Source organism: Gymnoscopelus microlampas (genome assembly GCF_963454915.1).
Source record: "Gymnoscopelus microlampas genome assembly, chromosome: 21".
In the NCBI taxonomy this organism is placed as follows: Eukaryota; Metazoa; Chordata; class Actinopteri; order Myctophiformes; family Myctophidae; genus Gymnoscopelus; species Gymnoscopelus microlampas.
Window position 1 is genome coordinate 7,168,971 of NC_139958.1, and position 224,326 is coordinate 7,393,296.

General features: G+C 43.9%; 6 protein-coding genes across 8 annotated transcripts; 4 read left to right on the plus strand and 2 right to left on the minus strand.

Annotated features, from left to right (window-relative positions):
• Nucleotides 1–20,324: 20,324 nt before the first annotated feature.
• On the plus strand, nucleotides 20,325–30,055 carry LOC311037008 (Golgi phosphoprotein 3-like). Its single transcript, XM_084046036.1, has 5 exons — nucleotides 20,325–20,731; nucleotides 22,437–22,568; nucleotides 23,867–23,981; nucleotides 25,661–25,821; nucleotides 26,793–30,055. The coding sequence occupies exons 1-5, from the start codon at nucleotides 20,516–20,518 to the stop codon at nucleotides 27,054–27,056; spliced, it is 888 nt and encodes a 295-aa protein (XP_083902162.1). The 5' UTR covers nucleotides 20,325–20,515; the 3' UTR covers nucleotides 27,057–30,055.
• A 15,357-nt stretch (nucleotides 30,056–45,412) lies between these two features.
• pstpip2 (proline-serine-threonine phosphatase interacting protein 2) lies at nucleotides 45,413–58,032 on the plus strand. Of its 2 annotated transcripts, none has more exons than XM_084046917.1 (13): nucleotides 45,413–45,537; nucleotides 47,154–47,232; nucleotides 49,565–49,639; nucleotides 50,051–50,085; nucleotides 50,185–50,291; nucleotides 50,390–50,452; nucleotides 51,957–52,055; nucleotides 54,367–54,412; nucleotides 56,156–56,235; nucleotides 56,885–56,983; nucleotides 57,255–57,351; nucleotides 57,483–57,573; nucleotides 57,801–58,032. In XM_084046917.1, the coding sequence occupies exons 2-13, from the start codon at nucleotides 47,222–47,224 to the stop codon at nucleotides 57,922–57,924; spliced, it is 927 nt and encodes a 308-aa protein (XP_083903043.1). In that variant the 5' UTR covers nucleotides 45,413–45,537; nucleotides 47,154–47,221; the 3' UTR covers nucleotides 57,925–58,032. The 2 variants fall into 2 exon arrangements, with proteins under 2 accessions (XP_083903043.1, XP_083903042.1); XM_084046916.1 differs by having other exon boundaries at nucleotides 45,414–45,537; nucleotides 47,132–47,232.
• Nucleotides 58,033–62,083: 4,051 nt separating this feature from the next.
• On the minus strand, nucleotides 62,084–85,821 carry dhx29 (DEAH (Asp-Glu-Ala-His) box polypeptide 29). Its single transcript, XM_084046245.1, has 28 exons — nucleotides 85,511–85,821; nucleotides 84,548–84,621; nucleotides 83,598–83,711; nucleotides 83,375–83,504; nucleotides 82,147–82,289; nucleotides 81,620–81,769; nucleotides 81,128–81,254; nucleotides 80,317–80,475; nucleotides 79,464–79,632; nucleotides 78,930–79,050; nucleotides 77,738–78,193; nucleotides 76,737–77,003; nucleotides 75,478–75,621; nucleotides 75,006–75,182; nucleotides 74,190–74,330; nucleotides 73,860–74,004; nucleotides 72,949–73,069; nucleotides 72,607–72,691; nucleotides 72,362–72,450; nucleotides 70,967–71,095; nucleotides 68,324–68,399; nucleotides 67,819–68,043; nucleotides 67,023–67,159; nucleotides 66,437–66,527; nucleotides 65,614–65,898; nucleotides 64,922–65,053; nucleotides 64,560–64,656; nucleotides 62,084–63,988 (listed from the first exon to the last, which is right to left on the minus strand). The coding sequence occupies exons 1-28, from the start codon at nucleotides 85,644–85,646 to the stop codon at nucleotides 63,933–63,935; spliced, it is 4,176 nt and encodes a 1,391-aa protein (XP_083902371.1). The 5' UTR covers nucleotides 85,647–85,821; the 3' UTR covers nucleotides 62,084–63,932.
• A 957-nt stretch (nucleotides 85,822–86,778) lies between these two features.
• Nucleotides 86,779–139,648, plus strand: mtrex (Mtr4 exosome RNA helicase). The gene is made up of 27 exons (XM_084047594.1): nucleotides 86,779–86,905; nucleotides 87,891–88,025; nucleotides 90,355–90,424; nucleotides 90,508–90,570; nucleotides 91,150–91,262; nucleotides 94,357–94,531; nucleotides 95,557–95,647; nucleotides 96,619–96,743; nucleotides 98,047–98,145; nucleotides 98,783–98,909; nucleotides 99,242–99,373; nucleotides 104,179–104,258; nucleotides 105,669–105,779; nucleotides 105,904–106,005; nucleotides 108,086–108,211; nucleotides 109,936–110,086; nucleotides 110,609–110,781; nucleotides 110,872–110,940; nucleotides 111,637–111,762; nucleotides 112,343–112,453; nucleotides 113,442–113,630; nucleotides 121,177–121,340; nucleotides 121,987–122,092; nucleotides 127,959–128,015; nucleotides 134,275–134,437; nucleotides 135,327–135,431; nucleotides 137,102–139,648. Exons 1-27 carry the CDS (start codon nucleotides 86,805–86,807, stop codon nucleotides 137,152–137,154), a joined length of 3,117 nt encoding a protein of 1,038 aa, XP_083903720.1. The 5' UTR covers nucleotides 86,779–86,804; the 3' UTR covers nucleotides 137,155–139,648.
• Nucleotides 91,766–92,416, plus strand: LOC311037227 (CDK-activating kinase assembly factor MAT1-like; the record flags this gene model as incomplete). Its single annotated transcript, XM_084046347.1, has 1 exon — nucleotides 91,766–92,416. The coding sequence occupies one exon, from the start codon at nucleotides 91,766–91,768 to the stop codon at nucleotides 92,414–92,416; it is 651 nt and encodes a 216-aa protein (XP_083902473.1).
• Nucleotides 139,649–139,786: 138 nt separating the features above from the next.
• plpp1a (phospholipid phosphatase 1a) lies at nucleotides 139,787–171,845 on the minus strand. Of its 2 annotated transcripts, none has more exons than XM_084047604.1 (6): nucleotides 171,113–171,845; nucleotides 154,290–154,441; nucleotides 150,247–150,527; nucleotides 143,506–143,563; nucleotides 141,477–141,653; nucleotides 139,787–140,709 (listed from the first exon to the last, which is right to left on the minus strand). In XM_084047604.1, exons 1-6 carry the CDS (start codon nucleotides 171,168–171,170, stop codon nucleotides 140,593–140,595), a joined length of 843 nt encoding a protein of 280 aa, XP_083903730.1. In that variant the 5' UTR covers nucleotides 171,171–171,845; the 3' UTR covers nucleotides 139,787–140,592. The 2 variants fall into 2 exon arrangements, with proteins under 2 accessions (XP_083903730.1, XP_083903729.1); XM_084047603.1 differs by lacking the exon at nucleotides 154,290–154,441 and adding an exon at nucleotides 161,320–161,474 and having other exon boundaries at nucleotides 171,113–171,841.
• Between the last annotated feature and the right edge of the window lie 52,481 nt (nucleotides 171,846–224,326).

The following is a 224,326-nucleotide window of genomic DNA, read 5'->3' on the forward strand; positions in this document are numbered from 1 at the left end:
TGAAGGCATATTATAATCACTGGTGCTAGTATATGTACCACAGAGAAAAATGTCAGTGTGGGGTGAAAGAAAGCAGATGAGTCCCCGCTGACTCCTCTTTGATGAACGTAGCTCAACAAGTCAGCTCAACTCTAACATTGACCAGAGGCTAACGTCAATTTTCCATCCAAAGTAAATAGTTAACCCCCTGCCCCACCCTTACCCTCTATCTCTCTCTTGTATTCTGAAACTATATCTGTAATGTGTTACAGGAAATGCCCCCTATAAGAAAAAGCAGATGGCAGCCAATGTGATCAGTGTGAATCTGTGGTTCTTCACTTCCTGGCATTATATTATGTTATATCCTACAGTATATATTACATAGGTCTATGCTTATCACATATAACGCTACTGCTGAAGGCCAGGGGCCTTTCAATGCTGTATACCCTAACTGTATACATCTTCATCCATATACTGTATACAGCGGTGGTGGAAAAAAGTACTCACATTTTTTTACGTATCAATACTGCAATGTAGAAATACTCTGTTACAAGTAAAGGTCTGGAATTCAAAATTTACTTGAGTAAAAGTACAACAGTATTGGTATCAAAATGTACTTAAACGACCAAAAGTAGAAAGTACTCATTATGCAGAATGTCACATTTCAAGTTTTCAAATGTTTAAATATCTTTGGAAAATAGCGGATCTACAAGCTCACAATGCGTCGCATTGTGAGCTTGTAGATCGGCTATTTTCAAATGGCCAAAATGTATATATGGCTGAAGTGGTTAATGTATGTTTTGTAATAATAATCAAAATCCACAAAGTAACTAGTAACTAAAGTTTTCAAATAATTGCAGTGGAGTAAAAGTAAAAGAATTGCCTCTGAGATGTAGTGGAGTAGAAGTAAAAGTATTGAAAACTGGAAATACTCCAGTAAAGTAAAAGTACCTAAAATGTTTACTTAAGTACAGTCCTTGAGTAAATGTACACCACTGCTGTACAGGACTATAGGGTGGGCAATGGCTGCTATTGGTCTGAATCAAACTAATTAACAATGATAGAGTTACAACCACAGTAAAGCAGTGTGCTGTACTTGGAAAGCTCTCTGGGTGTTTGTGTTTTATCCTTTTGACAGATATGTCAAGTCAATTAAAAAAACAAGTCAGTCATCTTGCCCATACCATTAAACCTGTCACAAACGGACCCATTTGTTTCCATTTGTATACATTAATAAATAAGTCAATAAATAGAAGAAAAACAAACAAGTTCGAGCAGTCATGATAAAAGACCTTAGTAGCCTGCATGTCGCCCATGGTTGTGTCACCCAAACGCAGTGGAGGTTGAATATCCATCCGCAGGCTTGCTTACACAGTTGGTGAACTGTATGTTTTAACCCAGTAAAACCGGGAACACATCTGTGTAACCACTTTAACCATTATCCTATACTTTGGCTATTCAAAAATAGCAGACATACAAGCTCATAGCACGGCGGCACCAAGTGCCGTGCTCCTTAGAGGCAAGCCATCAAAAAGAGAGAGAGAGAGAGAGAGTGAGTGTGTGCGTGTGCTTGTGTGTGTGTGTGTGTGTGTGTGTGTATACTGGAAGTCAATGGAGAGGCAAATAGTTCCATATTTGCAAGTCAATACATGACATCACAGCGATAAGATGTTAGAGTATCAATACGTCATCATCAACATGCATGACCAAGGTCCACATGGAAGCCATGTCATTATTAAACCCCATATTTTTTAATATATGTATACATATATCAGCGGTAACGTCATAGAGGTATGTAACATTAGACAGAGGAAATGCCTTTGTGACGCAAACCAATCACATTCAAGACACATGACATGAACCTTAACCTGGTCACGCCATAGAACACTCCAAAAAGTTATTTATTTTTGACCAAAAAGATAATCAATCCCTGCTAATTGATTCCACACAGGGGCAGTGGTGGAAAAACTACTCAATTGCTTTACTTAAGTAAAAGTATCAATACTGCAATGTAGAAATACTCTGTTACAAGTAAAAGTCCGGAATTCAAAATGTACTTGAGAAAAGGTATTTAAAAAAAAACTTGGCATCTTAAAGAACCAAAAGTAAAAGTACTCATTATGCAGAATGTCCCATTTCAAGTTTTCAAATGTATAAAAATCCTTTTGAAAATAGCAGATCTACAAGCTCACAATGCGTTGCATCGCGATGCATTGCAAGCTTGTAGATCGGCTATTTTCAAACGGCCGAAATACAGAGCTGGAGTGGTTAATGTATGTTTTGTAATAATAATCAAAATCTACAAAGTAACTAGTAACTGAAGTTTTCAAATAAATGTAGTGGAGTAAAAGAACAACATTTGGATCCGAGATGTAGTGGAGTAGAAGTAAAAGTATTGGAAATTGGAAATACTCAAATACAAATACCTCAGTACAGTACTTAACTAAAAGTTACTTTCCACCACTGCACAGGGGCTGTGCAATTAACAAACAATGTACAATGTCAGTTGAAATTAGCCCACATGTGATCAAAGCCTTCCCCGATCCTCCCCCAGGCAGGAAAACAACAACATGACTCGTATATAGACAACCATTTAGTGGTGTCTTCATGTCTTGTTCTTCCTGGTGGGTTTTTATCTCCACCATCTGTCTTGTGACAGAATTTGTAGCTTCTTCTCACTCTTCAGAAGGCCATGCCGGGGTCTCCAGAAGGCCATGGGTAGGGTCCTGACCCCGTGGCTCTGACAACAGTGACTCAGAGCTTGGGTTACATCCTGGACACTGGGCTGTCTTTCTCCCACAAAACAGAACGGATACCTCTGCCCTCTCTTTTATAGAAAGTTCACATTTCAGAGGTGTACGGTTCTGCATGTGCGTTTATGTGATTTATGTTTGTTTCCATATCATTACTTACGTTTCCCACATTAACCCTGCCATTTTTGAAAATGTTACAATTTAAATGATATTATTATAATGTTAGATCAATTGGAAACACCCGTACTTGGTTCTGGTGACTGATATTGTCCTTCTAATACGTGAGGAGACCGTATTTTTTCAATTACTTTTTTCATTTATTTCTAATATACTAGTTTTTGGAAAATGAAAAAAATTAAATGCAATAAAAAATAATAATACAATAAAACACGGCCCCTCACGTATTAGGAGGGCAGGATGAGTCACCAGAGCCAAGGACGGGTGTTTTTGATGAATCTAACATGTTAAAAATGGAGTTTGAAGTTATAATGGGTTTGTATAGGAAAGGGGCGTGTCTGATGAAATGAATATCAAATATCTAAATACTGAATCAAGCAACTTAAAAACTGGGGGGCTCACAAAAGCCTGAGTAGACGATAAAATGACGCAATTTAAAAAAAAAAGTGAAATATGCTAAGTAAGTAAGTGTAAGTAAGAAATATGCTAAGTAAAGGACGTTGTCACTACACTATTAATAATCGACAAGGAGCACAAAACACACAACACGTGTACACTATGTACACACACACACACACACACACACACACACACACACACACACACACACACACACACACACACACACACACACACACACACACACACACACACACACACACACACACACACACACACACACACACACACACACACACACAGTTGTTTCCAAACATATGACATGACAACATATGACATCACATTCCAAGCATATCTGCTGATCATTGTGATTGGATGGTATTCTATTCTGCTGGGGGTGCAGTTTAAGGGCCAGTCAGTCATTTAACAGCGTGACATCGTACGTGACATCTCTAGAGGAGAGAGTAGCACACACTGGTGACCACCGGGGTCAATCCTTTAAACCCTTAATAGCTCCTGGGGGGTCAGAGGGAGAGCATTAATCCACTGGCATTTGATTTAAAAAAGAAAAGTTTGTTCTGGTATTATTTATTTAGCAGATGCAGGAGTCCTGGAGCCAAGCGGATGATGATGCCTCCTGGCCTGACCATGGGTGACTAATACTGCTTGTAGTCTTTGGCAGTGGTGGATGAAGTACTCAGATATTTTACATAAGTAAACGTATCAATACCACAATATAAAAAATACTCTGTTACAAGTAAAAGGCCTGTGTTCAAATTGTTACTTGAGTAAAAGTACAAAAGTATTGGCATCGAAATATACTTAAAGTACCAAAAGTAGAAGTACTAAAATGTCTGAAAATAGCAGATCTACAAGCACACAACGCGCCGCGATGCGACACGTTGTGAGCTTGTAGATCGGCTATTTGCAAAAAGCCTATGTATAAAATAGGGCTAAAGTGGTTAATGTATGTTTTATAATATAATAACTTATATCTGCAAAGTACTACAGTACTTGAGTAAATGTACTTACTAGTAGTTACATTAGACCACTGGTCTTTGGAGAGGAGGAGCTTCAATTATGTGTTGCACAAGCACACAGGTTGTTATCCCATTCATATTGTTGTAAGATACATTTGACCTGAATCACAGTTATTCTGTTTATCAAGTAGTAAGCACAGGGAATGACTACGCATAAACACTAAACAGACAGTAAAACCCACACTGTTAATTTAACCCTGTGAGTGTAGGTGACTCTCCACCAAACAGACTACAACAGACTACAACAGACTACAACAGACTGCAACAGACTACAACAGACTACAACAGACTGCAACAGACTACAACAGACTACAACAGACTGCAACAGACTGCAACAGACTATAACAGACTACAACAGACTGCAACAGACTACAACAGACTGCAACAGACTACAACAGACTACAACAGACTACAACAGACTGCAACAGACTGCAACAGACTACAACAGACTACAACAGACTGCAACAGACTGCAACAGACTATAACAGACTACAACAGACTGCAACAGACTACAACAGACTACAACAGACTACAACAGACTATAACAGACTACAACAGACTGCAACAGACTGCAACAGACTGCAACAGACTACAACAGACTACAACAGACTGCAACAGACTACAACAGACTGCAACAGACTACAACAGACTACAACAGACTGCAACAGACTGCAACAGACTGCAACAGACTACAACAGACTGCAACAGACTACAACAGACTACAACAGACTACAACAGACTGCAACAGACTGCAACAGACTGCAACAGACTACAACAGACTACAACAGACTGCAACAGACTGCAACAGACTGCAACAGACTACAACAGACTGCAACAGACTACAACAGACTACAACAGACTACAACAGACTGCAACAGACTACAACAGACTACAACAGACTGCAACAGACTGCAACAGACTACAACAGACTACAACAGACTGCAACAGACTGCAACAGACTGCAACAGACTACAACAGACTGCAACAGACTGCAACAGACTACAACAGACTGCAACAGACTGCAACAGACTGCAACAGACTATAACAGACTGCAACAGACTGCAACAGACTGCAACAGACTACAACAGACTACAACAGACTGCAACAGACTGCAACAGGCTGGTAGTCTGTTGGTCTGTTGGCAAAAGTTGGCATTAAGTTCAGCACAAACAGTCGGCCAATGTGCACATTATTGTGCTAGAGCTGGTAGCACTGGCCTGAAAGTTCTTGCCAGTGTTGCCAGGTCTGCTTATTATAAACGACTTTGGGCTTGTTTTCCTGTAAAATCGCTTGTGATATTATATATATATATATTCATAGTTGCAGGTTGCTTTTGTTTGTAGTACACAGTACAGTCCTCAGCGTTAATTTATCCGTTTGTAAAGAGAGCGTATGAATGTAACCAAATGGACTACATTTGTACACTGTCAGAGTTTAAATTAACACTAGAGGTGCTAATGTGCGTACACACCGTTATAACATCATGTATAACTATAACAGTACACATGTGCCCTTGGTTTCTCAGCCTCTGAGTGTTTGAGTTTAGTGTCAATGTGACAGATCTGCTGTGGTGATTTCAGAGGAAGCACGGATCTACAGGTCCAGTTCAGAGGGTCATGTCTCCTCAGGTGTCTGGCCTGTTGTTCACTTAGTGTGTGTGTGTGTGTGTGTGTGTGTGTGTGTGTGTGTGTGTGTGTGTGTGTGTGTGTGTGTGTGTGTGTGTGTGTGTGTGTGTGTGTGTGTGTGTGTGTGTGTGTGTGTGTGCGCGTGCATGCGTGCGTGCATGTGTACAAGTGTGTGTCTGTGAGTGTGTGCGCACATGCATGCAAATGTGTATGAGTGTGTGTGTGTGTGTGTGTGTGTGTGTGTGTGTGTGTGTGTGTGTGTGTGTGTGTGTGTGTGTGTGTGTGTGTGTGTGTGTGTGTGTGTGTGTGTGTGTGTGTGTGTGTGTGTGTGTGTGACCCCCCTGTAGCTGACCTCCCCCCTGAGTAACCAGATGATGGTGGAGATCAGAAGGTCTTCATGCTCCTCATCATGTTCGTGTGTGTGTGTGTGTGTGTGTGTGTGTGTGTGTGTGTGTGTGTACCAGGGATGCATTGGTCATGGGCCGCGGTAACACGCCGTGCAACCCCTTTTTTGAGCAGGAGCACGCACACGCACACGCATAGATTTAAAACAACTCTAAAAATTCACACCTCAACAAAGTTTACAAAGGCTGCCGAATGCCGGGTGTCACACCAGCATGAATTAACATAGAAATAAGCCTAGACGCATATCAAATTGTCCATTGTGTGACCTGTAGTGTAGGTGTTAAGCGACGTGCGCGTCACGTCTTTAAAATAGTGTCCCACGACTAACAAAATCACCAATACAACACTGATGTGTACAGTAAAAAGTGAGATAATACGATGGGAGTCAATATTGAATATTGAATATTGACGTGAATCAGTGACTGGCTGGCTGCACTTTGACTTGATCTATGCACTTTCATGTTTGCAGCTATACAGCAGTGGTTTTCAACCTTTTTTTTGGCGTCAAGGACCCCCAAATTGACACATATAAGCCCACGGACCCCCATTTGAAAAGATATGCCAGGGACTCAACCATTTTGATTTCTTGGGGGTCCCAATCTACACTGTGTCATGTCTACACTGGACCCGTTAGGGTCCATTTGATTCCATTTGTACACTCTCAGAGTTACAGACACATAAGGGTCAATTTGGTCTCTAACTAATAATTTGGCTGGGGACCCCCTGGAACCCCCATCAAGGACCACTGGTGGTCCCCGGACCACAGGTTGAGAACCGCTGATCTACAGTATGATCCCATAAATTGCGTGCGTGCGTGCGTGCGTGCGTGCGTGCGTGCGTGCGTGCGTGCGTGCGTGCGTGCGTGCGTGCGTGCGTGCGTGCGTTGCACATGAGTTACTCACAGCTGAGCTTCATAGGGGCTCTCTGGACTCTGGAGGCCTGCAGTTCTTCTATTGTTAAATGCTTCCTGTACAGATCCACTGGGGGAGAGGAGAGGAAAGGGAGGATCACGTTTAAAAAGTTTAGCAGCAAGCAACACACAAATATTTTAGATTGTATGATGTCAGCCATTCATTTGCACCAACACAATGTGAGATCCTATACACACCCATTCCGCATGAACCCAGGTTCTATAATAGCGAAACCAAAACTACTAGTGCTTATTTGGTCCCAAATGTTATCATTTTGAATCAAGCTTAAGCGGAAACGAAGCTTGAATTGTTGCATTGTAATGATAAATACAGTAAGAGAGACTATCTTTAATGTATTGCTGTTTAATATTCAATGTTCACTTAAAGGTAGGGTAAGTGATATTTTTTGGTTAAAACAAAAAGTATTTTGTTAAAAGGTTAAAGCACTATATTCTGATAGTAATCATTGCTATAGAGTGTTTGTTCAGTAACAGGAGTCTCCCCGTCTCTCCAGCTCTTTAATAAACAGAAAATACATTTTCCGGTAGGTGTCAAAATCTCAGCCAATCAGGAGAAAGTACCCATTTTTAAGCTTCATTTTTATAGTGTTCCAGTTCCAATTTTGCCTGCTCATTTCTTAGTGTCATCACTTCCAATTTCACTTGTTTAATCTATTTCCTGATTGAGTTCTCTATCCTGATTGGATAAAATTGTAAATGAAACTGAAACTGAAACGACATGGAGACTCCTGTTACTGAACAAACACTCTATAGCAATGAGTACTATCAGAATATAGAGCTATTTAACACTTATTTTAACCAAAGAAAATCACTTACCCTACCTTTAATTTAAAATCTATAATAAATGAGCATGCCCTCAGATAAATAACTTGAGAAACCTAGTGCTTTCTGTTTGACCTGAGAAAATAAAAACAAAGGATTTCATTCAATCACACGTGACAAAATATGTGTGTGTGTGCATCACAAGACTGACTGACTACCTGATCTGGCTTCAGATATAATACTGTAGTAATGCTGTCCATTTACTTAGGTCAGGTTTAGGAGCTAAAGCTAAAATACACTGATCTTTGCCCCGCAAGGAAAACAATTTCATTTTTATGGACGTTTTGTGTCATTGTTGAGCCATGCTGAATATGCGGAAAGGGAACGACATTTCCTCTCATTTTTAGATGCAACCTGGCCTCACTTTCCTTATCCAATTAAGTCCGGGAACACTTCTGTGTAATATTAAGATTTATTTGGCTATTTAAAAATAGCAGATATACAAGCTCATAGCGCGGCACTGAGTGCCGCGCTATGACCTTGTAGATCTGCTATTTTTGAAAAATCGTGAACATTTTTGCAAATCTTTGAATATATTCTACAAATGTCTTCTAAATCCTAACCGTTTTTTGAAAAAAACGTATGTTGCTATATCAGCGGTTCTCAAACTTTTTCATGTCAAGGACCCCCAAAATGATATGTATTTGGCCACGGACCCCCATGTCAAAATATTTTGTTCTAGGGACCCCCCAGAGGCAAAGATTTGAGTAAAAGAATGTTTTCTTTAAAAAAATATATATATATATTCAAAAATGTGTACACATTTTCACGATTAAAAACAATAAATAGCAGATCTACAAGCTCAAATAATGGTTTAAGTGGTTACACACAGAAGCGGTCCCGGTTTGAATGGGTTATTTCTTTCTTCTCGTCCGTCCACCCCCTCCTCTCTCTCTCTCTCTCTCTCTCTCAGTATTGTTAGGGTGTTTATGTACCATCTGGCACGTGGACCAGGATTGCTGAGTGTCCTTGTGTTCTACCATAATAGGATAGCTCTTGACTCTGTACAGGAAGAGCCACACACAGCTTCTGTTTCACTGTTTATGTCAGGTTTCACACAAGCTGAGCGCAGAGGAACAGGCCCGGCCAGCCGGACACCCTATGGAAATTCAAGGATGTCTGACTGTTTGTTTTCACGTCATCTTCAGCTCGTAGAGTCACCTCTCAGACCTCGCCATTAAACGTCATTATTTATTATTGCTGCAAGCTGCTACAAAGTTTGAAGTGCGTCTCTCTCTCTCTTATGTCTTGGGGTGGTGTGAGTGTGTGTTGGGGGGTGGGGGGGCGTGGTGTAAAGTAACTAGGTACATTTACTCAAGTAATGTTCTTATGTACAGTTTTGAGGTATTTTTACTTTACTGGAGCATTTCCGATGTTCAGTACTTTTACTTCTACTCCACTGCATCTCAGAGGCAAATATTGTACTTTTACTGCAGTACAATTATTTGAAAACTTTAGTTACTAGTTACTTCTTTGTAGATTTTGATTATTATTACAAAACATCCATTAACCACTTCAGCCCTATATATATTTTGGCCATTTGATAATAGCAGATCTACAAGCTCACAATGCGTCGCGATGCGACGCATTGTGAGCTTGTAGATCTGCTATTTTCAAAAGACGCTTTTTTTTTTAAACTTGTGAAATGGGACATCGTGCATAATGAGTACTTTTACTTTTGGTGCTTTAATTACATTTTTATGCCAATACTTTTGTATTTTACTCAAGTAAATTTTGAATTCCGGACTTTTACTTGGGGGGGGGGGGGGCTAATACAATATATGATACCAAAATTGCACTCCTGCGTGTTCTCATGCCCTCTCTTATTATCCATGGTTTGTACGTTTGGCAATATTGCAGACCTTATTAAAATGATATTTTCTCAGCCATTACTCACCAATGACATGTAGTGTATTCTGTCTTTCACTTAGTGCAGTGATGTGGTACATGACTCTCACACTGCTCTCTGAGGGAGTGCAGGCTTAAGTGTGTGTGTGTGTGTGTGTGTGTGTGTGTGTGTGTGTGTGTGTGTGTGTGTGTGTGTGTGTGTGTGTGTGTGTGTGTGTGTGTGTGTGCGTGCGTGCGTGCGTGCGTGCGTGCGTGCGTGCGTGCGTGCGTGCGTGCGTGCGTGCGTGCGTGCGTGCGTGCGTGCGTGCGTGCGTGCGTGCGTGCGTGCGTGCGTGCGTGCGTGCGTGTGTGTGTGTGTGCGTGCGTGTGTGTGCGTGTGTGTGCGTGTGTGTGTGTGTACCGAAGGGGCACCAAGGGTCACCCCCTCGCCCACTCTCGAGACAGGAAATGGCTCCAATATGGGTCTGAGTGTGGCTCTCTCTAAAACCCTGGGGAGTGATTTAGGTCTTTCTGTGAAGACTGAACGTTAGACTAGAGCTCCAGGTTCAGTGAGAAAAAATGTGCAAAGTGAAAAACTACAGGGTCTACTTCAAGCCTTTAGAAATTGTTTTGCAAAAAAATGTCATGAATCTTTAAGGCATCTTGACAGTCAAGGGACAGACGAAGAGCTGATGTTTTTGAAAAGCACATATCTAATCCAATATTAACATTTCAATACATTGTTTGTTTATTAAGGAGAGAACTACAGTTCATTGTTCCATATATTTGAATGGAAAATATTATTTTCGGTTACCTCTTATCTTTGGTGGCAAAGATAAATAAATCCGGTGAAAATATCTATGTTTTTTAAACTACACCATAGTAGGCTACGTATGCTCTGCAGTTTCCTATTCACTACATCATCTAACATGCAAGAAATAAGATCATTTTGTTTGGTAATAATTTCATCTTGCACAGACACTTTCAGTTAAATACATATTAAACTATTGGCAAAAACTATAAGCCATATTCAAGGAACAGTAAAATACAATAAACAGTTACAATAAAAAAGATCCCTGTCTGACTGACGCTTGTTGATATTAACCACTTAGGCCCTATTCAAATATAAACATATATAAAATAGCCCCATCAACAAGCTCAAAATGCATCCCATCGCAAAGGTTTCTGCTATTTTCTTCTACTGTAGAGTGACCAAAATAGGGATGCCAAGTTGAAGGTGGTTAACAACACAGAAAAGAGTGGGAGGAAACGTACTAATAGACTGTTTCCAGAGTACACAGGGATAATGGATGTGTATCTTGTCATCTTGGACAGCGTGCAAATATGCTACCTAAATGGTCAGACGGCTGGTTCTCCCTGTTGGTCGTCATGGAGGTTGTTTACACTGAGCATATTTCCAACCTTCGGGGGAATCTTCTCTCCAAGGACTGAGTATCACAGCCTAGTGCAGTGGTTTTCAACCTTTTCATGTCAAGGACCCCCAAATAGAGACTTATTAGCCCGCGGACCCCCATTTGAAAAGATACATTTTAAGGACCCCCAGTTTGACATGCATTAGGGCTACGGACCCCCATTTAATGGCATTTCTATCTCTGGGACCCCAATTCATGTTGTAAAATTATTGTTAACTTAACTCTGAGAGTGTACAAATGGAACCAAATGGACCCGTTAGGGTCCATTTGGTTCCATTTGTACACTCTCAGAGTTACAGACCCATAAGAGTCCATTTGGTTCCTATCCATCATTTAGCTGGGGACCCCCTGGAACCCCCTCAAGTACCCCTGGGGGTCCCCGGACCCCACTTTGAGAACCACTGGCCTAGTGGATGTTTTAATGTTGTTGAACAAGACTGATCTGTTGTAATTCTTTATGCTATTCCTGGATCTGTTGCTCAGACAGATAGCATTAACTCTTTAAGACCGGGAACGCATCCATGTCATTTTTTGGATTTGTTTGGCTATTCATAAATAGCAGATATACAAGCTCATATGAGCTTGTATATCTGCTATTTATGAAAAATCGTGAACATTTTGTGCAAATCTTTGAATACGTTTTTTTTTTAAACTTCTGGGGGGTCCCTGGAACACAATATTTTGAGATGGGGGGGTCCACGGCCAAATGCATATCATTTTGGGTGGCCCTTGACATGAAAAAGTTTGGGAACCACTGGTATTATGACAACATGAGCGCTATGAGCTTGTGTATCTGCTATTTTTTGAATAGCCAAAGAAATCAAAAAATGACACGGATGCGTTCCCGGCTCTTAATGAGTTAACAGGAGTTTATATGGATCAAGCTCACTCGACAACAGCGAGGAAGAATAATAACACTACTCAGTGGTGGAAAGTAACTAAGTACATTTACTTAAGTACTGTACTTAAGTACAATTTTGAGGTATGTGTACTTTACTTGAGTATTTCCAATTTCCAATACTTTTACTTCTACTCCACTACATCTCAGAGGCAAATATTGTACTTTTACTCCACTACAATTACTTGAAAACTTTAGTTACTAGTTACTTTTCAGATATAAACTATGATATAATGAAACCTACAGTAACCACTTTAGCCCTATTTTATACATAGGCTATTTGAAAATAGCAGATCTACAAGCTCACAACGCGTCGCGATGCGACGCGTTGTAGATCGGCTATTTTCAAATATTTAGCACTTTTACTTTTGGTACTTTAAGTACATTTTGATGCAAATACTTTTGTACTTTTACTCAAGTACATTTTTTATTCTGGACTTTTACTTGTAACAGAGTCTTTTTTATATTGCAGTATTGGTACTTTTACTTAAGTAAAGAATTGGAGTACTTTTTCCACCACTGACACTACTACGTTGACTCACACAGACAGACGTGCCTGCCTTTCCAATCTACGCCAATGCCAACATGACGCACACTCCATCAGCGGTGGAAAAAGTAATCAAAGTCTTTACTTAAGTAAAAGTACCAAAACTGCAATATAAAAATACTCTGTTACAAGTAAACGTCCAGAATTAAAAATGTACTTGAGTAAAAGTGCAAAAGTATTGGCATCAAAATGTACTTAAAGTACCAAAAGTAAAAGTACTAAATATTTGAAAATAGCCGATCTACAAGCTCACAACGCGTCGCATCGCGACGCGTTGTGAGCTTGTAGATCTGCTATTTTCAAATAGCCTATGTATAAAATAGGGCTAAAGTGGTTAATGTATGTTTCATTATATCATAGTTTATATCTGAAAAGTATCTAGTAACTAAAGTGTTCAAATAATTGTAGTGGAGTAAAAGTACAATCATTGCCTCTGAGATGTAGTGGAGTAGAAGTAAAAGTATTGGAAATTGGAAATACTCAAGTAAAGTACAAATACCTCAAAATTGTACTTAAGTACAGTACTTAAGTAAATGTACTTGGTTACTTTCCACCACTGCACTCCATGCAACCATGTGAATTCTGGATATGCTAACAAACTGGTCAGCATTAAATAAACGAAGAGAGTCCGTGATTACAGAACACGTTCAGAGGAATATGGTCGCATCATGGAAAATGGGTTACGCTTACGCCAAAGAAATGCACAAAGTCTTAACACATTTAGACCTGGTAAGCGTCTGTGTCATTTTAGATTTGAGCTAAAAAGCATTATTTTGTAATATTCATGAATTGCAGATCTACAAGCTCATAGGGCAGCATTGAGTGCCGCGCTATGAGCTTGTATATCTGCTATTTTTGAAAAAAAATGAAACTTGTGTGCAAATCTTTGAATATATATTTTTAAAGCGAACATTTGAAACTCAAATCTGTGCTTCTGGGGGGTCCCTGGAATATTTTGAGATGGGGGTCCGCGGCCAAATACATATAATTTTGGGGGTCCTTGACATGAAAAAGTTTAAGAACCACTGACATTATAGCTACATAAGTTAGAAGACATTTGTAGAATCCACAGAAGCAAAGATTTGAGTTAAAAATGTATGTATTCAAAGATTTGCACAATTTTTCACACTTTTTCAAAAATAGCAGATCTACAAGCTCATAGCGCGGCACTCGGTGCCGCGCTATGAGCTTGTAGATCTGCTATTTTTGAATAGCCCAAAGAAATCTTAAAATGACACAGATGCGTTCCCGGATTGAATAGGTTAACATATCACAATATTTTTGCTCAAAGTCTTCTTCATCTCCAGGGATGGGGTTTCCACTGACCCTGCACATGCTGCCAATCACCTGTTTGTTTCTAGAGTAAAGCGTCCCTCTGAGAGATGGGATATGGACCAAGATGACCTACGACCTCTAGTGCTTCCTCCCAAGGGCAGTCACCACACATGCACCCTGCAGCCCCAATCAGCCCACACCATCTATCCCCATAATATTCAACAACACATTGCAATTGGACCGTTTTGTCCATCCTGTTTGATAATAGCCTGGTGTTGTTTTGCACAAGCTGCTTGCAGACTCATAATCAGAGAGGGTCGTGTGGACAAGCCCATCCCATCGGTGGATGTGACCTTACTTCCATCCAGGACATAATAATAAGACGTTTTGTCAGTAGTCTCGCGTAGCCAGACAACTATTCCACAATCTCCGAATGCTATGTAGAGTCTGGAACTACACCTACACCGAAATCCGAGAGAGGAAGCTGGCGCTACCGTTCACAAAGATATATTTCAAAATATCTTTACATTTTATTTGTGTATTTCCTTTTCTGCTTAGCATCAAGCTATATATGCTTAGATTAATTTTATTATTATTATGATAAATTTGCACGACTGTAAAGACAAAACGGAAGTGGGGAGGAGGCTTCACATCCGCTTCATATTTTAATCATGATCAGAGCTTCCAGACATACTGTAGGGTCCCAGACTGTATGACCGGAAACATTTGAAAATTGTGGCAGGCAACAGTCTGGCCACGCGAGACTATTTTGTCAGCGAAGCCTGTAGGCTTATCAAGACTCCTAGCCACCCCAACCACGGACTGTTGCAGAGGATATGCAGGATAGGTGGACACTAGGGACATCTGGGCACCTGGATGTAAAAATGGTCTATTTTGGCCAAAATGTTAAAAAATTAAATATTTGAAAAATGGTCTTAAGTAATGTAAAGTACACATGATGCGAACATGAACTATCAGACTTGATTTTATCCTTCAACTTCTTGTGCCCCAAAATGACTGGACGTACAGGTTTTGTAGCAATTGTAGAAATATTAGACGTTAATTGTCGAATGTTTAAGCATGTTCTAATGATTTACTTTACTTTAAAACATTTTCCGAACATTTAATTTTTTTTACATTTTAGAACAAATTGCCAATTTATCACTGAGGTGCCCACTCTTCCTTGGTGCCCACATATCCTGTTACCGTTTCAGATGATGCCACATGGACAGTGATCCCGCAGCCACAAGGCCACTGGCAGCAGACTGTGCTATAGCTAATCCCCCCCCCCCCAGACAATCAGGCTTACAATGGAACGGAAACTAGCAAGTTCACACTTTTAGACGTGGTGTGCATGCATATGCAATGTCTTCTAAAAGCAGGCTTCACGCCCAAACACTGCACGTCTCAGAAGCGCTGAGGAAACGTATTCATTTCCTGCATTAAAAAGTGTTACATGCATTGCAAGTCTGCAAGTGCTGAAAAAATCTTCATAATCACTACAGCAGGGGTCTTCAACATTTTCAGGCCAGGGACCCCCTAGCTGAGAGAGAGAGATGAAGCAGGGACCCCCTACTCTATATTGTATAAAATTGTGTTTCAGATTAAAGTTTATTTTTTTACTTAATCTGCCCTTTTTTCCCCTCTACACCTATAGCGTCTTTGCCAAAAATAGCAGATCTACAAGCTCTCAACGCCTCGCGCTGCGAGGCGTTGAGAGCTTGTAGATCGGCTATTTTCGGCTAATGTTCCCCTCAGAAAAGGAATTCCAGGGTTCAAGTGGTTAATGTAAAAAAAAACGAAATCCTATCACACAAAGATTTGGCGGACCCCCTATAGTAGCTCTGAGGACTCCCTAGGGGTCCCGGACCCCCTGTTGAAGACCCCTGCACTACAGTATATGGCATGCTGCATATGCAAAGAATGGACAGTGGTGGAAAAAGTACTCAAATGTTTTACTTAAGTAAAAGTATCAATACTGTAATGTAGAAATACTAAAAGTAATAGTCCGGAATTCAAAATTCACTTGAGTAAAAGTACAAAAGTATTGGTATCAAAATATACTTAAAGTACCAAAAGTAGGCCTACTAGTGTTTGAAAATAGCCGATCTACAAGCTCACAACACGTCGCGATGCGTAGATCTGCTATTTTCAAATAGCCTATGTATAAAATAGGACTTAAGTGGTTAATGTATGTTTTATAATACAATAATTTATATCTGCAAAGGAACTAGTAACTAAAGTTTTAAAATAATTGTAGTGGAGTAAAAGTACAATATATTCCTCTGAGATGTTGTGGAGTAGAAGTAAAAGTTTTGGAAATTGGAAACACTCAAGTAAAGTACAAATACCTCAAAATTGTACGTAAGAACAGTACTTAAGTAAATGTACTTTAAACCAAAGTATAGCCAATTATCCCAGGTTAGAAATGTCCCAGTGTTTTCTCATATGACTGCTGAAGCTATCCTATTTCATTGTTAGAGAAGGTGAAAGGGCAGACTTTCTGTCTACTTGGGGAACAGTTGGTCGTGTTATGTTGTCTATCTATCTCCGTTATCCTGCTCAAGGCAGGGAAGAAGAATCTATACTCTATACTGTACTGACTGGTCTTGTAGTTGGAGACAGACCAGTCAATATAGCATTGATCACTGCTGTTCCAGGAATGTAAACTAGATTATCTCCATTTGCCCAGGCAGCTATTAGTGTAGACTGTAGACTAGTGCAGTCAGCTCATGTTAATCATGATGTAACAACATTGTAGCAGACTTTGTATAATGATAATACCTTTAGAAACAGATGCTAAGTTAATTTAATCTAAATATGCCTGTAGGCAATTATACATTGTTCATGTTTGTCTATCAATAATATTACTAAACATACATTAACCACTTAACGTCAAAATAGCCGAAATATACAAGCTCACAATGCCTCGCGATGCAATGCATTGTGAGCTTGTAGATCTGCTATTTTGAAAAGATTTGTTATACATCTTGAACTGTGAAATAGGACATTCTGCTCAATGAGTACTTTTACTTTTGGTACTTTAAGTATTTTTGATGCCAAAACTGTTCCTCAAGTGAATTTTGAATTCTGGACTTACTTGTAACAGAGTATTTCTACATTGCAATATTGATACAAAAAACAAAAAAATGAATTAGTACCTTTTCCACCACTGACAATGATACAGTTAGCTTATTCATTGTTTCAAATTGCGCTGTTCTCAAATAAGCCTGTGTTCAAACGAGGTATATTGGTGCAACCTGAAGAATTCCTGACCTGAACTGAACATTCATTTTATTTCCTTTCAATCCAACCTTCATCATTCAGTCTCTGGCCTGGCAGAGCTAGCCATGGTTCACATGACGCTCGTCTGTCACAAGCGTCATGGCGATACTTGTTCCTGGTTTTTGAAATTTCCACATTTACAACCCGTACATCTACATAAACGTTCAAATTTCAAATACAAAGTGCTGATCCCACGGCCATGGATGTAAAAAGTTACAACGCCTGGGTCTTAGTACACGTTTCTTACGTATTGTTCAATAAAAAGCATTTTAATCAAATCGGTGGCCATTTTCTCAGAATTTTCTTCATATGCTTTCAACAACGCGACCGGTAACCCTATCGGTTGGGAGGTGTACTGCACTCTGATACCTTATATATCTATGAATAAATGGCCGCCAATCGGAGTAAAATGCTTTTTATTGTTCAATACGAAATATACGGGTACTTAAACCTAAGCGTTTTAACTTCTTACATCCATTGCCGTAGGTTAAGCACTTTATATTTGAAATGTGAACGTTCATATAGATGTTAAGGTTGTAAATGTAGACATTTCTAAAACCAGGAACGTGACAGTCATGTTTCAGGGCTAGGCTGGCAGCCTATTTTCCCATCGACATGCCATTGCTGCCCTCTTGTGGAACAACTAAATACTACAGCCCGAGTGTAACTGGTTTAAATTGTAGCGTTTGTATTTATTTCAACCAAGATATATTATGCAAACATTACAGCACTGGTTCTTAAAGTGGGGTCCGGGGACCCCCAGGGATACTTGAGGGAGTTCCAGGGGGTCCCCAGGTAAATGATGGATAGGAACCAAATGGACCCTTATGGGTCTGTAACTCTGAGAGTGTACAAATGGAACCAAATGGACCCTAATGGGTCCATTTGGTTCCATTTGTACACTCTCAGAGTTAAATTAACATTGATTTTACAATATGAATTGGGGTCCCAGAGATATAAATGCCATTAAATGGGGGTCCGTAGCCTTATGCATGCCAAACTGGGGGTCCTTGAAATTAAAATGGTTGAGAATCACTGCTAGAGACGTAAAAATCTTCTCTTATGGGGGTCCCTGGCATATCTTTTGAAATGGGGGTCTGCGGGCTACTAAGTGTCAATTTGGGGGTCCTTGACATGAAAAAGTTTGAGAACCACCGCATTACAGTATATTATTTGACAGTTAAAAACTACTGTGTGTGTGTGTGTGTGTGTGTGTGTGTGTGTGTGTGTGTGTGTGTGTGTGTGTGTGTGTGTGTGTGTGTGTGTGTGTGCGCGCGTGTGCGTGTACGTGTGCGTGTGCGTGCGCGCGCGCGTGCGTATGTGCGTCAGGGGGGCGTATACTAGGGGCGTTTATCAGTGGGTTGAATCTATAGATTAAAGCTGCAATCCGTTTGTTTAAAACTATGTTGTAAACAAACTGTGAATGGTAGAGTATGTTAATAATACTAACCTTCTCTCATAAACAAACAGTGGTATTGTATCTGCAGCAGTGGTTGAATGTAATAAGCCTCGTTCCTAGCCTTTAGATCAGTGGTTCTCAAACTTTTTCATGTCAAGGACCCCAAATTAACACTTATTAGCCCGCGGACCCCCATTTGAAAATATATGCCCCATAAGAGAAGATTCTTTACAGCTCTAGCAGTGATTCTCAACCATTTTAATTTCAAGGACCCCCAGTTTGACATGCATTAGGCTACGGACCCCCATTTAATGGCATTTCTATCTCTGGGACCCCAATTTGTATTGTAAAATCAATGTTAATTTAACTCTGAGAGTGTACAAAAGTGTACAAATTCCATTTGTACACTCTCAGAGTTACAGACCCACAAGGGTCCATTTGGTTCTTAACTATCCATCATTTAGCTGGGGACCCCCTGAAACTCCCTCAACAAGGACCCCTGGGGGTCCACTTTGAGAACCAATGCTTTAGATCAAGACTATCGTAGATGTATTTGATCGAGTCTGTGGCTTTGACTTTCGTATCTACGAGAGTCTTAGCGAGCACCTCCCCAGTTTGCACTGGAATGTCACCAGTAAAGCCCGTATTTCTCCAAACATGTACAAATACAAAATATAAAGGTGCTTACCCGCTTTCCCCAAATGTTATCTAGGTGTCCGTCGTCTTTGTGCAATGTATTAGTCCATGTTCTTCAATAAAGGAGTGTTTTAATCCCGTCTGTGGCCGATTCCCCCCACCCCCCGCCCTCTCGTTTACTTCCTGTTTATATTGAGTGTAATTCCGGCTTTCACCGGATGCCGTCACTGGCGCCCATTGAGAACTACAGTCAGAATTTGTAAAAGTACTAAAATGTTTGAAAATAGCAGATCTACAAGCTCACAACGCGTCATGATGCGACTCGTCGTGAGCTTGTAGATTGGCTATTTTCAAATAGCCTATGTATAAAATAGGGCTAAAGTGGTTAATGTGTTTCATAATATCATGATTTATATCTGAAAAGTAACTAGTAACTTAAAGTTTTCAAATAATTGTAGTGGAGTAAAAGTACAATATTTGACTCCGAGATGTAAAAAGTAAAAGTACTGGAAATTTGAAATACTCAAGTAAAGTAACAAAACACCTAAAAATTGTACCTATAAGTGTAGTACAGTACTTAAGTAATGTACTTTGTTACTTTACACCACTGTACAACAACACTGCAAAACAATAAAACTTCCGCATTGTGGCTTTAAACGTCATCCAGCGCCACCATGTTGGTTCAGGCAGACCCATACAGAGAGAGAGTTACGACACGCTTTGATCTCGCCGCAAAGCGGGCCGTGAGGGCGTATAGTTCCAAACATTGGAACTATCTCAATTGAGATAGAGCGAACATTTCCGCATTCCACTCTCGCAACGGGGAGTCAACGCTAGTGTCGTCACTCTCACGTTAGACCGCGCTGGGTTCAGGAAGTGAAGCAGAGAGAGCAGAGAGATAATCCAAAGAGTTGTTGCATCTAAAGGGTGAACAGACAGAGAGAACAGATCTATACATGCTGCCTTTAAACTCGGGTTAGATTCACACCTTTGTGTTTTTGTCACCTTTAATGCCGACAACGACAAGCATTCCTTGGTGACAGAGACGTAGATCTGGTTGTGGAGGTCGTTATAATAAATAATAATGACTTCCACTCTCACGCAGAGAACGTCGGGCCTCGTCCAGAGGAGGACGGCCGAGGCCGACCGGGAGAGACGATCCGACGGGGAGGAGGACACGGGCACACCGGGGGAGGAGGACGGAGGCGGAGGAGAAGGATACGGAGGAGGAGGAGACGCCAAGGAGACCAGGCTCACTCTCATGGAGGAGGTTCTGCTCCTGGGCTTGAAGGACCGAGAGGTTTGGATGGGTTTTTATATTATTGTTGTTGTTGTTGTTGTTGTTGTTGTTGTTGTTGTTTATTGTTCTATATACAAGCTTGCTTGTAGATCAGATCCGGAAATATGCTTGTAGATCTGCTCTTGTAGAGATCAGATCTACAAGTTTGCCAGTGGATCAGATCTACAAATCTGCTTGTATAGAATAGATCAGATCTGAAAACATGCTTGTAGAGCTGCTCTTGTACAGATCAGATTTACAAGCTTGCATTGGAAGATCAGATCTACAAATCTGCTTGTATAGATCAGATCTGAAAACTGCTTCTAGATCTTCTCTTGTAGAGATCAGATCTACAAGCTTGCAAATCTGCTTTGTAGAACAGATCTAATGGAGAATGAACAAATGGACCCTTTTAAGGGTCCATTTGTACATTCTCTATTAGATCTGATCTACAAGCTCAAGTTGGCTTGAAGATCAGATCTACAAATTGCTTGTAGATCAAAACTTGTTGGCAAAAGCAACACCGAGGAACATTATCAGGGCTTTTTAAGCTGGCTGATGCCTGGCTCTCCAGGCAAACTGTATTTCTACTGTCTGTCTTGGGAGCCATCAATCAGCTCAATGCTGATGTTAATTAGAATAATGTGGATTAATTATCCATTTGACAGCAGCTGTGTATATGTGTGTTAATTTGGGGTTTTAGTTTAGGTTATTACAGCTGATTGTGTTTTGTTATGTAATCTATTGCACTAGCAGAACAGCATTTAAGTTTAGAAAATGAGTGCAAATCTTTGAAAATATATATTATGTTTTAAAGCGAACATTTCTTTAACTCCGATCTGTGCTTCTGGGGGTCCCTGGAACAACATATTTGAGATGGTGGGTCCACGGCCAAATACATATCAGTTTGGGGGGGTCCTTGACATGGAAAAGTTGGAGCACCACTGATATAGCAACATACGTTTTTTCAAAAAACAGTTTGTAGAATATATGTATTCAAAAATTTGCACAGATTGAATTTCTTTTTGAGTACGGGGGCTTGCCTGAAGTTACATTCATACTGTTTATTGTCAGAGAGCTCTGTGTATTATTCATTTATGATTATTCATATTCTTGGAACAGTGTCCTCTTAACCCGGAACTGTGTAATAACACGTCAACCCTAATCCGGCCTCTGACAACAACATGTGTTTGCCTTGGCTTTGCCCCTCCCCTGTGGTGGAAAGTAACTAAGTACATTTACTTAAGTACTATTACTTAAGTACAATTTTGAGGTATTTTGACTTTACTGGAGCATTTCCAATTGTTTATACTTTTACTTTTACTCCACTACCATCTAAGAGGCAAATATTGTACTTTTTACTCCACTGCAATTATTTGAAAACTTTAGTTACCAGTGACTGTAGATTTTGATTATTATGACAAAACACACTAACCACTAGCCTATATATTTCGACCATTTGAAAATAGCCGATCTACAAGCTCATATGCGACACATTGTGAGCTTGTAGATCGGCTATTGTCAAATGATTTTTTTTAATACATTTTGAACCTGGGACATTCTGCATAATGAGTACTTTGTACTTTTTGTATTTAAGTACATTTTGATACCAGCACTTTGGTACTTTTACTCAAGTAAATTTTGAATTCCGGACATTCACTGAGTATTTCTACATCGCAGTAAAATGGAGTACTGTTTTACTCCTCCTCCCTCTCTCTCTCCTTAGGGCTACACGTCCTTCTGGAATGACTGCATCTCGTCGGGTCTCAGAGGGTGCATGTTGATAGAGCTGGCCCTCAGGGGCCGTCTGCAGCTAGAGGCCACCGGGATGAGGAGGAAGAGTCTGCTGTCTAGGAAGGTAAAAGGAAGGAACAGCCAAGTGTTGTTTGCCTGATTTTTTGCGGGAGAAATAAGCAACCAGGTCTATGAAAACCAGTGTTGATTTCGTTGACTAAAACTATGACGAAAAATGTTCGTCGACTACCTTTTTTCACTGACGAAAACTAAATAAAAACTACTAAGCTATGATGACTAAAACTAAGAGAAAATATATTGACAATTTCATCAACAAATAAAAACTAGACTAAAATGTTAGTGAGGGACGAGTGGAGAAGAGATCCAGTAGGACTAAAAGACAAGTCATTTTATGCTTGGTTGCACTCGGGTGTTGTGCTCTGAAAATAGCCGATCTACAAGCTCACAACGCGTCTCGCTGCGACGCGTTGTGAGCTTGTAGATCGGCTATTTTCAGCATGCAACCAAGTGTAAAATCAGTCATTACGACGCCATCAAGGCACCGCCAAGATAAGCACTTTAAACCTACTGTGTGTACATCGACTATTTAGAAATAGCAGATCTACAAGCTCACGTAGATCTGCTATTTTCAAAAAAATCTTTGCCTGACACAATATGTTTTTAGATGGGGATATGCGGACAATTACATATTAATATGGGGGTCCTTTACATGAAAATGTTTGAGAACCACTGGTTTAAACAACATTGTAGGAAGCAAGCCCAAATAAGCAAAGCCCAAAGTCGCTTATGATAAGCACACATGGCAACACTGGTAAGGAATCTGTTCGGCAAAGTACGGGGAGTGTCTTGTCCTGAAAGAAGATGCTCACTTGTGTTTTTTTTCCTTCTCTTTCGTGAACATTTTGTGCTTGAGCCTTGAACCCTGTGTTCTGTACGGCTCCTTCAGAGTCTTAAGACTTCAGATCAGCTTTATTATCCCTTACGGGGAAATTAATTTGGTCCCTTTTTATTGCTCCAGACATAAAACAAAACACCACAGTAGAACAATAACAGAATACACACAGTAGGCATTAACTCATAAACACTAGTAGCTCGGTTAAAGTGCAAATGTGCGAGTGACCAATTAAAACCCAGATTTTAAACGTGAATGTTATACAGACTGAAAAGTTATTTTATCTACTTGTTTTGGATTGTTTTTCTGTGTCAGGTTTCTGCTGCGGCTGAATTTGGAGTGAACCCCAAACGCTACTGCTTGTCTGTATTTACTGTGAGTGATATGTAATTAGCTCAAATGTGTTTCCTTTTCTCTGTGTGTCTGTCTGTCTGTCTGTCTGTCTGTCTGTCTGTCTGTCTGTCTGTGTCTGTGTCTGTGTGTGTGTGTGTGTGTGTGCGCGCGTTTAGGTGATCTTTAAATCGGATGCACCAACAGGAGACATGTTACTGGACGAGGCCCTGAGACACGTAAAAGAAACCCAGCCTCCAGAAACAGTTCAGAGCTGGATAGAGCTGCTGAGCGGTACGAAAAACCTGAATTGCTCACTACACACATGAAGTTAATATTATTACCAGTGCTTTACTATGCTTTATATAGTGCCCTGACTGATATATTCAGTCGTCAGATTTTATCAGCCGATATTGATCGTCATAGATACGGTATATGCACTAGGTCAGGGGTGGCCAACGTTGATGATGGAGAGATCCACTATATTTCCACACTCTCCATGTCACACAAAAGTAGCAAAAATAGACGCTCTACAAGCTCAAAACGCGTCGCAGTGCGACACGTTTTGAGCTTGTAGATCTGCTATTTTTTAAATGGAATCCAGATTTTGTTTGTGCTATTTTTGAATTGGAATCCTGAAAAGTAATATTTTTTATTTAATATCAAATGCATTTAGTAAACTTAATGAACTTCAATACAAATACATGGACATAAAAAAGACAATAGAATTTTAATACTACCGTAGTCATTAAGCTACTAATATAGGCTGAAGTAATTAAAGCGGGTCATGTTTGCATGTTTGGAATTGTAACAGCTGAAGTCAATAATATATCAGTAATACGATATTAACCTGCAGGGCGCCCGTTTTCCATGTATGTGCTAGGTGTTCCCACCAATTAACAAATTCATGACAGCACTGGTGTTACCTGTAACACCAGATGCTTATGCGCATAGCCTTCACTTCAGTTTGTGTCTGCTTTAAAAAACCTAATTGTCGTTGTCAACCGGTTAGGCTGGACAAGACCTGCTGCTGAAATTGTCTAAAGCTGAAGTACAGGAATTACGGCCCTAAAAAACCCTTTAGGAAGTTACGTTGATGCTGTGCAAATCAGTTTACAGGGAAACCGGGAAAACCATGTATTGATTACACAGAGTACACAGACTCACCGTGACACAACTCTGCCAGTGTTGACTTTAAAAGGTGTGATCTGTTCAGCCAAATAAAAACTAGACTAAAATGTTAGGGAGGGGCTAGTGGAGAAGAGATCCAGTAGAACTGAGTCATCATGGGTGCGCACAGACTGAAATGTGACGCGTTGTGAGCTTGTAGATCTGCTATTTTCGGCATGCAGCCAAGTGAAAATCAGCCATTTCGATAGCATCACGGCCCGCCAAAACTTTTAGTCCACTGTAGATTTAGTCGACTAAAATCTTATGATATTTAGTCAACTAAAACTAGATTAAAAATAAACATTTCAGATGACTAGAATATGACTAAAACGAAACAGAATTTTATTCAAAAGACTAAAGACTAAAACAAAATCAAAATTTGATGTCAAAATCAACACTGCACACAACAACCTGTCTGGAACTACTTTGTTAACCATATGTACCTTTAAAAAAATAAGTGCAAATTGCAGCTTTTTACTCAGATTCCACCTGACCACAGCGAGCTGAAAGTGACGGGCAACATTGATGTTTATTGATAAAACTTAAAGCAATGGGCGTAGTTGGGGGGTGTATGGAATATTTAATAACATACACACATATTTAATACATTTATATTATCACATATTGTGAACCCAATATTGTGTATCACGATATGTGAGCTGAGTGAATCGTCACACGCCCAATATGAAAATATTCGTGTACGGAAACGGAACATAATGCAAAAAAGCTGGTTGGGTAATTTAGTAATCACATTGATGTTCTTTAGAATGTCGTACTAATGCATCCTATTTCTGGTGTTTTAGGAGAGACCTGGAATCCTCTGAAGCTGCACTACCAGCTTAGGAACGTCCGAGAGCGTCTGGCCAAGAACCTGGTGGAGAAAGGTGTTCTCACCACAGAGAAACAGAACTTCCTGCTCTTCGACATGACCACACATCCGCTCACCAACAACAACATTAAAAAGGTGAGATATACGCTGCTGCAGGAAATTATGAATGTTTAACAGTGTTGATTTTGACAGCAAATGTTCATTACGTTTTAGTCATAGTCTTTTAAATCAAAAGTCCATTTAGTTTTAGTCATCTGAAATGTTTTACTGTTAGTGTAGTTTTAGTCGACTAAATATCATAAGATTATAGTCGACTAAATCTACAGTTGATTTAGTCGACTAAAATGTATTTTGGCGGTGCCTTGATGGCGTCGTGATGGCTGATTTTACACTTGGTTGCATGCTGAAAATAGCCGATCTACAAGCTCTGTGAGCTAGTAGATCTGCTATTTTCAGAGCGCAACACCCACACACTTGTCTTTTAGTTCTACTGGATCTCTTCTCCACTAACATTTTAGTCTAGTGTTTATTTGTTGACAATTGTCAATATATTTAGTCTTAGTTTTAGTCATCAAAGCTTAGTTTTTATTTAGTCAACGAACATTTTTTCGTCATAGTTTTAGTCGACGAAATCAACACTGATGTTTAACCCATTGAGACCTGGAACTGTCTCATTTTTAGATTTGAGCTAAAAAGCATTATTTTACACTTTGGCTATTCAAAAATAGCAGATATACAAGCTCATAGCGCGGCACCGAGTGCCGTGCTATGAGCTTGTAGATCTGCTATTTTTGATAAATTGTGAAACTGTGCAAATCTTTGAATATATATATTTTTAAAGCGAACATTTTTAACTCAAATCTTTGCTTCTGGGGGTCCCTGGAACAAAATATTTTGATGGGGGTCCACGGCCAAATACATATAATTTTGTGGGTCCTTGACATGAAAAAGATTGAGCACCACTGATATAGAAACATACGTTTTTCAGAATACCGTTGAGATTTAGGAGACCTGTAGAATCGGCTTCAGGTCTCGATGGGTTAAATGCATATGAGTACACACATAACAAGATAAGTGACGTATGAATCAAATTGTGTCACACGCAGCGACTCGTCAAGAAGGTCCAAGACTCGGTGTTGGATAAATGGGTGAACGACCCGCACCGCATAGACAAACGCGTCCTGGCCCTGATCCTGCTGGCCCACTCGTCCGACGTCCTGGAGAACGCCTTCGCGCCGCTCCAGGACGAACAGTACGACCTGGGCATGAAGAGGGTCCGTCTGCTGGTGGAGCTGGAGCCGGAGGTGGAGAGCACCAAGCCCAACGCCAACGAACTCATGTGGGCGGTGGTGGCGGCGTTCACTAAATGAGAAGAAACAAAGCTGATTTGTTTGTTTGGATTGGAAGATCTGGCTTTTTGGACAATGGTATTCGATTGGTTGGCGGACTTTCGCTTAATGACTGAGACAATCTTGTTTGGCGGTCGAGATGATGAGATGTTTGTGTTGGTGGCCGGTTACACCAAATGACAACTAAGACAGTTTTTACAAGCTGCCCCTCCTCACACAGAGGAGATATGTTCTGCCACGAGTAGAAAAGGTGTATTCCGGATAAACTCTTGACACTACAAACAGAGATGGGCTTCTGGTTACCATGTTAGACGACAACAAAGGGTTAATCGAGTTATGGCCCACTTTTTGGCATCTACTCCCAACTTCTGGCCTCTGCTACGTTTTCTTATTCAAGGATAAATAAAGCAAAGTAACATGCAGTTTATACTCATAACGGTTGATTTTTATACTTAGTTGCACGCCAGTGTCTCACACCGAAAACGACCTGATCTACACGGTCTCGAGGCATCGCAGCGCAAGCGTGTTGTGAGCTTGTAGATCGGCTGTTTTCGGCGGGGAGACACGATGCATATTAACCAAGTATAAATCGGGCTTTATTACTCCTAGACCTGCTTCTAGTACTTGATTCCCACGTGAATGATGCTTGTTGATTCGTTATATATCTTCTCTATGAATTGTTTCCTCTGACTTTGCCTGTTTTTAGGAGGACAAGAGATTATGATGAGGAACTGGGTACATTTCTTCCAGGGCTGATGGTGGGGAGGGTATAATTAATTTGCTTTAATTGGCCTGAAAAAAAGTCCTTTAATTCAACAAAACTCTCGTTATCTTCTTTGCCACTTTGATGAGGATGCATTCTATATTTTATAGGATGTGACTAGTCTTCCATTTATATTTATGTTGATAATAGCTGCTTTAGTAGCCTTGCCATTTGCCAAATATTTTGCACAGTTGGGTGACCCTGTCATTGGGGCACGATTTAGGGGGATTTCTTTGGGTTGAATAAAACCAAGGAGAATGGGAACTGTTATGTTTTAGCAACCGTACTTTCCAAATATAAAACCACACAATTTAGCGTTCTCCCTGTTTGCCTTATATATATATACAGTATATATATACAATAAAGTTCTGTTTCATTGAGAAAGCCAACATGTCCTCGGTGTGAGACAAAGATGCATGTACAGTACAAACAGACAATGGCCTACTCTGTATCAGATTAATGCGCAGGAGTATCTCTGTACCTAATTATATAGCCTGCATCAGAACTGTGACTAAGGCCTGGAGTTGGTTATTGTTAACCCTTTAAGGCCCGGGAACGCATCTGTGTCATTTTAAGATTTCTTTGGCTATTCAAAAATAGCAGATCTACAAGCTCATATTTTTGAAAAATCTTAAAAATTCGTGCAATATACATATATGTTTTAAAGCGAACATTTTTAAACTCTGATCTGTGCATCTGGGGGTCCCTGGAACAACATATTTGAGATAGGGGTCCACGGTCAAATACATATGATTTTGGGGTTCCTTGTTGACATGGAAAAGTTGGAGCACCACTTAGATTTTTCTCAAAAAACCTTGTAGAGTATGTATTCAAAGATATGCACACATTTTCACGATCTTTCAAAAATAACAGATCTACAAGCTCATAGCGTGCCGCGCTATGAGCTTGTAGATCTGCTATTTTTGAATAGCCAAAGAAATCTAAAGTGACACAGATGCGTTCCCGGATTGAATGGGTTCAAATGGAAAGGGGAAATGGGCTTGTTTTAGATTTTATAAGGTTTCCTTAAAGTGTAACCCTTTCAGTTTGTATGCTACGTCATATTTAGGTACTTCTCATCGAGCCTTAAAGAAGCTTTGATGTATTTATATTCATTGTAGTGTAATTCTACTACAGTGTTGTTATTTTACAATGTTATTTCTGTTTTAGGCACAGATTAAACTCTCAAAAGACTGAAGACAACACAAACATTTTCCACTCTTAAAAACCGGTTTATGAAGTTTTATCTTTAGCTAAAATCAACTCTCTGAATCGACCTCGGAAAACCTTGGTTATAATAATGTAAAATTCCCATTGTAAGGGATTGTCTGTGGTCTGAATAATAGGATCTATAATATAATATGAAATCATGTCACCTCTTTGTTCAATGCCTATAGGTGTGAATAACTGCTTAACACAGTTAGACCTGGAAATCAGCGGTGTCATTTTAGATTTGAGCTAAAAAAGCATTATTTTATACTTTGGCTATTAAAAAATAGCACATATACAAGCTCATGAGCTTGTAGATCTGCTATTTTTGAAAAATCTTGAAAATGTGTGCACAAATTTGAATATATATTATTTTAAAGACAACATTTTTAACTCAAATCTTTGCTTCTAAGGGTCCCTGGAACAAAATATTTTGAGATGGGTGGGTCCGTGGACAAATACGTGTCATTTTGGGGGTCCTTGACATGAAAAAAGTTTGAGAACCTCTGATATTATTGCAACATAAGATTAAAAGACATGTGTGGAATCCCCAGAAGCAAAGATTTGAGTTAAAATGTTCGCTTTGAAAAATATATATATATATTCAAAGATTTGCACACGATTTTTCAAAAATAGCAGATCTACAAGCTCGTAGCGCATCTGCTATTTTTGAATAGCCAAAGTAATCTAAAGTGACACAGATGCTTTCCTGGATTTAATTGGTCAACACAGTTTACACTAACGAGACCATGCATGTCATTGGTGGAGGTGCTGGGGGAGGAACTTGTGGTTGTAGCTACACAGGAAAGAATAATATAATTAATAGACATTTTACGTGTATGATAAGATGGCAAATAATAAAGTCAGTGAAAGGGATCTTATGTCTATCCTCTATACTTTATGTATGCTTTTGTATTGCCACATAAAATAAAGGATAGATCCTTTTAAGTGCCTCGATTTAGAACAATTTCTCTCTGTTGTCCCGTTTATTCTGTTACAGATTGTTTTTGTTTCAAAATTAAAAAAGGATAGTAAGGTGCTTAAACTCCGTTCAGTGTTTTTATTTATTCAGTCCTATAGGCTAGGTAAGGCTATACACGCAGTGGTGTAAAGCATTGGTTCTCAAAGTGGGGTCCGGGGACCCCCAGGGGTACTTGAGGGGTTTCCAGGGGGTCCCCAGCTAAATGATGGGTAGGAACCAAATGGACCCTTATGGGTCTGTAACTCTGAGAGTGGTACAAATGGAACCAAATGGACCCTAACGGGTCCATTTGGTTCCATTTGTACACTCTCAGAGTTAAATTGACATAGATTTTACAATATAAATTGGGGTCCCAGAGATATAAATGCCATTAAATGGGGGTCCGTAGCCCTAATGCATGTCAAACTGGGGGTTCCTTGAAATTAAAATGATTGAGAATCACTGCTAAAGAGCCGTATAAATCTTCTCTTATGGGGGTCCCTGGCATATCTTTTCAAATGGGGGTCCGCGGGCTACTAAGTGTCAATTTGGGGGTCCTTGACATGAAAAAGTTTGAGAACCACTGGTGTAAAGTAACTAAGTACATTTACTTAAGGACTGTAATTAAGTACAATTTGGGGGTATTTGTAGTTAAGGGCACGGTCACACCGCACTTTTATTTGACAAAGCATTGGTAGATTCCGCCCCATAGGTAAAATAAAAGTGCGGGGCGACCGTGCCCTTACTGGAGTATTTCCAATTTTCAGTACTTTTACTTCTACTTCACTGCATCTCAGAGGCAAATATTGTACTTTTACTCCACTACAATTATTTGAAAACTTTAGTTACTGGTTAGTTTGTAGATTTTGATTATTATTACAAAGCATACATTAACCACTTCAGCACTATACATTTTGGCTATTTGAAAAGAGCCAATCTACAAGCTCACAATGCGTCAAGATGCAACTTATTGTGAACTTGTAGATTTTTTGGGGATTTTTAGACATTTTATACATTTGAAAACTTGTGAAATGGGACATTCTGCATAATGAGTACTTTCTACTTTTGGTACTTTAAGTACATTTTGATTTACTCAAGTAACATTTTGAACACAGGCCTTTTACTTGTAACAGAGTATTTTTATATTGTGGTATTGATGCTTTTACTTAAGTAAAACATATGAGTACTTCTTCCACCACTGAACTACTGTCCTCTACTAGTGAAGGAAATGGTCAGTTCCAAAACATTCCATTGAGACTTAATGGTGTTTCAAATCACTTTTATTTGTACAGCCCCACAATAATTGGGTTTACAGGTTTATATATAACAGGGAGGAAAAAATACAATTGGTCAAGGAACAACTCCCATGAAAAAAGAAAACATAAGTCTTGTGTGTTTCAACCAAATCTGTCAGACTTCCAGATATGCTCCCAGCACTACTGTCTTCATGGTATTTATTTTAGCATAGATACATGAAAAAACACTTCTGCTGCTCCTCAGCAGAAGTTATCATTTCCATTCAAAGTTCTTGCTGCAGTTCATCCATGGATGTGCACTGATAGAGCCACATTTCAGCACTGAGGTACTGAGGTCCACTGTACTCCTCCAGCAAGTTGGACTTCGATCGCTTTTGTCCAGGATTTTCCATTCCACCTGACTGACAACCTGGCATTTCTCTGCCCTGTGAAGAGGGTCTGATTCCACAGCCACTCCTCTTGGTGTCTGAATGACCCATTTACACTGTGTTATCCAGGTTCTCTCGAATCACAGTTAGGTCTCTCGTCTCACTTGAATTTGATAACGTTCTTATAGTTCTTGGTCAGGATTTCCAGTAATTTGTATCTCCAGTCGAGAAGGTCCCCGACTTTACGCAGCTCATGTGCACAGAGCTCAACGGTCGCTGTATGATCTGAGGAAAGAGCATGAATGAATAAATTAATGAATGATGTTTGACACATACATTATGACAACACTACAAATTGTGTGTATGTCAACAGATCATACATGAAGCATCACTTAATGCAGTGGTTCTCAAACTTTTTCATGTCAAGGACCCCCAAAATGATATGTGTTTGGCCGCGGACTCCCATGTCAAAATATTTTGTTCCAGGGACCCCCAGAAGCAAAGATTTACAAAAGTTACAAATGTTTGCTTTAAAAAATATTATTTGCACAAAATGTTCACGATAAAAAAAAAAAATAGCCAAAGTATAAAAGGTTAAAGTGGTTAAAATTATTGTGACTCTATATATAATTTTCTTTATTATATTTTAACACATTTAGCTGGGGACTCCCTGGAACCCCCCCAAGGACCCCTGGGGTCCCCGGACCCCACTTTGAGAATCAACGACTTAATCCATTTCCTACCAAATAAGGAATAGACTGAAACCCAGGGTTTATTATTGCCTATATCACACATAATCCATAAAATACAAAATGAAAAGTAATGATTTAACCCAAAATATCAGCAGTATAAAAAGAAAAAAAGAGAATTCAAGAAAAGCAATTTGCTTGAAGTTACAATCCTTAATCATCTTATACTTCATGGACTTTTTATATTATGGTCAAAGTAGGTGCCTTAGGCCTAGCTATACATAGACTTGAGGATAGACTCAACATTATACTGTACTGTATATAGGCATGTTATAATCATTAAATCTGCTGGTGGCAGGCTACTCACCATGGCCAGTCATTCTGAAGTTCAGCGTTGCTTTCACAGACACAAAGGCACTCACTCAGACTCATATAGCTGCTGTAGTTCTGTCTTGACAAGTAGAACAGGTTTGTGTACTATTGATAGCAGTGCTGTGTTATATACTCTGTGCTGGTGATGTAATTTACACAGGCGTGGAACCCCTCTGTCGGTGCCAAGTCCCTCCCTCTCTCTTTTTTGCACTGTTTACAATGTTATTACACTCACTCACTCACTCACTCACTCAGTCCGTTGTAATAACAACAAATCAAAATCCCTTATCACTCATTCATGTTCTGTTCTTTTTTTTAATGCCATACTGTTTGTGTCATGCATTTCTCTCACAAATGGTAAACATAAACAATGAAAATGAGCCTACCAAGGGCCAAACTCCATTCATACAGACTTTTTCACGTCAAGGACCCCCAAAATAATATGTATTTGGCCACAGACCCCCATCTCCAAATCATTTGTTCCAGTGACCCCCCAGAAGCAAAGATTTGAGTTAAAAATGTTTGCTGTAAAAGAATATATATTCAAAGATTTGCACACATTTTCAAGATTTTTAAAAAATAGCAGATCTACAAGCTCATAGCGAGCTTGTATATCTGCTATTTTTTAATTGCCCAAAGTATAAAATAATGGTTAAAGAGAAGGGGAAAAAGATGTGAAAAACAGTGTACATATTTACACATAGCATTTCCATCCAAAACATTTAAGTTGATCTGGTGTTAGAAAACGTTTTGAAATTCAAAATAGCTTAAAATTAAAGTGATGTTTTTTTTTTAAATATAAGGTACCTTCATATTCCATATTTGCTTAACTAATGTAATATGACAAAGCATGTTGTTTGATAGATAGCGGCCCTGCATTGCATTGGGGAGGACTTACACACTTATTACAGTACATCCTCCTGTCATAAAGATGATCTAGTTCTGCACTGTTAGATGGCACAACAACAACAACAGTGGTGGAAAAAGTACTCAAATGTTTTACTTAAGTAAAAGTATCAATACTGCAATGTAGAAGTACGCTGTTACTAAGTAAAAGTTAAGTCAAAGTCCGGAATTAAAATCTTAATTCAATTTTGTAAGAGTACAAAAGTATTGGTATCAAAATATACTTCAAGTACCAAAAGTAAAAGTACTAAAATGTTTGAAAATAGCCGATCTACAAGCTCACAACGCGTCGCGATAGTACTTGAGTAAATGTGCTTGGTTACTTTACCCCACTGACAACAACAACAGAGGACAGGTACGTCTGTCCCTATTCTGTGTCTTGACAGGCTGCATGAACTGTTGAAAACAGTTGCACAACACTTTCATATCAATCACTGTACAGTATGAACTTTTTTTAATCCTTTATTTATTCAGGGAAACCCATTGAGAGCGAGCTCTGATAACGCCCTGATAACAGCATATAAAACACATACATCATGAAAAACAATAAACATTTGAATCACATTACAATGTCACAGGTGCAAATAAATATAGTGTTACATGAAACAGGTGCAGTCACTATGTAGTGTGTCCTCAAGAAGCACCCTAGGCTAAATATCTCTATTGAGACCAATCGCACCAGTTTCAGAGAGCCCTGAAGTTTGTTCCATTATTTGTGTGGACTGAGCATAATAAATGAAATCAGTCTTTCCTTGTGGACTGGTATAATCTAATGTGTGTTTGTGAACGTGTTGAATGTCCAGTAACCTTTGGTTCTAAAAGCGAGGACAGGTACAAAGGAAGCTTAATTACCACACAAGGCCTTATAAATAAATACAATACAATGTTGCTCTCTAGGAACTGCGAGAGATATGGCCAACCCACTTACTATCATATAAAATACAGTGATGGGTGTGATAATCATCGGCAGTAATCAAACGTAGGGCACTGTGGTGCACTGTGAGGCTTCAGTGTGGAGAGTGAAGCATGCATGTACTGTACAGCACATCGCTATAGTCAAAAACAAACATTATGACAGATTGAACAAGAAAAAGTGCTCCTCGGAGCACAGGTCTCCGCCAGGTCAGGTAGGTTAGTGTGGGCCAGCAATGTTCTGAATTCGCCAATCAGGATGGAATGTGAAAAATTGTACGGATCCATCTTGATCACTTGACTATAGAGATAATGTGTACCGATTTGCGTGATGAAATAAAATAATAGTTTTGTAAAAATCGACTTCCTGGTGGAGCTATAATGGGCAATGTTGAAATGGTGACATTTGTTCCTCAACATGCGTTCATGATTTGCGGCATTTTGGACGGGGTGCAAAACATAAGTCTCGGCCATGCCTTTCGGCCTGGCGGAGACAATAATAGTCTTTCTGCAGGCAAAAGAAAAATAGGACCTGTTTCTGTAGAGGAAACCAATCTGTCCTCTTAATTTGTTTGGTTAGGTTCTCCACATGAACCTTATAACTGTCCACTGAACATTATAACTATAACTATACATTTATAGTTATAGTTATAAAATATAAGACAGCGGTGAACAATATAGTTGTAGTTAAAGTGCTTGGTGTGGAAGGCCTTTTTGTCTAATCAATATTTGTCTGTCATTATCCCTGGTACGCCTACATCAATGCCCTACTTTGAGGGCTTGGAATTCATTTCAGGGTTCTGGGTAAACTTCACACAAATATTAACTCAAACTCCAATGTTTTGGTTTTGACATCATTAACTCTACAGACATACGTACGTTCCAGGTCAATGGGTTAAAATGATTGATAACAGGGCCTATAATCTGCATTTATGTGTCATCTGGAAATGTTTTATGACTGCTAACATGTTGAGGCTTGCCCCGAGCGGCCATGCCTCTGACTATCAAAGCAGGGCTGTACTATTAGAACAAAAACATTGCATGTATCTGGAGTCAGGTGACACGAACTGGTAGTTAAATTGCCCTCTTTAAAGGGATATTTCATTTTCAAATAAAATAAGCATTCAAAGAATATATAAAAAATAGATGGAAATATTCATGGAAAAATCACGGCCCCCCTCATGCATTAGAATGTTCTTCTAATGCTGTGAGTTTTAAATAGCTTTGTGTTTATGCAATTGTATTTTTCATCATTTTAACGTCTGCTTCGCTGCAGTCTGAACTTCATGAATGTGAGGTTCTTTAACCACATGAACCCAAGCATACCTATTCTAGACATAATAGGCAAACATTCAGAGAAAATGGCATATCTACAAGTTCACAACCCACTTTCCGGCAAAGAGGTTTAGGTTTAGGGAACAAAGAAGGGGACCACGCACAGTAGACCACTGGGGGACCCCAGTCAACAAAGTACATATAGGGTTTAAATGGTTATGACTCTAAAAATAGGAGCTTGATTGGATATCCAGTCCAGTTACAATTATGGAAAAATTATTATTGTTGATTTGGCCTAGTTGCTTTGCTAATAGCACCCTTATAAAACAGTTACTATCTTATCTACTTCCTTAATTAGTCATGAGACATGTATTGCCACGTCTATGTGGAGACCTGTTTTCAAACTAAGTTAACTGAATATGACAGTCTTATCACCATTACCAGCATCATGTTATGTAAAGTGACATTTTCTATCAGTGAAAGAACAAAAACAGTGTTTTATATTGTTTACACTACTTGGCTGACAAAACAACTTCCCCACAAAGAAATTGAGCAACATACTTCAAGTTGCATACCGTACAAGTTCTGATCAAATTATCACCAACATCTGAATATCTGTCCCTTGTACACATTGGCCTGTACTTGGTAGAGTCTATATCATATGCCCGAGGGACAGTCACAGTGTAATTTACAAGGTGACATAGGAGAAAAGATCTAGACCTTTTTCAAGCAGCCATATTATGCTGGATGTATACAGCCAGAATGTAGACGGCACCCGGCAGCAGTATGGGTAGGCGCCCCAGCCTGTGTCTTCCGTGAGGAAGAAGCCCAACAAACCCACGGTGAGGCCTTTAAGGAGGGCCTTTCAGGCAAGCCGCAAGTGGAGTAACGCTCAGGTCCTGGACCTGGTGAGACAAAGGAGGAGCCCGGACAGGAGGCCATCCACAGAGCCTAGTCCCTCCACGTGCCATAGCCTCCCCCAGCCCCGGCAGAGTAGTTCCGGAGAAGTGGATTGAATGGCCCTGTCTTTCCCTCGGAGGACTGACCGTGGGTAGCTACTGGGACGTAAGTCGGGGCTTGATCAACCCCAGCTGGGTCACCTGGGCGAGGATGTATGTTGCGAGACCCGAAACACCCGTCGACCCCAGGCTACAACACTGATGATACGTCCCACTGGGATGAATCATTAAAAAAAAAACATTTAAAAAAAACATCACGTGGCTGAACCTGGGACGGTCCCAGGTGCAGCCACGTGATGTTTTTTATTTTATTTACATTAAATAGTAGACTAATGTTACATCCTGTACAGGTGTGATAGCTACTAGGTTCTGTTCCATTTATTGTGTAGCAGAGTCAGTGAGCCAACAGGCACAGTAGCTGCGGTCTGACTATTTGACCTGAATGGAACACAACCTCAATTAGTAGCATTGGTTAACACTGTGTTTACCCTAGGCCTATATACTATTTCATGTCAATATGGCTGCTGGGGGGGGGGGGGCAAAAAGGTCTATTGTATGGATGAAAACTATTCTTCAGAGGCTGACAGCCAATTAGTCAATCAGAACTGCCCCTCCAGGTATAGCTGTACATATATATATATCCATATGTTCTGTCACTCTGACAAGCAATAGACTGAAACATTCCATACAGTAAGATAAGGTAAGATAAGATTCATCTTTATGGATGCCAGGGGTATTGCATGTGATAGTAGCAACAGCAGTAATAGTGAAGGAACATGATTTGAGTCAAGAGACATTCTAAGAAAGATAAGAATACATGTACAATAAAATAGATAAACTATTTGACTAAAAGTCTAGTGTCACAATGTGACACTAGACTTTAGATTGAGTAAAAAAAAAAACATTTTTAACTCAAATCTTTGCTTCTGGGTGGTCCCTGGAACAACATATTTTGAGATGGGGGGGTTAGATACATATCATTTTGGGGGCCCTTGACATGAAAAAGTTTGAGAACCACTGATTCTGTAGCAACAAAGGTTTTTTCAGAAAACTGTTAGGATTTAGAAGACATTTGTAGAATCCATATGAAGCAAAGATTTGAGTTAAAAATGTAAAAAAAAATCAAAGATTTGCACACATTTTCATGATTTTTCTAAAAATAGCAGATCTACAAGCTCATAGCGCGGCTCTCGGTGCCGTGCTATGAGCTTGTATATCTGCTATTTTTGAATAGCCAAAGTATAAGATAATGTTAAAGTGGTTAAAATCTAAAATGACAGATGCTTTTCCAGTCTTAATGGGTTAAACATTCTCAAATTAAAAGTTGCATTGAGAAACACCTGCATGTAAAGGCCAGTCCACACCAATGCAACTCCTTACCTTGCAACATGCAACTAGTTGCAACTGCTCGCAACCTTTATCCCCAGTGGCAGTTGCATTGGTGTGACATATTATATAGACGGGTTTTCTGTTAGTAAACATGAGAGGAATATGACCGCGCAGCTGCGGGGGGAAGCCTATGGGTGCGTTTGGAAATTACGCACCGGAGCACACTCGCCTTTTAGTTTGTATTGGCCAGTGCGCTCACTGCCGCTCAGGGCTGTATTTTCGAACGCGCCTTTCCCCCAGGCATGCGCAGATTGCGCATTCTGCTCTGTGATGACGTCGCGCGGAAATCCGTCTATATATGGCCTTAAGACTGTTTTGTTGCAAGGAGTTGCAACTAGTTCCATTGTTGCGGTTTGGCCTTTAAAGATCCTCTTTCCAACAATACTTTGAATTTATAAACACCCACATTATCTACTCTGGCTCTTGTGAAGGTATTACGTCCTTCCCTGACATGAGTAGAAATTAGTGTGTAGCCTACCTAAAAAAAAACCTGCGCTTGCGAGGCGTTGTGAGCTTGTAGATCAGCTATTTTCACAATGTTTATCTGTGGAACTGTGTCAGACTAAATGTAATGCCTCAACTCGTAGAATTGAATTCCAAGTGCTTGTCTGGGCGGGGGGTCCCCAGTTCAAATATGATTATGTTGGGGGGGTCCCCAGTTCAAATATGATTATGTTGGGGGGGTCCCCAGTTCAAATATGATTATTTTTGGGGGGTCGCGGGGTGAAAAGGTTGAGAACCACTGGAGAACCAATGTATCAATACATTTCAACTTGTCGATTTTTCTTTTCCAGACTGTCGGAACTACAGACATCTAGGATATCAAGACATTATACTCCCTCCAGGTATAGTTGTATATATACATATGCTGTGTCACTCTGACATGCAATAGATTGAAACACACCATACAGTAAGATAAGGTAAGATAAGATTCATCTATATTTATCCCAGGGGTATTTCATGTGACTGTAGCAACAGTAGTAATAGTGAAGGAACATTTGAGTATAGGACATCTGTGCATCTGCAGTCTGCACTGGTCTCAGTTAACGATGATAAGATGTTCAGAACAAGTGACAGCATTTGACAGTTGTGTCTTATTTACTCACCTGAAAGTGTATTTTCTGTTGAGCTGGATAGACGGGGACCTCTGTTACTGAACAAACAATGTAGTATAGAGTGTTTGTTATAGAGTCTATAGCAATGATTATTATATCACTATATATATATCACTTCCACAACCTTTCAGGAAAGTAACAGATGGAACTCAGTGAACCCTACCTATCTGCATGCCACTCTCTTTCACACTGCCAACAAGACACATTTGACCAGCAGCCTCTATGTTTTCTAAGACGTTGGTTCTCAAAGTGGGGTCCGGGGACCCCCAGGGGTCCTTGAGGGAGTTCCAGGGGGTCCCCAGCTAAATGATAGATTAGGCACCAAATGGACCCTTATGGGTCTGTAACTCTGAGAGTGTACAAATGGAACCAAATGGACCCTAACAGGTCCATTTGGTTCCATTTGTACACTCTCAGAGTTAAATTAACATTGGTTTTACAATGTGAATTGGGGTCCCAGAGGTATAAATGCCATTAAATGGGGGTCCGTAGGCCTAATGCATGTCAAACTGGGGGTCCTTGAAATTAAAAAGGTTGAGAATCACTGCTAGAGAGCCGTAAAAACCTTCTCTTATTGGGGTCCCTGGCTTATCTTTTCAAATGGGGGTCCGCGGGGTAATAAGTGTCAATTAGGGGGTCCTTGACATGAAAAAGTTTGAGAACCACTGTTCTAAGACATGTAGCCTAGCTATATTGATGGGGAATATTGCCCACGTTCAATCATCTTTTCTATGGATTAAAGACCAAAGCACAATTAATATAATCGGCTATATTGAATGGATATAATTGTAGTAACCAACTAAAGTTCAGAGGCTGTATGCTTGATGTTGCTAATCAATGAAAATGTGTTGTGATGTATGCAAATTGTTCTAGATTATTAGCCCATCATACAACAGATATACGACTAACATGAAATGTGTACAATATAGCTTAATTCTTTTTGTGTATTACATTATATGACTGTACAAAGAAATGTGGAATTGTGTAAGTACCTTTTGAAATAAATAACATGTACAAATTAACTTCATGCTGAGTTCTCTTATTGCATGCTGTTTCTAATGTTATGATTTGATAATCTTATTTTTGTGATCATATCTAGGCTATATATAGTTTACCATGTGTGATGTGTTTTTTTTATTCACAGCAAAAGGTTAAAAACATCTGCACACTATCGTTAAAGCTCTGGTGGTATTGATTCATTTACTTATAAGTAAAACATGTGAGTACTTCTTCCACCACTGCTAATCTAGCACAGGAAAGTATTCCATACCTGAGCAGAAAATATGACAAATAATCACTAGAAGATAAGGACATTATGGATCAATGATGAATAATATAAATAAAACATTTAAAATTGGTGATAGGGAGAGACAGGAACTGGATGTGTCCCTGTGGTGGGATTATTAGTGCGTGTGTGTGTGTGTGTGTGTGTGTGTGTGTGTGTGTGTGTGTGTGTGTGTGTGTGTGTGTGTGTGTGTGTGTGTGTGTGTGTGTGTGTGTGTGTGTGTGTGTGTGCGCGCGCGCCAATAGAGAGTATGCATGTGCGTCACCTTTCCACTGGGACACGCCCCCCCTCAGCTAGCAGACACATACAGACCCCTTAACAGACGACGTCACACTGATAAGAACCAGTATGCGTGCAACCAGTATGCGCTAAATGAAACCCATTCTATCAGGTCTCGCCAGGACGTGCCACACTAGCCAACACACAAGAGGGGGTTGGGGTGTGCTGAAACTAGCGCACCCCGAAACAACAGGTTGGAAATTGATTGCGTGAAACAATCACCTGCGCATCCAGTCTCAATGTTAGTAAACAATTAATTGGTCTATTACCCATGATGCAACGCGCCATGACAAAAACACGAAAAAACAACAAAAAACATGAATAACAATACATTTTCAAGTTCAGGATCAACGTTTTCTTGTATCTAGAACCCGTTGTTTGCTTTGTGAAACTTATGCAAATTATTGGGTATTTTTGGGTTGCACCGTGCATATTAGGACCAGCCTTACTGAGACATATATATATCCAGCTGGATCTGATCATATATAGGTTGGGAGCTGGGAGATGATGATGAATCTTGGCTAATGTCCAGTCACCTTGCCAGTTCCTTGAGAAAGTGTGCTTCTGTTGACCCGGTATGACTCTGACAACCCTGCTTGGCTAGGCAGGTGTAAGGAGTTCTACTGGGATTCTGATGGAGCACATGGACTGGTTGTGAAAGTGACTGATAAAAGAAAATCTGATCCCTTCCCTAAAAGGTTTTCACATTCAGTGGTGGAAAAAGTACTTAAATGTTTTACATAAGTAAAAGTATCAATACTGCAATGTAGAAATACTCTGTCACAAGTAATTCAAAATTGACTTGCGTAAAAGTGCAAAAGTATTGGCATAAAAATGTACTTAAAGTACCAAAAGTAGAAACTATGCATTTAATAGGCAGAATGTCCTATTTCACAAGTTTTAAAATGTATAAAAATCTTTTGAAAATAGCAGATTCGCTTCGCGACGCATTATTGTGAGCTTGTAGATCTGCTATTTTCAAATGGCCGAAATGTTTTGTAATAATAATCAAAATCTACAAAGTACAGGACAATGATGTACAGTCAGTGTAACTTGAATATCTGGGTAATAGTCTATTATTATAGCCTATGTGAATGAATTTGGACAGTCCTACTTTAAAATAATATATTAATTGTAGCATGATGCGACACGTTGTACTTATTGCCTTGAAATGCAGTTATTGTCGACAAGCGACACTCCCAATGGAGAAACTTTAATTCAGGGGTCTTCAACAGGGGGTCCGGGACCCCTAGAGGGTCCTCAGAGTTACTATAGGGGGTCCGCCAAATCTTTGTGTGATGTGATTTTTTTTTTACCTTAACCACTTGAACCCTAACATCCCTTTTCTGAGGAGAACTTTTAGCCAAAAATAGCAGATCTAAGCTCACAAGCTCAGCGCGAGGCGTTGTGAGCTTGTAGATCTGCTATTTTTGGCAAAGATGTATAGGTGTAGAGGGGAAAAAAGAGCAGACCAAGTAAACAAAAAAAAGCTTAATCTGAAACACAATTTTATATAATATAGAGGGGGTCCCTGCTTCACCTCTCTCTCAGTTAGGGGGTCCTTGGCCTGAAAACGTCGAAGACCCCTGCTTTAATTTATACATGTTTACGACCCTTCAGCCACCAGGGGGCAGCACACTCAATCAATTGTCACACTGGGACATCTGGGCACCATATTTTTGGGGTTACTGGGCACCTGGATGAGTGGGCACCAGGTCAACTGGGCACCAAAACCATCTGGGCACTAGGGACATGTGGGCACCTGGACGAGTGGGCACTTAGGGGTGGAAATAACTGGGCACCTGGACGAGTGGGCACCTGAATGAGTGTGTTTTTTTAACTTTACATAGCATGCTGCTTTGTTGTTGATTGATTGATTGATGTACTTTATTTAGTAAGACATGAGAACAACAGTACATGGAAGTACAAATTCACAATACAAGGTCTACTAAACTGGAAGACTCATAAAAGCACTGAGCTTGTTTCAAATGAGTTCCCCATGCACACAAATCATGATACATATAAGAGACAGACAGATATACACAACTACTATAGAATGTCATACAATCAGTTTACAGGTTACTGGTATGAAGAGTGAGAAATATGTACAAAAGGAGAAGGAGAGAGGGGGGGGGGGGGGGGGGGGGGTAGGTTAGGTTAGGACTTAGACAGGGGCCATTTTCCAATTGCAGCCTCCTGAAGGTGTATCTTTAGGGCTGTTTTGAAAGAGAGTATAGGGTTTTACACGCCTTTACTCCTTTTGGTAGGGCGTTCCACATTTTTGATGAATAGCATGAGAACGAGTTACTTCCCTTTGTTGAGCCAAAAAAGGGTTGGACAAGGTTTGTGGAGCTTCCTCTGGTATTGTGATCATGGACATCATTAACATTTTGGAAGTATTTTGACAAATACAGGGGGATCCCAATGTTGTGGTATATCTTGAAGACCAGGCCCATAGCAAGTTGCTGTACTCTGTCCGCAACCCTAAGCCATCCAATCCTATCAAAATGATCAGGGGTTAGATGGGTTTTGTAATTGAGGCCAAGAAGTAGCCTTACACGTTTGTTTTGGGATGTTTGGAGCCTTGTTTTTAAGGCCTTGGAGGTGTTGTGATACCACAAAGTACATGCATAATCGTAATGACCTTGTATGAGGGCCACTGCAAGAGTCTTCAGAGTCTTCTTACTGACTTTACGATCAATACTCCGCAAATAGCGTGTTTTTTTGTGGACCGTTTTGATCGTTTTTTCAGCATTTTTGTCACCAGAGAGGTCAGCCTCCAAGATAGAGCCCAGGTAGGTAATTTCGTTTTTTCTTTTGATGATATCATCACCCGCTTTGATCGTGAAGCTCTCTGCCTTTCTGAGGTTAGGAGTGGACCCAAAGAGGATGCATTCCGTTTTGCCCAGGTGTAATGAGAGCTTGTTGTCGGAGAGCCAGATGCAGATCTTGTTGAGTTCAGAGCTGAGAGTTTTCTCAACCTGCAGCCTGTCCCTGTCCGAGACTAGCAGGGCCGAGTCATCTGCGAACAGGAACAGGTTGCAGTCGCAGGCTGACGACATGTCATTCACATATATCAGGAACAGTAAGGGCCCTAGTATACTTCCTTGGGGAACACCACAAGTCACTGGGAGGGGGGGGGACTGGGTGCCGTTTACTTCCACCACTTGCTCCCTCCCTTCCAGGTAGGATCTCATCCAGTTCACTGACGTGTCATCAAAACCTATTGCTTTGAGCTTATTGATCATAATTGGGTGATTAACGGTGTCAAAAGCCTTCTGGAGGTCCAGCATGACCATGCCGCTGGTATGTTGGTATGTTATATTTAACCCCCCCAAACACAACACAACAACGAAGTCAAAAGTACAATATAAGAGTTTATTTGCCAAAATAGTACTGAGGTCAAAAGTACATTATAACAGACTTTCAAAGTACAATAGATAGAGTGTATTTGCCAAAATAGAAAAAATAGAACAAGCTGTTAAGAAAAAAAGAGGGGGGAAAAACTAAAACAAATGCTGAACTGAATGCTAGGGAAAACAGAGCTAAACAGTGCAAATGATAGAAATTATAAGAAATGCTAGACAGTCAGCTGTCTGGCAGATGGAAGGGAGAATAAACTATGTATTTATCCGTGATTAAAAAAGCATGGATTAAAAAAACAAACTATTATGGTGTGGTTTTAGGCAAACATCAACAGCCTATAAGAGTTGTTTGTTTTGCAGCTATAAATACAACACAAAAAAGGAGTGATTTCTGATTACTTTTGATCTTTAAAAATGTTTTTGAACTAATGCTTTGTGGTATTGACTGTCAAGTATTCGGGGTAGAACACGTTAAAATGATCTAGTAAAATTCTAAAAGTTACTTTAACTCCAAGGGTCCACGGGTGTCATATATTATATGACAGTCATCATGGATGATCTTCATTCTTCAAAATAGTGTTTGCACGTTCTTCTCCCTTTTTGGCCCGTAGCTTAATAGCTTAACATAAACGTTCAAATTTCAAATATAAAGTGCTTACGCCATGGCCACGGATGTTACAATTATGTACGGGCCATCAGAAGTACTCGTATCTTCCGTATTGTTCAATAAGAAGCATTTTAATCCGATCGGTGGCCATTCTCTCCATTATGCTTTCAACCACTTACCCTATCGGTTGGGAGGTGTATTGCACTCTGATACATTATAACTCTATGAGAAAATGGCCACCAACTGGATTAAAATGCTTTTTATTGAACAATACGGAAAATACGGGTACGTTTAAGGTCCCATACAAAATTTTAACATCCGTGGCCATGAGGTAAGCACTTTACATTTTAAATTTGAACGTTTATATAGTTGTACGGACCAAAAAGGAAGAAAGTGCAAACACCATTTTGGAGATCATCCAAGACGGTCATGATGACAGATGACCGTCTTGTGATCCCAACAGCAGCCCCGCCCCCGGCCCACATACAACTCCCACTGCTTGGAAATAGCAGACCTACAAGCTCATAGCGCGGCACCGAGTGCCGTGCTATGAGCTTGTAGATCTGCTATTTCCCCAGCGCGCAGATAAACACGCACCGCACGGTGCACGCCCAGCTGAGTGTATATAAACTCCATACATCACTGTGTCTTACACACATAGGCTATAAGGCTATATACCAGCAGACAGTGTCTATCTCCGCACAGTCTGAATTAAGCATTCGGAATTATCCATCTGCTCTGTTTGCAGTCCATTCAAGGATGAGAGACGTTCATTTGAAGGATTACTTTTGGGTAAGAGCTGTGCTGATACTTTGTATCCGAGGGTTCACTTGCACTTATTAATAAACGGCAATGGTGGAAACAAAGTATCTAAGTACATTTACTCGTTTACCCTTGTGAAATGGGACAATTCTGCATAGTGAGTAGTCTACTTTATACTTTTGGTACTTTAAGTACATTTTGATGCCAATACTCCTGTACTTTTACTCAAGTAAATTTTGAATTCCGGACTTTTACTTGTACCAAGTATTTCTACATTCCCAGTATAGGCTATTGACACTAAACTGCTTTTTTTCCACTGATCCGTGGGTTCACTGTCTAGTACTTATTAATAAACGGCTGAGAACAGAAACATTGACATTGCATTCAGACGAAAATAACGTTACAGCCAATGAAGACCCGTAGAGACCATGCAGTGGTTCCCAAACAGTGGGTCGGGACCCATGGGTGGGTCGTGGACACATTTTTATGGGGGACGAGTAAATATACTCTTTTCTCCCTTTATTTTATCTGTGTTTCCTATACATTTAGTTTTTTGTTGTTATTTCAAAACATAAAAAAGAAATCAAGACAAAACTAAACAAAAAAATCTAGTTAGAATAGCAGATCTACAAGCTCACAGCCATGCGTTGTGAGCTTGTAGATCTGCTATTTTCACTAGTTTAATTGGGTCACGCCACGGTCACATTACATTTCTCTGTTGGGTCTTGTAAAACATTGCAAATGGAATGATATTTACACTGTGTGGTGTCACACACTATAAATTAATCCTCCTCATTTCCCACGAAATAAGTTATTCTGGAAGAAAGTTTTATAGGCAGCTTTTTATATAAACAGGCGAGTATAGCCTAGTAGCTATAGATCTTCTACTTTAAATCACATGAAATACACATTAGGTTGGCCTAATTATGGACTGTCACCCTCAGCAAACAAATTACAGGGAAAAATGGCTGCTCCAAACATCAATTTATATCTCCTTCCAGAGAAGTTACCTGTGTTGACTCAGTTCTAATGGGAAGCAGTCATTTCTGTCTGTCTGAGGGCTTGTCTGGGAGAGTTAGATATACACATTTCACACAGACATGTTTACAGAAACTACTATGCACTGGTGGAAGAAGTACTCACATTTGTTACTTAAGTAAAAGTATCAATACTGAAATATAGAAATATATTCGACTGTTACAAGTATAAGGTCTGGTAATCAAAATGTACTTAAAGTACTTAAAAATATACTTATATACTTATACTGTAGTAGCCTACAGTACTTGAGTACATGTACTTCGTTACTTTACACCACTGCTACTATGAAATGTTAGTCATGCAATTGTGTCACTTAAAATCCTTAACCTACATCCATAGTGCAATGATTCTAAAACCCTTTTCATTTCAAGGACCCCCTGTTTGCTATGCATTATAGGCCACGGATACCCATTTGATATGATGTTTTCCATTTTGGTTCCTTAATCCCAACTATCAATCATTTTAGCCGGGGACCCCCTGGAACTCACTCGAGGACCCTTGGGGGTCCCCTGGACCCCACGTAGAACCGAAAGGAATGAAAAATGAACAAAATGTATACTGTTGCATCTCCATGTTATTGTGACAGAACTGTGAACTGACCAACACAGGAGGGTATGAAACCATCATCCAATATCTCAATGAAGGCAAGAGGACCTGCAAGGAGGTGGAGGACTTCATGAAAGCCAGGTAAACCAGTTAACTTATACTAATACTACTTGGGAATTATGATGGGACATTTATTTTAAGAAAGAACATGGACATGGAGTGACAGATTTGATCTTGCCCCCAAAAAAAACTGTAGAATGTCCCTTAACCCAAGGGTTCCCAAACTTTCCAGGCTGCAACCCCCCAAAATAATCATATAATATAGCCGGTACCCCTGTTTGATCATTATGATTTCTCTGGGACCCCAATAGCCCCTACACTGTGAAATCTTCAGTGTTAATTTAACTCTGAGAGTCGGTGTACAAATAGAACCAAATGGACCCATAAGGGCCCATTTGGTTCTATTCGTATACGCACAGACCCGTAGGGTTCCATTTGTAGTACATGCTGGAAGAGCTAACAGAACTTTAAGGGCTCTAGAGGGTCCATTAGTTTCCTAAATGTCTATCATTTGGAGACCCACTGGAACCCCCCATGAACCTTGGGGGTCCCACATTGGGAACTAGTAGTTTACTGTAGCTTTTTGGTGAATATTCATGCTCATTTATTACTTGGGTGCGGTGTCTTTGGTTGGTCGGTGTCGCTAGGCAATTGCTAGGATGTTTATAATAGTACGTACAGTATGTATGTATATCAGGTGATAGCTGGGGTCATACAAGGCCAGTCCTTGGTTGTAGTAGGCAGCTGTTAGGTGTTATTTACACTGATAAACTGAATAACCTCTGCCAACATGACAATTATTTAAAAACAAATGATCATTTACTTATTTTTAACCATACTATTACTATTTAAAACTATGAATTGATCAGAAATATTGAATTATAATTATACCAAGTGAAACATCACAGGGACTGTGTTTGATGGATTACTTGTTATTTTATGATTGTAAATATTTCAAGTCCCATCACTTATCATCAACACATAGGGTGCTGGTGACTCGGCCAGTTAGTGAACGTTGTGAGTCACGAGTTGAAATCCAACTGGCATCATGTCTTGCATGTTGTCCACCCTTGGTCTCCTGTCTCATAAGCATTAAAATAAATCTTTATAGCACATACAAAATTTACTGTCTTTGATATGTTTAGTTCCTTCTTCCTTGTGTAATAATTAATCCCCGTACACACACACACACACACACACACACACACACACACACACACACACACACACACACACACACACACACACACACACACACACACACACACACACACACACACACACACACACACACACACACACACACACACACACACACACACACACACACACACACACACGAGGCAACACTGGTGTGTCTCATATTGCAAGTTGTGGCGCTGTTACAGAAGTGCTGTGGTGTGAACATTAGTTACCCTACCATGATAGAAACTATAGAATGGCATTTTCTGTTCTGCTCTTTGGATAAACGGTACATCTGCTATACACTACACCAGTGGTTCGCAAACCTTTTCATGTCAAGGACCACCCAAAATGATATGTATTTGGCTGCGGACCCCCATCTCAAAAATATTTTGTGCCATGGATTTAAAAAAAATAGCAGATCTACAAGCTCATAGCGCGGCACTCGGTGCCACGCTATGAGCTTGTATATATGCTATTTTTGAATAACCAAAGTATAAAATAAAGTGGTTAAAATGATTGCGACGCTATATTATTAACTAATTTTGCTGGGGACCCCCTGGCACCCCTGGGGGTCCCCACTTTGAGGACCAATGCAGTACACTACATTCTGTATCTTCTAATAGTGACATTCATCCAGCCTTTCTATTAGATCATCTCTGATCACATACTGTATGCCACTGAGGTCAGGCTGAGTTCCACTATTGGCTGTTTAGACAAAATAATCTTTTGTCTTTACATCTTAATATGATTATTTTGCCGAACCATCATCTGCAATGACAATCAAACTAAATGATATATGGTTCATACCTAGGCTCAGTGTCGCTCCCGATGGCCCGATGGCTCCCGATGGCCTTTGCTGCATGTCACTACCCCTCTCTTGTCAGCTTACTGTCCTATCAATAAAGGCATAAGAATAAAAATAAAAATCTAAAACAAATATATATATATATATATATATATATGCCATGCTACATGGATGCACACGTGATACTGTGCTGACAATAATAATGTAAAGTCATTATATCCAATGTGCGGTTTATTGTGTCTCTTTGGAAGCATTTTTCTATTATGTTTGAGTGGTTGTGCCTTATTGTACAATTTGTTATAGGCTAGACAGAGGTTTGTTTATCCTGTTTGCAATTTGAAAATCCTAATACAAATATTTGAAAGGAAAGAATGCAAGTTGCACATTCCAGCTTTAAAATGTATATTTCTGACATCTCTTCAGGGCTTCCATTGAAGAGAGGTATGCTAAAGACCTCTTGGGTCTGTCGAAGAAGGTGTGTGGACATAATGAAATGAAGTAAGTACGTACGTTCTGTTCACACACACATATTGTTTATTTTTTACAATGAACAAAAGATAAGGCACTGAAATCAGGTTATTTAGACTAGAGCTGTGGTTCCCAAACAGTTTCATGTCAAAAACCCACACATCAATACATATTAGACCAAGGTCCAGGGACTCCCATAAGAGAAGATTTCTGGTTGTAGATTAACTTTAGTAAGAATTCTACAACTACTGTATCAATACTGTAGGTGGAGACAGATAAACCTGAATAGTCATTCTTATACATTCTCTCAATGGATTAACTTCTAGCTGATGAAAGGGACCCCCTGGTTACCCCTCCCTGGGGGACCCTGGACCCCACTTTGAGAAATCTGTTCATTGGTTTTGTATACCGCAGTAATTTATTTTCATATTGTTTTTCCAGCTCACTAAAGAAATCTCTGGACCTGTTCAAACTACGTAAGAGCATGACATTCATGTAAATAAAAATGCAATTTTGCAGTGTAATGCAGTCATTTTATATGCTGTATATTTATAAATGCTGTTTGTACATCGCAGAAACAGAACATGTGAGTCTATCACATCTCCAGTTGGCTCAGACCATGAGAGAAGAGGCCAAGAAATTAGAGGATTTCAGAGAAAAACAAAAAGATGCAAGAAAAAAGGTGATTTATTGTTGATTATTATGGTGTGCTGGTGACAATCAATACAATATGTCATAAATGATGACGCTCACAGTCTTGTATAATTCCTGGCATTGCAGATAGAACAACAGATGGAAGCCATTCACAAACAAAAGGCCTCGCAGTACAAGAAGACTATGGAGGTGAGTGTTTAGCTGTTAGTGTTGATTTTGACAGCAAAGTTTGTTTCAGTTTTAGTCATAGTCTTTTGAATCAAATTCCATTTAGTTTTAGTCATATTTTAGTCGTCTGAAATGTTTTAGTTTTAGTCTAGTTTTAGTCGACTAAATATCATAAGATTATACTAAATCAACTGTAGATTTAGTCGACTAAAATGTATTTAGGCGGTGCCTTGATGGCGTCGTAATGGCTGATTTTACACTTGGTTGCATGCTGAAAATAGCCGATCTACAAGCTCGTGACGCGTTGTGAGCTTTTTTGTCATAGTTTTAGTCGACGAAATCAACACTGCCTACTAGTTGAAAGTGGTTAAGGCATGCATGCGTTTAATGTGATGCAAATTCAGTCGGAGGCACTATTCCTGAATGAGGTAACCAAAAATGCTAAGCGCTGCTGCTGCGAAATTGAATAAAGTGTGTTCACGTGATTCCGTTTTGAAAGCAGTGAAGACAGCATTGTTTTGACCAGTTCCTTCCCCTAGAGAGAAGGAAGTTCCATTGAGAAGCCTAGGATGTGAGAGGCATATAACTGTCACCAAAAGAGGAACTATTTCTTATGGATTATCGAAAAAAGGAGAAATTAATAATCATGGTATCAGTGCACATTGAGAGCAGATTTGCTGTACTGTTAATAGAGGCGGAAAGGTTGGAAGTAATTAAGGCAAATATTTATTGTCACCGTTATATTTAACACTCTGTGTGCCTGCAGGGAGTCAGCTGGGTTACACAGGCTCAACAACAAAAACACAACTAATTATTAAAGTTCAGGCAATGAATAAAGCAGAAAAAGATAACTCCGATATTTGCATATGGGCATTATCAGTGTTTTCTCTCTGTTATGGCTGTAGTTCTCAAACCTTTTCATGTCAAGGACCCCCAAAATGAAGTATTTTGAGACCCACTTTGAGAACCAACGGGTTATGGATGTTGTTGCCATTTTCATAGATAGGCTACATCATATTACTGGGTCAGGCAGGTCTTCAAAGAATAAAATGTGAACTTTGTTTTGGCTGTTTGCTATGTTGCCATGGCAACTGCTGGTGAGACTCTTATGAATTGGACCGGAAGCAAACCAGAATTAAGCATCTAATTGGTTTATCATTCTCCCCAATTAAGTACAGAATACTAAGAAGACATTATTTCAATGTACTGTACGTACTTTTCAGACCCATTTAGACCTGAGGTAAAAACACCTTCTAAATCCTAACCTATACGTTTTTCTGAAATACGTCTATTTTTGATGAAGTATTATTATTTTTAAATAATGCTGCTATATAAATCGGTGGAAACCTTGTATGTCCAAAACCATTCCTTTTTTATTATAATTTAAAAAACAATTTAAAACAGTGAAAATAGCAGATCTACAAGCACACAACGCCTCGCATCGCGAGGCGTTGTGCGCTTGTAGATCTGCTATTTTTACTACTTTTGTGCAACGCTCTTCTGATGCATCTGCACTTTTCCACAGTCAAAGAAGACATATGATCAGAAGTGTCGAGATAAAGAAGAAGCGGACCAGAACATGAACCGTAACGCCAGCACCACCAACGCCAGGCAGATAGAGAAGGTACAGTCGATCTGCAGTAACCAATAGGAACTTAGATATAGCACTATGTTAGCCATAATAACCACTTCAACCCTAATGTAATTAATTGTACGTCAAATACCTAAAATAGCCAAGGGAGGGAGGGGGTCCAGTTGGTTTCCGTGTGAGTCCAGGTCCTTCCTCCTCTGTCCTTGTAGATCTGTGCTGTTCTGTGGCCAGGGCAAAACTGCCTCACTCTCCAACAGTGGCCATTAAATAGGAAGAGCCTTCCTAATTAGCTCATGCCCTGCACCTGTTCCACTCACTTATCCAATGGGAGTCCTCCATGCTGACCAGCTGACACTGCTACCATAGACTGGCTTCAAAACACTGCAACTCAAAATGAAATAATAAAGAAAAGCAAACATGCACACAAAATCAAAAGGAATAGGGACTGAAAAGCCAGCTATATTATACAAATGAATAAGCAGTCAGCGTGACACTCTCACACACTTTTCAGTGCCCGTCCCGCCCGGGCACATTACCTGTCAGCATGACACAGGCACCCTATAGGCTGCAATGTCAGCCTGACGGCGTGCCGCGGGTTCAAGTCCCGATCTCGATGACCTTTGCTGCCTGTGTGTCACTCCCCATCTCTCTCCCCATGTCCTATCAGTCTACTGTCCTATAAATATAGGCATAAAAGCCCAAAAATAAACCTTAAAAAGAGAAGGGAAACTAGGGTTCATGTTGTTAAGGGACATTCACACTAGATGCAATGCGATTCTTTTTTATCACCTCCTGTGTGACATTCACACTAGATGCAATGCGATTCTTTTTTATCACCTCCTGTGTGAATGAATGCATCTTTATACTTATCCTATATTAAAATCGCCTTGTGGGTGGACTTCCTGTTTATCCCTTCCTGTCCATTTGCCTTCTTCTACCACAGCAGTCGTGCATTTGTCTCCACGCTATAAACAAATGACAATGCATGCCATGGGAAATCTACTAAACTACATTTCATGCATGCAAATTTTATATTTTCCGTACACTTTGTATTTTTTACGAAACTGCATGATTGCGCAACACATTTGGCCGGAAGGGCTCTCTCTTACGCGATAGCAGCTACACAGCGCAAGCGTGCGTGGAGAGACACGCTGTTTCACGGAACAACAACACCAATAGTTACACAACACGGACGGACTGGACATCACTTCTGCAGCAGCAACAGAAAATTATTTAATTTGGTTGTCTTATTTTCTTTACCTGCTAAGAAATTGCGCTTTTGTTACTTCAGCGTGGACTTCAAGTGTGTGTGTGTGTGTGTGTGTGTGTGTGTGTGTGTGTGTGTGTGTGTGTGTGTGTGTGTGTGTGTGTGTGTGTGTGTGTGTGTGTGTGTGTGTGTGTGTGTCTCTTGCAAAGTCACTACACCACTCCTCCTCCCCCAATCTCTGTTTTGTCAGGCAGTATAGGCTACTAACGCACTGCAGGGTGTGTGTGTGTGTGTGTGTGTGTGTGTGTGTGTGTGTGTGTGTGTGTGTGTGTGTGTGTGTCTAACACGTGTGGGATGCCTTTTTCCTGGGTTTGTTCTCTGATTCAACTCTCTTTCTTCCTCTCTCTGTCTCTCTCTCTTTCCATCTCTTTGTGTTTCACTCTCTCTCTCTCTCTCTTTCTTTCTCTCTCGCTCTAGCTCTCGCTCTCTCTCTCAACCTGGCACCCCTATTGTGTGTGTGTGTGTGTGTGTGTGTGTGTGTGTGTGTGTGTGTGTGTGTGTGTGTGTGTGTGTGTGTGTGTGTGTGTGTGTGTGTGTGTGTGTGTGTGTCTCGCTTCGAACCAGCCCACCAAATAAGCGTTAGCACGCGTAGACCTTTGTGATGCCACCCCTGCAGTATATTGTGCGTTAAGAAAAGAAATAGGCCTACGTATTAAAGAGGCTATTTCAATCGGCCTCTCAGACATATCGGCGACGTAGGTGTGAGGGCCGCGTATTCGGTTCTTAAGTCTGACGTAATTTTGTAGTCCGATGTCACGTCCGGGTCCAAAAGGCACCAGCGCCGTCCACTCTTCATTGTAAACAACATGTTGGAACCCGTAAATCTTTTTACAATAACCTCCTTTTTCAGAAATGAACAATTGAGGGTTAATAAGGGTCTTAATGCTAATATCATAGAAGTACAAAGTATTTATTTATTATTATGATTTAACATTATTATTATTAACATTAAAACACTTGGACCCGGAAGTTATTCTAGCGGGGCGCAACGTCACGTCTTAACAATCGAATAGCGGCCCGAAACCTCTAGTTATTCAAAACCACCATGATGACAATGCATTTTCCATGTCGTTTCAGCTCTACTCAAAGGCACAGCAGGCCAAACAGAATGCAGAGGAGGCTGGTAAGATGTCAAATCAATGAGTGCCCATAATGTGTTGGCTATTAAAAGTACATGTGGTGGGTGTTGTGTTGAATGTGACAGGAACCCTCAAGAGATTATGGTTGCAGGTCAGCTGAATCCAACACTCATTACAGTTTTAGGAAGCAGAAGTTGAAATATGCTAGAAACTCTATACTTTAACCCATTAAGACCGGGAAAGCATCTGCCATTTTCATGAAATTGTTTGCAAATCTTTGAATATATATATTTTTCAAAGCGAACATTTTAACTAAAATCTTTACTTCTGGGGATTCTACAAATGTCTTCAAAGTCCTAACAGTTGTTTTTTTAAACTTATGTTGCTATAATCAATGGTTCTCAAACGGTTTCATGTGAAAATTATATGTATTTGACCGTGGACCCCCATCTCAAAATATGTTGTTCCAGGGACCCCCAGCAGCAAAGGTTTGAGTAAAAAATGTTCGCTTTAAAAAAAAATATATATATATATTCAAAGATTTGCACACAATTTCAGGATTTTTCTAAAATAGCAGATCTACAAGCTCATAGCGCAGACACTGGGTGCCGCGCTATGAGCATAGATCTGCTATTTTTGAAGTATAAAAGTATAAAATAATGGTTAATGTGGTTACACAGATGCATTCCCAGTCTTAATGGGTTAACAAAGTTCAATGTATTGTTGAGCAGCTTTCTCCAAATGAAAGGCCCTTACTTACTTAAGATATGATTCCTAGGGCAAATATACTTTTTAAGCCCATATTTGATGGGCTTAATTAAAACAACGCTTTAAAACATTTTTTAATAAATAGTTTACATCAGAGGATTAATAGTCTATCAGTCTAATGTTGACTGTTTTCCTAAATAATGAAGACAGACTCCTCTGAGTTGAGCTTGGTGCTTTATGTGACATACTCTGTAATATGATGAAAGAGAGGTGTTCATTAATACATGCTGTGAAAGGAATGAAGCTGTCCACCTCTTATGAGCATATATCAATATGTGATGTTGATTGAGGCCATTATTATAATTCACACATCACATGTGCCTATTGGTCAATTATTATGTTGTAATAATAAACAGGATGTATCTGTATCACATGCTGACTTTAGCGCAATAAAACTCAGATCCTTTATATTTTTATCCCATTGTGTCCTGATCCGATCTCCGATCAGATGCTCTTAACTTCCTTAAGACCTGGAACGCATCTGTGTCACTTTAGATTTCTTTGGATATTCAAAAATAGCAGATATACAAGCTCATAGCGCGGCACAGAGTGCCGCGCTATGATCTTGTAGATCAGCTACTTTTGAAAAATCTTAAAACATTTTTTTTTATTTTATTTTATTGTTAGAATTTAGAAAACTTTTTTAAGAATCCCCTTAGGCCTTAATGGGTTAACTTCCTTAAGCTTCTATCGGTAGGAAATAAAACCTGATTGGGACAGCCCTAGATGAGGGTATATGGAACAGCTAGGTGGGAAAATAGCTCAATTGGCGGGGGCCACTGCCCCGAGCTGCCCAGCTAGCGCTGGCTACGCTTCTGTCCCACATAATAACTGCTGCAGAGTCCTTTCCCATGTCCGCCTATTGGGCTGGCCCAGCTCGTCCAGACAAAATCCATGGAAATCATGTCACAATCATAGTACATGAAATATGCTGGGCCAGTTTGCACCTGTGTGCAAGCTGCTGGGTTATTGTATTTAACGTGTTGTTGGGTGTGTGTGTGTGTCTGTCTGATTGGTAGATAGGATATACCTGCAGAATGTCAACACCCTGGGAAAAACCACAGACGAGTGGCAGACGGAGCATGTCAAGGCGTGTGAGGTAAGACTATGGAGTCGTAATGTATGAAAAGTAACCCACCTCTATACGTGTGAATGTGACATGATGATGACTGTGCACTAGTGTTGATTTTGACAGCAGATTTTTTATTTAGTTTTAGTCATAGTCTTTTGAATGAAATTCCATTTAGTTTTAGTCATATTTTAGTAATCTGAAATGTTTTACTGTTAGTCTAGTTTTAGTCGACTAAATATCATAAGATTATAGTCGACTAAAAATCTACAGTTGATTTAGTCGACTAAAATGTATTGTGCCGGTGCCTTGATGGCATCGTAATGGCTGATTTTACAAGTGGTTGCATGTTGAATATAGCAGATCTACAAGCTCACAACGCGTCGCAACGCGACGCGTTGTGAGCTTGTAAATTTGCTGTTTTCAGAGCGCAACACCCGAGCGCAACCAAACATAAAATGACTTGTCTTTTACTGGATCTCTTCTCCACTAGTCCCTCACTAACATTTTAGTCTAGTTTTATTTGTTGAAGAAATGGTCAATATATTTAGTCTTAGTTTTAGTCATCGTAGCTTAGTTTTTATTTAAGTTTTCATTAGTGATGACGATCATTTTTCGTCATAGTTTTAGTCGACGAAATCAACACTGCTGTGCACACTGTGTTCTCCCAATACAACAGATGTTTGAAAGGCAGGCAACAGAGAGGATCAGTTTCCTGAGGAACACGGTGTGGACTCACCTGAACCAGCTGTCCCAGCAGTGTGTGACCAGTGATGAGGTACAGACCCACATGTTGAGCTGTCCTCTCACTTTATTCACCTTCACACTATTACTGCTTGTACAGTACTTAACCCCTTTTTTCCAACTAAGATACCAAGATTTGAATGGCTTAAATGGTTAAAAGGAACATGTTAGCGTTAGATTTAACTGTGTGTGTGTGTGTGTGTGTGTGTGTGTGTGTGTGTGTGTGTGTGTGTGTGTGTGTGTGTGTGTGTGTGTGTGTGTGTGTGTGTGTGTGTGTGTGTGTGTGCGTGTGCGTGTGCACACAGCTCTATGAGGACGTGAGGAAGTCACTTGAGCAGTGTGACATTCAGGAGGACATTGCACATTTTGTCAATCTTAGACAGACCGGTGACAAAGCACCAGGTACAAGCATTGCCACACACACACACACACACACACACACACACACACACACACACACACACACACACACACACACACACACACACACACACGTGACGTGTAGGTTTACAATGATTGTCGTCACTTCACAGCTGCAGTCGTGTACGAGAACTTCTACAGTGGTCATAGTCAGAAAACGGCTCCTGTTGCCCCGCCCTCTAGGCAGCCTCCTCCAATCACCAGGTCAGAGACAAGCGACAGTAGATTCACACTGCTATGCATTCATTTCCTTTAAGCCTGATTTATACTTAGTTGTGTGCTGGTGTCGCGTGCTGAAGATAGTTGATCTACAAAACTCTACAGATCTACTTTTTTTTGCCACACAACACTGGCGTATACAACTAAGTATATATTATTGTACAGCTAAGTCATGGTCTTCATTTATTCATTTTGTTTTGTGAATTTTGCAGGAGGGGACCACTACCTACTCCAGTCAACATGAACACAAGCAGCAGTGGTATGTTTAGCCCTTGTACATCTGATCAAACAACCCCTAATGATCACATTCTGAGACCTTGTATGAGTGCATCATGAGTGGATTCTGCTCATGGTTTATATTTTCATAATAAAGGCTATTTCACCTCAAACCATGAACATGAAGCCCTGTTAGAGCATTATGGTTCTCAATAATCTGGTTAAAGCACATAGGAGAGAAAGAGCGCATGTATTCTAATGATCCAACACTGTGCATTTTGATCTTTGCTCTGATTGCAGATGATGTGATCTACTCAACAGTGCAAGATCCAGGGTACAGCCTGATCCGCTACTAACACACACACACACACACACACAGCCACTGTAGGACATACAGTATGAAACATTGTGATTTCCTGCCTGGTGTATTATTTGTCAGGCCTGCCTGGTTTAGTGTCATGTTGCCAAACGACCAGGGACCGCAGCCTACAGATACTGTATGTCTGGGAAAAACTGCTTGCCAGAACAGCGGTGAGAACTGCCGCTAGCAAATCTACGCACACTGCTTTGGAAACCAATCATATCGCCCCACGCGACCGGCGTTATTACCCCCAGTCTCAGTAACTTCTGTGTTACGCCCCCTTCTGTGATGCACACGGAACTGCCTCGCCCCTAGTCATGGGGCAAACGTTCGGCACGGCGACTCGCTCGCTCGGCGGTGCCTCTCGTTGCTCAAGTCCACCATTGACGGCGTGCCTCCGACGTTGTAACTGTTTTTTCCCCAACTACTTCCTAACTTAATATTAGGGGCTGTTACTATAGCAGATCCCGAAGCACAGGTATTGACAGGCTAATGCTTAACGTTGATGCCACAGTGCCATCTGGTATTAGAGGGGTTTGGGGAGTTATTTAAAGCGGACCGCCCATGTGAAAGGCAGTTCAATGTGCATCACAGAAGGGGGCATCGCCAATTGTTACTGAGACCGAGGGACGGGGTAATAACGCTGCACGCATCACGCACCCACTATGAAGGACTGCCCTAAAGACTTTGGATTGGTTCTGCAATCCAGTTATTTTTTAAAACTCTGCAATTGTCTCCACACCCAGTTTTAGCAATGAAAGCTAGCAGATTGTTCTGTCTCTAGTTGAGCAAAAACATTTAGAGACTGGCTTGTGGGTCTAGGCCTGGCTGCCATGATGAGAAATGCTATAGCTGTATATCTGTAAGCACAAACACATGTTTGATTGATGTGTGGTATTATGTAACTGTGTTCTAAACAGTGTTTGTCAGAGTTGGGTTATCAAGATACAAAAGAAAAGCTTCAATCCATAAAATGTATATTTATATAATATTTATGGTCTTTATAAAAGGAACAGAGACAAACTAATAATGATACAGGGTACAGGCCTCCATACATAGGTATGGTCACTATCTGCAGATGAATTAAGCTGTTCTATTCATGATATTGATGGTTTTGCAAGTATTTGTTACACATGAGTAATATAACATAATTTCATGCACAGCAATCTATTTATTTTCTCTGGATCTGTTCATATAAAATGTTAATCCAAGACTTATTTTAAAATGTGTAGCCCATACGTATATGATGTGACTTCTGCTTTTTCAGTTTCTAACTGGTTATGTACAGAGCTGATCTCATGATCATGTTTACTCACTCACATATTGCATAACAGTTTGCAACAATATTATTATTGCAAAACCGAAACACACCCTATGACATGTGAAAGTTAATTTGGGGATTATCAAATTGATGTACTATAATACACCTTTAAAATCCTCAGTGTTAATTTATCCATTTGTGACTCTGAGAGTAAATGTTGACTACATTTTGTACACCCTTGAGTTAAATGAACACTTAACCTTGTGGACATCAGTTGATTGAGTTGAAGAATATATACAATATATTTATAAACATGCCTACAATGACTTTGCACATTGTATTTGTATGTTCCTGTTTTTGGTATTCTAATGACGTGTTTTGACCTCCAATATAGATGTGACACTATGTGCCTTTGCTATTTTTGAAAAAATGTGTGCACATCTTTGAATATATATATATATATGTTTTACAGCAAACATTTTTAACTCCGATCTGTGCTTCTGGGGGTCACTGGAACAACATATTTTGAGATGGGGGTCCGCGGCCAAATACATATCATTTTGGGTGGTCCTTGACCTGGAAAAGTTGGAGCACCACTACTATAGCAACAACATACTGTTAGGATTTAGAAAACATTGTATTCGGCCGTGGACCCCCATCTCAAAATGTTTTGTTCCAGGGACCCCCAGAGGCAAAGATTTGAGTTACAAATGCTCGCTTAAAATATATATATATATATATATATATTCAAAGATTTGCACAAATGTTCAAGATTTTTCAAAAATAGCAGATCTACAAGCTCGTAGCAGCTCTGCTTTGATCACAGTCACCCGTTTGGCACCAACATGACTGCGACTGCGAGTACTATGAATAGGAATACATTTATAGAATGGATATCTCCGTTCATAGCAACACTACGCCCCTGTGTCATACATGGAAGAGGAAGTAATACATCCATAGGGGCCTCCCATGTGTTTCATATGAGGATGTGTTGTGGTTTCCATGGTGATAATTAAGCATCATCAGGTCAGGTGTCCCGGCAAAGCAGGTGACTGTGAACGAGGAAGTAGGGCACTGATGACCTATCCATTTGACTGAGTTCTAATTTTTACGATAAAAAAGATATACATTGGCACTCCCCAATCCCTAATCCTCCTAACTCTCTTATCCTCTAGGCCAGGGTTCTTCAACAGGGGGTCCTCAGAGTTACTCCAGGGGGTCCGCCAAATCTTGTGATAGGATTTTTTTTTTTACATTAACCACTTCAACCCTAGCATCTCTATTCTGAGGAACATTACAAATGGCATGCCCTGAGACCACGGTGGCCTTAATGCCCCAGCTGACTGTCTCTTTTCTTGTCGATATGTAGACACCAGTCTCTTTCTTGTCATGTAGACCATTGGTTCTCAAAGTGGGGTCCGGGGACCCCCAGGGGTCCTTGAGGGAGTTCCAGGGGGTCCCCAGCTAAATGATGGATATAGGAACCAAATGGACCCTTGTGGGTGTGTAACTCTGAGAGTGTACAAATGGAACCAAATGGACCCGTTAGGGTCCATTTGGTTCCATTTGTACACTCTCAGAGTTAAATTAACATTGATTTTACAATATAAATTGGGGTCCCAGAGATATATAAATGCCATTAAATGGGGGTCCGTAGCCCTAATGCATGTCAAACTGGGGGTCCTTGAAATTAAAATGGTTAAAAAATCACTGCTAGAGCCGTAAAAAAAACTTCTCTTATGGGGGTCCTTAAAATATCTTTTCAAATGGGGGGCTAATAGGAGTCAATTTGGGGGTCCTTGACATGAAAAAGTTTGAGAACCACTGATGTAGACTTTGTCCACATCAGTGGACTGATGTCTTTTGTTGAGATTCTGAATTCTTAACTCCCCATCTTTAAACCAATCCAGTGACTTTGATTGGTGCAGGGTCAGAACTTAAACCCTTAAATTCAATTCATTATTTCACTGCACTAAAATCTTGTTTTATTTGATGGCCTTCCTGCCCTGGCATTTGGCCTTTGTGCCCTCAAAAAACGAACACCACCAAAGGCCAAGTGGCCTTGCCCCTAATATGACAAAATTCCAGGCCTGGTGGCATCCAACCATCAGTATGTGATTTACACTTTCAACCTGGTGTCTAGGTGTCCCTCTGTCATTATGTACGTCATTATACTGTAGGTGAAACTTTTCAAAATGATTTGACTGTTGGTTTCTAAGTGGTTAATGGACCCCAAATCAGTGCCTTATTGACTCAGAAATATTAGTTTTGTCATCAGCGACTCACACAGACATGTACCTCGTTCTAATACGACTCATTCTAAACTCAGCTACTGTCTCACGATAGGCTTTGTTGTGTGGTTTCCAAATAACTCATTACTTGACAGTACTAAGATTACACACTGTCTGTACAGTATGCAGAAATGCAGATCAGCCTACAGTGTCAACAACAGAAGTTTAACTTTATAATTGCAGTATTTCTACATCTCAAGTATGCACACATACAGAACACAAACAACCCTAACCTTTTGGCTTGGCACGAAACAGGCAGCAGCTTATCCACAGTATTTACAGTGGTGGAAAAACTGTATTTACATATACATATCAATTATACTTTTTGTACAAATGGAAACTGTGGAAAACCATATTGGTGGCTGTACTGTATGTGTGGCACTCCTGTCACCACCAGTGCCCAGAGAGGGCCAACACTGAGAGAATTGTCATGAATGAATATTACTATAATTAGGAATGAGTTGGGAGTGCAGGACACACTATTGTTATCAGATTACAGTTTGGGTGGCACCAGGGGTGTTGCTGGTATGTCGACATACAGAGAACCCTAGAGGCCATTTAAGTCTGTTCTGTTATTGTGGCTGAGGGAGAAAAACAGCTCTGTCAGTCTGTCAATTTTCGTTAACTTGTAAACAATGACATCATCAGACAAACAACAAAATGAGAGACACAACGCTGAATTTAATTCAGCAATTTACTTCAGAATACTTAAGACATTGCTCGACAATTGTTGCGTGGACCATACGTTTGTTTGTTTCTATATCTAATTTGTGTCATACTGTTGGCGTGTGGTCTTTATAATACACGTCCCGTCACTAGAAGCAATGGAGATGAAGTTGTTCCTTGATTCTTCGGTTAAATTAATAGATTTATTTCAGCACGTGAAGCGAGATCCGTATTTCATGTCCTTTCATTATTTGCTTTTCTCTTCAAAATTCATGTTGTACAGTTCAGCAGAAATCACTCCAGGTGTCCAGCAAGTCCATCTGAGTCCCCCATGCAGAGCTCTTTTCTAGGCCCTCCTGTTTTTGATGTACACTAAATATCTTCGGCGAAAATAGCCGATCTACAAGGTCACACAACGCGTTGCAAGTTATCATTGGTTCTCAAAGTGGGGTCCGGAGACGCCATGGGGTCCTTGCGGGGGTACCAGGGTGTCCCCAGCAAAATGTGTTAATAAAGCCTCACAATCATTTTAACCCATTTTTCAATATTTCATAATTTGGCTATTTTAGAAAACTCTTGAAAATATCTTTCAAAACATTTTTTTAAAGACGAACATTTTTAACACAAATCATTGCTTCTGGGGGTCCCTGGCACAACATATTTTCAGGGGGGGGGGGGGTCCGCGACCACATACATATCAAATTGGGGGTCCTTGGCACGAAACAGTTTGAGAACGACTGATCCAGAGAACTGAAAACTCTCCAACTGAATAATGTATCATATTATTCATAAAGCAGGACCCTTACAATGGGAAAACAATTTTCTTCTAGGTCTATAGAATGATTTCTCGAACTCTGTCTGTGTTGGATCTGTCTCCAACCTCTTGCATCCCGTGATCAGCTATCCCGATTCAAAGGGGAAAGAAAATTAACACATACTGTTGAAATTCACATTGGCTTTGTTTATGGCAACGTGACATGTTGTGAGCTTGTAGACTATTTAGGCTATGTAGGCTATTTTCGCTAGAAGTTCAAGTGGTTAAACCAGGGGTCTTCAACAGGGGGTCTGTGACCCCTAGGGGGTCCTCAGAGTTACTACAGGGGGTCCGTCAAATCTTTGTGTGATAGGAACTTTAACCACTTGAACCCTAGCATTAGTTTGGCGTAGAGAGACGAAAGAGGTGCAAAGTGGTTAAATATCTGAAAATACACATGAAAATGAATCCAAAATACACTGATGATCGATCGTGCTGTCAAACAATTAAAACGAATTTATATGGAATCTGTGAAAAAGTTGTGGGGGTCCCTGCTTCATCTCTCTCTCAACTAAGGGGTCCTTGGCCCCTGGGTTAAACCATTGTATCCCCCAACTGGTAGTGATATGATGACACAGCCAATCCAATCCAATCCTGCCTTAGCCATGCGTCCACACATTGACTGAAACACCAGAGCTTTGCTGAGAGTCCAAAAGGTGAACAGGATTCACAGTCACTGTTCAGTTCTATGTTATTATGTGACAAACGGTGATGATGATGTTTCTTGGTCAGACATCACAACGTGCTCTCCTTTTTGATCAAGTCCAGTATCAACTGAATGGTCTTCTCATCTGTTAGGAGGACAGAACAGGAAATCACATACTGATGGTTAGGAGACAGACAGAAAATCACATACTGATGGTTAGGAGACAGACAGAAAATCACATACTGATGGCATACGTATCTAAAGCAAATCTTTAAAAAGGGAGTTCCCCCCCAAAATGCCTTTTTTTCTATCGTTTAGTCACCCCATGGAGACTTGAATTCATGGATATTTTTTTGTTTTTGTCACATTCCTAAGCCAATAATTTGATGACCGGCAGCACCAGTAGGAGACACAAAGAGTCTCCTTTGTATCTCCTACCGGAACCGCTGCCTACCGGTCCGCTGGTCATTAAATTATTGTCTTAGGAATGTGACAAAAACAAAAGCATATCCATGAATTCAAGTCTCCATGGGGTAACTAATCGATAGAAAAAATGATTTTTTTTGGGGTGAACTATCGCTTTAAGAACATATTTATCGTAAAGCATAATGTATGGGTCCCTCTCTCCAAGGGGCAAAGAAGAAGTTACATCATTTGATTTGGGGTAGCTAAGGAAAGGTAGCGTCCGTGCACTTTGTGTAAAGACTTGTGTTTACCTTCCAGTTGCATGTGGGGATTCTCAAGTTTCTTTTCCAGGAGTGCATCCATCAGCTTCCTCAGATGTTTAAAGATCACGCCGATCCTCACTGGAGCCTTTACAGAGTGAACAAACATGGAATTGTGGACAAAATCTCATCAAACGATAACAAAACATTCTAAGTCTTGGGTCTGAGAGTCTAAATCTCATCAAATGGTGGTTCCGTGGCTCAAATGCCAAATAAATAATGGGCCTTGATATGAAAAAGGTTGAAAACCACTGAATGAAATAATATTAACTAAAAGGTTGCCAGAGTAGCTTTTTGCACCAGAGTGAACCAGTCATGACACAGACCCCCCCTCGACCCCGTGACCCACTGACCTGGAAGTAGATCCATCCGTCCAGGGCGATGAGACGCTCTCGGTGGTGAACGTCGATCTCTCCTCCAAACAGCAGCATGGGGAAGGGTGATATCAGAGTAGTGTCTCGTAGGTAGATCTTACTGTACTTCACCTAAGAATAGACGATCAGCAGGAACACACAGGTGTGACACATCATAAGTAAGAGTGCAAAGACAACAACGTTGTGCCTCAGAGAAACCAGGATACTGTAGCTAGATATGTAAACATCAAACTAGCATCTGTCTACATTTGACAAGACAAAAACGTCTAGTCGCTATAACAGCGGTGAAATGTTTTAGCAACAAAGAGACTGGATACATCTATATAGAACAGAGGTTCCCAAACTTTTTTGGTGGTGACCCAAAAGAGAAATTTGATGTCTTCCAGGGACCCAAACTAGTGAAATTAGCCGACCTACAAGCTCACAACAAGCTTGTAGATCTGCTATTTTCACTATTTCTAAAGTTTTGGAATTTAGATTTTTTTATGAATAATTGTGAAAAGAAAATGAAAAAAGAAATTGAACATATTTTGAAATACTGTATATACATATTTTTAAAATAAGAAGCAAAAACAAAGGGATGTTTACTTGCGAGTCGCGACCCATAAAAATGGGTGTTTGGGAACACTGACATAGAAGATATCAAGTTGTGTTACTCTCCCATCACATACCTTCTCCTGGTAGAGCAGCCAGCCGTGTGTCTGTAGGTTGCGGTTGACGGAGGACGGGTGGACCTGGGCCTTGCCTTGGGGGGTCTCCACCGTGCAGGCCACCTTGTCCAGGACGTCCACGGAGGGGGTGCAGAGGACGCGGGCCACGCTGTCGTACAGCCCGGCCGTCAGCGCCGCGTTCAGCACGGGCATCTGCTCCTTCCGGAGCGCGCCCGTCTGAGGCTTGGAGCGAGAGGACCAGAAACCGGCCTGCTGCATCATCTTCATCAGCTCCTGTTTCACCTCCTGGTGGGGGGAAGGGGGCAATTCAAAGAGGGTTTTAGAATGGAGTAAGGTTTTCTTTAAACCATTAAGACCGGGAACGCATCTGTGTAATTCTAAGATTTCCGTGGCTATTCAAAAATAGCAGATATACAAGCTCATACCACAATTGTTTTGAATATATATTATTCTTAAAGCGAACATTTTTTCATTTCAAGGACCCCCAAAATGATATGTAGGCTATTTGGCTGCGGACCCCCATCTCAAAATATTTTGTTCCAGGGACCTTCAGAAGCAAACATTTGAGTTACAAATGTTCGCTTAAAAAAATATAATATATGTTCAAAGATTTGCACACATTTTTACGATTTTTGAATATCCCAAAGAGTATAAAATAATGGTTATAGCAAAAAATCCAAAATGACACAATATGCGTTTGCGGATTGAATGGGTTTAATGAGAAGAGAATGAGTTGTGTGTGTATATGTGTGTGTGTGTGTGTGTGTGTGTGTGTGTGTGTGTGTGTGTGTGTGTGTGTGTGTGTGTGTTCGATCTCTTTTACCTCGATGGTAATGAGAGCTGTGCGGTTCAGGAAGTGTTTTCTACAGTAGGCCATCTCTGTTCTGTATCCCTCGGTGCGTGAGTTCCTCCATCTGACACATGATAACACAACATAAAGCACTGATTACCAACCTCTTTTAATGTCAAGATCTATTTAATCAAAAGGAAATTCAAGACTGCTTGATTGAAGCAGTCACACTAGCTCTGGTCCATAACGTTAGAAGGAGTTCTCCTTAACGCTGTGGGACTTTCGAGCCTTTGCGCACGCACCACAAGCTGCGCAGCCTCTCGCCTGTAGTAAAAAATGAAAAATACACTTTCGCTACTCACCAAAACAAAGACGGTTTTATGGAGTTGAAAGCCTACTCTACTTAGTGGGAACACTCTGAGCCCCCCACCTCACGTCTAAAATACACTTTTTGGCCAGAAAGGAAAATATTTCACCGGAAGGAAAAATCTAGTCAATAGGAAAATTCCATTGACCAGAGTGGAGTAACCAAAACATTTTTTTTGTTGTTAAAAGTAAACATATCGTCAATTTTAGCTACAGCTCGATCGATTCAAAGAATTAGACGTATAATACGTACCCCATGTATGCATTGTATATAGTCAGGTGATCAGAGTTGGCCAATGCCAGGGCTGCTTTGGCCAGGTTGGCCTCCTCCTTCCTGTGCATCGGTGTGGAGAACGGAGACTTTTCAGTGATGGCCGCCGCAATGGTCGCCTGAAACGATCAACACATGGAACAGTTATTACTTATTATGCCTAGTTTATATTCATATTGTACAACAGTGCCGGACAGTTGTATGACTTAGTATAAATCAGGCTTGACACTACAGCCCGACTGATATGGGATTGGGTGATTTATTTGCCATTTTTTGACGACCTCGGGATCGGCGCTTATGCAGCCAAAGTGTGACGATTTTTTTTATCATTTTTTATATTTTTCTTGTCCTATAAATCTGTATTTTTAATTATCTATTTTTACAGACAGCAGCTGAAGTCCTTGCCATGTCTGTCTGTCTATCAGTCCCTCCTGGTACACACAACACCAGTGACCACTTTCTTAACACGCTGAGGAAGGCTTGAAGCCGAAAAGCTATTCATTAAAAAGTAGCCGAAGGTTTGTTTTTTTAACTGGCACTCTTTCTTGACTGAGGGGGCGAGATGGTCCGGATGAGGGGGCGTCACCCCATCACGCCCCTCCCCTCCCTGTGACGCCGGGCCTGGATCAGTGTGACGGTGGTGACACATACTATGGCATGTTTCTAATAATGTACTGTACTGGGGTCAGAGTGACAGTGCCGACACATGCTATGGCTTGATGTTTCTAATAATGCATTGTACTGGGATCGATCAGAGTGATCAGGTGGTGACACATACTATGGGGTCCAGGCAGCCCAGGATGGCTCCATAGATGAGCATCTTGCCGATCTTCACGTTGACGGGCAGGCTGGCCAGGTGGTGGCCCAGCGGGGTCAGGAGGTGGTTGTCAGGGTGACAGGCACCGATCCTCCGCAGCAGACTGACCGCGTTGCTGACGGACTGCGGCTGGGGCGGGTCCAGGGCACGACACAGGAAGTCCTCTGGGGAACCGTACTCACACTTCTACAAGAGGGAGCAGACGAGAGAAGAAACGTTATTTGTAAATTATGTTTATTTGTAATGGTAAGTGCATTTATCCAACACGCTTCAGCCTAGTTTTGAGCTGAGGGGAGCTTGTATATCTGCTATTTTTGAATAGCCAAAGAATAAAAGGTTAAAGTGGTTAAGATTATTGTGATGCCATATTAACACATTTTGCTGGGGACCCCACTTTGAGAACCAATGCCCTACAGTGCTCAGGTAAAAGTTTTTTTTTTAAATAATGTGAAATTATTTTATTTACCATTATATGAAGACAGAGTTCCTCCAGTGGGACTCTGAGTATTTCTGGGATGGAGTACTCCATGAAGGTCTGGAACCTGAGATCATACACATGGAGTATGATGAGCAAGAGAAAGTCACGTGACACCCACTGAAGCTAGCAGAAAAACCTTTCAATTAACGAAGGGAACTTCTAATCTGTAGGTGAAGGAACCTGCATGGCAGGATACGGCAGGATTACAACTTACCATTTCAGGTTAATGTTTTCTTTTATTGCTTTGAGATGCTGCCAAATGGGAAAGTGACTCTGCAGGCCACTTGTAGTAGAATCGGACATATAAATCAGTGGTTCTCAAACCTTTTCATGTCAAGGACCCCCAAATTGACACTTATTAGCCCAGGAACCCCCATAAGAGAATTTTTTTACGGCTCTAGCAGCGATTTTCAACCATTTTAATGTCAAGGACCCCCATTTAATGGCATTTCTCTCTCTGGGACCCCAATTTATTGTAAAATCAATGTTAATGTTACAGACCCACAAGTCAATTTGGTTCCTAACTATCCATCATTTAGCTGGGGACCCCCTGGAACTCCCTCAAGGACCCCTGGGGCCCCCCGGACCCCACCTTGAGAACCAATGATATAAATGATCTGGACAGAGAAAGGAAAAGTAGGCTTGTGAAACGCTAATAACCCCTAAGAACACCTTGAACACTTATTGGAAAACCAATAGGAGGAAGAAAAAAAAACAGTTTTATTTTTTTATGTTTGCAATATTGGTGCCGTGTAGATTTCAGGTCATTACGGGGCCAGGCTTCCAGCATGGACCCGTATTGTTATTCGCATTATTCCATTTCTTCTTCTTCTTCTTCTGCCGTTTTTGCCAGTTCTGGCTGAACCGTGCATACGCTTTTTATGAAACTCGGCCATATGATAGATGGTCATGAAAAACGATCAAAAAATAAATCTCACAATCTTTCGTCAAAAGGTGGCGCTATAGCACTCAGTTGAAAATGCCAACTTTGAACAGGTACAACTCATGCCCTGTTTTACCTACAGCCATAAAACTTCAATACACACATGCGTCTCCTCATGATGAACAACTTTCACACTCTGACTTTTGACCTCTGACCCTTAGATCTCCCACCATTTCGAATTATATGAAAAACAGTTAAAACCTATCTCCTCCTGGGATTTTTGAGTAATCTGCACGAAACTTTTTACACATGAACTTTGGACCTATACCAAAAAACGTTTGCAAAATATCTTCCATAAGTGAAAAAATGAAGCTTTAATGAGCCAATGAATATTGCAGTTTTATGACAATTATTCATCTGCCCCTAACACATACATGCAGACTTACCATTCTTTGAAACTTTGCAGAAATGTAAAGGGCCATTCCAAATATCACTGAAACCAATCTTACTCCAATTGGTCAAACGGGGGCGCTATAGCAATTTTTTGAAAATTGAAACTTTAAACAGGCAAAAGTCATGCCTCGTTTGGCCGACAGCCATTAGACCTGCTTACACATGTGCCTTGACTAATGAGGAACACATCTATCACGTTAACCAGTAAGCACCGCCCTTATATTGTCCGCAATCTTGAGCAGTTTGAAAAACACTTAAACCCAGGATTTTTCAGCTATTTGCGTGAAACTGTATCATCTGTGTGATCTCCTTTCACAGGTTCTGGTCTGTTGGTGGCTTCTCGCTTAAATGTGTGCCCCACAACCTGAAGGTCACCAGTTCAAGCCTCACTTGGTGCAGACTTCATCTAAGTTGCATTTCACACAACATGACTATCAATGAATACATCTGCAATTGTTAAAGATAACATGAAATACTTAATTGAGTGTTTTTTACATACTTCATTGTGAAAATAGCTGATCTACAATCTCACAACTTTTCAGATAGCAATGAGAGTATGTTTTTTCAATGTATAACATACTTCATTGTGAAAATAGCCGATGTACAATCTGACAACTTTTAATGGTTTGTGAGCTTGTAGATTGGCTACTTTCACTAGTTTTGGTTCTGAGGAGATGTACAATTTCTCCATTGGTAAATGGTTTGTGAACGAGTGATCTTTGTGTTAGTGAAACAGGGGCTTGGGTCATGACAGAAGGCAAGAGTTTGTGATCCTCAACAGACAATATCAGCCTAGACAAAGCTATAGCACTATAGGTAGTGTTGCAGCTACCTAAGAGTGCCTCACGATCGCAAGGTTTCCGGTTCAAGCCTCACTTGATGCAGACTCATTTAAGTTGAATTGCAAAAAACATGACTCAATCTATTCCGTTTCCCTCTCTCTCTCTCTCTCTCTCTCTCTCTCTCTCTCTCTCTCTCTCTCTCTCTCTCTCTCTCTCTCTCAGGGTCGGCCATAGCTGAGTGGTTAAGGAGCCAGAGGCTCTGGTTGACCCAGGTACGATTCCAGGTCAGCAAATGTGTCGACGAAATGAAATTTGTCCCTGAGCAAGACTCTTAACTCCTAATTGCTCACAGGCCCTCATTGGAAACAAGACCGCAAGGACTTTCATGAACTGACCTGTTAAAGGAATTATCATTTCTCTTTCTCTCTCCTGGCCCCGTATTATCGCTGCTTGCAGCTATATTTTCTCTTCTGTTCCTGAACACAGCAATGAATAAAGGAGCTCTTTTCCTACCTGTATTTGGGGTAGAGTCTGAAGCAGAAGCCGTTTTGGACGCGTCCCGCTCTCCCCTGTCTCTGGAAAGCACTGGCCTTAGAGACGAAGGTCTCCACCAGAGAACTCATCTGGCTGCTCTCATGGTATCTGAACAACAACAACAACAACAACAACAACGACTGAAGCTCAGTGTCTCTACAACTGATTCATGGATTGTTTTATGTTTTACTTCAACCTGCAATCTGTGGCTTTTGTAATGAATAAAATGTAATTTTGGTACTTGAATTTGTAATTCTGAGAATGTACAAAATGAACCAAATGTCTGATTGAAATGGAAGATTTGGAGGACCACCTCCCACAACTACAGATATACTTAAGCAATATTACACGAGAGGGTGTGCTTTACCGTCATTATTGGCACGCCAGTGATGCGGTCAGGAACGAGGCGAAGCCGAGTTCCGCCAGCATCACTGAAGTGCCAATAATGTAAGGTAAAGCACACCCTCGAGTGTAATATTGCGATTATACTATACAACAGTTACCAACAAAACACATCCAAATGTATTCATATTGTGGGGCAATTAATAATAAAAATGTTTCGCTATTGTCCGTTTCCCTGTAAAGAGAAGAGTTTTTGACTGAGAGACATTAAATAGTCCCTGTAGCAGTGCTTTGAGTTTGAGGCACCGTCTCATCAACACAGCTGAGCTATCAATGCTTGCGCAGTGGAATGAATTCCAGTAGGCTATATGCTCCGTCGTACGACCGTGTCACGCGGCCAAAATAACTGATCTACAAGCTGACAACGCGTCGCGATGGCGACGCGTTGTGAACTTGTAGATCGGCTATTTTGGCCGCGTGACACGGTCGTACGACGGAGCATATAGCCTACTGGACTGTTAACGAAATGGGAGTCATTTTACTTTACACAGGAGGATATTTATAACCTTCTAACCATTGATCAACCGTAAATCCACCAAATTAACAACATAGTCCATTTTGCATAGTTGTTTGTTCTCCGGTGGCGGCGGTGGGTCAGGCTACTGTCTGTTTGTTTTCCTACCGTGGGACAGAGTGACTTCACAGCACAGCTGTGCCATATAATGGTCTAATCAGGTGCGGACTGGACTGCACTGCGGAGTGATTTATTAATGTGATTAGGCCCGTGCTATGATGCTGGTTTGAAGCACGGCTAGAAAGCTATTTCAACCAATCAGATTGCTTGGTCGGAACTACCTGTTGTATAATAGTTTATATTGAATTAACATACTCTACCATACAGATTGGTTGAAATAATGTTTTGTTAATTAAGTCCTGGCTTGCAGCTTTGCCATGCCGTAGGTCCTAACGATATCGTAATGTATGTAATGTATGATAGGATATGTTTGTCTGTCGTTGTTCAAGATAACCTACTTGTTTTCCTTGGTCTTTCCAGTATCGATGACAAACACCACATCAGGGATCGTCACGCCCGTCTCAGCAATGTTGGTTGACAACACAATCTAAAAGAGAACAGTTTACTTGGTGGTGATGGTATTCTAAACACTTGCACTTTTTTAGGGAATATAATATTAGGATAATATTGATGGTTTGCAAGAAGACATACAGTATGCTCCATGTTAGCTAATGTATGTGGTCCACCTATTCTGTAGTATTACCTTCCTGACACCTGCAGGGGGCACTGTGAAGGCAGCAGCTTGGTCCTTAGACGAGAGAGTGGAGTGGAGAGCCACTATCCGGTATCTATGAAAGGAAGGGAATAAATCTGTGTTGAATGATTCACTTCAACTATACAGTAATTGTATGTATTATATTCTTAATGTTAAAGTTACAAGCCAAGAGAAAGACATGCTGGCTTCTATGGAACTCAAGTGACTGACTGACATGGCAACCTATAACTATAATGTTATATTTAGTGGTTGTATCTTGTTCCGTTGAAGGTCTCTTTTTGTTCCTTTCATTGCTAGACATCTGAGAAATGCATTATTATTATCAATCACCTGTCTTTCTCCTTGAACCTCTTGTCGGTGGACAGCAGGTCATAGAGCTGCTGGATGTGAGCCAGGCCCGGTAAGAACACCAGAACGGCACCGTTTGCCGAGGTGAACTGAGGAGCCTTGTCTGTCAGGAGAACACACAACAACAAGTTACAGTAGATGATCGTTCATATTTAAAGGGATAGTTCACCCAAAAAAAAAACTTATTTTCTATCAATTACACCCCCCATGAAGCATTGAATTCATGGAGATTTCTTTGTTTTTGTCGCATTCCTAAGGCAATAATTTGATGACCGGCGGAAAGATGCTGATGTCTCCTACCGGAGCCGCCGCTGGTCATCAAATTATTGGCTTAGGAATGCGACAAAAACAATATTTCTTTGTTTTTGTCGCATTCCTAAGCCAATAATTTGACGAATTCAAGGCTTCATGGGGTGTGTAATTGATAGAAAATTGCAATGGTTGTATTTGTTATTTAGATCATTGGTTCACAAAGTTTAACCACTTTAACCATTATTTCATACTTTGGCTATTCAAAAATAGCAGATCTACAAGCTCATAGTGTGGCACCGAGTATTTGCAATTTAAAGAAAATCCCTGCCACACATTATTTTTAAGATGGAAGTCTGCAGCCAACAAATACATATCATTTTGGGGGTCCTTGTCCTTGACATGAAAAAGTTTGAGAACCTCTGATTTAGATCCTGTGGTCGGGTAGGACACCTACTGGTTGACAAGTGGTATTGCATGAAACCCCAAAACGCAATATATATACACAGTACGTATACTCCAAAAACAGGCTTTCTGTAGCTCATAGTACCAATGACATTCTATCCAGACAGAGCTGTAATCTGACCGACTATGTGGACTGAATGTTGTGCGAGAAACAGATCCAGGTAAAAGCTGGTATATACCCAGGTAGTGGATGAGGTCCATCATCAGCTCCATGTTGATCTTGTTGGGGTTCATGTACTGCAGAACGTGAAGGGTTCTGCTGCTGAAGTGGTCCAAGTCTGGACCCAGGTCCCACCCGGCACCAGAGTCCTTCACTATCATCTCCTAGATTAGACCAAACACGCGCACGCGCACATTAACAAGCTGTTAATGTTACAGACAACAAAACAGTTTAAAATGAATCTGCACAGGAGGCACTGATTGAAACTCTTTCACTCCATTTCTCATTTGTAATGTTATATTCTTCAAGTGGGGTTATCATTCATTCTAACAAAAATTACCAGGATTACCTGGTACTGTCCGGTCTTGCCACCTTTCTGGGTCACCGTGATATTGACTTCCTCTTCCTCTTCCAGGATCTTCTGACTGTACTCAGAGTCCTTCTCCAGAACGTAGCCGGTCTGCTCCACGATGTCCTCCAGATGAAACACCTGTTGAGCAGAAACCCAAGCATCATGATCATGTACCTGAACACAGCCTGTCCTGTACACATTGTCCACTCAGCTGAGAAGAACCAGTGTTGATTTCGTCGACTAAAACTATGACGAAAAATGTCCGTCGACTACCTTTTTTCACTGACGAAAACTAACTAAAAACTAAGCTATGATGACTAAAACTTAGGGCGCGTGAGAAAATACAGCACTGAGCGCACTGGCCAATACAAACTAATAGGCGAGTGTGCTCCGGTGCGTAATTTCCGAACGCGCCCTAAGACTTGTCAAATATAGTGACAATTTCGTCAACAAATAAAAACTAGACTAAAATGTTTGGGAGGGACAAGTGGAGCAGAGATCCAGTAGAACTAAGACAAGTCATCATGGGTGCGCCCGCGTACCCGTGTCACAGACCGAAAATGGCTGATCTACAGTACAAGCTCACAACGTGTCGCAGCGCGACACGTTGTGAGCTTGTAGATCAGCTATTTTCGGCATGCAAATAAGTGAACATTTTGATGGCATCAAGGCCCGCCAAAAATACATTTTAGTCGAATAAATCAACTGTAGATTTGGTCGACTAAAACTAGACTAAAACTAAAACATTTCAGATGACTAAAATATGACTAAAACTAAACAGAATTTGCTGTCAAAATCAACACTACACAGTACCTCCACAGGAAACGTCCTGCCAGGGATGGTGACCACGGGACAGTGGTTGAAGTAGCTGGAGAACTTGTGACAGTCCACCGTGGCGCTCATGAGCACCAGACGCAGGTCGGCCCTCCTCATGACCACGTCCTTCAGGATGGTGAGCAGGAAGTCTGACTGGACGCTGCGTTCGTGGACCTGAGACCAGAGCATTTCAACGTAAGGGAAGATAAGTACTCTGTCATGTCTTTTAATCCATTAAGACTGGGAACGCAACCATGTCATTTTAGATAGCAAAAATAGCAGATCTACAAGCTCAGTGCCACGCTATGAGCTTGTATATCTGCTATTTCATAATAGCCCAAAGATATCTAAAATGACACAAGATGCGTTCCCAGATTGAATGGGTAAAAATATGAATAATGCAGACATAAGTTATACAGTACCTCTAAAATACAAACATCTTAAAATGTAGATAATCTCTGTAAAGTACCTCGTCCACGAAGATGTGCGTCAGGCTGCTGAGATGTTTGTCCTGTTGGAGCTTCCTGATCAGAACGCCGGTGGTGCAGTACAGCAGACGGGTCGAGTCTCCTGAACATTTCTCCATCCGAATCTGGTATCCACACAGCGAATTCTGGAAGATACGTTACAAGACCCAGTTAATTAATAATAATAATGAATTTTATAGCGCTTTTCTAAGTACTCACTTACTCAAAGCGCTTTACAATGAATGGTTCATTCATTCATACATCATTCACACACACATTCACACACCGTTGGCGGAGGAAACCATGCAAGGCACCAACGTGCTCATCGGGAGCAATTTGGGGTTCAGTGTCTTGCTCAAGGACACTTCAACCCTAATGGTGCGTTCACACGGGCAGATGAAAAGATACATGCTACCATTCATTTTCAATGGAAACCAGCGACATGAAGATACAAAGATACATCCTACGTTTGTAGCCGTAGCTAGTAGCGACAAAGATGCAAAGCTACAAATTCAAGTTGAGCAGGGTTCAACTTCCAGATACAAAGATACAAAGCTACAACTGTAGCTCCGATGTCCGCACGTTTGATGACGTCAACGACCGCGTTGAACAACCCAGATACGAAGCAACACAGCGACAAAGATGCAGTTTATTTTTGAATCTTTGTATATTTTAATCTGCCCGTGTGAACGCACCATAACTCTGGGGGAGCCCGGGATTGAACTGGGAACCTCACGGTTCCCATCCGGCTGCTCTACCGGCCACTCTACCCCTGAGCCACTGCCGTCCAACAATAGGCATGTAACAATTCACTCAACTCACGATATGATTCGAATCACGAATGTATTTTCAGACAAAATGCAACAATGTTAACTTGCTGCTCTCAGGGCACTTTCTCAATGCTGGTCTCAGGGCAGCTTAAATGTTATACATACAACAACTTTAATTTGCTGCTCTGAGGGCAGTTTATCAATGCTGGTCTCAGGGCAGCTTATAGCCTTCTACAGGTATAATGTCGAAAAATATTTTTCAAATTTTTCACAGATTTTGCTGCTTTTTTATAGGGTTCCCCCATGATATATTTTTTTTGTTTTTTTGTGAAATTTCATGTTGAAATATCAAAGAGGAGTACCTCAATTTGCCATGTATTGTTGTACTTTAATATATTTTGATGGGAAATTGTTTTTGTGGAATTTATTATATCGGGTAAAATATACCCACGGTTAGTGTCAGTGAGACTATTATGGACATTTCCACACACCTTGGAGCCGGGGGCGTCCTCACAGCCCAGCTCCTGGTTGACTCTGGTGGCCAGACTCATGGCGGAGATCCGGCGGGGTTGCGTCACCACGATGTTGCACGGCTGTGCCGCGCCGCTCCCCGTCAGCAGCTGGTCCAACATGAACTGTGGGATCTGCGTGCTCTTGCCGCTGCCCGTCTCGCCGGCTATCACCACCACACGGTGGCGCTGCAGAGCCTCCAGGACACGCTGCCGGTGCTGGAAGACTGGGAGCTGCTCTCGATCCAGCTGGAGGGGTACATGGGACACGTTCTGAATATTGACTTGGGTTCAACGTATGAAAAGAGTGAAACATGAATATGTCTACATCAGTGGTTCTCAAACTTTTTCATGCCAAGGACCCCCAAAATGTATTTCGCCGCGGACCCCCATCTCAATATTTTGTTACAGGGATCCCCAAAAGCAAAGCTTTCAGTTAGAAATGTTCGCTTAAAAAATATATATATTCAAAGGTTTGCACAAATGTTCAAGATTTTTCAAAAATAGCACAGCACTCGGTGCCGTGCTATGAGCTTGTAGATCTGCTATTTTTGAATAGCCAAAGTTAAAAGGTTAAAATTTCATTAAATTATTGTGACGCTATACTAACATATTTTGCTGGGGACCCCCTGGAACCCCCCCAAGGAACTTTGAGAACCAATGGTCTACATTATGGTGAAACATGAACTGAAAGTGTATTTAATAGAGTCAGACCCATATCGGACATATGGGATATCGGCCTGGCTGATATATCATTATTTTACTTTTTGATTACATTGATTTTCTTTTCACATATTAAAATAAGTTGAACATAATATATACTTAATTTAACTTTTCTACCAATCACATGTTTTAGTTTATTTTAATGTTCTCAAATAGAAACTATAATCAAATCAAAGTTTTCTCGAGTGGATTGATTTTGCGCTCTCTTTTCTTAAAACAAAAACTCCCAAATCTGGCATTGTTCAGTCTCTAGTATTTACCAGCAGCTTGTGGGCCAGTGAGGAGCTCCTCAGCTTCAACAGGAGCGTCCTCGCCGCTTCATCTGCTCCTGCCCCTTCTCGCCTCTCTCCTGCCTCCTTCCTTGGGCTCTTATCGTCTCCTCCTCCGTCTCCTCCTCCTTCTTCTTCCATGTCCAGACCGGCCAGGCTCTCCCAGGACTCCTCAGGCTCTTCATCGTCACCACCAGCGTTGTTCTGAAGGGTTCCGGGGTGAGTCGTCTGGGTCTGGGACCTGGCCTTCTCCTCCTCCTCCTCCTCCTCCAGGTTCTGGTTGTAGTTCTGGTTCTTCTGCTGTTTGAGGCGCGTCAGTAGGCGGGAGATGAACTGATCTCTGGGTTTGTTGGCGGCGGTGCGGTTCTCCTCCTGTCGCTGCTGCTCGTTGTCTCGCCACTCTAAGAACACGTCTCTGTAGGTAGAAGGCAGGAGCTGGTGCACCGACTGTGCGAGCGACAAGAGACACAGAGGGATTTAAGAAAAGATATGGTTATTGGACATAGGAAAAATGTAGCTCTGGCCCATAGCGTTAGAAGGAGTTCTCCTTCACGCTATGGGACTTTCGAGCCTTTGCGCACGCACCACAGGCTGCACAGCCTCTCGTCTGTAGTAAAAATGAAAAATACTCTTTTGCTTCTCACCAAAACAAAGACGGTTTTATGGAGTTGAAAGCCTACTCTACTTGCTGGGAAGTTGGGAACACTCTGAGCGCCCCACTTCACGTCTAAAATACACTTTTTGTCCAGGAAAGAAAATATTTCACCGGGAGGAAAAATCCAGTCAATAGAAAAATTCCATTGATCTGTAGGGGGCGCAGTGAAGTAACCAAATCTGTTTTTTCCCTTCCGGTGAAATATTTTCTTTTCTGGCCAAAAAGTGGATTTTAGACGTGAGGTGGGGGGCTCAGAGTGTTCCCACTAAGTACAAGTAGAGTAGGCTTTCAACAACATAAAACCGTCTTTGTTCCGGTGAGTAGCAAAAGTGTATTTTTTATTTTTACTACAGACTAGAGGCTGCGCAGCCTGCGCTACCACGGGTGTGAAGGGAAAGGGAAAGTACCATAGCGCTAAGGAGAACTCCTTCTAACACTATGGACCAGAGCTAGGAAAAATGCATAATTATAAGCTAAGCAGGCCAATTTGCAGCATATACTGTGACTAGGAAGTGAGGGATAGCGTACCTGTCCTTTGCACAGGCTGTAGATTGCCAGCGTGGCTCCGAGGTGTTGAGCCTGCATACTGTCCTCAGTCACAATGGTGGGACACACCTCCAAGATGTCATCTGTTCTCTGAACACGCACCCTAAAAAAAGGTGCAAAGATTCATCAGTACACCAACATAAAGTTATAACTCATCAATAACACACTTATTATGGAACATTTAATTTAATGTATTTTATTTAATTTCTTTATTATAGTGCTAAATCATAACAAGTTGTCCCAAGACACTCACTAAGGCGAGGTGTGACTGCTTAAATCAGTCATCAACCACCACACAAACACTTTTACTAACAAGAACACATGTAGATTTCTGCAAGGCATTGATATTAAAACATTCCGCAAGCTCACCTATGTTTTTTTTACTGTGTATTGTACACACACACACACACACACACACACACACACACACACACACACACACACACACACACACACACACACACACACACACACACACACACACACACACACACACACACACACACACACACTTACTTGCATCTCCAGTATCTTCCAGCTGCGACCTTGTGAAAGGACGGCGGGGGGCTCTTGGGCAGGTTCTTACGCACCCAGTCTATGAGAAACTGTTTGGGCGACTTTCCCGTCCAGCTGCGAGCCGTGTAGTCAAAATTCCTAACGTCCTTTGGTTCATTCTTTTTCACCACTGAAAAGAAACATACCGGTATATTAAAAGGAACTGTCGGTAACAATCAGGGGTCATCACCATGCTGGCTTGTGGTGGACATTTTAGTCCACCACATAAAGAGACTATAGCCTTAAAGGACCTTTACAGGTCTGTAACTCTGAGAGTGTACACTTTCAGAGTTATAAGGGTCCTTGAAAATAATAAAAAGTTAGAGAACCACTGTACTAGTGGACTCATTATGTGCCATAGTGTCATAGCAAATCAGTGTCATGTCATACATATTATGAAGAAACCCTGGAGACTGACATTGAGTAATTGGTTCTTATGATCAAAATAAGAACATTATAATGTTATGTAAAAAACAAAACATCTACAATTTGACAAGGACAGGTCTTGCCACCGACACATGACCCCTGGTAACAATGTGTGTTCTGGAGGGAAGGGGGTATGGGATTATTGAAAAACAAAACATCTTCTAGTAGCAAGGCAGAAAAAGCTATATTCTGTATTGCTTTACTTCCATTCCCTACATGAAAATGTTGTGTTATTGACGCAAAAGCTATGCTTATTCTAATCCCATTTCTATCCTAATTCCTTGCCTTGTACTGATTGACTGACCTTGATGCTCCTTTTTCTATGTCACATCTTCTGTGACACAGTGGACATTTAAAAAGGCATTTGACAAAGTCAGACGAGTCGTACCTTTTTCCGGGGGAGGGGGTTTTGCGGCCTGTTCAAACAGACTGAAGTTGAGCTCCTCTTTCTCCTCGGTGACAGGAAGTGCCTTGTTTTCCTTTGGAGGAGCGTCCACTACCTTCAGAGCTGGGTTGAACATGGGGTGAGACTCCAGAGGCTTCATCTCTACAAAATAGACAAGTCGAATAGTCAGGTCATTTGCTGAGTCTAATGGAATAAGAGAGCAAAAATAATACGGATCTAATACACAGTATGTCATCCAGTGTTGATTTTGACAGCAAATTTGGATTTAGTTTTAGTCATAGTCTTTTGAATAACATTTAATTTAGTTGTATACATATTTTAGTCATCTGAAATGTTTTAGTTTTAGTCTAGCTTTAGTGGACTAAATATCCTAAGATTTTAGTCGACTAAATCTACAGTTGATTTAGTCGACTAAAATGTATTTTGGCGGTGCCTTGATGGCGTCGTAATGGCTGATTTTACACTTGGTTGCGTGCTGAAAATAGCCGATCTCTAAGCTCACATCGGCTATTTTCAGAGCAACACCCAAGCGCAACCAAGCATAAAATGACTTGTCTTTATACTGGATCTCATTTCCACTAGTCCCTCACTAACATTTTACTCTAGTTTTTATTTGTTGAAGAAATTGTCAATATATTAAGTCATAGTCTTAGTCATCATAGCTTAGTTTTTTATTTAGTTTTCGTCAGTGAAGAAAGGTGGTCGACTAACATTTTTCATCATAGCTTTAGTCGATGAAATCAACACTGTATGTCATCGCTGTCGGGCATAAATCCGTTTATGCGTTTAACACCTTGCTGTATGATGCGTATCCTGTCCTGGGCCATCCTCTGGCTCGCCTTGTCTCGTTTGCTCTTAGCAGCAGCTGCCATCTCCTTTGCATCATACAGCTTAGCCGTCAGTGCCAGGTAGCTGTCATTCTACACAAAACATAACAGAATATAATGTAGGACATACTGTTTCATGACTGCAATACCCCACAATATCATGGTGAAACATAAGTTATAACAATAACTGTAATAATGCATCTCATTAACTACGTTTACCCTGGCATTCCTATTTCGGGGCATGTCATCATAGGCAAACACATTCAAAACATTTCACACACACAAAAAAGCAGATCTACAATTTGATGTGCTGTGGGCTATCTTTGCAGTTCATCATACGGCAAAGTATATAGGGCTTTAAGTGGTTAAAACTGTTGATAGAATCTGTGTATTAAATCTCCTTTACGTATATTATGAAATACATGTATGTCAGGATTATAAATCAAAAGTCTTCATACTGGATCAAACTTCTCGTCCAGTTCTGGGTTGTATGATGGAGCCTTGGTCCCGGCATTCTCCTCCAGGTCATTGTCCTCCTCGTCACTGGACTGTTCTGCATACCTCAGGATCCAGTCCTTCATGGTGGCAGCCTCGTCCTTCACAGGGACCTGAAGAACAGCAATACCTGGAATTAACTGCTTTGTCCCAATGGCTATGGTTAAATTTGTATTTAGATAGAGCCACGCCTTATTAAATGTCATGTTGAGTGTATACTTAACTTCTTTGACTTGCTTTACATTTTCTTTCAACTTTCATTGCAAAGGTGTCTTATTTGTTTGTGTGTGTGTGTGTGTGTGTGTGTGTGTGTGTGTTTTTTTTTGTTAATGGTACAACAAGATACCAGGGTTGTGGCTCTTTCGGAGCGGGAACTTTGGGTTTTTGTATGCTTTTGTCTTATTGACCTGTATGTGAATTGGAAAATACCAATAAAGAAAAAAAGAAAGTCATATTGTTGAGAGTGTTGATTGGCCAAACTTATACAAACCTTGGCCGTCTCATTGGGGGGTTTGTGGACGGGTTTGGGGCTGGGTGGGGCTGGCTGTTGTTGGGGAGGGGGCTGGAACCTTGGCCTGTTGCAACCTTGGCTCTCCTCTTGCATCTTCTGGCTGAAACCTTCCGGAAGCTCGTCTGTTGTGGACAAGTTCAAGTAATGTTCATGTTAGTATACAGTGTTAATTTTGACAGTCTTTGTCTTTTGAATAACACACCATTTAGTTTTAGTCCTATTTCAGTCATCAGAAATTGTTTAGTCTTAGTCTAGTCGACTAAATATCAAAATATTATTCTTTTAGTCTTAGCCAACAAACCTAACACTGGTAGTTACAGTAGTATAGTACCGTTACAATAGAATAGTGCAGTTACTGTGCAGAGGGATAAGAACTGAAACTGAATTCACTTTGGTGAATGTAGACACATCAAATAGCACCAGTGATTCTTAAGATGGGGTTCCGGGCACCCAGCTAAAAGTTAGGAACCACTTGGACCCTTACGGGTCTGTAACTCTGAGCGTTCACAAATGGAACTAAATACACCCAGGTTTTTACACTGTAGGTTGCGGTCCCAGACATCCCAGAGAAAACAATTCTCATCAAATGGGGGGTCTAATGCATATCATAGGGCAGTGGTTCTCAAACTTTTTCATGTGAAGGACCCCCAAAATGATACATATTTGGCTGCAGAACCCCATCTCATATTTTGTGACAGTGAAGTCCAGAAGCAAAGATTTGTTCGCTTTAAAAAAAAAATGTATATATATATTCAAAAATTTGCAAAAATGTTCACGATTTTTCAAAAATAGCAGATCCACAAGCTCATAGCGAGGCACTCTGTGCCGTGCTATGAGCTTGTATATCTGCTAGTTTTGATTCACAAGCTCATAGCGAGGCACTCTGTGCCGTGCTATGAGCTTGTATATCTGCTAGTTTTGATCCACAAGCTCATAGTGAGGCACTCTGTGCCGCGCTATGAGCTTGTAGATCTGCTATTTTTGAATAGCCAAAGTATAACATATGGTTAAAGTGGTTAAAATGATTGTGACGCTATTTTAGTAACCAATTGTAACTAATTTAACTGGGGACCCCCTGGTACCCCCCCAGGGGGGGGACCAATGGGGGAACCAATGCCAATGCCATAGGGGTCCTTGAACTTAAGTTTGAGAATCAGCAAAATAGCACCAGTGGCTCTACGTATCCTGAGAGGTACTGTATGGGTACCGTCTTTGAGGTTGAGACACAGCCAGTCGAGGGCAGAGACGAGGTCCCCTCCATAGAGGATGCTGCTCTTCATCGCCTCCTCGATGTGTTCCGTCTTGAACTTGAACTTCTCCAGATTTGTGTAAAGCTCCTGTGTGTGGTCACAAGAAAGCTTTACCGTCAATACGAGAATGAATCACAACAAAAAGACACGTTTGTTTGTTTGTGTTTTTCTGGTCCTTACCACCAGCTTCCTGCTAGTGAGCCTGCCAGAGATGGGTAACTTTTCACCGTTCTCCTGTCTGAAGTCATTTATGAGCTTGATGATCTTCTTCTCCAAGTCACTTTGAATGATGACCTGTGTGTTAAAACGAGAGAGATTGTCAAAAGTTCACTATAAAGCAACGTTATTCCTAAAGGGAGTACACTGTACCAAACACAAACTGGACAGAGAAAGATTCACTGGAGCAAATGAACGGTTAAAGCTACAATCCATAAGTTTTATGTCCTTTTCCCGCTGGAGAGAGTTAACTGCAAGTGGAGCAAGTGGAGCCTGCAGTAGCACGACGGTCTGGTGCAGCGCTCAGGTCCTGGACCTGGTGAGACGAAGGAGGAGCCCGGCCAAGAGGCCATCCACAGAGCCTAGTCCCTCCACTTGCCAGAGCCTCTCCTCTCCCCCAGCCCCGGCAGGAGTAGTTCCGGAGAAGCGGATTGAGTGGCCCTGTCTTGCCCTAAGAGGACTGACCGTGGGTAGCTACTGGGACGTAAGTCGGGGGCTTGATCAACCCCGGCTGGGTCGCCCCCTGGCCGAGGGTGTATGTTGCGAGACCCGAAACACCCGTCGACCCCAGGCTACACCACTGATGATACGTCCCAGGTGCATCCATGTGATGTCTTTCTTTATAACTGCAACTGTAACATCTGGGATTCGAACCGCGTGGCAGATCCAAAACATGTATCACTCAGACACAAGTGAATCTGCCCCATTGGCTAGGGGAGATATTGGCTTATGGGCTTCAGGCAGGGCTACTTGTCAACCAGTAGGTGTCCTACCAAACACCTGGGTCTGAATGTCTCAATAGAAGATTAGGGAGACCGCCTCCAACCAGTGCAGATGTGCTAGACATATTGTATTGAACCCTAGCATGATAGCATCCATATATTTATATTTACGTGAGCAATTTGTTAACGTACTTTAAGAATGGATTTGTCGGGCGTTCCACCGATGTCAACGTGGGCCGTGTTGTTGAGACTGTAGGTCTTTGGACCTGAGAGGAAGACCAGAGAGACATGACATTATTACACATTCATCCTTTTGTAAGACCACCTCCAACCACTGTAGACACACTATTTATAAATATTGTATTAACATACTTTACCAAACAGATCGATTAAAATAACGTTTTATTCAATAAAATAAGAATAGAGAATAGAGGTGGGCAACCATATCTTTTTGATCTACTAGTAGAACAGATTGGACCTCTTGTAGATCAAGTGACAATTTGGAAAACCCAGACAAAGCCATGCATTCATGTCCTTGAGAACATTTTTCTCTGCAGATAGTCAGACAATATAGTTAACATTCAATTGCTGACTTATGTTTGGATTACTCTGATTATGAGCATGATAAAGGCTTAATAGTCACTCTCGTATTGGCTGGGGGAATGGTACAGTAGATATCTCTACAGTAGATCACACCATGCCCACAAAGGTTTTCTACGCCTGGTGTAGGTGACAGATGACAGTGAAGTGACAATTTAAGGACTTTCAATACCTTTTTAATACCTCAATTCTCAAATAACATAAGAGAGAGGCGAAACAAATAACCAACCTACAAGCTCACAACGCCTCGCAAGCTTGTAGCTCTGCTATTTTCACAATATTTATCTGTGGAACTGAGTCAAACAAAATGTAATACCTGCTACAATTCCAAGTGCTTGTCAGGGTGGGGGGTCCCAAGTTCAAATATGATTATTATGAGTGCTCCCTAGATAAAATATGATTATTTTGGGGGGTCCCCAGTTTAAAAAATATGATACATTTGGGGGGGCCCTGAAAAGGTAGAGAACCACTGTAGACAAGCTATGCAACAGGAGGAGATCATGCAGTCATAATAACATCATGGAACCAAAAGAAGCAGCACTATGATTCTGAGACCTTTAGATGCTTTGGAAGGTTTCTTCTCTCCCACCACGCCGGGGGTCCCTGCTGCTGCTGCTGATGATGCCGGGGGTCCAGGGGGTCCGGGGGGGACCACCACCACAGGACCAGCGTTCTTCTTCTTCTTTCCCATGATGAGGATGAAGAGACACTTATACCGTAATGTGTGAGACTATAACATCAATCACCCTGCCGATCACTGTCTGACATGAACCTGATACAATGTAGCGAATGACACGCGTGGATGTATGTGTGCACTAGTCTGGGTATAAACACACTGTCTACACACTGGCTACACATACAGCTACACACAGGTACACACACAGCTGAGGAAGAATTTTGGACACTGCGGCTGCCGTAGCGGAAGAGAGTATGGCAGTGTTGCCATGTTTGCTTATTACAAGCGACTTTTGGCTTGTTTTTCTAATCTAAAGAAGTTGCTTGGTAGTTGAGGAGGGTTGAGGTTTTTTGGAGTTTGTTCCTCAAAATCTCAAGTGTAGTTAAAGTTGCTTATTTGGGCTTGCTTGTTGCTTCCTAATCTAATGTTGTTTAAACCAGAGTGGTTCTCAAACATTTTCATGTCAAAGAAAATAATGTTTTATTGCTACTAGTGTTGATGATGTATGGTGGTATATTATTATTGTTGTGTATGTCTTTTTTTAAATGTCTCTATGAATTGATTACACAGGAACACAATGGAAATAAGCCCTAAGGGCTTTTTGTGTTATCCTTTTAGCTGCTAAAATGATAACACAAATACACAATGCAATTGTATTGTTATTTATTTTATAAAATAAATTATATATTATATAATGGTGCTAAATTAGCATCTTTATCATCGTACCACTGTAGGCTACTGTTTGCAAATAGTTTATGTATTTGGGCCCCACATTTTATTTTGGGGTAAGTTAAAGGCGTTCAAGTGGTGAAACTGGTTACTGGACTTTTGGGCTTGTTTTCGTTACGTAGACCATGTTGCTTGTTTCCCTTGCAAAATCTGGCAACACTTCGACAGGGATCAATTCACCTTTTCCAGGATGCATATCCGGTTTAGAGAGAATCAGGCGGATACGGAAACAGTCAGTATATGCCGTGTAAGTGCGCGTATGGAAAGTACCGGATACAGCTTTAAAGAAGGCGGGTTCTACTGGTTAAAATGGTTTACTGGTCCAAATAGGAACCTCAGTTGGGCTTGTCGCGCGGTGATGACCCATGACCGTCAGCGGAAGAAGTTACTGTGTTGTTGCATTGTGGGAATCGAACCTCCACCACGCATCATCACCACAGCATCATGGCGGACCCGTTTGGAGAAGGACTGTTCAGCGTGTTTGATGATGAACAAACCGCTTCTGGAAAGAAGTCTCCTGCTTCTACAACACCACAGATATCAGGGTAAATACTTAATAAACCTACCTTAATGTCTAATGTGTCTTAAATATGAATAACAAAAGAGCAGAAATGAACATGCTTTGCTGTCTCTAAAACTGGCTGAGCACCGGGAGTGTCATGCGTGCCGAAAACGGCAGATCTACAAGCTCACAAGGCGTTGCGATGCGACGCCTTGTGAGCTTGTAGGTCTGATGTTTTTGGCTTATTACGCCGTCGTAATAAGCCAGGCTAGTTTAGTTAGTTTGTTTAGCATTATGTATAATCCATTATAGTATTATATTTTGATTGAATGTTTTGATACTTATGCTGACATTATGCTGTCTTAAATACGACCCTGACTTTAAGACCTTTTTAAAGTACTAACAGTGGTCTAATTGTTTATTGTTTACAACATTGATTTGACTCTACGTTTCTCTGTCTTTAATGGCAAAATGTACTGTTTGGTTTCTTTCTACAATGATATTAGTTAGTTAACTTATTGAGTTACCGGTACATTCATTTGGAAGCTATATTTATAGGTTATAGCCCTTGCTGCTAAAAATGAAACCAAACAGTGCATGGAAACAATATTTGTAACACACAAAAAAGGAAATCTGTAAAAAGAAAACATGTATTTGTGTTTTTTGTTTTAGATATTGTCTGTGTTACTGACTTGTTGTGTTTTGTACTTCTGGGAACACAGATTATGTGTTTTGTAGTAGCCTTGCTTCATCAGGCTTTACACACGCAGCAGACATTATTATTGTCAACGATATGTTTTTTGAGACAATAATGGTTCGGTTGCAAATAAAAAACGAGCAGCAATTGTTTAACTATCTAGTTTTGTTGTTTTCTTGGTGATTTTATTGCCCGCACTGCTTTGTTTTACCATAAGCAAAGTTTCAGGTTGTGTAAAATAAATTGCAGACTTTAATTTACAAAACATTTAACTTGCTAAACTATCACGTATCAACAGTGAGCATTAATTTCTTTCCCCTTTTGTTACCAGGAAAGTTCTTGGCGGTAAACATGGCAGTGAGAAGGATGGACCTGCCAGGCCCAAGAGGTCAGCTGACCCCGATCCTACTGAGGAAGTGATGTTTGGGAAGAGACCTCGACCCGACACGGCTTCTTATGACATAAAGTAAGATGCTGTTTAATTTCACCCATTAAAGCATCTGTGTCATTTTAGCTATTTAAATATAGCACATTGGTTCTCAAAGTAAGGTCCAGGGGTCCTTGGGGGGGGGGGGGGGGGGTACATATAATTTTGGGGGTCCTTGACATGAAAAAGTGTAAGCACCACTGATAAAGCAACATAAGTGTTTCTCCATACTGGCCATATATGGGTTGTGTGTCAGGCATGTCCATAACCTCTACCACAGTGGTTCTCAAACTTTTTCATGTCAAGGACATGTTCGCATGAAAATATATATGTTCAAAGGTTTGCACACATTTTCACGATTTCTTTTCAAAAATAGCAGATCTACAAGCTCATAGCGCGGCACTCGGTGCCGCGCTATGAGCTCGTAGATCTGCTATTTTTGAATAGCCAAAGTATAAAAGGTTGCAATTATTGTGACGCTATATTAACACATTTTGCTGGGGACCCCCTGGTACCCCCCAAGGACCCCTGGGGGTCCCCGGACTCCACTTTGAGAACCAATGCTCTACCATATATACTAGCCCCATTTGGAACCTCTCCCTCCGCTATATAGACTCCGGGCATAGCGACGTAACATGGTCGCCACGCCCTTAAATCGTGCCACTTCCGCCGCCATCTTGAGGGAGTAGATTGACAGCTGCCACAAGTGTAGAGTAGTGTAGTGTAGTCTGTAGTCCTGTGTTTGTTGTCCAGCAAGTAGACGGTGTACATTATTATCTATCTCTAACTTGTCTGTTGCTCTAATTTAGCAATGGTACGACAGTGCTGCATTATCGGATGCAATGCCAAGGTTTCAGACATTAAATTAAAAAAGTTAAATTGCACACATTTCCAACCTGGAGGAAAAGCTGTTGGAGATCAGATGTCGGAGATATCAAAGAAACGGCTTGGCATGGGTATCTTAAATACAAATGGGTATCTTACATACAATGAGATTGAGCTAACAGCTAAATTGTGTTTCTCTATGTGTCCAGTCTGAGAAACGTAGTCTAACGTGGGTCTAACGTGGGTGGCTCACGGTCACGGTGGCTGAGTAAACAGCTGTCTGTCTGTCAGCAAGTGTTCAGACGTCGGAGATATCAAATAAATGTAGTATGGCTTGGGTGTCAGCTGACGAAATAACATAACCTTCAACAACATTCCCAAACACATATAAGCTCAAACGAGCATGACAGCACACAATCAAACATATAAAACATCTGTTGGAGGCGAGGTTAGGATCAGCATCAGCGTTGCCATGTCGGCTTATTATAAGCGACTTTGGGCTTCTTTTTATGTGAAGTTGCTTGTAAAATTAGTAGTTTTGTATGGCTTATTTATAAAGTGTACTTGCTTATTTAGGCTTATTTAGGTGCTTGCTTATTTAGGCTTTTTTTTTAAAACAAAAAAAATTAAACCAGTGGTTCTCAAATCTTTTCATGAAAATGTTTTGTGCCAGGGAGCATTTGTGTTGTTAGAATGTTTTAAAAAATATTCCAAATGTTCTTTATTTTATTGCAAGAGTTTTTTTTAATAACCTATGTACAAGCTCACGTGAGCTTGTAGATCGGCTATTTTCAAGTAGTCGATGTATCTAAGCCACTTCTTTTGGGCTTGTTTTCATAGACCTGGTTGCTTATTTCTCTCGCAAAATATGGCAACACTGATCGCAGGTAGCGTGCCTTTGCGTCTGCATTCAGCTTCTCTCTGTATGGTAACTCTCTGTCACGCATTGCCAGGTCCATCTTCTGTCCTTTACCAATAAATTCGCTGTAGTTCAGGACACGTCGTGACTCGTGGGTAACTGTCAATGTTGTTGATACTAGCTGTTGTTATGGAGCTCCCTTAATATGGCCACCGTAACTACTTCAGCCTAAGCTTGGCCACGCCTTTTGCCCGGAGTCTATAGCTCCGAGATGAGATTCCACATAGCTCGGTGCCTGTGGGGGGTGACATCGGCAAATATTTTCCACTATGCATGATTCTTACCCTTTTCCGTACATCGTATCCAAAGAGTGAAGGTATTCTACCCTGCTCTCAGGTGTTTTAAAATTTAGCGCTCAAGAAAATCTAACCGACCGGTTGAAACGAGCGTTTAAATCGCTTATTTAGTCAGCCTGTGGCCATGTTTTCCCAATGCAATCTTACGCGAGCAGTGCTGTGCATGCGGACGGGGGTTGACTGGCCACAGAATGACTAGATAAGCGATTTTAAACGCTTGTTTCAACCCGTATAGAATAGGTATCGGGTGATCCTTAGTTGATAGTGTTGCTTATGCAGCGTGTTGTGCTTCTGAAGTTAATGTGAATTCCTTTTATCCATTTTCCAGCAGTATCACTGATTTTATGCCCCAGGTGAAGGTGGAGGCAGTGGAGACAGTGGAAGGATGCACGCATGAGGTAAAGACAGAACATTAAAAGGTTTTATTGCATTATTTCTAAATGTACATCAGAGTTAACCTGCTGCTGTTACCCCCAAACAGGTCGCCCTGCCTTCCAGTGAGACCTACGTACCACTGAAACCTCGTGTGGGGAAAGCCGCCAAGGTAGCTTTGATGTTTATCTGCTATTCTCATAGCATTCTAATTACATAGCAACTTACCCGGACCCTGTTGTCCATATTTTGGGTGTGCCATCGTAAGGTGACGATTCTCAAAACTAGCCATGGGCCATGGTCTGCATGTTTAATAATTTACAGTCCATTGTACACCCTGGTGTCAGTCTGCGAAAGTAGCAGATCTACGAGCATTTACTCTGATCTTGCACTTCAAGCGACTCTGTATAAGGGCGTGTGCCAAATGCCTAAATTGTATCACAAGTTTAAATTTATAGTTTTAAAACTGTTTTGCTTTGATTAAATGAGATGAGATTGTTCAAATCATCCTTAATGTTGAGATACATCAGTTCAATGATACTTAGATACTTGCATATACTAGCTATATGGTTTACATGTAAATTATGTCTTTTATTGGAACATCCAATTCAAGTGTACATGGAGACATAAAACAAATCTTGGTATGATGCTCTTTTATCTGGAATACAGTCACTCAAACCATTCAGTGTATTGAGTTAATAAATACAAGCTGAGAATTGTTACAAAGATTTGTCTTTGCTTCTTTTTGTAGGAGTACCCTTTCACCCTCGACCCGTTCCAGCGTGAGGCCCTCTCATGCATCGAGAACAACCAGTCTGTCCTGGTGTCTGCTCACACCTCCGCTGGCAAGACCGTCTGTGCAGAGTGAGTCTCACTAGCTTTGTGTGAAGCACTGACATCATCACACTATACATTCCTGAAACCTGTGTGTGTGTGTGTGTGTGTGGTATAACTCGGGCACCGTCTGACCGATCGGCAGAGACATCTAGTGCTGACATCATGCTAATATAAAACTCCATATACGGATATAGCTGTCACGAGCATCTAGCCAAGCACTATATAAAGGGTGGCGGGGATGGTTTGTGCTGAGCGGGGTTTACCAGAACCAAACCTCCCAGAATATCTGTATCGGTCTGTGGAGGATGCACCGAATCTCTTTGTGCGGAGATGCTCGCGGGTGGGGGTCGGTGGTGTAGGCATCGGCTTCCCTGATTGGCCAAGTTTGCAACATGTTTGTGCCGCTTTATCAATATAAGTAGTAGCATGCACAATAGAACTCCACTCTAGTGCCGAGCAGATGCAAGAAACATTTGCTTTCTCTTGAGGCTTCCCCAGTAGAAAAGAGAATTTCTAACCCGATACAGAATATGGATTACCAAGGCTGCCCGACGTGCAAAACGACCAAGTTCAGCAATCCATCCCTGAAGCTGATGGTGAACGTCTGCGGCCACACGCTGTGCGAGAACTGCGTGAACTCCAACATGTTCGAGCACGGCACGGGCAAGTGCACGCAGTGCGACACGCCGCTGCGGAAGAACAACTTCCGCGTGCAGCTCTTCGAGGACCCCGCCGTGGACAAGGAGGTGGACATCCGCAAGAAGGTGCTCCGCATATACAACCAGACGGACGCGGACTTCGGCGACGCGGACGAATACAACGACTACCTGGAGCAGGTGGAGGACATCGTGTATAACCTGACCAACAACATGGACGCCGAGAGCACCAAGCAGGCCATGGAGCGGTACCAGCGGGAGAACCGGACGCTCATCCAGAAGAACAAGGCCAAGCTGACGCGAGAGAAGGAGGAGCTGGAGAAGCTGCTGTCGCTGGAGCGGCGGGGCAAGGAGCGGAGACGACTGGAGGCCGTGCAGGACCGGCAGCGCCACCTGCAGACCAAGAGGAGGAGCAAGGAGGCCCTGCTGGACGACCTGGAGTCCTCTCATCTCCCCGCCACCCTTCTGCTGGCTCAGCACAAGGACCACCATGCTGCTGCTGCACAGCTAGACTCTGACGTATAGAGCAGTGGTTCTCAAACTTTTTCATGTCAAGGACCCCCAAAATGATATGTATTTGGCCGCGGACCCCCATCTCAAAATATGTTGTTCCAGGAACCCCCCAGAAGCAAAGATTTGAGTTACAAATGTTTGCTTTAAAATGATATATATATTCAGATTTGCACATATTTTCAAGAATTTTCAAAAATAGCAGATATACAAGCTCATAGCGCGGCACTCGGTGCCGCGCTATGAGCTTGTATATCTGCTATTTTTGAATAGCCAAAGTATAAAAGGTCATAATTATTGTGATGCAATATTTACACATTTTGCTGGGTACCCCCTGGAACCCCCTCAAGTACCCCTGGGGGTCCCCGTACCCCACTTTGAGAACCAATGGTATAGAGAAGACAGATGACCAAGCCTGCCGCTAGGCCTGTCGCAATTAGTTTGCATAATCGTCCTCATCGTTTCCATGTTCCAACATTTCCTAGAAATAGCTGATCTACAAGCTTGCAGCACGTCACTTCGTGCCGTGAAGTAAACTTGTAGATCAGCTATTTACGTTATTTTAAAACTTTTTTGAAAGGATAAAATGATTAGATATGTCAGTAATTTATTTGTATATTTAAGTTATTTGGTTATGAAGCCTAAAAACCAAACGTAAATTAAAAGATTGCATTCTTATGTTCCAACGTTCAATGCCACACACAAACACAATTAAATCGTTAATCGCAATTATTTGTGTCACAATTAATACATAATAATTAATAATAATAAAAAATAATTAATTAATAATTAACTTAAATTTGTAATCGTGACAGCCCTGCCGCCGTTGTATTCTTTACTGGCATCCGTATGGGTCAGACAATGTCTCTCCAGCCTGTGGGCTGCCATGTTAGAGGAGGATCATGATCTCTCTACCACTACCAGCCCCATCCCATTGAAACGTACAGGTCACCGGGACCACGACTGGCTAATGTGGGCGCAATGTCACGCCCAAGGATGTGGCTGGAGGATTTCATCTCTGGGTTTGGCGTGTCACTGAGCCCTCCGGGACACCTTCAGTGTAACTCTATTCTTTTAGAGCCATGGTTCTCAAAGTGGGGTCCGGGGACCCCCAGGGGTACTTGAGGGGGTTCCAGGGGGTCCCCAGCTAAATGATAGACAGGGACCAAATGGACCCTTATGGGTCTGTAACTCTGAGAGTGTACAAATGGAACCAAATGGACCCTAACGGGTCCATTTGGTTCCATTTGTACACTCTCAGAGTTACATTAACATTGATTTTACAATATAAATTGGGGTCCCAGAGACATACATGCCATTAAATGGGGTTCCGTAGCCTAATGCATTGTAAAACTGGGGGTCCTTGAAATTAAAATGGTTGAAATCACTGCTAGAGAGCCGTAAAAATCTTCTATTATAGGGGTACCTGGCTTTTCAAATGGGGGTCCGCGGTCTAATAAGTGTCTATTTGGGGGTCCTTGGCACTAAAAGGTTTGAGAACCACTGTTTTAGAGAACAGTGCATTATACAGTTTGTCTGTCTGCGGGTCTGTCTGTCTGACATTTATGCCCATGTATGTCATCACGACGTCAGCTGTTTTCTGATGACACCAGGGATCCCAGTATCTCCATGTTTAGTCGATCGATCATGTAGTTAGGCCTGTCACAATTATGACATCATAATAATCATCTAATCGCAATTCTTTTTATTCAATTATATTTGCATAATCGTCATCGTTTTCATGTTGACGGATTTTCACACATTCTCAATTATTAAATAATATAGCAAAAATAGCAGATCTACAAGATTACAACGCGTGACTTTGTGACACGTCGTAAGCTTGTAGATAGCTATAAGCTTGTACCTATTTCTGCTATTTTAACACGAATAAAAATTATAAATGTATATATATTTCAATTCAATCTAACACATTTCTATACATGTTGTATTTACAGGTATGCCATAGCGCTGGCCTTGAGGGAGAAGCAGAGAGTGATCTTCACCAGCCCCATCAAGGCATTGTCCAACCAGAAGTACAGAGAGATGTACGAGGAGTTCCAGGACGTAGGACTGATGACCGGCGACGTCACCATCAACCCTACCGCCTCCTGCCTCGTCATGACAACCGAGGTAGGGCATCACTGTCTTCTCAACTTGTCAGGGGTCGAAGTGGACTTACTGGTCTTTAACGTTTGAGAGACCATTTGGTTCCATTTGTTGTCACTCAGTTGAGAGTGTACAAATGAAATGATGTGAATGAACTCCCCTTTACAAAAGTTATTTTATTGTTATTATGTTTGTTGTGTTTTTCTTGTGTTGTGATTTCTTCTGTTAAGCACTTTGTGACTTTGCTCTTGAAAGGTGCTAAACAAATAAAGCTTATGATAATGTTTTTAGCGGCGCTAGCCGCTCTATACCTTTAAGTATAGAGCGGATATTAGCCCTCTATACCTGGCTTTTGCGTCAACGTTCTGATTGGTCAGGCTCGCCAAGGTTCTGATTGGTCAGGTCCGTCAACGTTCTGATTGGTCAGGCCCGCCAAGGTTCTGATTGGTCAGGTCCGTCAACGTTCTGATTGGTCAGACCCGTCAACGCTCTGATTGGTCAGACCCGTCAACGCTCTGATTGGTCAGACCCGTCAATGCTCTGATTGGTCAGACCCGTCAACGCTCTGATTGGTCAGACCCGTCAATGCTCTGATTGGTCAGACCCGTCAACGCTCTGAATGGTCAGACCCGTCAACGCTCTGATTGGTCAGACCCGTCAACAAAGTGATTGGTCAAGCTTCACGTGAGACATGGCTATAAACACATTATAAACACATATCGATGACAAAATGTATCAAATGCGCCGCTACCTTCACACAGGGTGTGTTTTTTGGTTATTTAATATAAACATGGTGAATTTAGACAGGGGTCCCAAAGATTAAAAACAAAGTGGCATCAAATCGGAGGTCCGTGGCCTAAAGCATGTACAGCATATGCAAGCTACATTGCTCACGTACCTTGCACCTTATGGATACGCGTTAGGCAAAAACGTTAAAATAACTTGTTCTACAAGCTCTCAACGCATGGTGAGCTTGTAGATAGGCTACAGTAGTAATGTCCTCAGTCAGTGTGTCATATAGTTATGTTTTGATATGATGTCATTCCCAGATTCTGAGGAGCATGTTGTACAGAGGCTCTGAGATCATGCGGGAGGTGGCCTGGGTCATCTTTGACGAGATCCACTACATGAGAGACGCAGGTGCGTGGATATACTACAGGAAAAACACATCACTGTGCATGATAATAACCCCATACAGTACATACTACAGGAAAAACACATCACTGTGCATGATAATAACCCCATACAGTACATACTTTTTTCACCTCATAAACATTGCAAAACTCAGATCCATAGTTTCCCACCCCGAACTAGAAATTATCATTCATGCATTCATCTCATCACGCTTGGACTACTGCAATTCACTTTTCACCTGCCTCAGCAAAACCACCACGGACCGCCTCCAAATAATTCAAAATGCTGCCGCCAGATTGCTAACCAAAACTAACAGAAGGTCCCACATCACTCCAGTCTTAGCCGCCTTACATTGGCTCCCCATCAAATTCAGAGACAGAGTACAGTTCAAAGTCCTGGTGATCACCTATAGGTCCCTACATGGGCAGGCTCCAAGTTACCTGACCGATCTGGTCCCACGCCATGTCCCAGAAAGGGCCCTAAGGTCTGCGGAACAGGGTCTGTTAAAGACCCCAACCACCAACCTCAGAACCAAGGGTGACAAGGCTTTTCAAGCTGTAGCCCCAAAACTGTGGAATGCTCTCCCCCAAGCCCTGAGAGATGCAGCCTCGGTTGACATTTTTAAAAACAAACTTAAAACGCTTCTATTTGAACAGGCGTTTGTTGTCATTTCATGATTTTATTTTCTATTTTTCTTACTGTACCTGTGTTATTATCCCATCTGAGAGAAATTTGTACAGCCTTTTTGTTTTGCGTTACTGTTTTTATTTGATGTATGTAAAGCACTTTGTGAGACTCCTCTGTGAAATGTGCTATATAAATAAAATTTACTTACTTACTTACTTACATACTACAGGAAAAACACATCACTGTGCATGATAATAAGCCCAGTTAGCCCACACATGTCAGGAAATTGAGAACAAATATAATCTCTGTACAAATATAATAATCAAATGTAAAATGTGTACATATTTCAGAGCGTGGCGTGGTGTGGGAGGAGACCATTATCCTCCTGCCTGACAACGTGCATTACGTCTTCCTGTCCGCCACCATTCCCAACGCCAGACAGTTTGCAGAGTGGATCTGTCACCTCCACAAGCAGGTGAGCTGGTGTTGTATGGCTGCAGAACCAGAGTGTTGTCGCAAATGTGTGATTGTACAAAAACGCTGACGTACAAAACACTCACATTGGCCTACGAAGCAACCAAAGGTATGGCAGTCCCGTATCTTCAAAGCCTGATCCAACCCTACAACCCCTCCCGCTCACTCAGATCAGCTAACACAGGGAAGCTGTCAGAACCTTCCCTAAAACATCCGGGACAACGCTCCACACGTCCCAGACAGAGCACGCGAGCGGAGCGGAGCGGGTGGAAATGCCGCTCGGCGCTCCAGGGGGCCGGTTTCACGCTCGCTATTCGCTCACGTCAACTCCCCCCGCGCTCCGCTCCCCGTCGCTCCTCGCTCACGTTGATTTGCGCAAATCTCGCTCCACGCTCCGCTCAAACCGGGTCGCTCAACAGTAAAAAAAAAAAGAAAAGAAAAAGAAAGTAGAAATTCTAATGACATCTCGGTGCGCTGTGCACTGCGGATGTCTGTGTGTCTCTGAGTCCGTGCGACCGGGCATGCTCAAACATTCGGTGCGCGGCCCCCGCGAGGGCGGCCTGGAGCGGGAGGCGGTCCTCGCTCTGAGTAGCGCTCCAACCTTTTTATAACCAGCTCCGCGCTCACGTCAAAATCGCGTCGCTCCGCTCGCGCTCCGCTCCGCTCACATGCTCTGGTCCCAGACTCTTCTCCCTTCTGGCTCCCAAACTATGGAATGAACTCCCAATTGCACTTAGAACTGCAGACTCACTCCCAATCTTCACGTAGCACTTGCCCTAGCCTTGACAACCTTGCAGGATTATGCAAAGGCTAAAATGTAACTTAGATAGCATGTTATGTAGACAGATGCCAGGTCAACAATGACCTGGCATCTGTCTACATAACATGCTTATATGCCTATAGTGTCTATGGTTTCAATGTAGGCTGATGATAGGTTCATGGTTTACGTATGTATTAGATTATTGGTTTACTTATGTATTACTTTATTATTAGATTACTATTTCTATGCATTTGATGTATTATTGGTGTATTATCATGTGTCCTTGCTTACTGTAAATCGCTCTGGATTAAGAGCGTCTGCTAAATGCCTAAACTGTATAGTTTTTGAAAGAATAGTTGTCAGTAGTTTTCCTTGGGTTTTTGACTGTGAGCTCTAGTGAACTGTTCCCGTCTCATTTCTCCCCACAGCCCTGTCATGACTGTGAGCTCTAGTAGTGAACTGTCCCTGTCTTAATGTCTCTCCACAGCCCTGTCATGACTGTGAGCTCTAGTGAACTATGTCCTGTCTTAATGTCTGTCCACAGCCCTGTCATGTGGTGTACACAGACTATCGTCCTACTCCTCTGCAGCACTACATCTTCCCAGCAGGGGGAGACGGACTCCATCTGGTGGTGGATGAGAACGTAAGGCCTGGTCTAAGTGTCCATGTTTACTCAGCTTTTAGTATGGTTATATCTTGGTTTAGTTCATTTGAATTGCAAATAACCTATCACACCATCATGTTGGTTAAAAAGCATTTGAGAATAAAACACGAACTCCAGGACTTCTTTCCATCGTGGTCCTCTCACAAACAAACACAAAGATGACAATCCATTTGTGTGTGTCAGCTGTAATAAATAAAACCAATTTACATTAAAAAAAAATGCCACACGTCTGATGAGAGTTAGAGAATATTGCAATGGTGGAAAGTAACTAAGCACATTTACTCAAGTACTGTTTTGAGGTATTTTTACTGTATTAGAGCATTTTCAATTTTCAGTACTTTTACTTTTACTTCTACTCCACTACATCTCAGAGGCAAATATTGTACTTTTACTCCACTACAATTATTTGAAGACGTTAGTTACTAGTTACTTTGTAGATTTAGATTATCATTACAAAACATACATTAACCACTTCAGCCTTATACATATTTTGGCCATTTGAAAATGGCCAAAATATGCTCACAATGCATTCACAATGCGTTGCGAAGCATTGTGAGCTTGTAGATCTGCAATTGTTTAAATTCCACCACTGACATATGTGCTTTCTTTCCTCCAGGGTGACTTCAGAGAGGATAACTTCAACACAGCGATGGGCGTCCTGAGAGACTCTGCTGGGGATTCTGGGATGGGCAACAAAGGTGGCGGCAAGTGGGATCCAAGAGGGAGGAAAGGAGGGACTAAAGGTATGTTTAGGGTTTACATTAGTTCAATTAGTATCTCCATATTCTAGTTAACTAGTTTTTTTCCCCCCCGTAAATTAACACCCTACTTGATCATACTACAGCGTCACACAAAAGCATCATTCGTGCCGTGTTTTTCTTAATTCTTTTTATTGAAATTGCTGATATACAAGTATACAACACGTCTTGAAGTGACGTGTTGTGTTCTTGTAGATCTGCCATTTTTGGAAAATGTATGAACATTTTTCCACATGGAAACGATTATGGCAATTATGCAAAATAATTGTGTGAAGGAAGGTGTGTTTAAAGTGTGTGCTGGACCCCCTCTCCCCCAGGTCCATCCAGTGTGTTCAAGATTGTGAAGATGATCATGGAGAGGAACTTCCAGCCCGTCATTATCTTCAGCTTCAGTAAAAAGGAGTGTGAGGCGTATGCCCTACAGGTGTCCAAGCTGGACTTCAACAGAGGTATGTTGACTGGGCACTTTCATTGCCTTCTGCTAGAAAGGTAGTTTTAGCTTCTGTTTTTATTCCAGTGAAAGTACTGTTTCCCAGATGTCTTAACAGGTCACCGTCTTCTTGCATAGAAAAATATTTTGGGATCATGTTTCAGTGACTTGGCTGTAATGCCTGCAGTGGGAAAAGTGTCCAGTCTTGCTTTGAAGGGACTCAGGAGAATGCAAAATATCTGTGATCTCCTAAATTGCAGTTGTAGATAATTAATTGAAATATAAAATATAGTTACAGAATTTGCCTTAGATTAAGACTCTCGTAGATTCTGACATTTTCAATCTACGCCAGATTCCACTGGCTTGTCACCTCCAAAGCCGGTAGTACAAACATGTACAAATGCAAAATATAAGGCGCTCACCCGCACGCCCCAAATGTTAACTCGCCCTATGGTGTAGTTCTGCGATAGTCCATAGGCCATATCTGGGAATGACATCATATCAAAACATAACTATATGACACACTGACTGAGGAAATTACTACTGTAGATGGATGGCATAACCCAATAATATAGTCTTACCCGCTTGAGCCCTACTCAAACATTTTGAAAAAATAGCCTATAGTCCATATTTTTCAATAAAGAGGTGTTTTCTGTGGCCAATTCTGTCGGAAGTTCCCAATGGGCGTTAGTGATGAAGCGCATCCGGAATTACACTCAATGTAACCGGAAGTAAACGAGGGGGGACAAGGACAGACGTGATTAAAACACTTATTTATTGAAAAATGTGGACTAATACTAATTGCACAACTACACCGTAGGGCGAGTTAACGTTTGGGGCAAGCACCTTATATTTTGCATTTGTACATGTTTGGAGAACTACGGGCTTTGGAGGTGATCCAGTGGAATCTGGGGGGGGTGGTCGCTAAGACTCTCGTAGATTGAGAATGTCAGAATCGATAAAATGCATCTACGAGAGTCTTAATCCAAGGCCATTTCAGAATATAAGTGGGGGGGTTAAAACATGGTTCAGCAGGAAATTGGAGTGTGAGAGAAGAATCCAGTTAAAGTGATGTCAGCCGCAAGAATCGTCATGTGCCAACAAGACAGATTGGCGCGGTCACATCACTTGACTCGTCTCCACTCAGATTGCAATGAATATGGTTCATTGTGCTGCCAGCCCAGCTGTTCTCAACTGTTTTAGTCCGTTAACAGACATGTGACAGGATTCTTTATGGAGGCGGCTCTGCATTCTGCGCTGGGAGATAATGGAGCTTCAAATTGGACTTGGCAAAGCCAGCCCCTCTCTAGATCTATCTAAATGCGGAGAAGATTTCATCTATCTGGTCCTCTGGTTGTTTTCAGTGACATAAAACATGCACTTATACGAAGACACATTTGGACAGTTATGCTTTTTCTATCTTAATCCATAAAGACCTGGAACGCATCTGTCACTATTTTTGATTTGAGCTAAAAAAGCATTATTTTACACTTTGGCTATTCAAAAATAGCAGATATACAAGCTCATAGCGCGGCACCGAGTGCCGCGCTATGAGCTTGTAGATCTGCTATTTTTTTAAATCGTGAAAATGTGTGCAAATCTTTGAATATATATATGTTTAAAGCGAGCACTTTTAACTCAAATCCTTGCTTCTGGGGGTCCCTGGAACAACATATTTTGAGATGGGGGGTCTGCGGCCAAATGAATATAATTTAGGGGGTCTTTGACATGAAAAAGTTTGAGCACCACTGATATAGAAACATAGATATGTTTTTTTCAGAAAACTGTTGGGATTTAGAAGAAATTTGTAGAATCGGCTTCAGGTCTTAATGGGTTAATTTTGTGGTAACTGTGCTGTGGCAGACTCGTAAATATGAGGCATTGTGCGTTAACCCAGCTGTGCCAATTTAAGATGATTTTACTTCTGTATAGATTTCACAAGGCCTCCTTTATATTCTGATCGTCATGGACCTGTCACACAGATGAGACTAGGGGTGTGTTCAATTGATCGATACGGCAATAATCGTATCGTATTCCTTGCCGATAATCTTATCGATACAGAGGTTACCGTATCGACACGGTAGGAAATGCGGTCTGACACGGCTTAAAAAACATCAGTTATGGTGCGTTTGTGTGTGTCTGAGACTCGGACGTGAGTTGCAGTAAAAACATGTTAAGAGAATATTTCATTTGCATTTATTAATGATTCAATCTTTTGCATTTATCCATCAAAACGTTATTTATTTTAATTTGTATTTATTTCCTTGCTTTTTGTTTAAATGTTATCAACTACGTTTTTCAAATGTATTTGGAAGCTTTACATTTTCTGATAATATATTGGTCAAAACAACGGCAATCTGTGGTCTAGGACAGTGGTTCTCAAACTTTTTCATGTCAAGGACCCCCACATTGACACTTAGTAGCCCACGGACCCCAATTTCAAAGGATATGCCAGGGACCCCCATAAGAGAAGATTTTTTTACGGCTCTAGCAGTGATTCTCAAACATTTTAATTTCAATGACCCCCAGTTTGACATGCATTAGGGCTACAGACCCCCATTTAATGGCATTTCTATCACTTGGACTGCAATTTGTATTGTAAAATCTATGTAAATTTAACTCAGAGTGTACAAATGGAACCAAATGGACCCTAACAGGTCCATTTGGTTCCATTTGTACACTCTCAGAGCCTAAAAGGCCTCATAATGTTCCAATGTTCAATGCCAAACACACAATTAAATCGTTATTCGCAATTATTTGAGTGACAACTTAAATGTGTTATCGTGACAGCTCTAGACATCAGTTAATCCATACAGCCCTTCTACTGTTCTCATCTCATCAACAATTTATTCATGAACTGGATACCTCAAAATACCTCAAAACCTCTAACCATATCTCCTGTAGGCTTGATTTTTTTTTAAACCTGAACCACCACTTTGTCTATTAACCTGTGTATTAAATACAGTCACTGTTTTTACATATTTTCCACTCAAACCCATAATGGAAAAATGGAATTTATTTCTGTGTGGAAAACTAGGGAGTTTATTTCTCCGTACATTATAGTCCTTGATAGTTAGTCGCTTTGATAATCCAGGCTGCCTTTCCTCCTGGGTATATTAATAGACCTGCTGTTGCTGGTCTGGAGTTGTTCAGACACAGTCGGACCCTCCTGTCTGCAGGGTCAGCGATGAGACGGTCAGCCACGTGGCTCCTTCTCTGTTCCTCTTCACTCCAAGTCCTCTCCTCTCCCCAAACAACTTCTTTCCTCCTCTGAACTTTCCTCCTCGTCCTCCTCCTCTCCATAACTATTTTCGATCCCAGTCCCACTTCTCTGCATTAGGGCTAGTGAATTAATATTGAATATTCCTCGAATATGGGGAAAATATGTATATTAGAATATGAAAATGAATATTAGAATATTAAATATTATGTTTATTTGACAGGGACGATACAAAAAACAGTGTATCAAGTTATAAAAACAAACAAAAGATATGTTTTATTGGATGCGAGCACTCGATACATTGTTTTTTTTCTATTGTTTCTGTCCAAAAAGTCCTGACAAGTCCTTTCTTTTCTTCCAATCATTTTATTTTCATAGTTCATGCAGAGTGTACACGTTTAACCCATTAAGACGTCATTTTAGATGTCTTTGGCTATTCAAAAATAGCAGATATACAAGCTCATAGCGCGGCACCGAGTGCCGCGCTATGAGCTTGCAGATCTGCTATTTTTGAAAAATCGTGATTTCTTTTTTTTTTCAAATATTTGATTTTTCTTTTTTTTTAAAAGCTAACATTTGTAAAATATTTAGTTCCAGGGACCCCCCAGAAGCAAAGTTTTGAGTTACAAATGTTTGCTTTAAAAATATAAATATTTTCAAAGATTTGCACACATTTTCACGATTTTTGAAAAATAGCAGATCTCTTTTTTAATAGCCAAAGAAATCTTAAAATGACACAGATGTGTTCCCGGTCTTAATAGATTAAGCACTTGAACCGTGGCGTCCCGATTCTGGGCCACCAGAACACATCCTGAAAAAAATAACGCGATCTACAAGCTCACACACCGCGGTAGATCTGCAGTTTTTTTTTCGCAGAGAGATCTGGTGTAGAGGGAAATGCCAGCAGACCTAGTACAGAACGATGTTCATTTCGACAAGCCGAAAAAGTTTGACGTTGTTTGAAGTATGCTGCAGGCTTAAAGGGATAGTTCACCCCCGAAATGACTTTTTTTAGTCACCCCATGGAGACTTGAATTCATGGATATTATTTTGTTTTTGTCGCATTCCTATGCCAATAATTTTGCAGCGGTTCCGGTAGGAGACACAAAGAGTCTCCTTTGTGTCTCCTACCGGAACCGCTGCTTACCGGTCCACTGGTCATCAAATTATTGGCTAAGAAATGCGACAAAAACCAACAAATATCCATGAATTCAAGTCTCAATGGGGTGACAAAAAATTTTTTTTTTGGGGTGAACTATCCCTTTAAGGCTAAGCTGAAGGGACTGCATACTAGACGGGGACAGAGATGGAATGTCATTGCTACAAATAAACAGAAACATGTACTCTGAATCACATTGTGTTATTGTGGCTGTCACAGTGATGTAAACAGTTTATCCATTTGCTGTGTGTGAGAATTTCTTCTGTGCAATTTTCCCTGTCAGATTGATTTACTGAAGCTGTTGATGCACCTACCTGGTTCTCTGGGCTGTGTGTGTGTGTGTGTGTGTGTGTGTGTGTGTGTTACAAGGACAGATTTACAAAATAAATGTGTCTATGGACATTGCAAATGGTTAATGTACTGTTTATTTGTTTCCTTGTCCCAGAGGAAGAGAAACGTCTGGTAGAGGAAGTGTTCAACAATGCTATTGACTGTCTTTCTGATGAAGATAAGAAACTACCTCAGGTCAGGAGGATGATTCTCTTATATCCATTCTCATTGTAAAGATGTCATTCCTTAAAGGTAGGGTAAGATGTTTTCTTTGGTTAAAATAAGTGTTAAATAGCTCTATATTCTGATAGTAATCATTGCTATAGACTGTTTGTTCAGTAACAGGAGTCTCTATGTCTTTATTAAACAGAAAAATAATTTTCAGGTCAGGATACCAATTTTATCCAGTCAGGATACAGATTAAACAAGTGCAAAAGGAAGTGATGACACAAAGAAATGAGCAGACAACATTGGAACTGGAACACTATAAAAATGAAGCTGATAAATGTGTTCTCTCTCCCAATTGGCTGAGATTTTGTCACCTACCTGAAAATGTATTATCTGTTGATTAAAGAGCTGGAGAGACTATACTATAGCGATGGTTACTATCACAATATAGAGCTTTAACCTTTTAACAAAAACCTTTTTGTTTTAACCAAAACATATCACTTACCCTACCTTTTTTAATGCATTTATTTACCCATGCTATTTTCACATGAAATAGTTTCAGAACCCATCTCTACCACCAACATGTTTATGTATGTAATGTTGTTTTGTTAGAAAGGGCATCCTCATAAGCATGATTCATGTTTATGTTAAAGTAATACTAGGTAACGTTTTCTGTAAAACTAAAGTTAAATTGTATATCTTTTGTGAGTGGCAAATGTTTCACAACATTCACTCCAAGAATTTCACCCCCGAAAGCCTTTTATTTATATATTTTCTATTGAACGCCGTCGAGCATGACGTTCCCTCGAAAATGACGTAATCTGGCCGGAAATGGAAGCGGAAATCCACGGGGTTCCTGTTTGGCCAGGAACTACCGCGCCGGTTTCCTGTTTGGCCAGGAACTACCGCGCTAATAACAAAAGGAAACTCACGTTGATTTTAAGAGATTGTATGATTTGAAGAACGAAAAAAACCAGAAAAAGAAAATACAGCTCACGGTAACTAAAGCTCCACTGGCTAAGAGAAACGATCCACAGATGGTATAAAACAATTAAAAGAACGCTTTTTGAAACACTTCCGTCTTCCGGTGAAAACGAATGGAATTCTGGGTAACAGAGGATAAACGAACGGCCTGCAGTGACGGTAATGACCAGCAGAGGCTGCTAAAAGTCGTTTTTTGGAAATTTGCACAGAACAACTTTAAGTAGATTGTTAGGTAATTGTTAGTAGTAGATTTGTTGCATGTAAAATGTAAATATCATGGTGGACAATCGTAAGATCTCAGCCTGCCTACGGTCCTTCATATAGGGACAGGGATTGGTTTTCAAAGCAGTGAGTGTAGGTTTGTTAGCCGCTGCTGTTCTAGCGACTCTGATTTGTCTGGCCATGCGATGCTAGTGAAACACTGAACCAACGTGTGCACGTTTCATTTCACAGGTGGAGCATGTGCTGCCCCTTCTGAAGAGAGGGATCGGTATCCATCACGGGGGGCTCCTACCCATCCTAAAGGAGACCATTGAGATCCTGTTCTCTGAAGGTCTGCTCAAGGTAGGACTAGAGAAGGACCTGGACCCCCTGTCTACAGATAAAAAACAATATTGTTAATCATTATATTTACGTCCTTTCAAATAAATCTTGCATTTTTTTGTATGTCTGCCTCTGTATCTTGCAGGCCCTGTTTGCTACGGAGACGTTTGCCATGGGCATCAACATGCCAGCTCGCACCGTGCTCTTCACCAGCGCACGCAAGTTTGATGGCAAAGCCCACCGCTTTGTAAGAACACGACAACACACACACACACACACACACACACACTCACACTCACACTCACACGCACAACAGACAGTCCTGGTTGCTTTGACCACTTAAGACCTGACCTATATACGGTACTTCAAATACAAATGGCAAAAACAGCAGATCTGCAAGCTGACAACGTGTTGTGAGCTTGTACATCTGCTATTTTATAACAACACTCGAACACAGACACGCACACAAAACAGTCCTGGTTGCTTTAACCCATTAAGACCTGAAGCCGATTATACAAATGTCTTCTAAATAAAATCCCAACTGTTTTCTGAAAAACATATGTTTCTATATCAGTGGTGCTCAAACATTTTCATGTCAAGGACCCCCAAAATTACACGTATTTGGCCGCCGACCCCCATCTCAAAATATTTTGTTCCAGGGACCCCCCAGAAGCAAAGATTTGAGTTACAAATGTTCGCTTTAAAAGAATATATATTCAAAGATTTGCACACATTTTCACGATTTTTCAAAAATAGCAGATCTACAAGCTCATAGCGCGGCACCGAGTGCCGCGCTATGAGCTTGTAGATCTGCTATTTTTGAATAGTCAAAGTATAAAATAATGGTTAAAATGTTTACACAGATGCGTTCCCGGTCTTAATGGGTTAATCTCTGAAGCTACTCATACATGATCAGGTGAAAGTTCCCCCCCCCGCATCATCCCTGATCTGGAATGGGTTTCCTCTGACTACGTTGATGCCTTTTCCTTTTTATTTATAAAACCACAACACTGACCTGAGTGCAGTGTTGGAGCAGGGCAGGCACACACACACTGCCTGCTGCTTGTGAGCCCTTTAATAAGGTCTTGGAAACCGGATGGTTTATGTCATCATATAAACAGCCACATATTGTTTATAAGGGCTGAGGGCCATACATCAAGCTGGCTTCACTTAAGAAGCCCCGACTCTTCATCATCACTTTGTACACACGTGTGCACTCACGGGGTCTTGCGTACACACACACACACATGCGCACACCGCAGGTCCCATAAAACACTCTTGTACACACACACACACACACACACACACACACACACACACACACACACACACACACACAGAAACACACACAAAGAGAATGCGAGAGCAGAGGAAGCTGCCCTCCAAGAGGTTCATGAGGAACATCTGGTGAGCGTCGGTGCCAAAGCTCCACGCAGGCACACTCAGAGCCCTGTAACATACCTGAATTACACATGAGATTCTCTCTGCAAAGAAATGCAACAGTGAAGTGTATTTCATCAATTCAACCCATTAAAAAAAACGAGAACGCGCTTTAACCATTATTTTATTCTTTGGCTATTCAAAAATAGCAGATACACAAGCTCATAGCGCGCCACCGAGTGCTGCGCTACGAGCTTGTAGATCTGTATATATATATATATATATAAATATATCAGTGGTTCTCAAACCTTTTCATATCTAGGACCCCAAAATGATATGTATTTAGCCACGGACCCCCATCTCAAAATAGTTTGTTAACAGCAAAGATTTGTGTTAACAGTGTAAATATATATATATATATATATATTCAAAGATTTGCACACATTTTCACGATTTTTTCCCCTCAAAATAGCAGATCTACAAGCTCATCGCGCGGCACTCGGTGTGGCAATCAGCTACCAGGCAACATTTTATCATATAGCTTCATAATCATTTTAACCACTTCAGCCATATTTTATACTTTGGCTATTCAAAAACAGCACCGAGTGCCACGCTACGAGCTTGTAGATATGCAATTTTTGAAAAATCTTGAAAATTTGTGCAAATCTTTGAATATACATATTTTTTAAAGCAAACATTTGTAACTCAAACCTTTGCTTCTGGGGGTCCCTGGAACTAAATATTTTGAGATGGGGGTCTGCGGCCAAATTCATATCATTTTGGGGGTCCTTGACATGAAAACGTTTGAGAAACAGTGAACTAGACTATAGTGGAATGTTGTCCTTGTCTGCACCACAGGTATACGCCACATTCCTTTTTAAAGAAATGTGTCCAGTTTACCCTGCTTCTTTTTTTAGCATCATGACTGTGGGTTGCACCTGTTCTAGATCACGTCAGGTGAGTACATCCAGATGTCCGGGCGAGCTGGGAGGAGAGGAATGGACGAGAGAGGCATCGTCATCTTCATGGTGGACGAGAAAATGAGCCCATCGGTTGGTAAACAGCTGCTCAAGGTACCCACCCGTCTTTCTGCCATGAAGCATTTTGTTTGTGTTATCGCACAAGAGTGTAATGCCAAATACTAGTGAAAATAGCTGCGTTGTGAGCTTGGAGCTAGATTTGCTATTTTCAAATCATTTTTAAAGTAAAGCATGTTGAAGGGATAGTTAACCCAAAAACAATCTTTTTTCCTATCGATTAGTAACCCTATGGAGACTTGTTTTTGTCTTATTCCTAAGACAATAATTTGATGACCAGCGGACCGGTAGGCAGCGGTTCCGGTAGAGACACTACCGGAACCGCTGCCAGTCATCAAATTATTGGCTTAGGAATGCGACAAAAACAAACAGTCTCCATGGGGTGACTGATTCATAGGAAAAAAAGTCATTTTGGGGGTGAACTATCCCTTTAAGTGTGTCCTTGAGGTTTATACATTTAAAAAAAAGAAAAGTATTAACAAGCTTGTGACTAAATAGTAACGACTTTGGATCCATTGGAACACCAGGTTCTTTTTTCCATTTCTTGAAAAGTAACGATTTTGGACAGCGATGATATGTGATTCGATACCGTTCTCCAAACTTAGCATTCCTATTTCTGCTTCACCTCGATAAATCGTAGAATATTTCCAAGAGCCAGTTCTTCTCAATATTATACCAAACCCGCCACTCTCTCTTCAGAGATGCTGTAACCGTGTTCACACTGCCAGGATGGTCCCAAGAGCATCTCTCAAACACACTTGACCGTTCCTCTGAATAATTAAATTGAGCTTGCCAGATAACAGACCCTATAATTGTTCTCTCCCTGGGTCACTGGGACCTGTGTTGCTCCATTAAAATATTCACAACACGTGTGCGTACACTTCAGAGGACGCCCGTGGTCTGGACCGTGGCCAGTTGGGCTCCTGGGGGTGGCATGTTGCCCAAGTTTATCTTTTGTATGTCATTTGAGTGAGACTATTTGGCCCGTTCTTTCTTAGTGAATCATATTTCTCAGTTCTTGACTTAACGACCTTTGGCTTGTGAAAGAGGTTGAGTTGATGATGTGAAACCGCTTGTTGGCTTAGTGTCTGATATCTCTCCCAGTGTCTCTTGGAGGAAGTTGTGCTCCATGTGTAATATGTGTCACTTAGGGTTCCTAGTTTGTGATTAACGCTGCAGCTATCTTTTATTATTTTAGCTTTCTATCTATTATTATTCTATCGATCATAATTCGTTTGATCGAAAATTAATTCTTTAAGATGTTCAGGCTGCCTTAACACCTACATTTTCGCGGCCTGAAAACCCGGTTTCAAGCGGTCTTCATATGGGCATGTCACATCTGTGATCATAAACCCAAGACAAATGATGTGTCCAGATAAGCCAGATGTCGATTTATTTTCGAATCAACATGAAACAAATTCTAATACCATTTTTATGTTAATGAATTAGGCTGATCAACTACTTTAAAAGCTGATCTACAAGTTCACAGGGATTGTGTGGTTTACTTCATCTTGTGATCTTTTTAACTTGAACTCTGTCTTGTGTTGTGTGCAGGGCTCTGCAGACCCTCTGAACATTTACTGTAATTCTTGTGTTGTGTGCAGGGCTCTGCAGACCCTCTGAACATTTACTGTAATTCTTGTGTTGTGTGCAGGGCTCTGCAGACCCTCTGAACATTTACTGTAATTCTTGTGTTTTCTGCAGGGCTCTGCAGACCCTCTGAACATTTAACTGTAACTCTTGTGTTGTGCTGTGTGCAGGGCTCTGCAGACCCCCTGAACAGCGCCTTCCACCTCACATACAACATGGTCCTGAACCTGCTGCGTGTGGAGGAGATCAATCCAGAGTACATGCTGGAGAAATCCTTCTACCAGTTCCAGCACTACAGGGCTTTGCCCGGTGTAGTGGAGAGTAAGTTTGTCCATGCAGATAGCATACGTACACTCAGGGTCCCAACTTAAATTACTATATATTTTTCACACTTTTAGAGCATTTAAAAAAACATTTTATTTTTCACACTTTTAGAGCAAACCATTTGTATGTCAAAAGTCTCTTTGTAAATCTGAATAATTTCCTGCCAAACACAAGCATACTGTGTGATGACATCAGCAAGTCCTTCTGAACTATAATGAGTCATGATTTAATTTACTTGTGCCCAGGTGTTTGTCATTATAGAGACACTGTTGGTTCTGCTAGTCTGTCTGCTAGTCAAAATGTTCTCATTTAAAACTTAAACGGTACATTAAAATATTAAATATGTATCTGACAACATTTGAGGTGAGAAATAAGCAATGCAGTAACATAAATGTGCTTCAATCAGCACTCCCCCCCCCCCCTCTCTCTCTCTCTCTCACGTTGCAACGAAATATTCTAATTTTTACAAAAAGAAATGAACATTTGTGTTGTTAATGTGGTTAAACGGTATCTGTGCAGAGATGAAGAAGTTGGAGGAACAGTATCATGCCATCGAGATCCCAAATGAGGAACACGTGGTCACCTACTTTAAGATCAGACAGCAGCTCGCCAAACTGGGCAAGGAGATCCAGGAGTTCGTCCACAAGCCCAAATACTGCTTACCCTTTTTACAGCCTGGACGACTGGTCAAGGTAAAACACACACTTACATGAATGAAACGATAACCAGCATCTCTTATTCTCACATGTTGCGTAATAACTTTTTTTCTTGCAATGCTTCAGGTGAAAAATGAAGATTCAGACTTTGGCTGGGGCGTGGTCGTTAACTTCTCTAAGAAGACTAACGTGAAGGTATATTATGTCACAACACATTGTGTTTGGTTGCTGTCGGGCAGAAACCTCTTATCCGCCATGTTCTAACTTTTTGTGTTTGTAAATTAACTCCCTGCTGGATCATACTACGGTGTCACACAAAAGCATCAAAAGTGGGAGATCTGCAAGCTCGAAACACAGCGCAGACCAATGTTTTTTGAGCTTGTAGATCTGCAACTTTTGCTGTTTTTGAATTTGAATCCTGAAAAGTAACAGACAGACGGTTTGTCTGTTTTGCTTGGATGCAGAAGAATGTACATCTGTGGCTGTTGTGTTATTTTTTCTTACGTTTTAGTTGTTAACAATAACCCTGTCACACATTCTTCAAAAAATGTAAAAATGAACAATTCAAAACTAACTCAAACAAAAATGAACTAGTGAAATATAATTGCTGTATCATCGTCTTTGTTTTAGTTTTTTCCACCATCATATCTGATATCATGCATTCTTTAATCCTACCCTTTTCAGTTTCTATAAATCAACGTGTTCTTCATAATACTTGAAAAAACAAAGACTACAAAACTAAACTAAAACTAGTCAATTCCTGACATTGCTTTTGTAAAACCGACTAAAACTAAACTGAAATCAAAGGCAAACTGAAAAACCAACTGCTTGAATATTTTAAAACATTTAACCGTGGTGTGAGACTAATGTTCATTTGGGTGTGTACTGTAGGCCGGTTCAGACGCAGAGCCTCTATACGTGGTGGAGGTCCTGGTCCACTGCAGTAAGGAGAGTGTGAAGGACTCTGCCACCGAGGCTGCTAAACCTGCTGCCCCGGGAGAGACCGGAGAGATGCAGGTGGGTGCGACAACACACACAAACACATAAAGATACACATACAGCACACACAAACAAAGACTGGAGAGATGCGGGTGGATGCAACACATACACACGGATAATAAAACATCAGCTGATGCACAAACTTCGACACATCATCAGTGTTGTTAGTTACCTGGAGTGGATTCACTGGGTGTTTCGGGACACCCTCCTCCAGGCGACCCGACCGAGGCTGATCAGACCCCGGCCTGTGTCCAAGTGGCATGCTACTGCCCCCACTGTCTCTTGGGGGTAGTTAGAGGTGGTGCTAATTAGGAGTTAGGGTTAGCCTGGCACTAGCATTGTCAATCATCTGCACATGTTTATCTCTTAACTTTATACCTCAGGCAAATTAACCACTTGAACCGTAACCGTCCCTGTTCTAGGGCGAATATTCAGCAAAACATGCAGATCTACAAGCTCAGTTGTGACGCATTGGAACTTGTAGATGGTAAAGAGATCTGGTGTAGATATGCAGTAGATGTGCATCTCTATTGTAATGCAATTTACTTTTTGTTAGTAGGTATATATTCAATATGTTTTTTTTTAAATTATTTTCCAGGTGGTTCCAGTAATGCTGCATCTCCTGAACTCCATCAGCTCAGTCCGTCTATACATCCCGAAGGACCTGAGGCCCTTTGACAACAGACAGCTCATGCTGAAGTCTATACAGGTAGTTATGGCAAACATATGTTTTTGCATATATGTCACTTAAACCAGTGGTTCTCAAACTTTTTCATGTCAAGGACCCCCAAATTGACACTTATTAGCCCGCGGACCCCCATTTGAAAAGATATGCCAGGGACCCCCATAAGAGAAGATTTTTACGGCTCTATAGCAGTGATTCTCAACCATTTTAATTTCAAGGACCCCCAGTTTGACATGCGTTAGGCGTACGGACCCCCATTTAATGGCATTTCTATCTCTGGGACCCCAATTCAGATTGTAAAATCAATGTTAATCTAACTCTGAGAGTGTACAAATGGAACCAAATGGACCCGTTAGGGTCCATTTGGTTCCATTTGTACACTCTCAGAGTTACAGACCCATAAGGGTCCATTTGGTTCCTGTCCATCATTTAGCTGGGTACCCCCTGGAACCCCCTCAAGTACCCCTGGGGGTCCCCGGACCCCACTTTGAGAACCAACGACTTAAACCATGCCGGAACTATGATTCTAATTACCTGCTGCTATTCCATATGTTGGATATGTTTTCTCAAGCAAGTCTGCCTTCCGTAGTGCCGTCTATCTATCCTTTGCAAATATGTATATTGGACATTGTATTTTATATTTTGCATATTTGCCTTCATGTTATTTAGCCAGCTCTGTGTCATGTGTTCCTTTCTGCTCTATTCTCTCTCCCCTATTCTAACTCTTCCTGTATTAACTGTAATGTTGAGTAAAATAATTTCACCCACTCTTTTACACTTCTTATTTTTTTAAGATTTACTTTTGGGCTTTTATGCCTTTATTGATCGGATATTAGGCTGATAGGAAATGGGGAGAGAGATGGGGAGTGACATGCAGCAAAGGTCGTCGGGATTGGGACTCGAATCCGCAACGCCCTGTCATGCTACTTTGAGCCCTAGGTGCCTGGACCCCTACGCCAGCGGTCCAGGCCCTCCTTTGCACTTCTAATCGTTTCTCGTCTCCCCCTCTCAGGAGGTGCAGAAACGTTTCCCGGACGGCATTCCTTTGCTGGACCCCGTGGACGACATGGGCATCAAGGACCCCGCCCTGAAGAAGGTCATCCAGAAGGTGGAGGCGTTTGAGCACCGCATGTACTCCCACCCGATGCACAGTGACCCCAGCCTGGAGGCCGTCTACTCCCTCTGTGAGAAGAAATCCCTGGTAAGATAGTGTGTGTGTATGGAGCAAAATACAGATGTGCCACTTCAAAACTTCACACGTTACTGTTCTTTCCCTGAAAGTGCCCTGAAAAGGCATTTTTTTCCTCCCTTTTCTGCCCTTAAAATGCACTGTTTTGCCCCTGAAAAGAAGTTGTCACTACACACCCCCGTTTTTCCCTTCAACAGACACCATATACATGAGAACAAAAGAATGTGTGTTGAAGAAGGTGTCAGACTCATTATGAGGCGAAAGGTGATTTGACCAGTTGCTCAAATGAATTAGCATCATAAAAGCAGTGATCATCAAAATAATTCAGCATTTTAAATGCCCTTCTTTGTCCCTCTTATTGCCCTGGGAATCCCCTGAAAATGTACTGTCTTGGCGATGGCAGGACATGTGAAGTTTTGAAGTGGCACATCTGTACTAAGGCCTGATTCCTTCTTGGTTGTGCATTGTGTCATGCATTGAAAATAGAAAAATGTGACGTGTTGTGAACCACTGGACTGATCTTATATTTTGTATGTTCCCTGTACAGTACATGGCATATCATTGAGCACCTGTATGGACATGGTTACAGCTGTGCTCCATACGTACAAGCCCTATGTTATCATTTCTTATATTTTTTTGCCTATAATTAAATGCCCAACATAGGGACATCAGGGATAACGTGTTTAACCACGTGTTGGTGATCTGTTGACATGATCCAGATGACAGCCAGTCAGTCAGCGATGTCATTGTGTATTGTCTGTAATGATGTCAATCATAATGTCATCGTCACAACCAGGTCCTTTAAAATGAATCGTCACGTAAACAAATCATCATTCAGCAACTTTTACCGACCAATCTAGCGGCCTGTAAAGCTACAGTACAATAACTAAAGAACGGAGGGTCCCGGTGACAGGCTTTTTTTCCTCTGATGTAAGCAAAGACACTCCTCCGTCTTTTGAAGTGTAATAATCTGTGGCTCTTTTTCAAGTTTAGTAAAAACGCTGGCAAGGGCTGATTTGTTCAATTGCTCCGGGCAGTCAATGAGTTAATAAACATTATATTTTTATTACACAGATAACAAATATGGTATGAAAAAACTACTGCAAATTCTGGAAGTTTGAGTCTGGAAAAAGTGTGGAATTTTGAAATAGAAAATGTGTGCAACTACAATATGTCATGGCGAAATGTCAAGCCCCATTGAAAGTAAACAATAGGCCAGCGTTGGCTCTTACCAGAGAGAAATACTGCTTGGTTTTAATCTTTATTGTTGATTCAAATCAACGGTAAAGATAAAACGAATTAAATAAATATAATAAATTAAATGAACGTGAAATAAATGATGCAGAAATGTCAAGCCCCACTGAAAGTAAGGGCTGGAAACAATAGGCTGTAGCGTTCGCTCTTACCAGTGAAATACGTATTTGTTTTATCTTTACTGTTAAAGCTAAAATAAATCATATCAGCACCGCTTGATCGCCACGAATGACCTTATGGCTTACGCTATTGCTTCCTTTAGAAGCAGGATGGGCGGTGGTGGTGTACTCGCACAGACAAACGCAGGAAGAGCTGAAGGACAATATATAGACTTTGCCTGTGTTCATAGGCCAGCTGGCAGAACGCCCAGAGATCCACCTCCTTTTGGACTAAATAAATAAATAAAAAGGTTATCAGAGGAGTGCATGGAAATGTGTAAGAATGAAAACAACCGTCTTGAATTGCCCCTTGGCAGAAAATAAATTGAGATTTGGAAATCAAGTAAAAAATATGAGTGTAATTCAGTTCCTCAACATTACAGCAGCAATAGCAAATGAAAGAATTAAGAATAACAAGTAGTAAGGTGTAGAAATATCTTCATGGCACACGTTGAGGTTCTTCGAAGGTGCTGTGTGCATGGGTCCTACTTATAAATATCATATACATAAACATGTATGCACTATGCAGTATATGTATTAGGGAAAGTATCCTACTGTCATCAGCTGCTCCTAATATGAGCAGCAATGTTAATTCATATAAATATGATGATGTACTACCTAACTGCATCTAACACATTCAAACAGGAACACATCTGTGTAAACACTTTATCCATATTTCATACTTTGGCTATTCAAAAATAGCAGATCTGCAAGCTCATAGCGTGGCGAGTGCCACGCTATGAGCTTGCAGATCTGCTATTTTTGGAAAATTTTGAAAATGTGTGCAAATCTTTGAATACACATATTTTTTTAAACAACATTTTAAACTCGAATCTTTGCTTCTGGGGGTCCCTGGAACAAAATATTTTGAGATGGTGGGTCCGCGGCCAAATACATATAATATTGGGGGTCCTTGACATGAAAAGGTTTGAGCACCACTGATATAGCAACAGCAGTCTTTCAGAAAACTGTTAGGATTTAGAAGACATTTGTAGAATTGAAACCTCAGGTTTTAATGGGTTAACCGTGGAGCACTGTACACATTGCCCAAACGCCCATCCCTAATGTGTATATATAAGCATCTATCTACATGCGTATACTGCACAGTTGTACGCACGTTTATGTGTGCCTACGCTTGTGTGTGCAATCTTTGTATGTCAAGTGTCGGGCGCCTGTGTGTGTACAAGGATGTTTGAATATTGTAAGAAATGTGCGATTGTGTGTGCACAGCTGACACTGTGTAGTAGTAGTAGGCAAAAGGCCAGCCCAGTAATATCAATCATTCATAAATGTTAAAGTACAGTGGCTGCTTCGGAGCCTACTGCCCTTGGTCTTAGCCTGCTTGCCATGCGGTAGCATCTGAAACGGTCCATGGGCTGAAGTCTTTGATAATCCTACAGGCTTCACTGACCCAATGCCCAAAACAATGGTGTGTGCTTGATTCATTTCAGTGAAGCAATAATTCATGAGAGGGAACGTGACACCTGAGCTACAGCGCTAAGGCTTAGGGCCTTGTTTTGCCTAAGAGCACGCCACACAGCAGAGCCAATATCTCAGAGTATAGTATGACCTTGAGTGTATTATTGCTTTATTATTAGAAAACCCAAACTGCTTTGATTTTAACAGCTGGCAGGGGTTGTTTTCCGAGGTTACATGAGGTAGATGCATTTGGTGTGCTTTCATCATGATCAGGTATCGGCACTTATTAGAATGCCTCTCAGCCTAGCAAGGTCGTAACTAACTGGTATGCTGGAACCTCACATTAGGGAAATGAAATCTGCACCAGAGTCAACATACCTAACCTCATGTTCCTCCTGATGGAGGGGAAAGGAAACTGGTTGGAATAACGTGTTCCCTCCACGCGGGCGTCACAGACCGAAAATAGCAGATCTCCAAGCTCACAATGCATTGTGAGCTTGGAGATCTGTTATTTTCGGCATGCAGCTAAGTGAAAATCAGCCATCTCGATGGCATCACAGCCGCCAAAAATACATTTTAGTCGACTAAATCAACAGTCGACTAAAATCTTATATTTATTCGACTAAAACTAGACTAACAGTAATGACTTTCAGATGACTAAAATATGACCAAAACTAAACACAATTTTATTCAAAATACTATGACTAAAACTATGCTATGCTGTCAAAATCAACACTGTTCTGCACCAGTGCCGCAACGCGACAATGGCTAATCTAAAGCACATACCATGCGTTAGGATGCATTGTGTGATTGTATAGATGGGGCTATTTTTGCGGTTGACGACACTGGCATGCAACTAAGTAAATCAGGCTTTACTCCGTTCCGCTCCTGACCTTGGTTAACCGTCTGTGACTAAGCCTCTTTAAGTTCTCCCTAGTAGCTTCCACTTTGATCCCCACAACACAGCAGTACTAGTACATTGCCCCTTTCAGGCATATAGGCCTGTCCCCGTCTAAGGATTTCTATAGTCGACTCTGATAGACCAAATGTTGCCTATAGTCGACTAATAATTGACTAATGCAACACGACTAATGCATGATTCGACTGAGAATCGTGCAAACAAGATGTTATGCAATAGAGGAACATTCCATTTGGACCTTAGGGGTGCTTAATGTCTGATTGAACATATACAGTACTTGCTTGGTTTCTCCCAATAAATCATGATGTATATCCTATTTTTTCAAACTTTATTTTCATTTTTTATGATTCGACTAAGAGATTGGCAGTCGACTCGGACTCCCTCGATCAATTAGTCGAGGGTTAGACCTACAGGCATACAAACTTGTCTGTGAAATCCTCTTGTTTTCGAATCAGAAATGGATCCACTTAACATGATTTGTGCAGATCTGGTGAAAGTGAATGAGTGTGATGTGTGCCTAAGAGGGGGGTCTGGGTGGTATGTCCTCTTTGGATTGAAGGCTGCTGGCTACACTGTGTGTCATTATGACACCATGCACTTTCTGTCCTGTCTTTCCCCTGCTCTCGCATCATCCGCAGCCAAATACATTTTGGGGGTCCTTGGCATTTTTTTCAGAAAACGATTTTAGATGACATTTTGTGGAATGGGCCTCAGGTCTTAACCCATTGAGACCTGGAACGCATCTGTGTCACTTTAAATTTCTTTGGCTTTAAAAATCTTGAAAATAACATTTTAATATTTTTTTTTTCAAAAAACTGTTAGGATTTGGAAAACATTTTTAGAAGGCCGGCCTCAGGCCTTAATGGTTTAATGGGTTTATAAGGGACAGTCAAATTGCTCTGATACTTACTTTTGACTTTTCATACCATGTGGACCAGACACATGTGTGTCCACTTAAAACCTGTTTTCAACAACAAAGCTTTCTGCTCCAATGCAGAGCCTTCATTGTTATTTGCTCTCTAATAATAGATCCTGCGTGTGTGTGTGTGTGTGTGTGTGTGTGTGTGTGTGTATGTGTGCATGGATTAAAGTTCTCAGTCGCCACGACTGATTTCAGTCATTTGGATTCCATAGAAGTCAGCATGTCTTCTATGAAAGCATGCCATGCACCGAAAATAGGCTGATCTACAAGCTTATACTGTGACGTGTTGTAAGCTTATAGATCAGCCTATATTCGGTTATTTTGAAGTGGTCAAACTAGCAATACAATGCATGTTGTTCAATCTTCAGATCCGAATGATCTCAGATATTTCATGAAAGCAAAGGTTAACCCTCTGGCGTCTGGCATTTTGTTTTAAAACACAAAATGACTGTCCTTTTTTTTGGTCAGGGCTGGTATGGTCCGACTTTAGCATCAATGTGCGATTTCTTCAACTGGTTGGCTGTATGGCTACCAAAACACCATCATTCTACATTTTGTGCTAATTGTTTATCAAACACGGCGCTAGTGTGTGTGTGGGCTCCTTTCACGCTGTTTCACAAATCACATATTAGGACTTCTTTCAGTCGTGAGATTTTATTTTGCTTTAATCTGTGTGTGTGTGTGTGTGTGTGTGTGTGTGTGTGTGTGTGTGTGTTGGTCCTCGAGCATGCTGTGGTGATTAGCGGTAATGGTTAAAGTGGATAATGGACTCAGCCAGGGCACAGATAGGTGGATGGATGGATTTGATGCGTGTTTACAGAGTATACTACACTGTGAAATCCTCAGTGTTCACTTGGAACTCTTGAGAGTCTACAACAAAATGTAACCAAACCAGAGGTTCGGTTCTCTACGCGGCCCTCACATCCAGATCTAGTAGCCAACAATACAGGCTATATGCTATTATTACAGTTATTGTGGTCATGCACATGGCTACATATTTAAAGGTAGGGTAAGTGATTTTCTTTGGTTAACATAAGTGTTAGATATCTCTATATTCTAATATTACTCATTGCTACAGAGTGTTTGTTCAGTAACTGTTTATTAAAGAGCTGGAGAGACGGGGAGACTCCTGTTAGTGAATAAACACTCTATAGCAATGATTACTATCAGAATATAGTGCTTTAACCTTTTAAGAATTATTTTTTTTGACCAAAACATATCACTTACCCTACTTTTTTAATGACAAACGCAATGCAACAACAGACGGCACAGAAGAACATATTCTGTGGTCTGTGAGTGAAATCTCTGTGTGTGTCTGACACCCCCCCCCCCCCCCCACACACACACACACACACACACACACACACACACACACACACACACAGTCTGACTGGCCTGGCCGCGCATGGGAAATTCTTTCACAAGAACCACAAGCCAATTGTATAAATAGAGATGGACCCTTGCGGTTCCATTTGGTTACAGTTATACACTCTCAAGAGGTTTTTTAAATTATTATTATTATTGTGTGCTCAAGGTCTACGCAGATGTTCTAATTCAGGGGTCTTCAACCGGGGGTCCGGGACCCCTAGGGGGTCCTCAGAATTACTACAGGGGGTCTGCCAAAACTTTGTGTGATGGGGTTTTATTTTTTACCTTAAAGGACGACTTCACCACTTTTCAACATAACTTCATATAATAGGTCCTCACTAATGCTCATGATAAAATGGTACAATTTTTTTCTAATCAGTCTGTGTCTCAGAGGAGGGCTGTAGACAGTTCAGAAACCCGTCTACCAGTGACATCATCGATGGGGAATCCAAGCTAATAGAAACTGCAGGCTTTGTATTCCTGGAAAGTTGCAATGCAATAATAGATCCCATTGTTCTCGCCTTAATAAAAATCGGAATAAAAAAATTGTAATCTTTTTGGGAAAAAAAATCCTGCCTAACGATGATGTCACTGGTAGACGGGTTTCTGAACTGTCTACAGCCATCCTCTGAGACACAGACTGATTAGAAAAAAAATGTATCATTTTATCATGAGCATTAGTGAGGACCTATTATATGAAGATAGGTTGAAAAGTGGTGAAGTCGTCCTTTAACCACTTGAACCCTAACATCTCTTTTCTGAGGAGAACTTTAGCCAAAAATAGCAGATCTACAAGCTCACAACGCCTCGCGCTGCGAGGCGTTGTGAGCTTGTAGATCGGCTATTTTTGGCAAAGAGGTGTAGGTGTAGAGGGGAAAAAAGAGCAGACCAAGTAAACAAAAAAAAGTTTAATCTGAAACACAATTTTGTACAATAATAGATTCATGATTCATCTCTCTCTCGGCTAGACAGTCCTTGGCCTGAAAACATTGAAGACCCCTGTTCTAATTGGACTCAACTACATTACTGCTAACTTGGATCACTTGAATGTAACTGTTGGATGCAGCAGAACTGTTGGAGAAACTTGTGTGTGTGTGTGTTAGGGGTGTTGGAAAAAATCGATTCGAATACGAATCGCGATTCTCATGTTGGACGATTCAGAATCGATTTTCAACAAAAAAAAATCGATTTTCAAAAAAAAAAAAATCTTTTTTTTTTTTTTTTTTGGGAGGATCTTGGATTTACCTTTGTGTGTTTACATTATTATCAGTTGATAAAACCTATGTTTTGAATCAAGAATCGTTTAGAATCGAGAATCGTTTTGAATCGAATCGGAAAAAATAGCACTTGAATCGAAAAAAATCTAAAAAAAATCTAAAAAAATCAAAAAAAAATCGAGAATCGTTTATTTTGAAAAAAATCGATAAAAATCGGAATCGTGACCCCAAGAATCGGAATCGAATCGATTCTTGAGATAGCAGACGATTCACAGCCCTAGTGTGTGTGTGTGTGTGTTAGATCGCAGCGGATGTCAGAACAGCCAAGCGGGAGCTGAAGAAGGCAAGGACGGTGCTGCAGATGGACAAACTGAAGTGCAGGAAGAGAGTCCTGAGACGCCTGGGCTTCGCCTCGCCCTCCGACGTCATCGAGATGAAGGGACGCGTTGCCTGTGAGATCAGCAGGTAGAGACACACCCCCCTAACACACACACACACACGTGTACACGTGACACACATGTACACACACACACACACACACCCCTAACACACGCGTACACATGACACACTCGTGCACACACCCCTAATACACACATGTACGCACACCCCTAACCGGTGTTGATTTTGACCACAAGTTTTGATTTAGTTTTAGTCATATTTTAGTCATCTGAAATGTTTTAGTTTTTGTCTAGTTTTTTGACTAAAATGTATGTTGGCGGTGCCTTGATGGCGTCGTAATGGCTGATTTTGACACTTGGTTGCATGCTGAAAATAGCCGATCTACAAGCTCACAACGCGTCGTGAGCTTGTAGATCGGCTATTTTCAGAGCGCAACACGCAACCGAACATAAAATGACTTGTCTTTTAGTTCTACTGGATCTCTTCTCCACTAGTCCCTCACTAACATTTTAGTCTAGTTTGTATTTGTTGACGGAAATTGTCAATATATTTAGTTTTAGTCATCAGTCATAGCTTAGTTTTCGTCAGTGAAAAAAGGTAGGCGACGAAATCAACACTGCCCCTAACACACACATGTAGACGTGACACACACTTACACATGTTGGTTTGACTGTAGGACTAACCGTTGTGTTGTGGTGTTTGTTGTGTACAGTGCTGATGAGTTGCTCCTGACAGAGATGATATTCAACGGCCTCTTCAACGATCTGACGGCTGAACAGGCCACTTCCCTACTGTCCTGCTTCGTCTTTCAGGAGAATGTAAGCACACACACACACACACACACACACACACACACACGCGTACACGTACGTGCATGCACACATACAGATACATTCACAATGTACAGTGTGTGTGGATATGCATACTGTTAAAACCCTGTCAATGTTCAGGCATCTGGGAAACGAGGGAAGCAACAAGCTGCTGGTGTAACTGAGGCAATCGATGATTGGTGTCTGTCGTTCAACGGTCAAATTAAGTTTGTTGAGAGTAGGCTTTAAAACAGTCGGCACAACAACTAAACACAACTCTCTAAATCAAAGCTTTCTGTTAAACAACTGAATACCAAAAAACTACCAACCGTACAAGTGATGAATGAATACAACAACTTATGATGAATGGAGAACAAAGAAGGCTGCAGGGTTGTGGCACCAAACCAATAAACAAACAAAACACAAGTTGCTTCCTCAACCGGCAGATCCACAATATAACTCACTACAGCTGCAAACGGCTGAAAGGAACGCAACAAAACCCTACCTGTCTATACTAACCTGACCCGTCACACATAACATTCAATCTGGTAACCACCTGTTAAAGACCTTTAAGACCTGAAGCCGATTCTACATGTCTCCTAAATCTCAACAGTTTTCGGAAAAACGTATGTTTCTATATCAGTGGTGCTCAATCTTTTTCATGTCAAGGACCCCCAAAATTATATGTATTTGGCCGCGGACCCCCATCCAAATATCTTGTTCCAGGGACCCCCCAGAAGCAAATATTTGAGTTAAAAATTTTCGCTTTAAAAATATATATATTCAAAGATTTGCGCACATTTCCACGATCTTTCAAAAATAGCAGATCTACAAGCTCGTAGCGCGGCACTCGGTGCCGCGCTATGAGCTTGTAGATCTGCTATAATGCTTTTTTAGCTAAAATCTAAAAATGACACAGTTCCACGTCTTAATGGGTTAAGCTCAAAGAGTGTTTTTAAAGTGAACGAAATCACAGGTTGACATAAAAGCAGAGGCACAGATCAGGGTTTCCGCTAGGCATTTTTGGGGCCGGCCACCATGGCCGGCAGGATTATATTTTACCGGCCAAAGAATAAATTTACCGGCCATATTATAATTAACGTCACATGCGTGTTTGCACTGCATACATGCACCCAACAACTGATTGGGCTCATTACACCTCGTTACGTTAGAGCTGCGCTGCTGAACACGCAGCAGACGAATACCAAAACGCTCGCCCCAAAACACAGTCGCCCCGGGGAAAATCCGGCGGTATTCGCCTGGTATTCCTAAACATATCAGTAAACTATGCCTAACCCTAACGTTATTCCTGATCTTAACCTCAGTAAAACTATACCTAATCCTAAACCTATTTCTACGTCTATCCTCAGTAAAACAAATACAAGAATACAAGAACCGCTGGTCCGCCTGAAAAATGGGGGCGAGGGTGTTGTGGTGCGAGTCCTAATAACCCTGCGGGCTGTGGTTTCCCTGCGCAACTCCGTCGCACAGTATAAACAAATTAATATGTATTTTGGGCTTTACATCGATTCTCATTCAACCTTGATATGCAAAAGTATGTTTTGTTTTGTTTTGTTAACGTTAATTATATATGTCATGATATATGTGGCCTTGCGCGAGGTTGATTACTTGCCTTTATAGTTGCTTTCACCAACTTTCACCACTTTATCCATTGCAGTAACTGTGCTTGCATAATATCCACGACCCACACGTGTTCGGGACGAGACGGGTCCCTTTATCGACAATTGGGTTCGGCTTGGTTCAGATTCTATCGCCTCGGAAAATCCCGGTTCTGTTTATCAACACCCGAGCGAACCTCAACCACCCTACTCAGCGCTGATCAGGAGGAGACACAGCTGTGTCTCTTAGCGGTGTTGTGTCGTATCAAAAATAGCAGACATACAAGCTCACAAAGCGGCGCGTTGCGACGTGCTGTGAGCTTGTAGCTCTGATATTTTCAACGCGCGACACCATCGTACAACGAATAGGCTATTCTATAACTGCAGCGCACAGCAGCAGCCAAGCAGGCTGTCGGAATTAAACCACACAGTCAGATCATGATAAAAACTTTAAATGATTATGATTGTAATGGTTGTAGCCAACTACTTTATGCAAATAATAATATTAATAATAGGCTTAAATAATAAAGTAGCCTAATAACAGCATTTTCCCAACCGGCCACGGTGGCCGGTGGTGTTTATATTTACCGGCCAATTAAATGTTTTACCGGTCAATGGCCGGTATATACCGGCTAACGGAAACCCTGGCACAGATAGATGGACTTTATCGCCAGAGTGACGGCTCGGGGGCAGGGTTGTGATTGGTGGATGGCACTAGTGACGAGTAGAGGGGAGGAGGAGACTAGGGAAGACTCGGGGCGACAAGACAAGAGGCTGTTCCGGAGGAGGCGTTTTCACCGAAGGAGTTTTCCCTCCGACACAGCCGCTGACGTTTTCACCTGACATAATACAGTGGTTCTCAACCTGGGGGTCGCGACCCCGAGGGGGGTCGCCAAATAATTTGGGGGGGTCGCCAGATTTTTTGGTGAATGTGGCAAAAAAAAAAAAAAACTTTTTTTCGCTAGCCACGGCCATTAAAAAAATATGTTCAGGCGATTCTGGTCTGATGACGCTCTCATAGGAAGTCTCAGCCTCGGTTGAAAATCTGTTCGACGAATCGGGATCGGGATAATCCAGTACGAACCAATCGCCAAAGAGTCTTTGAAAAAAAAAAAATGTGGCCACGCCCCCATCTCAGCAATCGGCTGCATTGAGAGGCCTTTCAGACTGAATAATGGAGTGAAACGAAATGAAAATTCAGGCTGAGTGTCAGGCTAAATTAATTCATGTTTTATCAGTTAATTTACTAAATTCGAGATACAAATATTTCATTATTAACATTAGGAAAACATTTTTAATGTAATATAATAAATAATTATCAAATAACCTATTATAATTAAATAACCTAACCCTAAAACCGAAATAAAGTAACCAAAAAACGGGAAAAAAAACAAACCCAATCCGCCCAGAACCGCAAAAAAAAAATCGCGCGCGCTTCGCGGAAATAATATCATTATTTTAGGGGTCGCGGCCTGAAAAGGTTGAGAACCCCTGACATAATCAAACCAGTGGTTCTCAAACCTTTACATTTGAAGCCCCCCCCCCCCAATACCTCTGAGAGTATACACTAAAGAGTTACAGACCTGTAAGGGTCCATTTGGCACCCTGAGGGTCCCTGGACCCCACTTTGAGAACTACTGTAATAGACATTGGCTTGGGCATGGTGGTGGTGCAGTCGGTAGCTGTGGGGCGTGTTCGGTGCCCATACCCCTAAGGTGGGGTTGGCGAAAAGGGCCTTTCTGTGTGCGAGTTTGCATGTTCTCCCCGTGTCCCCTAGGGCGTTGGTTCTCAAAGTGGGGTCCGGGGACCCCCAGGGGTCCTTGAGGGGGTTCCAGGGGGTCCCCAGCTAAATGATGGATAGGAACCAAATGGACCCATATGGGTCTGTAACTCTGAGAGTGTACAAATGGAACCAAATGGACCCTAACGGGTCCATTTGGTTCCATTTGTACACTCTCAGAGTTAAATTAACATTGATTTTAATTTACAATATGAATTGCGGTCCCAGGGATAAAAATGCCATTAAATGGGGGTCCGTAGCCCTAATGCATGTCAAACTGGGGGTCCTTGGAATTAAAATGGTTGAGAATCACTGCTAGAGAGACGTAAAAATCTTCTCTTATGGGGGTCCCTGAGGCATATCTTTTGAAATGGGGGTCCGCGGGCTACTAAGTGTCAATTTGGGGGTCCTTGACATGAAAAAGTTTGAGAACCACCGCCCTAGGGTACCCTCACAAAAAAACATGCAGTAAATCCTGGTCTCTATACTGCCTCCCATCCTGGTCAGCCGAGGCGCCTGATGGAGGGGAAAGGAACTGGTTGGAATAACCGTGTTTCTTCCACGCGCTACGTCCTACCGGGGGAAACTCCCCCCTGTCAGGTGATAAGAAGCGGCCTGTCCAGGTGATAAGAAGCTGGCAGAGGGAGAGTAGCGCCCAGGATTACAGCTTAGGCAATTGGCACCAGTGGGCGAAAAATGGGTTACAAAAAAAAATAAGACATTGAAACGGACTGCACCAGATAACACAGAGCTGTTAATCACGTGACCCGTAACAATACATACTACATTCACAGTGGGCAGAAATATCCACATATTTCTGTTCATTCCAGGTAACCGTTATTGGGCCTTTTATTAACCAATATAACGGGCGAACAACCTTTCCTCATTCTAAATGCATTCTTGGCGAGCTCCCAACCACAGAAACTAAAGCACTTAACCCTTTAAGACCTGGAACGCGTCTGTGTCACTTTTGCATTTGAGCTAAAAAAAAAAAGCATTATTTTACACTTTTGGCTATTCAAAAATAGCAGATATTCAAGCTCGTAGTGCGGCACCGGGTGCCGCACTACGAGCTTGTAGATCTGCTATTTTTGAAAAATCGTGAAAATGTTGTGCAAATCTTTGAATATATATTTTTTTGATGTGTAACTCAAATCTTTGCTTCTGGGGGGGGTCCCTGGAACTAAACATTTTGAGATGGGGGGGTCCACGGCCAAATACATATCATTTTGGGGGGTCCTTGACGTGAACAGGTTTGAGAACCACTGATATAGAAACATACGTTTTTCAAAAAACAGTTAGGAGGCATTTTGTAGAATCGGCTTCAGGTCTTAACCCATTGAGACCTGGAACGCATCTGTGTCACTTTAGATCTCTTTGGCTATTCAAAAATAGCAGATATACAAGCTCATAGCGCTATGAACTTCTCTATGAACGATCTGCTATTTTTGAAAAGTCTTGAAACATTTTATTTTAGATTTTTTTTTTTCAAAAAACTGTTAGGATTTAGAAAACATTTTTAAGAATCGCCTCAGGTCTTAAAGGGTTAATGGGTTAAGTGCAAACTAGTGATGTTATGATGCCTGTTTTGTCCATGAGGCAACCCCTAGCAACAGATGTCTTCATGAAAACCCGTTGATCAGCCTCCATATCGGCACGATCCTCTTCACACACACAACAAATGACACAATGACTTGTGCGTGTCAATGTGTCTCACAGGGGCCCCTTTGGCTCCTTGCTGTTGTGTTTATAGTGCTCTTGTTCTCCGTTTTCTCATCTTTGTCTGACTGACTCACTCAGCTGACATGCAGCTGTTCCACTCTATCTAGTTCCACACAAAGGCTCTTCTGTTTATTATATACACACAGCTGAGCCCATTGTTAAGTTTCACCACTTAACCCATTAAGACCTGGAACTGGTGTCATTTTTAGATTTGAGCTAAAAAGAATTATTTTACACCTTTGGGCTATTTTTGAAAAATCGTGAAAATGTGTGCAAATCTTTGAATATATATATTTTTAAAGCGAACATTTTTAACTCAAATCTTTGCTTCTGGGGGGTCCCTGGAACAAAATATTTTGATGGGGGTCCGCGGCCAAATACATATCATTTTGGGGGTCCTTGACATGAAAGAGTTTGAGCACCACTGATATAGAAACATATGTTTTTCAGAAAACTGTTGAGATTTAGGAGACATGTAGAACCGGCTTCAGGTCTCAATGGGTTAAGCCTTGTTTCACGTAACCTTCGTCGTACGGCGGTTTCGATGCCTCGTGTGCTTGTAGAGCTGCTATTTGCGCTATTTTTAAAAAAATCTTTGAAGATGTTTGCTGATATGACGCATAGGATTGCTAGTTTGAAAGTGTTGTCCCTATTTTGGGGCAAAAATAGCCGATCTACAAGCTCACAATTTGCATGGTTTGTGACACCTTTCTCAGGTGGAATTAATGCTGTGTTTTTTATTCTCTTAATTCAGGCCAGCGAGATGCCAAAACTGACTGAACAGCTTGCTGGGCCACTAAGACAAATGCAGGTAACGCAGAAAGTCTGGATTTCTTATGCAAATCCTTTTAAAGCGAACATTTTTAACTCCAATCCAGTGCTTCTGGGGGGTCCCTGGAACAACTTATTTTGAGATGGGGGTCCGCCGCCAAATACATATAATTTTGGGGGTCCTTGACATGGAAAATACATACTAACATACTGTTAGGATTTAGACAACATTTTTAGATATGTATTTGGGGACCCCCATCTCAAAATATTTTGCACCAGGGACCCCCACCAGAAGCAAAGATTTGAGTTGCAAATGTTTGCTTTAAAAAATATATAATTACTATAATTTTTCAAAAATAGCAGATCTACAAGCTCATAGCGCGGCACTCGGTGCCGCGCTATGAGCTTGTAGATCTGCTATTTTTGAATAGCCAAAGTATAAAAGGTTAAAATTATTCTGATGCTATATTTACACATTTTGCTGGGTACCCCTGGAACCCCCTCAAGTACCCCTGGGGGTCCCCGGACCCCACTTTGAGAACCAATGTGGTAGAGTATGTTAACCCGATAAGCCAGGGGTCTTCAACAGGGGGTCCGGGACCCCTAGGGGGTCCTCAGAGCTACTATAGGGGGTACGCCCAATCTTTGTGTGATATGATTTCGTTTTTTTTACATTAACCACTTGAACCCTAGAATTCCTTTTCTGAGGGGAACATTAGCCGAAAATAACAGATCTACAAGCTTGTAGATCTGTTATTTTTGGCAAAGAGGTGTAGAGGGAAAAAAAGAGAAGACTAAGTAAAAAAAAAACTGAAACACAATTTTATACAATATAGAGGGGGTCCCTGCTTCATCTCTCTCAGCTAGGGGGTCCTTGGCCTGAAAACGTTGAAGACCCCTGCGATAAGCACCTGTGTCATTTTAGATTTGAGCTATATATAAATAGCAAAGGACAGTGGGTTAGAACAGTGGTTCTCAAAAAAATAGCAGATATACAAGCAACAGCAATCACTGCAATCTTGTACATCTGCTATTTTTTGTTTTTTGTACATTTTAGAAAAATCTTGAAAGTGTTTGTTTTTCTTTTACACAAATGGGAGTGTAATCGATAGAAAATAAGTAATTTTTGGGGAGAACTACTCCTTTAAGTTCCTATTCATCATAACGAAGGTTATGAGGCACACGCACACACGCACACACACACACGCACATGCACGCACGCACACGCACACACACGGGGAGAAACCTAATATTCCCCTCTTGCCTTCGGTCTGGCGGAGATAAATATCAATAACCTGCTCCCTCTGCTCCCATCATAAACATCATCAATCTCTGTTTGTTTCTGTGTTTCTCTGATATAGATGTCATTCCATATTCTAAACAGGAACAGCAGAATGTCTCTATACTGTTATCATCTCTGTTGGGTGGAAACCTTGTATGTCCAAAACAGTTACTTTTAAGGAAATGGAAAAATTAACCAATGATTCCAAACGGATCCAATGTTTATCATTTTAGTCACAATCATGTCATTTTTCCATTGGTTAAATATGTATAAATACCCGCAGAAACCAGGGACGTGCACAGATAGACTCTAGGTGGATGCTAAAGCACCTGCCCTTTGCCCTCTTGACCAGTTTTTTGTTTTGTTTTTTTCAGTTTACAGCAGGGGTCTTCAACAGGGGGTCCTCAGAGTTACTACAGGGGGTCCGCCAAATCTTTATGTGATATGATTTTTCTTTTTACCATAACCACTCGAAACCTAGCATCCCTTTTTCTGAGGAGAACTTTAGCAAAAAAATAGCAGATCTACAAGCTCACAACGCCTCACACTGCGAGGCGTTGTGGGCTTGTAGATCTGCTATTTTTGGGCAAAGAGATATAGGTGTAGAGGGAAAAAAAAGAGCAGACCAAGTAAAAAAAAAAAAAAAAGTATAATTTACTTAAGCACCTGCCCCTCAAAATGTCTGTGCACGCCACTGCCACAGACACACTCAACAGGAAAGCAGTGTTGATTTCGTCGACTAAAACTATGAGGAAGAGTGTTCGTCGACTACCTTTTTTCACTGACGAAAACGAAATAAAAGCTAAGTTATGATGACTGAAACTAAGACTAAATATATTGACAATTTCCTCAACAAATAAAAACTAGACTAATGTGTCAGTTAGGGACTAGTGGAGAACTGAACAAGAACTACGTCTGTTGTCCCCGGACCCCACGTTGAGAAACACTGCCCTTACATCATCGTATAAAAGAGTGTGTTACTGAAAAGTAACGGTGTGGTGGACACATACAAGGTTTTCACCAGTGGTGTTAAAGTAACTAAGTACATTTACTTAAAGTAATACTAGGTAACGTTTTCAGTAAAACTAAAGTTAAATTGTATATCTTTTGTGAGTGGCAAATGTTTCACAACACCCACTCCATGAATTTCACCCCCGAAAGCCTTTTATTTATATATTTTCTATTGAACGCTGTCGAGCATGACTTTCCCTCGAAACGTCATCTGGCCGGAAATTTTGCGTTAGTTCCTGTTTGGCCAGGAACTACCACGCCGGTTTCCTGTTTGGCCAGGAACTACCGCGCTAATAACAAAAGGAAACTCACGCTGATTTTAACAGATTGTATGATTTGAAGAACGAAAAAAAAACAGAAAAAGAAAACACAGCTCACAGTAACTAATGCTCCACTGGCTAAGAGAAACGATCCACAGATCGTATAAAACAATTAAAAGAACGCTTTTTGAAACACTTCCGTCTTCCGGTGAAAACGAATGGAATTCTGGGTAACAGAGAAATAAGGAAACGGCCTGCAGTGACGGTAATGACCAGCAGAGGCTGCTAAAAGTCGTTTTTTGGAAATTTGCACAGAACAACTTTAAGTACTGTACTTAACTCTCTCACTGCCAGACTTATTTCTGGCTGCGTTTGGCCACTGCCAGAGATTTTTTCGATTTTCTTACCTTTTTCAAGTAGTCACAGAATATTTATCTCCAGTATGATCGATCCCTTTGATGGTTGCTAATCACTGAGGGTTATACGGTGTGGTTTCACAAATGTCAACGAGGTCATCGCGACCTCGTTGACATTAATTGTCTGCCTTTGAAAACAACACGTCTGGGCCAAAAATACATAGTAAAAAAAAAGTACACAGGAGCCGAGATACAGCCTTTTTAAGTAATAAGTTAAACAAGAAGTGAATGGAGCAGCAAATCTTCAGATCATGATATCTTGGGTTCTGAACGTTTTTTTTCTCAAAAAAAAAAAATATATATATATATATATATATATTTATTTTCAAAAACTCATAACTCGTTCTTGGCAGCCAGAGAGTTAAGTACAATTTTGAGGTATTTTTTACTGGAGTATTTCCAATTTTCAGTACTTTTACTTCTACTCCACTACATCTAAGAGGCAAATATTGTACTGGCAGAGATGTGCGCTCCACTGAGCATGTGAACCTTTCTAGTGGTTTTTAGTCATGGCTGCCAGTTCCCACCTGATGTCGTGAGGGAGCTCTGACTGCTCCACACCGTACTGAATAACTACTAGCTTGCATAATGTCTTCAGTGTTGGACTTAAATCTAAGATGTACAGATCATCAGAGAGTTGGCTTCCAAAGAGTATGATACGATCTCCCACCATGCAACATGCACCATAATACATCTGAGAAGGGCCGTTTCCCTTGAGTTCAACCTTATTCCAGGTGAAGGTCACTGGGCTGAATTTCCACACATCATTTAAGTATTTCCCGTTGTAGCCACCATATATGTACAGCTCTCCATTGTAGGCAAAGGCTGAATGACCCCGGCGTCCTTCTGGGAGAGGCTGTGCAGGAGGTGTGTTCAGCCAGTTGTTGGTCTCTGTGTCAAACACTCTGATGTTGTAGTAGAACCCCTGGTCCCCATAGCCCCCAATTACAAACATCTTTGTCCCGATGATGGTGGCAGAGTGACAATATGAAACAGGTGTTGTAGTTCCTCTGGTGTTAATTAAAGCCCAGACCATTGTGGTGGTGTCCAACTTGTACATCTCATTAGTGTATCTAGTCCGGTTGACGACTCCTCCATAGATATACATGATCTTCTCCAAGACAAAGGCTGTGTGGTAGTACCTCGCCTCTGGAACAGTTCCAGAGATCTCGGGCTTGAACCATCTGTGGGAGCCGACATCAAATCCATAGAGCAGGTTGCAGTAAGGATATCCTCCCCAGATGTAGACGCAATCTTCTATAAGTACAGCTGTGTGGCCCAGGCGCCTGGAGGGAACATCAGGGGGACCTTCTCCTCTTCCATGTGTCCATGGGGGCAACTTCCTCCATCGCAGAGACACTGTGTTAAAGATGTGGACTTCCATCTGAACACTGTTCTTCTTGTGATAGCTTCCTTCAAATGAGTACACCTTGTGTCCGACTACCACAGCAGCTGGGCTGTAATTAACATGTCCTTTCAGATGTATCGTCCAGTGAAACATTTCACCATTACACCAGCACCACTGTGAATCAGTGCAAATAATTAACAGAAAGGGTGTTAGAAGGCAGGGCAATTTATTTCCCATAAGTGGCTGAATGGTGTTGTGTTAGCAAATACAATAACAACATTTAAAAGGACAATTACATCTGATGTCATAATGATGTTGTGATATCACTGCGTGATGACATCATTATATGGAATAGCTAATGACGTTACTCAACCTGAATGTCTATTTGAGCTAAATCTATGATCAGATTTTTGTCAGTACGAATGACATTTCCATATTTGGGCAAAAATGTGATAAAGACGCGGAGGATTTCCCCTTTAATCAGGCACTGCTGATTATCAGGTGTGTAGATCTGCTTTCTTTTTTTTTTATTGTGAAAATGTGTGCAAATCTTTGCTTCTGGTGGTCCCTTTGAGAACCACTGATTATAGAAACATGAGTTTAAAAAAAAGGATTTAGAAGACATTTGTAGAATCCCCCAGAAGTAAATATTTGAGTAACAAATGTTCGCTTTAAAAAATATATATAAAGACTTGCACACATTTTCAAGAGTAAAAAAAAAAGGCAGATCTACAAGCTTATATCGCGGAACTCTGTTTTGAATAGCCAAAGAAATAAAAAAATGACACACAGATGCGTTCCCGGTGTTAAAGGGTTAAAACCTTGGGTATTCACACCACAACAGTTTATTGTCCCTGTCTGACAGAAATCTATCTCCATATTTACACTTTGTGTTGTTTTTGTCCGTAAACGAATGCCCCTACATCAGTGTCTCTTGAACTGTTTCATGTCAAGGACCCCCAAATTAATACGTATTTTGCTGCGGACCCCCATCTGAAAATGTGCCAAGGACCCCCGTACTAGATTTGTGTTATCTAATCATTTTTTCAAGACTTTTTGGATAATAGCCGCTTCACAATTTTGCTGGGGAACCCCCTAGAACCCTCCAAAGGACCCCTGGGGGTCCCCGGACCCCACGTTGAGAAACACTGCCCTTACATCATCGCATAGAGTGTGTTACTGAAAAGTAACGGTGTGGTGGACATGCAAGGTTTCCACCAGTGGCGTAAAGTAACTAAGTACATTACTCAAGTACTGTACTTAAGTACAATTTTGAGGTATTTTTGGGCGGTGCAACCGCCCCTATATGTGAGGTTTGGACAACGACCCAATTGCACTCCCCAACCCTGCGCTGTGATTGGCCACCATTGTACCCCCCTAACCCTGCACCGTGATTGGCCACCATGACTCTATTCAGGACTGTGATTGGCTAGAAACACATGACACATGTGCATAGCCCTATAAATAGGACTATGCACTTAAAAAAACACTTTTATGTTTTTTTTTAACTGAATCACTTCCATCACTGTGATGACCACTGTGACCACACCGCCCACTTCACACTGGGTGTGATGTTTTTACTCTACTGGAGTATTTAAAATTTTCAGTACTTTTAAATCTACTCCACTACATCTCAGAGGTAAATATTGTACTGGCAGAGATGTGCGCTCCACTGAGCATGTGCAGGGTTCCTGCACCATTTGGAAAGTCAAATTTAAGACTTTTTAAGACCCTTTTAAGACCTCAACAAATGTAATTTAAGACCCAAATAAATGTCACAACAATGTCTTCCTATTGAAGACATTGTACAATGTCTTCAATTGTACAATTTGTACAATTGACATTGTACAAATGGAACCAAATGGACCGACTTGTATATCTGCTATTTTTGAATAGCCAAAGTGTGAATATATGGATAAAGTGGTTACACGGATGCGTTCCCGGTTTGATAGACATTTGTTTCTGCTTTTCTGACCCCTCAGGAGTGTGCAAAGCGCATCGCCAAGGTGTCGGCGGACGCCAAGCTGGAGGTGGACGAGGAGTCCTATCTGAACCAGTTCAAACCCCACCTGATGGACGTGGTCTACACCTGGGCCAACGGAGCTTCCTTCGCTCAGATCTGCAAGATGACCGACGTCTTTGAAGGTCAGATATTATAGACACGCTGCATCACATCCCAGGCTTTTTCCCCACGCGGTTTCAATTGTTCTCTTTTGACCATGTACAGTATATATTATATTTTTATCTACTAATAGTATGTATACTATTTCATATACTTGTGGGGTGTGGGTGGAGGTTGATTTTAAGGTGTCAAACCTGGTCTGAATCCAAACTAATTGAAACATTGTTAAATTGTGTTTGATACATGTCTATGCAACATCAGAATACATACACAATTTCTCTCAATGCATCAGTTAAGCAATATTGCTTTGGTCAGCCCAATAATTGTAGTGTGGTTAATGTTAACACATTGGCTGCCAATTATTTCAGATTTTTTGCATAGACTGCCAGAGATTTTTCAATGAAAAAACAAAAGTACTCAGGAGCCGAGATACAGATTTTTTAAGTTTTAAGTTAACAAGGAAGTGGATGGGAGTCTAAATCTTCGAAAAATCATATCTCCTTGGTCTTTAGGTAAAAAAAAAAAAATATATATATATATATGTATATATATATTTTTTATTTTTTTTCCCCCAATAAAACGCAGATCTGCGTCTTTGGCAGCCAATGTGTTGTTAATAGCAGTTTTGTAACATTGTTAGAATCTCACTGCAAATCAACATGGCAGTTAGAGGAATAGTTAGAATATGGAAAAAAGAGAACAGCGAGGAAAGACACAGGAAAGACAGACGAGGTCAAGTCAACAGGAAGGCACAGTCGAATCAAAATATACAAAGTCCAACATACGGTAAATAAACTACGGAAGACCGTTTGCTATGCTACTGTGTTTCTATGCATGCATTATAATGTGTGTGTGTGTGTGTGTGTGTGTGTGTGTGTGTGTGTGTGTGTGTGTGTGTGTGTGTGGCTGCAGGTAGCATCATCCGCTGCATGCGGCGTCTGGAGGAAGTTCTGAGACAGATGTGTTCGGCTGCCAAGGCCATCGGCAACACTGAACTGGAGAAGAAGTTTTCTGAGGGTAAGAGAAGCTAAAAAGAGCTAAAAAAGAATAATTTTACACTTTGGGCTATTCAAAAATAGCAGATCTACAAGCTCGCAGCGCGGCACTGAGTGCCGTGCTGCAAGCTTGTAGATCTGCTATTTTCTGAAAAATCGTGAAAATGTGTGCAAATCTTTGAATATATATATATATATATTTTTTTTTTAAAGCGAACATTTTTTTAACTCAAATCTTTGCTTCTGGGGGGTCTCTGGAACAAAATATTTTGATGGAGGTCCGCGGCCAAATATACATATCATTTTGGGGGTCCTTGACATGAAAAAGATTGAGCACCACTGATATAGAAACATAGGTTTTTGAGAAAACTGTTGAGATTTAGGAGACGTAGATGTAGAATCGGCTTCAGGTCTCAATGGGTCGAGCATGATTCACACTTCATTATACGACACTATTATTATACTTAAACCCTGTAGGCTTATGTCGGCCATTAGTCCGCTCCACAAATTGTAGTTTATTAGCCACGAAACATTATGATCTGTTACTACTGGAGGGAGTCGCAATGATGTCACTCTTTTGTGATTTTGTAGATTTTTATCCCAAAACACGTCGTGTGTAAACAAACACCAGTGTAAACAGGGACGTCACGGGCTCTCAGAAGGTGGGGGGGGTGGACTTTCGGTGGACTATACCCCTTGTTTTATACTTTGGCTATTCAAAAATAGCAGATCTACAAGCTCGTAGATCTGCTATTTTTGAAAATTTGTGCAAATCTTTGAATATCATTTTTTTCAAGCCAACATTTGTAACTGTGAAATATAAACAAATTTTGTATTTTAGAAAATGTGAGGTTTTTGGGCGGATTTTGTTCGTTTTTTTCCTGTGTTTTGGTTACTTTATTTCGGTTTTAGGGTTAGCTTTTTTCATTCTTATTTTTGCCTGATTTGCCTCAAAATATATAAAAAATATTATTATTATTATTATTAAAAAAAAAATTAAGTGGGGGGTATAAAATCACGGATCTGTGAGAGTGAGGGTGTCGCGTCGTACGCACAGTGAATGGCCGTGTAAACAAGATGTCAGAGTCAAAAGTACATCATCCATCAAGTCGGCGTGAGACACATTGTGGTTACCAATGTTTGGTTGTTGGTAAAAAAGCAGCTTTTGTCGAAATGTGGCGTTAAAAACTAGGGCTGGAAATCGCTAGGTACCATTCGATTCCGACTCAGAGGGCTACGGTTTGATTATATTCCGATCATTGCGGAATGTGTCCATTTATGTGTCACTGTCAACTCCAAGGGTATATTTGCCAACATCAACAATTGCAGAAAACCAACAAGAAAAAAAAAAAAAATTGTAAAATAATACTGACTTATAACAAAGGCTTCTCAATATTCAACCAAAATATGGCTGCTGCTCTGTGCAATTAGCAATGAAAATAGCAAAAAAATATTAATAATCGATTTTTGACATTTTTGAATCGATTCATAATCGTCCATGTCAGCATCGCGATTAATCTATGAATCGGTTTTATTTTCCACCCCTAGTAAAAACATAGTATGACGTTTTTAGCGTTTGATTGATTTGATGACTTCCTCATCTCTGGGATTTTGAAAATATGGGATTCATTGCACTTTTATTTTCAATATTCAGCCTATAATCCTTTCATGTATTTCTGTGTCTGTCTTCAGGAATTACAAAGATCAAGAGAGATATTGTGTTTGCTGCCAGTCTCTACCTATAAACACCTTCCTCATGCACCGCAGCTCACATTTGAGGACCTTTCTTCTTTTTTTTTTTACTGGTTTAATAAACTGTCAATGGACAAAATGTACAGAATGATGGTTGTTTATGTACGGTGTAATCCAACTTTGCGCCGTGTGGTTATTGAAAAATAATACAAGTTGATTATTCCACTTATATCATGGCCACCTCCCACACAAGAATTAACATGTATAAGAAGTGTTCATTTGTATTTTAGAGCGATATGACCTTTAAATATATGTGGCACAATCTTCATCTACCTTGGAATAAATATTACCGTAATTCTACACTGAGTTAGAGATGCTCTATTAAAGGAGTAGTTCACCCAAAAAAATACTTATTTTCTATCAATTACACATTGAATTCATGGATCTTTTTTTCTCTGTTTGTCGCATTCCTAAGCCAATAATTTGATGACCGGGTGTATTTCCGGTAGGAGACACAAAGAGTCTACTTTGAGTCTCCTACCGGATGCATTAGCATCTTTCCGCTGATAATCAAAGTATTGGTTTATGGATTTTTTTAAAAATCCATGAATTCAAGGCTTCATAGGGCATGTGCAATCGATAGAAATAAGTCTTTTTTTTGGGTGAAGTACTCCTTTAACGACAAAGGAATGAATGTTGTCTGACCATGTTACAATTATCATTAACCATCTGTCCATCAGTTGTCCTGTTAAATCTGTTCCTGTCGACTGGATTTGTGTTTTATATTTCCAAATTCTTATCGGAGTAGATTCGCATTTTTTGTATTGAAATCTTTGTATTGGGCAAACTCATCTATTGGGAGTTTTTTGTATAATTAGTCATGCCATGGTGCGAAAATAGCCGATCTACAAGCTCACAACTCGTCATGCTGCAATGCGCTGTGAGCTTGTAGATCTATTTTCGCTGGTACGCCAGGTCGAAAATGGTTACGCTGGTGTTATTTTAAGCTATGGTCTGATCAAGGATAACAGTGTATACTTTCATTCAGGAACAAATCCTTTGTACTGAATGCTGAGCTGTTGACGCATTTATGCATTAAATGCATGTTTCATGTTGCTGGCTTGGATTTCTGGGCCAGAGTTCACAAACCCCTACAGTAGAAGACGACATCATTGTAGTAATTTAAGTGAATATTTCTGTTTACTTGTTTTTGTTTATGCCCATTATAATAAGTAAAATGGTTCATTGTGATTTTATCTTGACTTCGCAAACAAATACAATTTAAGACTTTATTTGTACTCATGGCTTTATTTTTATTTTTTTAGTTTAATTCAAAAACCAGGACATCAACAAGACATTTGTACATATCTGTAACACGCTTTCAATAAAAAAAAAAGTCTATATAATTTCTTCTTACTTACAGATTATACAAAAGTATGGTATCAGTTTGCTTATCTTATGTTTATATTAATTCTGGGATATACAGGTAGCTGTGCTAGCAGCAGTTAGCAGTACAGCGAAGGCAACACGGGACTCAAAACTGTCTTTATTTCCAGCTTTGACCCAAACACGAGGCAAGTCACATTGATTTGTGTAGAAGGTTGGATTCTGATTGCAGTGAGTCAGCATCTCCTGACGGGCACCACTAGTAAGGCTGCCCTCTCGTCTAGGGGTTTTCTCTACCAAATCCTAGCCTTTATGTATTCTTTCCTCATTGTTTGATATGCTACCCTAACCCATGAACCGTTTGAAAATAAGTCGGCTCCCCACTCCTTGCCTATGGCAGTGGTTCTCAACCTGTGGGTTGGGGTCCCCACGTGATTTTGAGGGGGTCCCCAGATGACAGTGAAGTGACAATTTAAGAACTTTTAATACCTAAAAAAGGCCATCACTGCATCAAAAGTAATCGACATACTACAAAAACTGCTCAAACATTGGCGAAATTATCAAATAATATAAGAGAGGCTAGCGTTGTGAAAAAAGCCGATCTACAAGCTCACAACCCCTCGCTTGCGAGGGGTTGTGAGCTTGTAAATCTGCTATTTTCACACAGTTTATCTGTGGAACTGAGTCAAACAAAATGTAATGCCTGAACTCCTACAGGCTACAGTTCAAATATGATTATTTTCGGGGGTTCGGGCCTGTAAAGGTTGAGAACCACTGGCCTATGGCAGCTGAAGCGTGACGATCTTGGCTACTACTGGAACTTCATTTTGGTTTTGTCAAGTTAAGAGGTATTTGGTGTAAATGTATCAATTAAATTGGTTATCGCTTTTTGCATGGATACAGCTATAATTGTAACAGCCGTTTAACCGAAGTGCATCTTGCGCTGTAGTGGGGGAAACATGGGTGTCGGAGGGGGTGAGCAGATTTTTGAAGATCGATGATGACGAGGCACAAAAATGTTTCAACCATTCTGGCAGGAGCTTTAAGGGGCAGAGCCCCGAGTCTTATAGGCAGAGTTTACTGAGTCAGATGCTGACAACACACTAAAGAAAAGAGGAGAAACACACACACACACACACTGAGATCTATCGTGTTATGAAATCTTCATACTGTGCAGATAATTTTCAATACCCTGTGATGAAGGAAAGATATCGCACAATGCAGCTTTTAACACTGGACCCAACAGATATAATATTTGCAGTCAGACAAAATTAGAAAACAAAACTCAAATACATTAAATCATAGTGGTGCAATTTAACTTAATTAAGATCGACTCTCTAGATCAGCAATTGATGCGAGAGTTGCTGACTCCCAATAACGGAAAAGCACAAAGCAGGGGTTACATTCACAGGTTTTCCCTCGCCAGCAGTGGTTGAACCCTTTTTTTTAGTGGGCACACATGCATTAAAAAGTCTTCCCACCGGCTCAGCAGGTACATGCTACTGTATAATGGTTCCTGTCCATCCAAAAGCCTTCAGCCCCGACATAACTTGTCAGCCACTTCAGTTGAGCTTGAAGGCTTGATTTAAGCCCCATTCATACTCGAATCACGCGACCAGTGTCGCGTGCGCCCCAAATAGCCGACCTACAAGCTCACAACGCGGCGCGGACGCGACGCGACGCGTTGTGAGCTTGTAGGTCTGCTATTTGCAGAATGTGATTCTATTGTGCGGACAGAGCATAAATTAGGCATTTATAGGCGCTTATGTCATCATCACTTTACTCCTGGTGGAGATGCGGTAAGACTTTGTCTTTGTCTCTACCTTTGCAGCCACTTAAAATCTAGTTTTAATTGAATCTGGAGAGCAGCAGCCAAAATGTTAATAATGCAGTCTCCTCCTCCCCCTTTTGTTTTGTTTTTTGTAAGATAAAAGATGCACATTCATCCTCTTATGTGGATTTAAAAGCAAGGACAATGAAGCACTTCTACAACACACATACTCCCATCAGCAATGCTATATGTCCATGCAGAGTATATGAGAGTAAATGGAGGGCTAAGAGAGAGAGTGTTTGATCTCTTGTTGTTTCCGTGGGGCTTTTTTTAGTTAGTTGGGGCTGTCAAAGTTTGCGTTTGTGGCTGACTCCTGGAGGGTTGTGTGGGGGATGTCGGATTCCTTCTGTGGCTCCACGCGGTTTTTGAAGAAGCCGGATACGCAAAACACCTGTAAGAGAGAGAGACAGAACAGTGTGTGTCATTGTTTGCGGCTGCATTCCCTTGTGATTAGCTCATGTCTGTTTAAAATGAAGGTAACTGATGACACAATGAACTTAACCCATGGAAGACCTGGAACGCATCTGTGTCATTTTAAGATTTCTTTGGGCTATTCAAAAATAGCAGATATGCAAGCTCATAGCGCGGCACCGAGTGCCGCGCTATGAGCTTGTAGATCTGCTATTTATTTTTTTTAAAGTGAAAATATTTGTATATATATACATTATTAACTCAAATCTTTGCTTCTGGGGGTCCCTGGAACAAAACATTTTCAGATGGGGGTCCGCAGCCAAATACATGTGCATATCATTTTGGGAGGTCCTTGACATGAAAAAGAGCACCACTGATATTATAGCCGCATACAGTTAGGATTTTAGAAGAGATTATGTAGAATCCCAAGAAGCAATAAGATTTGAGTTACAAATGTATCAAATGTAACCTAAAAATGACACAGATGCGTTCCCGGTCTAAATAGGTTAAATCCCATGTTTCGGATGAGATCATTTCAATTATTTAGTGTTTTTATTCATAAGATTTGTCCATTACTAATTGACTTCAATGAATCCCATCAAACTACCAGCTCCGGTGTCCCTCCCAGAGCCTGACAAATTGCCGGACCAAGAAAACTATCTTTTCTCTGAATATTCACCCCCAGAATAGGGACGCTACTAGGGTTCAATTAGTTAAGGTCCTGTAAGATAAAGCAGGCCTACTTACCACCAGAATGGCCATAAGAGCGCCCTGTATCAGTCCGGTCAGCACATCGCTCCAGTGGTGTTTATAATCGGACACCCTGGACAGTCCTGTGTAGACCGACGCAGCGATCAGGAAGAACTGAAGGGTGGGTCTCAGGAGCCTGGCCCATTCAACCTGGAGTCTGGCCTGAAGGTACAGCTGAGAGACAGAGGTGCAACAGTTAATAGAACGAATTGATTCCAAAAAACGTATTTAAAAAAAAAATAGCGCAAATAAGCAGATCTACAAGCTCACAAAGCATCGCAAGCTTGTAGATCTCTCTGTCCGCTCCGGTCTGTTAACATTATGGGTAACCCATTCGTTTGGCAAATTAAATGTGAAACACATCAACTATTTATAAAACAAGATACGGTATGTTGACAAAGACACTCCATACATTTGGAAACCTATTTTTTATTTAAATCAATATAGTCTTCAGTTAATTTAGGATCATTTTAAAAGTAGGCTAACTCTCATAGGGATTGCATTGACAGCTGCATCGTTCTCCCGGACCTGGAGTGGGTGCGCTGTCTCAATTGTGGGAGTGAATTTGTAGTCCGCCGTGTGTCTCTATGGGTGCGAAGAGGGGCACAACCACGGGCGGGACTTGGCAAAGGGTCAATTGTGTTCGCGGGGCGCTCGGTCAAGCCGGATGCACCATGGCTGTGCCACCCCCGAGCGCCACTTGTTATCTAAATCTAATCTAACAATTCATGTCTTGCCAATTCCTTAATGACAGGGCGGAGATTATATGAAAGCCTTATCTTACTGGAAAGTTCTGTCAATGTAACGTCATCCTTTCCGATGTGACATGAATCGGTCACTCACGAGGTATTTACAAAGACCTGTTGCTGTTCAACATGTGTCTCTTATGTATATAGACCTATGCTTATCTTCCTATTTTACACTCCTAATGCAAACACTGTCATCTTAATTGGTTGTGAAAGAAAACAGACACTCCTTTTTGTAGGTAATTTATTACAGCTATTTGGAAATTCCTATTTGGTTTTCCTGTACTAATGGGTTTTGTCTCCATATGAATGTTGCTACTCGGGGTTGAACCGGTGGGGTGTTAGCGTCTAGCTTTGGGAGAGCTCTTGTCTTGTCTGTCTGCATGCATGTACTTGTTTGTATTGTATGTCCTGTTGATTTGTGCTACGGACCCCCTCGAGAATGGGGTTTATCCTCCTAATGACGGGTTTTGTCCATTCCAGGACATTGTCACATAGCCTCAGCCAGCTTAGCCAGCGGTGTTGGGCAGTTAAAGCAGTTTTGAACAAAAACATAACAAAACTTAACCCATTAAGACCTGAGGCGATTCTTAGAAATATTTCCTAAATCCTATGTTTTTTTCCAAAAAAATGGATTTTCTTTTTTTCAAGATTTTTCAAAAATAGCAGATATACAAGCTCATAGCGCGGCACTCGGTGCCGCGCTATGAGCTTGTAGATCTGCTATTTTTGAATAGCCAAAGAAATCTAAAGTGACACAGATGCGTCAGAGCAGCTGTATTCATTCACAAATGAAGCTTTGACTGGGAGCCCTTTTAAGCCTCAAGTGTGCAGACTCTAATTTTGAATCTGTCTTCATTCCCAGTGCCACCGATAGGATCATTGATTATATAAACATTATAAAAGCCACTCCAAAAACATTGCATGTCATTGTTTGCACATATGCAACATACTGTGTGGAGTAATGGACAACCCTCAGGGTTCCAAACCAAATGGACCCTTACATGTCCGTAACTCTGAGAGAGTACACATGGGTCCATTAGGTTCCATGTGTACACTCTCAGAGTTATGGGGTCCTTGAAATGAAAAGGAGCACCACAATTCAACTGGGGTGAGCACTGGCATAGCTCTCATATATTTAACATTTGACCTCGCCTAGCAGTTATTAACCTTTTTAACAGTTTTTTCTTTTTCTTTTTACCTCTTGGCTTTAAACAGTATCTGCCATTAAATAATAATTATGAATCAACAGGTATATATAGGTTTATTCTGATACTTACAGCCAAGAACAGCATGCAGTACATGGAGAATGAGGAGTGTCCAGAGTAGAAGGATAACCTAGAACAAGAACAAAAGGTATTATGTTTGTTCCCTCTACAGCAAATCTGTTCACTGAAAATAGGGATCTACAAGCTCACAACGCATCTAAAATCTTAGATCAGAGGTCTTCAACAGGGGGTCCTCAGAGTTACTACAGGGGGTCCCCCAAATCTTTGTGTGATATGATTATTTGTTTACTTTTTACATTAACCACTTGAACCCTAGTATCCCTTTTCTGAGGAGAACTTTAGCCAAAAATAGCAGATCTACAAGCTCACAACGCCTCGCGCTGCGAGGCGTTGTGAGCTTGTAGATCGGCTATTTTTGGCAAAGAGTAGGTGTGTAGAGGGAAAAAATAGCAGTAAAAGTTTATCTGAAACACAATTTTATACAATATAGAGTAGGGGGTCCCTGCTTCATATCTCTCTCAGCTAGGGGGTCCTTGGCCTGTAAACGTTGAAGACCCCTGCCTTAGATCTTTTGCCGGATATTTGACATTTTTTGAAGAATGTTCTCCTATTATGCCATGCCCAGAATGGCGATGCTGGGGTTCATGTGGTTGAAGGACCATACGGTGATCCGACATGCCCATTGGCTCAGACTAATGGTATACTAGACATTACTGCCAACCTAGTTTGTTTTATTTTCCCTAGAAGACAATGGATTCCATTCATTTCAGTACAATCTAATAATCAACTTGCAGGGACTTGAAACTCACTTTCAACACACTCAATATCATTGTGTGGTATATTTTTTACCACACAATGTAAACATCATGAACAGCAAGCCATTCATGAGAAAATAGTCAATGTGTATGATATATGGCCAAAGCTGTAAATAGATCACATGTGTTAATGGCGGTAAGATCCTTTATGAATTTTCCACATATAACACTTATAACAGACCAATATTGATAGGCGACATATAGACAAATCCACAGAGCGCTCCCCTGGCGCAATCATATCTGCGGTGTCAGAGTGCATTGCGCACCGCAAAGGGGTCTGACACCGCAGCGCTCCTGTGGATTTGTCTATAGCAGGGGTAGACAACCTTAGGCACAGGTGCCAACATTGGCACAGGGGAGGGTGAACACTGGCACACTGGCATAAGTGAGTGTTTTCTTGGACCAAATTAAGGAACTTAAAGGTAATACAGCTATTGTTCCATTGTTCCACAAAAACACCACAAAGACTTCCTGACAGGCCTTTAAAAAAGGAAACAAATAAACGGCGAGCGCCATCGATGTCAATGAAGATGCAAATCCTGTGTGAAAGGACCATAACCAATTCATGAACGCACGCACAGGCATAGGCACGCACGCACTCGCACACACACACACACACCTTAGGCACTCTGACACACCCATATCCAGGCTATGGGGTCCATGGAAGATTTATTAGTGTGTTTATGTGTCTGAATAATGCAGTGGGCGGGGTGTAGACTGTAGTCTACTTCCTGTTTATATAAGAAGTGGTGCGCAGTGCTTTCTATGTATAGGCTGGTGACACGACTAGACTGGGTTACTCCCAGCAACAGGTACACACACACACACACACACACACACACACACACACACACACACACACACACACACACACACACACACACACACACACACACACACACACACACACACACACACACATACATACACACTGGGGTCGGGGTATAATATTACAGTGCAGTAGGGCACCAGGGCACCATTCCACTGCAGGGGGTTGCCTGGCACAGATTGGTTTGGCGTTCATGTTGGGTTTGGGTTTCACATTGCTATCTTCTTCATTCATCAACAGATGTACAGAATCTGGACAGCACTGTGGGCTAGAGGAACCTGCAGCACCACCATAATATTGTTAGTTCAGCTATAATATATTCAAAAATAGCAGATATATCTGCTATTTTTGAAAAAATATAAAAAATGTTTGGAATGTTTTTGAATAAAATTTCTTTTTTCTTTTTACATAAATCTTCTCATCTGGGGGTCCCTGGCACAAACAAATTCAGATAAGGGTCCGAGGACAAATATATATCAATTTGGTGGTCCTTGGCATGACAAAATGTGAGAACTACTGCACCAAAGTATAACCAAAGTATAAGCAATCACTTCCACCTTACCTTGGTCATTAGTGTTGTTGTCAAGAGAAACCCGGGCCCACGTTGAGAAACACTGCTCTATACAAATACTGTAGCCGTGACAAAACTGTGTCAGAGGGATATCTTACAATATAGCCTCTAGGGCTTTAACGCCAAACTATATTATCTTTCCATTACTGCTTCTCTCCTCCTGGCTTCATGCTTCATTCAGTGTTACAGTAGCTCTACTGTCAAAGGCAATGAACTATGTATACAGTAGATGCGATCTCCAACATGTTTAATGTTGGTGGAGACACCAGTCAGACCCAACAAACAGCCCACTAGTAACACAACCCGATGTCACAACAATACAGACCTCTAAACCAACCCTGTGGTAAAAGATTTGATCTGCAGGCCCTAACAAAAAGTATACAAATGTATGTAGGTACATACAAGCACTACATAGCAAGAAGCAGACCCAGTAAGTCTTGTCAACACGTAGGCATCAGACCCAATAAGTCTCGGCTACACGTAAGCAGCAGACCCAGTAAGTCTCGTCTACTCGTAAGCAGCAGACAGTAAGTCTGGGCTACACGTAGCCTATGACTTGGCACCCTACATAATATACAGACTTGGTGCACCAATATGTGTGTGTGTGTGTGTGTGTGTGTGTGTGTGTTTGTGTGGTCAATTAAACAGTCTCAGGTTGTGTCAGCAAGATAAACCACAGTAGCACTCATAACAACCAATCGGCGGTTGGGGACTTGTATGCAGTCGTGTGGCCGACCGTTCTCATGCATTTTTCTCCTCAGTTGGTTGGTGTATCAATCTGAAATTGATTGAAGCTGATTTTTTACATTTCCCAAATTTAATATGTTTATTAGGGCATTTTTGCCAGTCTATATGGGATCTGTTGCAGTCTAAACACTCCTGTACTGGCGTATATGGTACATGCTTAATTTTCTTTTAGCACGTTCTCTAAATGTTTATATGGTGCAGCACCTCACAACATGGCTGCCCCCCCATCCATTGAGTTCAAAGGACAGGTGGGTGGCGCCATCTTGTGAGGTCCGGCGCTATTACTTTCAACGGCGCGACGTCACGTAATTCTCTTTCTATATTTGTTTTATGGAGTAGGTGGAGTAGTAGATGGCTGAGTAAAGCAGTCACACATGGCCTGAGTCAAAGTAATTAGACTCAGAGCTGGGTGTGGCTACCTGCCTGCCTACACACCTGCTGTGCATCGATGCACACAGGATAGATCAGTCATCCCCACACACACACATACATGGGTGAAAGAGACAAAGCCTCTGTCATGACAAGTTTGTAATGCTTAAGTGCATCAGATATTAGACTGTCTGCATACATACCATGTACATCAGTGGTTCTCAACCTTTTGCAGGCCGCGACCCCCCAAAAAATCATATTTGAACTGGGGAACCCCCACCCTGATAATAAGCACTCGCTTCCACAGACAAATATTGTGAAAATAGCAGATCTACACACTCACAACGCCTCGCAACGAGCTTGTAATTGCCTCTTTCTTATATTATTTGACAATTTGGCCAATATTTGACCAGTTTTTATTGTTCATTACTTTTTCTTTTTTTTTTTTACAGATTTTGTAACCCATTTTTTCACCCAGTGCCAATGCCTAATTAAGCTTGTAATCCTGGGCGCTACTCTCCCTCTGCCAGCCTAGGGAGAGCCCAGAACTGAGCTCATGCTTCCTTCAATGCATGAGAAGTGAGCAGGCCGCTTCTTATCACCTGACAGGGGGGAGTTTCCCCCGGTAGGACGTAGCGTGTGGAAGGAACACGTTATTCCAACCAGTTCCTTTCCCCTCCATCAGGCGCCCCGGTTGACCAGGGGGAGGCAGTATAGAAACTCCACACAAAAAGGCTGTTTCACTAACCTGGAGTTGGGGTTGGTTCTATCTTTTTTGTGAGGTATTAAAAAGGTCTTAAAAGTCCTTAAACTGTCACTTCACTGTCATCTGGGGACCCCCCCTTCCCCCAAAATCATGTGGGGGGTCCCGACTCACTGATGTACATGACATTGTCTTATGACCTCTGTACCTTTCTATCCCGAGGGCTGCTCAATGAAGTGCTCACATTACAGTAAGATGATCTGGACAGGAGCAGGTTATCTTACTCTCTCCTCTAATGCAGCCTTTATTTGTTGTGTTTATGATTAGCAGACACAGCTAGACCAGACTACTGTACATAAATATAGCCATCCTTCAACATAACATGAACCAAGAGTCCTCATTAGACCTCTAGATGTTATAGCAGTGGTGGAAAAAGATATATTTTACTTAAAAGAAGCAATACCACAATATAAATCATACTCTGTGTTACAAGTGAAACTTATGTTTTGGTATGCGGTCAGGTTTAGGCCTGGCTCAGGGAAGAGGACGGCCCTGCCATGCATAGTCCCTCATGGTGCACTGTTTGGAGGTGCGACAGGCCCGTAGGCCTAGCAATGAAGACCATCCCTCTGTATAAAATAATGTGCAGACAGATTGATTGGCCAACCCGCGACATACTAAAGCCTATACAACTTGTGCTATAACCACGCCCCCCTCCTGTGGCCAACGCGGAAGTGCCTCTTGCCTACAACAACTGCGGGCTATTTTTTGAGCCTGTGTAGTTTTTGACCGCGACGGCTGTGCGCCGTCTCAAGCGAACTTGAGCCACGTGAGGCACCACCGAGTGAGCTAAAGCGAGCGAGTTGCCGTGCCGAACGTTGCGAAGTTCGTTTGAGCCGACTCGGCGCTTGGCGAGAGCCAATCACAGCGCGTCCTTGCACAAGTGGTATAGGTTTTGGGATCACACGGCCAACCCACTGAGGAGAAAAATGGATACCGACAGACAGAAATAGGATACTGTACAGACTAGTACACTGACACACTTACCCACCATGGATTTATAACACTTTACTACTGGCCTCGTCATGTGGAGTTTGGTCTCTGACGACGACCTTTACTGATACTGTATGTTGTTGACACTGAAGAAAGCCTAATAATTATTATCTGACGGTGAAGTCTGTGCTAAGCTCAGAGTGACCTAGAGGCTTTGAGGAAGTTCAGATAAGACCTGCGGAAAGCCATCAGGGTTGCCAGGAAGAGACTACAGGGACATGATGGAGTCTAAACCACCACAGCTGTGGAAAAAGTACTCACATTTTGTACTTATCAAGTAAAAGTACGGAATTCAAGTCAAAGTACAAAAGCAGTGGCATCAAAATGTACTTAAAGTACCAAAAGTAAAAGTACTCAGTATGCAGAATGTCTGTCTTTCAAGTTTTCAAATGTATAGCGATCTTTGGAAAATAGCAGATCTACAAGCTCACAATGCGTCGCATCGCGACGCATTGTGAGCTTGTAGATCGGCTATTTCATTTACGGCTGTTTTATGTACAAAATAAAATGAACCTTGAACCTTGATTTGCTAAATAAAACACATTGACTTTGAACTTGCACTATTGTTTCTACTTTCTGCTAATGATCATTGGCGTTGATGTTGCTGGTATATACTCCAACAATGACGTGAATATCACCTCCTCTCACAAACATTTATATGACTTGATAAAGCCAGTTAAGTATTGCTTCTACACCACAGCTAACAAGATGAGACAAGAGTATTGAGAAAGAGCTCTGCAGGAGATGCAACGAGACAAAAGACATGCAATGTGTCCACGCCGAATGGAGAGATAATATTTTGTTTTGTAATGACGAATGAAAAAACTTTTTTGCTTAATCAGAAACTGCACAGCGGTGGTCGAAGAAAGGGAACCTTGAAAGACACTTTCTGACAAACCACAAGTCATTTCACAAGACTTGTGGTTTGCCAAAAGTGAACTGAGAAAAAGAAAAAAGGAATTGAAATGTCGTTCTCGTTGTTGCATGTACACACTATCTGAAACTGCATCATGTCCTGTCATCAAGTCCCATAAATATATACAGCATTCTTTTCATTATTGTTTGATGTGCATGACACTTTCTTTCAGAATTTATCTTGCCTTTTTAGTCATATTAAACTATTGACTAGCATACAACTATTATCTGCTTAACCTTATATACTTTGTTGACCGGTGTTCCCATACTTTTCCCCTCTATACCAAACCTCTTTGTTGAAATGTGACGCATTGTGAGCTTGCAGATCAGCTATTTGCCGAATGTTCGCCTCCCCCAGAATATGGACACAACTAGGGTTCATGTGGTTAGATAACTCTATGACAAGAAAGTGCATAGCTGTATACCAGTGGTTTTAAATCAGTGGTCCGGGGACCACCAGTGGTCCTTGAGGGGGTTCCAGGTGGTCCCCAGCTAAATGGAGAGTTGGTCCATTTGGTTTCATTTTACTCTCTCAAGAGTTAAATTATTGTTTAACATATGCATTACTAATTTACAAAAAGTCTCACAATTAGAGAATGTAGAAGAATTGCTATTTTGATCAACGTTTGCTTGTTATCTCTCCTATGGTACCACATCAATACAGCATGGATGGAATTATGGACAAAAACGGTGGTCCGTGGCTCAAATACCTCATAAATAATGGACCTTGATATGAAAATGGTTGAAAATCACTGCTGTATACAAACGTCACAGAGAAGCAGAAACATACCTGCCCTCATTGACCATCCTGGTGTTTCCGGTACAAGTGAAGCTTTCGATGTACCCTTCTGAACAGTTGATGTGGTTCCAGTCCGGTTTGCAAACGTCCAGGAAGTGCGGCCTGAGCCGCCCAATAGAATACTTGGCTATGTCGGTGAGCGACTGGCTCATTGCAGCGCCAAACAGGAAAGTACCGACAGCTTTGTAAACACAGGCCACATAGCTGTTGGTGAAAGTCGACTTGGATTTGATGCGCTTTAGGTAAACTGAAAGACACTCCCCAACGATCATCTGTAGGTTAGGAGAGATACGGATACAGAGGTATGGGTTAGTTTACAAATTATGGGACAGCAATGCATGAATTGAATAATACAAATTATTGGACAAGTACACTTCGCTGCTGTGTGGGGAAACCTTGTATGGAAATGGACATGGACAAAAGAACCTATGTTCCAGTGGATCCAATGTAGTTATTATTTAGTCACAAGCTCTTGTTAATGATTGTCATTGGTTAAAGACAGACTTTCAAGCTTGTGAGCTTGTAGATCTGCTATTTTTGCATTCATTTATGTAAAACACATACAAAGATGTAGATACAAGGTTCCTGGCCCACAGCGACGAATTGCAACTACAGAGTTTTACTTGTTTGATCGCTCTCACACAGTACAACTACATAGTTGTACTTGTTTGATTGCTCTCAGACAGTACAACTACATAGTTTTACTTGCTTGATTGCTCTCACACAGTACAACTACAGAGTTTTACTAGTTTGATTGCTCTCAGACAGTACAACTACATAGTTTTACTAGTTTGATTGCTCTCAGACAGTACAACTACAGAGTTTTACTAGTTTGATTGCTCTCAGACAGTACAACTACAGAGTTTTACTAGTTTGATTGCTCTCAGACAGTACAACTACAGAGTTTTACTAGTTTGATTGCTCTCAGACAGTACAACTACAGAGTTTTACTAGTTTGATTGCTCTCAGACAGTACAACTACATAGTTTTACTAGTTTGATTGCTCTCAGACAGTACAACTACAGAGTTGTACTTGCTTGATTGCTCTCAGACAGTACAACTACAGAGTATTACTTGTTTGATTGCTCTCAGACAGTACAACTACAGAGTATTACTTGTTTGATTGCTCTCAGACAGTACAACTACAGAGTTTTACTTGTGTGATTGCTCTCAGACAGTACAACTACAGAGTTTTACTTGTGTGATTGCTCTCAGACAGTACAACTACAGAGTTTTACTTGTGTGATTGCTCTCAGACAGTACAACTACAGAGTTTTACTTGTTTGATTGCTCTCAGTACAACAAAGCAAAGTAAGAAATATTGAAATATAAATCAAACATGGAAATATCAAAATTAAACATATTTGATGACAGTAAGTAAAGTTCACAGATATGGAGGCATAGCCGGCAGCATAATTTATGTAAAAATGATTATTTAAAAAGAAAATACAATTTTAAAAAGGTAGAACTGGAAGGAACAACCTATGTGACCGTGACATTTTAGAGGAGTGCCCACCACAAAATAATATTAATCTTCACCTGTAATCTTTTATTAGACCTGACCCTGCTTAGTGTAAATACTCCCGAACTGAAAACAATAGATGGTCATAGGATGATGTCCACTTAAATGACAAATTAAAATTAGACTTTCTTAAAAACATCAAAAGAAAAACAAAAACAGAGGTATTTTACAAAGCAGATCCAGCTCAAGCTGAAACATCACCTACTTTAACATGACAACACAAGAGGGTTTATGTGTGCGCTCGTGCATGCACACTTGTATGAAACTCATTAGAAAACGTTACTGTTCTGTCCTTGAGGACATTTGATTACTAAAGATGTTTTTTTCGCAACCTTTCTAATGCAATCAGTCTCGAGGGCTCCCTCCATCCACAAGGAGTTGATGACACACTCCCTGTTATTGCTTTCAGCAAATTCACAGCTTTGTCGAAACTTTGGATTGATCATTTTACAAATAAACTGTTCATCTATAAATTGCTCAACCAAGTTGTTGAAGCAGACGGAGGCCCTCTTTTCATTAATTATGGATGGCTGTAGGTGAGTAGGTAGAAAAGGCCGTCTGGTAATCGGAAGGTCACCGGTTTGGCTCTCGGGGCCCCTAGTCCCAGTGTTACGAAGTGTCCTTGAGAAAGACACTTAACCTTTAACGCTGTATTTTTTAAATATATACATTTTTTATCCCACGATTTTGTAACCCATTTTTCACCAAGTGCCAAAGCTTGTAATCCTGGGCACTACTCTCCCTCTGCCAGCCTAGGGAGAGCCCAGAACTGAGCTCATGCCTCCCTCAATGCATGAGGAGTGAGCATGCCGCTTCTTATCACCTGACTCCGTGGAAGGAACACGTTATTCCAACCAGTTCCTTTCCCCTCCATCAGGCGCTCCGGCTGACCAGGGGGAGGCAGTATAGAGACCAGGATTACTGCATGTTTTTTTGTGAGGCAACCTACGCTATAGGGGACACGGGGAGAACATGCTCGCTTAACAGTCTTGAACTGTTTCAGCGTTTCCGATGTACAGTAATGACCGTATGACGTAAGCATTTGTCACCAACCGTCTTGAGTCTTGAGAGACTACATTGCTCCTAATAGTTAGGATGGGTGAATGCAGAATGACAAATTCCATGTACAGTGACTACTAACCCCGACAACAAAAGGGGGACTAAATTATTATAATTATAATAATTACACATGCTCTGCTTTCTATTTATAAAGTTAAAACATGCATTGAAGAAGCCTCTTTCTTGTATTGTTGATAATGAACACTGTGCGTTGGCACGTCAGCCTGTAATTGTATGAGTAACGTGTGGCCTGTGTGTGCCTGCATATTCAGACGGACTGTCTTTTGTGTTCGTTCTCTTTGATATTATCTAGAGAACTAGACATTGGAATCCAGGCTTAACATCAAGAGAAAAACTTCTTTCTGAATAAGTAGAGACGTAGGGAAGGCCTATTGTGTACTACTGTGTTTGCATAGAGACAGATGGTTGGTTCAGACCCAAAGAGGACTGTGACCACTTTCTAAGCCAGAGGCACGGACTTTATTTACATTCTTTTTCACAAGACGGGAGAGAGAGCTAAAGGATCCATGAATGGCTTCTTAGCAACACAGATTGTCATTAGGTTAACACATTGATAAAGGAGGGGAATGACATGAATGGAAAATAAAACAGTGGTTTCCATGGCGATTTAGGGGTCTGTAACTCAGAGACTGAACAAATGGGGTCCATTTGTTTCAATATGTACAGTCCCTGAGTCACAATAACACTGAGGATTGCATGGGGTCCCAGAGATAAGAAAATATCAAATGGGGATCCGCGTCCTAACGGATATCAAACTGGGGTTCCTTGAGATTAAAAGGGTTGGACCTGAACAGCTGGCGTAGCGGTCGCCTGACAGCGTATCGCAGGTTTGAGTCCCAATCCCGACGGCCTTTGCTGCATGTCACCCCCCATCTCTCTCCCCATTTCCTGTCAGCATACTGTACTATCCGCGACATACTAAAGCCTCTATACAACGTGTGCTATAACCACGCCCCCCTTCTGTGGCCAACGCAGAAGTGCCTTTGCGTACAACAACTGCGGAACTTGAGCCACGTGAGGGACCACCGAGTGAGCTAAAGCGAGCGAGTTGCCGTGCCGAACGTTGCGAAGTTTGCTTGGGCCGACTCAGCGCCCTTCGAGTTATATATCGATAGGGACAGAATAGTAAATCATGTTTTGGTGAGAGCGTTTGCCCCAACTGCCACTCAAAGTGGCTACTGGCCAATCACAGCGCGTCCTTGCACAAGTGGTGTAGGTTTTGGGATGACGCGTCCTATCCTATCTCAATAAAGGCATAAAAGCCAAAATAATAAAAAAGAGATCGAAAGGGTTGAGAATCACTAAAATAAACGGTAAAGCAAGTGGCCAAAGACAAATAAAAATAGGAGCCAATAAAAGGGAGGACAGAAAAAAAGAGGACAGAGGTGTTATTATATTATCACACAAAACACACAAAACAGATGCAACTTACAGTGAGCACTGTGACCGGGATCATAACGCCCCCTAACAACTGATAGGAAATGGTGTCGTCTTTAAGGGGGTACTTGATCGAATCATCGCTACAGAAAAAGCCCCGGTAGAAAGGTTTGTGCTGCACTGTGAGTATCGCAAACGGGAGTCCGGCTAAAGGCAGAAGGAAAGCAACGAGAGAAGCACAAAAAAGAAAAATAGTTATTGTTATTAAGTTATAATATAAGAGCATGAAGGCACTGCTTATTGAACATGATGACGCAACACTGCTGTTTTGTGATGAAGACATGCTGGAGGGAAGAAGAACCTGAGACGCACAAAGACAAAAGGCCAACGTCAGAGATTTTATTAAAGCTGCCATCCGTGACCTTTTTTTTCCATTGTCTAAAATTGTATTTTGACCAATACAATGTGTACTGTATGGTAGAGTGTGTTAAAGGGATAGTTCACCCCCAAAATATTATTCTATCGATTAGTCACCCCATGGAGACTTGAATTCATGGATATATTTTTGTTTTGTCACATTCCTAAGCCAATAATTTGATGACCAGCTGACCGGTAGGCAGCGGTTCCGGTAGGAGATACAAAGGAGGCTCTTTGTGTCTCCTACTGGAACCGCTGCCGGTCATCAAATTATTGGCTTAGGAATGAGACAAAACAAAAATATATCCATGAATTCAAGTCTCCATGGGGTGACTAATCATTGGGGAAAAATGTAATTTTGGGGGTGAATTGTGTGAAGCTCAAAATGTAATTCATCCTCTGCCCAAACGGGCTTTCTTTCTGTATTTATCTCAGCATGTTGCCGCTCGTACGAGGGGGACCCCCATGGTTCAGAAGGAAGTTGCGGATTGCAGCTTTAAAACACGGGGGTCAAGCTAGAGAAATAATACCCAGGAAACAGGAAAGTTGCAGCCAGGCGGGTCCTTCCTGGCTGTCAGGAACAGGAGGAATGAGAGGTTAACATGGGTACGGTTAGTGATAGCATGACAACACACATTTAGACACAAGTGGGTGTTATACAGTACAGAATGTAGTTTATAGAAAAAGACCCAAATCCCCAAAAACCTGACAAAACTCACACACAGACAGACACAAAATATATCCTTTTTATACATATGCCAAAATACACCTTAAGGCAGGGGTGTCAAACTCATTTTTCGGTGCGGTCCACATTGGTCAAGAGGTGACTTAATGTGGGCCGCAACCAGTTGCGGACGCGCATGCACGCTCACGTGCATTCAGTTATACAGCATTGTTTTTCAGTCTGTTGTCTCAGTCACTGCTACTGCCAGAGAGTAAAATAAAAGCATGACAGCTCAAGAGCCCTAAGGCTTAGGGCTCTTGAGCTGTCATGCTTTTATTTTACTCTCTGGCATCTGTACTATTTTGGGCATATCAATCATTAAAGACAAAAATGTCAAAATGAAATACATTTTATTTGATTTTTTCCCTGAAATTTCACATCTTCACAAATAGCAAAGAAAAACAGCAGATCTACAAGCAGATCTGCGATTGAAATATATGGTTAATACATGCAGTGGTTGAACTTCCACGTGTGATAATCTCCCTATTCTTTGAGACACACATCTGTGTTTTTGACCAAAAAGCACCTTTGTTTGGCCTGATTTCGGGACAGCTGAGGTTTTTTTTTCAAACAAAGGCATCACGTGACGTGACGTTGATCCCCTTCTCCTATTGGCTCATACTAGGACATGACGTATGTGTAGGCAGAAGACTATCTTCACTCACTTAAAACCATAATTTACTCTGAGTCCCAGAGGACTTTATACTAGGCCCCCCTCCTATCTTCACACTAAATATCTTTGCCAAAAACAACCGATCTACAAGCTCACAATGCGTCGTGTTGTGAGCCTGTGTGTCGACTATTTATATGGAATAGGGACAGTAGGGTTCATGTGGTTCAATGAGCTTATCATTCGCACATTCGTATGTCGTCCTGTATCAGGGAGTTTATCTAGGCCAGTGTCTAGATGGTGTTTTACTAACAGACCCACGCCTGTGTTTCCAGCTATCAGGCTGTCCTTACCTGTACTTGGGGACACCTAAACGATCGTATCAGACACCCAAGTAAGTTGGGTGTCTGATCCGCTCTCATGTTACACACTCAGTTTCTCTGCTCTATCAACTGACTGACCATTACTTTCTCTTTCTTCATATCTCTCTCCCACAGAGTGTACTGTGTATGACCTTTGCTCTTCCCTTTTGGCAAACTGACTTTATTCCTTAACCCAGATTAAGACCTGAGGGCAGGGCTGTCACCATTACAAAAAGTTGACGATTAATTGTCACAGAAATAATTGCGATTAACGATTTAATTGTGTGTTTGGCCATTGAACATTGGAACATATGAATAAAAAACGTAATTTCTGTTTGGCCTTTTAGGCTTCCTAATCAAAAATTGCACAGGGCAAATAATATGACAAATAACTGAAATATACAAAGAAATTAATGACATATTTAATAATTTTCAAAGTAGTAGAAATAGCTGATCTACAAGATTTACAACGCGTCACAAAGTGGCGCGTTGTAAAGCTTGTAGATCAGCTATTTCTGCTATTTTTGGGACATGTTTGAAAATGTGTGAACATTTTTAAACATGGATACGATTAAGACGATTATGCAAACATAAATATAAATCTCAAATAGTTGCGATTAGGCGATTGTGTAATAACTGTGACAGGCCTACCCGAGGGTCCATGCTTTCAAGATTGTGTTGAAAAGAAAATGTTTCAAAAACAACGAAGTGACGCGCTGTGAGCTTGTACATCTGCTGTTTTTGAATAGCCAACGCAAAAAGAAATCTAAAATGACACAGATGCTTTCCTGCTTTTAATGCGTCAACAACTTTCAACCTGGCATCCCTATTTTTGGGCATAATGTCTTTATAGGCGAAGATGTTTTGAAAATGTCATAGGCCGTAAGACAAGTGGTTAAAGTAATAACTTTAAAGATTCTAAATGGTTAAGGGTTGTGTGTGTGTGTTTGAGCCAATGGTCCCCCGCACCAAAAACAACTGCACTTCCTGTTTTCTCACCAAAACCATCAACGGTTGTGGTTTTTGCTTATCATACATCGTGTAACTATGGCAACCAGGCAGGCAGACAAGTGAAGTTCTCTTAACTTATATTCAAAAATCCATAACGGTATAGAGCTACCAGATGATGCGAGAATCATACCTCACTTTTAGTCAAATAAAGGAGCCCTCAAAATGCACATTTTTTGCCAAGAATATCCTGGAATCAATGAATAGCATTTACAGGTTGACAATGGGAAATGGTAAACAGCTGGAAAATCCACCCAAAAAAACCCTGGATAAGGCCTTAACCCTACAGCAACCCTGACACAAGGGATTAAACTACGCACACAGTGGCTGAACTGACTTGTACTCAACATTAGGCAGGAGACAATAGCCAGAAACAGACACGCACTGCTCACACAATAACACCATGTGTGTGTGTGCCAGCAGCACTTTCTGTCCCAGTTATGAACCAAACTGATGCCGTATTCCAGCTATTTTGGCTCAAAGCAGGAGGGAGGCGGCAGAACCTGCTGCTGTCATAAGTAACAGTCTGAAGTTTCAGTTCAGTATTCAACAGTGTCGGTCAACCTTATGTGGATTATACGGTGGACACACACTTACATTTTGCACCATAATCCCATGTGCAACGCGCTGACTTTTGTCTTTTTTGGGTGTTTTTCTCGCCCCTTAACTAACGTCCATAAGTATATCATGTATTGTATACATCTGCTGCTATGCTCACGCACCTTTATATCTTATCTCAGGTTCTATGTGTAGATAAATATGTAGATAATTTGTTTGTTGTCTTTGATTGACCTCTCTCCCCCTGCCCCTTCTTCCCTTTCTTTTTTTCTATGGAAATGACAAAACGATAGAACTTCCACCCACTTTTTTACTTCTGTAAATTTGTGATGTGACAATAAAGCTGATTCTGATTCGGACAAGTATTGACAAATGACATTTTTTGTTAATATCCTTGCCAATGTATTTTCAATCAGTGGAAGGAAGAAAATGCATAATGATCATATCACCTTTATCTCCACTGATAAGGCTGATAAGTTGCGTCTGTATGAGAGAACGATGGGCCAAACAAACATCTTGACCACAGTGGTCTTTATGATATTACATGAGCAAAAACATCCACACTCTCCAAAACGTTTATTCAACTTTTTTTTGTGTGAGTGCGGATGTTCCTTTGATGTTTATGATGTTAAGAATCTCGCCCAGCCTTTGAAGTATTTGTGATATTACACCCATTTATTATGGCGATAGAGTTATGATTATGGCCGGTAAACTTTGGTACTTCCTCATTCGGTTGGTGAAAGTGTAATTTCCGTTCTGAATAAATCATTATCAATCCAACCAGAGGTGTTTTCCCACTGTTGGCCTGTTAGATTTGAAGATTGGATGAATAACATGCAGGGGGGCCGCCAAATTTACATTAACCACTTCAACGCTCACATCCCTATTCTGGGGGGAACATTAGCCGAAAATAGCAGATCTACAAGCGACGCGTTGTGAGCTCTTAGATCGGCTACTTTCGGCCAAGAGGTTTGTTGTCAATGGAAAAAAAGAGCAGACCAAGAACCGAGCCAAAGGTCAAGTTTACAAAGTATTGACTGTTAAGTGGTTAAATGTCAGAAAACACACATTTAACATGAATCCAATATGTAGTGGGGGGTCCCTGATTCATCTCTCTCAGCTAAGGGGTCCTTGGCCTGAAAAAAAAGACCCCTGGGATAGAGAATAGGAATAGGAAGGTCTACTCTACAGCAGTGGTTCTCAAAGTGGGGTCCGCGGACCCCCAGGGGTCCTTGAGGTGGTTCCAGGGGGTCCCCAGCTAAATGACTGCTAGTTAGGAATAGGAACAAAATGGACCCTTAAGTGTCTGTAACTCAGAGAGTGTACAAATGGAACCAAATGGACCCGAGAGTTAAATTAACACTGATGAAATGGTATCAACTGGGGGTCCTTTTAAAATATTTGAAAATCACAAATCACTGCTGTACTTCCACAAAAATCGTCTCTTTGGGGCTCCCTGGCATATATTTTCGAATGGGGGTCCGCGGGCTAACACGTGTCAATTTTAGGGGTCCTTGACATGAAAAAAAATTGGGAACCACTGCTCCACACAGCATGTGTGGAAGTATCCCTGAGCTAGGCATTAAACCAACTAACTGTTTCCTGGGCTGTTAGGGATTTGTAAATAATGTAGAGGACAAATTCTAATCTACCAATGAATGTGCAAATCTACTGCAGCCAATAATACCACAACAAAAACAACAACTTACTAAAGAGGGTACAATTAATAGTATATATATGTATTATTCATTCCACCTGATGTTCTGCATTTTGTATTGAAACAAAATGCAGAACATCAGGTGGAATGAATAATTCCGCTGTACTGTTCTTCCCTGCGGGGCTGAACAGTTAAAGTTAGGGTAAGTGATATATTTTGGTTAAAACAAAATGTTTTTTGTTAAAAGGTTAAAGCTCTATATTCTGATAGTAATCATTGCTATAGAGGGTTTGTTCAGTAACAGGAGTCTCCCCGTCTCTCCAGCTCTTTAATAAACAGAAAATAAATGTTCAGGTAGGTGACAACATTTCAGCCAATCAGGAGATAGTACCCATTTATCAGCTTCATTTTTGTAATGTACCAGTTCCAATGTTGTCTTTGCGTCATCACTTCCAATTGCACTTGTTTACTCTGTATCCTGTCTGAGTTCTCTATCCCGATTGGATAAAATTGGTTTCCTGACCAGAAAATGAAGAGACATGGAGACTCCTGATACTGAACAAACACTCTACAGGAGTGCTTACTATCAGAATATAGAGCTATTTAACACTTAGTTTAACCAAAGAAAATCACTTACCCTACCTTTAATGGAGGCAAAATGGAAGACCACTCTCTGTTATTGATCTACGATCCAACGTTTATGGAGCCAGCAAAAAATCTGATGATGATGACGAGTAAAAACAAAAAAAGTAAATGGACGAGATGATGAGAATGAATCATTTGTTTTTAAGTGGACATCCTTCCTTTGCACATCTATCTATGCATTTTTTGTACAACATAACCCAAAACATCTTGGTGGAACTCCTCCTCAGCAAATCATGTCATTTACACAGAAACGTCACACTGTGTATGACAGAGCAGGACAGCTGGTCTGAGTCGTTCGTTATTAGACATATCTCTGGCTAGAACGTGGACAGCTGACCCATTGTAAACGACCATTAATATGCAGCTGTTGGGTTGATGGAAGATAGCGGCCAGCTGTCTCCTGTCTGGTCAGAAGAACGTTGTTTAACCCATTAAAACCGGGAACGCATCTGTGTGTAACCACTTTAACCGTTATTTTTATACTTTGGGCTATTTTTTTGAAAAATCGTGAAAATGTGTGCAAATCTTTGAATATATATATTTTATTTTTTTAAAGGGAACATTTTTAACTCAAATCTTTGCTTCTGGGGGGTCCCTGGAACAGCAGGTTCCGCGGCCAAATACATTTTGTCATTTTGGGGGTTCTTGACATGAAAAGGTTTGAGAACCACTGATATAGCAACGTACGTAAAAAAAAAAAGAAAAAGAGGGAAAAAACAGTTGTAGAAGACATTTGTAGAATCCCCAGAAGCAAAGATTTGAGTTAGACATGTTATAAATATATATATATTCAAAGATTTGCACAAATTTTCACGATTTAAAAAAAAAATAGCAGATCTACAAGCTCGTAGCGTGGCACTCTACGAGCTTGTATATCTGCTATTTTTGGATAGCCCAAAGAAATCTAAAAAGTGACACAGATTTTGTCCTGGTCTAAATGGGTTAATGTGGTGATTTTGAGGGAATGTTGCCGTTTCTGCCAGCAGCTCTGTGACCTTTTTTTTCCAATACGTCTACTAACTAACAGCCACTTAATACGGCAAACATAATGTGAACTTTTCCCTGGACTTCCTACCCACCTACCTACACTCTATGTCTACTTACACAGCTAATGGGCAGCGTGAAGCCCACGCCGTAAAGCACGTTGGAGTGGACCGTGCTGGGGTGGAAAGGGTACTTGATGCTGTCATCGTTACAGAAAAACCCCCTCTGGTAGGGGCGGATCTTACCCAGGTTAAACGCTGCCAGTGGCAGACCCCCTGTGGAAGGTGAGAGGAGGTCATGAAGGGGTTAAAGGCTGGTGGAGGGTCAAAGGTGAAGGGAGGGGGGGAGGAGGAGGAAGGGTCAGAGGTCAAAACAACAAAGCACAGAATAGAGCACAGAAGTCCTGACAACGTCACTCGTTCATCCCCTGGGTCGCGGAAGTAATTTCTCTATGGAGAATAACATTGGGTCATCTAATAGAATCGTCTCATATAAGAATTGTGGTCCAAAACTAAACAAACTGTCTCGGCGATATTGTCAGGGAGGACGTGGCTCTGTATCGTTTATGATAGTCAGTCACTCATATTTGATACTGTCTGTTTCTGGTGAAAATGTAACTAATTCGGTGGAAGTAACATTAGCGTTTTCTCACCGTCAGTTGATGCTTCATATCCATAAGAGTCAAACCTCCGGGATCATTTGTTTATTTTTGGAACACAGTTCTTATTTGATGCGATATTAAACACGTCTATGGGAATTCAGAATGGGGGGGGGGGGGGGGGCGGGGGGCGCAACCCAGGTAAGGATGCATAAATTACGTCAGACTTCGATGCTCTATAACAGCTGTCCCAAAGGACTGGAGTATAACAGTAATATATACTTCAATTCTGTCGCATTTTGTAGAATATTGCACATCACACAAATGGAAATACCTGAGTGTTGCATTTTGACATGACATGTTTATGGCATTCTTGTTACAGTATTGTTTCATTATAGACAAAAATTGGAGAAACATCAAGGCTTTTTCCCCAGCCAGGTCAAAGGCCTTAAAGGAATAGTTCACCCCAAAATGACTTTTTTTTCCTATCGATTGAGTTGATGAATTGAATACCTAGGACCCCAATGAAAACAAGACCGCAAGGACTTTTTTTGGTGTATCCTTTTAGACAAAGTGTTTGACTGTACTCGTGCGGTTTTCTCATTTCTGTCTAATAAAATATTCATTTCAACATTTCAACATTTCAACATCCCCATGGATATTTTTAGTTTTTGTCGCATTACTAAGCCAATAATGTGATGACCAGTGGACCGGTAGGCAGCGGTTCCGGTATAGGAGACACAAAGGAGACTCTTTGTGTCTCCTACCGGAACCACTGCCGGTCATCAAATTATTAGGAATGCGACAAAAACAAAAAAATATCCATGAATTCAAGTCTCCATGGGGTGACTAATCGATTGGAAAAAAAGTTATTTTAGGGGGGGAACTATCCCTTTAGCATCAAAACATCGCTGAGGTCTTCGCTGTTATCGCTTTCATGCTTTGCACTATCATCTATGTGTGACATCATTATCTACTCGTGACACAGCAGAATCTAAGGGTAAGGACTTGGAGTACACACAGTAAAAACCTTGGTGTTCATTTGATCCAGAGAGTGTGCAAATGTAACCAAATGAACCCTGCTGTCGGGTCCATCTGACACTGAGAATACATCAGGGGTAGGCAACCTTATAGGCACGGGTGCCAACGTTGGCACAGGGGAGGGCGATCACTGGCACCCCATGGCATAAGTGTGTGAGAGAGTTTTTTGAAAAACGTATGTTTCTATATCAGTGGTGCTCAATCTTTTTCATGTCAAGGACCCCCAAAATGATATGCATTTGGCCACCGACCCCCATCTCAAAATATTGTGTTCCAGGGACCCCCCAGAAGCAAAGATTTGAGTTAAAAATGTTCGCTTTAAATATATATATATTCAAAGATTTGCACACATTTTCACGATTTTTCAAAAATAACAGATATACAAGCTCATAGCGTGGCACCGAGTGCCGCGCTATGAGCTTGTAGATCTGCTATTTATTTTTTTTTCCTGACGAAGGAAAAAAGGTTGTTACGTACAGCAGGGGTCTTCAACAGGGTGTCCGGGACCCCTAGGGGGTCCTCAGAGTTACTACAGGGGGTCCGCCAAATCTTTGTGCGATATGATATTTTTTACATTAACCGTCCACTAGCATCCCATTTCAGGAAAACTTTAGCCAAAAATAGCAGATCTACAAGCTCACAACGCCTCACGCTGCGAGGCGTTGTGAGCTTGTAGATCGGCTATTTTTGGCAAAGAGGTATAGGTGTAGAGGGGAAAAAAGAGCAGACCAAGTTTACACAATAGTTTACACAATTTTATACGATATAGAGGGGGTCCCTGCTTCATCTCTCTTTCAGCTAGGGGGTCCTTGGCCGGATCATTTGGAAATATTACATTTTGATGTGGTGTCATAATTAAACTTAATGTTGACACGGCACACCATGACTATCAAGACAATGAAAACATGGCTGTTACGAACATTCAGGGCATAGTTGCCAGCAATAGCCTATATATGGAGATCCCCATAGATGGAGATAATAGACCTGCAAAGTCGTCATAGAGACCCAAACGTGCCATATGTACGGAGTCTGACATCAGCGAACCCTTCCCCGAAACTCCACGTATAGACATAGCCATCACGTCCAGGGCTGAAGTCTTGATCCCATATTTGGCCATAACTAACATCGGCAGCTCCATATATGGAGACGTCTGATACTATCTGACATCATCATAGTGATGTCAGGACCGCAAGCCAGCATTATAAGAAGAGGCTCGAAACCTCTCAGATAGGCACATTCCAGAGCGATTCCGAGAGACATCTTAACTCTCTCCCTAGTACCAGGAGATTGGCTGGCCTTACAACCCAGTTAATCACAGATTGCATATTCAGGACGACTAGCTGGCCTTACAACCCAGCTAGGCCTTCAGAGTGGCTCTTGAGTCCGGTTCTAAAGAACCAGTCGATTATCATTGTTATATTTGGTCCCTCGAGCCGGATTCAAAAGCTTACTGTGAAGGAGCAATATGCCAAAAGCCACAAAGAAAAGGAAACATCAAGAGCGGTCAACGGACTCTGGTCCTGCCGCGCGGACAGGACGGGGAGGTCATACCGAAGGCGACCTGACTGAAGGGGTACCCACGTCTGCCTTGGACGCCTCTATGAACGAGCTGGTGGAAGGGCTCCGACATGAAGGAACACTGAGAGAGCTCCAGCAGCGGATTCAACAGCAGTCCCGAACAATCCAAGAACTGTCAGAAGGAATGAGGAATGGTACAGACACAAGCTGTCCAGTGCCAACCAATGGTTCCGGACCCATCAACCCCCCACCGGAGCCTCAGGCCGGTCCTAGCAAGCAGGGACCCCCAGCTCAGATCACGGAGCCCATCACCTGCCTTGAGCGGCCGTCCCCTCGGGTGACCCGCTCAAGGCAGAGACCCAGTTCCTCCGTGACCGATCAGGGTTCGGCACGCAGGAGACGCCCCTCAGCATTAGCGACCGATCAGGGTTCGGCACGCAAGAGAAGGCAGAGTTCCAGTTCCTCCGCGACCGATCAGGGTTCGGCACGCAGGAGACGCTGCTCGAAGCCTAAACGACGGTCCCATAGGGCGACCCGTTCAAGGCAGAGCTCATCGGCGACCGATCAGAGTTCGGCACGCAGGGTAAATTCCTCCTCAACCGATCAGGGTTCGGCACGCAGGAGACGCTGCTCGAAGCCTAAACGACGGTCCCGTATGGTGACCCGTTCAAGGCAGAGCTCATCGGCGACCGATCAGAGTTCGGCACGCAGGGTAAATTCCTCCTCAACCGATCAGGGTTCGGCACGCAGGAGACGCTGCTCGAAGCCTAAACGACGGTCCCGTATGGTGACCCGTTCAAGGCAGAGCTCATCGGCGACTGATCAGAGTTCGGCACGCAGGGTAAATTCCTCCTCAACCGATCAGGGTTCGGCACGCAGGAGACGCTGCTCGAAGCCTAAACGACGGTCCCGTATGGTGACCCGTTCAAGGCAGAGCTCATCAGCGACCGATCAGAGTTCGGCACGCAGGGTAAATTCCTCCTCAACCGATCAGGGTTCGGCACGCAGGAGACGCTGCTCGAAGCCTAAACGACGGTCCCATAGGGCGACCCGTTCAAGGCAGAGCTCATCAGCGACCGATCAGAGTTCGGCAGGCAATAGACGACACTCGAGGCGCGAACGGCAGTTCCAGAGGGCGACCCGTTCCAGGCAGAGTTCTTCTTCGACCAATCGGGGTTTGGCCAGGAGGCACCGGTCGAGAACTCCAGTTGAGCGCCGACATGGCCCTCCAGGGGAGGCTTTCTATCGGGGACCGGTACCCATCATACCGGTGTTCACCTATCCGGATTTTAGAGAATTCGCAAGATTAAAGGGAGCATTGGATGATGCATTCCCTCCCAACACCTCAGAACGGTTCAGGTTCCGCATTTTATGCGACCATCTGAAGCTGGAAGAAGCCCTCCTGGTGGCAGAGACATACGTAGACTCATCGCAGCCCTACTCGAAGACTATGGGAGCCCTAGCGGAGCAATTCGGGCAGCCTCATCAAGTGGCGATGCAGGGTATGATGGAGCTCATTCAGGGACCCAGAATTAGGAATGGAGACACCAAGGCATTCCGAACCTTTGCTCTGAAGGTCCGAGGGTTGGTTGCTCTACTATCAAAATCCGGGAGAGCAGGGAGAGCGGAGCTGAAATGTGGAACCTATGTCATTCAGCTCTTAGCCAGGCTGCCGTCGGATTTAAGGGTAACATTCGAAAAGTCCGCCCATACAAACGGATTCGGAACCCGTCATTACTGGACTTGGCAGAATGGCTCTTGTTTGAAACAAAGATGCGACGTAGGGGAGAGCAGATGGGTTATCAAGAACAGAGCCCGACGCGCGACCTGGACAGGACGACGAGCGTCCCTGAGCCCCGATGGGCCGTTCGGCAGCCGGAGAGACATAGGATACGAAGTCCACAGAGAGCTGCCCAGGCGTATAAGAGACCTGTGAACATAATGATGAATACCACCGATGGGTTCCTGTACGTGGACCACACTCCCAGAGGATGGGTTTTTGTCTGGACAGCCTGAGGTATGACGTCTCAGAACTGTGAGGGAGCTCCAAGTTCTGCACGGGGCGGCAAAATATCCTCCTCATGGGGCGGCGGGACGCATCTCTACTGCAAGTACTGTATGATGAGTCAGAAATGATGAGCAGACGAAGATGGAGACACAGCCAAATCCTCGCCGACCAGTTCTGGAAACATTTCTGGAGGTATTACCGATCAAACCTCCAAGTCCGGCCGAAACGGCAGACCGAGATGGCAGACCGAAAGGAGGAAAGGAGGAGAGAGAATAACAAAAAAAGGAAGAGCGGGAGGAATAGGAGAAAGAAGCGGATGCTAGGGAACATCCTGGAATGTTTACGTATTTCCACCGGAAATCCGTGGGGCGGCGTATGCCAGGAATGTTCTTGAAATGTTTACGTTTTTCCATGGTAAAACCGTGGGGCGGCTGTTACGAACATTCAGGGCATAGTTGCCAGCAATAGCCTATATATGGAGATCCCCATAGATGGAGATAATAGACCTGCAAAGTCGTCATAGAGACCCAAACGTGCCATATGTACGGAGTCTGACATCAGCGAACCCTTCCCCGAAACTCCACGTATAGACATAGCCATCACGTCCAGGGCTGAAGTCTTGATCCCATATTTGGCCATAACTAACATCGGCAGCTCCATATATGGAGACGTCTGATACTATCTGACATCATCATAGTGATGTCAGGACCGCAAGCCAGCATTATAAGAAGAGGCTCGAAACCTCTCAGATAGGCACATTCCAGAGCGATTCCGAGAGACATCTTAACTCTCTCCCTAGTACCAGGAGATTGGCTGGCCTTACAACCCAGTTAATCACAGATTGCATATTCAGGACGACTAGCTGGCCTTACAACCCAGCTAGGCCTTCAGAGTGGCTCTTGAGTCCGGTTCTAAAGAACCAGTCGATTATCATTGCTATAATGGCACTCATGTCAAAAAGGTTGCCGACCCCTGGAATACATTGAAAGGTCCTCTTCACTGCAGGGTGGAAGAGAGTACAGAGTGCTGCTGTGGTCTCTTAGTTACTGTAGCTACCCGCCTATGGAAAAACATCGTAAAGATAGCAAATCACGCTAAGTGGTTTTGACAGTCCAAAGTCTGAGCGTAATGCTTCTGTCTTATGCCTGGTTGGCTCGCCTCATTTAGCCCTTTGTTATCGCCATAGCACATGCAAGGCATGACGGGAACAGCAGGAACGCACGCATGCAGTTCATTCATGTTCATGGTGTGAAACTCCCCTAGCAGGAACGTCAACAATGAACTGAAGACCACTTCCACTCAGGAAACCGTGCTGTCAACAAACAGCCCTCAGCATGTTCATGTTCATTAGAAAAAAAACAGGATATGAACAAAACCAAAGACAATGAATGACATCTCATAAAAGCATGCATGCATGGGACTGTGTGTGTGTGTGTGTGTGTGTGTGTGTGTGTGTGTGTGTGTGTGTGTGTGTGTGTGTGTGTGTGTGTGTGTGTGTGTGTGTGTGTGTGTGTGTGTGTGCGTGTGTGCGCGCGTGCGCGTGCACGTGTGTGCGTGCACGTGTGTGCGTGCGCTCGTTCACACGCATGCACCGCATCAATGGGGATACAGTAGCTAAGGTTGTCTATAGGGCAGTGGTTCTCAACCATTTCAGGCCCCAAAAATAATCATATTTGAACTGGGGACCCCCAAATATAATCAAATTTGAACTGGGGACACCCCACCCAAACAAGCACTTGGAATGTAGGAGTTGAGGCACTACATTCTGTTTGACTCAGTTCAACGGATAAACATTGTGAAAATAGCAGATTTGCAAGCTCACAACGCCTCGCAGCGCGAGGCGTTGTGAGCTTGTAAAATCTGCTATTTTCACAATGTTTGCTTCTTTCTTATATTATTTGACAATTTGGCCAGTGTTTGAGCAGTTTTTATAGTATGTTGATTACGTCTGATGCAGTGATGGTCTTTTTTAGGTATTAAAAAGGTCTTAAAAGTCCTTAATTGGTCACGTCACTGTCATCTGGTGACCCCCCCCCAAAAATCATGTGGGGACCCCCCTGTGTGGGGACCCCCCTTGGGGGTCCCGACGCACAGGTTGAGAACCACTGGTCTAGAGCAGAACAGAAGTATGTAAGCTCTGTCACTATAATGAATGACGTTCTCTGAACAGAAGTAGGTCTACTTCTTCATCATCATCATCAGTCATCTGAACAGCATGAGACGGCAGAATAGTTATTATTAACTTATTATTATTATTAACAGACTGTAACGAATGGAACCACATGGACCCTTACGTGTCCATGTGGTTCTCGTGTGGTACGGCAGTCTCAGGGTCAAATTAACCCCCAGGATTGTAAGGGTAGTTTTAGTGTGGTTGAAGACAGCTGTTAGCTGTATGAGTCAATAGTCTCCTCCAGCATACATAATAAGATTAAAACCATCTCAGACTAAAACCCTGGAGACATTATGCCTGTGTGTCAACTACAACATAACTGAAAATATACAGAGCCGGGGATGGTTACAAAAAGCAAAGGAATGCATTTAAAATACAATAATTCATATGTTGAAAATCGTATGCAGCGCCTCTCTGGAACTCTCTGGGGCTGTCTGTCAAAGTTGTGACATGTTAGATCTAACAGCTGTGCAATTACACTTCTAGAACTTCTAGCTCTATGGTTAAGTATTTAGTTTGTACCAAACCTTAACTATAAATACCTTGATAATAACTTAACGATAAGTGGTTATTATGATGACTACATGACACCAAACAGAGATTGTTTTTTAGACTAATTAAGGGCATGTCGTTACATGAATGGTGTAGTTACATGAGTCATATGTGGGCTGGGTGAATGACAGCGCAGGTTTTATGGTTTTCAAAACATTGCCTGCAGTGTGTAATAAACTCACTTGTCCCTGAGTGAGTATGGTGACAGTTGGAAACAGTTGTTCAAGTTCAGGCTGCACATGTTGTGCTCTGAACTTGTGCCTAATGTTTTGCACATTTTAAGCCCAAAATGAACATGGAAAAAATGCACAACAATTTTCAAATGTGACATAAGAAACTAGATTGATCATTTCTCGTCTATCATTGTAGTGTTAAAATAAACATTACAAAACAATTAAGTAAAACAATTTATGATAAATACTTGGAATAGAATACCAGTCAGGTATGAGAGTTGTAATAATTTGACTTTCCGTTACTATGTCCAATGTGATGGACTGGACATCAACTAGTTGAAATAACTATTTTATAACTCAGCAGTGATATGTATCAATATCAGAAGGTATAGTCTTCTGGTTATCATGATATCAGTTATTTTCTATATTAACCAGAAGCTGCACCCCTCTAACTTTAACTTCATTGATAAAAGGGCGGTTTCACAGTAGTGTTTTGGTTATACTAGCAGTATAACTAGTTATGGTTATACACTGTATTACTAGTATAACTAGTTATACTGTTAGCAGGTAGACTAGCAGAGTTACACCAGTATCGCAGCACAAAAGTCTACTTTATTTGCCATTTCAGTTGTTGTTGTTGTTGTTTATTTGTTCACCTTTAACTATAGCCCAGGCTATATCTTATATCCCTATATGTGTCATTCATGTATGTATGTATGTATATTTAACATTTATATTTACTTGAACATAAATGACAATTAGAGTACTTACTACCAGGCTATTATTTGGGTTGGACAAAAAATAAATATATGTATTTTTTTTAAATTTAAGTTATATGTAAAACTGTGACATTTGGACATTGTAGTGCATCTTTCATGTAAAAATGTTGCAAAACACAAGGTCAATTAGGAGCAGCAGCACGCCTCAGATTAGATAATGCCCAGGAGGACAGTCTAATAAAGTTTCTATTGACTTAGACTCTAAGTAAATAGAAACCAAACCAATATGCCTATATAAAGCATAGCTTGTTGGGCAATAGACATATATATATCGTGTGTAGTTGACCATACAAATACAGTAAGTATCATATCAGGGCATAACAAAAACTCTCAGTTGCAGTTATGAATAAGGCATACATACATGGGCTGTTTTTAGTGTCATAACATCATGCAGTCACACGTTAAAATAATGTGCAAAGCGAACACAAAGCAGTCCAGCACGTTTTGCATTCAATATTTACATCTTATTGGTATAATCTATGGAATGGCTGTAGGCCGTTGGTTCTCAAAGTGGGGTCCGGGGACCCCCAGGGGTCCTTGAGGGAGTTCCAGGGGGTCCCCAGCTAAATGATAGATTAGGCACCAAATGGACCCTTATGGGTCTGTAACTCTGAGAGTGTACAAATGGAACCAAATGGACCCTAACAGGTCCATTTGGTTCCATTTGTACACTCTCAGAGTTAAATTGACATTGGTTTTACAATGTGAATTGGGGTCCCAGAGGTATAAATGCCATTAAATGGGGGTCCGTAGGCCTAATGCATGTCAAACTGGGGGTCCTTGAAATTAAAAAGGTTGAGAATCACTGATAGAGAGCCGTAAAAACCTTCTCTTATTGGGGTCCCTGGCTTATCTTTTCAAATGGGGGTCCGCGGGGTAATAAGTGTCAATTAGGGGGTCCTTGACATGAAAAAGTTTGAGAACCACTGTTATAATCCATGGCCTGGCTGTAAGGCTATAGAGTCCAGTCAGTCCACCACTCCCTTCACACGTGACCCGCACATAATGACAGCTGAATAAGAAGGCTCTCTCTCTCTCTCAAGAAAACAGATCTCCATAAATAATACATACCTAGAATAAGACATGCCAGGTCCAGGAGAATGTACGGGATCCCTTTCGCATCGAACATGTTTGCTGTGTGTGTGTTGTCTCTCTCTCTCTCTCTCTCTCTCTCTCTCTCTCTCTCTCTCTCTCTCTCTCAGTCTCTTATTAGTCCTCTCCCTCTCCTCTCTCTCTCTCTCTCTCTCTCTCTCTCTCTCTCTCTCTCTCTCTCTCTCTCTCTCTCTCTCTCGCTCTCTCTCTCCCTCCTATAATAATAAATAACAGAATAATCCAATAGAAGGTGCTCCTCCAGTCCTTATACGACGTCACAGGTCGTAGTAATGCGTCAAAGAGCGACGATATGGGCAAACAATAGTGAATAACAGGCTATTGTCTGAAACAAGACAACACAGTGTCCTCTGCATAAAGATCCTTAGAGACAATGCGGTTATAAGCGCGTCGAGAATAGAAGTAAACACCCTTTAGAGACAGTGAAATGTCAGGGTGATGATGACTCGAACCGGAGATCTAAATTAGATCATCTATAATCATGATCGTCGCAGAGAAACAACAGGACAGGCCCCTTCCTTCTTCTGGCGGAGGAGGAGGAGGACCGCGGACCCCCGGAGTGCTGCTGCTGGTCTGGTGGTCCCAGGAGAAGAAGCACTAGTGTCCCTAGTAGTCCTAGTCGCCAGGCTTCGACCAGCAGCTTTCATGGTCGATCAATGCCCTTATTTAGCTCCTCCTCCCCAAGTAGCCTACTTTACTTTCCCCGACGATGACGGGTTAACAGGGTGATTTATACGCACGTCGGTTTGTTGCGCGCGAAAATAGACGATCTACAAGCTCACCGCGCGTCGCTCCTGGCGAGGCGCTGTGACTGTGACTGAGCTCAGCTGAGCTTGTTGTAGTTAGTAGATCGGTTATGTTTTGCCTCCCCTTCTGTTCAGTCCTCAGATCCGGTCTAGAGGAGCCCGCCTACTGTATCCGGTCATTTCCACACATTCGCACAGCACACTTCGTTTCCGTATCCGGTTGCTGACCCAGACCGGATCAGCAACTTGCAGAGTGAATTGATACCAGTTCAAGTAGGTCAAACCCTAGCCCTGAAACATGACTGTCATATATCAGGCCGCCGATCGGATTCAAATACTTTTTATTGAACAATACGGAAGATACGGGTACTTAGACCCACGCGCTTTAACTTGTTACATCAGTGGCATTGGGATCAGCACTTTATATTTGAAATCTAAACGTTTATGTAGATGTACCGGTTGTAAATGTAAAACATTCTTAAACCAGGAACAAGTGGTTCGATGACGCTTGTGACAGACGAGAATCATGTACAGTACCGGTGCTTGGAACGGACAAAAAGGACGCATTTCATGGGTCGATACTGTGACTGACAGTAGCTACTGCTTACAGTTTTGAGAATTAAAAGGAAATTCATATCAAATTGCGCTAGCTTAAGTAAGAATAACATATTTCTCCATGGGGCGGACTGGAAACAAAAATCAGCCTGGGAAGTACTGAAATCTACCAGCTGATAAGTCAGCCTATCATAAAAACTAAAGGGCCCCAGGCTCCAGCATGAGTGTCACCATGGTTCTCAGCCTTTTCACTTTTCAGGATGTGATAATATTTGAATTGGCGACATTATAGCTACTTGCAGTTTTCTTTTTTACTTTATTGGAGGACACTTCTGACAAAAACATAAAAAAGAGACATGTACCTAGGCTATGACTCAGTTACAGAAGTTGACTATTTTATCATCAACTTCATGTAGACATTTGTTGTCCAGCTGTCATATCACATGGACAAACATAATCAGTCAAGGAAGGGAAATAATTAAATAACTAAAGTGCACAATGTGAGGAACTAAGGGAAGTTCTGCAATGATTCTCAAAATGCTGCTTATGCAAAAATAATAGGAAACCTTAAAAAGTCATTATATTTTGGCTAATAGGATAAAATAATGCATGAATGTTACTGTAATTCTTCTTAAAATCCCATGACCATGATGATGTTTGCACTGTTGCAAAAAAATAATTGTTGAGTTCGTATTCGATATATTTGGCCCGATCCAATGGTGAAGGTTTATGTATGTTGACTAATATTCAACACAATAAATGAGAACAATAACTACATTAGGTCTATTGGAACCAGGGACGTGCTGGGCCCCTAATTCAGCCTGGGAATCTCAGAGAGAGAGGCCCGGATTTTTTGCTGTTTAACATGTAACCTGTGTAGCATACAGTTTAACCTGTAACCTGTGTAGCATGCAGTTTAACCTGTAACATGTGTAGCATGCAGTTTAACCTGTAACCTGTGTAGCATGCAGTTTAACCTGTAACCTGTTGTTTAACGTGACCTGTGTAGCATGCAGTTTAACATGTAACCTGTTGTTTAACGTGACCTGTGTAGCATGCAGTTTAACATGTAACCTGTTGTTTAACGTGACCTGTGTAGCATGCAGTTTAACATGTAACCTGTTGTTTAACGTGACCTGTGTAGCATGCAGTTTAACATGTAACCTGTGTAGCATGCAGTTTAACCTGTAACCTGTGTAGCATGCAGTTTAACATGTAACCTGTGTAGCATGCAGTTTAACCTGTAACCTGTGTAGCATACAGTTTAACGTGACCTGTGTAGCATGCAGTTTATCATGTAACCTGTGTAGCATACAGTTTAACCTGTAACCTCTGTAGCATGCAGTTTAACCTGTAACCTGTGCATACATAGAATCCAACCAGAGCTTGAGCACCTGCCTGTTTGCTTTCACAGGAGCAATTGTCCTTCTCTTATTTAAATATCGGTCTTGCTGAACCACAGTTGCTCTCCACCCTGCTCTCATTCAATACAATGTAGGTTAGGTCGCTTTGTTTGAAAACGCTGAAAACGTTTTAGTTGAGCATGGCAGTCTCCAAGTATAAAAGGCACGAAAATAGCATATACAGTCGCCAGCACTCGCTATGCAACACTTTTAAAAACACGCAGCAGAAGAAGGAAATGTAAACGTTTCTCAGACATATGTGGGTGTTAAGTGTGGTTTACGTTTAGACTATGCAAGTAACACTCAAAAGTGTGAACTTGCTACAGTAGGTTCTGTTGACAGGCTTTTTATTAGGGCTTATCTATGAATCATTATCGTTCATATTTGTAATTAATTATATGAAGTATGTATACTTTTGCTAGACTGGTTTAACTTATGTTGCCTAAATTGCTACTGTCCTTCACACCAACACGGTCTCACAGGGTTGGGGGTATAGTTGGGTAGGTTTGTGCGCCTGGATGATGTATTTCCGCTTTTATGTAGATGGGTCTTCAACGTTTTTCAGGTCAAGGACCCCCTAGGTGATAGAGAGATGAAGAAGGACCCCATACTGTGTATTCTTATTTTTTAGAATCACAACTCACAACCCAGACATCGTCGTTGAAATGGTCAGCCAGCTCTGTGCAGTTTTGGAGAAGTAAAAACTCCTGACTAGATACATAGTACTTCAACATGCGTGAGAACACTGTTCCGTGTGAACCTCAAAATGGTGAAGTAGAGCAGGGTGTTCTTCACAGCTTCTTCACAGCTTTCATGATATCTGACAATTCAGCACTAATGTCTTTGGCAACGTTACGAGTGACTCCATACATGGGCAACTGGCGGCCCGGGGGCCACATGCGGCCCTCACCTTCACTTAATGTGGCCCGCAGGTTAATATCGGAATACTGATATACTATTGATTTCAGCTATTACAATTCATGACCCGCTTTAATTACCTTAGTCTATTAGTAGTAGTTAATGACTAGTATTACAATTCTAATTATCTTTTTTATGTCCAATGTATTTGTATTTAAGTCCATAAAGTTAACATAAGTATAACTACATGCATTTGAAATTAAATAAAAATGCTACTTTTCAGGATTCCAATTCAAAAATAGCACAAAATGTTTTGAGCTTGTAGATCTGCTATTTCTGCTACTTTTGTGTGACATAGAAGGGCCGACAGTATATGCAATGTGGCCGTCTGGAGTGAGTGTGGAAAAATAGTGGCCCTCTCCATGATCAAAGTTGTTAACCTGTAACCTGTGTAGCATGCAGTTTAATATGTAACCTGTTCAGCATGCAGTTTAACATGTAACCTGTGTAGCATGCAGTTTAACATGTAACCTGTGTAGCATGCAGTTTAACATGTAACCTGTGTAGCATGCAGTTTAACATGTAACCTGTGTAGCATGCAGTTTAACATGTAACCTGTGTAGCATGCAGTTTAACATGTAACCTGTGTAGCATGCAGTTTAACATGTAACCTGTGTAGCATGCAGTTTAACATGTAACCTGTGTAGCATGCAGTTTAACCTGTAACCTGTGTACCTGTGTCCATTAATTCAGCCTGGGAATCTCAGATAGAGAGGCCCGGATTTTTTTTAAACATCCGGCCGGGCGGTTCTTAATTTCTGGTCGGCCTGGAATGGAGAGGCCTTTCTGGAATTGTCCCAAATTTCCCAGTGGCCAGCACGTCCCTGATTGGAACGTATCTTCTTTTCCCCCCCATTTCCTGAAAAGAAACGGTTTTGTACATACAAGGTTTCCACCCGAAAGCGACGATAGGGACATTTAAATGTATCCATTTATAACTCTGTGTGAGTGTGCAAAAAAGGGGTCCATTTGGTTACATTTTGCACACTCACAGAATTAAATGAAAACTGAGGATTTGAGCGCGTATAGTGACCAGTTGTTCCCTAAGCCTGTTCAGAATCAGAAGACGCGATGATATTCTGGACCTAACAACTCGTCCATCTGTGTTGAGCATCATCATCATCATCTCCTCTGGTCCATGTACTGACTGCAGATGGAGAGACTGTACATTCACAGGTCTGACTGAGGCACTGACTGTGTGGAGACTAGTGATTCTATGACGAGCTCGGACACAATCACTACAAGCAACTTAAAGCTTAATTTATGGCTTCAGTATCTCACTTAAAAACCTACAGGACGTTTCGTATGACGAATCATGAAAACAGACGAATATACCAGTGTGTGCTAACTGCCATCTTGGCCAAACCTACACAAACTACAAGGTATAGTTAGATTACACAGTATGTCATAACAGTTGTACCTTCAACTGGGCTGGGCCAAGTGGTGATGGACCTCTGGGGTGGACTTCATTGTCACGTCAGGTTCTTTTACTTCTGTTCTAAACTGTTTATATGATTCTGCATAGTAGTGTAGGCTATATCTGTCTGTCATTAAATGTCACTATGAATTGAGTACATACATAAGGACCCCATTTGAAACAAGCCATTAGGCTTTCATGGGCTTTTTAATCCTATTTAGCTGACCTTGTATTTAAACTGTACTTTCATGTGCTTTTTTTCTGCAAACTTCTAAATAAAGTATTAAATCAATCAATCAATCAATCAATCTGAAACAGCTGGCCATGAATAAACAGGAGGGAGCATTTCCGGATAACTAGAACTGGTGCTCTATGGCCTTGGTTCTCAAAGTGGGGTCCGGGGACCCCCAGGGGTCCTTGAGGGAGTTCCAGGGGGTCCCCAGCTAAATGATAGATAGTTAGGAACCAAATGGACCCTTGTGGGGCTGTAACTCTGAGTGTGTACAAATGGAACCAAATGGACCCGTTGGGTCCATTTGGTTCCATTGGGACCCAAATGGGTCCATTTGGGTCCCAAATTCCGGTAAATGGGGGTCCGTAGCCTAATAATGCATGTCAAACTGGGGATTAAAATGGTTGAGAATCACTGCTAGTCTAGAGCAGTAGCCTACAAATCTTCTCTTATGGGGGTCCTTGGCATTATTTTCAAATGGGGGTACGCAGGCTAATAAGTGTGCATTTGGGGGTCCTTGACATGTAATAGTTTGAGAAGCACTGCTCTATGGATCATTCACAAGACTGGTGAATCGAGGTTAGTCCAGAATGTGGTGAGTAAAAAATAAAAATACAAATAATTAAAGTAATATAATTAAATATATATTATTCATTTTATTTGCCCTATGATACAGGGACAATGCCTCATAGATAGTACACGCTCCTGTACAGTAGATGGCGGTATTGCACCATCTTGCCACACCAATCAGAGAGGAGGACCCTTTCGGAACCCAAAACTTTAGGTACAACTCACGGCCAAAGCACTGATAGTCCACTTCTCTCCCAACTTGCTACAAGCATTTGCCAAATTGTGAAATATTACCCGAGAAAGAGGCAAAAACTTGGAAAATAGCAGATCTTCAAGCTCACAACGCCTCTGTGTTGTGAGCTTGTAGATGGGGGGGGGGGGGGGGGGGCTCCTGTTGAAATGTGATTATTTCAGCAGTGTAAATTTAAGTTGTGATAACATTGTGTTCATGTGAAGTCTGCCACCTACTGGCGTATTTTGATTTAGCAACTCACTCATTCAATTAGTAGCCTAATGAGTCTGCCATTGGATTCAGCTTAGTGGGTTTGAGAGTGCTGAAGCTCAGTGAGAGTGAATGTTTGGTGCTGCAGAGCTCACTGTCTGAAAATGAGTTGAAATATGATTAATTTGAGGGGTCCCCAGTTGAAATATGATCATTTTGAGGGGTCCCCAGTTGAAATATGATTATTTTGAGGGGTCTCCAGTTGAAATATGATTATTTTGAGGGGTCGCGGCCTGAAAAGATTGAGAACCACTGCTCTTGCATACCTACACAAGGACAGGTGCGTATACATTACAGTCATTTAGCAGACGCTTTTAACCAAAGCGACTTACAATAAGTGCATTCAACATAGGTAGGGAACGAAAACTACTAATCACCAGAAGTCTTAAGTGCATTTCCTGAAAAAACAAGCAACCAAGAGTATACCTAGCGCTAAGGTAAAAGTACAATATATCAGCTACCTATTTCCTTAAACAGACGAGACGAGACAAAATAGCAAAATCAAATGATCAAGAGTTAAAACAAATAAGTGTGTAGCTGTTCCAGAGTGGTTGAATTTTGTGGTATTGATTTTATTATTTTTCTGAAAATATGAAAAGTGAATATTGTTTATTTGGGGTAATATACTGTATTGTATGTATATGGAGTATGGTGATATAGACATATAGTGCCTTCCACTGTTCTCTGTGTTGTGGCCTGCTGTAGCAGATATCACGTGACACCAATCATGGCAGCATTGGGTTCACCTGCGTGAGCTTGGGTGCTGGTAATCAGAACAAACAAAGTTTCAGAGCTGTGAGGAGCTCTGTCTGTGTCAAGAAAATGTATACAGTAAATATAAAACGATAAAAGGTACTAACACTCCTGAGCATATCTGGGCAGAAGGCGCACACGGTATGTCATTGTTTATTTTGTTGGTCTGTTCAGTGATTGTTTTTGTTTGTTTTGTTGTGTGTGTTTATGCAACTAAAACTGGACATTTCATGTGTTATGTGGACATTTCATGGACAGTTAAAAAGAAGACGGCATGACTGTCAACAAGGACATTAATAATTCATGTTTAATTCATTGTGGTTAAAAAATTGTATTTGTTTTATGTCATTTCATTTACAGTTTTTCACGTTGTCTACATTGGGGTTAAAATAAAAAGCCCTCGTGAACATCAGTTGGAGCGTGGTCTACTCTGCCTCAGAGAAATACAGTTTAGGAGCAGTTATAGTGAAAAACGTCGCCACTCACTGCCAAAGTGAAGGCCGTTTCTCAAGAGTCACTCTACCACGGTGAAAACAGCGCGTCGCCAGGCTGGAGACGACTGAGAACGGCGGCCATTCATCTCGACAGCGGTGAGGATCGGGACACCAGCGTTACAACCCTACACATGCGAGCGAGAGAGGAGCGTCTTCATGGGAGAGTGGAGCGTCTAACATGGGAGCGGAGCCGCAGCGTCTTCCAGAGACTCCATCTTTCAACGCACACGAATCTTTCAACGCACACGAATCAACCAGCAACCTGCCTGTATGCAAGTCGGTGTGACGTCGCGCACATGAACTTCACCTAAATAAACGGAACGGTGGACCAGAAGAGCAACAGTAGACGCTGCAGTGTTCGAGTCGGCCACAAGAAGGCAGCGTCGTACCGTTTTGGTCTGCAAGTTCTCTACAGGAGGAGATTCACTCGTGCGCAAGTGTCAATAATATCCTTGGCTTCAGGTCAGACTGTATTGTGTGGGAAAGGGAAAAAATCGAATTGATATTTTGACAAGTTGAGTTATCATTGAAAGTTGGACATTTATTTGGTTTGAGAAATATTGCCAATGGTATTATTTTGTGTGGGGAAATAGGATTATTTCAAATAATCCTGTGACAAATCATTTGAAATTGAAATTCATTTGTAAGACTGAACAATACTTAAGTCTTAAGTTTTTTCTGATAAGAGTTTAAGAAGATTTTGAGAATTCATTTTCTAAGTGTTATTCCAAAGAGGTGATATAATTTGAGTTCATTCAGGTTTTGGTGATTTAAAAACTGTTAAAACGTTCTAATTTAAAATTAGCCTTTCCTTTTATATCTAGACATTTCTGGGTGTGTAATAATAATATTATTTCAAAGCAAAGCCACTAACTAAAATAGAAATGACGGATGAAGAAGGCGTGGTTGTTGCCCCAGAGAAAATCATGTCTGCATTAAAAGAAGAAAAGGCCCAATTAGAGACAGCATTAGAAACAGAAACTGATGAATCAAAGAGACAAGACATTAAAGATCGCATCAGCGAGATTTATTCATACTTTAAACAGCCTGTAATGCAAGGCCCAGAGCCAGAGCCACAACCTGACCCTGCAACTGTTAGGCAATCAGAGCGTGTAAGACGCCCGACTGAGAAACAGCGTGCACTTTTAAATGATAACATTCAAAAAAGAACACGAAAGTTTATGTCTGTTTATCTAAATTTCAAGGCAGAGGTTCAGTTTCTGAGGTTGCAACTCAAAGAGGAGTGCTCAAAGGATGACTTAGAGGACTGGCTACAAACTCTGGCGAAATGGGAGTCGGACCTTACAGGAGAATATGAGGCTTTACGTGCACTGACAACCCCAACTCAAGATATCAGGCGTAAAATAGATAGCTGTGTCTCAGTAACTGCTGAAGTGAGTGCTCTACTGAAAAGGCGTTCAGCAGAGGCTGGCACAACAGAGTTTGATCCAGCAGCCGCAAAAGCTGCAGCGCTCCAGTTACTCAAAAGAGAAGATGCTAAGTCAATTTATGGCTCAACTGTGTCAAGAGCAGAACGGGGCAGCCAGCAAGGAAGTCAAGCCTCAGATGCATTAACAATTGAAAAAGTAAGAGCAGCAGTGCGATTGGCTTCAAAGAAGGCTGAAATAAACAATGAAGAAGACATTTCAGCCCAGAGAGAAGAGTTGAGGAAACTTGAGACACAACGGGACTCGGAAGCCAAACAAGGGAATATGGAAGAAAAATTGAAGAGAGCATTTGAAGTCATAGCAGCTGAACGGAAGTTGAGCAAACTGGAAAAACAAAGAGACTTGGAAGTTGTAGAAGCTGAATATAACGCCTATGTTGAAGAGGAATTGAAGCTGAATAGCAAAATAAGGGACATGGAACCAGCAAATATCCAGCTTCCAAGTCAGCCTGTTATCCAACGGAGTAGCACTCCAATCCTTCCTTCCACTGAAAACAAGCAAGAGCTCACAATACATGAAGTCTCACTAGTTCAAGCGTTACAAGAGTCCCTGACGCTGAATAAACTTCCAGCACCAGAGCCATTCATATTTACAGGAGATCCTTTAAAATTCATTGAATGGAGCACATGTTTCAAAGCCCTAATTGAAACGAGCTGTAAAAATTCAGCACACAGGCTGTACTATTTAAAAAGATACATTAGTGGGGAAGCACTAAGTGTGTTAGAAGGCACATTCTATAGAAGTGACGATCAGGCATATGTGCAGGCATGGGACGCCCTGAACGAGCGCTATGGACACCCGTTCATGGTGCAAAGAGCCTTCAGGGAAAAGCTCAACAGCTGGCCAAAGATTGGACCAAGGGATTCACTTAAATTAAGGGAGTTTAGTGATTTCCTGATCTCATGCAACAATGCCATGCCCTACGTGGAGGGGCTAAATGTCTTGAACGATTGTGAACAAAATCAAAGATTGCTACAAAAACTTCCAGACTTTGTCACTACCCGCTGGAACCGACAAGTCACTGACGGTTTGTATGAGAGAAAGCCATACCCAGGGTTTAAAGAATTTGCTAACTTTGTGGCAAGTGAAGCACGTGCAGCGTGCAACCCTATTACCTCCCTGCATGCATTAAGAAATGAGGATGAAAAATCTGTGAGGGAACCAAGGCGTTCTAGAGCGAGCGTCTTGGCAACGACAACAGAGGTGTCTGAAACCTCCCAAAACACTGCTGATTCAGAAAATAGCCATTCTGCAAACAAAAGGCAAATAATATGTACATGTTGTCAGCAGAATCATTTCATTTATAAATGTGAAACATTTGCAGCTTTGTCACTAGATGAAAAGAAAAAGTGTGTCATGGAGAATAAGATGTGCTTTGGATGCCTCAGAGTAGGCCATATCTCCAAAAACTGCAGGAACCGGGCCACTTGCAACCTTTGCAGGGGGAACCATCCCTCTCCACTTCATGAGGAAAATCAAGTCGAAGAGCCTTCTGGAGAGCTAGAGGCAACAGCTTCAACTGTCTCATGCAGCGTGACTGGGGACAATGGTAACCGCACATCAATGACTGTTCCTGTGTGGCTGTCATCGGCCGATGGCACCTGCCCTGAAACCTTGGTGTATGCGCTGCTGGACACACAAAGCAGCAACACCTTCGTTGATTTAGAAACTGCAGAAAAGATTCAAGCAGATGCACAGCCAGTCAAACTGAAACTGTCAACACTGACCGACAGAGGTTCAGTCGTCAAATGCCAAAGAGTGACTGGTCTGAGGATAAGAGGTTACTTCTCACAAGAAAACATTGATTTGCCACCTGCGTACACACGGGAGTACATACCGCTAGAGCAGAACAGTATTCCCACTCGGAAAACTGCAAAACTCTGGACTCACCTTCACGGCATAGCAGAAGAAATGCCTGACTTGTTGGACTGTCCTGTTGGTCTTCTTATCGGCTATGACTGTGCAAGAGCTCTGAAGCCAAAACAAGTTATAGCAGGTGAAGATTATGAGCCTTATGCAGTCAGAACTGACCTAGGCTGGAGTGTTGTGGGGTGCATAACACGTGCAAGCTCAAAGGATGTCGCATTGAAGAAGCCATGTACAGTTATGGCCACAGTGAAGCTTGAGCATGGCACAGAGAGCTCCATACCACTCCTGGAAGAGGAAACAAAACCCAGAAAGAAGCTGAAAAGAATGGAAAGCTCAGCATCCAAGAACTCCACTGAAGTGGGACAGGAGAAGAACGTGGTAAACCGTTCTGATGTTTCCACAGCTCTGACAGAAAATACCGGACTGTCAGGAACAAAAAGAAAAAGGAGAAGAGGAAAGAAACAAGTGAAGATGAAGGTCCAAGGGGGCAGGGTCACTTAGGAAAGAAAGGTCTGACACAAATTTAAGTCCAATTCAAATACGAAACTTGTGATAATACAAAAATGAGTGCATAAATGTGGGTTGGTTGAAGGTCAATTCAAACTATAAAGAATGTGAAATGTTTTGTTCATTTAGATAGGAAAATTACAGATTTATACAGCATAAGAGGTCATTAAGCAGTAATAAATTGAGTGTAATTTGGGGGCAGTGTAGCTGTTCCAGAGTGGTTGAATTTTGTGGTATTGATTTTATTATTTTTCTGAAAATATGAAAAGTGAATATTGTTTATTTGGGGTAATATACTGTATTGTATGTATATGGAGTATGGTGATATAGACATATAGTGCCTTCCACTGTTCTCTGTGTTGTGGCCTGCTGTAGCAGATATCACGTGACACCAATCATGGCAGCATTGGGTTCACCTGCGTGAGCTTGGGTGCTGGTAATCAGAACAAACAAAGTTTCAGAGCTGTGAGGAGCTCTGTCTGTGTCAAGAAAATGTATACAGTAAATATAAAACGATAAAAGGTACTAACACTCCTGAGCATATCTGGGCAGAAGGCGCACACGGTATGTCATTGTTTATTTTGTTGGTCTGTTCAGTGATTGTTTTTGTTTGTTTTGTTGTGTGTGTTTATGCAACTAAAACTGGACATTTCATGTGTTATGTGGACATTTCATGGACAGTTAAAAAGAAGACGGCATGACTGTCAACAAGGACATTAATAATTCATGTTTAATTCATTGTGGTTAAAAAATTGTATTTGTTTTATGTCATTTCATTTACAGTTTTTCACGTTGTCTACATTGGGGTTAAAATAAAAAGCCCTCGTGAACATCAGTTGGAGCGTGGTCTACTCTGCCTCAGAGAAATACAGTTTAGGAGCAGTTATAAAGTGTATCGACTAAACAAGATCCAATAAAACAATACAACAATAAAACAAGCGTTCGTACAACTAGTTAACAAGTAGGCCAGGCAAAGAGGAAGGGTATAGGAAGATTAGAGTTACAAGTCCTACAATCTGTCTTCACTTGGAAACACTTGTTTTATTGAATACAGAACCTGACCATCAGTGTCTCACTAAACCAGTGGTCCTCAAAGTTTTATCATGTCAAGGACCCCCTAAATTGACACATATTAGTCCTTGGACGGTGGACCCCCATTTGAAAAGATATGCCAGGGACCCCAATAATAAGAAAATATTTTTATGGCCCTTAGTGATTCTCAACTATTTTAATTTCAAGGACTCCCGCAGTTTGACATGCATTAGGGCTACAGACCCCCATTTAATGGCATTTCTAGCTCTGGGACCCCCATTTATTGTAATTATTATGTCTCTATTAATTATTGTAAAATCTATGTTAATGTAACTCAGAGTGTACAAATGGAACCAAATGGGTTCCATTTGTACACTCTCAGAGTTACAGACCTGTAAGGGTCCATTTGGTTACATTTGTACACTCTCAGAGTTACAGACCTGTAAGGGTACAGGGTACAACTCCCTCAAGGACCCCTGGGGGTCCCCGGACCCCAAAGATTGCGCAGGGACCCCCCAGAATTTGAGTTAAAATGTCTATATTATATTCAAAGATATGCACAAATTTTCAAACTTTTTTTTTCTTCAAAAATAGCTCTACAAGATCAAAGCTTGTAGATCTGCTATTTTTTTTTAAAATCTTGAAAATATGTGGAAATCTTTAAATCTTTGTTTTAAAAACTGGTTGATTGTTTGATTGCATTGATTCCAGTGTAGGGAGCATGCAATCAAGCATGCTCATTCCATCCATGCTGAACCATACCAACTGTGGGTTGGTTTAAAATTGGTAAAGTGGGAAGATGGGTACTCTAATATGAATTATTATGTGGGTAATTCTTTGAGTAATATGTGACACTTTAAAGTGTGGATATGAATTGTAATGTCTCTGGACATTGCAATTAACTGGTTAAATTGAGGATTCAATTCAGGTTTGGTACGGTCCAATGGGCGGGGCCTAGCCTAGCCTATATAAGTAGGGCGACCTGCCTCTGCTTGGCAGTCAAAGAAGGATTGTTGAGGAGTAGACCCAGGGCCAATCTGTCCAGTGTGTAAATAGAGTTCTGCTGTGCTTCATTTTTTTTGTTATATTAATGATTTTCCTGACATGTAAGAAGGTGAATAAAATCACTTTGAGAACCAATGCCCTATAAACAATTCCTGTAAATAAAGTTTAGTTTAGGTTTTCCCAGGTTTCTTTCCAAGGTTTAAAAATAAATAAATACCAACGCAAGTTTTTATGACTTTTTGAATAGTAATGTTATTCTTATGTAAAAGTCTGGAATTCAAAATTTACTTGAGCAAAAGTACAAAAGTATTCGCATCAAAATGAACTTGAAGTACCAAAAGTAAAAGTACTCTTTTTGCAGAAGGTTCCATTTCAAAGAAATATTTTTGAAAATGGCAGATCTACAAGCTCACAAAGCTTGTAGATCGGCTATTTTCAAATGGCTGATATGTGTATATAGGGCTGAAGTGGTTAATGTATGTTTTGTAATAATAATCAAAATCTACAAAGTAACTAGTAACTAAAGCTGTCAAATAAAACTGTACTTAAGTACAGTAGTACTTGAGTAAATGTATACTTGGTTCCTTTACACCACTGGTTTTAGGATGTCAACATTGTTACCACTATGCTCGCATTCCTTCTAGTGTCAATGATTGAGAGTTGCTGTGTCCGTTAGGCAATGTGTCAAAACCTTTGGTTCAACACCGTTGTTTTAACACACATGGGCAACGGGCAACTGGCGGCCTGGGGGCCACATGCGGCCCCCACCTTCACTTAATGCGGCCCTTAGGTTAATATCAGAATACTGATATATTATTGATTTCAGCTGTTTACAATTCCAAATATGCAAACATGACCCGCTGTAATTACTTCAGTCTATTAGTAGCTTAATGACTAGTATTGCTGTATTGCTGTTGTATGATTCTAGCTGCTGAAATAAACTTGCCATTTGGATCCTTCATTGTTGACAAACGAACAGAACATGGATGTTGTTTGAAAAAGTATTATTTATTTCTTGTGTGACCAGACCCAGACCCGGAGGTAGGGCTCGACAGCGAGGGCCTAGTGGCCGGGCTAACCACGGAGCCAGGGCCCAGCCCGAAGAAGCAACGTGGGCACATCATCTCCGCCACGTGGGCCCGGTTCCAGACGGGTGACAGTGACAGCGGAGTGTTCAGACGGACCAGACCTGGGCAGCAGAGGCTGACGTGAAACTTAACAACGCTGGTGGTGAAGAAGGAGCCTGAGCTTGTGCGTGAGTACTAGCCTACTAGCCATGGTTCACCACACACACACACACACACACACACACACACACACACACACACACACACACACACACACACACACACACACACAGAGGGAGTGCAGCCTACCTGCTGCAGCAGCCGCAGGGGGAGGAGGAGAGGACACAGCTCATTCTTTCAGAATACCCACACAGTTTTGGGGCCATGAAGCACGTTGGCTGTTATGCTTTTATAGCTCAGTCCGTGTCTAACTAACTATAAGCTAGTATGATATACTACCTCACATGCAGCAACTTATTTTCGGTAGAGCAATGTTAGATGCATGCACCTTTATTGTGTTTCGACGGCTGAGCATGTCTGTACTCTGTGCCGTCGGCATGTTATGAAACCTCCCTGTGACATACAGTAGTCTGGTCCATAGTGTTAGAGTTCTAACATGTTATAAACCTCCCTGTGACGTACAGTAGCTCTGGTCCATAGTGTTAGAGGGAGTTGGTGCTAAAGAGTTGTGTCGTACGGACACAAGGACTGAGGTGCAGAAGGCTCTGAAACATCTCCACTCACGGGCTTAACACAGTTTTACTTCCCACAAACAAAATAGAGCGCCGAAGTCTGACGTCACTGCCAGTAGAGGGCCAGTAGAGGGCCAGTAGAGGGCGCTGTTCCAGGGTTCGTGGCTTTATTTTTTGTGTTGAAATCCCCATTTGGGAATCTTAGATCACGTCATATAAGAACTGCGTTCCAAACATAAACACACCACTCTGGCGTTTTTGTCAGGGGGGTGGCTGAGAAAGAAGTAAGGAAGGGGCCCAATTCATTCCCAATATGGCTGCTGTGCATAGAGCCTATTGAAGTGTGTGTGTGTGTGTGTGTGTGTGTGTTAGTGAGGCGCGGGTTGACCCGTAACCCGCGGGACCCGCGGGTCAAGTCAGAATTTCGGAGGCAATTATGCGGGCTGCGGGTCAGCCGCTCTCACACGCAAAAAAAAATCAAAAAATCACATGCTCTTGTTTTGTCTTTATTCCTAATAAGAATAATAACAATAAAACAGTTTGAATACACTTGGGGATTATTTTCTAACCATGATTTTACAGAATAAAAAAAAAATCGCGGGTCGCGGGGCGGGTTGAGGCGGGTTGGGTTCCGTCGCGGGGCGGGGCGGGTCATGAAAAAACCCGACCCGCGCATCACTAGTGTGTGTGTATATATTAGTAGAGTGAAAGAAGAGCGTACCAAATGCACTCTTTACAGGTCCGTTTTATCAAGTATAGAGGGTTAAGACAAGTGGTACTGGATTTGACGCTCAACAAAAGCTAATTAATCCTTGTGGATAACGGAGGACAATTTCACAATAAATTAAAACTCTGCGATAACGATTATTGTGAGCGTTTTTAATGATGTGATGCGAACAAGTATCGCCCCATCCCTAGTTGTGACAGGATACAGTATACATATTGCCTCACTTCCACTATATACATGTATATGTATATTGCATAAACTTGTGTTGCTGATTAAAGCTTTTCATAGATGTTGGTTTCATGTTAATATGTATTTTCAGAGATTTAACCACTTAAACCATCAACACTAAGTAAACGTTCACTCTGTACTTAGTCTGCTCTTTTCCCCCTATCTTTGTCGAAAATAGCCGATCTACAAGCTCACAAAGCTTCGCAGCGCACAACGGCGTTGTAGATCGGCTATTTTCGGCTAATGTTCCCCTCAGAATAGGGATGCTAGCCAGGTTTAGAGTGGTTAATGTAAAAACGAAAATCCTATCACACAAAGATTTGGCGGACCCCCTGTAGTAACTCCGAGGACCCCCTGTTGAAGACCTGCTCTAATGTGTTGTAACTATGCACATATATGTGTCTGTGCGCCGATGGATGCCTGTTGATGCTGTGTTTGCCACAACCTTGTACGGCACTTTGCTCAGCTTCTGTTGTTTATTAAATGTGCTCTATAAATAAAGTTTGATTCCATATACTAGGCTGTGTATGTTGTGACAGGATACAATCTACGTATATATCTGGCTCTCGGTCACTTGAATTAATATTTGTTTCTTACTTTATTTCTCAGAGTGGAGACGGACTGTGCCGAGGTTGTTCTTGTGCCATAAATGCCCAGATGACTGAGGCTCTCACCTACAGTATAACACCCTCCCAGACACCAGAAGACTGAGGTTCTCACCTACAGTATAACACCCTCTCAGACACCAGGCTGACTGAGGTTCTCACCTACAATATAACACCCTCCCAGACACCAGAATGACTGAGGTTCTCACTGGTTCTTGCGCTTCGCGCATACAGTACAGTATGTGCCGCTACGCTGCGATCGGTCGGGTTCTTGTGTGGTATTTGCGCATATCAGTATAGTATGTGCCGCTACGCTGCAATCGTTGGTCGGGTTCTTGCACGGTATTTGCGCATATCAGTACAGTATGTGCCGTTACGCTGCGATCGGTCTGTCGGGTTCTTAAGCAGTATTGTCGCGCATATCAGTACATTATGTGCCGCCACGCTGCGATCGGTCGGGTCTTTGCTACGGTATTGTCGCGCATATCAGTACAGGATGTGCCATCACGATGCGATCGGTCGGGTCCTTGCTGCGGTATTGTCGCGCATTTCAATACCGTATGTGCCGTCGCGCTGCGATCGGTCGGGTCCTTGCTGCGGTATTGTCGCGCATATCAGTACAGTATGTGCCGTCACGCTGCGATCGGTCGGGTTTTTGCTAAGGTATTGTCGCGCATATCAATACAGTATGTGCCGTCGCGCTGCAATCGGTAGGGTCCTTGCGCCGGTATTGTGGCGCATGTCAGTACAGTATGCGCCGTCACGCTACACTGCGGTCGTCGTCGGTCGGGTCCTTGCGCCGGTATTGTGGCGCATGTCAGTACAGTATGCGCTGTCACGCTACGCTGCATGTCAGTACAGTATGCGCCGTCACGCTACGCTGCGATCGTCGCCGTTCGGGTCCTTGCGCCGGTATTTTGACGCATGTCAGTACAGTATGCGCCGTCACGCTACGCTGCGATCGTCGTCGGTCGTGTCCTTGCGCCGGTATTGTGGCGCATGTCAGTATAGTATGCGCCGTCACGATACGCTGCGAACGTCGTCGGTCGGGTCCTTGCGCCGGTATCGTGGCGCATGTCATTACAGTATGCGGCGTCACGCTACGCTGCGATCGTCGTCGGTCGATTGGATCCTTGCGCCGGTATTGTGGCACATGTCAGTACAGTATGCGGCGTCACCTACGCTGCGATCGTCGTCGGTCGGGTCCTTGCACCGGTATTGTGGCGCATGTCAGTACAGTATGCGCCGTCACGCTACGCTGCGATCGTCGTCGGTGGGTTGGATCCTTGCGCCGGTTTTGTGGCGCATGTCAGTACAGTATGCGCCGTCACGCTACGCTGTGATCGTCGTCGGTCGGGTCCTTGCGCCGGTATTTTGGCGCATGTCAGTACAGTATGCGCTGTCACGCTACGCTGCATATCACTACAGTATGCGTCATCACGCTACGCTGCGATCGTCGTCGTTCGGGTCGTTTTCTGCCGTATTGTGGCGCATATCAGTACATTATGTGCCGTCACGCTATTGCGCCGTCGTCGGTCGGGTCGTTTGCGTGTCCGTACGCCTAGCCCAGGTCATGGACGCGTCGAACACTTGTTTGGCGACGTGTCGACACTCGCGTCGACCACTTGTTGGCGACGTGTGCTGTCCTGTGGCCGGGGCTGGGCGTACGGACGCGCAAACGACCCGACCGACGACGGCGCAATAGCGTGACGGCACATACTGTACTGATATGCGCCACAATCAGTATCAGTACAGTATGTGCCGTCGTCGGTCGGGTCGTTTGCTGCCGTATTGTGGCGCATATCAGTACATTATGTGCCGTCACGCTATTGCGCCGCCGTCGGTCGGGTCGTTTGCGCGTCCGTACGCCTAGCCCCGGTCATGGACGCGTCGAACACTTGTTTGGCGACGTGTCGACACTCGTGTCGACCACTTGTTGGCGACGTGTGCTGTCCTGTGGCCGGGGCTGGGCGTACGGACGCGCAAACGACCCGACCGACGACGGCGCAATAGCGTGACGGCACATACTGTACTGATATGCGCCACAATCAGTATCAGTACAGTATGTGCCGTCGTCGGTCGGGTCGTTTGCTGCCGTATTGTGGCGCATATCAGTACATTATGTGCCGTCACGCTATTGCGCCGTCGTCGGTCGGGTCGTTTGCGCGTCCGTACGCCTAGCCCCGGTCATGGACGCGTCGAACACTTGTTTGGCGACGTGTCGACACTCGCGTCGACCACTTGTTGGCGACGTGTGCTGTCCTGTGGCCGGGGCTGGGCGTACGGACTCGCAAACGACCCGACCGACGACGGCGCAATAGCGTGACGGCACATACTGTACTGATATGCGCCACAATCAGTATCAGTACAGTATGTGCCGTCGTCGGTCGGGTCGTTTGCTGCCGTATTGTGACGCATATCAGTACATTATGTGCCGTCACGCTATTGCGCCGTCGTCGGTCGGGTCGTTTGCGCGTCCGTACGCCTAGCCCAGGTCATGGACGCGTCGAACACTTGTTTGGCGACGTGTCGACACTCGCGTCGACCACTTGTTGGCGACGTGTGCTGTCCTGTGGCCGGGGCTGGGCGTACGGACGCGCAAACGACCCGACCGACGACGGCGCAATAGCGTGACGGCACATACTGTACTGATATGCGCCACAATCAGTATCAGTACAGTATGTGCCGTCGTCGGTCGGGTCGTTTGCTGCCGTATTGTGGCGCATATCAGTACATTATGTGCCGTCACGCTATTGCGCCGTCGTCGGTCGGCTCGTTTGCGCGTCCGTACGCCTAGCCTCGGTCATGGACGCGTCGAACACTTGTTTGGCGACGTGTCGACACTCGCGTCGACCACTTGTTGGCGACGTGTGCTGTCCTGTGGCCGGGGCTGGGCGTACGGACGCGCAAACGACCCGACCAACGACGGCGCAATAGCGTGACGGCACATACTGTACTGATATGCGCCACAATCAGTTTCAGTACAGTATGTGCCGTCGTCGGTCGGGTCGTTTGCTGCCGTATTGTGGCGCATATCAGTACATTATGTGCCGTCACGCTATTGCGCCGTCGTCGGTCGGGTCGTTTGCGCGTACGTACGCCTAGCCTCGGTCATGGACGCGTCGAACACTTGTTTGGCGACGTGTCGACACTCGCGTCGACCACTTGTTGGCGACGTGTGCTGTCCTGTGGCCGGGGCTGGGCGTACGGACGCGCAAACGACCCGACCGACGACGGCGCAATAGCGTGACGGCACATACTGTACTGATATGCGCCACAATCAGTATCAGTACAGTATGTGCCGTCGTCGGTCGGGTCGTTTGCTGCCGTATTGTGGCGCATATCAGTACATTATGTGCCGTCACGCTACGCTGCGATCGTCGCCGTTCGGGTCCTTGCGCCGGTATTTTGACGCATGTCAGTACAGTATGCGCCGTCACGCTACGCTGCGATCGTCGTCGGTCGTGTCCTTGCGCCGGTATTGTGGCGCATGTCAGTATAGTATGCGCCGTCACGATACGCTGCGAACGTCGTCGGTCGGGTCCTTGCGCCGGTATCGTGGCGCATGTCATTACAGTATGCGGCGTCACGCTACGCTACGATCGTCGTCGGTCGATTGGATCCTTGCGCCGGTATTGTGGCACATGTCAGTACAGTATGCGGCGTCACCTACGCTGCGATCGTCGTCGGTCGGGTCCTTGCACCGGTATTGTGGCGCATGTCAGTACAGTATGCGCCGTCACGCTACGCTGCGATCGTCGTCGGTGGGTTGGATCCTTGCGCCGGTTTTGTGGCGCATGTCAGTACAGTATGCGCCGTCACGCTACGCTGTGATCGTCGTCGGTCGGGTCCTTGCGCCGGTATTTTGGCGCATGTCAGTACAGTATGCGCTGTCACGCTACGCTGCATATCAGTACAGTATGCGTCATCACGCTACGCTGCGATCGTCGTCGTTCGGGTCGTTTTCTGCCGTATTGTGGCGCATATCAGTACATTATGTGCCGTCACGCTATTGCGCCGTCGTCGGTCGGGTCGTTTGCGCGTCCGTACGCCTAGCCCAGGTCATGGACGCGTCGAACACTTGTTTGGCGACGTGTCGACACTCGCGTCGACCACTTGTTGGCGACGTGTGCTGTCCTGTGGCCGGGGATGGGCGTACGGACGCGCAAACGACCCGACCGACGACGGCGCAATAGCGTGACGGCACATACTGTACTGATATGCGCCACAATCAGTATCAGTACAGTATGTGCCGTCGTCGGTCGGGTCGTTTGCTGCCGTATTGTGGCGCATATCAGTACATTATGTGCCGTCACGCTATTGCGCCGCCGTCGGTCGGGTCGTTTGCGCGTCCGTACGCCTAGCCCCGGTCATGGACGCGTCGAACACTTGTTTGGCGACGTGTCGACACTCGCGTCGACCACTTGTTGGCGACGTGTGCTGTCCTGTGGCCGGGGCTGGGCGTACGGACGCGCAAACGACCCGACCGACGACGGCGCAATAGCGTGACGGCACATACTGTACTGATATGCGCCACAATCAGTATCAGTACAGTATGTGCCGTCGTCGGTCGGGTCGTTTGCTGCCGTATTGTGGCGCATATCAGTACATTATGTGCCGTCACGCTATTGCGCCGTCGTCGGTCGGGTCGTTTGCGTGTCCGTACGCCTAGCCCCGGTCATGGACGCGTCGAACACTTGTTTGGCGACGTGTCGACACTCGCGTCGACCACTTGTTGGCGACGTGTGCTGTCCTGTGGCCGGGGCTGGGCGTACGGACGCGCAAACGACCCGACCGACGACGGCGCAATAGCGTGACGGCACATACTGTACTGATATGCGCCACAATCAGTATCAGTACAGTATGTGCCGTCGTCGGTCGGGTCGTTTGCTGCCGTATTGTGGCGCATATCAGTACATTTTGTGCCGTCACGCTATTGCGCCGTCGTCGGTCGGGTCGTTTGCGCGTCCGTACGCCTAGCCCCGGTCATGGACGCGTCGAACACTTGTTTGGCGACGTGTCGACACTCGCGTCGACCACTTGTTGGCGACTTGTGCTGTCCTGTGGCCGGGGCTGGGCGTACGCATGTCAGTACAGTATGCGCCGTCACGCTACACTGATATCGTCGTCGGTCGGGTCCTTGCGCCGGTATTGTGGCGCATGTCAGTACAGTATGCGCCGTCACGCTACGCTGCGATCGTCTTCGGTCGGTTGGATCCTTGCGCCGGTATTGTGGCGCTTATCAGCACAGTATGCGCCGTCACGCTACGCTGATAACGTCGTCGGTCGGGTCCTTGCGCCGGTATTGTGGCGCATGTCAGTACAGTATGCGCCGTCACGCTACGCTGCGAACATCGTCGGTCGGTTGGATCCTTGTGCCGGTATTGTGGCGCATGTCATTACAGTATGCGCCGTCACGCTACGCTGCGATCGTCGTCGGTCGGGTCCTTGCGCCGGTATTGTGGCACATGTCAGTACAGTATGCGCTGTCACGCTACGCTGCATGTCAGTACAGTATGCGCCGTCACGCTACGCTGCGATCGTCGTCGGTCTGTTTGATCCTTGCGCCGGTATTGTGGCGCATGTCAGTACAGTATGCGCCGTCACGCTACGCTGCGATCGTCGTCGGTCGGGTCCTTGGGCCGGTATTGTGGCGAATGTTTGTACAGTATGCGCCGTCACGCTACGTTGCGATCGTCGTCGGTCGGGTCCTTGCGCCGGTATTTTGGCGCATGTCAGTACAGTATGCGCCATCACGTTACGCTGTCACGCTACGTTGTATGTCTACGCTGCGATCGCCGTCGGTCGGGTCCTTGCGCCGGTATTGTGGCGAATGTCAGTACAGTATGCGCTGTCACGCTACGCTGCGATCGTCGTCGGTCGGTCGGGTCCTTGCGCCGGTATTGTGGCGCATGTCAGTACAGTATGCGCTGTCACACTACGCTGTATATCAGTACAGTATGCGCCGTCACGCTACGCTGCGATCGTCGTCGGTCGGGTCCTTGCGCCGGTATCGTGGCGCATGTCAGTACAGTATGCGCCGTCACGCTACGCTGCGATCGTCGTCGGTCGGTTGGATCCTTGCGCCGGTATCGTGGCGAATGTCAGTACAGTATGTGCCGTCACACTACGCTGCGGTCGGTTGGATCCTTGCGCCGGTAATGTGGCGCATGTCAGTTTAGTATGCGCCGTCACGCTACGCTGCGATCGTCGTCGGTCGGTTGGATCCTTGCGCTGGTATTGTGGCGCATGTCAGTACAGTATGCGCCGTCACGCTACGCTGCGATCGTCGTCGGTCGGTTGGATCCTTGCGCCGGTATTGTGGCGCATGTCAGTACAGTATGGGCCGTCACGCTACGCTGCGATCGTCGTCGGTCGGGTCCTTGCGCCGGTATTGTGGCGCATGTCAGTACAGTATGCTCCGTCACGCTACGCTGCGATCGTCGTCGGTCGGTCGTTTGGATCCTTGCGCCGGTATTGTGGCGAATGTCAGTATAGTATGCGCCGTCACGCTACGCTGCGATCGTCGTCGGTCGGGTCCTTGCGCCATTATTTTGGCGCATGTCAGTACAGTATGCGCTGTCACGCTGCATGTCAGTACAGTATGCGCCGTCACGCTACGCTGCGATCGTCGTCGGTCGGGTCTTTGCGCCGGTATTGTGCCTTATGTTAGTACAGTATGCGCCGTCACGATACGCTGCGATCGTCGTTGGTCGGGTCCTTGCGCCGGTATTGTGGCGCATGTCAGTACAGTATGCCCCGTCACGCTACGTTGCGATCGTCGTCGGTCGGTTGGATCCTTGCGCCGGTATTGTGGCGCATGTCAGTACAGTATGGGCCGTCACGCTACGCTGCGATCGTCGTCGGTCGGGTCCTTGCGCCGGTATTGTGGCGCATGTCAGTACAGTATGCGCCGTCACGCTACGCTGCGATCGTCGTTTGTCGGTTGGATCCTTGCGCCGGTATTGTGGCGCATGTCAGTACAGTATGCGCCGTCACGATACGCTGCGATCGTCGTCGGTCGGGTCCTTGCGCCGGTATTGTGGCGCATGTCAGTACAGTATGCGCCGTCACGCTACGCTGCGATCGTCGTCGGTCGGGCTGCGATCATTGTCGGTCTGTTGGATCCTTGCGCCGGTATTGTGGCGCATGTCAGTACAGTATGCGCCGTCACGCTATGCTGTGATCGTCGTCGGTCGGGTCTTTGCGCCGGTATTGTGCCTTATGTTAGTACAGTATGCGCCGTCACGATACGCTGCGATCGTCGTTGGTCGGGTCCTTGCGCCGGTATTGTGGCGCATGTCAGTACAGTATGCGCTGTCACGCTACGCTGCGATCGTCGTCGGTCGGTTGGATCCTTGCGCCGGTATTGTGGCGCATGTCAGTACAGTATACGCCGTCACGCTACGCTGCGATCGTCGTTTGTGTGTTGGATCCTTGCGCCGGTATTGTGGCGCATGTCAGTACAGTATGCGTTGTCACGCTGCATGTCAGTACAGTATGCGCCGTCACGCTGCGATCGTCGTCGGTCGGGTGATTGCGCCGGTATTGTGCCTTATGTTAGTACAGTATGCGCCGTCACGATACGCTGCGATCGTCGTTGGTCGGGTCCTTGCGCCGGTATTGTGGCGCATGTCAGTACAGTATGCGGCGTCACGCTACGCTGCGATCGTCGTCGGTCGGTTGGATCCTTGCGCCGGTATTGTGGCGCATGTCAGTACAGTATGCGCCGTCACGCTACGCTGCGATCGTCGTCGGTCGGGTCCTTGCGCCGGTATTGTGGCGCATGTCAGTACAGTATGCGCCGTCACGCTACGCTGCGATCGTCGTCGGTCGGGTCCTTGCGCCGGTATTGTGGCGCATGTCAGTACAGTATTCGCCGTCACGCTACGCTGCGATCGTCGTCGGTCGGTTGGATCCTTGCGCCGGTATTGTGGCGCATGTCAGTACAGTATGCGCCGTCACGATACGCTGCGATCGTCGTCGGTCGGTTGGATCCTTGCGCCGGTATTGTGGCGCATGTCAGTACAGTATGCGTCGTCACGCTACACTGATATCGTCGTTGGTCGGGTCCTTGCGCCGGTATTGTGGCTCATGTCAGTACAGTATGCGCCGTCACGCTACGCTGCGATCGTCTTCGGTCGGTTGGATCCTTGCGCCGGTATTGTGGCGCTTATCAGCACAGTATGCGCCGTCACGCTACGCTGATAACGTCGTCGGTCGGGTCCTTGCGCCGGTATTGTGGCGCATGTCAGTACAGTATGCGCCGTCACGCTACGCTGCGAACATCGTCGGTTGGTTGGATCCTTGTGCCGGTATTGTGGCGCATGTCATTACAGTATGCGCCGTCACGCTACGCTGCGATCGTCGTCGGTCGGGTCCTTGCGCCGGTATTGTGGCACATGTCAGTACAGTATGAGCTGTCACGCTACGCTGCATGTCAGTACAGTATGCGCCGTCACGCTACGCTGCGATCGTCGTCGGTCTGTTTGATCCTTGCGCCGGTATTGTGGCGCATGTCAGTACAGTATGCGCCGTCACGCTACGCTGCGATCGTCGTCGGTCGGGTCCTTGGGCCGGTATTGTGGCGAATGTTTGTACAGTATGCGCCGTCACGCTACGTTGCGATCGTCGTCGGTCGGGTCCTTGCGCCGGTATTTTGGCGCATGTCAGTACAGTATGCGCCATCACGTTACGCTGTCACGCTACGTTGTATGTCTACGCTGCGATCGTCGTCGGTCGGGTCCTTGCGCCGGTATTGTGGCGAATGTCAGTACAGTATGCGCTGTCACGCTACGCTGCGATCGTCGTCGGTCGGTCGGGTCCTTGCGCCGGTATTGTGGCGCATGTCAGTACAGTATGCGCTGTCACACTACGCTGTATGTCAGTACAGTATGCGCCGTCACGCTACGCTGCGATCGTCGTCGGTCAGGTCCTTGCGCCGGTATTGTGGCGCATGTCAGTACAGTATGCGCCGTCACGCTACGCTGCGATCGTCGTCGGTCGGTTGGATCCTTGCGCCGGTATCGTGGCGAATGTCAGTACAGTATGTGCCGTCACACTACGCTGCGGTTGGTTGGATCCTTGCGCCGGTAATGTGGCGCATGTCAGTTTAGTATGCGCCGTCACGCTACGCTGCGATCGTCGTCGGTCGGTTGGATCCTTGCGCTGGTATTGTGGCGCATGTCAGTACAGTATGCGCCGTCAAGCTACGCTGCGATCGTCGTCGGTCGGTTGGATCCATGCGCCGGTATTGTGGCGCATGTCAGTACAGTATGGGCCGTCACGCTACGCTGCGATCGTCGTCGGTCGGGTCCTTGCGCCGGTATTGTGGCGCATGTCAGTACAGTATGCTCCGTCACGCTACGCTGCGATCGTCGTCGGTCGGTCGGTTGGATCCTTGCGCCGGTATTGTGGCGAATGTCAGTATAGTATGCGCCGTCACGCTACGCTGCGATCGTCGTCGGTCGGGTCCTTGCGCCGGTATTTTGGCGCATGTCAGTACAGTATGCGCTGTCACGCTGCATGTCAGTACAGTATGCGCCGTCACGTTACGCTGCGATCGTCGTCGGTCGGGTCTTTGCGCCGGTATTGTGCCTTATGTTAGTACAGTATGCGCCGTCACGATACGCTGCGATCGTCGTTGGTCGGGTCCTTGCGCCGGTATTGTGGCGCATGTCAGTACAGTATGCCCCGTCACGCTACGTTGCGATCGTCGTCGGTCGGTTGGATCCTTGCGCCGGTATTGTGGCGCATGTCAGTACAGTATGGGCCGTCACGCTACGCTGCGATCGTCGTCGGTCGGGTCCTTGCGCCGGTATTGTGGCGCATGTCAGCACAGTATGCGCCGTCACGCTACGCTGCGATCGTCGTTTGTCGGTTGGATCCTTGCGCCGGTATTGTGGCGCATGTCAGTACAGTATGCGCCGTCACGATACGCTGCGATCGTCGTCGGTCGGGTCCTTGCGCCGGTATTGTGGCGCATGTCAGTACAGTATGCGCCGTCACGCTACGCTGCGATCGTCGTCGGTCGGGCTGCGATCATTGTCGGTCGGTTGGATCCTTGCGCCGGTATTGTGGCGCATGTCAGTACGGGAGGCATGCGTTAATCCGACAGACCTTTTCTCCGACTATGTGGCATCCGCGTGCGGTTAGGGTTAGGGTGCGGGTTTGGTTCGGGTTTACTGTTTAATGTCGGAGCGATGCGCTGTCGGAGGAATGCGCTGTCGGACTAACGTACTGCACCCGTCAGTACAGTATGCGCCGTCACGCTATGCTGTGATCGTCGTCGGTCGGGTCTTTGCGCCGGTATTGTGCCTCATGTTAGTACAGTATGCGCCGTCACGATACGCTGCGATCGTCGTTGGTCGGGTCATTGCGCCGGTATTGTGGCGCATGTCAGTACAGTATGCGCTGTCACGCTACGCTGCGATCGTCGTCGGTCGGTTGGATCCTTGCGCCGGTATTGTGGCGCATGTCAGTACAGTATGCGCCGTCACGCTACGCTGCGATCGTCGTTTGTCGGTTGGATCCTTGCGCCGGTATTGTGGCGCATGTAAGTACAGTATGCGCCGTCACGATACGCTGCGATCGTCGTCGGTCGGGTCCATGCGCCGGTATTGTGGCGCATGTCAGTACAGTATGCGCCGTCACGCTACGCTGCGTTCGTCGTCGGTCGGTTGGATCCTTGCGCCGGTATTGTGGCGCATGTCAGTACAGTATGCGCCGTCACGGTACGCTGCGATTGTCGTCGGTCGGTTGGATCCTTTCGCCGTTATTGTGGCGCATGTCAGTACAGTATGCGCCATCACGCTACGCTGCGATCGTCGTCGGTCGGGTCCTTGCGCCGGTATTGTGGCGCATGTCAGTACAGTATGCGCTGTCACGCTGCATGTCAGTACAGTATGCGCCGTCACGCTGCGATCGTCGTCGGTCGGGTGATTGCGCCGGTATTGTGCCTTATGTTAGTACAGTATGCGCCGTCACGATACGCTGCGATCGTCGTTGGTCGGGTCCTTGCGCCGGTATTGTGGCGCATGTCAGAACAGTATGCGCCGTCACGCTACGCTGCGATCGTCGTCGGTCGGTTGGATCCTTGTGCCGGTATTGTGGCGCATGTCAGTACAGTATGCGCCGTCACGCTACGCTGCGATCGTCGTTTGTCGGTTGGATCCTTGCGCCGGTATTGTGGCGCATATCAGTACAGTATGCGCCGTCACGATACGCTGCGATCGTCGTCGGTCGGGTCCTTGCGCCGGTATTGTGGCGCATGTCAGTACAGTATGCGCCGTCACGCTACGCTGCGTTCGTCGTCGGTCGGTTGGATCCTTGCGCCGGTATTGTGGCGCATGTCAGTACAGTATGCGCCGTCACGCTACGCTGCGATCGTCGTCGGTCGGTTGGATCCTTTCGCCGGTATTGTGGCGCATGTCAGTACAGTATGCGCCATCACGCTACGCTGCGATCGTCGTCGGTCGGGTCCTTGCGCCGGTATTGTGGCGCATGTCAGTACAGTATGCGCTGTCACGCTGCATGTCAGTACAGTATGCGCCGTCACGCTGCGATCGTCGTCGGTCGGGTGATTGCGCCGGTATTGTGCCTTATGTTAGTACAGTATGCGCCGTCACGATACGCTGCGATCGTCGTTGGTCGGGTCCTTGCGCCGGTATTGTGGCGCATGTCAGTACAGTATGCGCCGTCACGCTACGCTGCGATCGTCGTCGGTCGGTTGGATCCTTGCGCCGGTATTGTGGCGCATGTCAGTACAGTATGCGCCGTCACGCTACGCTGCGATCGTCGTCGGTCGGGTCCTTGCGCCGGTATTGTGGCGCATGTCAGTACAGTATGCGCCGTCACGCTACGCTGCGATTGTCGTCGGTCGGTTGGATCCTTGCGCCGGTATCGTGGCGAATGTCAGTACAGTATGTGCCGTCACACTACGCTGCGGTCGGTTGGATCCTTGCGCCGGTAATGTGGCGCATGTCAGTTCAGTATGCGCCGTCACGCTACGCTGCGATCGTCGTCGGTCGGTTGGATCCTTGCGCTGGTATTGTGGCGCATGTCAGTACAGTATGCGCCGTCACGTTACGCTGCGATCGTCGTCGGTCGGTTGGATCCTTGCGCCGGTATCTTGGCGCATGTCAGTACAGTATGCGCCGTCACGCTACGCTGCGATCGTCGTCGGTCGGTTGGATCCTTTCGCCGGTATTGTGGCGCATGTCAGTACAGTATGCGCCATCACGCTACGCTGCGATCCTCGTCGGTCGGGTCCTTGCGCCGGTATTGTGGCGCATGTCAGTACAGTATGCGCTGTCACGCTGCATGTCAGTACAGTATGCGCCGTCACGCTGCGATCGTCGTCGGTCGGGTGATTGCGCCGGTATTGTGCCTTATGTTAGTACAGTATGCGCCGTCACGATACGCTGCGATCGTCGTTGGTCGGCTCCTTGCGCCGGTATTGTGGCGCATGTCAGTACAGTATGCGCCGTCACGCTACGCTGCGATCGTCGTCGGTCGGTTGGATCCTTGCGCCGGTATTGTGGCGCATGTCAGTACAGTATGCGCCGTCACGCTACGCTGCGATCGTCGTCGGTCGGGTCCTTGCGCCGGTATTGTGGCGCATGTCAGTACAGTATGCGCCGTCACGCTACGCTGCGATTGTCGTCGGTCGGTTGGATCCTTGCGCCGGTATCGTGGCGAATGTCAGTACAGTATGTGCCGTCACACTACGCTGCGGTCGGTTGGATCCTTGCGCCGGTATTGTGGCGCATGTCAGTACAGTATGCGCCGTCACGCTACGCTGCGATCGTCGTTTGTCGGTTGGATCCTTGCGCCGGTATTGTGGCGCATGTCAGTACAGTATGCGCCGTCACAATACGCTGCGATCGTCGTCGGTCGGGTCCTTGCGCCGGTATTGTGGCGCATGTCAGTACAGTATGCGCCGTCACGCTACGCTGCGTTCGTCGTCGGTCGGTTGGATCCTTGCGCCGGTATTGTGGCGCGTGTCAGTACAGTATGCGCCGTCACGCTACGCTGCGATCGTCGTCGGTCGGGCTGCGATCGTTGTCGGTCGGTTGGATCCTTGCGCCGGTATTGTGGCGCATGTCAGTACAGTATGCGCCGTCACGCTATGCTGCGATCGTCGTCGGTCGGGTCCTTGCGCCGGTATTGTGGCGCATGTCAGTACAGTATGCGCTGTCACGCTGCATGTCAGTACAGTATGCGCCGTCACCTACGCTGCGATTGTCGTCGGTCGGGTCCTTGCGCCGGTATTGTGGCGCATGTCAGTCCAGTATGCGCCGTCACGCTACGCTGCGATCGTCGTCGGTGGGTTGGATCCTTGCGCCGGTTTGGTGGCGCATGTCAGTACAGTATGCGCCGTCACGCTACGCTGCGATCGTCGTCGGTCGGGTCCTTGCGCCGGTATTGTGGCGCATGTCAGTACAGTATGCGCTGTCACGCTATGCTGCATATCAGTACAGTATGCGTCATCACGCTACGCTGCGATTGTCGTCGTTCGGGTCGTTTTCTGGCGTATTGTGGCGCATATCAGTACATTATGTGCCGTCACGCTATTGCGCCGTCGTCGGTCGGGTCGTTTGCGCGTCTGTACGCCTAGCCCCGGTCATGGACGCGTCGAACACTTGTTTGGCGACGTGTCGACACTCGCGTCGACCACTTGTTGGCGACGTGTGCTGTCCTGTGGCCGGGGCTGGGCGTACGGACGCGCAAACGACCCGACCGACGACGGCGCAATAGCGTGACGGCACATACTGTACTGATATGCGCCACAATCAGTACAGTATGTGCCGTCGTCGGTCGGGTCGTTTGCTGCCGTATTGTGGCGCATATCAGTACATTATGTGCCGTCACGCTATTGCGCCGTCGTCGGTCGGGTCGTTTGCGCGTCCGTACGCCTAGCCCCGGTCATGGACGCGTCGAACACTTGTTTGGCGACGTGTCGACACTCGCGTCGACCACTTGTTGGCGACGTGTGCTGTCCTGTGGCCGGGGCTGGGCGTACGGACGCGCAAACGACCCGACCGACGACGGCGCAATAGCGTGACGGCACATACTGTACTGATATGCGCCACAATCAGTATCAGTACAGTATGTGCCGTCGTCGGTCGGGTCGTTTGCTGCCGTATTGTGGCGCATATCAGTACATTATGTGCCGTCACGCTATTGCGCCGTCGTCGGTCGGGTCGTTTGCGCGTCCGTACGCCTAGCCCCGGTCATGGACGCGTCGAACACTTGTTTGGCGACGTGTCGACACTCGCGTCGACCACTTGTTGGCGACGTGTGCTGTCCTGTGGCCGGGGCTGGGCGTACGGACGCGCAAACGACCCGACCGACGACGCCGCAATAGCGTGACGGCACATACTGTACTGATATGCGCCACAATCAGTATCAGTACAGTATGTGCCGTCGTCGGTCGGGTCGTTTGCTGCCGTATTGTGGCGCATATCAGTACATTATGTGCCGTCACGCTATTGCGCCGTCGTCGGTCGGGTCGTTTGCGCGTCCGTACGCCTAGCCCCGGTCATGGACGCGTCGAACACTTGTTTGGCGACGTGTCGACACTCGCGTCGACCACTTGTTGGCGACGTGTGCTGTCCTGTGGCCGGGGCTGGGCGTACGGACGCGCAAACGACCCGACCGACGACGGCGCAATAGCGTGACGGCACATACTGTACTGATATGCGCCACAATCAGTACAGTATGTGCCGTCGTCGGTCGGGTCGTTTGCTGCCGTATTGTGGCGCATATCAGTACATTATGTGCCGTCACGCTATTGCGCCGTCGTCGGTCGGGTCGTTTGCGCGTCCGTACGCCTAGCCCCGGTCATGGACGCGTCGAACACTTGTTTGGCGACGTGTCGACACTCGCGTCGACCACTTGTTGGCGACTTGTGCTGTCCTGTGGCCGGGGCTGGGCGTACGCATGTCAGTACAGTATGCGCCGTCACGCTACACTGATATCGTCGTCGGTCGGGTCCTTGCGCCGGTATTGTGGCGCATGTCAGTACAGTATGCGCCGTCACGCTACGCTGCGATCGTCTTCGGTCGGTTGGATCCTTGCGCCGGTATTGTGGCGCTTATCAGCACAGTATGCGCCGTCACGCTACGCTGATAACGTCGTCGGTCGGGTCCTTGCGCCGGTATTGTGGCGCATGTCAGTACAGTATGCGCCGTCACGCTACGCTGCGAACATCGTCGGTCGGTTGGATCCTTGTGCCGGTATTGTGGCGCATGTCATTACAGTATGCGCCGTCACGCTACGCTGCGATCGTCGTCGGTCGGGTCCTTGCGCCGGTATTGTGGCACATGTCAGTACAGTATGCGCTGTCACGCTACGCTGCATGTCAGTACAGTATGCGCCGTCACGCTACGCTGCGATCGTCGTCGGTCTGTTTGATCCTTGCGCCGGTATTGTGGCGCATGTCAGTACAGTATGCGCCGTCACGCTACGCTGCGATCGTCGTCGGTCGGGTCCTTGGGACGGTATTGTGGCGAATGTTTGTACAGTATGCGCCGTCACGCTACGTTGCGATCGTCGTCGGTCGGGTCCTTGCGCCGGTATTTTGGCGCATGTCAGTACAGTATGCGCCATCACGTTACGCTGTCACGCTACGTTGTATGTCTACGCTGCGATCGCCGTCGGTCGGGTCCTTGCGCCGGTATTGTGGCGAATGTCAGTACAGTATGCGCTGTCACGCTACGCTGCGATCGTCGTCGGTCGGTCGGGTCCTTGCGCCGGTATTGTGGCGCATGTCAGTACAGTATGCGCTGTCACACTACGCTGTATATCAGTACAGTATGCGCCGTCACGCTACGCTGCGATCGTCGTCGGTCGGGTCCTTGCGCCGGTATCGTGGCGCATGTCAGTACAGTATGCGCCGTCACGCTACGCTGCGATCGTCGTCGGTCGGTTGGATCCTTGCGCCGGTATCGTGGCGAATGTCAGTACAGTATGTGCCGTCACACTACGCTGCGGTCGGTTGGATCCTTGCGCCGGTAATGTGGCGCATGTCAGTTTAGTATAAGCCGTCACGCTACGCTACGATCGTCGTCGGTCGGTTGGATCCTTGCGCTGGTATTGTGGCGCATGTCAGTACAGTATGCGCCGTCACGCTACGCTGCGATCGTCGTCGGTCGGTTGGATCCTTGCGCCGGTATTGTGGCGCATGTCAGTACAGTATGGGCCGTCACGCTACGCTGCGATCGTCGTCGGTCGGGTCCTTGCGCCGGTATTGTGGCGCATGTCAGTACAGTATGCTCCGTCACGCTACGCTGCGATCGTCGTCGGTCGGTCGTTTGGATCCTTGCGCCGGTATTGTGGCGAATGTCAGTATAGTATGCGCCGTCACGCTACGCTGCGATCGTCGTCGGTCGGGTCCTTGCGCCATTATTTTGGCGCATGTCAGTACAGTATGCGCTGTCACGCTGCATGTCAGTACAGTATGCGCCGTCACGCTACGCTGCGATCGTCGTCGGTCGGGTCTTTGCGCCGGTATTGTGCCTTATGTTAGTACAGTATGCGCCGTCACGATACGCTGCGATCGTCGTTGGTCGGGTCCTTGCGCCGGTATTGTGGCGCATGTCAGTACAGTATGCCCCGTCACGCTACATTGCGATCGTCGTCGGTCGGTTGGATCCTTGCGCCGGTATTGTGGCCCATGTCAGTACAGTATGGGCCGTCACGCTACGCTGCGATCGTCGTCGGTCGGGTCCTTGCGCCGGTATTGTGGCGCATGTCAGTACAGTATGCGCCGTCACGCTACGCTGCGATCGTCGTTTGTCGGTTGGATCCTTGCGCCGGTATTGTGGCGCATGTCAGTACAGTATGCGCCGTCACGATACGCTGCGATCGTCGTCGGTCGGGTCCTTGCGCCGGTATTGTGGCGCATGTCAGTACAGTATGCGCCGTCACGCTACGCTGCGATCGTCGTCGGTCGGGCTGCGATCATTGTCGGTCGGTTGGATCCTTGCGCCGGTATTGTGGCGCATGTCAGTACAGTATGCGCCGTCACGCTATGCTGTGATCGTCGTCGGTCGGGTCTTTGCGCCGGTATTGTGCCTTATGTTAGTACAGTATACGCCGTCACGATACGCTGCGATCGTCGTTGGTCGGGTCCTTGCGCCGGTATTGTGGCGCATGTCAGTACAGTATGCGCTGTCACGCTACGCTGCGATCGTCGTCGGTCGGTTGGATCCTTGCGCCGGTATTGTGGCGCATGTCAGTACAGTATACGCCGTCACGCTACGCTGCGATCGTCGTTTGTGTGTTGGATCCTTGCGCCGGTATTGTGGCGCATGTCAGTACAGTATGCGCTGTCACGCTGCATGTCAGTACAGTATGCGCCGTCACGCTGCGATCGTCGTCGGTCGGGTGATTGCGCCGGTATTGTGCCTTATGTTAGTACAGTATGCGCCGTCACGATACGCTGCGATCGTCGTTGGTCGGGTCCTTGCGCCGGTATTGTGGCGCATGTCAGTACAGTATGCGGCGTCACGCTACGCTGCGATCGTCGTCGGTCGGTTGGATCCTTGCGCCGGTATTGTGGCGCATGTCAGTACAGTATGCGCCGTCACGCTACGCTGCGATCGTCGTCGGTCGGGTCCTTGCGCCGGTATTGTGGCGCATGTCAGTACAGTATGCGCCGTCACGCTACGCTGCGATCGTCGTCGGTCGGGTCCTTGCGCCGGTATTGTGGCGCATGTCAGTACAGTATTCGCCGTCACGCTACGCTGCGATCGTCGTCGGTCGGTTGGATCCTTGCGCCGGTATTGTGGCGCATGTCAGTACAGTATGCGCCGTCACGATACGCTGCGATCGTCGTCGGTCGGTTGGATCCTTGCGCCGGTATTGTGGCGCATGTCAGTACAGTATGCGTCGTCACGCTACACTGATATCGTCGTTGGTCGGGTCCTTGCGCCGGTATTGTGGCGCATGTCAGTACAGTATGCGCCGTCACGCTACGCTGCGATCGTCTTCGGTCGGTTGGATCCTTGCGCCGGTATTGTGGCGCTTATCAGCACAGTATGCGCCGTCACGCTACGCTGATAACGTCGTCGGTCGGGTCCTTGCGCCGGTATTGTGGCGCATGTCAGTACAGTATGCGCCGTCACGCTACGCTGCGAACATCGTCGGTCGGTTGGATCCTTGTGCCGGTATTGTGGCGCATGTCATTACAGTATGCGCCGTCACGCTACGCTGCGATCGTCGTCGGTCGGGTCCTTGCGCCGGTATTGTGGCACATGTCAGTACAGTATGAGCTGTCACGCTACGCTGCATGTCAGTACAGTATGCGCCGTCACGCTACGCTGCGATCGTCGTCGGTCTGTTTGATCCTTGCGCCGGTATTGTGGCGCATGTCAGTACAGTATGCGCCGTCACGCTACGCTGCGATCGTCGTCGGTCGGGTCCTTGGGCCGGTATTGTGGCGAATGTTTGTACAGTATGCGCCGTCACGCTACGTTGCGATCGTCGTCGGTCGGGTCCTTGCGCCGGTATTTTGGCGCATGTCAGTACAGTATGCGCCATCACGTTACGCTGTCACGCTACGTTGTATGTCTACGCTGCGATCGTCATCGGTCGGGTCCTTGCGCCGGTATTGTGGCGAATGTCAGTACAGTATGCGCTGTCACGCTACGCTGCGATCGTCGTCGGTCGGTCGGGTCCTTGCGCCGGTATTGTGGCGCATGTCAGTACAGTATGCGCTGTCACACTACGCTGTATGTCAGTACAGTATGCGCCGTCACGCTACGCTGCGATCGTCGTCGGTCAGGTCCTTGCGCCGGTATTGTGGCGCATGTCAGTACAGTATGCGCCGTCACGCTACGCTGCGATCGTCGTCGGTCGGTTGGATCCTTGCGCCGGTATCGTGGCGAATGTCAGTACAGTATGTGCCGTCACACTACGCTGCGGTTGGTTGGATCCTTGCGCCGGTAATGTGGCGCATGTCAGTTTAGTATGCGCCGTCACGCTACGCTGCGATCGTCGTCGGTCGGTTGGATCCTTGCGCTGGTATTGTGGCGCATGTCAGTACAGTATGCGCCGTCAAGCTACGCTGCGATCGTCGTCGGTCGGTTGGATCCATGCGCCGGTATTGTGGCGCATGTCAGTACAGTATGGGCCGTCACGCTACGCTGCGATCGTCGTCGGTCGGGTCCTTGCGCCGGTATTGTGGCGCATGTCAGTACAGTATGCTCCGTCACGCTACGCTGCGATCGTCGTCGGTCGGTCGGTTGGATCCTTGCGCCGGTATTGTGGCGCATGTCAGTACAGTATGGGCCGTCACGCTACGCTGCGATCGTCGTCGGTCGGGTCCTTGCGCCGGTATTGTGGCGCATGTCAGTACAGTATGCTCCGTCACGCTACGCTGCGATCGTCGTCGGTCGGTCGTTTGGATCCTTGCGCCGGTATTGTGGCGAATGTCAGTATAGTATGCGCCGTCACGCTACGCTGCGATCGTCGTCGGTCGGGTCCTTGCGCCATTATTTTGGCGCATGTCAGTACAGTATGCGCTGTCACGCTGCATGTCAGTACAGTATGCGCCGTCACGCTACGCTGCGATCGTCGTCGGTCGGGTCTTTGCGCCGGTATTGTGCCTTATGTTAGTACAGTATGCGCCGTCACGATACGCTGCGATCGTCGTTGGTCGGGTCCTTGCGCCGGTATTGTGGCGCATGTCAGTACAGTATGCCCCGTCACGCTACGTTGCGATCGTCGTCGGTCGGTTGGATCCTTGCGCCGGTATTGTGGCGCATGTCAGTACAGTATGGGCCGTCACGCTACGCTGCGATCGTCGTCGGTCGGGTCCTTGCGCCGGTATTGTGGCGCATGTCAGTACAGTATGCGCCGTCACGCTACGCTGCGATCGTCGTTTGTCGGTTGGATCCTTGCGCCGGTATTGTGGCGCATGTCAGTACAGTATGCGCCGTCACGATACGCTGCGATCGTCGTCGGTCGGGTCCTTGCGCCGGTATTGTGGCGCATGTCAGTACAGTATGCGCCGTCACGCTACGCTGCGATCGTCGTCGGTCGGGCTGCGATCATTGTCGGTCGGTTGGATCCTTGCGCCGGTATTGTGGCGCATGTCAGTACAGTATGCGCCGTCACGCTATGCTGTGATCGTCGTCGGTCGGGTCTTTGCGCCGGTATTGTGCCTTATGTTAGTACAGTATGCGCCGTCACGATACGCTGCGATCGTCGTTGGTCGGGTCCTTGCGCCGGTATTGTGGCGCATGTCAGTACAGTATGCGCTGTCACGCTACGCTGCGATCGTCGTCGGTCGGTTGGATCCTTGCGCCGGTATTGTGGCGCATGTCAGTACAGTATACGCCGTCACGCTACGCTGCGATCGTCGTTTGTGTGTTGGATCCTTGCGCCGGTATTGTGGCGCATGTCAGTACAGTATGCGCTGTCACGCTGCATGTCAGTACAGTATGCGCCGTCACGCTGCGATCGTCGTCGGTCGGGTGATTGCGCCGGTATTGTGCCTTATGTTAGTACAGTATGCGCCGTCACGATACGCTGCGATCGTCGTTGGTCGGGTCCTTGCGCCGGTATTGTGGCGCATGTCAGTACAGTATGCGGCGTCACGCTACGCTGCGATCGTCGTCGGTCGGTTGGATCCTTGCGCCGGTATTGTGGCGCATGTCAGTACAGTATGCGCCGTCACGCTACGCTGCGATCGTCGTCGGTCGGGTCCTTGCGCCGGTATTGTGGCGCATGTCAGTACAGTATGCGCCGTCACGCTACGCTGCGATCGTCGTCGGTCGGGTCCTTGCGCCGGTATTGTGGCGCATGTCAGTACAGTATTCGCTGTCACGCTACGCTGCGATCGTCGTCGGTCGGTTGGATCCTTGCGCCGGTATTGTGGCGCATGTCAGTACAGTATGCGCCGTCACGATACGCTGCGATCGTCGTCGGTCGGTTGGATCCTTGCGCCGGTATTGTGGCGCATGTCAGTACAGTATGCGTCGTCACGCTACACTGATATCGTCGTTGGTCGGGTCCTTGCGCCGGTATTGTGGCGCATGTCAGTACAGTATGCGCCGTCACGCTACGCTGCGATCGTCTTCGGTCGGTTGGATCCTTGCGCCGGTATTGTGGCGCTTATCAGCACAGTATGCGCCGTCACGCTACGCTGATAACGTCGTCGGTCGGGTCCTTGCGCCGGTATTGTGGCGCATGTCAGTACAGTATGCGCCGTCACGCTACGCTGCGAACATCGTCGGTCGGTTGGATCCTTGTGCCGGTATTGTGGCGCATGTCATTACAGTATGCGCCGTCACGCTACGCTGCGATCGTCGTCGGTCGGGTCCTTGCGCCGGTATTGTGGCACATGTCAGTACAGTATGAGCTGTCACGCTACGCTGCGATCGTCGTCGGTCGGTCGGGTCCTTGCGCCGGTATTGTGGCGCATGTCAGTACAGTATGCGCTGTCACACTACGCTGTATGTCAGTAAAGTATGCGCCGTCACGCTACGCTGCGATCGTCGTCGGTCAGGTCCTTGCGCCGGTATTGTGGCGCATGTCAGTACAGTATGCGCCGTCACGCTACGCTGCGATCGTCGTCGGTCGGTTGGATCCTTGCGCCGGTATCGTGGCGAATGTCAGTACAGTATGTGCCGTCACACTACGCTGCGGTTGGTTGGATCCTTGCGCCGGTAATGTGGCGCATGTCAGTTTAGTATGCGCCGTCACGCTACGCTGCGATCGTCGTCGGTCGGTTGGATCCTTGCGCTGGTATTGTGGCGCATGTCAGTACAGTATGCGCCGTCAAGCTACGCTGCGATCGTCGTCGGTCGGTTGGATCCATGCGCCGGTATTGCGGCGCATGTCAGTACAGTATGGGCCGTCACGCTACGCTGCGATCGTCGTCGGTCGGGTCCTTGCGCCGGTATTGTGGCGCATGTCAGTACAGTATGCTCCGTCACGCTACGCTGCGATCGTCGTCGGTCGGTCGGTTGGATCCTTGCGCCGGTATTGTGGCGAATGTCAGTATAGTATGCGCCGTCACGCTACGCTGCGATCGTCGTCGGTCGGGTCCTTGCGCCGGTATTTTGGCGCATGTCAGTACAGTATGCGCTGTCACGCTGCATGTCAGTACAGTATGCGCCGTCACGCTACGCTGCGATCGTCGTCGGTCGGGTCTTTGCGCCGGTATTGTGCCTTATGTTAGTACAGTATGCGCCGTCACGATACGCTGCGATCGTCGTTGGTCGGGTCCTTGCGCCGGTATTGTGGCGCATGTCAGTACAGTATGCCCCGTCACGCTACGTTGCGATCGTCGTCGGTCGGTTGGATCCTTGCGCCGGTATTGTGGCGCATGTCAGTACAGTATGGGCCGTCACGCTACGCTGCGATCGTCGTCGGTCGGGTCCTTGCGCCGGTATTGTGGCGCATGTCAGCACAGTATGCGCCGTCACGCTACGCTGCGATCGTCGTTTGTCGGTTGGATCCTTGCGCCGGTATTGTGGCGCATGTCAGTACAGTATGCGCCGTCACGATACGCTGCGATCGTCGTCGGTCGGGTCCTTGCGCCGGTATTGTGGCGCATGTCAGTACAGTATGCGCCGTCACGCTACGCTGCGATCGTCGTCGGTCGGGCTGCGATCATTGTCGGTCGGTTGGATCCTTGCGCCGGTATTGTGGCGCATGACAGTACAGTATGCGCCGTCACGCTATGCTGTGATCGTCGTCGGTCGGGTCTTTGCGCCGGTATTGTGCCTCATGTTAGTACAGTATGCGCCGTCACGATACGCTGCGATCGTCGTTGGTCGGGTCATTGCGCCGGTATTGTGGCGCATGTCAGTACAGTATGCGCTGTCACGCTACGCTGCGATCGTCGTCGGTCGGTTGGATCCTTGCGCCGGTATTGTGGCGCATGTCAGTACAGTATGCGCTGTCACGCTACGCTGCGATCGTCGTTTGTCGGTTGGATCCTTGCGCCGGTATTGTGGCGCATGTCAGTACAGTATGCGCCGTCACGATACGCTGCGATCGTCGTCGGTCGGGTCCATGCGCCGGTATTGTGGCGCATGTCAGTACAGTATGCGCCGTCACGCTACGCTGCGTTCGTCGTCGGTCGGTTGGATCCTTGCGCCGGTATTGTGGCGCATGTCAGTACAGTATGCGCCGTCACGGTACGCTGCGATCGTCGTCGGTCGGTTGGATCCTTTCGCCGTTATTGTGGCGCATGTCAGTACAGTATGCGCCATCACGCTACGCTGCGATCGTCGTCGGTCGGGTCCTTGCGCCGGTATTGTGGCGCATGTCAGTAAAGTATGCGCTGTCACGCTGCATGTCAGTACAGTATGCGCCGTCACGCTGCGATCGTCGTCGGTCGGGTGATTGCGCCGGTATTGTGCCTTATGTTAGTACAGTATGCGCCGTCACGATACGCTGCGATCGTCGTTGGTCGGGTCCTTGCGCCGGTATTGTGGCGCATGTCAGTACAGTATGTGCCGTCACGCTACGCTGCGATCGTCGTCGGTCGGTTGGATCCTTGCGCCGGTATTGTGGCGCATGTCAGTACAGTATGCGCCGTCACGCTACGCTGCGATCGTCGTCGGTCGGGTCCTTGCGCCGGTATTGTGGCGCATGTCAGTACAGTATGCGCCGTCACGCTACGCTGCGATTGTCGTCGGTCGGTTGGATCCTTGCGCCGGTATCGTGGCGAATGTCAGTACAGTATGTGCCGTCACACTACGCTGCGGTCGGTTGGATCCTTGCGCCGGTAATGTGGCGCATGTCAGTTCAGTATGCGCCGTCACGCTACGCTGCGATCGTCGTCGGTCGGCTGGATCCTTGCGCTGGTATTGTGGCGCATGTCAGTACAGTATGCGCCGTCACGTTACGCTGCGATCGTCGTCGGTCGGTTGGATCCTTGCGCCGGTATTGTGGCGCATGTCAGTACAGTATGCGCCGTCACGCTACGCTGCGATCGTCGTCGGTCGGTTGGATCCTTTCGCCGGTATTGTGGCGCATGTCAGTACAGTATGCGCCATCACGCTACGCTGCGATCCTCGTCGGTCGGGTCCTTGCGCCGGTATTGTGGCGCATGTCAGTACAGTATGCGCTGTCACGCTGCATGTCAGTACAGTATGCGCCGTCACGCTGCGATCGTCGTCGGTCGGGTGATTGCGCCGGTATTGTGCCTTATGTTAGTACAGTATGCGCCGTCACGATACGCTGCGATCGTCGTTGGTCGGCTCCTTGCGCCGGTATTGTGGCGCATGTCAGTACAGTATGCGCCGTCACGCTACGCTGCGATCGTCGTCGGTCGGTTGGATCCTTGCGCCGGTATTGTGGCGCATGTCAGTACAGTATGCGCCGTCACGCTACGCTGCGATCGTCGTCGGTCGGGTCCTTGCGCCGGTATTGTGGCGCATGTCAGTACAGTATGCGCCGTCACGCTACGCTGCGATTGTCGTCGGTCGGTTGGATCCTTGCGCCGGTATCGTGGCGAATGTCAGTACAGTATGTGCCGTCACACTACGCTGCGGTCGGTTGGATCCTTGCGCCGGTATTGTGGCGCATGTCAGTACAGTATGCGCCGTCACGCTACGCTGCGATCGTCGTTTGTCGGTTGGATCCTTGCGCCGGTATTGTGGCGCATGTCAGTACAGTATGCGCCGTCACAATACGCTGCGATCGTCGTCGGTCGGGTCCTTGCGCCGGTATTGTGGCGCATGTCAGTACAGTATGCGCCGTCACGCTACGCTGCGTTCGTCGTCGGTCGGTTGGATCCTTGCGCCGGTATTGTGGCGCGTGTCAGTACAGTATGCGCCGTCACGCTACGCTGCGATCGTCGTCGGTCGGGCTGCGATCGTTGTCGGTCGGTTGGATCCTTGCGCCGGTATTGTGGCGCATGTCAGTACAGTATGCGCCGTCACGCTATGCTGCGATCGTCGTCGGTCGGGTCCTTGCGCCGGTATTGTGGCGCATGTCAGTACAGTATGCGCTGTCACGCTGCATGTCAGTACAGTATGCGCCGTCACCTACGCTGCGATTGTCGTCGGTCGGGTCCTTGCGCCGGTATTGTGGCGCATGTCAGTCCAGTATGCGCCGTCACGCTACGCTGCGATCGTCGTCGGTGGGTTGGATCCTTGCGCCGGTTTGGTGGCGCATGTCAGTACAGTATGCGCCGTCACGCTACGCTGCGATCGTCGTCGGTCGGGTCCTTGCGCCGGTATTGTGGCGCATGTCAGTACAGTATGCGCTGTCACGCTATGCTGCATATCAGTACAGTATGCGTCATCACGCTACGCTGCGATTGTCGTCGTTCGGGTCGTTTTCTGGCGTATTGTGGCGCATATCAGTACATTATGTGCCGTCACGCTATTGCGCCGTCGTCGGTCGGGTCGTTTGCGCGTCTATACGCCTAGCCCCGGTCATGGACGCGTCGAACACTTGTTTGGCGACGTGTCGACACTCGCGTCGACCACTTGTTGGCGACGTGTGCTGTCCTGTGGCCGGGGCTGGGCGTACGGACGCGCAAACGACCCGACCGACGACGGCGCAATAGCGTGACGGCACATACTGTACTGATATGCGCCACAATCAGTACAGTATGTGCCGTCGTCGGTCGGGTCGTTTGCTGCCGTATTGTGGCGCATATCAGTACATTATGTGCCGTCACGCTATTGCGCCGTCGTCGGTCGGGTCGTTTGCGCGTCCGTACGCCTAGCCCCGGTCATGGACGCGTCGAACACTTGTTTGGCGACGTGTCGACACTCGCGTCGACCACTTGTTGGCGACGTGTGCTGTCCTGTGGCCGGGGCTGGGCGTACGGACGCGCAAACGACCCGACCGACGACGGCGCAATAGCGTGACGGCACATACTGTAGTGATATGCGCCACAATCAGTATCAGTACAGTATGTGCCGTCGTCGGTCGGGTCGTTTGCTGCCGTATTGTGGCGCATATCAGTACATTATGTGCCGTCACGCTATTGCGCCGTCGTCGGTCGGGTCGTTTGCGCGTCCGTACGCCTAGCCCCGGTCATGGACGCGTCGAACACTTGTTTGGCGACGTGTCGACACTCGCGTCGACCACTTGTTGGCGACGTGTGCTGTCCTGTGGCCGGGGCTGGGCGTACGGACGCGCAAACGACCCGACCGACGACGCCGCAATAGCGTGACGGCACATACTGTACTGATATGCGCCACAATCAGTATCAGTACAGTATGTGCCGTCGTCGGTCGGGTCGTTTGCTGCCGTATTGTGGCGCATATCAGTACATTATGTGCCGTCACGCTATTGCGCCGTCGTCGGTCGGGTCGTTTGCGCGTCCGTACGCCTAGCCCCGGTCATGGACGCGTCGAACACTTGTTTGGCGACGTGTCGACACTCGCGTCGACCACTTGTTGGCGACGTGTGCTGTCCTGTGGCCGGGGCTGGGCGTACGGACGCGCAAACGACCCGACCGACGACGGCGCAATAGCGTGACGGCACATACTGTACTGATATGCGCCACAATCAGTACAGTATGTGCCGTCGTCGGTCGGGTCGTTTGCTGCCGTATTGTGGCGCATATCAGTACATTATGTGCCGTCACGCTATTGCGCCGTCGTCGGTCGGGTCGTTTGCGCGTCCGTACGCCTAGCCCCGGTCATGGACGCGTCGAACACTTGTTTGGCGACGTGTCGACACTCGCGTCGACCACTTGTTGGCGACGTGTGCTGTCCTGTGGCCGGGGCTGGGCGTACGGACGCGCAAACGACCCGACCGACGAAGGCGCAATAGCGTGACGGCACATACTGTACTGATATGCGCCACAATCAGTATCAGTACAGTATGTGCCGTCGTCGGTCGGGTTGTTTGCTGCCGTATTGTGGCGCATATCAGTACATTATGTGCCGTCACGCTATTGCGCCGTCGTCGGTCGGGTCGTTTGCGCGTCCGTACGCCTAGCCCCGGTCATGGACGCGTGGAACACTTGTTTGGCGACGTGTTGACACTCGCGTCGACCACTTGTTGGCGACGTGTGCTGTCCTGTGGCCGGGGCTGGGCGTACGCATGTCAGTACAGTATGCGCCGTCACGATACGCTGCAATCGTCATCGGTCGGGTCCTTGCGCCGGTATTGTGGCGCATGTCAGTACAGTATGCGCCGTCACGCTACGCTGCGATCGTCATCGGTCGGTTGGATCCTTTCGCCGGTATTGTGGCGAATATCAGTACAGTATGCGGCGTCACGCTACGCTGCGATCGTCGTCGGTCGGTTGGATCCTTGCGCCGGTATTGTGGCGCATGTCAGTACAGTATGCGCCGTCACGCTACGCTGCGATCGTCGTCGGTCGGGTCCTTGCGCCGGTATTGTGGCGCATGTCAGTACAGTATGCGCCGTCACGCTACGCTGCGATCGTCGTCGGTCGGGTCCTTGCGCCGGTATTGTGGCGCATGTCAGTACAGTATGCGCCGTCACGCTCCGTTCCTGGCGCCGGTATTGTGGCGCATGTCAGTACAGTATGCGCCGTCACGATACGCTGCGATCGTCGTCGGTCGGTTGGATCCTTGCGCCGGTATTGTGGCGCATGTCAGTACAGTATGCGCCGTCACGCTACACTGATATCGTCGTCGGTCGGGTCCTTGCGCCGGTATTGTGGCGCATGTCAGTACAGTATGCGCCGTCACGCTACGCTGCGATCGTCTTCGGTCGGTTGGATCCTTGCGCCGGTATTGTGGCACTTATCAGCACAGTATGCGCCGTCACGCTACGCTGATAACGTCGTCGGTCGGGTCCTTGCGCCGGTATTCTGGCGCATGTCAGTACAGTATGCGCCGTCACGCTACGCTGCGAACATCGTCGGTCGGTTGGATCCTTGTGCCGGTATTGTGGCGCATGTCATTACAGTATGCGCCGTCACGCTACGCTGCGATCGTCGTCGGTCGGGTCCTTGCGCCGGTATTGTGGCACATGTCAGTACAGTATGCGCTGTCACGCTACGCTGCATGTCAGTACAGTATGCGCCGTCACGCTACGCTGCGATCGTCGTCGGTCTGTTTGATCCTTGCGCCGGTATTGTGGCGCATGTCAGTACAGTATGCGCCGTCACGCTACGCTGCGATCGTCGTCGGTCGGGTCCTTGGGCCGGTATTGTGGCGAATGTTTGTACAGTATGCGCCGTCACGCTACGTTGCGATCGTCGTCGGTCGGGTCCTTGCGCCGGTATTTTGGCGCATGTCAGTACAGTATGCGCCATCACGTTACGCTGTCACGCTACGTTGTATGTCTACGCTGCGATCGTCATCGGTCGGGTCCTTGCGCCGGTATTGTGGTGAATGTCAGTACAGTATGCGCTGTCACGCTACGCTGCGATCGTCGTCGGTCGGTCGGGTCCTTGCGCCGGTATTGTGGCGCATGTCAGTACAGTATGCGCTGTCACACTACGCTGTATGTCAGTACAGTATGCGCCGTCACGCTACGCTGCGATCGTCGTCGGTCGGGTCCTTGCGCCGGTATTGTGGCGCATGTCAGTACAGTATGCGCCATCACGCTACGCTGCGATCGTCGTCTGTCGGTTGGATTCTTGCGCCGGTATTGTGGCGCATGTCAGTACAGTATGCGCTGCCACGCTATGCTGCGATCGTCGTCGGTCGGGTCCTCGCACCGGTATTGTGGCGCATGTCAGTACAGTATGCGCTGTCACGCTACGCTGCATGTCAGTACAGTATATGCCGTCACGCTACGTTGCGATCGTCGTCGGTCTGTTGGATCCTTGCGCCGGTATTGTGGCGCATGTCAGTACAGTATGCGCCGTCACGCTACGCTGCGAACGTCGTCGGTCGGTTGGATCCTTGCGGCGGTATTGTGGCGCATGTCAGTACAGTATGCGCCGTCACGCTACGCTGCGATCGTCGTCGGTCGGTTGGATCCTTGCGCCGGTATTGTGGCGCATGTCAGTACAGTATGCGCCGTCACGCTCCGTTCCTGGCGCCGGTATTGTGGCGCATGTCAGTACAGTATGCGCCGTCACGATACGCTGCGATCGTCGTCGGTCGGTTGGATCCTTGCGCCGGTATTGTGGCGCATGTCAGTACAGTATGCGCCGTCACGCTACACTGATATCGTCGTCGGTCGGGTCCTTGCGCCGGTATTGTGGCGCATGTCAGTACAGTATGCGCTGTCACGCTACGCTGCATGTCAGTACAGTATGTGCCGTCACGCTACGTTGCGATCGTCGTCGGTCTGTTGGATCCTTGCGCCGGTATTGTGGCGCATGTCAGTACAGTATGCGCCGTCACGCTACGCTGCGAACGTCGTCGGTCGGTTGGATCCTTGCGGCGGTATTGTGGCGCATGTCAGTACAGTATGCGCCGTCACGCTACGCTGCGATCGTCGTCGGTCGGTTGGATCCTTGCGCCGGTATTGTGGCGCATGTCAGTACAGTATGCGCCGTCACGCTCCGTTCCTGGCGCCGGTATTGTGGCGCATGTCAGTACAGTATGCGCCGTCACGATACGCTGCGATCGTCGTCGGTCGGTTGGATCCTTGCGCCGGTATTGTGGCGCATGTCAGTACAGTATGCGCCGTCACGCTACACTGATATCGTCGTCGGTCGGGTCCTTGCGCCGGTATTGTGGCGCATGTCAGTACAGTATGCGCTGTCACGCTACGCTGCATGTCAGTACAGTATGCGCCGTTACGCTACGCTGATAACGTCGTCGGTCGGGTCCGTGCGCCGGTATTGTGGCGCATGTTTGTATAGTATGCGCCGTCACGATACGCTGCGATCGTCGTCGGTCGGGTCCTCGCGCCGGTATTGTGGCGCATGTCAGTACAGTATGCGCCGTCACGCTACGCTGATATCGTCGTCAGTCGGGTCCTTGCGTCGGTATTGTGGCGCATGTCAGTACATTATGCGCCGTCACGCTACGCTGCGAACATCGTCGGTCGGTTGGATCCTTGCGCCGGTATTGTGGCGCATGTCATTACAGTATGCGCCGTCACGCTACGCTGCGATCGTCGTCGGTCGGTTCCTTGCACCGGTATTGTGGCACATGTCAGTACAGTATGCGCTGTCACGCTACGCTGCATGTCAGTATAGTATGCGCCGTCACGCTACGCTGCGATCGTCGTCGGTATGTTTGATCCTTGCGCCGGTATTGTGGCGCATGTCAGTACAGTATGCGCCGTCACGCTACGCTGCGATCGTCGTCGGTCGGGTCCTTGGGCCGGTATTGTGGCGAATGTTTGTACAGTATGCGCCGTCACGTTACGTTGCGATCGTCGTCGGTCGGGTCCTTGCGCCGGTATTTTGGCGCATGTCAGTACAGTATGCGCCATCACGCTACGCTGTCACGCTACGTTGTATGTCTACGCTGCGATCGTCGTCGGTCGGGTCCTTGCGCCGGTATTGTGGCGAATGTCAGTACAGTATGCGCTGTCACGCTACGCTGCGATCGTCGTCGGTCGGTCGGGTCCTTGCGCCGGTATTGTGGCGCATGTCAGTACAGTATGCGCTGTCACACTACGCTGTATGTCAGTACAGTATGCGCCGCCACGCTACGCTGCGATCGTCGTCGGTCGGTTGGATCCTTGCGCCGGTATATTGGCGCATGTCAGTACAGTATGCGCCATCACGCTACGCATATCAGTACTTTATATGCCGTCACGCTATTGCGCCGTCGTCGGTCGGGTCGTTTGCTGCCGTATTGTGGCGCATATCAGTACAGTATGTGCCGTCACGCTATTGCGCCGTCGTCGGTCGGGTCGTTTGCGCGGTATCAGTATCAGTACAGTATGTGCCGTCACGCTATTGCACCGTCGTCGGTCGGGTCGTTTGCTGCGGTATTGTGGCGCATATCAGTACAGTATGTGCCGTCACGCTATTGCACCATCGTCGGTCGGGTCGTTTGCTGCGGTAATGTGGCGCATATCAGTACAGTATGTGCCGTCACGCTACGCTGCGATCGTCGTCGGTCGGGTCCTTGCGCCGGTATTCAGGCGCATATCAGTACAGTATGTGCCGTCACGCTACGCTGCGATCGTCGTCGGTCGGGTCCTTGCGCCGGTATTCAGGCGCATATCAGTACAGTATGTGCCTTCACGCTATGCTGCGATCGTCGTCGGTCGGGTCCTTGCTATCCCCCCCCCCCCCCCCACACCCTGATTGGTGGGGGGGGGGGGTTCCCACTCTCGGCCTGCACCTTGTCGTGGTGAGTGGGCTTTAAACCAAGACAGGCCATTAAACCCATTAAAACCGGGAAAGCTATCTGTCTGTCTGTCTCGGATACACAAGCTCGCACACATCTGCTATTTTTTAAGAATTTGGACAAGAAAAGTGTGTGAAAGATTTTGAATAATTTTAAGCTTTTTAACACATTGGGTGCCAAACACGGACTGAACCGTGTTTGCACAGAGTATCGCTTAGGTGCCGAACACGGTTCAGACCTTGTTATGGTCTTTTCATTGTCTTACTGTGCATTAACCCCGTACGCAGGTTCTCACTGAATTTGATGCGGCTACATGAAAGAGATCCCAAAAAAACATGTGACCAAAAAAAAAGTTAAAAAGAGGACCTGCGGATTGCCCTCTCCCTATGCATCCAAACAATTGCTGTTTACAAGCCAGAGATAGAGAGCTGTGATCGGATCGATAGGGAGACTGAGACGAGAGACTGAGCGAGTGTGTGAGTGTGAGTTTGAGATAGTTTAGTTATAGTGTTATAGTTGTGGTAGATTTGAATTTGAGTGATTGAGAGAGTGATTATATAGAGATAGATTATATTAATTATTATAGTTAGATAGATAAATGATTAGTTTGTTATATTGTATTGTGCCAAGTGAGCTATATATTTTGTTAGAAAGGGCGTGGAGGAAGATTTAGCGTGGAGTAGGTAAGGTTTAGATTTAGACAGTTGAAGGAGGATATTTAGTAGGATTAGAGGGGCGATATAGTCTATTTGTGAGAGAGATAGACTATAGAGTAGAGTATGTCAGGTCAGCGAGGGAGAGGCTTTAAACAGCGTGGAGGCCGTCAGCTCTCCGGAGGCTCACTGCCACAGCAGAGATTCCTACTTTGCTCCCAGTACCAGTGGAACAGCACCATCACCACCACCAGAGCCAGTGGTGGGCCCTGGTGGGTCTGTGGCCCCGAAGGACGCCGGTGATCAACACGACGAACCCCCTCTTCGAAGGGGTTCAAGGAGACGTGTATCGGTGCATCTCCATCCCGCATCAGGGAGTGAAAAGGACACTGATTCTTCAGACAATGATGACTCTGATGAGTGGGAACCAGCAGCCAGTGGTAAGAATACAGACATTGTATCGTGTTTGTGTCGTATTTGATTGGTTATGTAGCTGATATTACGGAGAAAACGTATCAGAAACTCCCGCCTATAGTTTACTGAGACACTAGTGTCTCAGTAAACTATAGGATCATAGAATAGAGAGACAGTGTAGTGTCTCAGTAAACTATAGCATCATAGAATAGAGAGACAGTGTAGTGTCTCAGTAAACTATAGGATCATAGAATACAGAGAGACAGTGTAGTGTCTCAGTAAACTATAGGATCATAGAATACAGAGAGACAGTGTAGTGTCTCAGTAAACTATAGCATCATAGAATACAGAGAGACAGTGTAGTGTCTCAGTAAACTATAGGATCATAGAATACAGAGAGACAGTGTAGTGTCTCAGTAAACTATAGGATCATAGAATACAGAGAGACAGTGTAGTACATTACATTACGTTACATTACAGTCATTTAGCAGACGCTTTTATCCAAAGCGACTTACAATCAACAATCAACGACTTACATCAAATCTATTTAGGCATAAACACTCTTATCCAGAGGGACTTCCAATAAGCACAATTAGTTAGCTAATAAAATGCATATGTTCTGTCAGGCATCTCATAGTAAGATTGTTTATGCCTAAATAGATTTGATGTACTTATATTGACCAACTATATTTTATGGCTATTTTTTAAGGCTCCGACACTGACGAGGAGAAGGAGGATGCTATTGATGGAGCACCTGTAGGTCATCGGCGTGGTCGGCGTGGTAAGTAAAGACATTACAACAGGAATAAAAATGATTCATTCTAAGGTGTGGACGAAATCATATTATGTTATCATGATTGCTTATATGTAACCTTGTTGTCAGTACATTATGTTGTTTATCTTATTCTAGTCATCTTTGTGCTCTATGATGCATTTTAGTTTACATGACGACGTAGAGCCAAGATGTCTCTCCAAGGCCTGATGGCTATTGTTTATAGTACAGCTTGTCCTTGTAACATGACAGTATAGCTATGTTCTGATTACCTGTGCTCCTGGCAGAAGGATTGTACAATCCTCCATCGTCCACAGGGGTGAAAATAATTTATTTCATTTTGTGTAAATCATATTTACCAAACTATTTCATATTTTACTGTGATCACAGACACGCAGTCGAGGGGGGAGCAGGAGGAGCAGGAGGAGGAGGTGGACACACATGGAGTACCACCTGTCAGCCGTAAACGAGGTAAGAACTTTGTCTGTTGTCACACTGAGCTCTCTTTTACCACACACATGACGAAATATGTATTTTATGCAGGGGCCAATATGTCCGTACACAAGTGGCAAGACTTGGCCTTGTCTGTGCCAAATGTTTGTTTTTTTGTTTTTACACACCATTATAATGTTCTTATTTTGATCATAACACCCAATTACTGAATGTCAGTCTCCAGGTTTTCTTCAGAATATGTATGACACTGATTTGCTATGACACTATGTATTGAACATTGATCCTCCTCAAGAAGCTTACTCTCGACTCAGGCATTTTGGCTAACTATAGACCTATATCGAACCTCCCATTTCTCTCTAAAATCCTTGAGAAAGCAGTCGCCAAGCAGTTATGTGACTTTCTACATAACAACAAGCTATTTGAAGCTTTTCAGTCAGGATTCAGAGCACACCATAGCACTGAGACGGCATTGGTGAAGGTCACAAATGACCTCCTGATTGCATCCGATAATAACCTTCTCTCTGTACTGGTTCTGTTGGACCTCAGTGCTGCATTTGATACTATTGATCACCATATTTTGTTGCAGAGACTTGAGCATCTGGTTGGCATTAAGGGTGCTGCATTGAACTGGTTTGAGTCCTATCTGTCTGACAGATTTCAATTTGTAAACGTTAACGATACACCTTCACTACGCGAAAAGGTTAAATACGGAGTCCCACAAGGCTCTGTACTTGGACCAATACTATTTACTCTATATATGCTTCCTTTAGGTGAGATAATTAGGAAACACTCTATAAATTTCCATTGCTATGCAGATGATACACAATTATATCTATCAATGAAGCCAGATGAAACAGATCAACTGGCTAAACTTCAAGCATGTCTTATAGACATCAAGAGTTGGATGACCCGTAATTACCTACTCCTCAACTCGGACAAAACTGAAGTTATTGTACTTGGCCCTAAGCACCTCAGAGATAAATTAGCCGATGAGAATTTTACCCTAGATGGTATTACCTTGACCTCCAGGGCCACTGTAAAGAATCTGGGAGTCACGTTTGACCAAGACATGTCCTTTCAGTCCCACATAAAACAAATTTCAAGAAATGCCTTTTTTCACCTGCGTAATATTGCAAAAGTTAGGCACATTCTGTCCCAAAATGATGCAGAAAAACTTGTCCACGCATTTGTTACTTCTAGGCTGGACTATTGCAACGCTTTACTATCAGGCTGCCCAAGTAAATCCCTAAATAGCCTGCAGCTTGTCCAGAATGCCGCTGCGCGCATACTGACAGGAACCAGAAGAAGAGATCATATCACTCCTTCATTGGCCTCTTTGCACTGGCTCCCGGTTAAATACAGAATCGAGTTTAAAGTTCTCCTCCTCACATACAAGGCCCTCAATGGACAGGCACCAATATATCTCAAAGAACTCATCGAGCCCTATAAACCAACCAGAACACCACTGCGCCCACAATATGAAAAAATGCTTACGGCTCCAGAAAACCCCCAAAAAGTTAGAACAGGAGGCAGAGCATTTAAGTTTCAGGCACCTCAGCTGTGGAACCTTCTCCCAGTCTCAGTCCGCAAAGCAGACACACTCTGTATATTTAAGACTAGACTAAAAACCTTTCTCTATGATAAAGCCTATAGCCGAAGTGTATAGACTCAGTCACCCTATTGTTATCCTCTCTCCCCTCCCCTGCCCACCCCTCCCCCCCCCCCCCCCCCCCCCCCCCCCCCCCCCCCCCCTTCTCCTCTCGTCCTCTCTCTTCTCGTTCTCCCTTTGGTTGTGTGGGTTTGTGTCCCAATGGTACAATCGTAATTAACCCTGTACGGATTCACGCTCTAGTAAGGCCTGCCACTAATTCTACAACCGGGGACCCGCTCCCCGGAGTTTCTTTTATTTCCCACGTCGCAGGTCCATGGACTGTCAATACGGACCCCCAGCTGCGGCTCAAGACTGTGACTGCGGACCGGGCCTTTCCATGGAGCACGACAGTGGATTTCTACTACACTGCACTATACCACTATACTATATATACTGTATATTATCTTAATTTTCTTATATTATACCATTATATACTACATACACATTATTGCTGTACTATATTATACTATCATATATATCACATATTACACTATTATATGTGCTACTATTGTTACTGTTACTACCTGCACTGTATCTCTCTCTCTCTCTCTCTCTCTCTCTCTCTCTCTCTGTCTCTGTCTCTGTCTCTGTCTCTGTCTCTGTCTCTGTCTCTCTCTCTCTCTCTCTCTCTCTCTCTCTCTCTCTCTCCTCTTTCCCCCGACACGGTCGAGGCAGAAGGCCGCCACCCTAGAGCCTAGGGCCTGCCTGACGTTTCTTCCAGTTAAGAGGGAGTTTTTCGTTGCCACTGTCGCAAAAATTGCTTGTTCAGGGTGGGATTGTCGGGTCTCTTCTCTACATGTAAAGTGTCTTCAGACAACTTGTTGTGATTTGACACTTTAATAAAATTGAATTGAATTGAACATTTTATTTTCAAGGACCCCCATAACTTGAGTGTGTCCATTTGGTTCCATTTGTACACACACAAAGTTACAGACCTGTAATGGTAATTTAGGGCTAGCTCTTTATGTGTTTGTCTATATTGTATGTCCATGGCAAAAATATAATGTTGTCAAAAATGTCCACCACAAGCCAGCATTGCGATGACTCCTGATTTTATGGTAACTTATGTATTTCTAATTTCCAGGTGGTGGAAGGCCTCGCAAAGCTCCAGAGTATGTGTGGTATGAGTCAGCAGACTGGCAGCCGAAGGACATCCCATTCACTGCTGGGAATCCGGGTCCTAGGGGCAGGGCTGCTGACCTACTGACTGACCAACCTGCTGACTTCCTGGAGCTGCTCATCACAGATGAGCTTCTTGGTCACATTGTTGAGCAAACCAACCTGTATGCA

Excerpts from the sequence above, each read along its gene's own strand:
- mtrex (XM_084047594.1), top strand. The coding sequence starts at position 86,805 with ATGGCGGACCCGTTTGGAGAAGGACTGTTCAGCGTGTTTGATGATGAA. Across the intron at positions 90,571-91,149 it reads GTGTGGGGAAAGCCGCCAAG|GAGTACCCTTTCACCCTCGA; the intron begins GTAGCTTTGATG and ends TTCTTTTTGTAG. Across the intron at positions 110,782-110,871 it reads AGCCTGGACGACTGGTCAAG|GTGAAAAATGAAGATTCAGA; the intron begins GTAAAACACACA and ends GCAATGCTTCAG.
- dhx29 (XM_084046245.1), bottom strand. The coding sequence starts at position 85,646 with ATGGGAAAGAAGAAGAAGAACGCTGGTCCTGTGGTGGTGGTCCCCCCC. Across the intron at positions 79,633-80,316 it reads ACCCCCTCCCCCGGAAAAAG|TGGTGAAAAAGAATGAACCA; the intron begins GTACGACTCGTC and ends GTTTCTTTTCAG. Across the intron at positions 77,004-77,737 it reads CACTGGCCCACAAGCTGCTG|CTGGATCGAGAGCAGCTCCC; the intron begins GTAAATACTAGA and ends GTACCCCTCCAG.
- plpp1a (XM_084047603.1), bottom strand. The coding sequence starts at position 171,170 with ATGTTCGATGCGAAAGGGATCCCGTACATTCTCCTGGACCTGGCATGT. Across the intron at positions 150,528-161,319 it reads TCACGCTGCCCATTAGCTGT|ATGATCGTTGGGGAGTGTCT; the intron begins GTAAGTAGACAT and ends CCTAACCTACAG. Across the intron at positions 140,710-141,476 it reads CTCTTATGGCCATTCTGGTG|GTGTTTTGCGTATCCGGCTT; the intron begins GTAAGTAGGCCT and ends TCTCTCTTACAG.
- LOC311037008 (XM_084046036.1), top strand. The coding sequence starts at position 20,516 with ATGACTTCCACTCTCACGCAGAGAACGTCGGGCCTCGTCCAGAGGAGG. Across the intron at positions 22,569-23,866 it reads AGAGTCTGCTGTCTAGGAAG|GTGATCTTTAAATCGGATGC; the intron begins GTAAAAGGAAGG and ends GCGCGCGTTTAG. Across the intron at positions 23,982-25,660 it reads CTGGATAGAGCTGCTGAGCG|GAGAGACCTGGAATCCTCTG; the intron begins GTACGAAAAACC and ends CTGGTGTTTTAG.
- pstpip2 (XM_084046916.1), top strand. The coding sequence starts at position 45,505 with ATGAGAGACGTTCATTTGAAGGATTACTTTTGG. Across the intron at positions 45,538-47,131 it reads ATTTGAAGGATTACTTTTGG|AACTGTGAACTGACCAACAC; the intron begins GTAAGAGCTGTG and ends TTATTGTGACAG. Across the intron at positions 50,453-51,956 it reads AGTACAAGAAGACTATGGAG|TCAAAGAAGACATATGATCA; the intron begins GTGAGTGTTTAG and ends ACTTTTCCACAG.